This window comes from Thamnophis sirtalis, unplaced genomic scaffold, assembly GCF_051295495.1.
Source record: "Thamnophis sirtalis isolate CommonGarterSnake01/CBP01778 unplaced genomic scaffold, rThaSir2_p1.2 scaffold_3, whole genome shotgun sequence".
NCBI lineage: Eukaryota > Metazoa > Chordata > Lepidosauria > Squamata > Natricidae > Thamnophis > Thamnophis sirtalis.
The window spans coordinates 73,283,871-73,527,663 of record NW_028261383.1 but is presented as its reverse complement, the minus strand read 5'-3'; the positions used below and the strand labels follow the sequence as shown (position 1 = coordinate 73,527,663).

Below are 243,793 nucleotides of genomic sequence, written 5' to 3'. Positions count from 1 at the left end.
TCTGGAGGCTTTCTTTAACTCTCCAGGAAGGCAAAAACACCCTACCCTGGGCTCCGAAGGCTCTCCAGAGGCTGGAAACAGAGCCATTTCTGGACTTTTAGAACTTCTGAAAGGTCCATTTTTTGTCCTCCCCATGCCCTGGAGGCTTGAAGAAAGCCTCCGGGAGGGCAAAAACGGCCTCCCTGGGCTCTGGAGGCCCTCCCTGAAGCCTCCTGCCACCAAAATTGGAGCCCAAGGGGGCAGTGCCCCCCCCCATGCAAGGGTGTGTGACTCCATGCAATTCTTCATCTGCAGCCAGACCTGCTAAGTGAGTCAGTAATCATGTCTGCTTTTTTCAGAACTGGGATTTCATTCAATATGTAAATAAAAATTAATAAACATTACCATGTTGAGTCTAAAAAGAAAAGGTATAAAAGTTGGAGAATGTATTCTCTCTCCCCACCCTCCTTCTCTCCCCACTCTTCTTTTATATGCCCCACATATTCATTCCTAGCCAGGCAAGGTACGTCTACGCTCTTCATCCAAAACAATTATATTATGATTCTGTTATTCTTTTTAAGTGAGACTTGCTACAGCTGCTTCTCTACTTAATTACTTGGTATTCTTTTAAAATACTGCCTATGTTTACAAGAATGAATCCTCTACCAAGGACTATTAGTGAGTGGAACTCTCCAATATAAATTAAAATAAGGAATTAACAAATGAACAAACAGCAGGAGAGCCTTCGTCATTTTGGGGAAGTGAGTCAATGATAGGGGGGGGCGGAATAAAATACTGTATAATCGGCAAATTCCGGTTGGGTTATCAGATTTTTTTTTAAAGCCTTTCCCTTCTGTAAATAACAGAACTTCTGAAAGTCACTAGTGTGTAGGAGAGGTTGGATTAATAAACATCTAGGATATGGAGAAACTGGAAAGTGTTTGGAAATGAGAAGCTCTAATGTTTACATGTTGGGTTGACTCCAGCAATGTCCTTCTGGCACAAGATTAGTCCGGAAATATATTTTGTCAATAGAAGAGAATATCTGTAGTGTAAAGTTGGACTGTGGAGTCCTTGGTGCTCTCTGAGCTTGGCTGTTTGCTTGCAGACATTTCATTACCCTACTAGGTAACATCATCGGTGCTAATGAGTGTAGGGTAGTGTAGGTAAATTATATACAGTAGCTTGACCTGCCTGTCTTGCTGGAGAGTTCCAAGGTCTGGAGATTTCATGGTTATGGAAACAGGTTGGTGAAGGCAAAAACAGAACAGATTCAGCTCAGGGGAAAAAGAATTTAAAGCCAGAACCAATTGGGACAATCATTTTACTTTTTAGGTTTTTGTTCAGCAGCATTATTGTTTTCTGTTTCATTTTCATATTTGTGTCATATTAAAAACATTCTATAAATATTGCAATACTGCCCCTTGATCTTCTTCATGTATGCCTAGTAAAGTATATTATTTTATTTTATTAACCACATTTATATGCCGCCCAATCCCGAAGGACTCTGGGTGGCTTACAAAAATAAAGAGAAACAAAAACACATAACGAAACACATAACAAAAAAAAATGGTTTAAAACAGCAACACCTGATACAATCATTCTAATCGGGGCTGGACCTCAACAATGAGGTCAACAGCCCCAGGCCTGCTGGAACAGCCAAGTTTTTACAGCTTTCCTGAAGGGTATATTCCTCAGCATAGTTTACAGACCTCAAGTTTGATTTTGTGAATGGATGGCTCTCTCCAGTTAAATACAGTGGTTAAAAATATTGGACGTGTAACAGAAGAAAACCAGTTCTGGTCCTTTTTCAGGCATAGCTGGTGACTTTGAAGTAATCATTCTTTCTAAGCCCTAGACTGGAAAGTTGAAAAAAACATCTCAGACTGGACTAATGTAGTAGATTATGTAGTAGATTACAGACTACAGCCTTAAATGAAGAGACTTCATCCCGTGGTTTACCATGAAGAAAAGAAATCTCTTCTCATCCTCAAAAGATGATTGACTCAACACTTAATTCCCCACAAACAAAATAACTCCTTTATTCTGCTGCTCATGGTTTGGGAGATTACAAGAGGAGCCTGAACTATGTTTTCAATGGTTTAGGGCCCTAAAACATTGTATAATCACTGGATCTAATCAAACACACAAAGTCTTTGCATGAAAAGTGAACTCAGTATGTTCTAGTTCTGGAGACAGCATCTGAATTTGCTGCATACAAAAAAAAAGCCACAGAGAATTAAGATAAAATAATGTAAATAAAAAGAATAAAAAGAAATAAAGCACAGGTTAGAAACCACCATCCCATTCCTTTGAAAAATCAAGTAACTACCTAAGCTGACAGCGCCATCATGAGGCTCTTACCAGTAAATTAGCAAGTGATTAAATTCAGCAAGTGTTTTTAATGTAAAGTAATGACCTAAAATTACCAGGATGATTCAGAACTAGGAAGCAAACTCTGAAATTCTCCCTCTAGATTTGAACAAAGGCTTCTGGGTTCTCAAAAGAATGCAGATGCTTATAGGATCTGCAGTAGTATTTGTGCTTTAAAACATAAATCAAACCCATCATTCTGTTCCAGAATACCAGGACTGGTTGTCTGGGCCATGTTAAAATGTTTTCCTCCAATCTGTGAGCCAGTAGAAAAATACACCAGCATAACTTGTGCTATCCTCGTTTCCAATCCCTGTTCTTCTCAGTGGCAATGAAACTGACCAGAGTGCTCCTTTGACCTATGGCAAACCTAAGCAAGGGAATTGATTAATTCTTAGGGTTTTGTGTTCCTTCCCAAGGGAACAAGGAGACAGTGCCTGTCATTGTAGTGTCTGTCACTGTAGTAAGGTCTAATCCTGATTGCCAGTGATAGGATGAAAATTCAAATTTCACATATAGGGCATATATAAGGCATGTCACCTGTTGCCACCACCCACACCTGCCTACTCCCAATCTCAACAATCACTTTTCTCCACAGATGGTGGGAATGGCCAAGTGTGGAAAGGTGCCCAGAATCACAGTCATAGCCATCTGACAAGCAGGCCACAGGGCACAGATCAGTGGTCGGTTCTGGATGATATGGCCAGGTACTGCCGTACCAGTAGTAGCCGGGAGCAGCAGCCACTGTACCAGTACAGTGGCTCAATGGCTCCACCTGCCCGTCCACATTCCATAGCTGTTCATAACGCATCCATCCAATTGCGCACGTGTGCACAGTATGCAGAGCCTGTGTGACCTCTGCCGAGCAGCTGAGTGTTGCAGGGCGGTGGTGTGCGCATGTGTGCACAGCGCATGTGCCAAACTAGGATGCCTGGCCCCGTGTGCAGCGTACCGGTTGCGACGGGATCCGGAACCCACCACTGGCACAGATGTTCCATAACTGTGACCTATTCAGTCAGCTTATTCCTGCATGTGGATCTGGCACCCCTCTGAAAGAATGCTAGAAACCTATCCCTGACTAATTCATCACAAGCACAGAGGGTGAATATAGAGTGAGTCTATATGGTCTATATAGACTATAGAGTCTATATAATCTTAGAAGTAATCTTTACTCTTTACTCCTCTTTACTCCCAGAAGAAGAGATTGGACAATCTTTTGTCTGAAATGGTGTGGAGTTTCCTGCTTGAGCAGAGGGGTGGGATAGAAGACCTCCAAGGTCCCTTCCAACTCTGTTATTCTGCTAAGTAATTTGCAAAGCAGGCAATATGGTACTAACCCTATCAAAGCACTAAATAGGTTTGCCAGGTATTTGCCACCATTGCAAATCAAAACACTAAAAAGCTTTGTTATGCAAAGCTCTTTGATAGCAGCAGCAGAAAGCCTATTCATTGATGGCAGGGGAAATGTCATTGAAATGGAAGAACCTGGCTGATTTCCTGATTTAAAGAGACCTGCTATATACCCAAGAGTACCACTGTTTCTCAAGAGAGCACTAGACTCATGCTCTTTCAAGAGAGGGATAAACCCTTGTATTGCAAAGAATTTGTATAAGGCTGGACAAGCACTTCAGGAAGCACCAATCAGACTTTACCTGGACAGGTATTTCTGCAGAAGCCAGATGCTCGATCTGTCTCATGTGCTAGTAGATACCAAGTTACATCAAAGGGGCCATGAAGGTGATATCCTTCAAGGGACAAGAGAGGAAGGGATCATGCCTGCATCAGCCTAAATCCTCATCTCATTTTAATGAACCATGCTAAATTTCCTCCGAAAAATCTATTTGAGAAACAAGGGGAAAATTGTTTTAAACCTGGAAGTGGTAAAAATGTATTTTTTCTGTGGGCTCTGGCATGAGACAAAGGAAATGTTATAAGGACATGTCATTAAGAAAAGATTTCTGGGGAAATTCATGTCCTGGACAGGGAGACACAAGGAAAAGGTCTGAGGAAATTGCATGGAGTAATGACTCCACCCATTGTCCATATGGAACAAGTGAGGCTGATAGAAAGTGAGATACGGTGCCTGGCAACTCTCTAAATCCATCTCATGAGCTAGTAGATACCAATAGGGAGGGGAGAAGGAAGGAAGGAAGAAAAGGAGAAAGGGAAAGAAAGATTGAAAGAAAGCTACTGAGTAGACTCAGAAGCAAATCAATTCTTACTCTTAATGTGATTTTTGTCTTCATTCAGGCATTGCTTGTTTTCATATATTTATATGACAATTCCAGTGCATGAGATCATATAGATCAAAATGTTAACAACTAGTGATTGCAGTGATTCTTTACTATATTTGCTCCAGACTACTGTGATTCTTAGATGGTATCAAAGATCAGGAGTTGAGCTGATTTATTTCCAAGCACAGCTGTGTGTTTTTAAATCATACAATACCTGTTGACGTGAAGACCCTTTGGGGAGATTGAAGGTAGAGGAAACCTCTTAGTGATGGGAAATTTCACATCTTCTCTGCCTCCTCAGTCCAACTTCTCATTTTATGCACTTTAGAGGTTCAATTACTGTAGCACCCTATCAAGGGGTTGCTTTCAAGAATCCACAACTCTTTAAAAATACAACAAAGGGACAGGGAACTGACAGCTCTGCAGCTGCCTTCTTAGAGGCCAAATCTTTGAGAACTCAGTGTACAAATAAGAACATGATCAAAAGGCAGGACATGGATTTAATGCTGTTTTCTGGTCAAGTAAGAGAACAATGTTTGCCTCATGGTGTTCTTGGTGTTTAGAGAAATAGCAGCACTAGGCAATGGCAGCTCAATGTTAGAATACTTTTGAAACAGCCAGGAGATAAAAATTGTAGGAGCGTGCACCGTCGTCCTTGAATTGGCTGATGGCTTTGACTTGGGGCAAATTAATTTAAAGCTAATAATATTTTATCTTTGAATTGGTTCCATTTCTAAACTTTCTCTCATCCTCTATAGGTAATTATTTCAAGAAAGTAAATCCTTTTGTTTACAGCAGGGGTGTCAAACTCAAGGCCCGCAGGCCAGATGCATCACGCGCTGGCCATGTCCACTCCCGGTTTAGCAAAGGGGAGAAAGTCCCCATATGTCATGTGATGATGACATGACATGAGTTTGATACCCCTGTTTTAGAGGCAAGATTGTTAATCTCTGCCGGAACCTTCCCTTAATCACTGTGTGTAACAAGATGGTGTTTAGCAAGGTTTGCACTGGCAAAGATGAAGAATGTCCGGGAGTTTTGTACATACAGGAAGTATAAAATGTGAGTCACAAACAGCAACTGTGAGAGGGACCTTGGAATCCTAGTGGGCAATGAGTTAAATATGAGTCAGCAGTGTGTGGCAACAATCAAAAAAGCCAATGCACTCTTTGGTTCTATAAACAGAGGCCTAGAATTAAAATCACGTAAAGTATTAGTTCCGCTTTATACAACCTTAGTAACACCACACCTGGAATACTGCATTCAGTTTTGATCACCACATTACAAAAAAGATGTTGAGACTTTTGAAAAAGTGCAGAAAAGAGCAACTAAGATGATCAAAGGCCTGGAAACTAAACCACATGAAGAACGGTTACAGGAATTGGTTATGGCTAGTCTAGAGAAAAGAATGACTAGGGGGTCATGATAGCAGTATTCCAGTATTTGGAGTGATGCCACAAAGAAGAGGGGGTCAAATTATTTTCCAAAGCACCAGAAGGCATGACAAGAAATAATGGACAGAAATTAATCAAGGAGAGAAGCAACCTGAAATTAAGGAGAAACATCTTAACAGTGAGAATAATTAACCAGTGAAACAGCTTGCCTTCAGAAGTTGTGCTTCATCACTGGAGGTTTTTAAAAAGAGACTTGTGTGAAATGGTATAGGGTCTCCTGCTTGAGCAGGGGGTTTGACTCAGGGGTGGGTTCCTACTGGCTGAACAACCGGTTTGCTGCATGCACACTGTGCGCGCATGTGCAGTTTAACAAAAATTGAACTTCCGCATTGCAAACAAGGAAAGGAGCAAGGAAAACAGCTGAGAGGCGGCAATTCAATCTGCCACCACTGATCAGCTGGGCTTTGGAAACAGAAATAATGGTCAGTATAACCCAGGGGCGGGCAGGCAGGTGGGCCCGCTTTCACGGAAACAGAGAAGGGGTCGCTCTCGGCTTGCAGTCAGAGCGAACGGTTTGACCGAACCTGTCTGAACCGGTAGAAATCCACCACTGGTTTGACCTAGAAGACCTCCAAGTTCCCTTCCAGCTCTATTCTAGTCTGAAGAATTCAGTTTATGAAGCAGCAATTCAGGACCATGTTAAGGTGAAACTTTCTTCTTTTGGGAAGAGGATTTTTCCCCCTGAAGAAATGATTGTTAAAGTTAAAAGAAAGCTTTTGGACTGTTGTTTTGTCCCAGCAAGATTTTAACCAGACTCAGCTTTGTTGCTCTCCCATAGAAAGACATTACCACTTCCACAGAAATCAAAGGACTTCGTACCAAATTGTGTGCAGAAATAAGTAACATATTTATATTCCCTGACTATACTGCAAGTAATTATATTGCAAGTGAAAAATAAGATAATCGAAAGTCAAAATCATCCAGCTTTATTTTCTTTTACACAATAATTACAATTAGAACTGGGGCATTGACTTTAAAAAAGAATTGCGGGGGGGGGGCATTTTTGTTAACAAAATTGGTCATTACAATAGCATCCTGCGTGCCATAACTTGAATTAACTATTGGATAGGTAAGGTGAAAAAAATCTCACCGTATATATGTAAAAAAAAAAAGGACACCTTTCAATTCAGGTTCTTTTGCTGATTCATGCCTGAAGAATTAAGTTAGAAGCCACATAATAAGACTGATGTATGGAAAAAACAAGAGAAACAGTGAAGGATGCTGGGAATATTCATGGCTGTCAGCCAAAGACACTTTTTGGCGGTTCTGATTTTGGTTTGTCGAAGACAGTTTCTCCTCCGGTACGTTCTCTGCCGAAGACAGATGGCGCAGCAGAGCCAGCTTGTTCTGGAAAAAGAAGAGTACTGATTAATGCTTCCGCAAGAATGGTTTGCAAACAGTGACACTTATGACAAACGGAAGGATGACATAATAAGCACAATAATACCAAAGTCTATATCATGTATGTTTCAAAGTAGGAACATGCAACCTGTTTCTGATGCAACAGACTTTGAGGAGAATGTTCTGGGCTGCATCCTAATCAGCAGGTGGGACTAAAACCACCAGTGGGCAAACAAAGCAAATGCCCAATTTGGTTTAATTAAAATGAGTTAATTTATGGTAGTTGTTAAATCTTGCATTTGTGTAATGCATTTATTCAAAGTTGAAGTCAGTTAAAAATTTCAGAGGGTTCCTTGGTCTTCATCACTGGAGCTCTGTTTATAAAGATCCTGAGGTATAAGAAGCAGACAAGTATTGCAATTAAAAGCTTCATGTTTTTAAAATAAAATAAAAATGATGACAGCTCAGTATGTTGACAGCAGTGTCTCTTCAGGGGAATGTGTTTATGTGTCCCCTTTTCATAACAGGATAAATTATTCCTGAGTTATTTTAAGAATCTGTATCTCTGGATGAGGGAAACTTTGGAAGATTTTTTTTTAGTCAGGAGATTTACCACTTTCTCCAAAAACATTCCACAGTGCATAGTGGAAACCTCTAATTGTTCAGAGCCCAATAAAACTGAACTCGCAGTTTTCATATTATATACTTTCCCCCCAAGTTTTTGTTTTTTAAAAATCAATACACTAATAATTGTTAGCATTTTTTTCATCTTTTTCACAACCTGTATACTAATCCAGGGGACCAATGAGCTTGTTTAGGATCTGTGTTGTAAAACTGAATATTTAATTATTGCTTTTAAGGAGACTTTGTATATGTTTCAAATTCATAATAAATATTTATATTAATGATACTTAATTTTTTCCTTGTATTCACAACTTGCTTTGTCCTTGTTTTTTTTCCTGATTTCCTATCTGTAAATTTCATAAAGGCCTAAGAAAAACCGGCACAATATTTTGATATGAAACATGACCATTCTCTATCTTGGGAAGTTGTTTCTCTCAGAAAATAATTCTGTGATTAAAGGATTAAGTTACAGGGTATCACTGATTATAAGGAGTATGAATAGGATGGAAGTGTTTTGGCTACCTCTGATTTTTTTCCATGGGCATTACAGGAAGAAGCTGGAAGTAACAGGGGACATTTTCTGCAAATGACCTTGCCTTTGCGCTCTTTCTCCCATATCCCAATTTTGGGTTTTTCTTAATATAAATGTTTTGCATTTAGTCAGAGATGATTTGTTAAATAAGGACAGATTTCCTATTGATGATGTCAGGGGTTGGCAACCTTAAACACTCAAAGAGCCACAAAGGTCCGAACCGGAAGCCCCCGTTCAATTCTGGAGCTGACTGGAAATCCGGTTCCCCCACCATAGAGTCTCCTCCTAGCACAGCATCCTTTTTCTTCTACTGATTGGAAATCCAGTTCCCCCACCATAGAGTCTACTCCTAGCACAGCATCTTTTTTCTTCTGCTGATTGGAAATCCAGTTCCCCCACCATAGAGTCTCCTTCTAGCGCAGCGTCCTTTTTTCTCTGCCAACCGGAAGTCCGGTTCTCCTACCACAGAGTCTCCTGCTAGTGCCGGATCCTTTTTCCTCTACCTGTCCTAACTGAAAGCCCTATCAATTGTGGAGCTAACTGGCAACAAGGAGCCGCAGGAGAGGGATGAAAGAGCCACATGCGGCTGCAGAGCCATGGGTTGCCAACCTCTAGACTAGGTAAAGCTGTAATAGGATAGAACAAATGTGGCCATATAGTTAAGGCACCAGGCTAAAAACCAGCAGACGGCGAGTTCTAATTCCACCTGAGCCATGAAAGCTGGCTGGGTGGCATTGGGTCAATCATTTTCTCTCAGCCCACATTGTCTGTCTCAGGTATCAAGCCAGTCGGTCAATTCCTGTTGCAACCAAAGGATGAATTTTTAAAAAGTAGATCCTGCAATTGCAAAAAATGCTAAGAAGAACAAAATAAAAGACAAGGCTGTAAAAAGCCATTTTAACTCATATTTCATACTGTGCTACATACAGCTGCTACTCAAATATTAATTTCACCCGCACCCTTAAAATGGGTATGTTAAGATATGTAAATACAGAAAAGCCTAATTAAACCTTCTACTAAGAATTTGTACCTCATTTACTTAATCTTATGATGCTGGTAAATCTCTTGACTATGTTTTTTTCTTATTTTTCTGCTCTTTCCTTTTAAAGCATGCAATATTTTAAATGTTATCCTTCAGCTTATGAACTGGCAGAAAAGTAGGCTGACATGCTTTGCATAAGCTCTCTATGCAGCCTCAATAAGGAGACTTGGGGAAGTGCTGCCCTTAGGGTTTTAGTGCAGAACAAATTAAGGAAAATGGTGGGTAAATTCTTATAGCTTTGTTTGCCTTCTTACCAAAAATGCTAGGTATCCACTAATGGCTCCCTTAAGGGCTGTGGGGCAGATGAGTGTTGTTGATAGGTGGCTAGACTAGTAGACTCAAACCACCACCAGCCTTGCTTTAATTTTGTGCAAAGGTTTTTTGCGGCTACCTTGAAGTTTTCATACTGTTCTGGAATAGTTCAATTTAAACCCATGCTTTAAATTCCCTTGGGGGGCGAAAGCAGTTGGGGCAAATATTGCGAAGTGGGAAGGACATTTCTTAGCTGAAGATGCACATGGTTTTTTCCCAGACTAGTCAGCATTAGACTTGTAATTAATCTGTAAGGGGGTGAGGTGGAGTGGCAGTAGAGCTGGAAACTGCTCCACCCCAACCCACCGTATGAATCAGGTATTCCAGTTGATTGGGGGGGGGGAGACAGGGGACAGGACAGTGCAGTAAAGCCAGGGTCTCTTTGTTTCAGTGAGCATCCTCTCTCCATTCATGGTTCAGCTGCTTTTGACTGGGGTTGACCAGTGCTTATTGCAGAGAATCCACCCTTTCTCAGCTAGGTTCATATGATCAGGGATCTAGTTCAGTGTGGGATTCAAATTATTTTACTACTGGTTCTCTCTGAGTGTGGCTTGGTGGGTGGGTGTGCTTGGTGGATGTGGCTTGGTGGGCATGGCAGGGGAAGGATACTGCAAAATCCCTATTTCCTCCCAATCAGCTGGGACTCGGGAGGCAGAGAATAGATGGGGGCGGGGCCAATCAAAGGTGGTATTTACCAGTTTTCCAAACTACTCAAAATTTCCGCTAGCGGTTTTCCAGAACTGGTTAGAACCTGCTGAATACCAGCTCTGATCTAGTTGGGAAAGAGCTGGCTCCCTCTACCTCCTCTTGCCATCCATCTGAGCCAAGACAGCCTGGGGTTGTACTGTCAAGTCTGATAGGAGAAATGGTGACAGATGAATCTTTAGTGTGTGCAGGGAGAGGTTGAATCAAGATTCTCTGGTTGCCAAAATCAGAATGGCCTTGGCAAACAATGCCCAAGTTCCCTGTCCACAGAGTCTAAAATGGCAGTGGGATCTGAGCATCTGAGCCACTGACCATATGATGGACTGCACCATCAACGAGACACTGTAGATTGTTCCTACAGTAAGAATTCATTCATTCATTCATTCATTCATTCATTCATTCATTCATTCATTCATTCATTCATGTTGTATAGTCACCCATCTCAAACCAGTGACTTTCGTTTGGCAAACAATCTTAAAAAATAATCTGAAGAATTAAAATACAATATAAAAAGAAATTCAATGCAAATAACAGTCAAGAAATATTGTAATTTGTTGGAGTCAAAGTAGCTAAGAAACAGGGCTCCTCACACACTTGGGACCCTAGCAAAGGTGGTATTCAACCAGTTTTCACAGGTTCTGGAGAACCGGTAGCGGAAATTTTGAGAGTGGGGAGGGAATTGGGATTTTGCAGTATCCTTTCCCTGCCACGCCCACAGAACCTGTAGTAAAAATTGTTGAATCCCATCACTGGACCCTAGGCATAGAGCCAGGTCTTCAAGGCCTTCCAAACAACCAATAGGGTCAGGGCACTCCTAATTTGAGGAGGGAGGATGCTCCAGAGAGCAGGCATTGTGGCACAGAATGCATGTCTCCTTGATATTTGTTGGCTGACAGAACCCAGAACATCCCTATTCTACCAGACTGGATTAGATGGGTGGAAACAACTGGAAAAAGATAGTATTTTGGATAACTTGGTCCTGACCATGAAGGGCTTTAAAGGTGACAGTCAACAAGCAACTTGAATTGTATCCAGAAATACATTTGCAACACATACAGCCCCCAAAGCAGTGGTGTTACATATGTTGAATAGCCAACATTGTTTATAATGCAGTGCATTCTGTACCAGCTGAGGCTTCCAAATGCTCTTCAAGGGCAATCCCATGTAAACCGTATTGTAGTAATCCAAACAATCAGTCATGAGGGCATGAATGACAGTGAGCAGAATTCGGAAGACTTGTGTGGGAAAAGAGAGGAAACACCATTTTAATTATTAGAACCATTTTATAAGCAGACATTTGCTGTCTCTGCAGTGTGCTGGGAATTAGACTAAGGTGATGCCACGAAGCTATATCCTTTAAAATATTTAATGGGCCATCTTCAGGCATCAGTTACCAGGATATGAATAGAAGGCATTTTGCTTTGTGTTTGTGTGTAGGAATATAAAAATAGGTGATCATATGGTTCATATACTTCAGTTCAAAAAGCAAACTTGAAATTGAAAGGAAAATTGTATAGATAAACAGCTGCTATCACAGGCAATGGTATATATGGGAAAGATCTATATGGGGGCTTCCTTGCTCTTTTTGGTAAGGAAGTTATGTGGTTATTGGCAATTCACAGCTTGTCAGAAGTGAAGAGAGAGTGAAATGGGGAATTCCAACCCCAGGGGAATTGTAGTGGTTGTTGGAACTAAAGGCAGATATAAGCTGTTCTGACCCCCCTCGTCCCACACTAACACACTCCGAGCCAAAGATAAGTTACGGCATTTAATTAACAGACAGACAAGTCCTTGGCAGCAAACCAGCACAGACAAGCTTGGGCAGCAATCCAGCACAGATAAACTGTGGCAGCAATCCAGCCTGCCAAGCTCACCATAATGTTCTCCAACATTATTTCCTGTGTTGACTTCTGCAAGAGAAGCGTGTGCACAAGCAGTCCTTTTATAGTCTGGAGAGGAGCCTAATGACCACCAGCTGAGTGCAATTACCTCCTGTAATTGCGTAATTGTTCCTTGCACTTATAAGCTCTCTGGTGCTGGACATCTAGGAACAACTCCCTTGTCTCCTCCCCACTGCTGACGTCTGGATCACATTCCCTTGTCTCCTCCCCACTGGTCCAAGGCTCAGGCACCTCCTGGTGGCCAACCAGCCTCTCTGCGCCCTGCTTGGAGTTGGAACCCTGTCCAGGATCCTCCACATCTTCCAAAGCCGACTCATAGGGCCCCTCACTGTCGGAGTCTGGTGGCAGCTCTAATGGCTCCTGCTGGGCCACAACATAAGCCCCCAGAAGCTTTTGTCCTCAGGCTAAATTTGTGAAGCAATCTATTCCTTATTTTATTTTCTACTCCATATCCCATGCTATGGTAGGCCAAATGATTTGTTTAATATTATCAGTCAAAAAGGTTGAAGGTTCTCCATTGTACATTATTTCAAGGCAAGGCTTCAGTTTTTAATTTTCATTAATAGGACTTATGCTACTTCAGTGAACTTAATTCAGGAACAATATAAAACAAATAGCATTTAAAAGCAGAACTGGGATCCTGGAGTAAGCTTTTATCTTCTTGTGTCACAGGAAGACAAAAACCAGAAGCAGCTGTCATTGTAGCAATAAATCCAGCATGGAAATCATGTGGAAGCATCACACGCTCACTCACCACACTCCCTCATGACTTGATAGGTTTTGGATTTGATTTCTTGATTACCAGACAGTTTTCCTCTAGCTCCTTTGAGATCTTCTTCTTTTACTGGAGGGCGTTTCTTTTTCACTGGAACTGGCTGAAAAGACAAGCGAAAATGTAGCAGAAAATGTGATAAGATGTCACAGTCACAAAGATACAACTGTGACATCAGTCTGTTTTACCAGGGTGGTGAGAACCATAGACACATAGGGCTGGAAGGGAATAGCAGTTAGACTTATATACCGCTTCATAGGGCTTTCAGCCCTCTCTAAGCGGTTTACAGAGTCAGCATATTGCCCCCAACAACAATCCGGGTCCTCATTTTACCCACCTCGGAAGGATGGAAGGCTGAGTCCACCCTGAGCCGGTGAGATTTGAACTGCCGAACTGCAGAACTGCAGTCAGCTGAAGTAGCCTGCAGTGCTGCATTTAACCACTGCGCCACCTCGGCTCTTGGAGGTCTTGGAGGAACTTGGAGGTCTTCTAGTTCAGGGGTCTCCATGTGCACTTCATAAAGTCCACGAGACTTACAGTTAACTGAGGAATTCTGGGAGTTGAAGTCCACAAATCTTAAAAGTTGCCAAGATTGGAGACCCGTGTTCTAGTCCAACCCCCTGCTCAAGGTAGAATCCTTATTCTATCCCTGTCAAATGGTTGTCCAGTCTCTTCTAGAAAGCTTCCATGATGAAGCATCCACAACTCCAGAAAACAAACTCTTCCATTGATTAATTGTACTCACTATCAGGAAATTTCTCAATTTAAGGTTGGATCTCTCTTTAAAAAGCTTCCACCTACTGTGTCTTGTCCTGCCCCTCTGTTGTTTTGGAGAATTAATCAACACCCTCTTTTCTGTGACAGCCCCTGAAGTACTGGAAGACATGTCATGTCACTCCCAATCCTTCTCCTTCTCTTTGACAGGCTAGACATATCTAGTTCTCTTAACCATTCATCATACAATTTAGCCTCCAAAATGAAATGGAAATAGAATGGAAATCTATTTGTTGTGAATATAGACTGAATTCCTGTCCCTGTTAGAATTCCTGTTAGAGAACCACATTTAACTCCAATTCTATGATTTTGAGTATGCAGAGCTCAGAGCAGGAAACAGGAAAGCTAGCATTAAAATATTGGCCAGGATATCTTAACCAAAATCTCTACAGTCCTCTGCAGTTATTGAGGGAGAAGATAGTGAGGGCCCCAACCTCTCATGAGGGGTGGGAAAAATGAACATGGACAGACATTTTCCATGAGTAGCCAGGGCTCTTGAATGTTTTACCCCCAAAGATGTGCCTCCTTTTGGTTTTCTGCCAAGGTAATAAAAGTTATATATTCTTTTTACGCAGTGTTTGAAGATGTTGGTGATGGTAGATCACCACTTTGCTGGGACTTAACTTCAGACTTTCTTTCATGAGTGTTTTACGTTGTTTTAGTAGGATTTTATTACTTTTTATTATATTTCAATGCCTGTAATTAAGCTATCCAAAGCGACTAGATGGAAATGAAAGATTACAAAAAAGTAACTGGAGGCATTGGAGACTCAAGAGTCAAGAAGAAGGATAACTGGTTAGTATCTGCTTAGGAAAAGAAAACACCTCTTCTTTTAGTTGAAGCTTAAGTATATTTATGCACATATAGCAAAGGAATGAATGTAAATCAAAAAAAGCCTCATTGATTTAATTATGATGAACCATCAAGAGAGTTAGTGAAGGCAATGACTGGTGTGAGAGTCTGAATGTGTGGCAAGGCGTGAGTGGATTTTGAAAAGGAAAGCAGAAAAAGAAGCGAGATTTGTAAGCACAGTTACTGCAGAAAGGTAATATATGGCTCCTGTATGAAAAAGTAATCAAAGATTAATTTTCCAGTAAAATAAATGAAAAGTGGGCATAGAAACAGAATGTGTGGATATGCATTCTCTGGCACTATCAAAGTTAAATCAAACAAGCCCATCTAGCTTACTAGAGGAGGACAAGATGGCATTTTCTAAGTCATAGGGGGCAGGCCTGACTCATGTTAGCTTCTAATAGAAATTGATTGTAAACTTTCAAAGGCTTTGGATTCAGGCAAGGCAGTTTCATGACAGTTTCAAGGTTTTCAGCGTAGCCTTCACGTAAAATTCTTCAAGGAAATCAATAGTCACTTTTTTCAGTGCCATTGTAACTTTGGTCACTAAATGAATGGTTGCAAGTTATAGCAATAGCAATAGCAGTTAGACTTATATACCGCTTCATAGGGCTTTCAGTCCTCTCTAAGCAGTTTACAGAGACAGCATATTGCCCCCAACAATAATCCGGGTCCTCATTTTACCCACCTCGGAAGGATGGAAGGCTGAGTCAACCCTGAGCCGGTGAGATTTGAACAGCCGAACTGCACAACTGCAGTCAGCTGAAGTAGCCTGCAGTACTGCATTTAACCACTGTGCCACCTTGGCTCTTGAGTTGAAGACTTCCTGTATGCGTGTTGGGATACATGTTAGAATATATTTTGTATTGCAACAACTACAGAATAAACCAGCCTGTAGATGACAAGGGTTTAATTTGCATCTATGGTTATAATCTATGGTTCCTTTATGTTCTGAGGAGAGTTTCCTGTGACTATTGAAACTGTTAAGGAGCAAGGCCCACGGTGCCCATAGACTCTTCACTTTATTTGATCTCTGTTCTGACCCTCTCCTCCATCCAGTAACGAAAGCCGAGACATGTTTAATGAGAATGTCCTTTAATAGCAAGTCCAGACTCTTGGTGGCTGAAAGCCAAGTAAACAAACACATAAGGACCTTGGCAGCAAGTCCGACAAACCTTGGCAGCAATTCAGACAAACTCTGGCAGCAATCCAGCCTGCTAAGTTAGTTTCTCTTTAGTCCAAGTGTTGACTTCTGCAAGAAGGGCGTGGCACCAGCAGTCTTTTTTATAGTCTGGAGAGGAGCCTAATGACCATCAGCTGAGTGTAATTACCTCCTGTAATTACGTAGTTGTTCTTGACACCAGTAGCTCTTCGACAGCATGCATCCTGGAACAACTCACTGTTGGTTTCTGGATCACTCTCCCTTGTTTCCTCCCCACTGATCCAAGACTCAGGCACCACCTGGTGGCCAACCAGTCTCTCTGCGCCTTGTGCGGAGTCGGAACCCTGTCCAGGGTCCTCCACATCCTCCAGGGCCGACTCATAGGGCCCCTCGCTGTCGGAGTCTGGTGGCAGCTCCAATGGCTCCTGCTGGGCCACAACAGATCTCTATAACTATAACAGTGGTTCCCAACAGAGATGGTATTCTATTTTCTTCACTACCGGTTCGGTAGCGGGAGCACAGGTACCTGCGTACATGCTTTGCTTGAACGCAGCACGTCTGGGCATGCGCAAAACTTGATGATGTCAGGGTCGGTGGGCGGGGCCTTGCATTGCCGCCACTACCAGTTCACCCGAACCTGTGTTAATCGGCAGCATACCGCCTCTGGTTCCCAACCTTTTTTGGCCATGCCCCATATAAGCATCTCTAAAATTCTGATCCCCCCCCCTTAACATATAATTCTTACTTTACTCAAAAAGTGAACTCTACTCTCGCAGAGGAAGCCTAAAAGACCATTAACTTGGTTTAAACAAGGTTCAAATTGCCCCCATTAAAAATCAAATTGCCTCCCTCTGGGGCCTGGGGCCCACATTGGGAATCACTGCTATATAACCATCTGGTTATAACCTCTATAACCAGAGGATGTAACCATCCTCTGCTACCAATCTGCTATTTTAATACAATAATCTTCTGCTACCATTTCTGAATAATGAAACAGAATTTCTCACAATGGTCTTTGATTCAAATGAAAAGACATATACTCACAGAAATGGCAACATTGCAGGTAATCTTCAGCTTACAACCATTCATGTAATGACAAAAGTTACAATGGCACTGAAAAATGTGACTTATTTTCACGCTTAACGGTTTTCACTCTTACGACCATGGTCACGTGATCAGAATCTGGGCACATGGCAACTGGCAAGTATTTATGAATGTTGCAGTGTTCCAGGGTCATGTGAGCACCATTTGTAGCCTTCCCTGATGGTTCTTGACAAGTAAAGTCAATGGGGAAAGTTAGATTCATTTAATAACCATGTGGTTCACTTAACAACTGCAGCTATTTGCTTAACTAACAATTATGGCAAAAGGTCATAAAATGAGGCAAAGCTCACATAACAGCTGTCTTATTTAGCACTGGAAATGTTGGGCTCCATTCTGGTCGTAAGTCAAGGATTACCTGTATTTAGGAATCTTTAAATATCGGCCCAGAAAAGAGTTTATTGTTTGCCATCTGAACTAAATGTAGACATCCTGAAGAGTAAGTAGTGTCATTTAAGCTGCGGTGGTGCAGTGGTTAGAGTGCAGTACTGCAAGCTACTTCTGCTGACTGCCAGCTGCCTGCAATTTGGCAGCTCGAATCTCACCAGGCTCAAGGTTTACTTAGCCTTCTATCCTTCCAAAGTGGGTAAAATGAGGACCCAGATTGTTGGGGAAAATATACTGACTCTGTAAAGCGCTTAGAGAGGGCTGTAAAAGCACTATGAAGCGGTATATAAGTCTAAGTGCTATTGCTATTAACTGTAACAGACAATCAAAGTGTCTTATTTGTCAAAATTATATATCATAGGACAATTTGGAGAATGCATTGCAGCTTTATGCCGGGCAGTGTGCAAAGCAGAGTTTTGCTCTCCAAAAGGTCATTTAAAATTGTATGAAGGAAAGATTAGGGATTTATGATACATTTGTTGACTTAGACAAAGGATATGAAAAAACAAATTGGCTAAAATACTTTTATGTAAGTATATAGTTGAATGTGGTAAGAGAGAAATACTATGGAGATAAAGCATGTGCTGGTATATAATGGTTAGTGAATAGTTCAACACTGACCCAGGAATAAGAAAAGAATATTTGACATTCTTATAACTGTTTAATGTGTTTAAGGATAAATATATGAGAAATGCTTGTGAGGACATCAGAAGTTATTTGAAGGTATGGACATTATGCATTCTTCTTTGCATATAATGCCATATTCTGAAATGAGAACCTGAATATGTTAGAAAATATTAGATGCAAATTTTAGATGCAATGTGGAATATGGATATGAACATCTAATTTATCAAAGACTAAGGTAATTGTATTACATGGAAAAATGGAATGAATGTTTGCAAGTTATACATATGGAGAAAATTTAGAGCAAGTGTATGAATTTTTGTATTGAAATGTGTCTACTAAAAATGCACAAATTTTAAGATGTCCAAATGCTGTTAGAATGATAGTGGAAAATACAATATGTGCTCTGTTTCTGTAGGAAACTAAAATGCTGTTACTCATTTTGCTGCGTGTATATTTGTGTATTTCAGGAGAAATATAAACATTGAAATGTGATAGTTAAGAAAGGTGTGATACAACAAGAACAGATAAGAGTCAAGAATGAATAGTGAATGTAGGCTAAATAGAAAAGTGAATAGAGTGTGAAAAAAAGGACATTAAAGTCATTTTGTCTTATGGAAAGAATGAATGAGAATTTATTTGCAAAACAAGTACAGGAAGGAGAGAATAGATCAAGAAGAAGACCAAATAGGTTGTGGTTGGTTAGAGATTGATGGTGAGATTCTGCAAAAAAGGCAAGAAATTTAAAGACCAAAAGGCATTTTATTAAGCAGTATATTGTTGTAGTAGGAAATAAATATGGTTGGTAGATAGAAAACTCTTTAGAGGTATAAAAAATAGAATTGGAATATTGGAATAATTTTAGTTATGATCTCTTTTTCCCACGTATTTGTAGGATACTATTTCTTATATCTTGTGCATTTTGTTTCACACTGCTTATCCAAAAATGGAATAGTGTAATGGGTAGCTAGATATTGGCTTTTAAAAAAAAAATTATTACCTGCCTTCATGTAGTCGTACACATCATTAAATTTAGTTAAGTTACCATCATTCCCATATAAAAAAATCAGTCAGATAAATTGCTGCAGATTGATATTCAGCAGAATGAAGACCATCTGTTTCAGTTGACAGAGTTGCCAAGGAAATCTAAAATATTGAACAGAGAGAGTATAACCCGTCTGGCTCTTTGCATTTTAAATAATGTAAGCCGTGATAGTTATCCTCAATTTGCAGACTGCTGGTTTTATTATTTCACTTTAACATGGTGCTTTCTTTTAGGATCAACATTTGGCTCATGCATGTTTTATAGGAAGTAATAAAAATGAAGATAATTAGCATGTTCTTTGGTATATGTAGAGAAGTTTTGGGACATACATCCAGTATAAAAAAGATAATCAAGAAGAGATTGGACAACCATTTATCTGAAATGTATAGGGTTTCCTGCTGAAGCAGGGGGTTGGACTAGAAGACCTCAAAGGTCCCTTCCAATCTGCTATTCTGGTAAGTTATAATTTCTGCTAAAATGAAAGAAACTTGTAGTGAAAAAAAAAATAGAGCTGTCTTGGGAGTACAGCACAGAACAATGAACCAGACATGAGCATAGGAGAGCTTCCCACGCCATTGTTTTACACGCTTTATTTTGGCTACATATATGTGAAAAAATGAAGAGAGAAAAAAATCCTGTGCCCCATGGACATTATATGTTACCCTAGATGTTACATATAATAATGACGTCAACTAATAGGTACTTGGAATGGCCAATAGGTAACTGGAATGAGAATTTTCCAATTTCATGGCCTCTAAAAATGTTGGACTTCAACTCTTGTACTGTTAAGAACTACATGCATTAGTCTTGGTAATTGGATGTTATGGGGACCTCAAGACTTCAGGTTGGGAAGACTGATGTCCTGGAATTGTGGAGATGTGTTTTGCTCACTGGCCAACATTTAGTACAATAGAAAAGCAAATTTGTTCTACAGTACTGTGTCCCTGCAGAAGTCCTTCAATGTTCACTTTGGCAATAAAGTGAACGGATAATAACAGAAATTTCAGTCCTACAGCTTTGAATGAATATGGTGTCCTTCTTCATTCCCACTTACTTCTATATCCATACTGGGTATTTTGTGTTTATCCAGCATAATTCTTGTATAACAACAACTGAGAATAAATATAGAATGGTACAGACATACATCTCCTGTTCATAATATACAGTATTTAATGAACAATGCAAAATTTTGGTAGAACTTTAGGACAGCAACAAGCTGATAGCAATATGTTTTTTCTGGCTTTTTGAAGCATGCATCAGAATAGCAGAACAAATCATTTCCCATAATAAAAATCCCAAGGGAGAAACAACATCCAAGATCAGCAGTGAGACTATTCCCAGAGTTATAGAAATAACATGCAATGATTGGTAAGATTTTGGCAAAATCATCTCCTCTCCTTGCACACCCAATAACAAACCATTCTACAACTTATCTGAGACAGACAGATGAAGAATATATGCTCTCCAATGCTCCTTTCAGCTCTGATTTAGGATTTTGTTGTTGTCACTAGTTGTGTCCAACTCTTCGCAACTCCGTGGCCACAGCACACCAGGTCCCCTCTTTCTCTACTGTCTCTCGGATTTTGCCCAAATTCATGTTCGTTACGTTGATAACACTATCTAACCATCTCATTCTCTGCAGTCCTCTTCAGCTTTTGTCTTCAATCTTGCCCAACATCAGGGTCTTTTCCAATGAGCCCTCTCTTCTCATTTGGTGGCCAAAGTATTTGAGCTCAGGCTTCAGTACTTGTCCTTCTAAGGAACAGTCAGAGTTGATTTGACTAATTTGATCTCCTTGCAGTCCAGGGAACTTTCAAGTCTTCTCAAGCACCACAATTCGAAAGTATTAATCAAAAGATTTAGAACTACACTTCTTTATATAGCCTCTCCCAGGAGATTCTAAATAGTTGCTACGCACTCCTGTGTACATAATCCTGCTCCCAGATTTCCTTCTATCTTTCTGTTTCCGTTAAGAATTCCCTGCTTTTATACAAGAAAGTTCCCTAAGTACATAGAGGATATCTCTACATTTTCATCCTTTTCCAATACAATGGGAAAAAAAATTCAGATTTGCAGATATCTAGTCAAATAATTAATCTCAATACTGTAAGAGGTTTGCTGCCAAAATAAACTTAATTCTGTTAGAAATTAATAGAACCTTCTGCTCTTGAACCAACCTTAAGAATTTTGATCTCGCATTCAGCAAACAAGACCCTCAAGCAATTTTTGCCTATTGTAAACAAGACACGTTGCCTATTGTAAACAAAGCAGAATTCTGCACACAATTGCAAATAAAAGCATTTTTTGAGTAATAGGACTGAAGTGTTTAAAACACTGATCTATAGCTTTAAATGTACTCTATGAGAAAGAGAAAAAGAGAAAGCTAAGCCGTACTTTGGTTACTGCTCTAATTTAAAATCATTATAAGCTAATTTTTCACAAAGACACATTTATTACTGCACTGAAGATGCCAGTAACACTCTGCTAGCAAAAAATCAGTGAGGTAGGAAATAAATAATGAGTTTTTTCACTTCTTACCAATAACTAAATCCATCAGAGTTGCAGTTTCTCTTAGCAATACTATGATTTTTTTTGTAAATTAAGCAGTAGGAAAAAAAACAATCATACCTGGGACATTGTTGTTACACTTGTAAAAATACTGAGCTTGTAGTTCCTTGGATTAATATCCGAATTCTGCAGTAACCTACTTCCTTTAGCTTATATAGACTCTTCTATGAAGTCATTCTACACGGTCATCTTCCCAGACTAGCTTCTGGAGTGTTTAAGGTTGACAACATGTTACTGTCGAAAGATTTATTCTTAGCAATGACTGAAGTTTATAGCATTTCATAAACTGTATGAGTGGAGTGAGAGGAACATTACAAGTGACAAGAAAAGACAGCTGGGCTAGCAGAACTATACAGAAGCCTTGTCCTTTCTTTAGGAACAAGTATGTCTTCAAAGGAAGCCCTGTGGTCATCTATTTATAGCTATAAAGGGCAATGCTTTTATGCTGCAGATGCTCCATGAATCTACAAGAATAAAATACCTACAAACATTTGCTGATCATCAACTGAAGCAGGAATCTGTCATGATATTAATCCTGGGATGAACACTTTCTACAGGTGAATCAGTGAGGAAGTACTAAGTTACCAGAAACATATCATGTTTTGACTTATTGAGATGACAACTGATTTTATTTAGGTTGGATTCCTATAATATTTCAACTTCCGTAAGTAGCCCAAAAACTATAGCTAGTTCAGAAATAACTTCCATGGTACAAACAAGAGCTAAATGTCAACTGATATTTGCCTTGATTTGTAAGCAGCTTTAATCTAATGCGTTTATACCCCTTTAAGTCCCTAAACGGCATAGGAACTGGTAATGCAAGATGAACATTTGACGTTCACAGAGCTACCCGTGACTTTGCAAACAACTGGAATGAACTGCTTTACTATTTCAAACAGACTATTCAACCACCAGATTTTTGCCCAATATAAAATGCAGCACAATGAAGCCACTGTAGATATAATCTTCCCATTTTTTTTCTATCTATTTTGGTTAGATTTAAACTAAGTATAACTTTTTTTCCCCATTATTTTAAAGTGGCTGGAGCATTTCTGTGGCTAACTGAAACAAATCTTTGTTCCATTTTATGACTTTTCTTGCCACATTTGTTAAATGAATGACTGCAGTTGTTAAGTTAGTAACACAGTTGTTAAATAAATCTGATTTCCCCCTTGAGTTTGCTTGGCAGGAAGTCGCAAAAGGTGATCACATGACCCCGCAACACTGCAACTGTCATAAATGAGTCATTTGCCAAGTATCTGAATTATGATACCATGACCATGCAGATGCTGCAATGGCTGTATGAAAAACGGTCATAAGTCACTTTTCTCAGTGCTGCTGTAACTTTGAATGCTCACTAAATGAACTGCTGTTAGATGGGGACTACCTGTTAAGGGAAAGCAGGCTTTGGATGACCTGCGGGCTTGCTTATTTTCATTTATTTATTTATTTATTTAGGAACTTGGACAGTATCCACTCTTCTGGTCTAGTACAGAAAATCATTTAGATGCAAATATTTCTTGTATTTTGGGTGATGAATAATCCATTCTTGGTTCAAGTGGCTTTTTATAATCTACCATTATTCTAAGGCTACCCATTCTCTTTTGTTACATGCCCAATTATGATGCTTTTGGATTACTTTGTCTTAATTATATTCAGTGCTACCAACTCACTCAAATGTTTGCTCAAACCTTAAAAAAACTGCACATGGAACAAACCTATGTGAGTTCCGCACTGCATGAAAAACGTTAGTTTGGGTGGTTTGGGTCTGAACTGAAATGTACATATTTATTTATTTACTCCTTTTCTCTAGCCAACCATCTCAACAAATGACTCTAGGCAGCATACATCATGCAACATTAAAAAAGTTAAAACAATACAAAATAAAAACATATGGCATCAAGAAGATCTGCAACCGTGATTGTTAATACAGCCAAGGAACGGAACCCTTAGCACACTCAGGAGCCAGGACTGGGTAAACAACGAAGTCTTCACAACCTTATGAACAGCCAGCAGAGTTGGGGTCATCCTGATCCCTAAAGAGTGAATGTTCCAAAGGGCAGAGGTTATGGCAGAGAAGACCAATCTCTTGGTCCCTGCCAGATGATGCTCCTTGGTTCATAGGAGTCATAACATGCTCAGCCTGCCAGAAGTTTCTTTAGGAATCCAGCCCAAGCCATGAAGGGGTTTAAAGATGATGACCAGCCCTTTGAATTGGCCCTAGAAGCACACTGGCTGCCAATGCAGCTCCTGAAGAAATGGTGTTACTTGTATTGAATATCTGGCACTCTTTACTATCTGTGCAGCCACATTCTGCACCAGTTGATACTTATGAATGTTCTTCAAAGGCAGCCCCATGTAGAGAACAATGCAGTAATCCAGACGACAGGTCACAAGGGTATGAGTGGCTGTGAGCAAAGCCTCCCAACCCAGGAATGGATGCATTGGAACAAAATATATGCAAAATCCCTCTTGCCAATGGCTACCACCTGCTCTTCCAGCAGGAGCTTTGAATTCTAGAGGACACCCCGCTTACACACCAGGTTATTTTGAGTCACCCACAACTAGCAATGGAAATCCCAAAGGTGCTTTTTCAGGAGGCTACTGGAGTTTCCAGAATTTTAGCAATGGAAAAATCTGGTTATCAGAAGATTCAAACATCCAAAGCCAGGCTATTTTACCTGAATTGTATCCAGGACAGGGACAGGACATCAGGCAGCCTTGAGTGTAAATATAAAGTTGGCTATTACCAACATATTGATACCTCACCTCAAACCATCAGATCATCTCATCCAGCAGTCTCATGTAGATGTTAAAGAGGAGAGGAGAGAGAACAGAGTCTTGCACAGACCCTACCCGAAAAGTAGCATCTGTGCATTGGATCTCTCCTCAGCCACCCGTCCCATCCTCCCCCAATTTGACTACAGCAAATTCAAATTCTCAGTATTCCTTTACTTTTAAGGAAGGTTTCTCCAAGTGCTTTTCCTTGTTTTCTCCAGTCCTCTTTAGAGATTACATTCCAAAGAAGAGTGTCCAGGACCTGCAGAAAAACCTGAAATCAACATGTGTTAGATCACAGAACAAACATTGCATAATTTCTCTTGCTCTGTTTCAAGCAATCCAGCATAGCTGATTGTTTCCGTTTGTTCTATCTGCTGGTCTAAATTAAGAACTTGGGGACTGCTTTTTTAAAGGCAAAATCTTCCAAGCTCTTCCTTTTTCGGTTTCTGGAATCCCTCCCTCCACAAAACTTTTTATTATGCAACACTTTTTCTAATTAAGTTTTATTTTCTGTGCCCAGAAATCTAGGTTCTGCTTCATTATTTTTAAAGCTGATGTATTTGAAGCTGTTCCTTTTATTGCTTATATCATCAAACTTAATTGCTCCCACTGCAAACCCCACCACCAACATCTCAAAGATAGATTATAAATGAGTAAATAATACTAGGACAAAAATAGTTCAGAGGGAGATGAGGGCCTTCTTTTTCTTCTATGTTTTGTAAGCTCCCTCCTCCCTACATTCTTTTTCCACACAAACTCACATCTCTGTATTCAGCCACCATTTCTGTCCAAGTGAAAGTGTTAAACCCTGGTTATAAATAAAATACACAAGGGAATGCTTAGGGAATGCTGGTCCCAAGTATTGCCATAGCAATATTAATCTCCATGAGTTCCTAGTTATGTATTCCCTATTTTGGTATTAAAGGGAATGGGAAGAATGCAGAAAGCAATCTTTAAAAGAGGGATTTTTTGATATAGGCCAGGGGTCTCCAAACTTGGCAATTTGAAGACATGTGGACTTTGACTTCCAGAATTCCCACCATGGCTGACTGAGGAATTCTGGGAATTGAAGTCCACATGTCTTAAAAGTTGCCAAGTTCGACACCCATGATTTAGGTCAGCAGTCAAACTTGGAATTTTAAGCATATTAAACAAATTGGATTTTACAGGAGAGTAAATGACATCTGTAACATATCACAATGGCATCAAAATGATGACATGCACACAAGATCAACAAGAAAATGCCATGACTGCATACTGTACTTGCTGTAGGAAATGACCAGGCTGACCCTGAGGGAAGGGTCAAATGTTATCAATCATGAGTCCCTTCATGCCCACCAGAGGTCTAAGTCCAGCCCACTTTGAATTCCTTTAACTCTTTATCTACTGCTATATTTGCTTGGAACATTAGTAGTTCAGAATCTTGTATAGAGATTAAACTTGCAATATATCTTTTTATACCCATTTGAACTGCCTGAATCTCCTGTGGTGCATGACACTTACATCCCAATGTCTGACAGAAGTATTTAAATTGGGGTGCACTGTCATTTGTCTCCCTGACCAGAGATATGAGGAACAGGGTGGAGAAAGTTCTCTATTAACAGCTGGCTATCATGAAAGATATAATCACTTTTAGGCTGTTTTTTGGAAAGCAAATTTGTGATACCTCTGCTACTCCCACCAATCACAAGTAGTTTCCAAATTAGTTTTGACCCTCATCTAAATAAAAGCTCAGATACAACCACCAATGTTTTTTCTTCTTCTAATATCGCTAGGATCATTAAAGTGATGCAAAGGTTGGCACATGCCAGCTTCTTATTTCCTTTCAATTATTCATTTAGTTCTTCAAGTTTATTAGTCACCCAACTGCAAAAGAACAACAAGACGAGGAAGAGAGCATAGCAGATGGTACAGGAGGGATCTGTAGACAGCCCACTGGTGAGCTCAGATTTAAACTTCCTCTTATTCACAGAACAGACTTGTTGAGCAGTGAATAGATATCACTATTCATATAGCACAGGGGTTCCCAAACTATGGGGAAGTATATGAAGAAATTTTGAGGAAGCGGCATAATGAACTTCTTAGGATTAAAAAAAAGAATAATTTTCAAATGAAGCTCAAATGGAATGAAATAAACTTGGCAGAGTTAGTGGGCTAATTCCACTAAGGAGTGAAGATGCACTGGGAAGATCAGGGAGTTTGTAGTGAGAAGTTTGGAGCTGATAGAGTTGATCAGGAAGACTGAAGCTGGAAGCCTCATGCACATCTTAATTCTTGCACAGACTGGCAGAGAACTTGACTGAAATTGACAGACAACTTGAGGGCTGCTAAAATCCAAAAAGGATCGGAATGCCATGAATTTCTTACTACTATAGCACTTGATAGAGTGTCACAAGAATGTCTGCAAATCTCTTCACACATTTCATTTGAAGGTTGTTTCTTTGGCCCTTTTCCCTTCCCCTCTGCACCTTTTGGCTGTGCCATCTTGCCTGATTAGATTTGGAAATTTTGAAAGCTTCTGTAACAAATTCTGAGTATTCTCTTTTTTCAAATTGTCCACCAACTATTTTGTGTGGGGTTGGGTGGGAGGGTGTTGGCATGGTTTGTTTGAAAAAAACATCATACTTTTTTTAATCAGAAAAAAAAATACTGGAATATATTTGACAAGTTACCTCCAATGCCCTCAAAAAAGGAAAGAGTGAGCAAGGAATATAAGTGTGTTTTTTTTTTTAAAAAAAAGCTTGTTGAAAGCTTGTTTCAAAAAGATCACTGCAAAAATATTAAATCAAAAATTATATCTGTATAAGCTACTAATCTCAGTTCAGATGCAAAAGACTTACACAATTAATTCAGTACAAGATAGGCATTAGGAAAGCAGTTCATGACATGACACTAAGAGAAAAATCAACATTCATCCTTTTATTTAAAATAGTCTATGAATTCCAGCTATATTAATTTTAACTCCTGTTTTTTAATAAGAGCATTTTAAAAAATATTCTGAAAAATCAGCAAATTGCTAAAACACAAACTAATTTCTTACATTATGATTTAAGACACCTTAAGTGAAGTTATAAGCCCAAACATGGCTGATGGAACTTCTCTTTAAAATTATAGATGGGGATGTTTTTTGAAATAATCTGGTTCTAAACAATTATTTTGATAATTTTAAATACAACTAGCAGTCAGTACATTTCTGACTAATCAAATAGGGTCCAGGTATACCAACTAGAAATACTAAAAGCCAATTTAACTTTTTAATATATTAGTCCATTTGGCAGGATCACCCTGAGTCCTTTAACTCCACAATCTCAGGGTGATTCTGCCAAATGAATGAATATATTAAAAAGTCAAATTGGCTTTCAGTACTTCTATTTGGTATACCTTGATGTCTTGGATGAAGAAGTACAGGGAATGCTCATTGGATCTGGAGATTATTCAATACTCTGGAAAGAAAGAAAGTCTAAAAGATTTTGAGAGAAACAGGTTTAAATTAGCATAATTATACTTAAGAGATACAAGAGCACTTTTTTCCCCATTTTGAAACAGAAATCACAAACATAGTTATAGGATAAGCTTAGAGTGGCATGTGGCCTAGTGGTGAAGACACTCACCTCCACTTGGAAGGTTGAATGTTAATTCCTAAGTAACGGATGTTTTTCTCCTAGGGCACAAAGAAAAAATATCTACTGCAAACTCTGCATGGCATCAAGAAGGGCATCCGGCCAGTAAACACTCAGCTCCATCCAATCTCCTGACTCTATCCCGAAATAAGGTATTACAGGGTTGTAAAAACTGAATTATAGGATAAGCATACCTAATGTTAATAGTTCTAAGGAAGAAAGAACATATGTAATGTGGTTACAAAAAAAGGCAGATGTAGTTTAAGCCTGTATCAATAAAACCATATTTTTTTCGAATGACAGAAAGTGATCATTCTATTATATTCTACTTTCTTCAGATTCCTCCTTGAATGTCCATTTCTGGGTAGTACATTTTAAGAAATGGAGAATAAAAAGAGACTAGAGTAGCTGGGGACATTTAGTTTTGTGAAAAGAGTGGAGGTAAGAAATATAATACTCTTCAACCACCTGAATTAAATCAGACAGAAGAAAGTGAAGACTTGTTAGAATGATAACAAGGTGCAGGATACAGAACAAGGGATTTAACCCGACTAGAAAGCAATTCCAACACACAACAAAGATGGGGTGGGAGAGAGCAGAATGTACAGGGGAGAGAGATGTAATCTGTTATTGGTCCATCAGCCACCTCCAGAATAATAATGGGTCCCCCTTCATTGGAGTAGTGGCTTGATTGGTCTGGCATGTTCTAATTTGATCCTGTGTTAAGGAGGGGGTTGCCTGGTTCCCTCCAACATCAGGTTTCTATAACTCTGATGTCTGATACCAGTTAAAACTATCCCAAATTACATGTAGGTCATGTGTTAAAGACAAGTAATGACAGATTTGTATGAAATCAGATTTTATTGTAAACCATTATTTAGGTACAACACATATGCTTTCCATTTTCATAAAATACCAACAGTAAAATTATGATCTGGTGGGCCTTATGGTTTCCTTTTGAATGCTGTAGGACTGACATTCATTTTCATTTTGAATCCTTCAAAAAACATTGTGTATTAATTAGCAATGGCTGGATCCAGTTCTTATTCTCCCTCCTTCTGCCTTGTGCTTTCTAAAAAGTTGTTTCATGGGACAATAATGGAGGCAGCCGTGGAAAAGGGTAGAACTGGTAAAATCACTGTTCTGACCCCTTCTTCCAGTGAGGAAGATCTCCTGGCTTCCAAGTTTCATTCTCTCAAGTTTTCCCATTTTTGGACACATCAATCTGGAATACCCCTTTAACTAAAAATAGAAAAGAGATTCAAGATGTTTCTATATCTAAAGCCACCATTTCCCCCTCATTTACTGAACATTAACAGTTTTGATGCATTGCAAGTCTCCTATGATCAATGTGGCTGAATCTGTGTGTTCGCCATTATCGCTCGTCATATGGAAGCTAAAATCTGCAATTTGCTATGCACAAAAAGCACAAAGACCCAACTTGTAAAGAAGCAAATGTAAGGCTGCACATTCTGGCCCTGCCCTCTTCTTTTCCAGCTAGGCTTAATGGAAAACCTAAGCACCTGCTTGTGAAAGAATGGCTCTGGGACATTTTGCATTGTTTTAGTTTGGTTCACAATTCAACGAGTTTGAGGTCTTTTCCCTGAAGAGAAACACCAGCAACATTTGTACACGACATTTTACTTTTTACTTAAGAGTAGTCGGGGAGACATTAAAACACTGAAGACAAAAAAATGAAGGCTGCATTAATGACCATAGGGTTTCCAAAACAATTCTGTTAGATATCAGAAGTCCTGATTTCATGAGGAATGCTAATCTTTTGTTAAGATTAATCTCATTTTATTTTTGTTTCTTAGTCATTTGGAAACGGGAAGGCTACCATTTTGCTCCAGCAAATTCAACATTCTATTACAAATTTCTAAGTGTAGAAAGACCTGAATCTCAAACTCATTAGAAAAAGATCAGCATTATTTTACAAAAAAGCACTGACAGAATCATACTTAAGAAGAACATTATTCCTTCTTTTGAGCCTTAAATCAGGCTGCTAGACAATGCCATTCAACACAAAACAGTAAATCTGAACTCTGTTTAACGGTGGACTATTTAAACACATTTAAGGCTTTAGGTTTAGTGTTTTAGAACCCCCCCTCCCTCGGCAGCGACACACCTATCCCAAAAGTAGTCTGTACACAATAGACGCCACTGGATAAAATGAAGAAAGTTTTTGCATTTTGCATACTGTTAAAATTCATAAGGCAAACAGAAAATAACAGGCGTTTGGCATTGTTTGTTTCATTATCTCTTAAAAAAAATACATTTTTCTGAGTTTTCATTCTGCTGAACAATTAAGAGGACCATGCTACTATCTCTTTAATGAATCGGTACGAACAAAACCTGCTTTAAAATATCATGGTTGATAAACAGTGATTTATAGTATTAGAATTATATAGTAAAAACATAAAAAACAGTATGGTTGGAAGCAATATTAATCATGGGCACTGCCCTATCGCTTTATAGGAGCTTCTTTTAGTGTTATACTCAATAAATAATTGGGTTTTCTTTTCATCTAAACACAAAAAGGGAATGTCCTGGAAATATACTATAGAATAAGACAACACTTTCTAGTCTGTCCTTCTCTAAGACAGGACCTTAAGAACATCCCCTAAGAGTAGTAAGCACTCTTCACCTTAAAATTACCACCAGTCCCCAAAAAAAAGGGTGGTGGTAGAGAAAACCCCCACTCAAAACAGCAGAATCCACTTTTGCATCCTAAGCCCAATAATTTCTCTGAAAGCTAGGATCAGCTTTAACTTGTTCTCTGCTAAATAAAGTATTCATAGCCAAAGTATACAAAATGCCTTGGAAAAGATCTGAGCTCCTATCAATGAATATGTTTAAGGCTCAAAATATAATCTCTCTCTCTTTCTCTGTTTTATTATTAGATTTTTTTTCTCCTGACATCTCTTGCTGTTTGAAATGAGCATGGAAACCAGCCAAACAATCAATGGGGGCTGGCCCCTGAAGGCTCATGAGGCACTTCTGTAATTTGGTTATCTGCCCCCAGTCAGGACTTGCCACCCCGCAACCTACAAAGGATTAGCTATCTTGCTCCTTAGTAAGTCTCTTAGCATTGGGTTTGTAGATTCGGGAAACAACTTACGAGGGCCAGAGAAGAGGGTAAAAACAAAGGAAGCTTCTTTTTTCAAAAAAATGCAGTAGGGAGGAGTATGCCCTACCCCCATACATTAGGAAGGTCCTTAAATATTTAGCTGTTCCCCAGGCCTTGATTTAGCATGCTTCCAGGCACCCTCTTTACATTAGGGATGATGGGAAAGACATTTATGTTTTCTTTCCTTGAGTGTTATCTTTCTCTCCCTTCACAGGTCTTTTTAGTGTATGTGTGTGTGTGTATATATGTTTTTGTAGATTTTCACTGGTGTAGGTATGCTGGTCTTGTTGTATTCAGGTCTTTTCCCATGTAAAATTGAGATTGTCTTGGCAACATTTCGGCGAGGTCTCACTCACCATCTTCAGGCTGGGTTTTGGGCTTAAAGCGTGGTCGGAGCTGCCGTATTTCTATAAATCTTGGTGGGGGTGTGTAGAGTGCTGGCGTTGTTTTAGTAAGTGGAATGATTGGTTGTGTAGTTGTATCATGATTGGTAGATTGGTGCTGGCTGTGTGTCCATTGTTGTTTCTTGTTGTAATGGGTGGTGGGTGGGGCTCGTTTCTTGATTAGGGCTGGTTTCCAGATGTCTGGTAGGTGGGAGGTATTGTCACGTTTATTCATGCTGTGGGGGTTGTGGGGGGTTATTCATGTTGAAGGCTGTCTTGATATTGTGTTTGTGGAGAATTTTGCTGATTTTATCTGTAGTATCAGCAAAATTCTCCACAAACACAATATCAAGACAGCCTTCAAGACGGCAGCTCTGACCACGCTTTAAGCACAAAACCCAGCCTGAAGATGGTGAGACCTCATTGAAACGGTGCCAAGACAATCTCAATCTTACATGGGAAAAGACATACATACATACATACATACATACATACATATTTGTTGTATTTGTGCTGATAAATAAATAAAGGGAGACTAGTATAGATCTATTTCAAGCTATTTAGCTCTCATCAGCTAGCCATACCATTACTGGGAATTGAACCTGTGCTGTATTGCATCTTAGGCAGATGTGTTAGCCACTAAGCCACAGAGCTCGACTCCTTATCAGCCAAGTCAGGGTGAAAGGTATCTATTTAGATTTTACAACCCCCGGTATGCCCAAATATGGGAGGAAGATCACTACTTCCATTATATATATATATAAATGGGAAAACTGCTCAACTTCACACCAGTTAGGCAGCCTACAAATTCAATAAATTTGAAGAGAAGAGGTCGGAAAAGAAAAGACAGAAGGATATAGAACCTATTAGTCACTTCACCAGAATGGTTGCAAATAGTGTCTTGAAGTGCATGCTAGTGCCAGGGCAGGATGCGTGTAATTTAATCCAGACTAACTAAAGAAGTGTGTACAGTATAGTTTTGTTTATGCAAACCAAGAGCAGTATCTTTCTTCTTGGAAGGGTCTGTTATAACAGTTTTTGAGTGGAAATGCATCTGGAATTCAGGGATGCAAGTGGAGAAAATGTTGATTTGTCTTTTGAACAAATAAGGTTAAGGAAGAAGGTACCAAATACTTAGGTTTTTCAGTAAAAGTTTGCATGCTTACAATATGAACACTAGATATGTAAAAGATTTGGTAGCCAGTGTTTATGCCAGTCATTTGGAAAAAAATATCCTGCAATTTTATTTCTTTTGGTAATTGAAGAAAAAATTAAAAAATATTAAATTAAAATTAATTTTTAAAATTATTTGAAAAAGCAATTTTAGAGATATTCTGGTATAGTGTTCTTGCATTATTTTTGATGTGGCCAAGGGTTGTATTTGAACATCTCATCTTGAACTATATAACAATCTTTTCAATTTTTGGCCTCACGTTTGCTTTCCAGATTGGGAAGGGTGAGTAGCCAGGGAAGCTTATGAATGATAGAAAACTGTATCACAGAAAACAGCAGCAGTTGCTTTTCTCACCTCCAATAAAAACATCATCAAGGGAAGTAATTCTCAAGTAACCTGAGAATATGACAGAAAAAAAAATATTTAAGATATTCTAAGGCAGGCTTTGGCACAGCACTAGTTTGATTGTTTAAAAAAATGTGATAAATAAGGAAGGAAAGAAATTTTGATAACTTTTTAAAGCCCTTGATTTGGGCTTTTTCTGTATTTGGGACAGAAAATAAATATGTGGAAGGATAAAAGTGACCTAGTGGAAAGTAGTCAATACAAAACTTAGAAGGAAATCTCTGGGACCATTCTTAAAAAGACAAGAGTTACAAATTTCAGGTCCCTAGATCTAGAACAGGTCTGTCAAACTGGCGGTCTGTGGGCCGAATATGCCCCGCACAGACCACGCCCACCCTGGTTCCGCAAAGGCAAAAACATCCCAGTATGGCCCCGGATACGATCAGGTTTGACACCCCTGATCTAGAATTTGTGTTCATTGTGCTTAACATTGCTTCTCTCATTCCCAGAGGTACAGCAAATTTCCAAAAATAGTTTTAAGTATGACTTTCTAAAATGTAGTATAGATACTCCTCTGCTGTAAAGAGGCTTATAGTAACTTAAAGGAGAGGTAAAGAACTATATGCCAGTCCGATACTTGTCATTGCCATTTCAGAGCAGAGCACAGCAGAGGAGAGGGAAAGCCATTAGTTTTTAATTAATTAAAAACTAAGAAAAAAGTCAAGGTGACCACTCTTAAGACACCCTTCTCTCTGTATATAGACAGCACCACTCTGTCCCTAAGCGTTTCCTGGAATAGATACTCAATGGAATGGTTGGGAAAAGTAATAGGAGAAATCATCAGAGAACCAAGTACATTAACATATCACTGTCCCAGTGTCTTAAAAGATTATTATTAATCTTTTTAGGTCAATATTAAGGAATTGCACTGCTGTCTACTGTTGAATATTTTTAGCATCAACAAGAGAGATGAGGATGAGGACAGAACTAGAATTAGCTGGCTCTTCCTACCATTGGCTACTGTTTCCTTTGCCCTACCAAACAGGCAACAGCCATCAGTGCAAGTAGTAAGGAAATGGGCTATCAAACATCACAATTACAAGAAGCCTAAAAGTAGTTCATCAACAGACACTTCCCAGTAACCCTAGGTAGGCATAATGACATTAACATTAATCACCAGATATGTTCATTATACTATGCTTTGACTCTGACTTAGCCATCTGAAATGAGACTTAACAAAAAGAAAAGAAAAGAAAAGAAAAAGAGAGAATAAGCCATAGTATTCATGGTTTCTCTAATAGCCAGCTGAACTGCACTGAGAAGAAGCAAAATGCTCTTATCTGTATTACATTAGCTTTTGAAGACAAGGAATGTTTGCTGAAGCTTTGGAATAGTTTTGCTGTGAGATCAAAGGATTTGCAAATACTGAAGAAACCATTATTATCAAAATAGCTTTAAGTGTTTAGTTTATATATAGAAGAAAACCATGTATTTGTTGCTTTTCTGCTAAAGTGCTCAGCATACACACAGAACAACACCCCTGTTTCAAAAGTGATCACTGCTGCCACTTCATTGTTCTTTGTTTCGGATTCTCTTCGGAGCAAGACCATCTCATTCTAGAAAGCAATCAGATGCTACCTCCCTTTGTCCCTGCACTATCCTTCTTTATGTGATATAGACAATGGAAAACCATTTTTGTTGCACATCTGACCTTTTTAACCACACACACTAAGCAACAGTACAATTTCTTTGACAAAGAGACTTCTTAAATATCCCAGTATGAAAATATAACTTAAATATAAAAGTTTAAACAGGTTAGAAGAGATCTGGAAAAAAAAACACCTTTGCAGCCCATTAGTTCCATAGATACCATTAATTTGTAACTGTAAAACTATTCTGCTTCAGCAGTATGCTGCAAAAATCTGGATATTTTTTTTGTGATAAAACATACTGATTCAAAGTTTGTCAATCCTCCTGTTATTTCCGGAGTGTCTCTGAGGAACCACAGTGAAGTGATGGTATTCTGTGCCTCTTCTGAAGGCTCTCCTCCATCTAAGCCACCGTGGTGACAAGAATTTGTGAACACATGTTGAGAAGAGATTCTTGCATATTTTCCATAGTGCAACTGAACAGGTAAGTGTTTCCAATGGTCTGTGTTCCCTTTGATTCACAGTCTTGAGGCAACAAGCATCCTATGGCCAAGTGAAAATTCACTGAGGTGGAGAGATCCCTCATTAACCTCCAAGTATCCAAACTGCAGAGCCTGTCATACAGGCAGACCAAAGCGATGTTTCTTTTTCTTAACAGACTTTAAATTAGTCAGTCTCCTAAGATCTTCTTCCATGTCAGATTCCTCCATTTCATCATCTGCTGAAATTAGAATCTAAAGACAAAAAGAGATGCAATTAAAATTACACCAAATTTCACACATTTAAAGATAGCTCAGCAAATACTTTGGCATTAAAAGTAACTTGTAGCTTTGATTTAATATAATATAATATAATTTCTCAAAGTATAATTTAAACTGGTTATTTTCTCTGAACTTATTTGCTGCAATTGAAGGAATTTAATTTATAAGTGAATGTGAATATTTGTTTCTATTAAAATCACTTAAGATATACTAAGAAATTGAAATATAATTATGGTGCAGAAAGACAGAGAGACACAAAGACTCTGAACTGAGTAGTTCAGGATAAAGAAACCTAAGGGAATTATTAAGGATTCTTTGGGGCAGGATGTGATCTCTGCCTAATTCAGGGAGATACCATATTTTTCAGACTATGACACATTTGAGTATAAGATGCACCATGATTTTGAATAGGTAAATTAAAAAAAAAGTTTTTGCACTCTGCAGGCCTCCCAAACCCCTTGCACGCCTCTTTTTTTTTTGTGTGTGGGGGGAAAGGGCATGCAGAGCTTTGGGAGGCTCTTAGAGTGTTCCTGGGGGCTGGGGGGGGATGGAAATGGCATATTTTTGGCTTTTTTTTTTTTTTTGCTCTCCCCAGCCCTCAGGAGCACTTTGCAAGCCTCCCAAGCCCTCTGCACGTCCATTTTTGCAAAGGGGGTGGGGTTTCGGTAGGCCAAAAATGCTGTATTCAGTGTATAAGACATACCCAGATTTTCACCCTCTTTTTTGAGAGGGAAAAGGTGTGTCATATACTCTGAAAAATATGATAAATTATAGGTTTCTACTGAAAACACTCTTGCTTAATGAGAAGTTCTAGATAACTGCAATCCAGCCTCAAACATTTAGTTTCTGGGAAAGTTGATTAAGAAAGGGGTATCTCCTCACTCCAGACACATCTGAACAATACTGATTATCTAGAAACATTTCAATTTGGTTTCTAATTTGTCTCTGGTACTGACATACTTTGGTTGCTTTAAATGGATGAATTATGCTGACTGCATCTGAGGCTGGGAAGGGATGCAGACTGACTTGTTTTCCTGTTCTGCTGTGGAACATCTAGTGGGATTGAACTGTTTTGCAGTGGTACCTGTGCTTCCTATTGCCTTTTGCTGGGAAATTTATTTAGAGGCAATTATTCATTGCCTAAACTATGGGTATCCAACCTTTTGGCTTGCCAGGACCAAAAGGGTCACTGAGTGAAGAGGAATTGTCTTGGATCTCATAAAAATATACAATATAGTTAATATACATAAATCACATAATGATGTTAAAAGTTTACAATCTTGTAGAGTTTCATTACTAGCTGTCCAGGGTTGCATGCAGCCTGTGGACAATGGGATTGGCACACTTGATATAAACTGTTAATCTTTGGTATCCCACAGAATTTGTCTTATTTTATATGTTTAACATCTGCATGAAATTGATTTGGGAAGCCATTTGGAACTATGGAATAAGTTGACATCAATCTATGACTCCCAATTCTACCCTTACCATTCAACTTCAATAAACTAATTGGTATCCCACCTATAAACATGGCCAAAATATTAGTGCACCTCAACTTTTCCCCACAGAATCCCAATTTGCTGTGAAATATGCTGAAACTAACACAAATGATATCTACCATATGTTATTCCATGGTCCACAGAGCAGACACTTTGCTTTTTTACTAGACCTCCAAGGTCCCTGACAAATCTGTTATTCTGTTTTCTGATTTAGGATTAACATACTTTTGTAATTAATAAAACAAATTAAATTAGCATGGATATAACTATTACTCATAAATAATAATAATAATAATAATAATAATAATAATAATAATAGTAGTAGTAGTAGTAGTAGTAGTAACCAATGCCAAATACGGCGAAACAACTGGCTGCTGTGATAGAATTGTATAATAATAATAATAATAATAATAATAATAATAATAATAAACTGTTGATCACATACTCAGCTGCTGTAAAAAAATCGCGCAGACTGATTATAAATTGCGGCACAATTCAGTAGCACAAATGATCCATTGGAATTTGTGCAAAAATTATAATATCAAAACAGCAAAAAACTGGTGGGAACATCAGCCTGAAAAAGTCACCGAAAATCAGATGGTCAAGATCTTGTGGGATTTCCGTATACAAACCGACAAAATACTGGCGCATAATACACCAGACATCACACTGGTTGAGAAAAATAAGGTCACAATCATAGACATCGCAATACCAGGTGATAGCAGGGTCGCCGAGAAGGAACATGAAAAAATCGCGAAATACCAGGATTTAAAAATCGAAATTCAACGACTATGGCACAAACCAGCAGTGGTAATTCCAGTGGTAATTGGCACACTGGGTGCTATTCCAAAAGCACTGGAATTACATTTAAAACAGTTAAAAATTGACAAAATCACCATCAGTCAAATGCAAAAAGCCGCACTGCTTGGATCTGCACGCATATTACGAAAATACGTTACGACGTCCTAGGCCCCTGGGTGGGGCCCGACTAGTAACCAATGCCAAATCCGGCGAAACAACTGGCCGCTGTGATACAATTGTACAACAACAACAACAACAACAACAACAACAACAACAACAACAACAACAACAATAATAACGCAAGAACAAGCTATCCGCACAAATGCCATTAAGGCTAAAATCGAAAAATCCTCTGAAGATGCCAAATGCAGACTTTGCAAAGAAGCTGATGAAACTGTTGATCACATACTCAGCTGCTGTAAAAAATCGCGCAGACTGATTATAAATTGCGGCACAATTCAGTAGCACAAATGATCCATTGGAATTTGTGCAAAAATTATAATATTAAAACAGCAACAAACTGGTGGGAACATCAGCCTGAAAAAGTCACCGAAAATCAGATGGTCAAGATCTTGTGGGATTTCCGTATACAAACTGACAAAATACTGGCGCATAATACACCAGACATCACACTGGTTGAGAAAAATAAGGTCACAATCATAGACATCGCAATACCAGGACTTAAAAACCGAAATTCAACGACTATGGCACAAACCAGCAGTGATAATTCCAATGGTAATTGGCACACTGGGTGCTATTCCAAAAGCACTGGAATTACATTTAAAACAGTTAAAAATTGACAAAATCACCATCAGTCAAATGCAAAAAGCTGCACTGCTTGGATCTGCACGCATATTACGAAAATACGTTACGACGTCCTAGGCCCCTGGGTGGGGCCCGACTAGTAACCAATGCCAAATCCGGCGAAACAACTGGCCACTGTGATACAATTGTATAATAATAATACCTAGGACGCTGGTAGCAACCCGTACTAACCATTAGCACCAGTCATGAAATTTGTGACACATCTCAGTTCACCTGACTGAGTTTTATGCTTAATGAATAAAAGAAACAACAACAACAACAACATAGTTGCAACAAAACCTAATGTTTTGTAGCTTGCCTTTTTGAGAAAATAACTGCAATCAAATGTTTTCTATAGTTCTGAACAAGACTTCTACACTTCCCAAATGGCAGTCTGTTCACTCTTCTTAAGCAAGCTACTCCATTTGACTTAGGTCTGAAGGGTTCCTTCTCCCAATTGTGAATTTCAGCTCTTTCCATAGATGTTCTATTGGATTCAGATCGGAACTCACAGCAGGACCCTTCAGAGAAGTCCAATATTTGTTTTCAACTATTCTTGGGTTTTCTTAAATGTACTGTATGGTTTTGGTCATTTTTTTTGCTAGATGACCTGTGACCGAGGCATAGCTTTAAAACCCTGGGCATTATGTTTTGCTCTAAAATGCCCGAGTAATTCTCTGATTTCATTGTGCCTGTCAGCCTCTGCTTTGCTGCTGCTTCGGCTGCCATTGAAACGGGGAGGGGGGCATGGTATTTGGGAGGAGACTACTAATTGTGCTGGAGGAAGATTCTGGAGTTTCTGCTGCCTGTCTTACTGTGCATGCGGAGGAGGTTTCCCGCCAAGGCCAACGGCACCGACATTCCATCTTGGTGATGCCTTTCGAAGTTATCTCACACCTGACATTTGGGAGAATTATGATTGGACTGTGACTGGGATGCCAAGGGGTGGGGAATGGGTTATTCTATATATCATTTGCTTTCGCACCTAAATAATCAGTCTTCGCTTTGCTACGCTTCTATTCATTTATAATTAGTAAAAGTACACTTGATTTCTATCAATGGAGTCTTGGGGTTTTCTTTCCTGATTATCCAATGAAGGAGTGTTAACAATGCCCTGTGCTGGAGTTAGCAATACTACCCCATAATATTGTGGGGACTCCTCCAAGTTTCACAGCAGTTTTTTCTTCTGCGAGCCCAGAGCTGTTGTAACTTACCAAAAAGCTTTCATCTGTTCTAAGGACATTTTCCTAGAAGGACTAAAGCTTGTCAACATGTATTTTAACGAATTCCAGTCAGGCATTTTTGTGTCCATCTTTCAGAAATGGGCTATTCCCAGGTCTTCTACCATGGAGGCAACGTAATGTGATATTGCTATACCTTCATCTTGAAGGTCAGCCAGAATGTGTTTGGAAGTTTATCTCCACCATTTAAACTATAATTCTGTTGAACCTGGAATCAATTTTCCTCTTGCAGCCACATCGAAGGAAGTCAAATGTGATCCCATGGCTCTTAAATGTCTTGATTATATTAGCAATCTTGGTCTCAGGAATATAAAACTCTTTGGTGTTGAAATTTTTACCATGCTGGGATATTATCTTATTCCTTTCTTCCTCAGACAAGTCTCTGCTTTTTTCCATCTCTCTTTTCCATATTTGCTGCACTACATACAATGACTCAAAATGCCTGAGTACTTTTCTCCATTCAAATAGGCTGAGTGACTACTTATGAGACAGAAGATCCCTTTGATACCAATTAAAGTAAATGTTCTGTAGGAGATGACTAAAACCTAGTGTCTTTTAACTTCCATCTCCATGCCATTTATGTTCAGATATATATCAAAAGCAGTGTCTGCTCTATTCTCTATGAACATATTTGCTATTTGTTATTAGGAATTTAGTCTCTGGGATTGAGTTGCATGCTGCTTTAAATGCTGCTGTAGTTCATTGAAAGAGAAGTTCAAAGTCTGAAAGTTCTCAGTTGTTATTAGATAGATCTTACAAGGAACAAGTCTGCATTGTTACGTTTACTGAACCATCCCCGATTATTCCTGCAATCAGTAAGCTGCTATTCAGTGTATGGAACCAAGTTCATATAATGCCACCTCTGAACAAGTTGCATAGGTTGACAATTGTTTATTGGACACATTTAAGATGCTGGTGTTATTATTTCACCCCTGAATTACCTTAGGTCTTGGCTATCTGAGCGATATTCTCCCCTATTAGAGGCATGCCAGGTCTTTAAGATCAGCAAGACAGGCCTTTCTGAAGACACCCTTGCTGTTGGAGGCATACTTACTGATATTCTAATTTTCAGTAATTGGCAGGTTCTGTAGTTACTCATTATACCTTAAGAAGACCAAAGGTGCATGTCATTTGCCAGATTTTAAGTGTGAATTGAAGTCTGCTTTTAAATTTTTTACTTCCATGTTTTATTTACTTCCCATGGCTGCCTTGATGCTCAAAATGAACAGAAAACAGGGGAACATAAATAAATAAATAAAAATTAGAACTTGCCTCTGACTCTGATTCCTCATGCGACGCTGCTCTCCTGTATCGGATTTTGCTCCCATTTCTTGAATCTTGACCTGATTCTTTTTCTTCAAGTTTAGCTTTTGTCTTTCCTTTCTTCATAAGGAAGTTATCAACAACCCAAAACATTAATGCCTATTAAAAAGGAGCAGTCATGTTAAGTTCCCTTATCTTTCATATTGTTGGACAGTTATTAGATTCAAGGGATTTACAGTATAGAAACCTCTATCCAAATATATACAATTACATGGCTCATTAAGAAAGATAGAATTTTAAAACTCAAGTTCACTAGATCTTTTCTCAAGGTCATAAACTCAAAAAATATAAAAAGAATTTCAATAGCTATTCAATACTTGTAATTTGCAAGTGGCACAAAAGTCTTTATGCCCATAAAAGTGTGATATGCATTGGAAAGAACTGAACAAATCAGACTATAAAAATGTATTTAAAAATACAATTTGTAAATTGTGTTACAGAATCTTTAAATATAAAATCCTGCTAGTTAACTATTAAAACTAATGGCAAAATGCCAAAGCAACTACTGGTATTTAAAAAGTCATTGACATAGTAAAAATGTCTAGAATGCAAAATAAATGTATTGCAGATAATGTTTTTGAATTGTAACTATTATTTCATGAACGTGTATATACACTCCTGAACTAGTATGGAACCTGAGTCGCACAAAACCACGAAGCAAGAAACTCTCTCTGGTAGGTTGACTTTGGCTGTCATTCTTGGCCATGTACAGGATTTGACAACATAGAAAGCAAGTGAACATCTTTGCAGGATTCATTTCCCTATTTTTAAAATCTGCAGATAAAAATATCCTGAAAGCATTCTAAAGTTCTATATCCAGATGTTTAAAATGTAAACAATCCATCTAATGATAGATGAAATTTTAGCTGCTTGACCCCTTTTAACTTAATTGTCCTTTTTCTTTTGTTTCACTGCTGTGTTTATAAATGTTGAAGTTGTATTTCTCTTTAATGATGCTGCCTTCATTTGTATATTTATTTTGTGGATTAATTTAGTATCAAGTAATAATTATTTCCATTCATGAAAGCAAAATGAAGGAAGTAACCTACAATTATTTTCTTTTGAATTTTTGTTAAAATCACAAACATAAAGTACAATCACCATTTTTAAAAGGTTTGTTTATGTAAGAATAATCTAATACCCCTGCATGCATTAAATAGGAGGTTCATAAACTACACACCAGAATTAATTAGTATTGTAAAAAATAAACAAGTTCAACTTTATGGGGCTAGCATATATGTATCTTGGATGTTGCCATTATATATTTGGACTCCAAATATTGCAAAAAAGATCAAATATTCAAAAGATGTTATTTATACCAACATTTACAAAGAAGGGGACTATCAGCATCACAATAGCCAACTCCAACTCAGGATTCTCTATAGGGTTCAACAAAGCTATCTGCAAAGAAGAAAAATATGTTAACATCATGGAATTACCTACATATACAACTGAGTTCTGCGTTTATACTGGCACTGTATAAAGTAGTAGATTAATGAGACAATTGGGAAGAATAAATTGGGCAGAAAACAATGCTTTAGATTAAATTAAAAATGGGGTCTTTAGTACCCTACAAATTGGGTTTACTTCCTTTTAAAACAGGAATCTACATGATTTTAACTGCTGGTACAAAAAAGGTGAATATTAATATTAACAAGCTTTAATCTACAGTGATTAAATAGCAGTTGCTAAAAGGACATTATTGATTTTTATTTCCTTGAACAGTATAGCCTCAGATGTTAAGGTCATCCAGATCATAGCACCAACTTTCCTATCAGCTTCATGCAAATTTTGCTCAGTAAGTATTAATCTGAAAAGGAAAGAGAAGTAACTCATCTCTATACCTTTTGTATTAGTTTATGGCATGATGGAATCATTTAAGTTGTTGACAGGAATGGTGAACTGCCCTTTAGAGCAAGGTTTCATGTTTTAAGTGATCATTTATTTAGACCATCATCCAAACTCTGTCAAATAAACTACAATTTTATACTTTGCCTTATAATTTATGTTGTTTACCAGAAATATAATTTGCTATTATACAGTTATAATTTCTATATGTGTATGTTTTATTCAGAAAATATTTCTGGAGAAAAAAGTGAGAAATGGAAGAACATTAAAAAAATAATCTAGTAACTATATTGTTATAATTTAGAGTTCACATAGAATGAAATTACCCAATCTTAAGAGTTGTCAACAAATGCAATTCCATTCAGAACAATGTCTAGCTAGCCTTTGCCTGGACATTTCATGTCAATGGGAAATTATTGCTCCCCTCAGTAACTGATTTCACCCAGCAAGTTTTTCTAACTTTCAGATGGAATTTGCCTTCTTGAACTTAATATTGTTTTACTAATTTGAACAGAAGCACACCTATGTTTTAGTAACGTAGTAAAATCAAGACATTAAAACTTGATTGTTAAGGATAACCAGAGGCTTAGTTATGAATATTTGTATTACTTTTATTAATGCAATCTTCTCCAGCATTATGTTTTTCAACTGTGTTGGACTACATCTTCCATTCCCTGATCATGGCATTGAGAGCTGGAGGACCAAATTGGAGAACACAGTACACACAAAAAAAATACATTGCTAATTCACGTATTATTGAGTGTAGTTTTTTAAAAAAAAAGCTTCAAACCTCTTTCCACTGAGGTATTAGGAGGACTATAATTATGATTGTTTTCTCAAACATCATGATAATTATGTACAATGCACACTGGCCTACCCAAGCACGGCATTGCAATGGGTCCCCTGCAAAAGAACACAAATGGTTAATACAGGTATCTGCTAAACAAGCTGACAACTATGTTGACATAATCACAAAATTCTGCACATCAATCAGCCTGTTGTCTTCATAAAGCAGATAAACTTTAGATGCGGGTAATCATCTTTATATTAGAATATTATTTATTGCTTTAATTTGTATAGCAACCCTTCTCACCCAAGTGGTTTTGAATAGCTCACAAGAATCCTTTGAGTTATTAGTTGTAGTCTGGTGCAAAAGACCCATAAGTGGTATTTCAGAATTCTGAGCCCTGGAATTTGAGTCCTAGAATTCAAAGTCCTTTGTTAGATTCCTCCTCCCTACTAACAACAAGCTTTCCTCAAGTCAGCTGAGTAAGTATAAATAGGAATTACTTCGTTCCTTTCATTGTTAAACAGTTGGGAATAATAAAAAGGGTTGCAAAGTCATTGGAAATCATTCAAAGACATACTTGAAAATCCAGATTTACTTTCTGTTTATACATGTTTTAAGGTATATTACTTAATCTGCTTTGTTTGTGTGCATGGATGTGAATAGTGTTGTACAAATTTGTTTCATGAAAGCAAAAATTGAATAGCACACAAGTAGAAATACTATTTTTCCATCTAGAATGCCTTATTTGAATTTACATGGCCATCCATCTCAGCAATGCAAATCTGGGTAGTTAATATGAATTAAAGGACAATATAAATACAATGTGTTACAACAGCAGCAGCAACAATACTGTTCTCAACCAACTAACACAAAGTGGCTCTCCAACACACCACTTACTACCATAGTAATGTGAGATCCAATTAATTGGACTTCAATACAAGGAAATAATAATAAAAAAGTGAATTAATAAAATTAAGAGTACTCTAATTTGTTAACTATATGTTATTTCATTTAATCATTTTATTTTAGAAGAATCATGTATTTAGAAATAGTTATGGAATCATAACAGGACAACAAAAATAGTTTGTTCATGGTTTCATGGTTGCAAAGCAAGTTATAACTTAAGGCTAGAAGGAATACACTGTACTGTGCAATGTTATGAGTCAATTGATTCTTCCTTGAGGGGAGCTTGGAAGAGGATCTTTTTAGTAGCCACTCCGTTTTGAATCACTTTCTGGCAGAAACTGAGTCAGCTTTGTTTCTCCTGGACTCTAGGAAAATGTTGAAGATTGCCATATTCCATATTGGACAATATTGTGACTAAAACAGAATTCACAGGTACAAGATATTTCTGTTTCTTAGGATTTTACAGTTTATTTTGGCTTTTTCCCCTTATATGTTTGAGGGTTTATGTTGAAATTGTTAGCATACGAGCAAAGTAAATATAATTTTAAAATATAAATTGTTTGGATGAGGGTATTCTTATTTTACCTATTATGTAGAAAAATATTGGTTTATCAAATAACTTGGAGTTAACTTAGTTTACACAAAATACATCAGCATAAAAATTGGCTTAGAATAATATGAGAATTTCTTTCTAGCTATTCAAAACTTGCCTTAATATTTGAATTAGACAAATATTCAATCTTGAATATTCTTAAATTTCTTAGAAAATGTTTTGTAATACCATTTAAGATTTTTTGTGTCTGTATCTCTTCAAGTGTATTTGATATTCTATATAAAAGATTGCTGAATTGTAACTATTTTAAAAAATAGCTGAAATCATTGTACAATATTTGGTGATTTTAATCATTGAACAATTAAAAAACCCTATAAAATTGTGTTGTCTAAACTTCAAATAAAATCTGTAAAAATATCTGGCTGAGGACTTGGGTAGTTGAGAAGAATCAAGAGAAGAAACATGGCATCAGCAACAAGAGAAAATTTAAATCTTTGCAAATGCAATTTACTATATTATAAGTTAATTATAATGGCATCAGATCTACACATCAACTACTGTTGACAATTTTTTTTCTAACACCCTTCAAATGTAGACACAGAACTCAACTTGAGAACTAAGCAATGGAAAATCAAATACTTTTAAACAGCTGTAATGCAAAATGGATCTCAGCCATTTCCTTTTCTGGAGAAGCTTTAAAAGACATACTCCAGATAGTTTACTAGCTAGTGTTGATGTTTATAATATTTATATCTGTGCTACATAATACTTAAGCATTTCATTAATTTCTGATAAAAGTTAGTAAATAAACCTGCATTTCCATTTCTAAACCCATTTAGACTATTAGATAAAAGTTAATTATAAAGTGGTATATAGTGGTACTTAAAAAGTTTTTGAATGTTTTCAATATTTCTGCATAAATAGGATCTAAAATGTGACCTGTTTTTCATATAAGTCCTAAAGCTAGATAAAGAGAATATAGTTAAACAAAGAAGCCAAAAGCATTATACTTGATTGATAATGATCTAAAGCTACATATCTGTGGGTGGCCAAAGTATCTGAATCTTTAGGGTTATCAGTTCATTTGAAAGGGGAATTAGAGCTAGGTGTCTCTAGAATCAATGACGAGGAGTTCTACTTTATTTGAAGAGCAGGGTTCCGGGTATTCACTGTCTGATGTTGACAACACATGTATGTAGAAGTGTGTCATGGTTTGAACAAAGGATATTTTTGAGGATTTCCAAAATATAATTGTTGATGCTTGTTGATGCTCATCAGGATGCTCACTAGGCTGGAAAGTTTACAAAACTATTTCCAAAAAATTTGGACTCCTCTACAGTCCAAACAGTAGCCAGGCAACTCTTGTAAAAGAAAGGCACAATTATTGTCTTTATAGCAAGTGCTGCCCTTTGCATTTCATCCTCTGAAGGTGTGGTTAGTGACGCGTATTAGGAGGTACCAGTTTGGTATTATCATTTTTGTAGAAATGATGGGTGGTTAAATTAAAGCTACAATATTTCCAGGAATTTCCCAATTGTAATTTCACTGAACTCAATGGGACCCAATTTCCAAAAAAGTATGGACTGAATTAGAATGTACATCAACTTCTGGAGCATATCCTATCACTGAAAACACAGCAAAACAACTAGGCTCCACCTTTGAAAATTAAACATGATTCACACTACAGCAGAGGTCTCCAACCATGGAAACTTTTAGACTTGTGGACTTCAACTGCCAGAACTCTGAGAGTTGAAGTCCACAAGTCTTAAAGTTGCTAAGGTTGGAGACCTCTGTGTTATAGGTCTACACGGAAATTGCCTTGATAATAAAACAGACAAAAAAGTTTCACATTTCCCTGTGATCCTTTTTATCTTCAGTTTGCCTTAATTTCACATGCCCAAAAGCACATTGGGCAAACTAAAAGAATTTCAGCGTTAAGTAGAACAAAAGAAATAATTTTCTTTTCTTTAGGAAAAGTTAAGTTTAAAGATAAGTCTAAAAAAATTAAATCTTGGTAACTGAATCTGTTACTCTTGCCATTTTGTTAATTTATGCCTCCTGGTACATCACTATCTTATTTGTAAAACACACCGGAGTTTATTATGGTCCTTAGAGATGAAAAAGTTAAAATAAATTATTTCAGTATTTGCATACCAACTTTACTTTTTAAAACTGTAAGAATGGTTAATACTGAAAGTCCTTTTCTCTTTCTGCAATATGTATTCCTCTTTCTGCTGGGATTCCCCTACTAGACTAGTATTAAATAGGCTGGAAAGCCAAAGCAAAAATTAGATTCATCAGATTGAACTCTATCATGACAGAAACACACTTATGCCTCCCCATCCTTCCTATTGCAAAAATATGCAAAACTGGATGGAGATATATAGCAATCAACGTAAAGTATATTTTGAAATTAGGAATAGGAGGAAGGGCTTGAAAATCATTTTCTGAGAATGAAAACCAAATAAAATGCAAAATGAGACAATCCAAGTAACGCATAGAAATTGATGTTCAATCTGCACAGTTTTATAGTCGGTTGACTGTTTATAGAATACACGTTCTGCACAGGGCAACTAAATTGGCTACTAACACCTCCGCTGACTAACAGTGGATTAAGAAACCAGATGACAAAACTGCTTTTTACTTTGAAGGTAAGTGTGGCTATTGAGAACAGAAATGACACTCTCCCACTCTTTTAAGCATCCATGTCAGTTTGGGAGAGACTTAAGAGGATTGTGCGCAGCCATCTTCCAGAGTTGTGAAACCATTACTGATTCTAACCAGTGCTGATGGATCTATTTCAAATTCAAATTAACTAACAGTTAACTGCAATAAAATGAAATGCTATGTTACTGTATGATTAAACTGTTAAAGTGAGGGTAAAATCTGGGTAAGGTTAGAAAATGTAAAAGCTTTAACTTGTGCTTGGGCTGTGTGACCTTTATAGAATTGCATTTACAATGAACCAAAATAGAATTGGTTATATTTCACAAGCGTGCATTTTCAACCCAGGTAGTGTTGCTCTATTTTGAAATAATCTTCTCTACAATTAAAAGAGCAGCATTTCTCCAAAAGCCCAAATACCTGACAAAGTCTGCTCAAGTGCAACTTAACCTGCTGTAATATCTTGCATATGTTATGGTATCAACTCTCTTCTTGAGACTGGCAAATGAAACTTATATGCCAATGGGCTTTCAGTCTGAGAAATGAGTTATTGTCCAGAAATAACAACAAACACTGAATCACTAGGGAACAAGTTCTATGTGCAGGAAAACAGATGAGCTCATGGATGACAAACAATCTGAAAATTAAAGGAAGGTTAAAGATGTTTCATTACGTTAATGTTGAGACAAGCAAATGCTGGTTTTATTATTCATACATACAAAATAAAACATTCTATGCACTGACCACTAACTTATTTCAGGCTCTCCTCTTGCTATCATTTTCCATCACTGTATCAGATAATCACGTAACTGGCATTAGGAAAACCAATATTTCAGACCCAGCCCTACTTATATTTGACATGCTCAAATTGTTCCTGTATTTCTGCCTTGCAAAGAAGCATTCAGTGAGATACCAGTCCCTCTCTGTGCTCTCTCAACCCAACCTTTCACTTTATAGCCTTACAAGGGTCCCTATCTTACCAGAAAAGAAAAATAAGGAGAAGGACAGCACATTGCTATCATCCTATGTGTCTTCCACAATTGCCACACCCTGAAGGCAGCTAGAACAACATTGGGTGTCAAGAGGGAGGCTTACAGATAACACCCACACCAATTCAAGCCAAAGAAATATAATACAAAACAATAGTAGAACACTACTTGTACTATCATTTTTGAATTATCAAACTGAACATTGCCTCTTAAAATAAAATCTGTGTTTGTAAAAACAAATTTTATCAAATTATAAGGCATTTATGTGTAAATAAAATAAGGGTGTTACTTGATGTATATAACATTTTATATATTGCTTTTCTAATATACAAGCATCAGGACAGCTAGTAACATTAAATGTTAGATAGGAAGGCTGAAAAAGAAAGCAAGAAAATGAAGTGTTTTGGTTTTAAATAGCATTTCAACTACATTTTGACCTTTTAACTTCACTACTGCTAAATGTGCTCTATTATTTTTGGAAAAACAAATTTGCTAGCTTCTTAAATGCTGCACGATCCTTTTTTTATAATTTTTTGGCTGTAGAAGACTAACAAGGTTGGCAAATGAAGTTGCCTGAATATCATTATTCTTTAAAGGTTGTCTCTTTGAGAAAAAAAGCTATCTCGATAGACTGCTTAAAACTATTTTTAGTTTGCTTTTTTAAAAAAAATCTTGGGGATTATTCAATTAAAAAAAACACATGACGTTACCTTCTACTGTAAAATAAATGGGGATCAGTTACTGGCAGTATCGCTTATCCTGCACAGGAAACCATACTGTTTTCTGGAGTAATGACTGTTTTGTTGAATTTAATTTGATTCACTACACTTGAATTTTCAGGACTGTTCTGAACACACAAAAGTTGATACAACATTTACGTCATTTAAGGCCAAATCCTCATAGAATTCCTAATGTTCTTCCCTACTCTTCAGTGTTTTGTATCTGTATGGAAAATCCAAACAATGAATATATACTCAATAGCTACATTTCTACATTATAGCTGGAATATGTTCAAGAAAACAGAAAATTGCAATTAACATTACATGAACTTAAGAATCATTTTGGCATCCTATTGTCACATTCACCAGGCAGATGCCATGGTAAGACTAGTAGCACACTAAGGCTTCCTTTCTTACATTCCTCAGAAATGAAAGACATATTCTCTATGACACAGGAGGTAATATATAGTTACCATGACTAATTGTCATGTATAACTAGTTGGAATATTTTCCTGAACAAAAGTCTTCCAAATATGCCATAATTATTTGAAAATGTTTTTTAGGAGTTGAAAAGGAGTTGAAAAAGGAAAATGCCTGTTCTGGACAATTTTACTGTTGCTTTCTGGCAAACCATTTTAAAAATAGTGAGGATGCTTTCCAAAGAAGGCTGTTACGTTTCATGGATTTTTTTTTTTTTTAAATGAAGTTAGACATTCCGTTAAGCATTCTTAAAATAAATTGTCACATCTCAGCCAACCCTGCACTACTGAATGCCAGCTATAATTTTAAATTAGAAATTTCACATACATCTTAAATAAGCTGAAAAGTGTTCCATATACAAACCACATCCAACTTTTAACATTTCTCCAGCAGTGCCATCTATATTTGCACTCTTAAGTCTTTTTAACATTGTTACTGATTTTTTTTTCTTGGATTCTATAATTTATACTATTTGTTTCAATTCCACTTTTGATATATTACTATTAGTCCCCTACAAATCTATAAAATACTTCTTTCAGCAATCACTCATTTCAGTTTTATGTTGAATTATTTAATCACTTTTATTTTTGATTCCATTCATTCTGGTAGACTTCCATGTTTAACCTTTTTCACCCATTTCCAAAATAATTTCCATAAATGTCACGGCAATATCTTTGCCTCTTTTAATCCCAGTTCTGTTTAGTTGCATTTTTTGTAAATGCCCTTTTCTCTTTCTATATATTATGCAATATTTTACTCTGCAGCACCATTTTCTTGAACACTCTTCTCCCCTCCATAGCTTCTTCCATTTCATCTTTCCAAAAGCATCATTTTTCATACTTTCTATCAGCATAACTCTACACATTTCTATGCCACTTCAAAATACAATTGTTTTCACTGTATTTCACTGTATTCAAAGCAACTTCCACATTTTCCTTCCTTATACCTACTTTCTATTTGTTCTATGAGAGCTTATTTGGTTAGTACTGTTCATAGGACTTGTAATTTCTATTCTTGCAACTGTTTTACTTTAGCTTCTTTCCCTTTTCTTCCATGCCCAATTTCCCCTAAAATTGGCCCTACCATATAAAAATGTATCCCACATACGGAATATTATATCTTTCTATCTTCCACTAATTCTCTCATTGGATACTATTAAATTAGTCATACTTTTATATGTATTCCTTTCCAATAGATATGACTAGCAGATTTTGATAGGTTGCTTACCAACTGTCTCATTCGCATCTGTTTGAAGTTATGACAGTGCTGAAAAAATACAACCAATGTCCACATTCATGACATTGGCAGTGCCCTTCAGTCACAGGCTCATCATTCTAGTCAGTACACAATGTCTTGTGTCTGAACTATTATTTTTCTTTGCCTCTCCTTGCAGACCAGAGAGATCGGAGAGAAAGGGATTACAAGGGAGTAAGCAGGCAAACAATGGTAATATACTGGACTATTAGCATATCATACTTGCAATTGTCAGCGCCAACACATTGCTTTTGATATGTAGGCCCCATTGTGTGCCTACTTGCTCTATAATAATCCTTTCCTCTTCAATGAATGTAAATACAAACTTTAATTCTCTTTTTGCTAATAATTCCAATGCCAGAGTGAGCATTACAAAGGGCAAGGGAGTAGATAGGAGGCAAACAAAAGCTATTAGTGTGAACTGATTAGTATTCTCAGTTTCAATCCATAAAGGATAATCATGGTTATACGGTTTTTTACTTATCGTATTTTTTGGAGTGTAAGACTCACCTTTGTCCCTCAAAAAAGAGGCTGAATATCTGGGTGTATTTTATACACTGAATACAGCATTTTTTGCTTCCTGAAACCCGCCCCCCTTCACCAAAATGGCCGAGCACAGCCTTTAGGCGGCTTCCAGAGTACTCCTGGGGGCTGGGGAGGGCAGAAATGAGTGAAAAGCGGGATGTTTTTTGCTCAATTTTGTCCCCCCCCCGTCTATAAGCCTCCTAAAGGCTAGGCCTGTCCTTTTTATGACAAAAAACAGGCCCACTTTTGCAAAGAAAATAAAAAAATGGACCGTTTTTTGTTGTTTTTGGCCCCCCACTCCCTAGGAGCACTCTACAAGTGTCCTAAAGGCTATCCATGCTCTTCTTTTGGGGAAAAAAAAACGGGCCTGTTTTCGTGAAAAACGGGCTGTTTTTGGGAGTTCTGCAGAGTGCAAATTTTTTTTTTAAAAAATTGCCTCTTCAAAATCTTGGTGCGTCTTATACACTGGTGCGTTTTATACTCCGAAAAATACGGTAGTGACCACTTTGCTTAGTGATGGAGTTTCTAGTTCCAACTATGTTGCTAAACAAAGATTATCTGCACTTGAACCATGCATGCTAAAGAATCCATCTCATTCATTCTGATTTAATTTTATAACAAACAAGTGCTTACCTTTACACAATAAGTAGGGTACAAATATGCACGTTCAAGATTAAAAGCTTGGCTGGGAAACAGGCATATTACGTTAGCCCTTAGTGACTTGCAAGGGTATTTCGGAGATGGTTAATAAAAAATTCAATTTAGTTTTATGGTTAGACATTAAAATATTTTATGCTGCAAAAATGTTCATATCACCTTGAAACTTGCTCTTTCTTATGCCACATATAGTGATGGTATTATTATCCTTGCTATCAATAGTCATCAGAGAACGGAGAAGAAAAAGAAAGAAGTATCTAATAAAGTTCTCAAGTTTAAAAACTAGAAATTAGAAAAAAAATATTTGCACTGGCTCATCAGACTTGGACAAAGCATAAAGAACTGTTAAATAGAATGTCGGGAACTTCATATATTTTAAGATTTGGTCATTTATAGTGCTCAAATACCTTTAGCTCAAAATACCAATTACAGATAAATTTGCCAATCCCTATATTTGAAACCTAAATGCCACCTAAATAATTATTTCAAAAAGTAATTTTTTTTTTTTACCATATTCACCAAAACGAAGAGATTCCCATTGCTGTCGTTCAACAACACTGCTTACTGCTCGGACACCAGCATAAATTACCAGCATTCCTAAGGTGGCGTCTAGCAGAAAATTGATAAGGTATCTGAAGGGACAAGAAAAACACACAAATTTAAAAATTGATTTTTGTAAATTGTGTAGCTTTGATGATTTAAATCTTCATCTATCAACATTTATTTTCAGCTTCTGAAAATACACTCCCATTTTCCAGTCTGAGCAATAAAAACAAGTCAATAATAATAATGGTACTTCTATGTATACAGGTAAAGCACATCAATTTTAGTATAGAATTAGAAGGTAACCTACAGCATATTATTCTTTTAGGTCATTCGTACAGCTGTGGTAGCAGGATCAGCTACTAAGGATTTTTAATATATACTTCATTAAGTTATAAAACTGAGGCAGCAAAAAAAAAGGAGATGGAAATGGCCTAATTGAAAAAGGAAGTCAATCAGAGCATTTTTGTTTTAATATAAAAACTGTAGCAGCTAATACATAAACAGATATTATTCTCTGCCTCATTTAAAGCTGAAGCAATAATATTTCTAAACACAGTTTTTAGCATAGCATGAATACACAGAGAGGAAAGTATGACATATTCATTGTTGCAGTAGGGTCAGGACAACCTATATTCAAAACCCTGCTCAGCATAAAGCTGATTAGATAACCTACCACGTGCAGCAACTGCATGAGTAAAAATTGGAGAGGAAACTGTGCACCATCCTGAGTTCTTTCAAGCAGCAGTAGTTTAAAAATACCACAACCAAAATTGCTATTTAATTGATTTGCAAATGCTTGAGTACATAAAATACAGCACAGAAGAAAAATACAATGTTTTATTTTTCTTTAAAAAAAACCCCGTTATTAGGATATAAAAGCCTATAAACAAGACTGAGTAGCTGAATAATCTGAGCAATTATTACATGTAAAGGCCAGCAGAGGTCACTATTGCTTCAGCTAATAGAAAAGTGGACAATTGCTTCACAGTTGACTGCATGTTAGTCAGTTTTTGTGGTACTGTTTATGTCACTTGACAATGGAATGTAGTATACTGTTTTAATTTTAATTTATTCATCAATTACAGCGTCAAAGCAATAGAAGAAAATACTTTTCTATAGATATTCTGGACATTTTTATCAATTTGATTTGAATGTCAGGCTAAACATAAATGGTAAAAGTTTTCTTGAGTTTGGGTGATTTTATATTAGCAAAAATATGAAAACAGATTACCACTAACTTCATTTCAAATTGGGTTTTTTTTAAATTTTCCAATCTAGCATAAAAGTCGGGGGATTTTATGGACCCCCATCAAAGAACCAATCAGGTATAACCTTGTTCAGCTTTAGTTTTAATAAAATTAGCTAAGGTTAGCTAAACAAATGCCAACTATCATGACAAGTATCAGCTACTTGCTATATTTCAGAGCCTGGAGACTCTTAAATTCAATAGGGCAGGGCTCCTGCACCCCAAAACATCATCCAGAGAGATGAAGGAAAAGTTGGCTCTGGGGTAACAAAGAAAAATGTATTAAGAGCTGGTGAACAGGGAGAAAAGTCCTAAAAGTCTTTCCAGAGGGCACTAGTCAACCATGACTACAAAAGTAAAACATTTGGAAGAAAAAAGAAGACAAGGAGGATTAAAGAATTCAAGTGACACAGTATCATTGATTATTGTCTTCAGGATTCAAGAAGAGATATTTTTGGTCCCATATCAGGTCTAGCCAGTACTTCTAAGACAACAATATACTAATTTTGAAAAATAAAACTTGGTGCATATCTTGGCATTCTTGTTAGCGGAACTTCGGTAAGATTTTTCTCCACTTACAGTGAACAGGGATCCTCTTCAGTAAGGTCTGATAAATATACATTGGCAAAATGGATGAACATCATCCCTATGGCTTGTTTGGAAGTATCCAAAAACCTACAAAAATTAAGTTTTTAGACATCATATTGAATAATCGACTGCATATTTTAATTTATATAGTTATAATTTATATCTCTTGAACCTCCCCCATCATCCATAAACATGGCTGATGTTACAGTTTTATTTTAGAATAAGGGGCAAGAAGAGTTATGGCGTTTCAGGTTTAGCTTTGAGAGAGCAAAATACTGATATTTTAAAGATTGCAAAACATTTAATGGCTTTTTGGAATCAAGACAAATTTCTCTTTAAATAGTTCACTTCTGAAATCTTGCAAATTCTTTGAGTGAAAGGGCTAGCATCATTAGACCACAACAGCAATTGACAGTAATCAAACATTTGAATAAAATATGCATCTCATTATTCTAGAACATGGGCCAATTTAAATGGGTTAGACTAAAACCTATTTTTAACAAATGTACTGAACATCGTACAAATAATAAATGTACCATACAGATAGTTCTCAATTTACATCCACAATTGAGACCAGAATCTTTAGTTACTGAGTGAAGCAGACATTAAGTGAGATGTCACATGACTGCTTGGTTCAAACCTCTTGGTTTCAATCATTAAGCAATCTCCTAGGTCATTAAATGAACAGAATAAAAGTGCTGTCTGCCAAAGGGATTCAGTCCTACACAGGACCATAATCCTTTGGGAGGCAGCCCTTTTGCTCTCAAAGAAGCTGAATAAAAGTTTTGTTCTGAAATCCAAGCAGGACTTTGGCATTGAGCAGAGGTGTCAAAGTCACATCATCATGGCAGTATCACGTGATGTATCGGGACTTCCTCCCCCCTTCGCTAATCTAGGTGTGGGCATGGCCAGCATGTGACGCATCCGGCCCATGGGCCGGGATTTGATAGCCCTGGCATAGAGCATTTGCAGCCAGCCCCCAGAGAAAGAGAAGCCCCTCTGGTTTCTGGGGGCTGGCTGCAAATATCCCATGCTGCAAACATTCTGTGCCAAGATCCTGCTTGGATTTCAGGATGGACTTTCCCTTCTGGTTTCTCCATTGACTTTTTGGGAAAGCTGACAGGGAAGGCTGCAAATAGCCATCATATGATAGTGGGACCCTTGGCAACATGTAAAAGAATTGTGCTCAGATTACAATCAGGTGGCTTTGATATATATCAATATAGCCTAACTTCAGGCATATGTTACAAATCCCTTCATTTAGTGCTCTCCAGATTTTGAATGGTCTCTGAATGACAGCTATTTAAATGAGGACTCCCTATTATGGAAGTTCTCATGGATCTTATGCTTTATAAGCTTGTTGTAGAATTGCCACCAGGAAAAAGTATGACATTTTATTTATTTATTAAATATATATGCTTTAGGTTTAGCAATAAAGATCCTTACTGAATTATGAAAAGTAATGACACTTTCAGTGGCCTTTTGGGAACAAGACAATTCAAAAATATTGTTGCAAATAGATGACTGAACAAAAACTGGAATCTATATTGCCAATAATATAATCTTAAGTCTCTATTACTTACAGAGTATAACTGCTACTCCTACATTTTAGCAAGATCTTTTACAAAAGAAAGAGTTGTGTTAATATTTATATAAATCATTGTCATATTACATCTTTTATAATGAATTACTCCCAGCCAGCAAAAAGAGTAGACATTTACCAAATTCTCCAAGGACGTCTTTCATGCTTTGGTTCTCTGAAGCGTTTCACTGAAAGAAAATTAGCAACTATTAGTAGGCTATCAACTAGTCTTCCACCCAGATGGAATCTATATGCAACAGTGGTATATTCCACTATTGCAGATTGGCGTCTAAGGTTTAAGGACATTCGTAAAATGATAATGGTACTCAATACAAAGATTCTGTTAGTAATTAAACCCAGGTGTGTTATTGTTAATGCACACTTTCTTTCGCCCTTGTCTCTTACAATCTGCAATTCAATAAACAGAACCACTTTAAAACCAGTCCCATGGCTCATCTAGGGTAGGGTAAGACATTAATCATTCTATTAAAAGAAATGAGGAATTTCATGCAACTGAAAACAACTGAAGAAAACTATTTAAAGCAAATTGACAATAAATACATTAGAAGGTGATAAGAAAAACCTCAGTAAACAATTAGCAGTGTGGTTATTATTTCAACTAACATGACCATTTATCTTTAAAGCCAATGCCTAAACTAGTAAAAAAAATAGCGCGCGCGCACACACACACACACACCTTTACCCCATTCAATCATATTCAGTTCTCCAAGAAAGGTTCCTGCAGTTTTCTTTGCAGGGTTTTTCAGATGTGGTTTGCCATTTCTCCTTCCTAGGGCTGACAGAAAGTGACTACTCCAAAACCACAGCTGGCTTTGTGCCTAAGGTGGGACTAGTCTACCAGTTCCTAGCTGGATGCCTTAATCAGTATTGTACACCAGGGGAGGGGAAGTATGGTCCCTGTATGATCTGTGGACTTCAATTCCCAGAATTCCTGAGCTGGCTGGCTGGCTCAGGAATTCTGGGAGTTGAAGACCACAGGTCCTAAAGGGGCCATAGTTCTCCACCCCTACTGTACACCAACCTGGCTCTCAGAGAGATGCAGTTCAAACAGCACTTTTAAGAATATCAACACTGCATTCTGAAAATGCGAAACTTTGGCAAGATAACAAAACGCAAGATAACTTATAAACAAAGATAATCATAGGGGTAAGAAGAAAAGAAAAGAAAATCAAATTAAACTACAGGAGGTCTCATTTCTTATACATCATGCTTGGGAAGAAAATAGAAGATTTATCTAATATCTCCAGTCATTCATCTCATTCATCTCATATATTGGACAATGTATAGTCCAAAATAAAGCCATTTTATTCTGTATTCTTCAGATTGCCCCTTACATCATCCAAATTCTTGCAGTCTTGATTCTTCTGTCATCGATTTGCCACCAAAATCAAATAGTGGATTGACCTTCACTTTATTATGACTGGAACACTCATGATTCTTATTATAAGGGAAAAAAAGTTTAAATATGTAAGCATATTTCCAGCCTCTTGCCTTATTATTTCCACATAATATTCCAAATATTTGAAAGAAAAAAATGAATTGCTTAGAAATGATATCCCTCAGCAAATTCTGAAACACTTTTTTCTAAATCTAAGGAGCTTCATAACCAGTTTAACTTTGAAAGGGTTTTAATGACAGCAATAAATCAATGTTTCAAGCTTAGAAAATAAGCATAGTGATGTATTGGTCTTTTGCCAATATTCTACTTAGCATTACACTTTGTCTGTTGTAACAAGTTAGGGGAACCCGAATAAACAAAAATCCATTTTTGCTGTGGTTTATTTTTTATAGTTTTACTTGAAAAGCACAATTTCCATCCAAGGTCATCCAAATGCATCCTGATTTAAAGTTTAAGTGTATAAACTAAAACTCTTTTTCTCCATTGAGACCATATAAAGTTTTGGTCAGGCCCTGGATTCAACACTATAGAACTTATGGCTGGCTATTGTCCAGTCCAGGCAATTTTTCCTGAGTAAATTCGAGATCTCCAATAACTTCTACTTGGGAAAACCAACAATGTGTGTGAGTTTGTGCATTTATATAGATGAACGATGGGCTTCCATCTCCCTGCAGCTGATTTCTAGCAAGGGAATGTGTTTTCTTCTCTTCCCTAGCACATACTCTCAGAGCCCTATTAATGGCTGCATCAGAGCTTAGGTGGCAGTAAGAAGAGGGGGAGATGGAGACTGTTGTCATTTTACCACTGATATTAGGAAAAAGAAATAAATAATCCTGATGTGGAAAGGGTGTTAAATCGTCTGCTTTCCTTTCCCTAAAGCAGTTCTTGCTCAACCCAAATCTAGTTTTAACAGCCTCTTCACATCTGATGAGACAATCTTTCTAGACTTTCAATTTATATCCCTTTAGGAATTCTCAAATTTATATTTTTCAGGGATGTGTCCTCCCAAGTCTCAACATAGATAATTACAATACCTGAATGAATTCTGCCTGGCAGGCCTAGAAATGACATCTGCAACCATTAATATATTTTTTCCACAATGTTGCTTCACACCAATCCTAATCAATACCTTTCATTATCTATCTCACAAATAAAGCAAGCTAAAGAATACAGGTGCTCAACAAGCATAAACAACTCATTGATCATCTGATTAGGCAAATTTTTCCTGGATTTTTTTAAAAAAACCTTTGTTGTCAAGCATAACTACTACTCATACAGAGGAAGTTTCTCCAAAAATCCAAAACAAGCAAATATAGGGCATGTGGCATCTTAGCGCAAAACTGATCATCTGAAAGAGGAGGAAGAGAAGAAGGAAAAGAAGCAGCAGGAAAAAAGGAAAGAAATTAGTTATAAGAAGGAGTGAAATTAAGGAAAACACACAGTTGAAATTTGAGTTTTATTTAGTTATATGAACTAAATTTTGGGACATAATTTTTCCCAAGCATGGAATAACTTCTAACTCAAAACAGAGCATCGTCTTAAAAGCTCACAATTTATTTAGAGCATTTAATCTTATATTCTACATAAATAAGCAAGAATTTTAGAATTTTCCTTTTAGTAAATCATTTTCCTATGATCAAATACCCTACAACTCAAAACCACAGAATTTGAAGGGTTAAGATAAAATGACCATATACCATGTTTCCCTGAAAATAAGACATGCCTTGAAAATAAGGCCTGTCTTATTTTTGAGGTGGGCAAAAATATAAGCCCTCCCCCAAAATAAGCCCTAGTGAAGTGGTAGGTTTAGCCAAAACTAGAGGCAGCCCTTCCCTTCCCCGGTCACCTCAGGGCTTCTCAGCCCCTTAATCGGATCAGCTGAGCCACCACATTCACAAAACAGCTGATTCAGAGTGCCACTCAGGCCTCTGCTGGTCGCTTTTACAGCCAGTTGCAGCTGCAAAAGAAGCCGGAGGCCAACCAACACAACCCACATGCTTCATGCCCTCCTTATCTAATGGTGACAGTCACAGCAGGCAATTCCGTCCACGTAACAAGTCTGTGCTGAGCTTCAGGACAGGTAAGAGGAAGGAAAATCTCCCCATCCGATGTTCAAGCCATTTGCAAAAACGCCCCATTTCGAGCCTTCAGCATATTCCAGGATTGCAGCATTCAAGGCTCGGAATGGAGCATTTTTGCAAATGGCTTGAACATCGGATGGGGAGATTTTCCTTCCTCTTACCTGTCCTGAAGCTCAGCACAGACTCAGAACAGGATAAGAGGCAACCCCCCCCCCTTTTCCTGGCAATCATTCTTTCTTTGGGATCTCAGCGCAGACACACCTCCCCCCAATGCTCTATCCAAAGCCTTCTCTGCTTCTGTGCAGAGCTCCCAAGGAAAGGATGGTGTGTGTGTGTGTGTGTGTGTGTGTGTGTGTGTATGAGAGAGAGAGAGAGAGAGAGAGAGAGAGAGAGAGATCCCTAACACACACCCCCACCCATCCTGCCTCCTGCACCTGAAAAATAATAAGACCTCCCCGAAAATAAGGCCAAGCCCTTATTTCTAGGGTCAAAAGAAAATAAGACCCTCTCTTATTTTCGGGGAAACATGGTACTACAGGATCAGGAAGGACTGGAAGTCAGATCATGCCAACTGGTGAAAAGTTTAATGTAATATGTAGACTTTCCAGAAAATCAAATTTAGGAAACCTAGTAACCATGTTTTTCCATACAGGTAGTTTTCAATTTCTAATGATTTGTTTAGTGACCGTTTGAAGTTACAATGGCACCAAAATGTGACTTATGACTGGTTTTTACACTTATGACCATTGTAGCATCCCCATGGTCATGTGATCAAAATTCAGATCCTTGGCAACTGATTCATATTTATGACGATTGCAGTGTCCTAAGACCATGTGGTCAGCTTTTGTGACCTTCTGACAAGCAAGATCAATGGAAAGCCATTTAACAACCATGATATTAATTTAACAACTCCAGTGATACACTTAACAACTGTGGCAAGAATGGTTATAAAATGGGACAAAATTCAATGAACAAATGTCTCACTTAGCAGCATCAATTCTGGAGTCAATTTTGGTCATGTTGAGGATTACCTATATTTGGTATCAGTAATAATATAAGTGTCCAATATTTTGCAGACTGCATGAACAAATATATTTAATAATTTACAAAAAACCAAAAGAGATTCTAATCTAAATCTCACATTAAAAAGTAAAAAAATATAATGAAAGAAACTGTTTCCCATATATGTGCAAATTCTGTTTATATGTTTTTGGAGCAAATCTATAAACGCATAGTAAGCAAGTTCGTAAAACTCATAGTAAGTTTTCTCAGGTTTCTACTATAATGAAGACTTTTAAACAAGGGTTTGTACTAATCACATACATACAGAGCTTTTGTGAACTTCCAAAGAAAGGAAAGAACGATCTGTGGAGTCCTTGGTGCTCTCTGAACTTGGTTGTTTTATCTCCTGGGTAGTTCTCTGACTGGAATATATAAAATGGATCTGGAAGATTCTGTTTTGAAGAAAGCACTTTAGCAATGGATGTGTGAGAGTATAATGCAGAAACTTACAAAAAAGTGAAATTATCAATAAAATAGCACTATTTTTGATTCCACCATGCCCATAAAGCATTTCATATACTGCTTTTTATTCTTTAAACTTCTCACTTTTCTCTTCTTGAAGATTTTGTCTATTCCATCCAATCACAACTCACCAGTTCTCCTTCCTCCCAGCCTTTTCAGTTTTCATCTATTTGTTTTTAGTTTAATCCTCATATATCTCTTCTATATCAAGGTCCCCAATCCCCATGATCTGTGAGATGCCAGAAACTGGGCCACGCAAACAAGTGAAGCCTCATCCGCAGGATGCAGGCAGCACACGAAATCATGCCCTCTCTTGTCGGTGAAAAAAATGGTGTCCACAGAACTGGTGTCTGGTGGCCAAAAGATTTGGGGCGGGTGGGTGGGTGCTGTTCTATATGACCAAATTACTTCAGATCTCTCTTTCATAGTGATTAACCGCCTATTATTGTCCACATTTATCTAGCAATTGTTTATCCTTGACCCCTACCTCATGTTGTTTCACTATACACACTGCTTTCACATTTCTGATGCATTCATGCCACTGACTTTTTTGTTTTTCTTAATTTACCCATCCTTGCTTTTGCATAATAAATTGGGCAGAAACATGCTTTTTATACACAGCCACTGACAAACTTTCATTGCTTTCAATAGACCACATACTATCAAAATTTCCATGTCATAAAGTTTCTCCATCTGTTTTAGCATTTAGAGAATCTTTCATCAAGGAAAATATGTACTTGCATTCGTTTTTCACAGTTCATGTATTATTTGCAATCATGCACATCATTTATAACGCAATTACTTTGGTTATTGATATATTAATTTACAAAATTCATGTATTCAACCTATACAGCTCTAATGCCATCACAATTACTCTTGACGTATTTACCCATCAAATACATTAAACAGCTAAGGAACACTGCAGATTCTTGTCTTATTCTCTCCTCAGTGCTGAGCATTTAATTGCATGTTTTACTTCTACCCTGCATCAATTTTAGTGCATTCAGCAACATTTTAAGTCCACATTTATGCAAAACATTTCACACTTCAAGTCTACTTACTCTACTATAACTTAATATAAATCAATAAATGCACAATACATTTCCTTTCTCAGATTCAGATGTTTTTATTTTCTGAAAGAGGACAACTGTCTTATCTCCATTCTTTTGCTTAGCACAAAGACACACTGCCCTGGAACAAACTTATATTACACACTTTGCCCCCAGTGCCAAATGCATGCAGTACTGGATAGGTTTAAAGTAGTGCAATGAAATTTATATTTGCCAGTAGATGAAGTTGAACCTGTAAAAGTAGAAAAGTATTATAGGAGAATGGAAAGAAATCCCATTTCTTTCTGAAAGGGAAGAATGACAATATTTTATTTATGATATTGCTTCATAAATAACAGCAATCTGAAAAAAAATCTAAGGGATATCAGTCTGCAACACTTCTAGCAAAAGCTAATGTTAGTTACGAAAGTAAAAGTCTCCAGAATGCTAAAAAGTAATAGTCATGAAACATAAAAGCTTATTTCTTGGATAATTTCTTTACTTGGAACATTATGTTTCCTGTAACAGGTATCAGGACTCTTCAGCCATTAGGTCAATTATGGCATACTAGTTGAGTTTATTTATTGATCAGAGATAACTAGTTAGTAATTAAGAAAGTCTCAATTTCTACTCACAGAATTTGATTTGTTTTCACTGCTTCCTTCTGAACTGAGAAAACTCAGTTAATAGGAAGAAAGGAGGTGATTTAGAAGGATTCAGTACACTTATTTTATAGGAAAGGAAGGGGGTAAAGGTAATTCTTTATTGTTACCTAACAATACCTAACAGCTCTAAAGCATGAATGGGAAGGCTTCAGTTTTTATTTTTCCAGATTCATTTTTCAATTTTCATTTGGTTGGCTGTTTATTGTTAGCTTGTTTGGCAGTTCCTTCATTGGGATCTGCTTCTTGATTGTTGGTCTAATATTGGTGTTAATCTCTGCTCATTTGGGTGTTGATGGCTGATGAAGATATGTTCTCGTCTTTGTAGCTTATTATCTCTTTTGAATGGTATATAGGTCCAGGCATCCAATAATCTGTAGTGTTTTTGAACTTTGCTTGGTCTAGGATGGTCATATTTCCCAGCTGAAGCTATGATTAAGTCTGTCCAAGACTCCTATCTCTGTGTCTTGTTATAATGTCAACCAGGACTGCCATTGCTAAATGGTACATTGTTTTTTGACCCCTTCCTCCCATGTATTTAATCTTAGAGCATCCACATTCTCCTTTCAGATGAAAGAGATGTGTAATCCTATTAGCTGGGAGAAGCAGGTCTCATTGAAATTGGTGAGATTCATTTCTAAATGTCCTGTGTAAAGTTGCAGTAAGCTCCTACATACCAGGGAGCAACACACCTGAATAGACAAAGCCTAAGTAATAGTGCATAAGAATAGGTATGGGTATGAAGCATACAGAGCAAATAGTAATAGCATGGCAAATAGAGTTGTACAATTTTATCACTAAAGGGGGAAATATGCTTAAGAGTTCATGAGGAAATATACATATTTACATTTTGATTTAAAGAGACAACTTCTGAGATAAGGAGCCTAAAATCTGCATACTAATAGCCACCTAGAGGATAATTTTTAAACAAATGCCTCATCTGGCTTGTTTTACAAATTGTAAAACTAATGAAAATATGGATTTACTAGTAAAGATTTATATTTCTGAATATAGATTTTTTTTAAAGAAAATACTTATTAGCCATTGATTCTTTATCCTTAAACCAGAATCTTCTGGTAAAAAAAGTAATTTTTTCAATCTGACACATCCCAAATAAAATAAATACTGATTTATATTGGAGGAGCTGTCCATGGTCATTATACATTTCTTTTAAAAACTTAAAAATAACCCCTCAAAGTTCAATCAATATGAATGGTTTTCTCTTTCAGAAAATTAATAGAAACTATATCATTTCTCTTATTGTCTTTTTGAAGTCTATATCAATAATTCAACTTGCAACCTATCTTTATCCATCATTAAAAATACACTAAGCCTATTGTTGTATTTTATAAATATGTCCATAAATGACCTTTTTAAAAACAATATTCTCATCTGAGATTTGAAAATTAAAAATCATCACCATAAATCTAATTCACTATTTCAAGTAACAGCACTTACGTAGGGAAAATGGCTAGAGCTATATGTTCCAGAGGTATTGCCTGTTTGAAGGAACTACTGTAGACTACAAATAACTTTTTGAAAAAAAATCCTTAAAAAGAATGTCTAGAATAAATCAAGAAAGCTATGTATGTTTACATTGAGTAACAATAATCTCAGGATTTATGTAATGGTAGTACTATTCATGAAAAATTGAGAAATGGTTAAAATCCAAAGAAACTGAGATTTAAAAAAGACCATGTTCATGATTAAGCATTCTCATTAATCATGGAGTTCTTGATAGGGAGAATGACTGTGGATGACTGGAACATTGAACAGAAACATTTTGTATTGTAACATTTTACTACAAAACCCAATAATTTTCAAGTTAATTCTAAATTTAGGAATGTTGCATAATTAAAAACAGAATTCTTTACAGGACGTGTTACATTTTATTAATGACATCATAGGTATCTGTAAGAAACTGAGACTGTAAGAGCATGACAAAACATGCACAGTGATGTCATGATGCAAAATCCAGCCATATGTAGTGACTGAAAGCCTAAGTAATGATATATGCTCATATGTGATCAGTTATAGTTTTGCTGCTTGTAAGTCAGGTTATGCAAATAAAAAGCAGAGGCAAGAGATAACAAATATTCTTCAAAATACTTTATATACTTTTTATTATAAGCTTTATAAAACTACAAACACACAAAATAAAACTTCAGTAACTTTAGGTCCTCGACAATCGAGCCCAAAATTTATGCTGCTAAGCGAGATATTTGTTAAGTGAGTTTTGTTCTATTGTATGACATTTCTTTCCACAGTTGTTAAGTGAATCACAGCAATTGTTAAATTGGTTACATGTTTGTTAAGTGAATCTGGCTTCTCCATTGACTTTGGGATCCTGCAATGGTCGTAAGTGTGAAAAATGGTCATAAATTACTTTTTTCAGTGATGTTGTAACTTTGAATGGTCATTAAATGAACTGTTGTAAGTTTAGGACTAGCTGTAAATGATTTTCCACTTTATACTGACTATTCATAAGTCGGACCCAAACAGAAAGCTGAAAGCTGCTGCTCTAGGACTAGTATAAACCATAAAATCACTTAAAACATGAATCATTCTGCTAAGCTGAAAACCTCTGAAACAAAAAAACCCTCTAAAAATGTTTCTAAAAAAGAAGACATGAATTCAAGTGTTAGCTTTTATGAGAACTTTCCAAATAAGCCCAAGAGATCAGAAACTAACATGGCAGAATGTTAGAATTTAGCCATATTCCATATTCCAGCAGATTTTAAACAGCCTATGTACGGAGTAACACACTTCCAAAAGTCATGCATGATCATCCTTAAACTGAAAATGAAACAGTATTGCCAATCAAAGCTCCATATCCAGCAAGTCTTTCTTATAAACTATGTCAAACATATTCACAATTATTCATACCAGAATGTAAATACAGCGATTAAATACAGAAGGTCTACCAGCCAGTATTTCCAAATATATTAGCTGAGTGAAAAGAGTAACATCAGTTTGTTTGGGGGCAAATATTTAAATCCAGTGAACCAGTCTAGTCTTGGCAATGCAGTGCTTTCAAAATATTTCCGATTACAATTCCTTTTTGCAGTTCCCCCACCCCAGACAATGGCAAAGGATACTTATTAGGTACAAAGGAAAATGTGACAAGCCTACACCAGGCCAAATCCCAAAATGCCAGGGAATTTCTAGAAGCCTGACACACTGACAAATCAGCCATCAATATGCTTATAGATATCAACAACATCTATAGACTATGCAAAAGAGATAATCAACCAGCACCAATAAAAAAGAGACCCCCAACACCTCTTCACCAGTAATCAGCGCTCAGATCAGCACAGACAATTAACTCCAAGGTTAACTTCAGACCAACAATCAAGTAAACAATACCCCAATCAAGAAACTGCCAGAGCCATCAGTAAACACCCCAAGGAAGAATCCTTAAAAGCACCCCCACCCAGCCAGACATGCAAGACGCCAGAAAATAAACTGATAGCAAACAGAATTCCTTACTAGCCCTGATGATGTTACCTAGCTAGGGTCATGAAACCTCTGCAAGAAAACAAGCTCAGAAACCCAAGGACCTCCCCACCACCCGAAAATACCTATATCTACATCTACGGTTCTACATCTAGAGCCCAACAGTGCAAGCAGGTAGGTGTCCCAGGAATGAAGAGAAAGAGCCTCCTTCCAAAGCACACTTGGTTCTTCACATACAGTATTGCCAGCCGCCAGACTACTGGCGTGCAAAGCATGACCGAGCCTTTTCCAGAGCAGAGAAGAGGAAGGGGACGCGCAGAGCCGAACAAAGCCCAGCAGCTCCCCGCTCGGCACAGGGAAAAACCACCGGAAAGCCGGCCTATCCCTCTTAGGGCCGGCCGTTCGAGAACGAGGAACGAAACCCAGAGACAGGGGCGGGTCACGACCTCACTAAGGGAGCAGTGCAGCGGTAGGCACCGGGGGTAGAGGCTGCGAGCAGTAGAATCAGAAAACGGGGAGGCGAAGGCTGGAGCGGTAACTGAAGCGGAGCAGGGAGGCGGTGGCCCGCCAGAGGCCAGAGCAGCGACTCCAACAACAGGGGGAGAGAGAGAGAGAGAGACGCGGGGCCGGACGGAGGACTCACGCAGGAGGAGGCTGAAGGCCACAACCCCCAGGAGCCCCTGCAGGAATATGCCGAAGTTGTTCATCAGTGCTCCGTTCTTGCAGCCGCGGTCTTCCGGCCCGGACCTCAACGTGGAGGCGGAGGAAGAAGCGCCGCCGCTCCGCTGAGGGTCCAGCTTGGGCGTGACAGCCAGGGAGCCGTTGGGGGCAAGGGAGCCCCCCATGGCCCACTCGGCGCGGCGCGCGGCAGGTGCGCGCGCGGCGGCTGGGAAGCGAGCCGTAAAAGCCAGGCGCTCATATGCTCCGCGGTACTTCCTGGGCAGGCGGCGGCGGCGGCGGCGGCTGCTGCTGCTGGGGAAAGGGGGGTGGGGGAGGAGGAGTTCCCCACGCGTCACGGCACAGCCGCCACGTGACGTACCCGATCCAGGATTGGCTCGTTGGACGGCTCTGGGGCGTGGCTTAAGGGGAGAAACCTGCCCGTGAGTGCGTCTTTTCGTGTGGCTCACTGAGGAGGGCGGGCAGAGCCACGGAGGTTAAAGAGCCTGCGGGGCTGCGCGCTTCGTTGAATGCGGAGTTTAAGGGGTTCCCATGCTTGGTGCAAGAGAAGAGCCGGGCTTCGACGGCGGCCCTGCTTCTGCGCTTGCGTGTCTTCTGTTTCTAGCGGGGTTTCCTCCAAGCAAGCCTTCGTTTGCCTTAAGGCGTTCGTGACCGGCGAAAAGACGGACGCAGTTAAGCCGCTGAATCCCGGCACGCCTGTACAGCTCTTTGGGGATTTTCTTTTGAGGACACGGATTTAAAAACCGGTCAAGAGAAGGCAGACCGCGGCAGAGCTGAAGGGTGGAAAACGGAATTTAATTGTTGCTATGGGTGTTTAATACTATGAATGCAATTCCACCTACGGATAAGAATTGAAAGCTCGATTTTTATTTCGGATATTAGGGTTTTTTTTAGGGCAACGATTTCAGGTATATATTACGAATGGCTGTGCCTGTATTGACACGTATATATTTTGTATGGCTAACCGTGGAAGCCTACACGTGTCTTTTCTGAAGACTCAATATATCCTGCATATTTTGCAGTCAAATGTAAGGTAATACCGTTGCTTTCGTAAGTTCTAGGTACCAAGGCGAGCTGCAGATGACCAATGCAAGAACCCAGATATCTCGGATGAGCTTTTGTGTTAATGAGCTATTTTTTTTCGTTCATTTCGGTCCGATTTTCGAAAACTACCTAGACAAGTCCCTGCAGTTTTTCAGAAGTGGTTTGTCATTGTCTCTTCTAGAGCTGAGAGAAAGTGACTGAGCCAAGGTCACACAGCTGGCTTTGTGCCAAGATGGGACTAGAACTCATTGCCATCTTGTTTCTACCTGGTGTCCTAACCACTAACCAAAGTGGCTCTCAAGCAAATATTAGCATATTCCAAAGTATATTTGTGTATGTGTGGAATTGAAAACAGAGCTGAAAAGATTGAAATATTCCTCCTTCCCTTTTTTAGGGCAAGGAATTTCTAATATGAATTTCTAACAGAATAACCTCTAAGCTCTCCTGCCCTAAAAAAGGAAAGGAGGACTATCTGCACCTTTTCAACTCTTCTTAAGTATTCCACTATTGTATTTCTTTTCCTCACTCTGGTATTTTCAAGGCAATTTGTGTAGTCAAAGCATTTCTTGGTAGGCTTCAGGGGCTGGGGTCTATGGAAAGCTCTCTCCTTAATGTGGGCATCAGAGATTTCCCATTCAGAGCCTCAGGCAAGCTATGGGGGAGGGGTTTTCTTAGCTGCCCACATTGTTAAGTGTGGCAAGGTGCCTGCAACTGGTTATCTTTGCCAGAAAGAGGGGCAGAAGTGTGTGAAGAATGGAGTAAGGAAATTCAGTGCAGTCCAAGATCACTTTTTATTTATAGATGACTTTGGTCCTCAAGATACATAAAAGTGGCATTGGAGACTATTTCAGCATCCTTGGCTAATGTATATGTTAATATTACAAGGAATCATGCAATACAGGTTTTGCAGAAAAAAGTATCTTTCCTCCCCGATACATTTATAGTGGTCTAGTATTCAGTTTTGGGCTAATGTGAGAACATGCTGCATGGTTGCAAAAGTTGATGAGCCATGGATTACAAGACTAACACCTTAAAAATGAATTAGTCTTGGCAGGGACAGCACAATTTGAAAGCTAATCTAGCCTTGTTAATACTTGGATGAATATTTCAGGCAATTCTAGGGTTTAGATGGAGACATCAAAAACATCCCACAGAAGCATCATGGTAAATAATGAATAATATGTATTATAGAAATAAAATTTCTCATGTAGAAGAATGCATGTGATACCCTGTTTTCCCGAAAATAAGACCTCCCTGGATGATAAGCCCAATTGTGTTTTTGAGCGCATGCGCTAAAATAAGTCCTTCCCAAAAATATTGCAACACAGCTTGCTGCCTTCTGCACCTCAACAATAATAAGAGCTTCCCAAAAATAAGGCCAAGTGCTTATTTCAGGGGTCAAAAGAAAATAAGACCCCATATTATTTTCGGGGAAACATGGTAGTTCTGGACACATTGTAACTGAACACTGAACAATGGCCACCCTTCCCTCCCCATAATAAGAGGATAACTTTGGAAGCAGTACTACAGGAGGCCTTCAGTAATGTAGTTATAAAATAAATAAGCTGCAAAAATAAAGAAAAGATCTAGCTTTAGTTAGAAAGAAAAACCAAAGGACAGAACAGAGTTCTATCAGTCCCTTGGAGTTTTTCAACAGACTTAGATCAGAAATGATAGCTCTTTAATAGCTGCTAATAGTATCCCAGAAAATTGCCTAAATGTAAACTACACCAAATGTTATTTTGAAAAAAAGATATCCTATTCTATTTTTGTCACTCATCTTGTGCACCAGATTCAGTATTAGATTCCATTGTCAAATTCTGAGATATCCTTCGGCCAGATGGGCTTTGCTGAACAGATACCCGAGTCTACACCTCAATGAAATTATGCAGTTTTGAAGCCAGGATTAGCTTTCTAACAGTTTTCAAAACTAAACACAGAAACCTAGATGGGAAGGATTGTTCTACCAAAACTTTGTTGAAATGTGGTATTTATACTGAAAGCAACAATATTGGTTTTTGAAAATTAACTAACATTTGTGACAGAAGTGTTTCTTTGCAGACTGAATGCTGTTAGAACTGAATGCTGTTCTCTCATTTCTCTTCTTCTGAAATGTTGTCAAACTAAATAGGAAAAAGTTGATGCAAAAACAGATGGTCCATTGTACAAACTGAGGTTTGCTTGTGTGGCCTTGACAAGATCCTGATATATTTCAAATCTATATTAGGGTTGCAAGAACACGTTTTATATACAACCAATGCCTGTTTTAAATCTATCCCATTTATCTGAAGTTTCAAATGTAATGATTTGTGTTACAGGTTTGCACAAGTCAAAACAGTGATTTGTTGAACTTTTATATTTAACTGGATAAAAGCAACGTATTGTCCTACAAGTTGCTCAAAAGAATATTAGAATTAGAACCAACGTCTAGTGAGCAAGTGCTAATATGGAATACATAGAGCCTCTGCCCAGTGTTAATAGTTTCGAATGCAATATAAAAATATCCTCTCCACTTTTATGACTCCACTTTTATGACTGTATCATTGCTCTTAAATTTATATATGATGTAACATTAATCCAAATTTATCTCATTCATTGTTTTTCAGGAAATAGTTAACCTCACACAAATAGCATCTGTCTGTAGGTTTGGGCTTTACTTGCTTTCAATGTGTTTTTTCCAGGAAAAAAGCACCTCTCAACTTTGGGTAGATTTATATAGGTGACAAGACATCCTTGTCAAGTTGATGAAACTCTTGATCACATACTCAGCTGCTGTAAAAAAATCACGCAGACTGATTATAAATTGCGGCACAATTCAGTAGCACAAATGATCCACTGGAATTTGTGCAAAAATTATAATATTAAAACCAACAACAAACTGGTGGGAACATAAGCCTGAAAAAGTCACCGAAAATCAGATGGTCAAGATCTTATGGGATTTCCGTATACAAACGGACAAAATACTGGCGCATAATACACCAGACATCACACTGGTTGAGAAAAATAAGGTTACAATCATATACATCGCAATACCAGGTGATAGCAGGGTCGCCGAGAAGGAACATGAAAAAATCGCGAAATACCAGGACTTAAAAATTGAAATTCAACGATTATGGCACAAACCAGCAGTGGGAATTCCAGTGGTAATTGGTACATTGGGTGTTATTCCAAAAGCACTGGAATTACATTTAAAACAGTTAAAAATTGACAAAATCACCATCAGTCAAATGCAAAAAGCTGCACTGCTTGGATCATGTAAAGCATGTAAAGAAGGATGTGTATTTGTTTAAATTAAAATTGAAAAAAATAAAAATAAAAAAATGTTCATTTTAAATATTGTATTATTTCATGGTTTTTTTGCACTACAAATAGAGATATGTGCAGTGTTCATAGAAATTTGTTCATGTTTTTTTCAAACTATAGTCCGGCCTCCAACTGTCTGAGGGACCATTATCCCTCATTAATTCACCATTGGAGGCTGTGTGTGTGTGTGTTGATTCTCACCGCCTTCCAATGTCTCCCAATGCCGATCTTGAGGGTTTTAGTTGCAGTCTTCATTGGTGCAGTTTTCAGTCTGGTTTATTGTGGGGTCATCTGAAACCTATGATCAGGAGTTATTTTGAAGGAAATCCTATTTGTTTTATTCTTTTTTTAACGGCCTATTTTAAGGAGCCTGAAGCTGTTGTAATAAAGTTAGGCAAGTGGCAAGAAAGTTTGTGCTCTTTTTCCCTGGGGGGTGGGGAATCTTAAGTAAATAGATTCCTTGGGTTGAGTAAGGACAAAGGCAAAATGGACTGCTAAATTGGCCACGCCCACCCAGTCACATGAACACCTAGCCATGCCCGCCCAGCCAGCCTGTCCCCCCCCAACAGTGTGAGGGACTGTAAATCGCCCCCCCTATTCAAAAAGTTTGCGGACCCCTGGCTTAAATAAACACTAATTTAGCACTGTTGACTATCCTATAGGGCTGCTCTGTTGTTATAATGGTTAACTGATATGTATGCCTTTGTGGAACAGCAATGTGTTTAGTTACAATGCAAGACTTTTTTTCATTTTAAATGCTTTCAAAAGCAGCACTGGACAACATAACAATCCTTTAAATCTCAAACCCGAGTTGCCCCCAAATATTTTTAAGCTTCATTTTATTCTTTATCTGAGATAAAACAAAGAAAATCTGTTATTGTAATTACTGTACTATTAGGTGACAGTTTGAATTTCTAGTGTTTTAATGCAACAGCATTCTCAGTGTTAGCTGATGGGAGAAATGATACTGCATCTAATTATTTCTAAATGCTTAAACTTTAATGTGATAAAAGACTTATCTTACTTGTTTGTAACAGTGTGGTGCTATAAAATATTTACCAGATTAAAAACTGAGTAAGGGAGGAAAAAAAGAGAAGGATGCCTAAAATTTGAATACTTTAATTTTATATTATTTTGGGATACTGGAAAACATCAATATTAGTTTTTTTAATGTGTGAGCATTTTTCAGCTGGAGATGTATAAAATAAGAATATAGTTAAGGTATCCAAAATAGAAATATTTCCAAGAAAATTATTAAGGTGACAATAACCAATTAGCTCCAGGATTTGAAAACTGTAGTTTTTTTTTTTTTTAAAAACAACAGTGTAAAATATTTGGAAATTCACAGATACTGCTATGAATTTTCAAGTGTACTTTTTCTTTAGTAATGAAAGCTCCAAGCAGGCAACAATATCAAAGGAAACTGGCACCAATTTAAGTATTTTTAATTTTCTTACAACCACTTAAAACGGTCATGAAGTACCACAAAATTATATACATTCATTTACAGAACAAGTCAAATAATCTAAAATATTTTAAAACCTTTACCTGATGCACCTAGGCAACAAAAAAGGTGCTTCAGTAGACATTTTATGTGCATATCTTCTACTTTCAAATTTTTACCCTCAGTTCACACACACGCACACACATATATATTAATTAAAGTAAAAATACAGCAAGCAGAAAAGACAACACAATATACATCTTTAATCTTTTTAGAGCAAAGCAGGAAAGTGCATGTCCAATGAGCTATTACAACTAAGAAATATGCTGGCAGTACCTGCCTTAGAGGCTCTTTTAAGAGGTTTTGATTGTCTATGAACATTAAGGAAACAATCAGAACAGGAGAGAATATGTGCGCACAATGGGTGGAAATGAAACAATAGCAGCCGGAGAAGCTGATGAATACAAACCTTCAGTAATTCTAAGGTATACAAGGTTCCATAGGGCAAACAAACATTTTTCATCCCCCCCAAATCTAAAACCTATTTGTGTGAAGTTCGAGATGTATAGGGGTTCCAGATTCTAGCCTTGCACAGGACAACAGTGGAACTTTGAATTTATTAATTGAAGGAAACAAGTTCTCTCCTGCATGGAATTTGGTTTTTACAGGTTTTTTAAAAGAATTGCTTAAAATAATATAAATAATACAACCTATTTCTAGCAAGCATGAGGAGTAAACACTGTGCTGGTGCTTCTCCAGTGCTAATAATTTTGAAACATGATATAAAAAAAGAATTCACATTCATGGCCTTCAGTATACAATCCATTTGTTATAAATCCAAGTCAAGGGAAGGGGGAGTTAGATTGCTGCACATGCAACAAATACTACTGAATTACAGATATAACATAGTTTTAAAACTAGTTTTGTCCTTTCACAATCCATTCTGATCCCTTACCCTTAAGGCTGCTTTCAAATATAAAGGTCATTTATGGATATTTTGGGGAAACTAACACCAACATAAGCACCTGGAATATAGTGAAACTTACACCAGTGAGGTTTCCAGGAAATGTCAGTTTCTTTGTGCTTAGCAACTATTGGGTATTCTAAAAATTTTCACAGCAGACAACTATCTTAGACAAAGCCAAAAATGGCTTTTAAAGACCTTCATTTAAAATGTTGAATTTTATATCTGCTAAAACATTTGGCAGTACATCTTGAGTGAACTCATACAGTGTTATTTACAGAAAGAAACAAAATGGCTGATATCCTGACTTTAGACTTTACATTTTGGCAAACATCTTTTGCAAAAACTTTTTATTCAACTCCTCTTAACTAATAAAAGTTTGGCCAGTAATAAAAAAATAAAAAAAATCTCTGACCTTGGAAAATTGTGTGCTCAATTCAGTAACTATATGAAATATTGGATTGCATCTTTTTCCCAAATCTTTAGAATCAAAAATGGCAACTACACAGAGTAAAATTACAGAAAGAATAGTATGCACATTAGTCAACTTCAAAAAAGTAGCTTGTGTTTTCAGAGTAGGCTAAATGTTGGGGTTTTTTTCTATCTTCCAAAATTTTAAAGTGTTTCCTCAAGACACAAATCATGAGAAAATCCAGTTTGCTGCCAGTTTCTAATAATTTTTAATATGCTTTTTCTATAGCAATTAGCACCAGATCTGAAAAGTATCTTTACCTTTCCACTCTCTCTGCTTTAGGTAAATATTAATGCAGGCCTTGAAACCAACATAATTTTTCCTAGCTAGAATGTCACTGGCCTTGTAAAAATATGCAATGTTATCTAACTTGAGAGTTTCCTTAATCAAATTTAATATTCCAACAGGCTTTGAATGTCATATCAGTAGCAAAGCAGGTAAGTCTAGCTGACTTATCAGGGCAACAACAGGAAAGAGATGAATGATTTATAAATTACATTTTACAAAACTCAGGTAATATTTCAGAACTATATATGGAATATTTTACAGATTGTGTTAAACCTGTTAATCCACAAGACATGCTTGAATTGGCCTGAAGAAATGAAATTTATCCGTTTCTCACGCATTGCATAGAAATGACTCATTCAAAGTAACAAGTAATGAAAAGCATATTTTTTTTGGAAAATCCTTAATGGTTATACTAAGACCAAAATGATAGAACAAGACAGGAATGTCAGCCTATAAATATAACCTGGCATTGAAAATTTTACTCTCAGCAATATATGGCATATGAAAGCTTTACTTGAAAAACCCTGAAAATCTTAGACATACAAATTTGAACACATGAAGGTATTCCAATTGGAGCTAATTAAATAAAGCAAGAATTACACTGAGCCTGATATTCATTTATTTTTTTACAAAAACCCCCAATATTCTTTCTGATGCCAAACAGGCATTTATACTTTCACACACATGCATGTTCTTATAAATAATGGAGCATCTGAATAGCACTAATTTCAATATACAAATCTAATTGCAAACTTGGCCCATATGTTCAGTTACATATCATTTCATGTATTAAACCTACTTTGACTGAAACCTGAAGCATGAAGTCATTCTGTCTACTTTAGAATTCCATATAGCTAAATAAGTTGTGAAGAAATTTCTTCCTAAAATTATTCAATATGCCCTGCAACATGACTCTCCAAGTCACCAATGCTTTGATCTAACTTGTGAATAATAAATACTGAATGGCTGAAGCCACAATTTATGTATGTAATAGGTAGAAATGCAGAAACTGCTCTGGTTCTTCTAGCTTCCATAAAACCTAGTTTTCCATTCAAAACATGTTAAAACATCAGCTTGTTCTTGCAGTTGTGGGTAGTAGCTCTTTGTATTAGATCAGCATATTAAGCTGATGAACTCAGTTGAGTTCTCCATACGTTAAGCAAACTAAACTGCATCTCCTAATGTGTTTGTATGGCATGCAAACTATGCCACCATTTTTCTTCTGTATATACTTTAAGAAAATCAAGTTCTATGGGTGCATTTACAAAACTGTAACAATTGACAAATTTACTTATTTGAGACTTGGAAGGAGCTCAATTCATTCTTCTGCTAAGGATACAAATTCAGTTTTAAGCAAATAGGAAGGGAAGACTATGTAATTTTCCCTAAATAGCTACATATTTCCTAAAAAATATTTCTGGTGTGTGGCAATATTTCTGTGCAACTTTAGCTTACCCATAGCACATATCAATATCCACAATTTCTAAGTTTTCCCTCTCTACTTTTATCTGCAACATGACAGGCACAATCTTCATTTATCAATATTTCTCCATAATAAAGAATGCTACTTCTTCAGTCTGTGACTATCCTGTAGCTGCTAAAGACTACGATTCTGTCAGGACAGTAGAAAAAGAGGGGCATCCATAATTTAACTACAGAAAAGTCAGTAGCTGTATCATTCTTTTACTTGCCTTGTAGCCTTTTTTTGGTTTTAGAGGTAGAGAGCAGGCTCTAAAATAAAGCAGAAAGAAGCTGCAATTTCACTTTTAACCTTTTGGCCACACCATGTATCTTGGCAAACAGCTAGTCTACTCATTTAAATTATCTTCAAGACTAAAATAAAAAATAAAAATAAAAAAGAGGACGGTCATTCAGCAAGCAGCAAAGAAATGCTCATCTTCTGCATTCCTTTCCACATGCTGTAAATTCTTTCTGTCCATACCACAACTGGAGGATTTGTTTTCTCTTCGCAAAAGATATTTAAATCATCTTTTATTCATAAAAAAGCCCTGATGTACAGAATGAGTAAGAACTACTTTTTTAAGCCAAAAGACAGCTGCAAAGATAGTTAGGATTGCATTAATATTTTGCTCCAAGTATTTTCCCCACTCAAAGTGCAAAACTGTAAAGCCAGTTCATAAGCAGTTTCCATCTAACCCTTCTTGGTTCTTCCTGCTGAAGGAAAAGCAGGTTACTGCACTTGTGCTTCAAAGTTTCAGGTTCAGCTTATCTTCTTCCTCCTGTTTTAGTTGGCAAACTGCTGGTAGAAGGCAAATTTAACCCTTTCAATGTGATGGCAAAGTTTAATGGCTGGGCCAAGCTTCAAGTCCATACACTCCTGAACCGTGGGAAGAGTGAGCAAGAGAAGTGCCTGCCCATCTATTTCCTATCAAAGGAAAAGGAAGAAATAGCAGTTAGCATTAAAAGAAATGTGTTTTTTTCCCAAATCATTTAAACATTTCATTAATGCATTACAGATAGTCCTCAAGTTATGAATGTAACGGAGCCTGCCCTGAGCATTTGTAGGAGCGAATTGCATAATTTGAACATGATCGCTCCCTCCTTTTGTCCACACATTCACTAATCAAATGTGCAACTTGTTAAGTGCACATGAGGTATTGTGGGGTGGGTAGGGCCATGGGCTGCCTAGTGATGGAGCAGGCTACTGGCTTCAGACCACCCAAGTCCACCTCCAACCCACTGAGATACCTTATTCTTCCTCCCTGGGGTCCCCACAATTGCTCTTCCCACATTCTGCTGAACTGGATCACTTACCTTATGAAGATCTGTCTCCTCTCCAGCCTCTCGTTTCTTTGCTTGTTCCCTCCTTTGTCATCAGCAAAGCGCTTGATTAAGGCTTCGCTGACCAAAAATGAACAGAGGGTCATGTGCACCTTTCTGGGGTCCCTTTCTTGTTGCCGAAGATGAAGCCTTTGGCGAAGAAAAATGAAGCACGGAGAGCTGCACACTCCCTTCTGGGTCTTTCTCCTTGAGGATTGTGTCCCTCTAGACTTTGGCAGCACTTTGCAAAAGGCCTTTGCCAGTAGAAACAGAGCTGCAGAGGGACATGCCTACCCTCCAAAGCTCCGCTGGCTTGACAAAGGCTTTTTGCAAAGGACTGCTGAAGCCTACAGGGTTGCAAGCAAAGAAACCGTGTGAGAGAAGAGATCTTCTCAAGGTATATGAATGCCCGTGAAGACCCGGCGGTGTGTGTGTGAATAGGCTGGACAAATGTTGCAGAGCCTCTTCAGTCATTCATATGGGCGAACAACTGCCGTGGTACTGGAACATTCATAATTTTAGGACCTTCATAAACACTAGAGGGTGCTTATCATGTAACTTCGAAGGTTCGTTACTCAGGGATTACCTGTATAACTTTGGTAAGAAACTACATACATTATAGTAACTAAAATAAACTGGCTGTAAGGAGAGGAATAAAAAGAAAAAGAAAGAAAAATGGATATGATATCAATATAAAATGTGTGGACTTCAACTCCCAGAACTCTCTAGCTAACATGCTTGGTAGGGAATTCTGGGAATTGAAATCCATTAAAGATGCCAAGATTGAAAAACACTGATCTGAGGAGCCCATCATCTGGCACTGTATCAATTGTTTTATCTTGTCTATCCGTGTACTTTTCTTGGTGAAATAGAGGAGCGATTTATCATTGCCTATAAAAGGATGTCTTTGGTGTTATCATACTTAATATCATCCCACAGCACTGCTGTCCAATAGAGGTTCCTGCTTGCTTTAACTGGCAGCTACAATGTTCTTCATTCCTTAGGTGATGTTGCTGAGATTCCATACACTTGGCATATATTCCCAGTCTCCTTTGCTCATCCTTTCCGTATACACCCTTACCCGCCACAATGAGGCAACACAGCAGGGTTTTTCATGTGATTTTGAGTTAAAACTTTATCTATTAGCAATCAAATGTGCCAGTAGCTTTCAAACTGAAAAATACTGTCCCTGCTCATTATAAATTGATCATAAACATGATCAATTGATCATAAACATGATCATGTTTTCCTGGGGTCAGTCATTTACTTTCTCACTGAGTCCAAAGAGAGCAACACTTAGAAAAGGTATCATTTCAGAGAAATTCTGTTTTTTTAAGTTTTTATGTTTTTGTATTATGTATTTTCTACCAATTGCATTATAAGAATCCTGTGAATGATATAAATACATTAATTTAAATTAAATAAACGTATACATTAGGTCTTTAAAGGAAAAGACCTAATGATACAGTTAAAACATGGGAAATGGTCTCCCTTAGTCTAAAGAAAATCTGAGGAATCTTAGCTTCCCATTAAAACGTTCCCAATAATTTATATATATGCATATGTGTAAATTGCACTTATGCATGTATAAACACAGAGGTAAAAATGATCAAAATGTTAGTTGACATAATGGTTTCAAGGAGTCAATTATCTATGGCCAATAATAAAACATACCTGATCCAGAAATATTCTAGCTAATGGCGCACAATCTGTAGATTTAAGGAACCGCACAACATCTGCTACACTCCATTCCAGAGGATTGCTGTCCAGCTGTAATTTTTCATCAACTTCTATCTTTATTTCCTATGCCACAAGACATAAAGAGAAAAATATCACTTTTTCTTCCTTAGAGATATCTTTTCCAAAACATAAAAATGTTCTGTATGAGTTAGATGATCCACTGATCCAGAATTCTGGGGGTAAAAAGAAGTTCTTTTGTTGAGGCATAACATATACACTGTCCTGAAAACATGACAGTGAACTTGAATGCAGAACATATATTAAAGGTAGTCCTTGACTTACCACAATTGAACTCAAAATTTCTGTTGCTAAGCGAGACAGTTCTTAAGTGAATTTTGCCCAATTTTAAAACCTTTTTTTGCTACAGTTATTAAGTGAATCACTGCAGTTGTTAATTTAGTAACAAAGTGAATCTGGCTTCCCCATTCACTTTGCAATGTCAAAAGGTAAATCACGTGACCCCGGGACATGCAACTATCATAAATATGTGACAGTTACTCAGTGTCTGAATTTTGATCAAGTGACCGTGAGGATGCTGCAATGGTTGTTAAGTGTGAAAAACAGCCATAAGTCACTTTGTTCGGTGCCATTTTGACTTTGAACAGGCACTAAATGAACTGTTATAAGTCGAGGTCTACCTGCAGTTTAGTAAGTTACCCCAGTTTTGCAATTCCTTAAAGTAAAAAAAGGATTCTGTGCAAAGAGCCCTGCCAAAAGGATTAGCAAAAGAAAAAAGGATGACAAAAAGATGCTTGAAATTGCCATATAATCAGATTGCTCTAAATCCGTGATAGTGAACCTATGGCACGTGTGCCACAGCTGGCACGTGGAGCCATTTGTTAGGGCACGTGAGGCATTGCTCTGTCAGCTCCAGCACGCATGCGCGCACTGGCTAGCTGACTTTGGCCTCCTTTTAAGGCCGTTTTTCGCCCTCTGGAGTTCGGGAACAGATTTCCAGTTTGCTTGTAGGGCCGTTTTTCGCCCTCCGGAGCCTTCAGAAGGCTTCCCTGAAGGCTCCGGAGGGCAAAAAATGCCCCATGGCCAAACTGGAAGTCACCGTTCTTGAACTTCCAGGTTCCCTGTTTTTGCCCTCTGGAGGCTTCAGGGAAGCTCCTGAAGCCTCCGAGGGCCTCTGGGGGGCGGGGAGGCTGTTTTCACCCTCGCCAGGCTCCTAGAAAGCCTCTGGAGCCTGGGGTGGATGACAAAAGTATGCCAAAGGTGGGGGAGAGTGCTGGTTGCGTGTGCATTTGTGCAGGGGGGGGGTCACACACATAGCATTATTGCCGTGTGCACACCCACACACGACCTCCCTGCACTCCCCCCGGCTTTTGGCACATGATGCAAAAAAGGTCACTGCTCTAAATTATAAATAATATATAAGAGTGGCCCTGAAATATATACACTGAGACTGGGCAGTGTAAACTTTTGAGTTTAGTACATCAGAGATTCATGGCTGTCAGCTTCTAGAAATAAAAGACCTCAAACTGAACTGAAAGGAGAAAAAAGTGCAATGCAATTGCAAACTATTATTGTTATTGTTGTCATTCCTGTTGTTGCAGTATAGATGCAATATTCAATCATCACTGGGAGTTTTTTTATTTGACGAAGTATTTTGGATTTAATTTGATGGCATTAATTTTTCATGTATCTTTGAGAATTAGTCATATAACCATTAAATAATCATAAATGTAGGTAACTGAGGATAGGCAATATCTGATTTATATTATTTAAAGGGATAATCAAGACTGTGATTCTAATCCATTGCTGTATGGTCTGAACCTGAATTTTAATTCAACTGGATCACTAGCATATATCTTTTTCTACATTCTAGTTGCTCCTATGTGATATACTAAAGTAGATCATAATTAATTAATTATATACTATAATGGTATATTGTAATTACAATTATTATACATAATTATACATTAAAATTAGTTAATTATAATTTCACAAATCCTACAAATATGTACCCTTAATTTGTGATCAGAAATAAGTGACTTTTAATTCTACAGACTTAATACAGCATCTTCTGCAGCAAAAATACTTACATTTCTGATTATTTTTACTAAAGCAGCATTGTATTTTCTATTATTTCCTTTACTACCTTTCTGTGTTCTGAGATCATGGTAAAGACCTACTGAAGAAGTTTTGCTTTATTTCTACCATTGGAAGAAAATGTCAAATTCACACACGCAGAGATATCCACATAAATTACTTGAATGCACATGAAAATTAAGAGGAACAAAATTGTTGATAAAGGTTATTGCATTCAGATATAACAAGGACTAGCACATAGGCCAGATAGGTGCATTTTATGTGCTTTAAATCACAAATAATTAGTTAAGAAATAACTGTCAATCATCTATCTTTAAATGTAGATTTAATTCATGGAGAAAGGAAAAAATAAGAAAATTGTTTTTTCAGATTTTTTTTTAAAAGGTTAGCTTGACCAAGTGAGCTGAAATCACCCCATCTCTCAATTGGTGCCAATTTAGGAAGAGAGACATTTAAGGGAAATTGTACAAGTTTTACAGGCAGTGAAATATACTTAAGTTACATAGTAAATAGATCTAGCAAACATCAGAGGGAGAGAGAGAAAGAAAGAGAGACCAAGAGCATAAAGAGGCTGAAGAACAATTTTTATCAGACTGTCAGACTCCTGAATGCGAAGTAACATCATAACTAAATAATACAATGGACTTGCAGGGCTGGCACAATGTGTAACATATTCATACTGGTGTAATGGGACTGGGTATTTGTTAATATGACTTATTGGGTTAGGGATATTTTGTTTTTCTTTTTGTCTTCACTGTGAGTTGTATTGTGTTTTGGAGGGGTGCACTGAGGGAGCTCAACCAATCTCATTATACATATGTTGTACACTGACAATAAATAACAACTATAGTAACAATCAATTATAATAGTAATAGTTACTATTATTACTATAATAGTTGCTGAAAGAAAGAGATTTGCTGAAAAGCTTGATGATGGTTACATGTTTTACATGTTTTACAATCAATATATACCTTTGGTGAAGGTGGCCTATTTTCATCATCTGAGAAAGAAAAAGTCCGTAGTTTTCTTTTCCGTTTGTCCCGGTCTGGAGCCCCAAAATGAGACTGCTCACTCTGTGTTGGGGAAGATGACTGTGATTTCTTCTCTGATACTTCAGACAGTTCCTCCTGGTGCTCAGAGGTACTGTCTTCAGTAAGAGACTCCTCGTCTATCTCATCCTGATCATCCTCATCGCCACTTCCCTGAGAAACAATACAGAACCACTCAGAATAGCACGGATTAGCAACCTCTTTATCCCACAACCTCTATTTATAGACTTGCATATTGAATCTATCCCCCCCTAGTTGCCTACTTGGGGTGATCCCACTGGTGTGTTATCTACAGAGGTAGAAGATCGCTTCTTCTTATGAACAAAGAAGTTTTTCCGTTTTTTTCTTTTCCTGTTTGCTTTTTTCATGCTTGCCTCAATGTTGCTGTGGATACTAGGTGGTCGGCCAATCCTTTTGTTTCTCCGCTTTCCATAATAATGGGCTGCAGGTGGTTAAAAGAAAAAAAAAAGAATTATTCTCATGAAACACAATTCATCATTTGTTAGTCCTTAAAAAGATAAGACCTTAGAAGTCCTCTTATTATACAGAGTGCTTATTTTGGTTGTGTGCAACCTTTACATTATTGTAGTAGCAATGCTGGGATATGCCTTAGGAAAAATAGCAGAGTATTTACAAAAAACAGGATGGGTTATCTGCCAATTTACAAGTCAAACTCGTCTGCAAGAATTAGGATTCAGGTTTCTTAACACAACAGTTATGCTACCGTGAGATGTAATCAAAGAGAAGAGCCATTTTCCCCAAAGGAACAAATAATACAAAGAAGGGTTATCTGGAGGGGGTATCCAACAGAAAAGGTAGTGTGTAAGGTGCTAAAGAAAGTGAATGTAGCACTTTATTTTTTACTAAAATCTGAAACAAGCCCCCTCCCCTCCAAAAAAAAAAAAAAAAGCTTTCAGCAATTACAGTGACAATGGTTGGATTCACATATGTGCTTAGCCATAACATGCTTTACTATATTTTGGCTAAGCTTGTTGTGTGAACCCAGCATCATATTGGATTTCTCCATTCATTAAGAAATTATCTAACTCTTATGAAGAAGAACTGCAAGATTATCTTTGAATATTTTTTTCAATTTAACACTGTCATAATTTGATTTGAGATACTGTAATCTCTGAAGCCCAAAATGTGGGCACTTCATGGTGAAGTAGAAGACCATTAATCATAAATGGTATCCATGATTTATTATTGATTAAGTACCATGTTTCTCCAAAAATAAGACTGCCTGGATAATAAGCCCAATCAAGCTTTTGAGCACATGTGCTAAAATAAGCCCTCCCCTGAAAGTAAGCCCTCCCCAAAAATATTGCAACACAGCAGCAGCCATGAGGTAACCATGCTCGCCGCTTCCTGCACCTAAAAAATAAATACCTCCTCAAAAATAAAGCCAGGCGCTTATTTCGGTGGGGTCAAAAGAAAACAAGACCTTATCTTATTTTTTGGGAAACATAGTAGCATTAATTCGTGGGCCAGTATGTTATCCAAACAACTGGATGTAATCCAGTTATATCACTATAGGCTTTGTTACTGTTTACTGAAAGCCCAAGGAAGTGCCAACTAGCAGCCATCATAAAGCTATTAGGATATTGTGTACTTATTGAAAAATGCTCTAACTGCCTACGTGTTATGGAGCAAATAAAAGCCAATAACACAATTACTTACTGTATTTGGTTTTTGTTAGAACAGAGCAGTTCTCAGAACATTTGTCTAGCACCATTTGGGGGCCAAAAAGATTTGGACAACATTCCAGTTTGATGCAGGTCTGCCTGCAGAAGTCTGCAACTCGATCAGCTGTTCTTACCACCTCCACTGTAGCTCGGTAGCTCTTTCCTTTATATCTGTAGCAAAGGAAGGTTTCATTAATAAGGAAACATGATGTGGCTTTATACAGTACAGTAACTAAACCAAAGTCTACCATATTATGGCTTACAGCCCATGGCTTATGCTATTTTGATTTGTAAACCATAGCCTATATCTGTGCAAGTCCAATGAACTGTGGCTTATTGAATAAATAATTATTATACAACGGATTAAAATGTGAGTCAGGCCAGTCCTAAACATAAAGAGAGGACGAAATTTGAGTAAATGAGATATCACAATATGTTAAATTTCTTGGTTTAAAATAAATAAATAAATAAATAAAACATTTATTTATTCATTTAGATATACAAGGATTCCATGCTGACTGTTGACAGCACAGAAATAAAAAACAAGTACGGTATCTAACAATGAAAGAAAAAAAAACACAATTATATGACCGCGTGGGAGCATTCTCTTCCTTGATAGCTGCCTAAAGAAAGGCTTCTCATATCTATGACTTGCAACTCCTTACAAGCTTTCCCACTGACATTGCTTATTGGAAGCTGGCAGAAAGACACAAGTCCCAGTTATGTGAGGTCCTCACCTACTGATGCATAATTCTCACTTAACAACAAAAGGGACTGTCATCTGTGTGATGTGATTACATGGCATCATGCTTTATAACCACATTGCTTAGCGATGGAAATTCTGATTCATGATTACCATTGTGAACTGAGGACTACTTGTATACGCTACCAGGTTTTTTTTGTTCTTTTTATATTATTTTCCTTTTTTGCACATTAAAGCAATACTTATGTTAAAATGCTTGCCTTTTTTGGTTTATTACAAATATTATAGTCTCCAGCTTTTCTCTAAGAAAGGAACATCAAAGGATCTGAAGGCAGCACTGGTTTACTAACAATTCAAGACAACAGGGAAAAGAGACTAACCCATTATCAGTTAGAGCTGAAAGAAGCAGTAGTTTCTGAACTACTGAGGTATTTTCTATTTCAGGTATTATTATGAGAAGTGCTCTGGAATAGCCTTAATATTATTTTATCAAGCCACTTTCAAAGCAAAAGCAAATAAAAGAAATTGTAATAACCCAGCCTTTCATTCCCTTTCTGCTTGAGTAAGCCTCTTAACCTTTGACTGAATAAATAAACCAGTTGCTTAAGCCAGCCCAAAGACGGTTATTAAGTTGGTGTGCTTGTTATTTCCATGCAAAAACAGCTTCAGCGGAGCAGAGGATTTAATTAGGAAATACTAAGATGAGACTAGCAGCTTTTTCCTTTCCCACCATTTCCCATGCAGCCTACCAAAACCTGTTTCTCCAGCCTAAATTGAATTACAGAATGGAGATTGAAAGGAGCTAGTTGGTCTGTCACAGGTTTTATTCCCCTGGTGGAAAGGCAGTCCTGAATCCAAACAGTGCTGATATCTCATGTGGTTTGTCAACCCTTCAAATGACTTCTAATATGAGGACAACTTTTATCTACAATTAGGATTTCTACTGCAGCTATAAAATATATTATCCTGGCAGCTTTTGATTTTTAAGGATTGGGGGGGGGGGGCATAGGGATAAAAGTCCATGCAGCAAAGTTCTAGTATACTCAAAAACTTTCAAGCTTCTGCCAATTAAATCATGAAAGTGCCATGCCAAAACTGTGGTCAGTACAACTAATTTAGCCCTAATAGCAAAAATATAAATATATGGAATATTTTACTTTGCTTTCAAAATCTCCCCATATCCATGCCACGAAGCTTCTTCATCTAGTTGTATTTCTCTAAGAACACGACTAGGTTTGTAAGCAGCGTTGATCAACAAAGAAAGAACCTAAATTCAGAAAGAGAGAAAAATAGATGTAATATTAATGTGCTCAATAAGATTTATTTTAATATATTATTGTGACTTAGTTGTTTAACTCTATTTATATGACCAGCATATAAGTTTGTAACAATAAAGGCAAAACAAACCTTATTATTAATTCCTGCAATTTTCTTGGAAAGGTTTTAGAAGCGGATTGCTCTTATCTCCTTCCGAGGGCTGTGAAAGAGTGACCGGCCCAAGGTCTTCCAGGTGATTTGATGTCTAAGGTGGGACTCGAATTCGCAACCCCCCACTTTCTAGCCTGGTACTTAACTACTGCACCAAACTGGCCCTCAACCAAGTACTTAACAGTGTCGAATTTGAAACCGAGATTCCAAATCTAGTAGCATTCCACCCTAGGTGTAATACAATGTTTTTATTAATTTGCGTCAATTTTAATGAGGAATTACTATAAAATAGTTCCCTAACAAATGATCTTGTAATTGATTTAGAATGCTTTATTTCTATGCACATTTCATTTCTTTTGTTTGCCAAAGAAATAATGGCCTTATACTAAAATATAATATACAGTATGTATAAAATATACTAAAGATAAATATATATTCTTAATGACAAATAAGAAAAGTATGGAGTCTGGACGAGACAAGCTTCTTCCAACCAAATGTCCCCCAAATGTCTAAGACTACAATTGTAAGATTGACAATGCTGTCTGCTAATAATAGTACCAATATATCAAGAAAGCAATAAGGGGATGTTGGTGACAGCGGTGAAGTATAGTGCAGGTGACAAGATGGAAAAAGATTGTGAAGAGAACTTCACTGAGCAGGAAGATTATGGAACTGGCAGAGGAGATACGGTAAGTAGCGAAGCTGAGAATGAGTTAATGAAGGGGGAATTTGAAGAAATTTCGCAAGAGGTAGTGAAACAGCAGAGGCCATTTATTACAGAATGAAAAAAAGAAAAAAAAGCATTTCTGGGGTTGGTCAGGATGGGATTTAAATAAAGTAATGTACACTTCCCCACCAAGAAAAATTCTGAAAAGACCACTGACATATAGACCTTGAATATTGAACATGACTGCTTGAATATCATAAAAATTATGTAGCAATTCTGAATCTTGAGTACTAGACAGTATCTGACAATGCTGCCAATAAGAAGCATTACCAATGACATCTAATGTGTAGCTGAAATTACCGAAGGCAGCTATAATAATCTGGGATGTTCTCAAAGGGCTATAGATTTGTCATAACAGAATCAATTACCGACTCATCAAATTTTGTATTTTGCCTTGGGCAGTTTCTTCTGCTACAAAATTCAATCCCTGGTACATATCCCTAACACCCATACATCCCTTAGACATTTCTAGAAAACATAAAATTAATTATAAACCCTATAAAAATTCTATTTTTTCCTTTAGCTTTTTATTTATTTGTAGCAAATTTGTACTCAATTTACCCTTTCCAAAAACAAAATATTCCAGTGTGCTTAAAAAAACCCCTCATTTTTAAAAATATGATAGAAACTATTTCATAGGGAAAAACAAAAACACTCACATACACTAACAGCTTAAAGTTGTTTCTTATGCCAGTTCTAACTCAATCTATCAGTCTAGAAGTGCAGTGATGTATTATTTCCCGTGACTAGATGCTAGTTAGTGAAACGAATGCTTTTCCTTCCACTCTGGTGCCAATCAGCGAAGTGGAAGCAGCTTTGAGTAGGGGTAGGGAATAGCGCAGGGAGAAAAAAGAGAAAGGAAGGTGGAGTAGCAATGGGACCAAACTGTAAAGAATCAAAATATGTAGGAGCATGGAATAGGAGCCACTGGGCAAGGACTATGTTTATGTATTAGTCTCCAAGGATGATTAGGGTGGAGGAGGAGCTTTAAAATGTCTAATAATGTATAAATGTATACATTATATTGCACTCCTGATCTAAAACTATACCATAACAGTTTATCATAAAGTATTATACAATAACAACAGCAATAGCACTTAGACTTATATACTGCTTCACAGTCTTTACAGCCCTCTCTAAGTGTTTTACAGAGTCAGTATACTGTATTGTCCCCAACAAACTGGGTCCTCATTTTACTGACCTCAAGAAGGATGGAAGGTTGAGTCAACTTTGAGTCTGTGAAAATCAAACTGCTGGCAGTTGGCAGAATTAGCCTGCAATACTGCATTCTAACCACTGCGTCACCACAACTCTAACTGCAATTGTTGTATTATAAAATTAGTATCAATAGCCCCAATTTAATTTCATTGGAGGAGGGGATTCTTCAACCAAACTGCTACCACTATAAAAGCCTTATGAGGAGTTCTAAAATCTAAAAACTGGCAGGAAGTTGCCTCACTTAAGTACTATGGGACCAGCTAACAACAGCAACCAGGACTTCAGGAACTGTCATTGCTAAGAAATGTGCTTGTGCTTTATGACCACATTGCTTAGCAACAGAAATTCTGGTCCCAATTGCTGTCATAATTCAAGGACTATTTACATAGTACATGGAACAACTCTGGAAATAAGAGAAATGGAATAGGAAGAGATCCAGAGACTAGTTTTTCTTTTTTTTTTAAAGGATACTGTGGAGCTGCTATTTCAATCATGCATGACTTTCCAGGCATAGCTCTTGAAAGTTTAACAATCTACATCTTTGTAGTGCAATAAACAAAGAACAGCCCATAAAAACCCACGGGAAGGCTCAGAATAACCAAGTAAAAACAGACAGGTACAGCAGAATGAGAGGATCCTTTTTTCATAAATATCACATGCAAATGTGAGTATGATGATCAAGGAAAGGATTCCACAAACCCTGCTGCTGATTTTTCAGTTTTCTCCACAATTATTGTGGGATGCTCCTCCAGAAAACAGAGGTGCAGTATAATGTACAGTGTGCAGTGACTTATATCAAGAAACAAGTCAACTGAAAGTTAAAACTGGTCTAAGTTTCTGATACAAATTCCAGGATCTACATATTTTAGCCAGGTATTTGCCCTGAAATACATTGTTTTGGACGTTTATTGTATTGTAAGTGGCTCACTGTCAGATTGTGACACTCTTACTTTTGTTCCTACCTTCTCCTAACAAAATCCCAACATTCTTCCCCAAATAATACCCAAATGAGTAAATGGTGCTGCAGATACACAGCCATGCATTGCAGATGCCCTTACCTCTTTAAGAACAAGGACGCAATTCCCAGGTCCTACAGACTGTGGGAGTTCTGCAATTCTCCCTTTGTTAAGATAAGGTCCTGAGAAGCATCGGTGGTTAAAGTAGATCTTTGGGCAACAGTATTTACCATTTGTTACAACTGGAAAAATAAAACAATTTCTGAATGCAAACGCCTTCTTAAAACATCCAATAAATCAACAGAAAATAAAGTAACAGGCAGTTTCCTATATAAAATGTATAGCAGTGGTCCTGAACTTTTTTAGCACCAGGGATTGGTTTCATGAAAGACAATTTTTCCACGAATGAGTGGTGGTGGTTTCAATTTTGCTCATCAACTTCTAAATACTGGTCCTCTTTGAAATACATATTTGGATGTTTGCTGCTACATTCTTCCCACTTGGTTATTTCAATCACTGGGAATGTTAAATAATCCAATAATAGCAATAGCAACAGCAGTAGCACTTAGACTTATATACCTGGCAAAATTGAACTGCTGGCAGTCGGCAGAATTAGCCTGCAATACTGCATTCTAGCCACTGCGCCACCACAGCTCTTAATCAATGGTATACTAATTAATCCTAGGATGGGGAAATGCCCAAAATAAAGAACGCTGCCTTATCTGAACTGCTGGTGGAAGACATATTCGGACCAAAGTCTGAACAACTAAAACTTATTTATAAGAAAATTCCTGAAATATTAGGTAAGGCTTCGCACTTTGTGGGTGAGGCACTAAAGGATGCAAACTTCCTTTTCATATTCCAATTCAATTGCAGAAGCCTTTTCTTAGAAACGATGAAAACTCAATTCCAACACATTCTGTAACAATTGGGTGACATTCAGAATCTTATAATACATTACTGTCCCCTTAGAATAAAGGGGACAGTAACTGTAGTTTTCATAGTCATGCTAAGGCTGGGATGACTCCATGACTGCACTTCAAAGCCAAACAAAAGCTAATAGATGCAAGAAATATCTGCCTCATTAAAAACATCGCTTAATAATCCTGTAACGGATGGTTGTCTCAAAAACAGGATTTTCCAGTGTTATACTGATTAAAGATTAAATAATACTGTACTTATAATTACTTTATTGCTCAATACAGCAAAATAAATCAGCAAGCACCTTGGTAATGTGAGATCGTTGAAGTTAACTAATCTTACATTATAACTATCCTTGGGATAATAATTACTTCCCTTAAAGCCATAATGTCACCTGGTTTATAAATGGCATAGATGAAAATGAGATTATCTTGATGCAACCCCTCTACATTAAAAATAATATAGTTAAATTCCAGAATGAGTACAGCTTCTACTTGTGTAAAGATAGTGCCTCAAACTATACCTTTTGCATGCACTGCAAACTATGCAAATAAGGTTTTAAGGTGTGCCAACAGATTGGTTTATATATTTCAGAAATGGGTGTAGTTATTCAACATTCATTCGTTAAACAATTTAGCAAATGATTAAATTTCACCATCTGTACATATGAAATTTTAGTGTATGGTTTATAGAGTTGCCAGAGTTATCTGTAAAGGAATGACAGTCCCTCATGGAAAAAGAAAAATGTTTTAAAATGCATGCAAGAAAAGCCTCATGCTCACCGAATAGTTCAAGAAATCTAAGTCAATGACAGATCTTTATAATTAGTTCAGAGCAATCACTTTCCATAAATATAAATAAAGCATACAGATATCATAGCTAGATAGGGTAAGTTGCAGTCTTACAGTCTAACATGTAAACATTGTTTTCTTACTAGTGTCCGCTGAATTCAGTTCCTGGGTCTTTAATCCTTCACTGACAGTCCTTGAAGATAATATCCTGACAAAAAAAAAAAGGGGGGGGGAGACACGGACGGACAGGAATGGAAGATTAAAATTTGAATTTTGCAGAGCTTTGTACCATATTGTTTTTTAAAGCAAATATGATGTGTAAGACTCAGGCATATTGAGAATAGGGGCACATTTCATTATATATAATGTATTATGAGTAATTATGTATTACGAGTAAGTGGACACTGAGCAATTCTCCTACCCTTTCCGAAATGTTAACTTCCTGAAAAGGGGAGGGGGAGGGACAAAAATGGAAACCAATGTGCCATTACTTCCAGGATCTGGAGAAGGAACATTACTTAAAGTATTTATCATCTAAAAAGAAGACAATCCTGCCATACATCAAAAGTGGCTGCCAGGCTACTGCAATTCCTAGGAATAGCAATAACCTACAAACCCACATTCACACTCAGACAGGAACTTAGAAAGATCAAAGACAGAACATGGAAGGAAGACAGCACCAACATAATATACAGAATCAGTTACAACAATTGGAACCAGTTCTACCTGGCAGACAGGACAACAGTTAAAAAACTAGAATCCATGAACATCATGTCAAACAGCACGACCCAAAGTCCCCGATCGCTCATCACACTGACAACACACAACACCAGTTTGACTGGGACGAAGCTGAAGTCATCGGCCATGCCAAAACCCATCAGGCATATGAGTTTATCGAAGCCTGGCATTCTATCAATGGGTCCATCAACACACACATTGACTTAGAACCAGTGTACGAACCAATAATGAAGCGTACCATCCAAACCACCAATCTATGATAGTACCAACCACTCCCACACCAGTTAAATTTCATGCCTCACAGCAACTAGTCTTGTGATTCAACCAATCTTGTGGCTCAATGAGTCTTGTGATTCAACCAGTCACAAGACCAAATGACCACCCAGTACCTATATAAACAAACAAAACACTTCACCCAAAACCCTGCTGAAGATGCAACCTAGTTTGGTAATGAAACGTCTGAGAGCTGAGCAGCAAACTCAGAGAACAAATCTCTGCCTACAGACAACACTATATTTAAAAGAGCTCTTCCATGCGACCCCAAATTGACAAGAGACTATGAGAACTCTAGTAAGACCAATCCTGGAGATTTCTCATTAATTTGCTAAACAGGTGTGGGCATATATGCATTCATGTATGCTCAGCTTCTGGTTTGGGGGAGTTTATTGGTTTTTGTAATAAATTTGTATTTATGTAAAACGTCCAGACTCATTGTGAGTAACTTGGGAAGCCATATAAATGTTCTAAATAAATAAATAAATAAATACATGTAAATAAACAAATATAAAATGTATTCTTCTCAGAAGTTGTACAACAAAATAGGGTCAGGCTCAGGACAATCTCCATTCTCAACCACCAATTAAACAAATTGTCCATACATTAATGTATGCTGTTCAGAACATTAGCGTGGTTAAAAAAACATGCAGTGGTAGATAAATGAATTAAAATATATTATAAAAGATATCACAATGTAAAAAGGACAGAAAGAGGCACTGTTGAAAAAGGGTTTCAAAATACCCAGTTCTAGTTATCTGCACTTGTATTTAATATTCTGAAAATGAAATCATTGTTAATTATAAATAAAGTTTAATGCTTACTGTTTCTCTGGTTGAACAACTGCAATTTTCTTTTCCTTATTCACTGTAAATCAAAATGAAACATGCTGATTATTAATCTAATATGAACACTGTAAAATATATCCTATGAGGACGCAAAACAACTGCAGGTCTTTACATGATAATAATCACATAATCACAATGAATTGTAACCTAGTAACAAAACATCAATATGGAAATGATGATTTTCTTTTTGTTTTACAAATGGGCACTTCTTCAATTCAGTTCCTAAAAATATTAAAGTCTTTGATATAATGCACTTATTTTAGCAAATATCCTCTAAAGCAGGTGTAAGGCCTTAGGCCCCAAATGAGTTTTAACAGGAGTTTTTAATTTAAAAAACAATGAATTGGAACATCAAACTTCTTATTTGTAGGGATGGCTTTGGAGCTCACAATAAATTTGATAGCATGGCCAAAAGAACAGGGTGGTGAAGAGGGGAGGATTGACTTTCGATTTGATAAACAGGCATATTTCACAACTTCATGGCATCAGTTTTGCAAGTGCACAAACACATACTGTCAAAATATCCACAGTGACCTCAGCTCTAAACACTTATCTTTAACTTGCTACCGTGTTTCCATGAATATAAGACCCATCCAGAAAATAAGCCCTAGCCTGATTTTTTTAGCATGCTCTTAATATAATCTCTACCCCCACAAATAAGCCCCAGTGAAGACTTTCATCTTCCTGGGGGAGGGGGTGGCATGACCAAGACAGGAGGTGAAGAGCGCATTTGGACAGATAGTGTATGGCAGCAGCCACAGCCCGTGCAGCGGTCATCCCCACTGCTTGTGACCACCGGCCCAGCCCTCCAAGCAGAGTCGTGGGGGGAAATATGTGATTCTGACATGTGGCAGCACCAGCAGCAGGCAGAGGAACAGGGGGAGGGCAGGTGATCCCGATGTGCCATGCGGTCTTTTGTCCCATCACTGCCACGGGTAGGCTGAAAGATGGTGAGACCTATTAACACCCGATTTAATGGAGGCAGGTGATTCCAACGTGTGGCAGCATGGGGAGGGGGTGTCCCCATGCTTCGGAATCACCTGCCTCCATTAAATCAGGTGTCAATCTGTCCCACCGTCTCTTGGCTTGCCCATGTTGCCCCGAAAATAAGCCCTACTGTGTCTTTTGAGGCCCCAAAAATTGTAAGACCAGGTCTTATTTTCAGGAAAACATGGTACTAATTCTCAGGCATTCTTAGAATGAAATAAAACCACTAATTTTATGCCTCCTATGAGCTTTACAAGCATGCTTATATGTTGCAACCCAAGGTGTGTATTTTTTTATTACGTTTCACAAATACACATAAAAATATTTTGAAGTATATATCTCTTGTCTAATACAGCTATGCACCAGTTTGCTGCAGTGGTCCAAGTGCTGGCCTAGAAATCAGGACACCATTAGTTCTAGTCTTGCCTTAACTATGAAAGCCAGCTGGGTGATTTTGGGTCAGCCACTCTCACTCTCAGCCTAACCCGTCTCACAGGATTCTTGAAAACAAGACGAGGAAGGAATATTATATATGCTTGCCACCTTGAGTAATAAAGTAATAAAATAATAAAGGCAGGATAAAAAAAATCTAAAGAATATTCATACCTACTACTCTGCGAGGAGGTCTAAGCTGGTATCCATTAGTTTCACACCAACCAACTGGAAATATATTCATAGATTCCACACTCACTATGAATTCAGGGACTGGGATTTTAGAACCTGTATAATAACAATGATCATAATGTGTGTAAGCACAATTGTCACCACTACTACCATTATATCGCCATCATCTTACAAGGCTAACCAGCTAGAATACTTCTTATGAACTCGCACATTCTTCATTCCTCTGCACTTGTGAGCTGTCTCTAATTTTGTCACTTAGCTCCATCAGGCTACAAGTATCTTTTTATAAGGTTTTTAATTATCAGGAATGGTAAAAAGAAATACAGAAAAATTAAATGCAGCTATTTCAAAACATTTCCTGAAGCAAAATAGTTTGCTGTGTATTGTTTATGACACTCAAGCAAAATACTTCTGTAAATGTGACCTGCGGAATGGCAAATCAAGTTAAAAACATTTATCTTTCTCTTCTCTGAAAGAATACTTACTTTCCAGCTGTAGCCAGAGATAAGAATCCTTCACCTTTGTAATAGTAGCCACACAGATTTCTTCTGGGTTTTCTGAATTCACAGCCTCAAGTTTCATGTTCTCCTTAAAACCATGCTCAGAATTAAACTAACAAAAGCAAAACACAAGGTACATGGTTTATTATGTGTTTTCAGAGCCTCACATTAAAATATTAATGAAAAAATAGTTCAAAATAATTTTAGCAGTAAAGCGGATACTTAGAAGACACCAACAGAACAGATGGTTCATATCTTGTAAGTGTGAAACCTTTTAGACAAACATGAGGTTTCAACTGAACAACCCAAATAATCACTTACATCTTGAATAAAATGCACAAGGTCTTTAAATGCACAAGAACTTGTCTGAAAAAGTTCTACCCTACCACTTCAACCCAGAAGTATTGATCGGCCTAAGATCTGAATGTAAACAATTGCCTGTAATGTATATTTATAATCACATTTTCCTCTTCCCCTCCTGCCTTAGATAATGCTGTCCCTCAATGTAGGATGCCTTTCTACAATTTTCGGGTGTTAAGAATTTTCAGGTGTATTTATGAAGGCTTTCCCTTCATAAATACACACTTACAAATATACACCCATTTTTACTCCTACCTAGCTTGTTGGGTTCTCTAAATAAAAAGTAATCACTAAACCTAAAATGTTGGGTGCTAAACTGAAGAATTCCAGTTAAGCAGTCTACCAACCTTTTTAAAAAGCATTATTATGATGATTGGTTGTGCTGTCAGCCACATATTTAGGCTTGTTTTGGCATTTTTATCCTTTTTATTATGTTGTTGCTGTAGAAAATCTACATTATATTTCAATATAATGATATTTGGACAATATCAATTGGAGATTGTTAGCTGATTTTGTTAGCTACACCTTGCTAACTCTCTAGATGCAGATTTTTTTTATTTATAAAGGAGCAATCCTAACTTGCAGCTTAAATTGCATATGCAAAGAAACATCTTACTGTATCAGCAGCATTTGTAGCCAGACACAAAAGAACACTGTTACACTAGCTACACTATAAATTCTGGAAGAATATGATGAATATTAATTACTAAGAGTATATGTTTAGATTTCATAGTTTAAACAAAGTAAGGGTTTTATTAGTATGTGCTGTGGCTAATGGACCTTAGGAATAAAATATGCATCAGTAAATAAAACCTTTCACATTACTTTCATGAATGCTTACCAGAGGAAAGCAGCTTTGGGGAGCAGCCTCAGCTCCGCACTGCTTGAGATAATCTGCCCAGTCAAAGTCTTGACCTGGATAACCTGTGAACAAGGGGGGAAAATAACTTTATCATAGCATTTTAATCTTATTCCGTCTTTAAAATATTGAATTATCTTCCATTTCCTCCGCATCTGGCTCATTAATAATGTTGTAAAATATATGAGATTAAATTGATGATGATCAGCGTTACCTACTGACATATATAGTTCTTTGACCCTGGGTTTGGACAATCCTCATCTAATATTCTAATACAGGTAGTCCTCGACCCTGGGATACTGCAACTGTCATAAATATGAATCAATTGCCAAGCATCCAAATTTTGATCACATGACCACGGGGAGGCTGCAATTATCGTAAACGTAAGGAACAGTTATAAATCCCTTTTTTCAATGCTATTGTAACTTTGAATGATCACTAAATGAACTATTGTAAGTTGAGGACTACTTGTATATCACACTGATTTCCTTAAACATGAGCGCATATATTTTTTTTAAAGTTCCAAACTTCAGAAAATTCTTCCTCAGGTCTAAACTACAACTGAATTATGCTACAAAACTATCCATCTCCAAAATAGCTCAATAAACAAAATTAAATTATACCACAAATTTAAATGCATCTAGAAGACTGATACGAATGATGGTAGATTACTTATACACACCAGGTGGAGGGTTGAGATGTAAGCCATTTTTCAGACTCCACTGCACAGGGAAAAGTCCAGCACTATTGACATGACAAATAAAAGGCTGTCTTGTGGTACAATCTGGTCTCAAATCATCTATTTCTACCAAGAAATATTTATCATCAAATACCTGCAAAAATAAGAGAAATGACTTAGATAATATAAAAATAGAAATCATATATAGTTTCACAATCAAGTTACAACTATATTTGTTAAGATATTTCCTGTCTATGTTATGTATTTCTATAGTTTTGTCCCTTGTTGAGAGAATTTTAACAAATTGTATTAAATATTAGCTATCTTAAAATAAAAGGTGGCATTTGACAAAGTCTTGAACCGCAGATGTTGTCACTGAATATGACAGAAGAACATAGGAAATGTTAGCTTAATTTGAAATTTTAATTAAACTACACCAACCATAGCTTTCCCTGCTATAATGGGGTTTAATATTCTGTGCAAATAAGTGCAGTTGTTGGCCCCAGAAAGATTGCAGAAAGATTTGCCTAAAACATCTTACAGTCTATAAGAAAACCCCTAAGGAAAAAAGAAATAGAAAGAATATAAAATGCTATGTCTGAAATTTAAAATGACAAAATAGAACAAGAAGTTTAATTCAAGTCTTCAAATGAAAAGAGAATGAGACTGTCAGGGCCCTCCAATTTTTAAATGACCTAAAATATCCACCTGAGGAAATGAAGATACAATATATATCTGCATTTCTTCGTTTCTTTAGTCAGGATTTTAAAAATATCTTGAAATTAAGAATTTAATATCTGGCATAAATTGTGCTTTAGAATGATGAATACAGAAGGACAGCAAGAGAGAGTATTTCTCTCACACCCCGAAACCTTAGCACTTAGCATAGCACTTATATACCGCTTCACAGTGTTCTTACAGCCCACTCTAAGTGGTTTTACAGAATCAGCCTATTGCCCCCAACAATCTGGTTCCTCATTTTACCCACCTCGGAAGGATGGAAGGCTGAGTTAACCTTGAGCTAGTGAGATTTGAACCGCTGAACTGCAGCCAGCAGTCATCTGAAATAGCTTGCAGTACTGCACTCTAACCACTGTGTCACCTTAGCTCACCTTTCTATCTGGAATACCCCTTTTGGGACTTCTAAGGCTGTTAAGCACTTTCTAAGCCTAAAAATAAAATGACAGTTGGTCTTTCCTGAACTGTTGTTTTAGGAGGTTTTGCAGGATTAGCCAGGATTGGGTATTGTGATGTTCAATTGGCCTCGAGACAGAGTTAATATGAAGCCAGGCCTCTATGCTCCTTGCTTCTGGTTCCCAGTTTCAACAAGTCAAGACCACTGCAAAACACCTGAAAACAAGTCATAAGGGAACACACCCTACCCCCTGAAGTCCCCCAACCCCTTGACCAATGCTAGGGTGAGAACCTGGCTAATCCTGCAAAACCTTCTAAAACAACAGTTCAGGTAAGACCAACTGTCATTTTCCGGAGGAATTTTGCAGGATTAGCCAGGATTGGGACATACCCAAGTTAACGTCCCTTGGGGGGGGGGCACTATTGGTCCCGGGCTCCTCATGCGCTACCACCTGTTGTACTACCCTATGACCAAACGCCGTATCAACCGATGCAAACGCGTCTAACCTGTAGTGCCTGATAAAGGAAGCCGCCCTGCAAATCTCCACGATAGCCACCTGTGTGGCCCAGGCCGCCAAGGTAGCTGCACTTCTAGTGAGAAAGGCTCTACTCCCCATGGTCAACCATGGCCCGACTGAGCCAGTCGGCTTGATGGTTGTTCACTCCTGTGATGTGCTCCGCCCTGAGCGATCGAAGATGCCTCTCCGCCCTGGCGCTGAGTGCCATCGCCTCGGTTCAAAGAGCCCTGGAGTGTGTGCCGCCCTGTCAGTTGACATGGGCCTTCGCTGCCACATTGGTCCTTGAAGTGCCACAATGCCAAGTGAACTGTTCGCAGTTCCAGCCAATTTATTTTGTGTTGGTGGTCCAACAAGGTCCAATGCTCCTGCGCCATCCAGGACTCCAAGAGAGATCCTCACCCGTACAAGCTGGCGTCCATTGTCAGGATGAGGCGCCCTGGCTCCTTGAACTCACAGCCCTCGTGTAGCACTGGGGAGAGCCATCACCTCAATGACAGCTGCACCTGTGGTGTCACTGGAACCTCTTCCTTGGAACTGCTGAAGTTTGACCTCTGATACAGCAGGAGATGCCACTGGAGCGGCCTCGCGTATAGATGAGCCCAAGGCACCACGACTATGCAAGAAAGCTGGAGAGCACTACTACAGGAGTAGGTGTTCTTTCCATTCCGCCGAACCACTTTTGGACTTGTTCGGTCACTAAGAGTAAAGATAAATGCTCTCCCATGAGGCAGGCGATCCAACACCTCCTAGAGATTAGGGCGGTGGAACCGGTTCCACCAGACCAAGTGGGGTCAGGTTTCTATCCAACCTCTTTGTCGTTCTGAAGAGTTCAGTGGGATGGAGGGCTATTCTGGATCTTAAACTGCTAAATTTTCACTTAGTCTATAGAAGATTCAAGATGGCATCGCTTAAATCCATCTTGGTGGGGGTCAGGTACTATGACTTCATGGCCTCCATCGACCTGAGGCTTACCTCCATATCCCCAGCTTCCCTGGCCATCGTAAGTATCTCAGGTTCTCCTATTTAGGTAGCCACTACGAGTATAGGACCCTACCGTTTGGCTTGGTGTCATCGCCTCGGACCTTCACTAAGGTCCTAGCCGCAGTGGCGGCTAACTTCCATGAGCGCTCTGTCAGAGTCCACTGCTACCTCAATGACATCTTAGTCCAAGCAGCATCATTTGAGCGGGCAAGGGAGGATCTTTCGTTGGTGGTGTTCACACTACAGCAATTAGATTTTTCGGTTAACCTAGATAAGAGTTCCCTCGTTCCCGTCACCAGGATTCCTCACCTGGGGACCATCACAGACTTTAAGCTGGGGAAGGGTTTCCTGTCCCACGACCGTAAAGTTAAGTTTGTTAGCCTTAGTTATACAAGTTAGAAGTCAACATTTTGTTCCTGTAGTACTGGATTGTTTTTGGAAGAATCGGGACCAAAAGCAACCGTTCTTTCTTCGGCCAGACAAAGTTGAAACTGGGAACCAGAAGCAAGGAGCACAGAGGCCTGGCTTCAAATTAACTCTGTCTCAAGGCCAATTGGACATCACAATACCCAATCCTGGCTAATCCTGCAAAATTCTTCCGGAAAACAGCACTAAGAGGTTTTAGCTTACCAAGAAATTAAAATAAATTTCAAGTTGACAAATTTATGTATATAATGAAATGGGGAGCCCAAGCATAAGGGGCCAAAAGATATAATAAAACACAAAGATGAAACCAAGAAGAAATGCCAACAATCTAACAGAAAAGTTATTTTATATAAAAAATGGGATGCTGCACTATGGAAAGTATAAGATAAGAAAGAGACATGCAATATAAAAAGAATGCTGACTGCAAAAAGAATAAAAAATTAAAATAAAGAATTGATAGCGTTGGCAATATAGAACTCATAACTGTCATGAAGGTTTAGGTTAAGAAAGTAATAAAAAAGCTGTGTACCTATTGCTGACATAGTTATTAATACAGCTGCACAAATACTGAGAAGATACATACCTATAAAACCATCTTAAAACTGCAATTTATATTCAGTTTTAAACATTTGTTAATACTGAATCTCTCTGCTACTCTGCAAGATGCTCACTCAGTATGTCATTAATACTGTTTGCATTTCCCAAACCAGCAACTAGGAATTTTGGAACTAATCTACATCAAATCTTCCTAAGGGTTTTCACTGGCTTAGCAACAGCCACAGAACCTTTCCAAAATTATACAATTATACAATGCGAGAAGTCTTATTTATTTTATAAAACTATTTCACTGCAATAATTTTATAGATGGGGAGGATAAGAAATAGTGTTCCTGAAAATATCTGATAGCTAGCTTTTACACATGCATCTTTAGGGCTCAGGAAGTAAATAAGGTCAAACCAAGTTAGTATTTTTATGAGAAACTATTCTATCGTAGAGTAGATTGTAAAATCAAAAGACATTCTAAAAGAAGGCAGTGACAAACTTTTTCTGGACTACTGAGAAGAAAACTGCACAACATGTCCATGCAATCACTAGGAGTAAAACTCAACCATTTTAAACATATGGTTCACTTCTACACCTCATAAGCCAAATTGATTCACAAAACAGGAAAAAAACAACCCAGATGCTAAAAATATTGTTCTCTTATTATTTCAATATCTATTGAGGAAAATCATATTATAAATTTTCTCTTATTTTTTATTAATAATATTTTTCATCCCATTGTGATTTTAGGCGCAAAGAAATGTATCATGGCTTAACTCCAGTTTTTAAAAATTAAGAATCCAGCAAGTAGCTGGATAGGAAAAAACCAAAACAAATTATTTCAAGATTAATATCGATTCACATCTGCAATTGATAAAATATTAGCATAATGAAAGAAAAAATGTGCATTTGTGTACTACTGGAACCACATAAAATTCTTTTAAAAGATAAATGTCACTACTTAATTTTAAGCAATAACGTTCTTAAAGCTGCCTGTGAGTCTAGCTCCTTGCAATTCAATCCCAGATTAAGGAGCTTTCATAGTTGCTGACTTATACAGAAACTGAGCTCTGCCTCTTCCATAATATCATTTCATATTTCTTGGAGCTGAAACTCAGAATTAAAATCAGGTACTTATGAACAAATACTGAGACATGTTCTTGTTGCAAATGCCCTACAAAATTAGCTTCCATTCAAAGTGACCTAAATTAGAGTGTGAGTAAATTATAGAGAATAGTTTTCTTGGCAATGAAGAAGGAAATCAGAGTTAGCAGCTGAGATACTTGTGATACCTTTGTAACTGTAGCAGGTGATATGGCAAAAGGAGCTTTTGGATTAATAGCTTCCAACTTCATATTTACAGAAAATGCATGAGTTCCAACAACAGGTTTGTCCTAAAAATGATTAATAAAAACCGTTAGTTTCTATCTCTCAACATTTTCTTAATACCTAAGTATATATGTACATAGATATGTACACACACATGTATACAGAAAGAGAGAGTGGGGGAGAGTTATTTTTAAAATACCCTTATTTTGTTTGGATCAGTTTTCTTTTCTGCTTTATATTATTCAGTGACATCAAGATCAGTGAGGCAGTCTCCAAGGAAGAAAATTATTTATAATAGAGAATGAGACCTGCAAAATATTTTCCATTGATAAAAGACACATTCTGTTTCCCTGAAAGTAATATGGACCTTTTCCACTTATAGGAAGCCAACAAATTAAAACTACCAATGTTGCTTTCTCAAAAATAATTCATATCATAACATTATGGAATTGCTCATTTCTTTAAAAAATTGACAAAATATTTTTGAAACTTTCAAAACTGGGTTTGGAGTTTTCCTGCAGGATGGGAAGTCAAAAGTGTATCTGTTTCATTAATCTCTAAAATAATCTATACATTATCTTAAACAGTATATTTTAAAATTTTAAATTACCTAGAGTTTCTCATATCCAATAAGTAAAAAGCTTAATTAAAATATTACGTCGTCTAGTTCCCAGAAATTATTTTTGTTCATATTAGATTTAATCATAGCATTTGCTAAAAATACAGTAAATGCCAAATGTCACACCTTGAACAGATCAGTGGGCACTAATGATTCTTCTTCCTCTTCTTTTACTTTTGCTAGAGTTTCTTGCCATTCTATTTCAGTCTTCAAATGCCTAATAGCTTCAATAAAAGAAAGATAAATTTGTTATCCCATTAAAAGTAAAACACACTTTTAAAATGAATATATTTTATTACATTCATAGTAATGTAACAATTATAATAAGATCTATATACACTATTTCACAGTGCTTTACAATCCTTTCTAAGTTTACAGAATATTGCCCCCAACAATCTAGATCCTCATTTGACGACCTCAGAAGGATGGAAGGCTGAGTCACATTTCAGGAAGACAAAATTTCATATGTGTGTGTGTGTGTGTGTGTGTGTGTGTGTGTGTGTGTGTGTTTGTTTGTTTTGTATTTGTGCTGATAAATAAATAAAGGGAGACTAGTATAGATCTATTTCAAGCTATTTAGCTCTCATCAGCTAGCCATACCCTTACTGGGATATATATATCTCCCTCCCTCTCCCTCTCTCTCTCCCACTCTCATATATAGTTTTGATCTTGAATAGTCCACCTAGAAAACTTTCCTCAAAAACATGATCTGAGTGGTCAAGTAAGGATGATTTACTTTCTATAGCTAATTCCCTTCTAGTTTGGCTAGGCATTTCACCACAGTGCAAAATTATTTTAGCTCTGACCAAAATTTTCTTAAACTTAGATTTTATAAGAAAGAGATTTAAATCCTTATACAAAGAATAAATTGCCATTAGCACAAAATATGTTTGAAAAGAAATAATAATAATAATTCCATTTCAACTGAAAGAAACAAAGATTATTTTAAGAATGGATTATTTTAAGAAGGCAGCTTGACACAAGTATACAAGTATCATCAAACAAGGGAAGGAGGAAGATCCAGAAAACTACAGACAAGAAGTTAATTTATTTCAGTCTGAAGTTCTAGTTTGTGATTGAAAATTAAGTTTTGTACCTAAAGGAGGTTCAAGAATGTATCCTTGCTGAGATACCCAACCCATTGGATGGAGAAAGGGATCTAAATAGAACATCCATAAGTCATATTGTTCTACATCTCCAAGTCCTTCATAGCGCAGCCTGAGTCTTCCACCAATGTTTTCCAGAACAGTGACTATCCAAGCTCCTAGACAGCTATTTATGTGCTGACATTCAAGTCGTGACCCTGGTGCAATAAGATCCAAAGAATTTTTTCCTCGATGGAGCTGAAAAAAGAAAGAAAAATGTTAGACATCTGCCTCGTTATCTATTCTAAAATGTAACATTATTTATGTACGTACTTCATTCATTTTCTTACACATTTTATCTTTTTGTAATGACATTATTATCTGTAATATGGTTATATTTGTAACAGGTTCACAATTATTGTGAAATAAACTTCTTATTTGCTATTTCTTATTGTCTTTGCTTTCTAGGCTTTTAGTCTATTTGCTTTTAAGTAACTAGTACATTATAGCATTGATTTTTGTTTAAATGTATATTCCTTAATAGAAATATATATATATATATATATATATATATATATATATATATATATATATATATATATATATATATATATATATATATATATATATATATATATATATATATATATATATATGTCTATTTCCCACTCATCCAGAATACTAATGGATGACTAGTTCTCCATTTTAATGTACTCTTTTATATGATGCCATTAGCTTCCAAAAGCAGCAAATAGCAGAGAACTGAGTCAATCCGTAAATTAGATTAATTAATGAGCTCATGAAGCAAACTCTCGATTCACTGAATCTAACAGTATTAGAAATCCTTTCCACATCTATGTCACTACATTACATAAGGTATCAAAACGTGAACAAAAAGAGGTGAAGGTAATTTTACAAACCAGAAAGTTTACTAGCAATTATGGAGAGGTTATTTTTGAAAGTTACAAAAACAAAATCAAGATGAGCTTCTATAAAATATTCTTGAAAGATAGCCCACATTAAATACAAGATAAACATTACAGTCTTTGTGTCATTGTTCTCTTTCTTCGCTCCTCAATCATTCACTGAGTATCTGTTTGCAGTTAATGATGGCACTGAAGGAGTGCTACTTGCAACAGGTTCCCAAAGTTCTGACCATCACAGTACCTCCAGCACCCCTGCAAATGCTGTCTCCTGCCAACTTCTCATAAGCAAAATCAATGGGGAAGCCACTAGGGAAAGTTGCAAGTCATTCACACTACCACAACCCTTTTCCAACTCTGCCTCATTTCATAATATTTACCCACCGCCTGCCTGCCTGCTTGTGATTTGCCTGGGACTTGTGCCTGACAGCTTCTTCACTGACTTAATGAGAATCCAGGAGGAAGTCACAAGTGCCAGTCACGTGAGGTTTTCATTTAATAACCTACAAACCTTGCTTAAAAACAGCAGAGGACTGCTAAGCTTGTCATCACTAAACAACGTGGTTATGTGATGTCACATTTTATGACTGCATCGGTTAGCAATGAAAATCCTGGTGGCAATTACCATTGTTAAATGAGGACTACCTGTACAATAGATATGCCATCCCACTGATGAAGTTCTTTTCTCTACTGAAATTCCACTCCCATGTTATGGGATCTTTTATAGCCATACAGCAAAATCTCTCTTGTCACTACTTAAATATATTCCAGAAAGATGAAGTTATAACCAAACTGGAGAGAAAAAAAACACGCCACTAATAAAAAAACAAGTGGTAATTACCAGTCAGTTTTATTGAATTAGAATTTTTACTTCTACAATTGTTACTGTGTAGACACCTACCCCTTCTAGAAGACCAGCAGGAGGACTACATGCTCCTTTCAGAATTTGCTGAAGGAATTCTATCTGATTGGGAATTTTATCCTTAATGCCTAAAAAAAGAGAGGAAAAACTAAGTCAATCAATATGCACTCTTGCTATCTCACAAGCAGCTTGATTAAAGTTACCTGGGAAGGTCAAAAGCAAACCCACATGTCTATGGTTCAACATGTTTGCAACTTTTGGATTACTTAAGAGTACATTTCAGAATTTTTTACCCGAGTTCTTGAGTTCAAGGATGATTAAATCTAGAGTAGGAACAGGTTGTTGTTGTTGTTAGTTGCGAAGTTGTGTTCGACCCATCGCGACCTCATGGACAACGTTCCTCCAGGCCTTTCTGTCCTCTATCATCCTCTGAGGTCCATTTAAGCTCACACCTACTGCTTTAGTGACTCCATCCAGCCACTTTATTCTCTGTCGTCCCTTTCTTCTTTTGCCCTCAATCTTTCCCAGCATTAGGCTCTTCTCCAGTGAGCCCTTCCTTCTCATTAGATGACCAAAGAATTTGAGTTTCATCTTCAGGATCTGGCCTTCTAAGGAATAGTCAGGATTGATTTCCTCTAGGACTGACTGATTTGATCGCTTTGCAGTCCAAGGGACTCGCAGGAGTCTTCTCTAGCACCAGAGTTCAAAGACCTCAATTCTATGGCGCTTAGCCTTTCTTATGGACCAACTTTCACAGCCATACATTGCAACTGGGAAAACCATAGCCTTGATTATACACCCTTTTGTTGGCAGGGTGATGTCTCTGCTTTTTAGTATGCTGTCTAGATTTGCCATAGCTTTCCTCCCCAGGAACAAGTGTCTTTTAATTTCCTGGCTGTAGTCCCCATCTGCAGTGATCTTAAGAGCCCAGGAAAACTAAACCCCATGGACAGTACCAAAAGGAACAGGTATAGGATCTCAATCATGAGAACCAAAAATAAGATTGTCAATAATATATGATATTATTAAGTCCAATACTTATATTGACATTAAAAAGACAAATGGACTGATGTGTAGTTGACTTTTAGGTATTATAGCGAATATGTAAAAGTAAATGTAAGAGTAATACTTGCAAACCTATTTAAAGTGATGCCCATGTAAAACCAAATACAAAAATGTAGAGAAGCCTGAACAATATCTTAATCACTTTACAGGCAGTTATTTTGTGAGTTTACAGGACCTACACTTTGTTCCATAGAACATGGTTACCTTCAGGCACTTTGAGGGTCTTCTTGTTCTGCTCACACCAGCCAAGTGGATGCAAATCAGCTGTCATGATATCACACCAGAAATCAGCCTTGCGATCTTCTCCATAACCATCATAGCGCAAAAGTAGTAACTGCCCACAAGTGGTAATGATTGTGGCAATCCAGTAAGTGTCAGGGCCAGGTTTGATAGCAACCTCCAATTTCATGCCTGGTGTGAAGCCATTTTGTGGGCTGGTATCCACCTAAAAGAAAAGGAAAAATCAAGTCAGCAATTTTGATACTGTAACATTATTTAACCTGAGATGTGGGGGCTCAGCGGCTAAGATGTTGAGCTTATTGATCAAAGATCGGCAGATCAGCAGTTTGAATCCCCAGTGCGGCATAATGGAGTGAGCTCCTATTACATGTCCCAGCTTCTGCCAACATAGCAGTTCGAAAGCACGTAAAAAATGCAAGTAGAAAAATAGGAACCACTTTGGTGGGAAGGTAACATCGTTCCATGCGCCTTCAGCATTTAGTCATGCCGGCCAAATGACCAGAGATGTCTTCAGACAGCTCTGGCTCTTCAACTTTAAAATGGAGATGAGCATTGCCCCCTAGAGTCAGGAACAACTAGTACATATGTGTGAGGGGAACCTTTACCTAACATTATTTATAAAATATTTGGCACAAGTTAGGGATTTCTGTTGATAACTGGGAATAAGGAAGATAATGGATTAACATTTCTGGATTGGTCAGTTAAAATAATACCATGTTTCCTCAAAAATAAGACAGGGTCTTATCTTCTTTTGACACCCCCCCCCCCGAAATAAGCACTTGACCTTATTTTCAGGGAGGTCTTATTATTTTTGAGGTGCAGGAGGTGGTGACTTAATGGCTGCTGCTATGTTGCAACATTTTTGGGGAGGGCTTAGTTTCAGGGGAGAGCCTATTTTAGCGTGTGTGCTCAAAAGTCTGATTGGGCTTATTATCTGGAGGTGTCTTATTTTCGGGAAAACAGGGTATATAATTGAAAAATACTACAATCAGATTAGGATACAGTTTTAAGGATACAATGGTAATAACCTACAATAGATCAAGTGGTTCCCCCCCCCCCCAAAAAAAAATGATCAACAGGGCAATGTATTTAGAATTAGTTAATTCACAACAATCTAGAAGCCCAGATTACAAACTTTAGAGTATAAAACTCCTGCTTTATACTCCCAGATTGCGCTACTGAAATCTATTCAATACAACTGATAATTACATCTATTTTGGACTTATAAACACAAAAAACTAAGTTACCTTATCAATAAACTCAAACAATAAAACCTTCAGGTTTAAAAAAATAGCCCTGCCTTGATCCAATAAATTATTTTAATTATATCATACTGTCGCCTATCATAATGAACGCAAATTACACAGATGAGCAATCCAAATATTTGAATTGCATTTATTCAGTTATTATAGGAATCATATACATACACACACATATATATTATTATATATTATGTTATGTATTGTTATGGTATGTTGTTATGTTTTATTATATTATATTAATAACTAAGTGCCATTGTATAAATTTTCATTCTCATTCTCTTCTGCAATACATAATTCTGATACTAAAAATAAACAAAACATTCTAAGAGGTATTTTTATACAAGTGAATTCCAAATCACTGCTCTTCAAAACAACTGTGAATTCTTCCTACTTCTATATTAATTACAACTCTCTACAGAATGATCCTTGACAACTTAGATGAAAATAGTGTACATTCTAATTATGTTTCGTGTGAGTAGGAAAAAAATTAGAAATTATTTTTATTGAATAAACTTTACTCACAATTTTTCAAATTGAATAATCATTTTTATCGAAAAAGCTTTACTCATACAAAAATGTATTTCAAATTGGAAATGAAGCAGAATTAGACAATAGTCTCACTCAGATATAAATGGAAAGTTACATAAATATACAGTTCTAGATGAACAGATAAATCAAGACAGAACTTGGGAGAAAAAATCTAACTAATAATTAATAAACTAAGAAAAGTAAATAAACAATAGCATGCAAGCAAGAATAAGAACAAGAATAAGACGTCTTAATTTGATACATATCTTACTATACAAATAAATATGACTACTCTGGACAGGAACCAATATATACAAAACATTCTCTTTCCTGTTCCAATAGCACCCTCTCATGGCAATCTAGTAAGACTACAGTAGTAGTCCTAGTGATCCAATTTTTTATGTAATCCCATCTATGACACTACAGAAATACATTCTTGGATCTTGCCCCCAAGTAAGAATAGAACTCTTCTGCATTTTCCATCTTTAATATGTTGGGGTATACAGAGTAACTATGTATGCTAGCTTATGATTGAAAAACTCTGTACTTGACCAAAGGCAGTTATAGTAACAATATTTTAGGGAAGGGGGCATTAAATTGGTAAACTTTATGTCATAAAGTAATTAAATAGATATACACATACTGCCCCCTTGTGACATGGATGCACACATATATATTTATACAATTGGCCCAATATTTTTCCCATTATTTTGCATTCATGGCACATGCATATACTTGCTGCTTTCTTCCGGAATAAACCACATTATGCAGAAAAGGAGTAAGAAATAGTAATAGCATGAGATTTAAAAAGAGGGGGGGGGGCAGCTAAAACTAGCTTATTTACTAATGTAATTAACTACATCTCCAGGCCTTTTTTGGGGGGGGGGACGGAATCCTGATACTACATTTATTGCTTTTTGTTCTTTGGATTTCTCTTTCTCTTTTTAGAGGATATCATAAACTATAGACAACCACAACTTTCTCTGTCTATCTTTTTCTCTCAACTCATTCACTTTTCTTTTAATATATTGTTACATTCATTCATCACATTTATATAGCTGCCAATCTCACAAAACATGACTCTGGGTACACAATAAAAACAGACTATAAAAAGAAACAAGTATTCCATCACTTCATAAAGTCCTCATTCATTCTTTCTGTATGTATGACCAAAGATCTTCCATTCGTACTTGTTACTCATTTTTGGGTGTGATCTATACTCATTCAGTACCCATTCATTCTTCACATTATCTCTTTTCTTACTACACACACTTCTTAAATACCCCATTTCCACTGCAGTCAACCTGCATTTCTCTGGCCATATTTAATTCTCACTTTCATACTAAGTGGGCTAAAGTATGATATAACATACTTCTTTCTGATAAACACAATTTTCCTTGACCAAATCACAAACTATCCAGCATATTTTTACTAATATTTACATATCTTAAAATATTTGTCTTTTATTTTTAGTAAAAATTCTAAGCTATACAAATTAATTTACTTGTTCTAGTTTTTGCCATTAATATACAGCATTTTAATAATTCATTCTATTTTTCCTGTAACGTCTCCCCCAAAACATTTCTAATACAACTACAAGCATTCTTATCCATTTATCCATAGATCTGCAAAACAACCCAGGGGATATTACACATTTTTGTTTTACCCCTGCTCAGCCGTGAATCATTCAATAGGCATTTAGTCTCTTCTTGCAAATTCCTTACTTATGTATCTTATTTATTTGTTGCTTTTAATAATGAGTCTTACATTCTATATTTGTATAAAACATTTCATAATTTAAGCCTATCAACAAGTGTATAATAAACACTTGTATAATTCTCACATCCCTATATTTCTCAATTCCTTGCTAAACAGAAAAATCTGATCTCTACACGTCCTGTCCAGTGTAAAACTGGACTTCCCAAATTTTGCTCATTGTCACATCTTGGGCCATATCAATCAAAATTCTGCTGAATGCCTCCCTAGGAAGGTTTATCACAATTATTTTTTTCATACGATTTAAATTCCTAAAACATTAACTTGGTTATTGAAAAAGCGAACAATTATACTCAAACCCTGTCTACAGAGTTATGTTTTTAATGGTGTAACAGACAGCCCACAGTTGTACTATACTCTAAAATGCCCCTAGAGATTGTAAATTAGAATCAATGTAATCCTTGTTAAAAATTATATGCTTTCATTATTTGAAAATTTAAAAAATGACATTTCAAGACTTTGTCAAACACTATCACCAAAGTATTTTTTTCTAGCACAAAAATCCTGGAAAGTTTCACAGCATCCATATCATACTATAAACCTTTTCTGAAAGTTACAGTCCCTGTCCAATTATTTTGTTTGGTAGCAAAAAAAAATCAGTAACATACTTTTATCTGAAACATTACATTTTAAAAAGTAGCAAGTTAATTTTCATGTTTTATGTTCACTTCTACTACAAGGAAACAAAATAAAAGGGAGAAAGGGATGACTGAGTGAGTAAGGTGTTGTCAACAAGGCATGGAAGAAAGCCTTAAGATGATGAGTCAGCAAGCTCTTTGCAAACTAATTATCTTCATCTGTTGTAACTGCAAAAGATTTCACTTTGCACCATAGAACAGCCGCTTTAAAAAATATTTAAGTCAGCAATTCTTTGGATCTGTCTCTAGCACTAACTGAACCACAAGAGTCCCCCTTGCAAAGCAAAGGACAAAAATAAATGCTCTCTATTACTGTTATTCCCCTTTAAATGGGACCTGTGAGGACATTACGAAAGCCCAAAAGTTACAGCAAAGAGCTTAAGGGACTGCACTTAGAATTCTCAAGGATCTGAAATGAAGAGCTTCTGCTCATTATGGCTACCAAGGGATCAGAGTTTAAAAAACACATACAGAAGACAACATTGACCAGATGTTTACTTACATGTCTAAATGAGCTGTGAGGTGCTGCTGTTGCTCCTGTATCTTCCAAATAGTCATCCCAACTGAACTCTGCTTCTTCTACAACAGATCCTGCATCTACAATAATCCAGAAACAACCAATGGATCTTAAATGGAAAGCTGTAACTGTTATGTTATTATAAATTTCTTTACTGTAGATGTTTTTTCCAACTGTTTTGAAGACAAAGGAAATATTATATTGAAACAGAGTATATTAAAATGTACATAACTGCCAAAGTATTTATATATATATGTATGTATGTATGTATGTGTGTGTGTGTGTGTGTGTGTGTGTGTGTGTGTGTGTAATATATATAAATATATAATGCACTAGTGTCAATTAAACAATGTCACTTGTCTGTCATGATATCAAAAGATAGCAATATGAATATGAAGCCCCTATGCTGATACAGTGGCCTAACACCTAAGCTGTAGTAAAGAGTTGTTGTTTTTAAAGATAGAAGGTACCTTATTTCAAGGATAATAGGATATAAATTATATGAAAAGTATTTTCAATTTTAAATTGATTGGAAAAGAATAACAGATTTATGAAGTAGGCACTAAGCAATTTGCAGGTATAAAAGGGCAGCTGCTTTTTTCATAAACACCTTGGATTTGTGACCAATGCCCATAAACAGCATTCTTTTGCTTTTATGTATTTGATCTATCCTTAAACAAACAAAAAATATTTTTGGAGTCAATGGTATTCTTTTTCCTGAATGGTATGTAATTTTAATTTGGAAAAATAATACTTCTATGGATAAATACTTGGGCAGTTTTCTTAAAAAGAAAAAACCACAGGTGCAAAAACTGTATGAATGAAGCAAAAGGTCCATAAAAATCTCACATCTTGCGCTATCTAGTAATAGTAAAAGGTTTTGCCTTACCAAAGTCTAATTTAAGTTCTCAATTACTGCTGGAAGAAATTCATTCACTTAATATGTATATGTTTTCACAAACGTCAAATTTTTATTATACAGATAGTCCTCAAGTTACGACCAATTGTTCAAGCAACTGTTTGAAGTTATGGTATTGTTTATGTTCAGTGACTGTTTGAAGCTACGGTGGTGCTGAATAAATGGTACTTATACCAGGTCCCTTAGGTTAGAGCAGTTTGTAGCACCCATATGTCATATAACCAAAATTAGGATGCTTGGCAGCTCATTTCTATTTTTATGACAGCAGCATCAAAAAATGGTGAAAGTGAGTGGTGGAGAACAGGTGGGCAAAAGCCTTGAAGCACAGGGGGCCAAGAGGGAAAAGAAGGGGAAATTGAAAGGAAGGTGGTTCCTTATCTTGGAAGAACCAATGCCCAGGGCTGGGAGGGGCCAAGCTGCAAGAATGGGTCCCTGGCTAGTGACTGATGGGATTCAGTTAATGACGGCAGTAAGAACTGCTGAGATTGCCAACACGTGAAATTGCACTTTATGATCACATTGTTTAGAGATGGAAATTCCAGTCTTAACTGCTGTGGTAACTCAAGGACTATCTCTATAGGGACATACATAATGTGTCATTCCTGAATATGAGGAACCTGTGGCCTTCCAGTTATTTATGAGCTATAATTCCCAGTAGTTATCACTAGTTATGTTGCCCGAGGCTACCAGAGCTGGCACTCAGCAAAATCTAGACAGCTTAATAAGTTTATCTGCAGATAGAAAAACCTAAAATTATAAACACTTGTCAATATTTGTAAGGCACTGCGAAATAATTTGCTTAAAAGTTGCTCAACCCCCCATATGCTTATTTAGTCAAAAAGATATTACAGCAAAAATTGGCAAAATTTAAATAAACTAGCTTTGGGCATTGGCACAAAAAAGACTATAAAGACCAGATGTTAAAAAAAATATATGTTCAGGTCTGATTATTTGTTCTTTTTGCAAAAGAATAAGTGTGTGTTAAGTTTTCATTAAGAATCTGATCTTTCACTCAGACCTATTTTTTTAGTTTACATATTGTAAGGCTTTAAAATGTATGGTTCAAAGACAGAAGAATAAGATACAGGAATACAGAATTCTCCAGGAAATAGTACAGGACTAGATGTTGGCAATATTCAAAAGCAAAATGTGAGATGTTTATTTCAAAGCATTTCTGTATTCTTGCAACCTACAGTGTAATCATGTACAAAAGATACACTGAAGGATTTAACAAAGGACCGGCACAAGGTACGCCATAATCTTTAAAAATGTTGGAACTGAGCGCGGTTAATCTGCTAACAAAGATACAACAGCAGAAACAGATGGGACTCATGGAAGGCAGAAGGAGGAGCTTACTTATGGCATAGCCTATATTTTTTTTAAACTGCAGTTTTATCCCTTTTATAGCATATTGTTACAACCTACATCTGGTACAAAGATATTCTGACCTATTATCTTCAGTGGAAGAGATGGGAAAAATGTATTTCATTTGTTCATGAATATAATACATGCCATGCAAAGCAAAGCAAAGCAAAAGATACAACATAAATAAATTTGAGAAATATATAAAACTCATTGTTCTGTATCCTCTCTCTAAAGACTACAGATGCCAGATTTATCTGTAGTCCATTTTGTGCATTCTAGAAGAAAGTCCTATGACTAGCAACAGTGGACAAAACACTGTGCCACTATGCACTGTTAATATACTGGTTCAAGTCAGCTGCATTTCTCTTGCATGCTCATTCTTTCCTCTCATCCTCTGATACAAAAAACACAACCAGGTAGTTTCTTAGGGTACAAATGGAATATAGCCTATGCAAGGTTGTGGTTTAGGAACTAAACTAAGATGGGAGAAATGTAAATTCAAGTCCATCTTAAGTCATGAAGACACATTAAGTAACTTTGGGCATTACTGGGTCCTCGCAAGGATAAAATAGAATATTCAAGTACTATACCAGCGGTGTCAAACTCGATTTTACTGAAGGCCTTATTAGGGTTGTGTTTGACCTTGGGGGGCCAGGGTGGGCGTCACTCATGTTGGGGGGTGCCTATGGTGGCACAAGCACTCTGCCAACAAAAACGGGTTCCTGAACTTTGTTTACAGGTGGGGTGGCCTCCTGCAAACCTCTGCCAGAGAAAATGCGTGCAGCCCTCCTCAGCTCTGTTTTCGCTGGCACAATCACCGCAGGCCGGTCCTTTGCTGTTTTCAGGGTGGCCCTGCATACCAGATCTGAGCACCCAGTAGGCCGGATCCAACCCCGGGCCTTGACTTTGACATCGCTGTACTATAATATAGGGGTGCAATAGCGGTTCTATAAATATGTAGACAGTCAATAGAAGACAGTAAAAAAGAATTTTCTTCCATCTGGAGGTTGTCCAGATCTTTCTGCCAATATATGGCAGCCCAAAATGTACTATATATGAATTCTTGATGAAAAAATAGGATATAAAGTGAACAATCAGTTGGGCCAAAGGATCGGCTGGTTCAAGTAAGGGCTATGGTATTGGTCCTACATTGGTTCAGTGTAACTGGGTATCTTCTCTATCATTTTCTGATTTTGTTTCTTATTTTGGATTTTAATAGGTTCTCCTATATTAGTATATGAACATGAATAGTTTTGCCAGCATTCCAGGTCTTCAGTTCCTGGTATTCCTGATTGGTTCTTGAAGAAGTACACGTGAGGAGGTTGACAAGCAAGGTCAATTAACACATGATGAGTCTTTCTACCCCTCAAGTTAGGAAATTCTCAGTGGAGCTTATTGTTTAATTATTTTGTTTAAGGCATACAAAAATATGAGTAGGCAGATACCTGCCCCTGCTTGAATGTCCACTACTACTTCCTGGTTCCTTATTCTTAATATTAGATCTCTGCAGCTTTCTTTTAAAAGAATGTGAGTCTACATTTCCATTTGTCATGTTTCCTCAATAGTTCTTTTGGTTGCTAGGCAAAAATATTTCTATTCTTGATGGGACAGGAATGCTTGAGGATATAGTATTGTGCAGCTTTTCCTTTCTTCTTTTAATGTGCTAAGCTCATGAAAGAATTTATAAATATAGTATAAGGGAATTCAAAGTCATCCTTGTAGGGATGGAAAATATTACTTATGGGTTCTTGCTGTTGTTATATTGAACCTGATGAAGGCCCCTGTGATGTCATCTTGTGTTTTGTGTGAATATAGTGACAAAAATGTGCTAGGTTTATACTTCTAATTTCCCTAGATCCATTCAACATTAGTAGGCATGTGATTATTGTCATTAGAACAATTTCCATTGCAGTTTTTCCAAGGCCTTTGCAGACATTTCAGGCATTTCTGAGTCATTTTTATTATTTGTATTTTTTTCCCTTTCCAGGATCAGTATACACTGTATATAATAACCATTCTGATAGCAACACGACTCTAATTATAAAACTTAAGCATGAGTGCAGGACTGCTCTATTAGTATATAACCAGCACTTTTGTACTGTTCCATAACTGCAATTTTAAATTTAATGTTGCTGCTGAATTACTGACCATTATATTCAAAGGAAACCGAATGGAAAAGAAATATATACTGTGCATGTTTGTATAAAAAGATAAAAAGTGTTATGCCTATAATTCGAAACCATGTCTCAGTAAGAAATTAAACTTCATATTATCATTAGCGCTTCGGCAATAAATACCTGAATCAACTAATGCTTCAAAACAAAAAAATGTAGCATTATTTCTCAATGTGTTCTGTTTCATAGGAAGTGAAGTGGGGAGCGTGATCAAAATCCAAGATTAATTTAAGTTATCAGTATTTTAGTTCTTCATGTGTGAAAGATTGCATCAAAGATCTTATTGTACTATGACATTGTTCATTTTTGTCAATACTTTATATTTATTTCTTAAAAGGAAAATATCATACATGCTCAAACTGAAAACTCAAAATGATAGCATGTCAAGGTATCAAAATCATAATAAATATTAATTCCAAATGTTAAATATATAGTTTATACTATATAGTATATAAGCAGATAAATTACAAAATATAGCTATAACATGGTATAACATACCATATGTGAATTTAATGGGAAGTATTGTATTAAAAATAACTTCTGTTAAAGAAAAATCCTAAATTCTATTTTTATATAACCCCGACTTGTATAAAGAAATTGTAGCAATGACTTATTCTGGGGTCAAGTGATTCTAAATATGCTGAGTTGGCATGTTTCCATCTCCAGAACTATAATACCTGTCTCACGTTGCTGTTCTCCATTCATTTCCACAGCAATCTGGTAATACGGCTCGGGAACAGGAAATAGAAAAACTCACTGGGTCACTGTCTTGATCTCATCAGCATCCCAATGTCTGCTTCTTCAAGCTTTGTGTTGAAGCAAAAACTGTGAATAAAATTTAGAGGCAACTTTTTATTCTTAAATTTAAAGCTACGTTTTGTTTCGTTCATTTCTGTAGAATTAGAACAAGCTAAGTCAGCACTTCTACTTGATTCTATCCCAAAAAGAAAAGGTGTTTTGTTACAGAAACCTACAATGCCACAGACTATTATAAACAGAGAGAGTAAAAGGAGGACACAGGTTCACTTTTAAGTTATAAATTCATTTGTCTTTCATACAATTTCTTAAGCCCATCAAAAATAAAGAGTCCCTAATTTTGTGTACCTTAACTAATTCCAAATAAGTAACATAAAGTAGATATTCTTCACATGAGAAACTTCTGTCAGAGTTTAAATATCTGGAAAGTTTGCAAACAATTCTAAAAGTATTAAAATTGTTATACCATCAAGTAGGAATACCCTAGTATCAGCAATAGATAAATTGGCTGGGTTACAAGAAATAGATTGCACTATTAAGTAAATAATCTTTTGACTGAACCTTTGTTCATTAAACCTTTGGCTTAACATTCTCGTTAAACAGCCACACATATTGGTGGGCACAATATTGATATATACTTGTTAACTAGGTCTTCTGTATATTGTATGAAAACATCCACTGTTTTGACTTTAGAACCCAAGAGACTGCCAGAAAGGTATATCAGCAGCTGTTACTAAGACAGTTGGCAAAATGCTCTAGGAATCATATTATGTAATACTACAGACATATTATTTCTTACAAATAAGACAATTATATTGATGATAAGGGGAAAAATACAAAATATTAAGATAATACTTATAATATTTATTTATATATTAATTATATTTATGCCAAATGAAAATTAGCAAATTACTAGCAATAGTAGTATAATACAAGTACTTTTAAGTTTTCAGAAAGTTTCCACTCTTCAAAAAGCAAGATAATTAAAAAAAGACAAAGGAATAAATCTCACTATGATAAATTTAACTTGTTGCAAATTCTCAGCTGACTTAAGAAAGAAGCTATCTTAACAAAGAATTTGGATTTTCTACCTTTCTTAGTACGCCATAGTATACTATCAGATAATATTAAGTTATTTTTATGAGAGGTTATACTTTACCTTTGGAAAAAAACAGCTGAATAATTTAATTCTTGTTAAATCTCAATATTTGAATAATTACTTATTACCTTTTGGTTCCACAAGATCTTTCAATATACCACATTAACTAATTTCACCTATGTAAGAAGACACTTTCTTACACTTAGATTGTAACCCAGGTTAATATTTTCAACATCTCCCAATGCATTTCATGGCCTAAGTCCAAATGTTATTAGTAATTTTCAGTACAAAGATGGGAGAGATTTGGCCCTCTAGAAGTCCTACTATTGCCTGCCATTAAGTTAAGCACCATGAACATTAGTCTAACAATTTCTGGATAGCCATAGGTTTCATACAAATTTTTAAAGCCCTATTTTTTTTGCAGCCAAAACACTTACTTCCACAAGAAACTAAAGCTTGTCATGCTTTGTCATAGCAGAAAAAAAGATGAAAATGCTTATAAAGAAAAACTAATTAACCCATCTTATTCCTTCTCTTTGGAAAAAGGCATTTGAAAAGCTTTTTTTTAAATATTACAGTATTGCTACTTTTGGATTTTCCTTGCTGCTATATGTTTTTTCCCCCTCTCTGTTAATTTGGCTTTATATTCATATGCTACAAGGGGGCAGGACAGAAACTATGATACGAATACAGTGGATGTTTCTTTTAAGTCAATGGCTAATTTTAGAAGCTGTGCTCCAAAACAGCACAGAAACCACTGAAGGGGATGCTTTCAAGCCCCTGCAAGATTTATGATAATAATTTTGTTGACAATTGTCTCCATTAAATTATTCCCCCCCCCCCCCCCAAAAAAAAAGAAAAGAAAACAGGCTCTATACATTTCTGGATGCTGAAGGGTTCTAATAGATACTACATATCTTAAGGCTTATTTATTTCAGACCTTCAGCAGAGAGTTTAAGTTCACATTAGAATCTATGTTTAAATCAGTTCAAAATGGAGACATCGCAATACAATTTTAAAGTAATATCAAATAGAACTTTGGCTAATAGAGGAATATCAGCAAACTAATACATTAAGGCAGGATGAAGAGCCTATAGCATGATAACAGCAGCCTGGTTTATCTGCAATGAGCATATATGGGAAAAGCTTCAGGTACTGTGCATCTCACATTTATTCAGCAAAGGAATAGGTGTAGTGAAAACACAGATAGTGATGTTGATTCAAACCCAGCTGTGTGTTCATCCAGGCTCCTCAAACCCCAGCATTAAATAGTTAAGTTAAAAAAAGAAATTGGTTGAAGCTTATCAGCAATTGAAAATACCTTACCTCAGTTGTAGAACTATCACTACCTTTTTAACTTATAATGCTGATGTCAAAAATTCAAAACATGTTTTCAGTCCTGGACAGATTGTTTGCATCACTGCAGCCGTAGCTAACTGAAGGTGAGGATTATCAATTTACTTTGACTTTTTCTGTTTGAATTTAACACTTTAATTGTTGATATACTAATCTTAATTGAATTTAAACTTATCCGTATTGAATGACACCCTGGATTTTAAAGTACAAAATGTGGTAAGGCTTAACTAAATATGTTTTTAAAGTTCTAATCCTTGAATTTATATGCAGGCAACCTTTCCTAGAGATTTCGGGACTGGGCTAATCAGAAGGCAAATATGGAAAATAATTGCAGTAGCACATAAAAAATAACTTCTCCCTATTAGACAGCACACTGGATTTAAAAGAAGAAAGATGTAGTAAAGCTCAGCTAAATATATGTTTTAAGGTTCTAATGTCAGCTTGATATGTACCTGTGAACACAATTTCATGAAATTAAAGGTTTATTCATGATAAAGTATGACTAGATGTGACTGAATAATTAACCCAATAAAAGATTATATATCCTAATCTAGGTAGGAAAAAATAAGGAAATATTTGGAATGCATGTTAGCATGCTCGCTCTTGAAGAGTAAAAATATAATTACCAATTACTATGAACTACAACAAAGATAAAACTGCAAAGTGGGTGAATTTATAGTCTACTGCAGTTCACTACTTGGCAATATGCTAATGTTCTAAAACCCAAAATAACTAAGGATTTAAAATATAAAAATGGATTTTTCTTTTAGCATGTTAAAAAACTCCTAATACAACCTTTTTTGTGGTTAATTTCAACAGTTTTGTAACTTTACATCTTTCATTAGCAGGTATTTCCTATAACTAAACTAAGGGAACAAATTATGTTTTATACAGAAACATAGAGAATGAAGAGAATATAGAAGGAATTACAATATTCAGGGTTTTTTAAATTTATTTTTTACTGGAATTTGTCAAAAACGAGAACAATAAGTAGATAATAAAAATACAATGACAAGGACGATAGACACGTTAGTGCACTTATGGATGCCCCCTCTAGTGACCACTTAAGTATGAAGTAAGGTCCACGGAAGTCAATTTCTGACTGAAACTGTGAAAATTTGTAGCTTTGACAACTCTATTACAGAAATCATATTTTTTACGGTCAAGTTTAAAATGGTTTACATTGAGTTTAAAGTGGTTGTTCGTGCGCATATTATTTTGATTAAAACAGAAAAAGTCATTTACAGGTAAAACATTACTACGTATAATTTTGTATGCAATATCTAGGTCTAAAATACCTATATTTTACTTAATTATATCTCCCTAAAATAAATTAGTGGATAACAGGATAATCTGTCACAAAAATATATAAATATTTTTAATTTATAGACTATGGTAATTAGAGCTTACATTAGCTTACTTTTAATAAAATGGTTAAATGTCTTAATAATTTCATGTGTTTATAAATTAATAGTTAATATAAGAGTCCTATGGGCCCTATTTAGGAAAGAGAAATTAAATGAGCAATGTAAACAAAATTTAGACTAAATATATATATTGTTATAAAATGTCTGACTTCAGCTATTGTTAACATAGAAAAATAAAACAAATTTGTTAACATTGTGATATTTTTAATGTTAGACTATTATTTCAGGTCTCTTTGTTGATTCACTGTCTTAAATAAATGGAGAAATAAAAAATGAATAATCAGGATTCTGCAGAGCTTGCTATTTATAACTGGGCAAAAGCTAACATTGGTTCATGGCAACTTTCCTAACTGCTAAGTAATAGATGTTCTCTCTGGATCCTGCCTGACTCCAAAGCCTGGATAATACAGAAGATTTCCTTTCCCCAAACATTGCTACCTAGCTAGATCCCCAGTACCACAACTATTGGTTAAAAGGCAGAAAGATATGGCAGACTGATAAAATAAGGCAAATTAGTATGATACTGCCACATCAAATATGATTCTCAAAAAAAAAAATAGATTATTTTTTTCCTTTTGCAAGTGAGACAATGGCATCCAGAAACAGAACAGCAACAAGAAGTACACAGGACACTTTAGATTAAAGTTGTGTTTACTTGCCAACTAAATGACTTCAGTCTGGATTCAATTTTCAGCAGCTAACCCACATCTGCTCTTTGATCACAGCAAAACACTGTGACCATAGAGATTGAAGAGCCAAGGTCAAAGAAGAGCAAGAACATTAGAACAAATGGAAGATATCTGCTTTGAATTGCCGCACAAGTTCATCCCGTTACCTCAAATGTATTGAACAAGAATAGATATCAAGCAGAATCCTAATACTCTGAAAGATGAGCAGATCCCTATCTTTATGACCATCTTGTTAAAAAAAGATAACAGGAAGAAATAAATGACAAATCCTTCACCAATATTTTATCAAAATTGTATATGCTGGACATCTTCCCCCTATCCTCACACATCATAGCACTCAGATTTATCAAAATTAGCAGTAGGGGACAGAAACAGTAGGAAAAAAATTACAAAAACATTGTTTTTTTTAAAAAGAGATTAAGACATAAAGGGTTATATGAAATTGATAAGAAGCAGGTCCTGTTTTTCTTTCTGAAGTTTTAATAAGCCTAACACTCTAAATGACTCCTCACAAACATCTTTACTCTAGAAAGCAGGGTCAGATAGACTCAGAAGCACATTGACTTACAATCAGAATTCCCTAAAGAAAAAGTAGAACGTTCAGTGACAGTTGACAGGGGGCAGCAATGGGGGAGGGGCACCTGACCATTAGACTTAGGGCCCAAAGGGCAAATGGGCAGAGTATAAACAAATAAACAAATACACCTTTCTTACTTTGACATTTATATTTAAGCCTAAACTCTTTATCAAGCCTCCTATCAGTATAAATCAGTGGTAAACAAAAAGCCTCCAATTTATTTAGTACCTAAAGTGGCCATATCTTCATTTCTTGAAATCATTTTCTTTTTGATATGTATAGCACTGCCTTTTCTCTGTAAGCTTAGGTATTGTGAAATAAAATATCTGGCTAAAAGAAGTGGATGAAGTTGCCACATGTTGCAGCTTTACATTATTTCAATTTGTATTTCCTCTTTCCACTCAGAGGACATTCATTCTCATAGGTTCCATAGTCCCTGATAATGATTAATTCTTTTATCCAGTTTTCTGCATTATCACTCAAAGTAATTAACCTCTTTTGAATATTTCTCAAATACAGGGAAATCAGAGAATATTCTGCATCCACCATGAATTTTTTTTCATTTCTTACAGAATCTCTAGCACATCATTTTACTACTATAGAAGTTTCCACTTACAACCTCTCAAATTTTGCTTTGTTTTTCTTTCTCTCCATATTAGGCTACTAATCATAATATACTATCATATGTGTCAAAAGCATTGTACAATCCAAGCAATTTTCCTCAGTGTTGTAGTACTGCAGGTAACCAGCTCTATATACATCTAATGAAAAGAATTCTTTTGATCCTGTGTTGGGCTCAATTGTAATTGTAAGTCAAGGATTACTTGTACTGTGAAATGTTAAGCATTAATTTAGATCCTTACCTACAGACCTTAAATGTTAATAGGCTACACTTATTTTTTTTAAATGAGGTGGAACAAGATTAAGAACATTTATGGCTCATTGTCACATTTCAATATTTCAAATATATATATTTCTAAACAGAAAATGTTCTCCAAATGATAGGTTCATCTCTATACATGTTTATTCCAAATAATAGAACTCATGTAATCTTGCTGCTTTGAAATACTGAAACATGGGGGAAAAATATACAGGAACAAAATCAAGGAGAACTCATTAACAAGCCATTCCATTAATTATTGTAAAATAAGAACAAGGAAGAACAAATGCTAAACAAAACTCTTTCAATACAAGTGCTTAAAGTAAATGCCCTTTGAGCATTTAATGGGAATGGCAGCTCTAAACAAATAATGTCTGCTGCATTTATTATCATTCCAGAGATTATATGTAAGAAAAAACTTTCAGTGAGAAATCAAAATTGCAAAAACATAAAGACAGCAGTCTGTTTCATTACAAACAGATGATAACAGGCTATAAACTGTGACTGAGCAGTGATCAAATGAAAGCTTTGCAAAAACTGAAAAAATATTTTTAAAAACCTGTTTATTTATCCAAAAAGCAAAAGCTGAAAGATGCTAGGGAAAAGGGCCAAACAGTTGACAGGAATTCAGCCTATTGAATGAAAATAATGTTTCAATTCCAGAAAACTTGAGCTTAATTTGATGTTATTTAGCTGTATCATCTCCACAGAATCACCAGAATCAAATATTACATTCTTGGCTTTCACTAATTACTGATTTCACCCAGAAGAGAATAAAGTTAGCAAACCTCAGGAAACTATGTAGCTGTTTGCGGGTGCTTGGGTGTTGCCAGTCTAGCACAGCTTTCACTTTCCTGGGGTCCATTTCTATCCCCTCACTGGATTTCTGAGGTAATTCAGGGAGGTTTTGTGGAATTCACACTTTGATAGTTTCGCGTAGAACTTGGCGTCCAGAAGTTTTTTCAGGACTTGCCACACCAGCTTTATGTGTTCTATTGTCTCCGTAAAGGCGAGGATATTGTCAAGGTAAACTAGCACTCCCTTGTAAAAGTGTTCATGCAGCAACTCATTGAAGAATTGTATGAAAACCACTGGGGCCCCTTTTAGGCCAAAAGGCATGACTTTGAACTGGAAGCTACCAAGGGGGTAGTTGAACGCGGTTTTCCATTCATTCCCCTCCCAAATTCGTATACGGTAATACCCCTCTTTTAAGTCCAGTTTGGTGAACACCTTGCCTCTGGTCAATTGGTTCAACATGTCCTTCATGAGGTGGGGGGGGGGTAGGTGTTTTCTACACAAACAGCATTAATACCACGGAACTCAATGCACAGTCTCACACCCCCCCCCCATATTTTTTCTCTTTGAAGAGAACAGGGACAGCTACCTTAGGATTGGCTAGTTGGATAAAACCCTGCTCCAAATTGGTATCAATGTATTTCCTTAATTCCACCATTTCTTTAGGGATCATGGAGTACACCCTAGGCTTTGGTAGTTTTTCCCTGGGCACAAACTCTTATCGCACAGTCAATGGGTCGATGATCTTCTTCACTAAAAAACCCTTCCAAATCCCAGTATTCTTTTGGTATTTGCTGGATGCCTGACGGTTTAGCCTCTGCTGCCGGGGTGGCAGGCTCTGGATTATCTGCCTTGAGCGGCCCGATGGTCACTAGGAAGCTATCCGGCCTGGCAGACCGATACCTATGGTTAACTTTTGTTAGCTGTCCTCCCACTTTATGGTGGGTAGCCCATTTGTCCAGCCATGCAAGCCCCAAGATGATCAATTCATTTATTTTCAAAACTATGGTGAATCTGAGGAGTTCATGGTGGCGCCCTATCTACAACCTCAGTGATTAGCTTGGCCGGGATTCCTCCGATTAGCATCCCATTGACTTGCTCAAAACGGATGGCATGGGCTAAGGGTCTTGTGCGTATGCCCAACTGCTCACAATGGACATGCTAATTAAGCACTGAGTGCAGCCCGTGTCAATGACTGCCTCTACCTCCCCTTCTACTCCCATCTCAGGCACTGTAAGCTTGGCTTTGATGGCAAAGGGGCAGCTGGCTGCTCTTACCACTGGGTCGTCTTCGCTGCTGTTTTCCTCCTCTGAGCCTGGAGGGGTTTCATCGTCTGGTGGGTTCTCTGTCTCCTCAGGTTGGAGGGAGATTTAATCAGTTTGGTGGGAGAGACAACTCTTTTTGGGTGGTTTTTGTGGGGCCGTCTTTGTCCCATTTGTAGCTGGGGTGCGTACTTGTGGGATTGAGGCCAGGGCCAAGCATTCCGATGCCATGCCCATGTTGACCATACTGGTAATACTTTATTGCTCAAGCCAATTTTGGGATAAGTGTTTCAGCTTGCTTCATTTGGGTTCGGCACCCCAGAGGTCTTCTGGCAGGCTTTTCAATGGTAGGCTTTTGGTGAGGGTGGACCTTGTGGTCCACTCTGGTGCATAAGCCGGGTCTTTGTGCCTGGCTCCCAGCTGGCATTCCCTCTCCATGGCCTCTGCCGTGGCCTCTGCAGTTTCCACCACAGCTTGGGAAGGCAAGTAGATGGTCTCGACATGGATTGCTGACCCATCAAGCCACCAAAACCTGGCTGTTCCGGCAGGCCTGGGGCTGTTGATCATTGTCCAGCCCCACCCAGACAGAAGAAATGGTGTGTTATTTTAAAAACTGTATTTTTTATTCTTAATTTTTAACTTTTTTTATTTTATCTCTTTAAGCCGCCCAGAGTCCCACGGGATTGGGCGGCATACAAATTTATTAAATTTCAAATTTCAATTTATCATCTACAGCTCTGTCCATGGACTTCTTCTCTTCCTCCATCTTCCCTGAGCCTTTGCGTCACCTGGGTTTGGGTCGATGCTCGGGCTCAGGACCCCAGACAGCACCCCAAGGTTCGGGATTACTAGTGAAGTATTTTTAAGCCAGATTCAGGTTAATGTCACGGTTCCAAATAGCATCAGAGTCTGAGGCAAAGGATTCCTCAGAGTTCCAATTTATTAAGAGAGCCATGTTGGCACATGTGGGAAAACCTGAATCTGAAAGTTTCCAGGTTTTTCCAACCAGTTCAAAGTTCAAGATCCTGCCCCCACACCCAAAAGTCCATTACATGATCCAATCTTCCACTGCCATAATGGCAGTTTCCACCCATCCAGTTCCAGTCAGGCGCAGAGACAAAGAATGACCTTGGCTTTCTAGAGAGAATGTTATTATGGCTACATATCACTCAACTCCATATAATCCCCCTCCACAATAGAAAATGAATAGTAGAAAGTGTGCAGGTCTGAAGTCCAAAAGAAAAGATGGCTTGCAAATCTGACACATACTTTCTCTGATGTGTACTGATGGAGAAATTTAATCCAGGCTTAAGTTTAACCAAGATCTGAGTCTGACTTGATCATTTATAAAATGTGAAAACACATGTTGCAGACCATTCATAGGTAACAACTAAGATAAAATAAAATTACATATAAATTGATTAAGACAAGATTATATTAAATAAGATTAAAAAACAGATTTGATATCAATAGAAACTTTAAGGAGCAGGAGGCATGGCCAAAGAAAAATTGAACTCAGTCCTTGGGCAGATAGACTAAAGTTAACCCATGCTTAGACACAGGAGAAGCTTTAATTTTTCCTGTTCAACCAACAACTTTGTAGAGGAGGCATGCTATGAGCCTCATTGGGCTGAGTATTCCAGTCTTCTCTGCTGTTGTACCTGCCCTTTGGGACATCTCCCCTCCTCTGGAGTGAGGTTGGCTCCAACCTGCCCGGTCTTTCATAAGAGTCTAAAGACCTGATTCTGCCAGTTGGCTTGGGTCGAGGGCTGCTCCAAGGAGGGATTCTCCCGTGAAGGTGCCATTTGTCGCATACTTTTGCTTGCCACTGAACCAGAACAGAACACTTCAACAAGAGAATAATTATGGAAGCTATCGAAATAGAGAAACACCCCCACAACATGAATAAATGTGACGATACCTCCTGCCTACTAGACATCTGGAAACCAGCCCTAGTCAAAAAATGAGCCCCACCCACCATCCAGGCCGTTACAACACGAAACCACAATGGACACACAGCCAGCACCAGTCTACCAATCATGATACAACCACACAACCAATCATTCCACTTACTGAAAGAAAGCCAGCACTCCACACCCCCATACCAAGATTTATAGAAAGACGGCAGCTCCGATCACACTTTAAGCCCCAAACCCAGCCTGACGATAGCAAGTGAGACCTCGCTGAAACATTGCCAAGACAATCTCAATCTTACACAGGAAAAGACCCGAATACAACAAGACCAGCATACCTACACCTGTGAAAATCTATGAAAACATATACATATATGTGCATATCTATGTATAAACATAAAAAACTCCTTAAATTTGGAAAAAAAACAACACCAAATTTGCAGATACCAGGTTGCCCACTATTTCTCCAGATGGGGCTTGCAAACCTGGATTTTTAAGATTAATTTTTAAAATTGCTAATTCTCAGAAGAGTTTGGTATTTTTCATCTGGGGTCACATCCTCTCATACTTCACTTCCAACTGCAACATGAAGATGCCCTGGTAATTGTTTCTAAAAAAATATGCCTTCATAATGTTATCATCATCTCATCCCCAGTTCACCAAGGAGATACCTTAAATGATGTTTTAGCTGTTCAGTTTAAAAGAAGTGTCTTTCCTCTTCTCCCAACACAAATTGTGCTGTGATGTATGACACTTCTAGTGATGACACAGATGTTGGGATTTATCCAGCTTCCAATGACCACTTTAGGTTTCTAAAGGCATGCTTTCTGGCCTCTGGTCACCTGGAACTATATCATCATAGACAGTCTGTGGTAGGTTGCCAAGAAATTGGACAGCTGGTTTCCACAGAGGAGTCTGTTCACATAATGCCTTGTGTGCTGTTATTTAGTCTCTTTATTAACACAAATATACCATTCTTTTGAAACAATGCTTAGGAAAAAGTGCTTAAGAAATGGGATCAGCATTTTCTTGACACAGCGCTAGTGCATGTATATTTCTTACAAATGACAGCTCTCTCTCCCTTTGATAAAATTCTCCAAGAAGCTTATTGCTTACAGGAAGCTTCATCTCACATTCCTTCAATGGGTCAAACAACCTGATAGGTCATAGGCAAGAAGAAGAGGCACAGAATGAGCAGGGAGTTCTTCTGGTGGACTGGGAAAGGTATCTTGCTTCATGTGAACCAGCTCTTCCTTTCCATGACCTGCCTTTTTGGAACATGCAATGTATGTATATGGCTGCCTACCTAAATCAAATAACTCTGGGGGCTGCACAATACAAAATAATGAAACACACATGAAGAGAAATACTAATGAACACAATAACTACTAAATAAAAATACCTAAACTAAGGCACTTCATACCTAATGTTTAGTCACAAATTCTACACTATAAGCCCCTCCTAACAATCTGGATCTAATCCTTTGGGAAAATCCAGATTTTTACAGCCTTTTAGAGGACCAGGGGATTCAGATTTCCTGGGGAGGCACTTTGACTACACTAGACTCAAGCACCCAAATAGACCAACTGGTCACGCAAAAGCAGGACGGCCATGGGGTAATGTGGGAGGGAGTTTCCCAGCTCACTTAAATCCCTGGCAACTAAGGGTTGGGTGGGTTCTTGTTTTCTTGGCTTCTGATAAATGCAAGAGTTTTCTTTTCTGGATTGTCACCGCTTTTGCCTCTTTTCTTTTAAGAACTTGGTTTTAATTGTGATATACAAAGACCTTGGGAGAGCATGCAGAACCTCTTGTAAATGAGAAACTGCACTCATACTGTCTTGGTCTCAAAGTTGCTGAAATCTAGGAATGCTTTGGTAAAGAGTAAACAGAATCTAGTTCTCCTCACTCCCTCAACCCACAGTGCAGCATTTCCCCCTTTCAGCTTTTCTTTTCTAATTCTCATTTCATCATCTCGGCAATCACCCTTCCAGAAAGATTTCTTTCCCTCACAATGATTTGAAAGATTTGGTTTACTTAAAGAAAGTGACTTATAGAGCAATTTACTTTCTTTTCATCTCACCTCTCTATGTTTTTCTTTTCCCATTTGTTTCAGTTTTCATTTTTGCTAGAGTTTCCAAAGAAAGTCTTTCTTAAGCTATGTATATCCCTTAAGACACAGTCATATACATGAATTCATTGGTTTCAGATTCCATTCCTTTCTGAGCTATAGAACATTTCAATTTGTCAAAGATTTCTAGATTAGCAAATGAAGAAACATAAAACAAGTATCTCCGGCAAGAACACTCAGAATTAAGTTCCTCCATGTTGTGTTCAGAGGGATTTACTCCCAAGACAAGCTGCCAGTCAACTCCGAAGCACAGAACAGCTTTTCTAGCTGGAATATTGCTGGAGCCACCCTTAAAATGACTTTGTCAATTGGTTTGCATCAAAAGGGCACTTTTGAGTGACTATGCAATTCTGCAGATGTGATAATATTTGTGGGGGAGAGAAGAACCTTCTGATGGGATACATTCCTACGTCAATTATTTTCATTATTTCAGATAACCACCAAAGGTTTTTTTTTAACCCTAGAGTTACCCCCCCCCCCCCAATGAATGAGCTTGTTTCAGCATGAGCTTCAAAATCCTTTCCATTTCCCCTTCTCATCCTCCAGAATTGCATTAAATCTTTATCTACTCCCTTTGGACATATCTATGTATCTGTATATACATTTGCAAAACCAGATCAAGTTTTGACAGGTGGGTAAATTTGTCAATCTAGCTATCTGTCAAAAGTTCACTTTTACCACATTTCTAGTCTCAGCCTCTTCCCACTTTAAGCAAGTGGCTGGTGGACATTTTTCCCAGCAGGTGGTAACATTTGGCGGTGGAAAAACAAAACACCAATCACTTTCCATAATTTATCCCCATTAAATCTGTAAGGACTTTGGCTTTTGCCATTCATTTTCCTGTGGCAGGTTAGAGTTTGGTCATCAGAGTAACCCAATTGACATCAGCACATATTTTTGTCAAGTCAAGGGCTAGAGAAATGCACATTGACATAGCTATCCAGCTATGCCCTAGATCAGTGATGGCTAACCTTTTCCGGACTGAGTACCCAAAGCGTGTGCACCTGAACCCCCAAAATGCAACGTACACATGGTCCTGTGCATTCACCCCTCTCCCCACATGCCTGCATGCCCCCCCAAGCGCCCCACCACCCACACATGACAGAGATCTGAAGACCAGCTGACTGGTGGGAGGCATGAGTGCATGCGGAGCTGAGCTGGGGCAACAGCTCACATGCCCACAGAGGGCACTGCGTGCCACCTCTGGCACACATACCATAGGTTCACCATCATGACCCTAGATCTTGTGAGATTCCACAAGATTTCCATATGAAATCCTAGAACAATATCAATGACAAAATGTTGCAAACTTGTGAGACCAAGGCAATTAGCACTTAAGCCAGTTAACAGAATTGTCTGATGACAACTGAGTTTTGAAAAATTGGCCTGCCTATTTGAAATAAACAAATTCAAACTCCAGGGAGTTCAGGGAGCTATTATCCAAAGATAAGTATGACAAACCAAACCCTCAGGTGCACACGAAAGTGAAGAAGTGATTATTATGACTACATGTTTCCTTGAGAAAACTTTTATGTGCACCTAAACAGAAATATTCTAGTTTTTACCTGAGGGTTTCCTTACATCATCACTTATTTGCTGAGCTTATAGACCACTTCAATTGCTGATACCTCTGTATGGCATTCATCCCTAGCATCCATAAATCAAATTTAAAAATAGCATATCAAAACACAGATCAACATCAACAACTACAAGAAGTATCATTTAATAAACCAAAAGAAAACTTAGTATCAGAGAAATAACATTTCAATAAATGAACCCACAAGGCCTACTGATATAATCAATCAATTAACCAATCAATTGATCGATCAATCACATTTATAAAGCCATCCATCTCACATTCATCACTTTAGGTGTAGCACAATAAAAAAGCCATTTTAATGTCTTTCTGCAAACCAAAGGTTGAATTTCTGGAGAAATATGCACCACAGAAGTGGGGCAGCAATGGAGAAGACTTGCTTTTGTAAATCCTTTAGACTACTATCTGCCTTTACCAGATACTATTAAGAATAGGTAATCCTGTAGATTTAAACCTAAAACATGAAGGTTTATAGTTGGAAATGTAACCTTGAAATATACCCAGAAGCAATTGTTATTGTTGTTGTTATGGTTTGTCATACAGCGAGTTGTTTAGATTGGATTTAGCATTTTTATCTACCCATCAAGTACAGTTCAAAGACCTGGATAGGCAGGGTCCTGTTTATTTGCGCTTGACAGTAAATAAATGAACAAGTACAGTAAAACCTCCATAGTTGATCAACTCCTTACATTGACCACCTCCCTAAGTTGACCTAATTTTCATAGACCAGACATACACTATATGTACACAATAGAAAGCCAACCTCTCTAGGTTGACTATCTCTGCAAGTTGTATTTTGACCTACTGGACCGTGACACATGGTATTAATTTACTGTATAACTTGATCAGTTGAGTCCAGTCTACACTAAGGGCAAGAAAAGTGAAATGCAGACTTGGTAGCAATGAATTTCTTTCAAGAAGAATATCAAAGAATACAATATTTTGACTTTGATTCATAGTAAATATGACATTTTTAACGAGTGTGGGATTTTTCAAGGCAATGCCTGACAGGACCCTCGTTAAGCAGGGTGACAGAATGTTTCACAGCTATGCTGTGCGCTAGCTTAACCAGAGAGAAGCTAAAACCTTTGGTAATTAGTAAATGTATTGAATTTGTATGATACAGTATTGTATGAATGATTTTCCTGTGTTTTCACTATGTGTCTTTCTGCAAGACATTCTCTACTAAAAGCTGTACAATAAATGAGGCATGTGTACATATCAGTACAGTTATTCCGACCACCTGTTGACCACTTTCATTCAGTCCCTTGGGTGGTCAACATTCAGAGGTTTTACTGTATAATATTTTTGACTTGTTTAATTGAGTTTTCTTTATCTGGTTTTAGGACTTCTATGGAGAACAAGTCGCATTTTCGTATTTATGCAGAAATATTTAAAATTCAAAAGGGTTCATGAACTTTAGGACATGTCCAGGGAAGAGATGACTAAAGAATGTGACTGAAGAGAGCCTTTTATTCCAGAAACTGTCATAATTGGTAGACAAGATAGAGCTGTGAAAAGACCCTCCTCACTACAGTTACTATCTGTTCATTAAGACTGAAATAAGGACTCCCAAGTTACTAGCTACTTCTCTACAAACAAGTACAACTCTTTTCAGAGAAAATCAAGATGGCTTTTGAAACGAAAACTATTCTATCTTGCTGGGATTGAGCTTTAATTTATTAAGCAAAAATTATTAAGCAAAAGCTTTCTTAAAACAGAAGCTACTGAGAAGACGTTTCTTGCTGGAATTGAGCTTAAGTTCTAATAGCCTTGCCAACATCATCTACTTCATTCAGGTTCAGGATTTAAAGTTGATTTATCATTTGTGTCATTGAATGATCTCGTAGATGTTAGATAGCAGTGAGGAAGTGCACTGGGCCCTGCAGTAGAACACAAATCAAAATTCAAATTCAATCTATCCTACCTACCACCACCAACTGGAACTATCTCTTTGGAAACATGGGGTGAGAGACTGGATAGGCTGGGAAAGTATTGGAAGACATAAATAAAGACAGGTAAGTCCAAGCTTATCAAACCATCTTATCAAACCATCAAACTAACCCCATCTATGTGACAAGAAATCAAAGATATATTTCAAATCAGAGATTGTCTAAATCAACTCAGTATAAATGAGGGGATCAGAAATTCCACGAAGTTTCCAAGATCCAGTATTTACTCAACACTAGCAATAAAGGTAACTCACTGAAGTGTGTATAGTTCTTGCTTTCTTGATATTGCACATCTATGATGGCCTTTTAACAAAGGAGAATCATTACAAAACTCCCTCTCTCCTCTCTCAACTCTGAGACAATTCAAATATCCCATCATCAATGGTACTGAAAGTTGCTGAGAAATGAAGAAATACCAAGAGAGTCATGTTCCCTTTATTTCATCTCAACAGAAATAATCCACTAATGCAGTTTTGGTGCCAAATGAAATGTGCACAGACAATATGTTTCTTCAGAACCCTTTGCAATTTCAACTCTAACACTTACTTAATAATCTTTCCAAGAAAAGAGAAGGTGGAAACTGGTAGAATGAGTCTCTAAATCATGAATTTCTACCACTCTGACCCAACCGCCAGTTACTTTGCTGAAGGCTTTCACTAACAAGGAAATGTAGTAATTCAAGACTACTGATGAAAAAACATTTAGGAGAAAGTAAACAACTCAGTTCTAGGAAAAAGGAAGGCATGAAAGAAGATGAAAATAGCTCCACCTTAACTGACATAGGGTAGATGGATACTCTGGCAGCCTTTTAAGATTCTATTATTCCATACAACAGTAAAAAAAAAACATTTATGAAAACCTTGTTCTGTTTTCTGACCTGGCCTACCTCAAAGGATTGTTGAAAATACAGAGCCAATGTTGCAGAGGGTTCTGCTACTTCCTTAAGGCTTAGCACTTCAAACTTATCTCTGGCAATCTGGCAAGAAATGAACTCAGTCACCTTTTTAACTTACCCAGCTATTGTTCAATGCCAAGTGGATCTCAAAGATTTCATTCACAAGATCCTTACAGAATTCCTAACCGCAGCCAACAAATTGTTTTCTGGTCCATTTTTCCCTAATAGGTTTGGATCACTTTAAAAATTACCACTGGTCCCCATTCTGTTAATGTAATAACAGAGGAGAAAGAATAATGTTTGATCTTATTGTCACATGGTAAGCCTGATGATGAGCTCTTCCCCGCAATCTTCATCTTCAATCATAATGCTTTTGATGATTCCTTTATTTTCCTAGAGCATCTCAGTAAATCATGCAGCACTCCAGGATTGGCAAATTGAGAGACCATTCAAGCATATTCCTGTCAAGGCAACTGTCACCTCACTATTTCAGCAGGCGACTAAAGCCTCAACCAGAAATGCCCATGTTCCCTCTTGAAGGCAAGTGCTTCCTTTAGATGTCTAGGCAGACTGTGCAACTAAACACCTGACATGCAGAAGTTGGGGGAACCAGTCAACTCTTAAGTTCCCTAGTAAGTAGGGATTGATATAACTACAAGAGTTATAATATGGTAACATTCCCTACTCTCGGATAACTCCACCCTGAGACAAAAAAACAAACCAAGAACAAGCAGATCTACTGTAGCATGTAGCTTTTCTAGTGGGAGTTAAACTCTGGATTATCTGGACACACTCGGTGAAGATGTTGGACAGCCCCAGCAACCAATGTAGATCAACCTAACACATTCTTTGAGTCCAACTAATAAATATACACTCACATCTATGTATCTGAGAAATAATGCATCTAAATGCATCTGTATTCCAAATAACAACTGCCAATCCAACTGCACAGCCACTGACTAAATGCCGGTGTCAGACACAAAATGCAGATGGCCTCAACCTTTCTTGGTTTGTGAGCAGGGACCAAGATGTGAGAATTAGTCTGCAATACCCAATCCTGCTTTCTCTACCTTCCAACACATTTCCCTCTACTATCCTGATCCTTCATCCACTGTGACATGATACTAAGTTCTTAAACCATGACTATACTCAGAGAGCTCCATTCCAATCCTACAGCCTCTTACAACCTCCATCTACCTCATTCAGGGGTTTTTTCACTCTACACCCATCTTGTTCTTATACTTAAACCACACTTTTGAGTAATTTTTCATTCAGGGAACTTCTTGCCATTGCCTCTCTTTCTAGACGTCCATCTGGATCTAGTCAGTTTCCTGAACTTCGAGTGTCACCCCGGGAACATTTCTTGTCCTGCCATCAAGGAAGCAATATTTTCTTTCTTTCCTGCTATCCAAAATACTATTGTCTCACTCCCTCCCATTTCACTATTTATCTTCCTCCCCCTCCCTCATCTTCTATCTTCTTTGGTGACTGTCACCCCTTACAGGCCTATTTCCTCTTGTTATATAAATTACCTCTGAAAGAACTTCCACCCACATTCCTCTCTCTCTGTGGTGACTACTACTACAGAGCTGTGTTACCTTCTGAAAATAACCACTGGCAATGAAATGGTTGCTGCTTGGGTAGATGTACCTGGCCATGACATCTGCATGCTTTGAAATACCAAAACATCTCTGAGAGGCTTGATCCAATGCCCCACACTGTTGGCACTGTTGGCAGTATCTCACCATCTTTCACTGGTGCTGTTTCCACAGTCTAACTGTTTAGCTTCCAATTTTCCATATTTTCTGTAACTTGTTGGAAGTAGGCTGGGAAGGTTGAAAATGGTAATCATGTGATCCTGGGACACTGCAACCATCATAAACACATGGTGGTTACCAAATGCCCCAATTTTGATCACATAACCATGAGATACTGCAATGATCATAAGTGCAAGGACTAAGTCACTTTTTTTCAGTACTCTCATAAATGTGAACACTCACTAAACAAATAGCTGTAAATTGAGGATTACCTTAATTTATATTAAATATAGAATTATCAATCACACAGAACTCACAAGAATAAAATATAGCACCAGATCTCAAATGTTTGGCATTTACTGAAGGCAGGCAACTTTCCAAAATTATTGTTGACGCCATTCTCAAAATCTTTAGTCATTACTCACAGCGAATTTCCCTTACCAAAATCTCTTGTCATTTGACTTACAATGTTCCCTTTATTTATAGATATGGTAATTGCAAAATAACAAAAAGTCTGCAAATAAGTACTGCTTTAAACACATACAAGATAGAAGCATCAAAAGCTAAAGATTGGAATAGTATTCAAATAAGGCAATGAGCACACCCCTTCTACCGCTTATTATGTAGCTGTATTTTAATTTTAAAGCACTAGCAATTTCATTCTTTGGTCAGACAAGGTGAATATATATTGCTCCTGAAGATAATTTTTAAATCAATTATGCTAGTATCTATTTATTTATTTGTCAAGATATCGCCTTTCCTTAAAGAGCTTAAGGTTAATAATCTAATAATTATATTAGATCAGAATAAAGGATGTTCTACTACAATTATGTCACCAGTTATTTGCTCCCTATTTTCCTAGAACACAGCTAAGGACGAAACCAGTTGACATTCTGACACAGGTCAGAACCAATAGCAAACTGACATTATTCAGTACTCTATCAACTATGAGCCTTTGCAAACAAATGCAATGTTAAAGACTAGATGTGCCTCAGATGATAAACAGTCAACTTTCCAAATTAAGAGCAATGCAGAGACCAATTGCTACATCAGAAATACCTCCTGGTGCACTACTTCTGAATTTAAGAATATGATGTACTTTATAATTTAGCTTCTCTTGGCAAGATTAAACCAACATGTCCACACTTCTGATTTTTATAGCTTTTGAGTAGCTTTTAACCATGTTCCCCTTTAATTTCCCCATTTTTCTTTTTCCCCTTTTGAATATTTATAATACACTTTTATATTAGATATTTCAGTATTAGGTTGTCATGATTCCTAATTGAAAGCAAATCTGTAAATAAGAGTTCCAATCTGCCACTTAAAGGAGCTAGTTTCAGGAGAATTTCAGTCAGGATGCCTCCTTAAAATCACTAGAGGAAGCAGTATCTTTTCAAACAAATGCCAACTTTAAAGCATAGGAAGCTGCTTTATTCCAAAGCACAGCATTGCTCTACCTTAATATTGTCTATACTGACAGCAGCTTTCTAGGGCTTAAGAAGGGAATAATTTCAGTTTTATCTAGAAATATGGGGATTGAAATTTGAACACTAAATATTCAACAGACATAATCAGGGAACTATGCCATTTTCTCTAACAATACTCAGAATGGAGTGCCTAGTTTACTGCCTCTAATATATTTTAAGAAAGTCAGCTTTTGCAGACATCCCCAAGAGTATTTATGGTCTAGAGATGGTAGTTAATAGCTTCTTCCAAGTTAATAGCAAATAAATATGCACAACATGAAGTAGGGATTTGCTGAAGCTTTACACCTGACCCTGCAGCATATAAGCACAACACTTGAACATTATATAGTATATAGTGTAGGTGCACCAAACCGCAGTCTAACCAGGCATTTTACACTAATTTCAAATTTCTGGGCCATTCATAAAGACAGTCCCATAAACAGCAATTAGGATTTGACGCTGTCAATGCATGAAGCTATACAGGTAGACATCACTTACCCGGTGATTTGTGCAGTGTCTGTTCAAAGTTACAATGAAGCTAAAAAACTAACTGCGACCAATCCTTGCACTTACGATTATTGCAGTGCTCCTTGGTCACATGATTTCCACTTGCATCTTTTGCAACTTGTTTGCATTAAGTAGAGTTCATAGAAACATGGAAATAAAACCCAGAGTCGTGGTTGTGTGATTTTTCACTCGATGATAGCAGAGTTTCACTTAATGACCAAAGTAAGGTTGTAAACCCATCACAGTCATGTGATTTTCCACTTAATGACTACAGTGTTGGTGACCAAGTGGCCAGTCCAATTGTAGTTGCTAAGTGAGGACTGTGTGGGTCCTAAGTGAAAACCCAACCATGGTTGCTAGGTGAGGACAACCTGTATTAGGAACATTTCTGCAGATTAGTGTTTAAGCCTTGATTTTAAATCCTTCAAATACAAATAAAAATGCCAAATCTGTTTTCAATAGCAATAGCAATAGCAGTTAGACTTATATACCGCTTCATAGGGCTTTCAGCCCTCTCTAAGTGGTTTACAGAGTCAGCATATTGCCCCCAACAACAATTCGGGTCCTCATTTTACCCACCTTGGAAGGATGGAAGGCTGAGTCAACCCTGAGCCGGTGAGATTTGAACAGCCGAACTGCAGAACTGCAGTCAGCTGAAGTAGCCTGCAATGCTGCATTTAACCACTGTGCCACCTCGGATTTTCAAGATGCCTTTCACCAGGGATGTCAAACTCAAGACCCGTGGGCCGGATCTGGCCTGCAGGATGCTTAAATCCGGCCTGTGGGGCTAGCCTGGAAAGATCAAAGGACTGGCCCATGGGGCCTCTGACAGCTAAAACAGGCTGTGTGCGCCCCCCTGCTCCTTGTTTTTATCCTCCATGGCCTCCTGCAGCACTCTGCCGGCAAAAAATGACCCCCCAAAACTGCCCGAAAACGGATGACAGAGTGCTGCAGGAGGTTATGGTGAAAATGAAGCAAAGGGGGGGGGCGCATGTCCCCCCACCAATGCCCCATTTTGGTTGGCATGGTGCTGCAGGAGGCACATGTTCCCCAGCTGCCACTGAACTACAATGCTGATCCAGCCCTCAAAGAAATCCAGTTTGACACCCTGACTTATACAATTCTCAATTTTGTACTTTATTTCTCTTGTTACTCTTTCTGGGAAAAATATTTCTCTCTACTTTTAAAGCCCCACCTTTTTTCTATACATTTCTGTGATCCACAAACATGTTTGTGGTCCTGTTTCTTCGTTTACACTTTTAACCTTTCTTTTCATGTGACGTATTTCCGCTTTTTCCTCCTGGTTTCATTTCATTCCTTCAAAAGAGTAAAGAAGGCTACTTTTGTATTCCATTGAGGCAAAGATGCTTGAGAAGAGCTGCTGTGGAGATGTGCAAAGAGTTATCTGCACAAATATATTCTAGAATGTATTAACAGCAAGGAGGTGTTTGCAACAGTACTGAAAAGGACTACACAACTCATAATCCGAAGTCAGTCAGCTAATATTATTCTGTACTCCAACATATCAGAAAGGTCTCCAGATTGAGAAAAAAATGTTCTGTGCCAATGCATATTCACCAGCATGATACTCATGGTAATATATAAAATGCATGCCAATATTTCAAGTATTTGTAGAATTAATGTCTTGCTCTTGGAAGAAATGTGAATTCTTTGTCCACATACAATATTACACCAAAGTGAAAAGCACTCTCGCCCAAAGAAAGGATATTAGCATTTTACAGAATTTAAGCATGACAAAGCGCTTCACACTGATTCATGTCAATATTCTTGTGAGATAGGTTTGTTTTGCTTCCATGCTACGGATGTGTGAAGCTAACACATTGGTACCTACGCTTTGACTGAAAAAGAAAGCAAAGCCCAAAGGTCCTTTTTCAAGAGGCATAAAAACATGGCACCACATAGGAAAACAAACCCCTCAGGACAAGTTTCAGCAGTCCATCTGCATTTAAAAAACAAAGGCCAATCTTCTGAAGACAGAAAAGTCCACATTTTGGACAGAGAGGATTGCTGGTTTGAAAGAAGGGTCAAAGAAACCTCTACTTCAAAATTAAACAGCCTCTCTCAACAGAGGGAGAGGGATACAACAATATCTATCTCCAGTCTACAACACAGTCCTTTCAACAGTTCCAAGAAAGCTGCACACCCATTTGTACCACTCAGGTGACCCTGATAACATGGATAAATCATGAGGCCAGGTGGCCTCAATGACTTGCTAAAAGAATGCAAATGACCAGCTGTCTGCAAGGAGTATAAATCCTTCCATTCCCCACCATCCAAGTCAGAGTTGAAGAGGTTTCTTGGATGAGAAGTGAAATGTCTTTCAGAGAAAAACCAGAAAATCCAGCTGCCTCATGAAAAAGCACCCTTGGGACATTCACTACTTCATTAGCCCAAATTATGGATGCAACTTCCATCCAATTAAGACTCAACTTCCTGAGCATTTCTATGTTCAAAATTCATTGAAAACAGGGATAAAAGCTATATATATATATTTCAAATGCTGCTAAAAGCATGTCAATCTAACACTCTCACTTTGGTAACATATATCCAGATATCCTTTATATTTCCATGACATGCTAAGACTTTCATAGTAACACTTTCAAAGATATTGTCATGGAATTGTCAGATAAATGTTAGGAAAAATACAATTTTCACATCTATTTCTAAGTTACAGGCTTTCAACTCTCATTCATGCAATAGGCTTAAATACCCGGCAATATCAAAAGTTATCCATCTATCCAGTCTGGGATAGTGTACCGGAAGAAATATGAAACCTCAGGAACAAAAAATAACTGATCTACAGTCTTTTTTATTTAATCTCTGGACCCAGCAGAAGGCAATAAGAAGTTGAAGAACATTGGAGGAAAAAACATAAAACATACTTGATAGGAATATCTGTGTAAGATTACAGTAGCAGACAGCAATCAAATAATTGGGGGGGGGGGAGAAAGAGAGCCAAGACCTGTAGTCTATCACAACTTCAATCCACACATCATAAGTAATAATAAAAAAATAGTTCATAGCTTTAAAGGGAAGTTACTCCTGAACTCTGCCTTGTGGAAGTCTGTTTTGACATCTAAAACAAATTTCACTCACAGTATTCTGTTTGATTTGTGTTTCACTTAATTCCGCTTTCGCTTTCAGCAGCAAGCTTAGTTGAAAAGAAAAAAATCTGCAAGTGTAACATTTAACAGTAGGTTTCATATAAAAGTTTCCATTTTATTCCATGAAAATGCAGAAAAATAAAACAAATTGTTATACAAAGGGAGATGGGATATGTAGACTAGAATACAACAGAGCAGCGGTTCTCAACCTGTGGGTCACAAGCCCTTTGGGGCGTCGAACGACCCTTTCACAGGGGTCGCCTAAGACCATCGGAAAACACATATTTTTGATGGTCTTAGGAACCGAGACACCTGCGTGCCAGTGTTTGGAGCCAGGGGAGCGACAGCGATGGGCTGCAGCAGGCACTGCCTTGCGAAAGGAAGGGGCTACCTGATAGGAGCAGCAGCATGAGGACAACCGGCACCCAGCCAATTGTGACACGAGAGGCACCAGTGGGCGGATCGGACGGCTGCGCTTGACAAGGGGAGGGGAGAATGGAGCACCTGAGCGCTGGCGTGGCAGCACCCTGAGAGGTAGCTGGGCTGAGCTCGGTCTCCCAGCAGCAAGGGGAGGGGACGCCAGGAAGGAGGAGCTGAGAACCAAGGCAGGAAGGATGACGATGATGTCTCTTCAGTCTGGAGCCGCCACCTCCTCGGAGACTCGGAAATTCATATGGGCGCTCTGCAGCAGTTAGCTCCAGATGTTCAGGTTTTCCCTTTTTTGTAAAAACTTCCATCCATTCACAAGGAGACCCGCCTTTGTTTCCTTCCTGCAATATCTATGAATGAATGAGTGGTTGGAAAACTTGAGAGCGAGATGGTTCCAGGAGTTTAGGAGTTGAGTGGAAAAAAGGTAGCCATTACAAAACATCTTCAGCAGCCGCTTTGAAAAAAAAAAATAAAGCACTACATCTTTTTAGTTTTAAGTTTTAAGCTTCCATGCTTAGAATGGATTGGGAAAATGGAATGGAATGGGAATGGGAATAGGAATGAAATAGGAATAGGATGGAATAGAATAGAATGAAATAGAAATAAAAATGTTTATTGGTGAAGTGTGATAAAACACACAAGGAATTTGTCTCCAGTGCACCAACTCACAGTGTACATATAAACAGCAAGTAATAGTTCATAGGTCATAATAATAGTTGCAATCATTAGTTACAAACAACAATTGATAAATCATAAAGAACCAGTAGGACAAGATGAAAAGTAGGACAGGATATCCAACCTAGTACTGTATTTCTCTTTGACTCATTTTTTTACTGTCTTTCTTCTGTTTTATTTTTATTTTGTTACCAACTGAAATGTTTCATTGACTTTTTGTAACAAGGTTAGATTGTGTGTGTGTGTGTGTGTGTGTGTGTGTGTGTGTGTGTGTGTATGTATGTATGTATATATATATATATATATATATATATATATATATATATATATATATATATATATATATATATACACACACACACACACACATACATACATACATACATACATACATACATACATACATACATACATATATATGTTGTATTTGTGCTGATAAATAAATAAAGGCACAATAAATCAGCACAAATAAAACAAATGTAACAAAAAGGCAACAGTAAAAATATTGGGTTTCTGTCTGGATGGTCTTTTGTGACGAGCCGAAGGACAGAGAATGGAAGTAGTGATCTTCCTCCCATATTTGGGCATACCGGGGGTTGTAAATATAAATATAAATATAATTTTCATTAGCAAACCATTTCACAATATGTAATTACATATTGTTTTTGTGATTAATTATGTTCAATTTGTAATAATGAAAATAGATCCTGCATATCAGATATTTACATTACGATTCAAAATAGTAGCAAAATTACAGTTATGAAGTAGCAACGAAAATAATTTTATGGGGTCACAACAACATGAGGAACTGTAGTAAAGGATCGCGGCATTGGGAAGGTAGAGAACCGCTGCAATAGAGGATAGAAATTGTAAGAGGTAAAACTAGTCTCTTTTTCTAAGTTCTTGTCTTACAACTTGTAGGACTACCTATTTCAACCTGATAGAGTTAAGTACCTACTCAGGTTCTTTTGATTAAACAATTTTATTTATGTAATTATTCAATCTATATAGCTACCCATTTCGTGACTCTAGATACCTCACATACTTTAAAACAACAAAATAACACAACATAATTTAGGAGAACAATAAAACCACAATAAACCTCCTTTCTGAGGGAGATGGGCAGTTGAAAAATGTGAAAAATAAATAAAACCCTATACATATGCCACCTGTTGGAAGCATACCTTCTTCAATCATAACATGCGGCCTCTGGAATAGGGTCCCCCCAGGGGCATCTGTGGGGCTGCCAAACTACTAGAGGGTAATGGACAAAACAAATAACTTGGAGAAACAGAAAAAAGAACAGCAATTAAGTCAACAGTCAGATAAAAGAAGTTTCAATCTGGCCCAGATCTGTAACCCGAGTGTCTTTGACAAGACCCTCCCTATTCTCATGAAGATGAAGGAAGGACTTCTACCAGTCCTCAAGGGACAGAGGAAGTGCAATCACACTTGTAAGATTCTGTTACTTTAATGAAAGTATTATTAGATTTTGCTTTCCCAATCTGCTCTACTTTTGAGGTCTGACATAGTGTTTTCAGGGGACCTTGAAGACCTCGTTCTTTATCTAAGCTTTTGGCTAGAGTGTGGGTTGGCAATCCGTGGCTCTGGAGCTGCATGTGGCTCTTTCATTCCTCTGCTGCAGCTCCTGTTGCCGGTTGGCACCACAATTTTGAGTGGAGCTTCTGGGTTTTTTTGGGGGGGGGGGGACAAGGCAGACCAGAAGAAGACTAATGCGATTGGATGGGTTTTCCAGTTGGCTCTACAATTGATAGGGCTTTTGGTTAGGACAGGTAGAGGAAAAAGGACGCTGTGCTAGAAAGAGTCATTGGTGGGGGAACCGGACTTTTAAGCCCAAGCCATGCCGAAGGAATGCGAGTCTACGACAAACACCTTCCTAATTGACATGAATATAAGAGGGGGAGCATGTAAAGTTAGAAAAAAAATCAGGTAGAGTTGAATTTTTGATTAGGCTTTTTTAAAATGGCTAAAAAAACCTCAGGAATTGATCTCAAGTCTGGTCAAATGTTTCTTGTAATCTTCTGGAAAAATAGAACAATACTGGCTTTGCAATAACTTGTGGGATCTCTCAGATAATGCAAGCTTTTCCCAAATTGCTTTGCTAACCTTATTATGGCAATGTTCAGGTATATTTTCTTCTCTGTATCCACTGCCCCATCTTATATCAAACAAAAAAATATGGATTATGCATTTTTAATATGCATTAACAATATGGACTTGTGTATTTGTGTACATGTGTAACTGTGAAAGGGAGGGACTCTAAAAGAAAACATTTTCATAACGAAAGCAAAGCTTTTAAGGAAAATCAAAAAAAAATTCAGAGAATGGCAAAGGAAGTTCTAGAGGCTATAATATGCCTCTTATACAATTTGCATTAGTTCCTTTTGCATGATCCATCTTGAGACAGCAAGAAACCCACCCACTATACGTCTTCTAACGACAGATGGTTTGACCAAAAATTATGCCATCTGGATAGGAAAGGCTGCATTCAATTTGAAACATTTTCAATATAATAGTTTTAAAAGTATTCATTATTCATTTGTATGATGAGCCTTGCATCTACAGCAGTGTTTGGGGCATTTTGCTGTATCAGAAGGAGAATTTTAAACGTTATTTCTTTCTATAGACTGGTGGAAAGACTGTTGAAAATAATCAACAGTGGATACATCAAAACTGAAAATGATATTCAGATAAACATGAAAGCTAGTTAGAGATTAATTAATTTGTACTTATAAAAAAAGAATATTGAATATGTATTTGAAACAGATTTTAAAATATTCTACTGAAGACCTTCTAGAATCTTAGATCATAGGGCTATAAAGGACCTTGCAGGTCTTCTTGTACAAATCCCTACTCAAGACAGGAGTGTCTTTCTACTGTCCCAGACAAATGGCTGTCCTATCAAAGAATCATGATCAGCTAAATTGCCTTCTCTTTTTTATTAATGCATTTCTGTCATTATTTTGGGGATAATAAATAACAACATATAATGTCTTTGAACTCAAAGCATCCTTTACAAATCTTGGTTTCTTGTGTGAAGGGAAATGTTATCGTAAAAGAGGTGTAACTTACTTGTTGTACCCTAAATTATTAATCAGTTAATGTTCATTTAATTTGCTTACATATATTAAAGAAGAGCTGTCTGGAATTTCAAATCATATGAAATTCCACTATATTTTCTTCATTCTCAGAGTTAGGAGCTATATACACGTTCAATTTCACGACATATAGACAGATTTAACCATACTTTCAATTGGGAAAATGTGACAATCCTAGACCAGGCCAAATCCAAAAATGCCAGGGAATTTCTAGAAGCCTGGCACACTGACAAATCAGCACCTCTTCACCGGTAATCAGCACTCAGATCAGCACAGATTAATTCCAAGGTCAACTTTAGACCAACAATCAAGTAAGCAATACCTCAATCAACTGCCAAAGAGTCATTAGTAAACAGCCCAAACAAAGAATCCCTAAGACCGCTCCAATCCACACAGACAGACAAGACACCAGAATATAAACTGACAGCAAACAGCACTCCTTTCACCAGAGCCTGCTCTGCCCGCTTATCCTCTGGATGGAGAGATTCCGTCAGGCTGCTTGTGACTGCTGAAGGAGCTGAAATAGCCACTATCAGTGCATCAACCGCACCTTGTTCAACTCGGGCCCATCATAAAACCTTTTATCGTGAGCAGTGACCAGTTTGCTGGCCTCTTTTTGTGCCCTAATGAATTTCTGGTCTAAGGCCCTCTGCTCCTCTCTTCAGCCTTCTGGGCTGTTTTGGAGCCCTTTTTGGCACGCCCTGGGGCCTTGGGAGGACGGACAGCCCTCTTTCTGGTGGGTGGCACCCCCGATGTCCCTGCCACAGTCCCCTCCCAAACTTTTGCCCTACCCACAGACTGGAAAGACAATGGCATAAACTTGACGTAAGAATCGAAGTGTCAGTTGATGGAAGAGGTTCAGATGGATGCTCCACTCTGCCTGATCTATCTTGGTCCGGCTTAGCCAGTCTGCCTGCATTGGAGGCCCCTGAGATGTGCTCCTCCCTGAGAGATGACAGGTGAGATTCTGCCCACCGATACAACAGGGTGGACTCCTGCAGTAGGGGCCAGGAACATGTTCCCCCTGCCTGTCTATGTGTTTACGAATTTACATTCATCGTACTTCATCGATTTGACACACGGAGGCATTGTTCATGTCTTTCCAACTGACCTCCTTGGGACTTAAAATTTCGTCCACTACTTTAAGTTGGTGGATCAGAGCCTGCATTACTAAGTCATATGAATTGCAATGGCAGCCGGTTCTAGGCTGTATTTTGGTGCACTCGACGAGGAGTGCAGCGACTTCAGTTGCCTGGGCCACTCAGGCCTCCCTTGAGCGGCCACCTGGACATTCCTGTTGCCATTCATCCACCACTACAAGATCAACACCTACGCATCAGCGGATGCTGCTTTCGGCAGACAGGTTCTGCAATGGGTGTGTGAGGCTCAGGAACGTTCAGCCTGGTCACAGGCCCACCCGTAGGGATGTTTTGGTATGTCCCATTCATGATTGCTGTCTCCACCAACAATGGAGATTGGGCGTTGTCTTACCTGATACACTCAATCTCTGGGAAGGTGGAGACAGCAGTCATCCCCACCCTATGAAGAGGTCCGGTCCGAAGTTGAGTGTTCGTTGAAGATGTCTTAGCATGTCAGTCTGCAGATCACATTCGTCATCAAAGCTATAGAAGCCAATAAAGAAGGCGGGATATGCAAATTTTCAGACTCAGTCCCATTGGATGATAACAGAGTTAATCCATTCATGACTGCTGTCTCCATTTTCCCAGAGATTGAGCATATCAGGTAAGCCAATACCCATTCTGTGACAATTTGTAATAATTAAAGCTAAAATAACATAAAATGTAAAACAAATACATAAGACCTAAACAAAACAAAACTTCACCCCAACACCAAAATAAGCTTCAACCACAATTTGATCTTCCATTATACCCATTCACTTGGCAGATAAAATGACTAACATATTACTGCTCAGTAAATAATGCAAACTGAAAAATGCTAATTGGAAGTGTAATTTGTATTGCATTGCAAATAAATAAAATGAGTCAGATGTTTTAGAAATATCTCTACTAATGATGGAAAAATAATAGGCAAAACTCATTTGTCAAATTTAATCAGTGATTGAATTTCAATCATATATGGCTATATTTGTTACAAAACATGTTCTTATTTACAAGCAACTATTCTTCGGCACTCAAGAATTTAGGATTACAGGTAGTCCTTGACTTACAACCACAATTGAGCCAAAATTTCTATTGGTAAGTGAGACATTTGTTAAGTGAGTTTCGCCCCATTTTATGACCTTTCTTGTCACAGTTGTTAAGTGAATCACAGAAGTTCTTAACTTAGTACTATAGTTGTTAAATGAATCTGGCTTCCTCATTTGACTCTGCTTATCAGATAACCAAAGGTGATTATATGATCCTGGGGCACTGCAGCCGCATAAATATGAACCAGTTGTCAAGTGTGTGAATTTTGATCATGTGACAATGGCCATTAGTGTGAAAATGGTCATAAGTCACTTTTTTCAGTGGTGCTATAACTTTGAATGATCACTAAATGAACAGTCAAGGACTATCTCTGCTATCTCTGCTATCTATCTATCTATCTATCTATCTATCTATCTATCTATCTATCTATCTATCTATCTATCTATCTATCTATCTATCTATCTATCACAAAATGTTTAACTATTTGAATTGTTTTCTCCCCCCCCACTTACATCATTCTTTTATCACTAAGTGCTCCTATTAAAGCACTTTCAAGAATGTAATGTAATACTCTTATCTGAATTCTATTTATCTGAGAAAGTGACCACAAAGTTATCACATTTTTCTCGTATACTAAAGGCACTGACTGATAATATAAGCCAGGAGGGTAAGAACATCTAAAGAATTATTTTCACCACTTAACAAAGAGTGGGAAACAATTCAAAGAGCCTTCACAGATATTTTCAGGATTTGGGTTACTAATGGGCCAACAACTGCCCACAGTACCTGTAGATAAAGCCACCATGCTAAAGATATATGATAGCTGACACAGTGTTTGAAAAAGTCAACCCAGCAGCATATCTCCCTTTGCAGTTGCAAAGGGAGTCAGAGGGTGGAAGAGAAGCTTTAACTTCACTTCTCTAGTAATACAAATCCAAGTACGAAGGCTGAGGGACGGAGGAGTTCCTAAACAGATTGATTTCCCCTCTTCTATTATTTCTTCACAAGTTATCCATGTGTGATTTAAGAAAATAGGAAACAGGTTCACAGCATAAAAATAGTATTTGGAATAGAAGTGATATTTGTAAAAGCTGTCCAGGAATGAGAAATTACAGAATGAAAACCTGCCTGGCATAAACCCAAGCATAATGAGTTGTAAGTTTATGCAAGGTCCAATAAGTTTACAAAAAAAAAAAAAAGTATGAGAAATACTGGTCAAATTTATACAACCCATACTGGAAATGAGAATTTATTCTTACGCTATAGCTTTTTTCATTAAGCTAATGGGCCTTAATGGCAACATTCAGCCATGCAGATTTGCTATCTGTTTCCTATCATGAATCTTACTCATTTTTGGTTTCCAGTTAATTCAAAACTTAGTTGGCAAACATTTTCACAGCAATTAGAAGATAGTAACAGCTTACAGTCTGCAAAAATTATCAGCAGAAAACATAGATCTGCAGACTCACAGAGTGGAAGTAGAGGAATTGCAACCCTTTTAACAGGCTGACTTCATTTTTCTGATACTATACAAGCAACCTAGAAGTTCAATCAAAACTGGTACCTACATGATATAAAAGTCTGCCACCACAAATGGATACTAAAGTTGTGAAGCAAATGGAAAATGCCTAAAATATTTTCTCTTCCCATAACCAAAAAGCAATTTCCAAACAGTTCATTTTTTTAATACTGGAAATACTCCCTCACTCAATTTTTATCTATTAGGTTTAATGACCCCTAAAACCTAACTTTCCTTTTCCTTGTGTATACAAACATTTAAAATGTATAGTGCTTTATTTTCCAAATTACCGAAGTATGCTGTCTGTTATTATTTTGCAAGAAAAAGAAAAAAAACTTACCCAAAATGAAAAGAAAAATCTCCCCTTAAACAGGAACCTTAATAACAATCCCCTAGAATTTTCCCATTCTCTAAATTTCTCCAGCAGAGACCAGAATTGCATGCCTCAGAACAGAGACATCAAGGCAGGTGATGTTAATCATGACTGCATAATCAAAGTCTTGACTTATTTTTTACTTAAGGAGGGGTATGGTTATTGTATGAAAAAATTCTAGAACAAGTAAATGAGGAAGTGACTAAGGAACTCAAGTAGAAGACCCCTAATATTCCTTTCTTGACTTACTTTGGTATAAGAGGAGATAAAGACTCATGGAGTTGGCTTTCAAGATTCTGTTATTATACCCTATAACCGTGATGGCAAACCTATGGTACGCGTACCACAGGTGGCATGCGAAGCCATTTGTTGGGGCACGTGAGGCGTTGCCCTGTCAGCTGGCCAGCATGAATGCGTGCGCTGGCCAGCTAACTTCAGTCTTGTTTTGAGGCTGTTTTCCTCAAATGATGTAACTTTCGGTTTGCTCTTAGGCCATTTTTTGCCCTCAGGAGCCTTTAGGGAAGCCTCCTGAAGGCCCATGAAGGCTCTGGAGGTCTAAAATCAGCCCTCCGGACAAACTGAAAGTCACGTCCGGTTTGCTTTTGGGGCTGATTTCTGCCCTCCGGAGCCTTCAGGGAAGCCTCCTGAAGGCTCCAAAGGTCGAAAATCGTCCCCACGAACAAACCAGACGTCACTTCCGGGTTCCCCACAGGTCTGTTTTTCGATCTCTGGAGCCTTCAGGCAGCTTACCTGAAGGCTCAGAAAAGCAAAAAACAGCCCTATGAACAAATCAGAAATTATTTCCAGTTTGTCCGTATGACCGTTTTTCACTTTCCGGAGCCTTCAGGGAAGCCTCCTGAAGGCTCCAGAGATTGAAAATCGGCCCTATGGACAAACCAGAAGTCACCATTCCTGAACTTCCGTGTTCCCCATAGGTCTGTTTTTCGCCCTCCAGAGCCTTCAGGGAAGCTCCTGTGGCCTCCGGAAGGCATCCGGTGGGGGTGGGGGAAGCTGTTTTCCCCCTCTCCAGGCTCCTAGAAGCCTCTGGAGCCTGGGGAGGGTGAAAAACCATGCCAAAAGCGGGAGGGGGGTTGCTGGTCACGCGCACATGCGTGCGGGCGGTGTCGCACTAATAGCATTATGGGTATGCACGCCTGCACACGACCCCCCTACGCTCACCCTGCTTTTGGCACAGGATCCAAAAAAGGTTCGCCATCATTGCCCTATAACAATAAAGGAGAGGCCCAATAGCCCTTAGATTGTCCATTCTATATATCCTCCCTAAAAGGGCTGACACATTTTCAAGCAATTTACAGGTTCAGGATATTCTCCAAATTTACAAAAAGCACATCTTTTAATTTATGCAACTTTGAGAAAGGCTCTAACTATTCTACAGCTTTTGCAGCACACAAAGATCACCAACGCCACTAACTTTTCACTTCTCCCTGGACTTTATAGAGATTTTTGAAAGTAGCAATGATTTTTACTGTTTTTGCTAAGCATCTCCCTAGTTCAACACATAGACAATGTCATGTTGTTACATTCCAGAGGTCTTGCGGGAGATGTAGAACTAGTGGAAGATACAAATGAAATAGTCACTTAAAATTAGTGACTTATTCTATGTGACCTTGTCAGGCTCCCAAAATTAATTTCATTGCAGAGCTGAACATCATGAATACTTGATACAATAGGTGAATATTTCGTACAAAGGATCTTGCCATTTGGGAATTCATGAATTCAGTCAGCCTCACATGGCTTCCTAAAGCAACCCTTTCAGCACTGAACAGAAGTCTCATTTTAAATTCTTACTGCAAGATAAACCCTCTATACTTTGGATAAGTGTATATCTTTGAAGGTTAATAAATATTGGGTCTAACTACTAAGCCAGTTTCTCCTTGTAATATTTATTTTGTCCTTTTGCAGTTCTTAGCATAATCAATTCCACAACATTTCTGTCATAGTTCATGCACATTATCAAGAGTAAATTATCCAAACAAGAGTGATGATGCCCTAATAAGATAAAAAGTCAGTTCATTAATTGCTACGAACACACTATGTAACAAGTGAAAGAACATTATGAATTCGTCTAAGCAGAAGTGACATTTTCAATGAAAAAAATTATAGGAATGACCCGTACGTACTACTGAGTAAACGCATGCATTCACATTCCTAAATACAATAATACCGAAATCACACGTATCATCTCATAACAGAAGCTCTGTCCTTTCATAGTTGTCTGACAATGTTATATTCAAGTATGTATGGGATGTAGTCTGTTTCTATTTGTGCATTCTGCTACATGTTTCTTCTCCCATCTTCTCTGGGTGCCTACTAAGATTAAGGAATTATGTCCTCTGACCCATTTGTTTTTAGGAGATCTGGTATATCTCAATCCAAATTTTTATTACTGAACTTTTGATTATAATTAGCTATCCATAATGAATGTTTATAACTTTTCAAAGAAATACTGTATTACATTTCAGTCTTCAATAGATTTATTTAATCTATTTAGTTTGTTATTAATGTTTACTTCTTAAAATATACTGTCTATTTTGAAAGCAATGACTGATATTTAAAATAAATTTCCAACTCAACAGGGCCTTAAATGCAGCAACTGACATTTAATTCCCAAATTGTGGTTTGCAACACACAGGAGTACAAATGTAGTATCTCTAATATTTCTATGCAACGTTTTAAAGAAATCTCCTGACTGTATTTCAACAGGTATTGCACACCATTATTTCTTTAAAGAATTGCAAAGAAATATTACTATCAGAGCTCCTCACACTCTTGAATCCAAAATGCTGTACAGTTTAGTAGACATTGGATATGCCAATGTTGTTTTCTACCATTGAGGCTGAAACCAGAATAATGATGTATTTCTTACATTAAATGCTGTGAAAAAAAGGAAAAATAAAAGACCGATCTTTCTACAGTTCTACAACTGTGGTGTGGTGTTTCACTTGTTAAATTTTAATAAATTTATTATAAGGACAATATGATTAATCTTTTACTTTTTTCAACTTTTTAGGAATAATGATTTTTTGTCCTATATAAATCCTAAGAGCCATGGTGGTGCAATGGTTAGCCTACAAGACTGCAGGCTCACTGCTCATTCCAGGAGTTCAATTTTGAGCACCTCAATGTTGACTCAGCTTTCCTTCCTTCTAAGGGTGGTAAAATGAGGACTCAGATTGTTGGAGGCAATATACTGACTCTGTAAACAAAGCACTGTGAAGCAGTATATAAGTCTAAGTGTTATTGCTATCTATTAACAGATAAAGGAATAATGAAAAGAAGAGATACGAATAAAAGGCATATACAAAACAAAGCAAACAAAATGGTTCAGAAAATCTGAAACAGATTTATATATCCAAGAAATTACTAAAACAATATAAATCTTAAGGATTTTTAAACTGACATAATTAGCGACCTGGGCTAATTGAGCAAAGAGTGGAATCTACATTAAAATCTACATTTTAAACAATAAATAACTGTGTTTAAATGTAAATTACTGAAAGTCAGGAGATAGCTGGATTGAAGAAATATTTGGGAGTTTTTTTTCTGTGACAAAATATTTCTGACTCTTCTTTGCTACCTAGCTGGAAAATAAGATAAATCAGCAGGGATATTCTTTATCCTGGTAGAAACCACAGAGATTAGGTCTTCTGACTATCTGAAGAAACACCCTTTAGGTTGCATTAGTAGCGACCCTAAAAATCACCTCAATTTGCACAAACATTTAGTTCAGATAAACCCACCCCCAGGGCTCCATCTGATATTCACCAGATTTTAGAGCATGGTCAAAAGTCAACACTACAATTAAAATATGATCTATATGGGGAAAATAGTCATTTACAACCGTATTTAATTTTACCTGGGTTATTCATTTGAATAAATAATGCCAGATAATTAAATTATAATTTTAATGAACATTTTTTTAACAAATCAGAATGGGTGTAACCAATGGTGGGATCCTATTGGTTTAATAAACGGTTCGGTGAGCTTGCACTTTGCATATGCATACGCAGTTTTGAGAAAACTTACCTTCCGCATTACTGCTGGAGAGGAAAACAGCTGAGGCAATCGGCTCTACTGCACAACTAAGTTGAGAAGATATAGGTCAGTATAGTGCAGGGGGCGGGTCCACTTGATCGTCGGAGCGAACTGGTACACTCTCAGCTGATTGTCGGAACTACCGGTCCAAACCAGTAGAATCCCACACGTGTGTAACTAATAACTAACTAAAGTGCTATTCAAATACTGAACTCTCTCTCTCTCTCTCTCTCTCTCTCTCTCTCTCTCTCTCTCTCTCTCTCTCTCTCTCCATATATATATATGTATGTATGTATGTATGTATGTATGTATATGTATATATGTATGTATGTATGTATGTATGTATGTATGTATGTATGTGTTGTATTTTTGCTGATAAATAAATAAAGGCATAAATACATAAATACAAAAAGGCAACAGTAAAAATATTGGGTTTCTGTCGTGATGGAATATATAAAGTCACAACCCCTGGTATGCCCCAATTATGGGAGGAAGCTAATTGCTTCCATTCTCTGTCCATCGGCTCGTCACAAGAGACCATCCAGACTATACTACAAATACTCTACACACACACACACACACACACACACACACACACACACACACAAAACAGCAAAAATTATATTTATATAAGCAACTGCTGAACTTTCTGTGGTATTTGCTGTTGGATACAACTTTTAAACTTTGGGTTTATTCACAAATGTTCTGTGTTATTTGGAAGATGATGTCCGGGTGCAGACACCACTCCAAACGATCGATGGTGACTGCCCAGCCAGTCCACCTGAACATTGCTCACTCCGAAAATGTGCTGTGCTCAAAGAGATGATATATGCTTCTCCGCCCCCTTCCCCAAGTGCTCTGCCTCCGCCATCAGCAACTTGGATCGGGTGCCCCCCTGGCGGTTGACATGCGACTTGGTTGCTACATTGTCCATGAGGAGTATTAAATGGTGATCTTGAATGGTCAACTGGAAGTATAGAAGAGATAGTCTCGCAGCTTTAGCTCCAGCCAGTTTATGCTGTGCTTGAAATCACTGGCAGACCACCTGTCATGCGCAACTTGATTGTTGAAATGGGCTTCCCATCCGAACAGGCTGGCGTCTGTTGTGATGGTTAGACGATCTGGTTCGCGGAAGAGACTGCCTTTGGTCAGGGCGGGAGACTGCCACCACTGCAGGAATTGTTGAACCTTGTAGGAAACAGGGCAGAACAAGGCCCTTTGGTGGGGCAGGAGACACCATTGTAGCTGTCGCGAGTGCAACCTCACCCACGGCACAATCGACAGGCAAGAGATCAATTTGCTTAGGAGTTTTGACAACAGGGCAATGGACACACTTTATGAAGTCCGCACTTGGTGGACCGGTGTCTGATGCTGGAAATCTGTTCCTGAGATAGGAAGTCTTGGGAACTGGCAGTGTCTATTATGGCCCCAAGATGCAGCAACCTGGTGGTGGGAGTGAGGTGGCTTTTTTCCAGGTTGACGGAGAACCTGTGGTCTTGGAAGAATTCTCTTCGTCATCTGGAAGTCTCGGACTGCTTGTTGGAAAGATGACGACTGGAGCCCCACTGGATGTGACCTCAGGGACGCTGCTACAGCTGCCAGGACCTTTATAAAGGTCCTGGGGGGCAATGACAGGCCAAATACAGAACCCTGCATTGATAATGGTGGCTTGCGTAATAAAATCTCAGAAACCTGTGGTGAGCCCTGCAAACTAGGATATGGAGGTATCCTCTCAATACAATACAATAGCAGAGTGTTCTAGTCCAACCCACTGCCTAGGCAGGAAGCCCTATACCATTTCAGACAAATGGCTATCCAACATCATCTTAAAGACTTCCAGTGTTGGGGCATTCACAACTTCTGGAGGCAAGCTGTTCCACTGATTAATTGTTCTAACTGTCAGGAAATTTCTCCTCAGTTCTAAGTTGCTTCTCTCCTTGATTAGTTTCCACCCAATGCTTCTTGTTCTACCCTCAGGTGCCTTGGAAAATAGTTTGAATCCCTCTTCTTTGTGGCAACCCTGAGATATTGGAACACTGCTATCATGTCTCCCCTAGTCCTTCTTTTTATTAAGCTAGACATACCCAGTTCCTGCAACCGTTCTTCATATGTTTTAGTCTCCAGTCCCCTAATCATCTTTGTTGCTCTTCTCTGCACTCTTTCTAAAGTCTCCACATCTTTTCTACATCGTGGTGACCAAAACTGAATGCAGTATTCCAAGTGTGGCCTTACCAAGGCATTATAAAGTGGTATTAACACTTCGCGTGATCTTGATTCTATCCCTCTATCCCAAGGTGGCGCAGTTAAATGCAGCACTGCAGGCTACTGCTAGATCAGCAGTTCAGCGGTTCAAATCTCACCGGCTCAGGGTTGACTCAGCCTTCCATCCTTCCGAGGTGGGTAAAATGAGGACCCAGATTGTTGGGGGCAATATGCTGACTCTCTGTAAACCGCTTAGAGAGGGCTGAAAGCCCTATGAAGCGGTATATAAGTCTACTGCTATTGCTATTGCTCTGTTTATACAGCCTAGAACTGTGTTAGCTTTTTTGGCAGCTGCTGCACATTGCTGGCTCATATTTAAATGGTTGTCCACTAGGACTCCAACATCCCTTTCACAGTTACTACTGATGAGCAAGGTACCACTTATACTGTACCTGTGCATTTCATTTTTGTTGCCTAAATGTAGAACCTTACTCTTTTCACCATTGAATCTCATTTTATTAGATAGTGCCCAATATTCAAATTTGTCAAGATCCTTCTGTATCTTTAGCCTACCTTCTGGAGTGTTGGCTATTCCTGCCAGCTTGGTGTCATCTGCAAATTTGATGAGTTCCCCATTTGTTCCCTTATCCAAATCATTGGTGAAGATGTTGAAGAGTACTGGGCCTAAAACAGAGCCTTGGGGTACTCCACTGCATACTTCTGAGATCTATTGACGTCAGCAGATCTCCTGGTCTGATGCAGTCCAGTATTGATCGAAGGGACTGCATTTTGATGTATTTGTATGCTAGATGGTAATTTAATTTCTTTAGATCTAATATCCCCCTCCACCCTCCTGAGTTCTTTGGAATCAGGAACAGGATGGAGTAGAAGCCTGACCCCTCTTGTCCCGCTGGCACTGGTTCTATGGCCCTTATCTCCCGAAGGTGCTGGGTTTCCTGCTCCATTAGGGCCTTTTTGGTTGGGAAGGAGGGGGTGAGAGGAGAGACAAATTCCAGGGTCAGACCCAGTTCCTTTGTTTGGAGCACTCACTGGTCTGACGTGGTCTGCTCCCATCGGTCCTGGAACAGCTGCAGGTGGCCTCCGATGGGAACAGTGTGCTGGTCGTCACTTGTAGCGACGGAAGGGCCTGGAGCCCAATCCACCACGAAAGGGCTGCTTGGAAAAGGACTGTTGTCGGCCCCTATCCCAAAAGAGTTATCAGTCCTGGGGCCTGTCAGAACCCTGCGTATATGGACGGTGGTATTGTCCAGTGCTAGTAGATGGTTCGGAGGCACGAAAGGACTGCTTCCAAAAAAAAACCAGAACCTCTATGCTCCGCCTTCTTTTTATCATTATTTTCAATGAGGACTAGGTCCAAGGCCTCCCCCAAGTTTCCCTCCCTTGAAGGGAGCAGAGGCCAACTTCCACTTGAACCTCATATCAGCGTTTCAGTGGCGTAGCCACAAGAGCCGTCTAGTAGTGACATTAGAGGCCAAGGCCCTGGATGCAAATTTAGAGGAATTAACAGTAGCATCTGCTGTGTATTCTCCTGCTGCTATAATTTTGTTCAACTCCTGACTCGACTTATTATCGCCCACCAGGAGTTTAGAGACAAGTTGGCGGAGCCAGAGAAGAGACACCCTAGATATGAGTGATGCAGAAGTGGCCGTCTTTATGGCCCAGGCAGCTGCCTGATGGGTCTTGTGATAGGCTTTCTCAGTCCTCTTGTCTTCCACCATGAAACTCTCTAGGAGGTCAGACTGAGTAAGATATGAGGGCTTGAACCGGTGGGTCCACCTGAGGTAGATTTAATAGGTCCTCTAAGGTAGAATCCACTGTATAAAGTTTTTTATCGCTGTTACTAGGAGTGGCTAGGGTGCCCAGTTTAGCCCATTGGCGCTGTACCACATTTAGAAATAATTTGGGAACTGGCACAATTTCTTGTGGAATGATGGGCTCATCAAAAAGCCCTTCACTTTGATCCGCTAGAGCTGAAGTGGTCTGGTCAGGTACAGAGGCACCAAAGTGGGTGGCAGCTTTGGCCATGCCTAAAATAGTCTTGAAGGAAGTATGTTTAGAGTCCGCTAAGGCTGGCCTGTCTGGGATAGCACTCTTGCCCCCAGAGAATTCCTGCTCGGGCAAGACATCCTCATCCACAGTTGAGTCTTCGCTATCCAGCGAAGAATGAGGGGAAGCTGACCTTTAGGCCGGCTCTTGAGGGGAAACCCTAGCAGAGCTAGACCTGCGGGGACATTTGGATCTCCGGTATGCCCTGGGAGATGGCCCTGGCTATCACCTCCTGCATTTCCGGGGGTAGGGTGGGTCCTTGATCCTCTGCCGGCCTGACCTGTTTAGCGGGCTGGGACAATGGACCCTGAGGAGCCAAAGGCATGACAGAAGGGAGATCTTCCTTTGCTTCAAGTGGGCAATGGAAGAGATCAGCATAATCCCCCATCGATGGTCTGGGAGACTGTGAAGAAACTAGAGGAAAATTCCTGGCCCTCATCCTCACTGTCAGATATGGGAGAGTTAATGGAGACAGGGACTGGTGCCTTAAGTGAGCTCCCTGCGAGGTTCTCCAGAGGAAAGGTTATTGATTATCGCTGAGCCTTATAAAATTGTTTCTCTAGCCTTAGAGCCACCTTGTCCTGCGTCTTGGCCTGCTTCCCTCCCCATCCGCCTGATGGTGCTTGCTGAGGCCACCTTGCTGGCCTGCCTAGCACACCCCCTACTGGTTGATGGCACTGGTTGGTCTGCCTCATTGGGGGCTCTCTCTGCCATGGTAGGATTGATCAATTACCCTTGTACAGGCAGGAGTTGCCTCACTCAACACCTAGTGTTACGTAGAGACACTGTAGAGTGGAGCGAGGAGAGGATTGGTGGTGCTGGTAGGCAGAGGTTCTTGTGGCATTAGCCTAAAGGCTCCCAGAACCCTGCAAATAATAAATGCAGGAGTATGGCCAAGGGAAGGTCAAAAACTCCGCTGCCACACTAGGAAGTAAACCTCACAATTGGTGGGGAAAATAACCCGCCGGATTGTCAGACGAAGAGACTCCCGCTGCGATCTGCTGAGAGCAGGGTCAGTCGGGTGGCTCCAACGAAAGGTAAACAGAGAAAGTCGCTTTAAAATGGCCGATGCAAGCAAATGAGGTGAAATGGCTGCCACATTGAAAAGGCGATAATCCAAAATGGCCACCGCCTTCAAATTAACAAGAAAATGGCTGCCATGATGAAGAAGCCGGCTGAGGAATCAACTGGACACTCAACAGGAAAGAGGTGATAGCGCAAGTGGTTGGGTCCTCACACCGCTGGCCGCTGAGCTCAAAATACAGCTGGATTACTGTAATGCGCTTTACATGGGGCTACCCTTGAAAAGTGTTCGAAGACTTCAGCTAGTCCAGAATGCAGCCGTGCGAGCGATTGTGGGTGCACCTAGGTACACCCATGTTACACCTATCCTCCACGAGCTGCACTGGCTGCCCATCAGTCTCCGGACTCGTTTCAAGGTGCTAGTTGTTACTTATAAGGCCCTGCATGGCATCGGACCTGGGTACCTGAGAGACTGCCTCCTGCCAATTACCTCCCAAAGACCGATTCGATCGCACAGGCTTGGCCTTGGTTCCATCTGCCAGCCCCCCGGGGGAGAGCCTTCTCTGTTGCTGCTCCGGCCCTCTGGAACGAGCTCCCTGTGGAGATCCAGACCCTTACTACCCTCCCGGCCTTCCGTAAAGCTACTAAGTCCTGGCTGTTCCGGCAGGCTGGGGGCTGTTGAAGTATCCAGCCCCGTTTCAATTGTAACTGTTGTGTATTTTTAATATTGTTTGTATCATCTTATTTATCCCCTCCCCTGTTTATTGTGAGCCGCCTGGAGTCCTTCGGGAGTGGGCGGCATACAAAACCAATAAACAAAACGAAACGAAACAAGCTGATCACGAGGGCTTCAGCACTCCGAGAAAAAAATTCAAAACGCTCACCCATCTGCTCTCTACAAGGTAAAATGAAGGTAACGATAAAAAAAAATACACAGAAAGGCTAGTTTGGAAAGTCCAAGTAACTAGTTTTGCAGGAACCACGTTAGGAAATGTCCACTGGGCTGGAGTGAGTTGAAAAAATCTGAGGTGCCAGTAGCGGAGGTGTGGCTAAAGATCTTTCAATTCAGTCCAGGGCAGTTCAGACAGAATTAACCCATGCTTGGACTCTCCTACTTTCCAGCTTGGTGCTTTAGTTACTAAACAAAACTAGCGCTCCAAACAAAAATAAAATAAAGACCATTGCCTTACCTGAATGGTCGTTCTCTGTGCGCTGTGGGAGAATAGACAGAAGTTAAACTCACGCTTGGATTCTCCAAGCAGTGCACAGGAGAACAAGTTTTGTTTAAAAATAAGAACACTATCAGAAACTCATTTGATATTTAAAGGTTTTTCATCAATTTTGAACAATCTGAAGTGCTAATACTTGACCTTTTAAAGCCATTATATTTGGCAACTTCTCTGTGGAATGCAATGAGAACAACTTCAGAGGTTTTTCTTCTTGAACTTCAAGATTTGCACAGAGATCATATATTCATATTCCATATTCCATATTCCCTTTCAGATTAGCCCCAGATGAAGACCACAGAAACAGAGTAGGAAATAGCAAGCCAAAGAAATTAATTTCTTTAATTAATAATTAACATGGTACAGTTAAATTAAAATTAATTAATTAAAAACATGTACCATATACAATATACATAGTATATACAAAAATAGAACAAAACACATAGCTAAAAATCATTAAAGTTAAAAATAATTAAAAACAATTAACACCAAGTTGATTCACCATACATCTCCAGAACTTTCTATCATAGAAATCATCCAGGCTTCTAAAACATTTATTCAATGATTTATGTGTTGCCTTTTAACTACCACCTCTTTCTTTTTTATAAGTACAATCCAACCAAAGTGTTATTAGTCTTCTTCCTTTTGCCCCATTCATTCGTCTTTTATATATACATTGGTCTTCATCATTTTCTCTGTACAGTATGACCGAACCAACTCAAAGTTTATTTTTTATACCGTGACTCACGATTATATTAAATCACTCACTTATTCAGCACCCTTTAATTTCTGACCCTATCTCTTTTTACTTTAACATACAAATGTCTTTTTCTTCTATCATACTTGAATCTCATTTTCATATTAATATTTATACTCCATAAACCACCACTATCCAGATTATAGCAGTATATAAAAGACAGAAAGGAAATAAATAACACCAGCAAAACCAACATCCCTCATACATAACTATTTTTGACAAACATTCATTCCTTGCAACAAATCACATGCTATCTACTAACCTTCTATCAACACTGGCATGTTTTAAAATTTCACCATTTCTTTTCCCATCTCTAGCATTCATTCACCCAAGCTAATTTTTCGTTATTTATGCATAACTTGAAATCACTAACGCCATTTTTTCTGCCAAACACAAATACCTTGTTTTCTGATCCATTCATTTTCAGATAGAACGTTGGTCCTTACCTGAACGTTTCTTTTCTCTGGTAGAGGCGGGAGGGGCTACAACAGGGTTTGTTACAGGCTGATTGGTCCAGAGACTGAGGGATTTTTCTTAAGTATCCTCCTTTCCTTCTCGGCTCCCAGTTTCACAAGGTCGAATGGAGAAGCTGACAGCATTATGTAAGGAAATAACACCACATATATCGAGAAAAAAATACCGAGCACCCCGACCCCATCTGATCAAACCAAGGGTGGAAAAGTAGTCCCTCCCACCTCTACCACAGAAAAGAAACGTTCAGGTAAGGACCAACACTCTTTTTCCTGTGGTTTCGGCGGGAGGGGCTACAACAGGGACATACCCAAGCTAAGTCCCAGGACAGGTCATTGATTCCGGCGGAGGGGAGGTTGCCACCTGTTGGGAGTACCCAACGGCCGAAGGCCGCATCTGCTGAAGCGAAATGAATAAGGCGATAGTGCCAAATCAAGGTGGAGAGGCCCAGGTGGCCCTCTACAAATATCTTCCAGCAGAGCCCTGGTAGCCCAGTCGGCTGTGGTAGCCACGCTCCTTGTGGAGTGGGCGGTGATGCCCTGTGGCAGAACCTGGTGAACCGCCTGATAGGCCTCCATGATGGCCTGCCGCACCCACCTGCCTATGGTGGCAGAAGACACCCTAGCCCCTAGTGACCTAGGTTGGAAGGACAGGAACAGGGCCTCTGACCGCCTGATAGGAGATGTACGCCTGAAATAAATGTGTAGGGCGCGGCGGACATCTAGGCGGTGCCAGGGGACCTCCCTCTCATGGGAAGGAAAGGGGCAAAAGTTGGGAAGGATGACCTCCTGCATCCTATGGAATAGGGAGTTGACGTTTGGCAGGAAGGTCGAATCTAGTCTCAGGACAACCCTGTCTTGATGGAATTGGCACAAATCCTCCTTGGACAACAAAGCACCCAACTTGGAAATGCATCTAGCTGAAGTGACGGCGACAAGGAAAATCACCTCAGGAACCTAAGGTGCACGGTCCTCAAAGGCTCGAAAGGGGCACCTGTAAGGGCTCTAAGAACCAGGGAGAGATCCCACGTGGGAAACCTGTGTACCAGGGGAGAGCACAGGTTTGCCGCACCCTTAAGGAAACCAGGGGAAGTTGCAGCGCCTGGGAAAAGGCCTGCTCCATATTGTAATAATGCTTATCATTGCTTCCGGGATTGGGCAACGAAGAAGGCCTCGCCCACTGATTCTGTACCACTTCCAGGAAAAGGGGAGGGGCTGGGACCTCCTCTTTATCCGTGTTGGGATTTATAAACATGGCCAAGTTGGGATCCCTGTGTTGGAAGACTGGCGGAGCCCCCGTGCCAATCTGAGTCGTCTTCTTGGCCTTGTGCAACATAGGCTTGAAAGCAGAGGAGGAAAAAGCCCTGGGAATGAGGATGAGCAGAATCCTCATCCTCTGAAAACCCCAAGTCTGGGTGTATGACCTCCCGCAAAATGGAATCCTCACTGACCACTGAAGGGAAAGGAGGCCTAAGATTATTGTGTCCTCTGGAAGAAGAGGGGGACCTCCACCTGGAAACTGCCGGTGGTCTGTGCACCGCTTGGGAAGAACTGTCCCTGTGGGCTAGGCCCAAGGAAATACCCCTAGATATAGCTACAGAGATGAGTCTCCTGATGCTATCAGGCAACAGGTCTAAATTCTCTAAATCCTCCTCGGAAGGGCCCCGTGATGGAGGCCCTCGGAGGGGGCTGCTAGTAGGTAGTCCCGGGATCCCCCTTCTCCCGGGTCCTCCACCCTTTCCCTATGGGTTCTAGGTGAGATGGGGGAGAAGGGGAAGCCACCCTCCTGCGGGACCTTGCAAGGGAAATAGAGGGAGAGGAAGGACTGAAGCCCCTATGGAGCGATTCAGAGGTTTGAGAATGGGGTCCAATCAGAGATCTAGATCTGCTGGAGGATTCAGGCCTAGTTGCCTGCGTCAGCTTTTCTGCCCTAGCCACCTGTTTTTCCAGGGCTTTTTGTCTTCTGGATTCATCTCTAGCGGCTGCTCTGGAAGGGCACTGATCGGCTGTAGGCCGCTGCCCTGGGCCTAAGTCTGCCCTGGCCCTCCTCTGCTAGATCTCCTTGAGTCTGTGGTTCTGGAATTGTGGAGGCCATGCCTCACTCACATGTCTATCAGATGGACTGCGATTTTCTGCCAGCCTCAATCCCTGGCCGTGCTGCAGACACTAAGTGAATCCTGACGCCTGTGGGCCCCGATCCACAGCCCTGAAGCAGGCCGCTGCTGGTATTGTGGCAAGAGGCCGCCGCCCACGAAGTCACACCAAAAATGGCAGCCGCGTCTTGTGGATGATGAAACGGGTGATCGTAGGGCTCTGAAAATTGGCTCTGAGGGATTAGCCTCACAACGAGCCGAGTCCTTGAGACTCCTGCGCCCGGATTCACAGTCCTCCAGCCTCCTCGGGTCACGCTGTTCAGCTAATTTAAACAGGCGCGGCCTCCGATAGTAAATCAGGCCGCGGCAGCTCTTTGAAGCTGCAGTGAAGCTCCGCCGGCGGCGCTGAAAGCAGATCAGCCGAGCAGTAAATCTTAAGTCGCTAGAGGCCGCGCTTGAGCCGCAGAGACTATAACTTGAGAACACTGCCGCTGCTGAGCTCTAAAGGAGCCAGCAGTTTACTGACTGGCCATAGGGTAGGAGGCAAGCCCCGCCTTTCTCCATGAGACTGTAACAGTCTCTTTGGCCACAGTCTGTTTTAATCAAATTTAGGATAGCCAATTAATCGAATCAATACTTTAATTGTACCTCACTGGAGCCACAGTTAGTGCTTGGACCAAAGACTGAGGGAAACTGGGGGCTGAAAGGGAAAGAATACTTAAGAAAAATCTCTGGACCAATCAGGCTGTAACAAACCTAGTTGTAGCCCCTCCCGCCGAAACCACATGAAAATTTCTGCTATCTCTATTCCTGGGATATCTCTCTGAGGCCTTCAGAAAGGTTGCAGATGCCTATGATTCTGGAAAGGGATTTAATAAGATTGTGTTACAACTGGAAATCAATCATTCCACTGTCCAGAAGATCATCTACAGATGATTTCAAACAACTGCCATTTCACCCAGGTCAGGCCAGGCCAGGTCAGCAAATTCAGCCTGAGAGTAGAATGGAATATGCTGAAATAAGCCTCTAAGAATGTCACCATGTTACCTACAAGTAGTCTTGTTACTATTGATGTTGAAGTGCATGAGTCTACCATTACAAAGAAGATGCATACATTCGATCTACGTGGGATGTGTTCTGGAATGACTATGTCAAAGCAAGGATCTAAATCCTATTAGACAACCCACAAATCATTGCGTCATTTCAGTGTTACCTAAACAGAATGACCAAGAAGCAGGTAAAAACAGCAGTGGGAGTGGGAGCAACTTCTGACTTCCTGTCATCTTCCTCACTGAGTTTCACTCTGGGAAGCTGACATAAATCTTTCTCTCTTCTTTCCTCTGCTCTGCCTTCCTGCCCCAACAGGCAGGTAAGTGGCTGTTAGAGATTGAGAAAGTGAGCAACTGGCAAAGGAATTCAGCAATTTTCTCTGTTGACTTTTTATCTATAAGTTTCCATAAGTAAAAACTTTGTTAGTGGGAAGGAGCCTAGAAGCATCAGCAGTTATATCAGTTTCTTTCTGGTTCCCCAAAGACTTGTGAAAATCTGGCAGAAAATGCTGAAAATGAGGATCACAGGATAGGGGCAGACCCACATCAGTGCTGAACAGCAGCACAGAAGTAGCAAAAAAGAAAAAAGAAAACAAACCCAAATTTTCATTTCCTCAAGTAAGGATCCTGATATTCTGTAAATTTATTTGAAGTACCTTTTTTGATAAAATTTTGCCCTATGATGCAGCATATCGCCCAATTAAAGGTTTCAAAGTATCAGACAGATACTAAGAGTTTTAGTTGTATATAGATTTGAGATGCTGTGGTGCAATTTGAAACAGGTTTTGCCTGCCTCAAACATTGCACAGCTGAAAAAAATCTGCATGGAGGAGTAAGAAAAAACTCCCCCCCCTCCCAACACACAAGTGGATGTAAAGACCGATAAATAGTTACAAGAAAGACCTGCTCTCGGTTGTTTCTGTCAAATAGTTCAATGCTAGATACTAAAGAGTATATAATGTGGTTTTTTTCACAGAAGGAAATAGCTATCCGTTAATTTTTCTTGTTCAATAATTGAAGTTGATTTTTCAGGGGGGATTGAATAATTATTTATTGCTTGAATGAAGATGAAATATTGATATGTGCACATTTAAAAAATATTGTATGTACTTTTTCACTTAACTATTTAAATGCTAACAAATAAAAGAGGACACAATTCATTCTTGTTTAATCCCCGCTCAATGTTCAATAATTTTTAAAGCATTTAACTTTATTCTCACATATTCTTTGCTTCAATCATGTCCTTCCCTTCTCAACCAACTTTCTCAATTATTTTTGTGCGAAGCATTCCCTGCATTAACCCTATTTCTTACCCTAAAACAAACATATAATAAACTCAGATTCATCTGTTTGCATGACTTGAGTGCAAAAATACGTCCTGCACACCTCCTGTCCAGCATAAACTGCAAGTCTCAAATTTTGCTCATTCTCACTTTTCATTCATTTCAAACCAGAATTCTCCCAAGCACATTGCCAGGCACAATTAAAGCTAATTCCAGATATTAAAATTAAGACTAATACCCTATAATGTTTCACTCCTTTTGTAGAATAACCAAACTTTCTTATAATTCTCAGGCACTACTTGCTTAACAGAGAGATGAGTGGCACACAAATTTTGTAAATAAATAAGTAAAATAAAAACTGACATCATATAAATTTAGTAAATAAATAAAATAACATTGGGGTGACACCATCCACACCTGCAATCTTATACTTCTTCAACAATTTCAAAAGCATCTATAATTTCCTTTTCAGGATACTAATATTGATAGAATTCATTTCAATGTCACTCTCTGATATATCATTATCATTCATATTATTCAATTAATCCTTCCTAACAAAATTTGAATTCCCCTGAATCATTTTACTGCTTTTATTCTTAATTTCACTCAATCTGCTAGAGGATTATTATGTAGTCCTCTCCATTCTCCCTCAAAGCAGTGTTTCATTTCTATCAAATTATTCCTCATTTTCTCTGTCTCTTAATTTTGACTATTCCTTGCTATTTTGACTGTGTTTTTTACCTCCCAATTTCTTTATGCACATTATAGAAGAGCTTTTTCTCATCTTCATTCTTGCAGCAATCATCCTCTTTTACACATTGTTTCTTATCCACAGCCTTTCATTTCATTCCAAGCATCTTTTTTCATCCTTCCATTACTGTTACTCCATACATTTTTGTGTCACTCTGTAATACAATTCTTTTCACTGTTTAAAGCACTCTTAACCTTTCATCATAAAAAATCAAATTATTCATGACTCATTCCTTTATGTATGAATAAAATTATGATTAATTATAAACATGATTTAACTTATTCAAAACAAACAGTTCTTTTTCTGTCACCATGTCCATTTATTTTCGGATTTCCAAACAACCCAAACACTTTTTTTGCAGTCATTCATCCCATCCATACATTTGTGTCACCTGAGTAATTTTTAAACCACATCACATCTACTGCATAATTTTTCCCACATCCTATCTCTGATACTTTTATTGCCACATATTGGTATACAACATGCAAGTATCATTAACATATGAATTTCTACAGTCTAGGGACATCAATCCATGTCTTCTGAGATGCATTTTAGATCTTTCAATATACAGCAACTATATCTATAATTAAACTCAACTCCACAAGATCAGGCCACTTCCGAAGTACAGGTAGTCCTCGATTAATGGCAATAATTTGGACCAGAACTTCTTGTCACTAAGCTAAATAGTTATAAAGAGCAACATTATATAACTGTGCTGATTCATGACATGGTTACAATGCCATTTGTGGTCTCCTGCCAGCTTCCCCATTAACTTTGGTTGCTGGAAGCCAGCAATGAAGGTTTCTGGTGATCATGTGATTGTGAGGCATTGTGACCATTATAATTGATAGCCAGTTACCAAGTGCCCCAAATCGTGAACAGGTGACCACAGGAACACTGGGACTACAATTTTGAAAACAAGCCATTAGTCTCCTTATTCATAACTTCAAACAGTTGCTAAACAATGGTCGTTAACAGAGGATTACCTACATTGCATAATTCCTCTTTCTCTTAATTTCACAATTTTTTTTAATTTCACCCATTTTTCTTTTTAGTTTTATTGATTTACTTATGACTCTTACCATCTCCTTCTCTTACATTTCAAGTCATAACCACAACACATTACCATTATTCCCAGCTGGGACAACAGTTATTAACTTTTACCACTTATTATAGCTTTGGTTAATCAAGGCTTTGTGAGTAAGACACCGGATTTAGGATAATGAAACTGTGAATGCATGATATTCTCTGTTTATAACACGAACTTTAAAAATAATATTAAGACCTTCCATATACCAGCTCTAATAATATGACAATTACCTATTTATAATGTTGGGGTTTAATGAGTCTCCAAGTAGAAAATCTAGGATTGCAATTCATCTGCCAAGAAACCACTCTTGGTATATAGAACATTCATTTTCAGTCTGGAATTAAACCAGATTAAATATACAGAGGAATGCAGCCTTATGGCAACTACAGTTCAATTATTTTCTTCAGGATAAACACAATTTATATTCCAACCACAATTTGTCTGATAAAGAACTTAAAGTATCCTTTATACTTGTTCACATGGAGTAGTGTCAAATTTGAAGATTTATTCAGGTCAAACATCTTGATTTTAAAAGTTTTTTCTTGAAGAAAAAGTGGCAGAACAAAAGTCGTACTAGCATTATTTCATATTTCTCCATTGCCTGAATTAAGAAAGGGTGTATGCCTTCTTCAGAAATTTCAACTAAAGAGAATTTCTGAAATATTTTGCCATTATTATTATAACCCAGTCCATCAATGTATAGGTAAAAGTTAGGAAAAATTTTAAATTGGGCACTCTGGTTGGGAAGCAAGGCTTATCCTCTTTAGAGTTCATGAAATTCATGGCAGTATCTATCAAGCAAGCATTCAACAGTCCTTGTGTGACTAGCAACCTTTTTTTATATTAAATATCTTCCATGATGTTTCTTTCAGAATGCATCTTTTGATTCTTTGTTCTCATTTACTTTCCACTTTGTAATTTTTAGTTAATTTTCCAGACACTGCATTAAATTGTGTGTTTCTTACTTTATCTGCTACATTACATAGATTCTACAGTCTAGCACCCTGACCTACTATCAGGGTGGATAAAAATCAATGATTTAAAAAAAAATATGGTTTTTTTATTTAAATTGGATTTTTTTATTTAAATTGGATTTTTTTATTTAAATTGGATTTTTTTATTTAAATTGGATTTTTTTTATTTTTATCAAATTTATTTTAATAAAATACTTTTGGAGTAAAAGTCTATCGACAGATAGTTTTCTATTTAAGATACATTAATAATTTAGTTTATTCAGCATGAAATGGAGCTTAGTTATGTAGCATGAGACTGTATATTCTGCAATATTTACATTTTTGGTAAACTCATCCAATGAATCTAAGCTCTGCAAGCTAAATAGGAAACCTTCATTTTGTTTGCAAATAATAATATTAAAGATTCTAACTACCAGCAAGAATGAATCCTTACATTTAAAGAGCATTTTCTTTCAAATTTTATCTTTGATTACATCTTCTGCTAATGTCCCCAGAGAGTATGTCAAGCTAATCATCCTGTAATTTCCAGGAGCCCCTCTGGATTGCTTTTTATAAATTGCAATTGCTTTGGCCACTTTCCAGTATTACGGGTTACGAGTGTGAGACTTTAAGGACAATTTTTGCCCAAAGTTCAAAAGCCATCCCAGCCTAATGATAGTTCAGCATTTTTCTTTTTTTTTTTTCAGGCCATGGAGTCTCTTAAGAAAAAATAATCACAGAATTCCTAATCAATAGGCAAAATTATGAATAATCACACACACAAACACTCCCTATTTGGTGAGGCTTCTGAAAATAACCTAACTAGGCGTGTAAGTTAGAAAAACTACTATGGATGCCTTTCACAACTCTGAATAGAGAGGTTTGATTTTGTTTGTTGCCTTATACTGTCATGGAAACCTCTCAAATTCTTTTGGAAGTAAGGAGTTTTATGGAATACAGTTTGAAAAAGTTGTTTTAGAGTTTATTTTCTTGTTCCATTTGTTTGCTTCAACTGGCCAGACTTGTTTCCTGAAAATACTGATTTAGTACCAGTAATTTGTCTTGTGTCATCCATGGTGATGGCTCAGTTTCTCTACCATATCTACATGCTTCCTGAATTTTATGTATTCAGTCTAGTAATTGAACAGCTTTGCTGACCAATTTCATGCTTTTTGGCCAGTGCTTTGCCTGTAGCCTCTTGGGCTTCCTTGTTAATTTTTCCTGTTTTCTGCAGCAGGGTATACATTCTATTTGGCTTCCAATGTTGTTATTTTATACAGCTTCCAGATACTTTGAAGGAGTTGGACATTTTTTATTATTTATTTTACTCAAGTTAAGCACTGTCCAACTCTAATCAACTCTGGCCAGTTCACACCATAAAAACAGAACAACAAGATACAATAAAAATCATAACAGTAAAAACCGCTCACCTTCTCTCTTAAGCTTCCTTTTTATCAGTTTCTGCTAGAGTGGTGCTATTTTTCTTCTGACTAGTTCCAATTTGGTTTTTCTCACTACTGGAATCTGAAGTTTATTCACAGATGATTATCATTCCCCATTATATGTCATTCCTTTGTTTGCATGCTTCTCTGATATTCTTAGGTTAACTTAAGATCCCTAGCAGTTTTTGGCTTTCATTATTAAGTTTGATTTTAAGTCTACTAAAACTATCCATAACGATTCTGTGGAACTAATCTTCCACATCTTCTGATGGTTGGGTTGCATCCCTCTGTGCTTATTCCTGTTCTTCCCGAACAGCTTGCACTCACACAGGTTCCCCTAGTTTTCTTATGCATGATATGCCTGCATTCTTCATTCCTACAGTCCCATTATGAGAAAATATAAAACTGATAAACAAACCAAATCTCCCAAATGCTTGTTTTGAGGTTTCCATAGTCATTAAATAGCTAGTTTTCAGTGGTGTACCTATGAAATATCTGTACAGTTTTTTTTCCCATCCCACATATGGCATGTTGGCTCCATAACTCTATCCCCTATTCACCCTTTCCCCATAATAAAGCACAAGTTAAATCATGGTTTAAATCGGCAATAAAAAGGCTTGATTTAAATCAACTCAATTTAAATAATAATTTTTAAAGAGCAACTGTGATCTCTGTCCCGCAGCAGTTCCTCCTCTGACCCACTGTTGACTCAACAACAGTCCCATTCACATGAATGGGACAGCTGGTGTGCGGCAGTGATACAACAAGGCAAGGGATGTCTACGGGAGGCCTTGCTACTAAATTGGGAGAAGATTAAAAGACAATATTATTTAGAAATTCCAGTCTGGCTATCAATTATTGAAGCCTTTTCATACACAATAATATACAAAAAGGAACAAACAGTTAGATATGTGAAATATTGAATGCAGAGGATGAACTTAAATCTATGCAAAAACTAAAAAAGGAAGATATAAAGATGAACTGGTTTTCATATGTGGAAATACAATCTAGATATGACAAGGATCGTAAAGAGGAAAGTTTTTATAATAAAATGACTGGTTAGATAAAATTTTGATGGGTACTAATGAAAAAGTAATTTAAAAACTTTATGGACACTTACTAGAGGTTAAATTAGAAGAAGAACAAGTTAAAGGAACTATGATAGCTGGCGGGAGGGGGAATTTGGGCATGGGATTGAATTAGATGTGGCAGAAATTGTGGTCTCAAAATTATAAAATGATAATGTCAACAGAATATAAAGAAAATTCGTATAAGATGTTTTACAGGTGGCATCTACTGCCAACAAGAATAGCAAGAATGTTCAAGAATAAATCAGAAAAGTGTTGGAAATGTCATCAGATATCAGGTTCATATTACCATATGTGGTGGACTTGCGCAGAAGCAAACAGATATTGGACTAAGATTCACACGTAGTTGGAGAAAATGACACAAAAACATATAGACTTAAAACCAGAAATTTTTTAATTGGGAATTATACCAGAAATATATAATAGAGAATTGAAATATTTGATTGTAAATGTTTTAACAGCAGCTAGAATTGTATTTGCAAAAATTTGGAAAAATTAGAAAATACCAATGCAGGAGAAAATTATTCAAAAAATTATGGAATGTGCGGAAATGAGTAAATTGACATCTGAAATTAGAGAACAAGAAGATGAACAATTTTACAAGGTTTGGGATTTGTTTTATCAATGGTTAGTAAAAAAAATCATGGTAACCGGAAAAGTGGGAGAACTTTTTATATTTCAAGAATAATAGAATGATACATGCAATATTATAAGGGTTTAGCATTGTTAAACAGATTAGAACGATGTAACGGATGTATGATTTTAATATATAGAATATTCTGTTTAAAATGTAGGAATAATAATTGGAGTTGAATTATTGATGCAAAATGTTGTTGCATGTATGGATTCAATATTTAGAATACCTTGTTTAAAATTAAGGAATAATAATTATAGTTGAAAAATTGACACATAGCAATAATGTATCTATGTTTACCAAATGAACAATTTGTGACTCGATATATAATTGCAAGTGGTGACCATGGAAAGGACGCACAAAATCTTGTAACCAAACAACATGAAATGGAAGAAGGATGTTATGTGTTTTATGTTTTTGTTTGTTCTTGTTTGTTTAAAAATAAAAAAATAATAAAAAACAACAAGGTAAGGGATGTGGCAGGCAGCAGGTGAGTGGATGCCCACTAACAGGTGCTGCCATGATGGATCTGAAATGATGAAGTACTCCTTGCTAAGCAAAAGCCATTACGACTTCTATAGGGGTAGATTTGTCTCATTAAGTTGCTTAAATTGTTTGATGAGGGGGAAACAAACATCTATCTGGATGGAGTAGATCTTGTTGACATGGAATGTGTACTTGGACTTTCAAAAAGCTTCTGACAAATTCTTCATCCAACATTCTTAAATCATGGGATTGCAAGCATGGTTCCCTGATGGGCTGGAGGCCTAGCTGAACAGAAAACAAAGAGTAACAATAAATGGGCAATTTTCACAATGGATGAAAGAAGCAAGGTCACACAAGAATCTGTTTGGGCCTCAGGGCTATTCAACTTCTTCATAAATGATTTTGAGTCAGGAAAATCCAGTGAGGTAATAAAATCAAAGTGGTAAAAACACAAAGGAATCTCTCCAAACCTGGTGACTGGGCCGCTAAATAGCAAAAACAACGTTAGCAAGTATAAAATGAAGCACAGTGGAGATAGGAATTCATGTCTCACCTATAGTAAGGTAGGAAATTAACTATTGGAAGAATTGACACTATCTTGTGAGATCTTGACTTACTGCAAATAATTCCATGAAATCAATCACAAAGCATGCAGCAATTACAAATAAACAAATTCCATGTAAGGATGCAGGTAGTTTTCCACTTACAATCACAACTGAGCCAAAAACTTTCATTATTCAGCAGGACAGTTTTATGACTTTTTTGTCATAGTTGTTAAGTGAATCATTACAGTAGTTAAGTGATTCATTTGCCGGTAATGTGAATCTAGATTCGTCAATTGACTTTGCTTGTTGAAACTAGTTGGGAAGGTTACAAATGATGATCACATGACCCTGGGGATAATGCAACAGTCAAAAATACATGCCAGTTATCAAGGACCCAAATTTTGATCATGACCATGGGGATGCTGCAATTGTCATAAGAGTGCAAAATGGTCATAAGCCACTTTTTTCAGTACTGTTGTAACTTTGAATGGTTACTAAGTGAATAGTTGTAAGTTGAGGACTATCTGTAATTTTAAAAAGGATTAGATAATAGATCAGTTCATGCTGCTAAATAAATGCATGGTGCAACTATGTTCTGGTCACAACATCTCAATAGGGATGACAATGGAATGGAGAAGGTACCAAAAAAAGCCAAGATGATCAGGAATCTTGTCCTGTATGATGCCAGGCTGTTTAAACTAAAGAAAATGTGCTTATTATGAGTTATGATTGCAATGTGTAAAAAATACATGGTAAAGACAAAACTTAATTGATTTTGGAAGGGGACTAGATACATTCCCAGAAAACAAGTATATCAATAGTGATTAACTTTGTAGATGCCGCCTCCAGACATGGGAGCAGTCCACCTCTATATATTAGATGGGGTGTTGGTCTTACCTGAGACGCCCAAGTTTTTACACATGCAACCAAGTAAAACAAGGTCTGGGGATAATACCTGCAAGGAGAAACAGGACTAACTTTGAAAATAATGCTATTGACTAGACTATTCCCCTTCCTCTTATTTTAATTTCTGTTTTGTGTTAATTATTTAAAGTTAGTTGCTAATTTTATGAAGAAAGGCTACCAACATTACCAGTTGGGTTGAGAGCCCAAGGGTTGGGGTTTGGTTTTGTTTTTTTCCCCTTGCTTGTCTTTTCTTTTTCATAACAATATAAACTGCAAACATCTCTCTATTTTTGTTTTGGGAAATATTTTTTGTAGTTGCTGGCGTAATTGGATTAGATCTATAATAGAAATAAATATAGGATTGGCTCATAAATAGACAGTTTTCCAAAGAATCCTGAGAAGATCATTGGAAGGGTATGGATGGGAGTGATATCTTCACATTTCCATCAGTTATGGCCTAGCACATGGGCTGGCACATGGGCTGAGATGCAGTCAGCAGTGGACTATGTTCCAATGGCTGCTAAATTCTGATTTATAATGAATGAAAACTATGCTATTTTTATACATCTTTAAATAAAAACATAGTTCTTATTTTTCTTCACCACCCACTCCACACTAAAAGTCCAAGAATATGTAAGAAAACTATGCAAGAATGTGTAATTTTAAAAAGAGCCTACAAATTTTGTCATTAAAGTGTATAAATTATTACGATTAACCTCCATGTTTAGTGATTAGGTGCACAGATTATACTGGTCTATGACGGATATCAGAGCCATGCGTAGTCTTCTTGATACTGTTCAAATAGCTCGTTATTTAAAATTATATAAAATTAGTACAATATACAGAAAAATATATAGTGAATAGAAATTTTAAAACAACTTAACTTCTTTTTGGTAATATTTTAGTATGCCTCAAAACATTAAAGGAAATGGTTCTACACTATTATTAATTTTTTCTACTGAAATCTATAAAATGCCTTGTAATAATAGCTGACGCTGAGTGAGGTAAACTGTAGTAAGCACTTTTCATAATCTTTCATTTTTGTATGTACTTAGAGATTATATTAAGCTTCTATTGTTTATGGTACACAATTGGGTAGTAAAAACAACATGTGTACATATCTACTGAAAGTATTTGATATATATTAACTATAGTATATAATATACGCTACTTTAATAAATAATCAATATTTGAAGAGTCACTCTTTCAGTTACCAACCAAGTGTCTAAAAACAGAATTCCATCCAAGATACTCTCACAAAGTTCCTATCAATATTATATAATATTTCTATTCTAAATATCTCCAGAAATCAGTTAAATTGGAATACTTTGATCTTAGGCTCATAATCTCTTTTCACCATAATGATTAAAAACTCTAAATTCAACACTGCTTTGTTCGTTATCTGTAAGGACAGTGCTACTGACCTCTGAAGTCATTTGTATAAAACCATATTCCCAAAGCAAGCATATACCCACAGAGCTTACATTCCTTAATTCAACAACATTACTCCAGCTCAAGATACTAAAAACATTATTTTCTTCCACTTCCACATTAAAATATTACCACTGAAGTCTCTCAACAAGTTCATTGAAATGTTCAATGCGCTGAAATTACCATAAGTGCTTAGTCTGGAATACAGATAACAGTTTTTCAAGGCAAAGCCCCTAAAACCCATTACTTGAACTTAAATAACTGGTCCTACTGTGCTATAACAAGAGACATGCTTGGTATTTTGAAGAGGCCTGAACCTAGCTTTAATTATTAGGTATATGAGAAGTTTCTCTTTGTTGCTGATTATCTTTTGAAAGCTCTACATCCTGATGTCCTTTCTATGCTGCCAAGATAATCTGCCGGCACAAAGACCAACAGAGTTTAATAAAGATTTCAATACAGATACCTAATAAATAATATGAAATGAAGAGTCCAGAGCACATATGAAAAGAACATAAAGGCATTTTCAGGAGCATTTGTGTTTTTCTGTCACAGTGTTATTACCATTTCTTGATTAAAAAACAAGCTACAAGATAGAGGAACAATGTGGATCACAGCTGTAGTGTCTAACTATACTGTTTTGCACTAAATATTGAATTCTTGCCAAAAGTTGTTATAGCCCTAGATCATACTTCTGATCTGGACCATTTTTCATACCTTTATGTTGTTTTTTGCATCACAAAAAATTATCAATTGATAAGCATCTTAAAAGAAATAGCAAATACCAAAATGTTTAGCTTGGACCCTAAGTCCAGCAACACGGTTCACACAATCTTATGATACAGAGAACCTACTAAAGCCCAATGTTTAGAAAAAGCTACAGTACACATTTTTCTGCTCCTGAAAAATACATCCTACAGGAATCTATGTATCTTTGTCTCATATTCTAGTTACAGTCTCACCAGCACAGGAGAATATTTCATTAAAACTTCAAGAATCCATCTCCTCAGTCTTTCATCCCCTAAACAAAAAGAGAATATCAAAGCATTTTTATTAGGCACACCATTTTTGGCACCACCCGTTTTTGCTATTTACTGTAATAGAAATTCCTCATGATTGGTTTTGCTAATGCAAAATGATTTATATAGCACTATAAAGGAAATCATAGACTATCCTAAAGACTAAAAACAGCGAACAGACATAAACAGATTAAGTCAACAGGAACAAGTATTTTTCCTTTCAGAATCAGGCAGTGCAGAAGTTTAATAAATTATTATTAATAACCAACATGACATTGATAAGAGTGGCCCAAAATATAAAAATCTAATAACCCTTTTCAAAGTAATAAATTGACACTACACTTGTACTTAGGAACAAATGATTAATAATTAAGGTAAAGGACTCTTTTCTCCAGATACTAACTGAATCTTTATTCATTCCTACATTAGCAAGCAAACCCAAGACCTCTGTGTTAAACACCTGCACAGTAACAACAGATCTACACATCCACTAAAATGCAAGCATGTACAGGTTTTCTAACGGAAAAAACTGCACATCTCCCCAAAGGATGATTTGCTCTTATTGTGGTTTATAATCCTAAATAGTTTTGTTAATAGAACAAAAGGTATCTTAGTTCCTCATGATAGAGCCCATCTCTCCTATTATTTAGTTGAATGGGATTTTTTTCTTCGTTAAGTCAAACACATCATTACTTTTCTAAGTAGAACATGATCTTTGACTTTAACTAAACCTGTATACAACTAAGTGCACTTATCATGACAAACTTGCAACCTACTACTAAACCTATTTCATCTATTCCTTCCCTTTTAATGAGATTGCAGCCTTAATCTTTTACATTTTGGTATTTATTTAAAACATCTATGTAGCCACCTATCTTAAACCAAACTCTGGGCAACTCATAACACAAGGATATAAATAATATATACCAACAACAAAATAAAAACAAAATATTGAACAAATTGAAAGCAAAAGACTTGTCGAAATCACATATCTGGCTTGTTCAACATACTGTTTTAATGAGAACTAAGGGCCGCAGTCATTCTCATGTCAGAACCAGAAATAAAATCCAGAAACAACTGCACATATTATTATATATTTATCATCTGCATACTTGAGCACCTCCTTTTCTTTTAATATTAGCACAAAAGATTATTCTTAATTATTCCAATACTTTAATGTCATAGAAGACAACATTAAAGTTCCCCATAATTCATCATCTATAAAGAAAGATGAACCTATTTCCACATTGCAAATCAAAAACACGGAACTACATTATTCGGATGCTATTGTAGCTATTGATCTCTGTCAAAAAGGGAATCCTGCAGCAGAAAGGTGTTTCTGAGAGAAATAGGAGGGCTTGGTCCAGGAGTGAAATTCAGGTTCAGACAGGTTCTGGAGAACCGGCAGCGGAAATTTTGAGTAGTTTGGAGAACCAACAAATACCACCTCTGGCTGGCCCCAGAGTGGGGTGGGAATGGATATTTTGCAATATCCTTCCAGGAGTTGGGAGGGAATAAGGATTTTGCGGTATCCTTCCCCTGCCACGCCCACCAAGCCACGGCCACAGAACCAGTAGTAAAAAAAATGAATTTCACCACTGGCTTGGTCTAAACAAACTGTTCTGTGAATATGGATTCCATTCATGTCAACGTTCTGCATTTATGGACATTGCAATCTTCAATTCTCTCTTAGATCAGCAAAGGAAGCCTTTAAGCTAGAGATTCTTGCTGAATGTTACCTACATGCCATTCAACAAATCAACATGGGCAATTATTGTCTACAACCACTTTCACTAACGCTCTCTGGATTTGCCCTTCCATAGACAGGCACAAAGTCCTCTGAAGGCAAGCAAAGGAAGAAAAAGAACTAGGGCAAAACCAGAAACATTGAGAGGGGACTCTAAGTCAGTATAATTACCTTCAAGACCTCGGGGAATAAAAACATGCTGTAGCAAACATAATTCAAAGACCCTGTAGACTTCTATACTATCTTTAATACTTTTGCTTCCAACAGAAAAACACATGCATTTTTTGTACTCTTATAAATACTATATTGAGATTGACTGTATTCAAGAACTAGGATAACAGTTTCTTATACAAACTAGATAGAGAGCTATTAAATCTATTCCTAACAAGGTCATAGCGCACAAAAGCTTTCAGCAAAAATAGTTCTTGGATTTTTTTTTATCTCTCTTTTCACAATCCTACAAAATAAACCAACTAAGCTACATAAGCAAAACAATATTTGTAAATAAAAATGATAGCTGCATCTGTCACTTTAAAGGGAAAGTCCTGTGCTTTAAAAAGGTTAATTTCAAGCTTATAATCAGAAATTTGGTTTTTATGCCCAGACTTGCCAAATAAGTGATACATAATTCTTGGCAACAGCCCAGCATCTATGAAACAAGGAACAATTATTAAAGTTTACTACATGAAACTTTAAAAAGTTATGAAAATGTGATATGAATATCAACATGTCACAGGCAACAGTTTTGGCACATATTTCTTTTTAACACCTACTATTTCTCTCATATAGCTATTTGTGAAATTGTTTGCTAAGAGATTACCCTCCATACAAAAATAATACAATAATACAATAGCAATGAATTACAAATAGAAAAAACTTACTAAGTTAAAAAGAAATTAAAAAATTAGGTGCCCTTGCCCATTTAACTCATTACTATAATATGTTTCCACCTCCCCAAGGATCTATTGTCACTTTTAGAATCTCTCTTATTCCTGGAGTAATTCTGGCATATAAAAAATAAAGTCATCCAATATACAAAGAAAAAAAAAGTAGAATGAATTCTATATTCTCCAACTTTTGATTTTAGTACACTTTAATTAATAATTGTACATCATCCCGAGTTATGCTGCATGGCGTATGGGCAAAATAATAAACCGCCAAAATAAATGTAGAATTGACACGAGCTACCATCTCAGTTACACATCTATGCATCATAAACCTCATTGAATCTCACTGAGCATAATTCTGTTGCTAAATATTGAGAAGGTTATCAAGCTCACCACCTGGCTTGATTTACAAAAGATACAAAGTAAAATATAAACATTGACCAAGATTGGAAAAACACAACAATGATGTATTGTTGAGAAACTGAACCATTTTTATAGATGTGGAAATATGATCTTAGAAACATGTGCTCATCTTTTGATATAATAACTGTATTATTTCTTTCGTTTCCTATTATCTTAATTTAATAACTATAAATATATCTATACTGGAATAAGAGGTGTTCAAATCTGCACATGCTATACTTGGTATAAATTTTCCCGCAGGTCAGAAAGTTAAGTTCCAAATATTTAGTAAAGTCTTCTTTCATTTTATGTTAAGTTTATAAACCTTGAAAACCTTGAATTAAATGAGATATTGAATGAGTGGGAAAATGGGTTGTAGGGCAATGTCAACAAATGTGCTCATAAATTTTTAGAGCCTTAATCTTGAGTACTATGTTATTCAAACATATTTTCTTCTTTTTCTCATATTCTGGTGCAGGGAAAGCATTTTCTCCATCTTTTCTATAGTTTGCTTTCTACTGCACATAGTTTTCATGATAAAGAGATAGCATGCATCTTAGCACTACAAATGTTATTAGCATTGTTTACTATATAGATTTGGCCAGGTTAAATGCTCATCCTTGGGCTGACTACCAGTTTTACTGCAACATGTCCAACTCTGATTCTACTATACGAAAAGTCTTTTTTTATTATTATTGTGGTGACCTCACAGTAATAGTAGTAGCTATTACAGGTACAAAAATAGGAAGCAGGATCCACATCTGGAACAATCATACAATATAATGGCAAGGGCATGAGGAAAGAAAGGACTTAGTAGAAAAATGTTCAAGTAGTGTTGGCAGAAGGAAATCTTGTCTTGTTTCCAGGCCTTTGGTACAATTGACTATGCTGGCACAAACTGCATAATAAGTATCTTTTTTTTTTTCTTATAAAAGAAAGTTATTTGATGAAAATAATAAATTGCATAGTAGTGAATTAACATAAAACAAATTTACCTAAGGACACTTTTGTCTCAATTCTTCAGGTCTAGATGTGCAGATTTATTTATATCCAAACATGCAGAAACAGCAGCCTTTATTGCACAACATAATCCTTCGCTAAAAGCAAAGGAAGCCCTACATTTTATTTTATGAACAATTCAACATATATAGTATATACAAATTTAAAATGTTTTTCAAGTTTTTATAAATTTACAAATAAAGTATTTAAATTAAGTAGCTCACCTATTATGCGAGAATTGACACAAAAGCGTGCATAAATACTTGCATGTCAAGAACGAAGCCTGAAGCAATGCCAGCAGAGTTGCATTTTACTTGAATGGGATTTCACCATAATCATATAATTTAAGACAATCCTGCTGTCATCCTAGTCTGATTACAGCCTCCTACGCAGTCAAGTCTTGAAAATATAAACTGCAATTAGACTCAACACTATCCAAGGGTTTTAAGAACCAAATTAAACTTTTCTTGTTATATTTATTTATTATAGCCTAATCTAAGCATAGTATCTAAGAATCATTTATGTTCAAAATACTTTTTTCATATATAACAAATTAAGGATTACAGGTGTCTATTCTAATGCGTATACCTGAACCTTGAAGTTAAGTGATTTAGATTTTAAGATCTTTGTGTATGAATAAACACCTTCAAATAAATCTTGACATCTATCTGGATAAATCCCTGAAGTTTTCTTGACAAGATTTTGGGAAGTGATTTATCATTGCCTTCTTCCTAGGGGGTGAAAGAGAGTGACTGGCCCAAGATGACCCAGCTGGTTTTGGGCCTAAGGCAGGACTAAAACTCATCATCTCCTGGCTTCTAGCCTGGTTTCTTAATCATTACACCAAACTGGGATCCCTTTTAAGGTCTACACGTATATCATTTACTTCATTATATAGCAAAATAAAGGCATCCATTACTGCAGAGTGAATGGAGTTGATTTATGTTTACAACACGTAATATGAAACTAATTTCATATTATATACTATTTTAGCTATTTACTGCTAAGCTACAACTCTGAGTTACATCAGTGGCCTACAATCACATGATGCTTGAAATATTAAATAATTTCTTTCCCTTTAAAAAAAACATTACACATACCAATAGTTACTCCCACAATCAATATCATTTCTCATTTGGAAACAACATCCAGAGCCAAAAAAGTAGTTTCTAGTAGATGAAATTAAGTTGTCAGTGAAATTAGAAAACTGCCATTATTCAATCACCCCCCTGCCCATATATAATCTTTGAATAAGTTCACCCAAATGATGTACAGCTTTACTTCAGTTTAATGGTCAAAAATATCTATTTTTTTTACTGTACTTGAATGTTAGAATCCTGCACAGTATATTGTATATTACTGAAATATTTGCTATGGTAATGTCCCAAACTACTGACAGCAACCAATCTTATGAAACAAGTAACAGCAAAAAGAGACTAAAGAACCACACATTTATGAGTGAAAATTTCTCTAATCTATTTTTCAAGTGGATAAAGTAGAGGCAGAATTATCATTGCTCAGACTGCTACAATGTCAACAAATTTCTCAGAAGCAGATATAATCATTCTACTAAAATCCACCCAGGTCTAATAAATAGACATCAGTCTGTCTCACTGTATGGATTAAGAGGCCTAGTAATGGTATTGCTTTTTAAGGACTGATAAACTGTCTAGCATTTACTCCTGCAAAACAAATGTGTTTTTTTTTTAAACTCCCCTGGTCTTTTCCTTCTATTCATTAAGAAATGTCAACTTCCTTTGCAGTAGTTTGTACTTTGACTTGAGATATAGAAATATGTCCATATTCAGTGCTTCTGAAATTGTATATGCAAAGGAGGGTTCTTTCCACTTCATTCTTGAGTCACAGATTGCCTGATTACAGGGTGCCTGTTTTTCTTATATAACTATATAACTCCCCCTTCCATTGTAAGATTATTTTTGCAATATGAATCAAATGTGTTGTGCTAAAGTTTTAGTTCCCTCTACAGCCAACTAGAATTTATATCCCAAATTCAGGACTTGGGATTCAGGTGCATCCTGAGCTTCATGGGCAGATTTATATCCAAGTCAGCAACGTCTCTTTATTTTCAAGTACAAGAAAGAGTGACAAGAGGTGAGGCAGGAAATAGAAAGAAAAACAGCAGAGCATATCGAGCAGTTGTTTTTCAACTGAAAGCAGAATCCCGCAGGAGAAGACATTAGCAGCACTTGTAAGATGGAAACTGGGGCTGGGCTTAGTGTAAGTTTGTGGCACTGTACTTAATGAAAACAACGTGCGCAGCAGCTGCGGATCCGACCATCCTTGAGATTTTAGTCCCCAAAGTACGCATAAGGTGTGCACCACCAGGTTGACATGTGAAACTGTAGTCGGATTAACATCTCACCGAACAAACGTAGCGCTTTTTAGAGCATGCAGCAGTCCCGACAACAGTCCCGTAATGAGAGTTTAAAGATCACATACGCCGCCATGGGGAGGGGGGGGGTGTAGCGAGAAGACAGAAAAACAGCCAAATAGTTCATGAGGCCTCTTCTCTTCAAATGAAGCCATATTTAAGTTTTTTTTTTTAAAAAAAAAAGAGGGGGGACGGACTGGACGAGGACGACTTCTCAACCGACCGGCCCTCCAAGAATACACATGGCCACACAAAAAAAAAGTTCATGAGAAGTTACCTTGAAATGAGATTCTCCCGACCCGTAGACTACTTGAATGTGTGTGTGGGGGAGAGAGAGAGAAGTGTCGCCCAAGTGCTCGGCCGGCGACCCATTCAGACTCCGAGGGAACCGGGGGAGGCCAGGCAGAGATTGCCTTCTTGCTCGGAGCAACCCCGCCGTCGGCAAAGGGGCAGAGGGAGAGGGAGCTTCCGCGACCACCGCCTCGCAACTTTTCGCGACCGCATCGGGGCGGCAAAGGCGAGAGGGGAAAAAGTCAACCTGGCGCCCCCTTCCGGGCCCAGACCTTCCCCGACGCAACGCGCACCTCCCCCGGGCCGCGGGAACTTGCGCGGAGAGCGGCACCAGCGCCGCCCGCGCGCAGAGTTGGCGCTCCTACTGCAGCGGCGCGGCGGTGGTGGCGGCGGCGACGGCGGTTCCAACCCGGGCATCGGAGGAAAGCGCTCGCCGCTCGCTCGCTCCCCCTCCCCTGGCGCTGCGCTCCGCCTGCTTGCCTGGCGGCGGCGGCGGCTGCTTCTGCCGCCGCCACCGCTGCTACCGCCCTCCCTCGCCGTCTCCCGCATCAAACTTCAGGAGCCGAAAAAAAACCTTCCGGGCGGTCGGGCAGGCGGCAAAACGGACCCAGCATCTACACCGGACGCCGCCCTTCCAACGAAGGCAGGCATCCCGCGCCCGTCTTACCTAGGGGGAGTTTTTCCAGCCCTGCGCCGCTGCCGGGGCTCGGGCAAGGCTCGCCGGCGCTCCGCTCACCGCCTCATTCCAATATGGCACGGTCGGCCCAAGCGCATGCGCCCGCCGTCTCTCTTCCCCGATCCCCTCCCCTCGCTTCTGGCTTTTTGGGCGCTCGCTGCACACTCCCTCGCGCTCGGACACGCGGAACCGTGGCGCCGGCCAGGGACGGGGGCCTCCCTCGGTTTGTGGGCTCCTCTCCACACCCTTCCCGCCCACCCGGGGCCCGGAGCCAAAAAATAAAACTTGAGCCTCTCCTTGACTTTGTGCGCCGTGAGGCGACGCGAGCCTCCGCCCGTCGCAGCGCCACCCTGTCCCCGAGGATTTCCCGCGGGGCGCGCACCTGCCTCAAGTTATTCGGCGCGCAATTGTGAAGGTTGCGGCCCCGGCCGGGCTCGAAGCGGAGAAGGGATGAAGAACGGGGAGAATGAAAAGGAGCTTAAAAAAAAAAAGCTTCCCCCTCCCTCCACCTTTCGGTGTACTGGAATGAAAGCAACCGGAGGGCTTGAGGGGAGAAGCAGGCAGACGCTCGGTCAGCTCGGCTCTCCATCCATGCTTGCAGAACCACCAACAACTTAAGGCTGTTTATTTCTACTGGAACCGGCTGACTCCGGTACGGAGCCGCTTTAAGATCGACCCATACTCGGCCGAAAACGTAGTACAGTGCGCGATCTGGCCGTCTCCCTCAATTGCCAAGTTAAATGTTGCTCGGAGTACTCCGACTTCCTTCCCGTCTTCTTCCCCACCATCGCCCCGTGCCCCACCCCCAGTTTTGTTGGCCCAGCACCGATACCTTCTTGGCTCAAGCCGATGTCAGCCAGCCTCAGTTTTGCTCCCTCCCCCTACTCCCCCTCTCATCTCGCTTCCACTTTCGCAAGCAACCCGCTCCGGCTCCTGGAGCCATTTGCAGCCCCCCCTTCTCGTCCGCCCCCCCGAAAGATGTAGGACGGAAGCGCGGCCCAAGTGCGTGCTCGCATTGGAAAGGGGATGGCGGCAAAGGAGGCGGCAGGGCGGCTGCGGAGGCATTGGAAAGCGAGATGAATAATGCCGCCGTCGCCGCCGCCCCCCCCCGCGCCGAAATTAAAATGAAACAAAATGAGATGGGGAAAAGGAAAGGATTGTGCAACATAGACAACCTCATGACCACGCGCCTGTGCAATCAGAGAAGAGTAATAAAAGCGAGCGAGTTTCACGCAGCTTAAAGGCGACAGGAGGCGAAAGAGGGACAGCGATTTTGCTGCCAGCGAACCGGAGCCTTGCAAGAACCCCAATTTGGAGAAAGGGGTGGAGAATGGGATCTTATTTCGAGGACTCCCTCTCCCTCTCTCTCTGCATTCTCCCTTATCCCCCCCCCCCCGAATCAGCCATCGCCCATCCACACGGCTGGACTTTCGCGTAGGCATGATCTCTGCAGCTGGCGTTCCCTGTCGAATTACCCCCCCCCTCCCGCCATTCTTTTTGAAAGAGGACTTGCTTCGTTGCACGTTGCCGCCTCTCTTTTTAAGGTATCGGGATTATTTTAAACCTTGAACTCATTCTGCAGGCTGCACGCCGCCTATTCCGCGCGTGGCAGACACCAGTTGACAGCACACGGAAATAACCGGTCAGCGTGCGGAAAAGTCATACGGAACTCGAGATGGTCGATTTCGGACGGCAGCGAAAGGGATGCGCCAAGAAAATATAGAGACCAAACACTGCGAGATCTCCGGACGGGAAGAATGCCCGCGGAGAATGGAGGCGAATAAAAATAAAATCCAGGCGAAGGAAACTGTCGCCATGCGGTTCAGCTGCGCTTTTCCAGACAGGCGGGGATCAGGTCGAGCAGCCAGGAATTCCTCCGCTTCCATTGAAAATGCTGGGCCGATTCATCTGCTGGTGGCAGATGCAGCAAGGGGACTTTTCTAGTTTTCTTTCAGGGACTGTGCGAAGAGGGGAGGGGCGACAGGCCAGGCTACCTCCTTCGTTTGATGACTGTGTGGACGATATGTTTCTAGGTTGAATGCAGAAATGCTCTGATCAGTTTTACTGCCCGTTTATGTGCTGTTTATGTAGCATCTTCGATTGTTTACCAAAGATACTTTAATGGGGGTGGTTACTCTTCTTTGGTATTGAAATAGTAATCTAGCTTTAATAGCAATTTGGACCAATACATTTCTGTTTTACAAGAGCGACAGTTTATTGGTTCTTCCGATTGGGGTTTTTCCTTGACATAAATAAAACCCCAAAGTCGGCTGCAGGGTGTATACAGTGACATTTTCTGCTTACAGCAGGGGAGGGAAAGATGAGATGAGCAACTTTAGTGAGAAAATAAAATATCTAGTCCGACCACTAGGGGGTGGTCCCACCATAGGCTTTCTAAATAGAAGTACTAAATGAAGCATCCTGGAATGTGGAATTCGTTAATGTAATCTTGGAAGTAAATTTTCTTGGGACAACATCCACCCTAACCTTCCATAAACTGATAGGAATTAAATTCAGCACATGCATAATACTTAAAACTAGTTTTTTAAAAAAATTCTTAGATAAATTCTTTGATAAATTCTTATCAAAGATCTTTAGAACAAACACTCCCTTCCCAGATAAAGCCACAAACCCTGCCCCCCCCCCAATGAAAGGGGGGCGGGGGTTATCACATACATCTTATGAAAACATCACTCCATTTTCATTACTTTTTCTTTAAATATTCCAAAGAAACAAAAATAATTAAATGAAAAAAATATAATCATTCTGGGTAATAAAATGGTAAACAAACTTCAATATTTCTCAAAAGTATATAATCCTTGGATCTTCCTTGAAATTATATCACTCTCTTTCCAACTATTTAAAAATGGATTTTCTATCGGCCTTGTCTATACATGATGGAAAATAAAACCACTTTTTTAAAGCAAAAGTTAGTTCTGAAGAAGGAATATAACTGGGATACTACTCATTTACTATGTAAATTCCTTTCTAATATAATGTGGATGGACTTGGACAGAAGCTGTGTTTTGCAAAATAGTAGTAAAATTGAATCTTTAATCACATTGCCGTTAAACTTTATTTATAAAAATATGATGTAGGGCAGACTTTTTTCCTGCTATACTGCAGATGCCCAGATGGATTCTTCATTCTCTTTTCATTAATAATGACCAGTTTCAGCCTCTCCAATAAAAATTAACGCAAAGATTCTGGAAGTGCACCAAATACTCATTTTTTTCAGAGCTGTGAAGAGCTTATTTTGCAACAGCTGATCAGCAGAGGTAATTATTTTAAGTGTCTTGTTTCTCTTAACTCTCAGGTCTTCCATACACAAGATAATAGAATACCCATAGCAACTATGATCTTTAACAGAGCTTTTTGTTTGTTTTTCCACGCATAGTCAATATTTTAGATTGCAAAGCAGCATGATACTTCTAGTATTCTTCAAGGAAGTTTTTTTTTCAGAAGTTATTTTGAAATATAAGTAATGTTTCTTAAAAATAAGCTTATAGCATGATTGCTTTGTGGGTGGACTGTATATATACTATTGTGAGATGTTCACACCATTATTTGTGCAACACTTGAGAAATGGGAGAACATATTTCTCTAGCACCACCAGTACCCAGGAGAATCTCACCTTATGACTCTTCCCTACATCATTATCATGGCTTGAAAGCCTATGAATGCTGAACAAGTAGGATCTATTACAGTCTGCACATGTTCATGAATTTATTAGAAGAAGCTAGTCTCTTTCAGGAGAAGCCAATGTGGTTTCTTCAGCACTCCAAAAGGATTACTATCTCAAGGAATAATCTTCTCAACTTGTAACATGCTGAGCACAACAAAGCACACACAGCCCAAGAATCATCATAACTAGGGATGTGGTATTACATTGGCTTCTTAGTTGTACCACAGAAGTCAGCTGGGACTGACAAATGAAAGTCATGTATGTCAAGAATTCAACCAATACAATTTAACTGCAAATTAACATCTTGATACAGTATCCCCCAATCTAGCATGCTCCAGATGTGTTAGGAGATTGCAATTAATTGTCAATGTGACCATACTTTCTGCAATTATGGAAATTAAAGCTGCAGCTGATCTGATTGGAGAAGGCTGTTCTAATGTAGAATAATGCCACATAATGCCATAATATTTCTAACTTCATGATCATTTTAACTGCTAGTCTATTGGAACATTTGGTTAGTGGAAGAACAAGAAAGGCTAACAACATGCTGGCCTGATAACATCAAAACTGATACAAAGATGTGCATCCAACAACTGAAACTGTTTGACAAGGTAGCATGGAGAGCACTTGTCTATAACATCGCCAAGAGTCAGACACGATTGAATGGAAAAAACAACAACAACAACTAGAACATCTAAGGCCCGGGTTCCTAGGAGATGTTGGACTGAAATGTTGGACTGATAAAGATGTCTTTCACAGAGAATAGAAAGCATGTGCAATCAAAGATAGCTTCATTGTATGAAATCCTCACATTTCACAGATGCTGAAAACAAGACTGACTTAGTATGGTTCCATGCTCCATGTTATTCCATTATGAGGTGCTATACTGTATTTGCTAAGCTAGAACGATCTTGCTAGTTTCTGGAGATTGCTTTAACCATGAGATAGGCCACTACCTCTAATGCTGAAGTGGAGAGACAGAATTAGATCATCAAAGGAGTGACTAGGGAATTGGACTGAAACTAAGAATTGCAGGGTCAGATTGATCCTTAGTCAAGGAAACTGGCTGATTTAGGGCATTTGCTACTCTTAGTTTCATTTATCTTATAAGATTATTGTAAAATAAAATAACTGCAGGAAGACCTGGAAAAAAGGTGATTATATATATATATATATATATATATATATATATATATATATATATATATATATATATATATATATATATATATATATATATATATATATATATATATATATATATATATATATATATATATATATATATATATCTCCAGAGAACACACTCCAGATGAAGATATTATAGCTATTCCTGCAACCAGAGTGCCTGCCTGCCAAAGAATCCTTTAATGTTAATAATTTCCAACAAAAAATCAGCAAATTGGTTATTTATTTTATGAAAGTTAGATTGTATAAAATATGTAAATCTAGCCATGCATACATTATTGCATATAATACATTATAAGCTTTTATTCAGTATGTTACTAGGAGAAATCTAATGCATCATTTAAATGTATTTATTCAATATGTTCCATTTTAAGACTTCTTGTTAAAGGCTTTTAATATACAGTTTGCATCTACTGCTTCACAGTGTTTTATTAAAAGTCAAGATCTTGTTTCATTTTTGAAAGACTATTGTTAGATATTGCTTTAATCATCAATTTGAAGTTAGCAGATCAGTGTGTCTTCCAACTAATTTAAACACAGAAGAATGCTTCAAAGTGATTGAGGACTTTTTCTACCCTGGTTCTTTGTTCCTTGTGTCTAGGATGTGGCTTTTTCCTGTGTTTTTAAATACAGGAAGTTGCTATAATGATGCCTCTCCCCAAAATAACTCTCTATCTCTATATCTATCTATCTATCTATCTATCTATCTATCTATCTATCTATCTATCTATCTATCTATCTATCTATCATCTATCTATACCTACATAGATTGTGTGTGTGTATGTGTGCGTGCGTGCGTGCGTGCGTGTGTGTGCTTTCAAGTCAATGTTGACTCCTGGAAACCACCTGGATTAGTCCCTGCAGTTTTCTGGGCAAGGTTTATTTTTAAAGTGGTTTGCCATTGCCTGCTTCCTAGAGCTGAAAGGGGGAATGGCCCAAGGTCATATAGCTGGTTTTGTGCCTAAGGCAGGTTTCACAACCTCCTGGTTTCTACCTGAGGCCTGGGAAAAGTTGTTGAGAGAATGTTGGCATGCAGCTTCAGCGAGTTCAGGATGAAGTGGATTATCTGTATCCTTTGCAGTCTAGGTTCAGGCTGGGATAGCACTGTCTTGGCTCTCCTAGATCTTCTCATGACTTTCAATACTACAACTAGGGTGTTATGGAAGTTACAACTGGTCCAGAAAGCAGCAGAGCACACAGTGCCTATAGGTTCGCCCGTGTTATACGTTTATTGTGTGAGATGCACTGATTCCTGTTTTCTTCCAGGTGCAATTCAGATGCTGGTTATCACTTTTGAAGCCCAACATGGCACAAGATCGAGTTATTTGCAGGACTGCCTTTCCTTAAGAATATCTGTTCATCTGCCTAGCTAAGATACTGTAGGTATTTTTCAGGCTTCCTTCTTGAAGTCTTACTATTAGTGGGACCTCAGAAAGATGCCCTTTTCATGGCTTCTCCTATAATGTGGAATACGCTTCTACCATCGATTCAATAGGCCCCCATCTTTCCAGCCTTTTTGAAGTCCATTAAGACCTGGATTTTTATGAAGGTGCTGGAACAGAATTGTATAGGTAGACAACAGTGGTGGGTTGCACTTACCTTCACTACAGGTTCACTGATCATGCGCGCATTCTGTTTGCACACATGCCTGACTCACACTGTGTGCGTGTACACAATCCACCATCCTGCAACAATCAGTGATTGTCGGAACTTGCGCAGGCGCCTCACAGTGCGCGCATGCGAAATTTGCCTTTTGCCATAAAAACAGGTATAGATGGTGGGTGGGCCAAAAGAGCCACTGTACTGATTCGCTCTCAGCTGCTCTGGGCCACTACCAGTTCAGCCAAACCGGGCTGAACCAGCAGCAACCCACGTCTGGTAGACAGTATGGAAAAATACCAACTGCCCTACTGTGAAGAATTGAAAGGGAACAGTTGTTTTACTGTTTTTACTCTCATGATTTTCTTACTTAATGGTTTTATTGCTGCTCTGAGCTGCCCAGAGTTTCTTAAAATGGACAAGCATATATATATTTTTATTTTTAATCCCATATCCATTATTTATATAAATAAAGGTGGCAAACTTACCTAATTCTCCTTCCTTCTCCTATTTTCCCCACAACAATATCACTATCAGGTGGGCTGGGCTGAAAAAAATTGACTTGCCTAAAGTCACCCAGCCAGTTTTCATGCCACAGGCAGGACTAGAACTCACTTATATAAAGGTAGGTAGGTAGGTAGATGCCTTTCCTTTAAAAAATAAGTCTTTTTGTTCTCCTCACAGCCCATAATATCTTCCTATCTGCACCTCTACCAATTTTCCCATGTACAAAATCGCTTCCACTTTCAAATCGATTCTGCAAAAAACCTGCAATCAACAGTTAATTTAAAGTAATCTAAGTAAAAGTACTGGTGCATAGAAAATTCTAGATATCGATTTTTCACATGGCTGGACTTGATACACACCGAGGGGGAAATGAGTAGTGTATATGTGGAAATCTACAGCATTTCCTTATTTGCTTGTTTGTTAGATTTCCGTCTCACCTTTTGTACAAGAACCAAAAACAGTGAGATAATTCATCAGAGAGACAAGCAATTCTTTTTGGTCAAGAGCTCAATTCACTCTTGCATGGTCAGGAAAAGAGGATGGGGAATCAAAAAGTATCATCTATTGATTGAAACTAGCATGATGTCTGTGTACTACACTCTAAACTATACATTTCGCTGCGTGAACCATAATTTGCCTGGATCCTTTATTTAGTTATTGATTTCATTTATTAAATTTGTTTGCCACCCATCTCGCCTGGTTCAGCTGAACTGGTAGTGGAATTCAGGCCTGGGTCTCAGAACCGGCAGCAACCCAGGCCTGCCACAACCCCAAACCGATTCCCTCGCCACCGCTGGGCCGCCACCATTTTGGTTTTTAGTGACTGCATGTGCGCAGTTCACTGTAAATTGTTCTACGTGTTGCGCACCAGTAGTAAAACCGGCAGCACCCCACCCCGATCTCACCACTCATCATCCTTACCGCAAACTTAAAGCCATATTTTCTGCAGCCAAATATGCATCCTACTTTCATCAGAAAAGAAAGTATGCACTGATTACTTTTGATCAGATTTTACGTATGCTACTTTGGGGGAGTAGTTTTGGCTTTTTGAAAGAAGTGAGCAAGCAACCATAATGCAATTGCCATCTGGTGAAAATGTGTATTCTAGTTTAATATTTTATTTGAAACCTATCTAAAAAAGAATGAGTTCTCTTCAGCTGTGAATGAAATGAGCAGCTTTCTTCACTCAGAATATTTTTGGGGTTGTGGATCCCAAGTAAGATCCCCCATGGCTTTTCTCAAACCTTCTGAAGAAATATCTACCCACTAAAGTAACATCACCCAAATGTTCCTAAGAAGCTTTGGGACTGTACCTATTCTCCTCTCAGGAATTCTTGGCCTTTCATTCACTTTCTGTATACTTTGATCTATAAGCCACAGAATTCCTAGTCAATATCTGTAAGCCAAAATGGATGTGAATACTGAGAATGCCAATCCAAAAAGCTGTAGTAAAATTATCATGGTCTGAAACTGGAGCTCTGGTTGGATCTTGGATGATATCAGAAACTAGGAGTAATTACATAGCAATACCTAAATTCAGGAATAAGATTAGTATGTAGAAACTATGAATGAGTGCCTGTTCCTGACCTGGCACTAGACCAGATCAATGCTAAAATAATAGGCAAATCCTATCACATCCAAGATTAGGAAAGCCAGCCAAGATAGATCACAATTATATCTCTAGTTAATAGCTTAGAAGAATTTCAGTCTGAACACTCTGCTATGGAAGATGCCTTCTCCACTGACATTTCTTTCTTTTTTTCCCTTCCTCCCTCTGTAGCTCAAGATGCTTACGCATTCTGCAAGCTTGCTGGTTTATTGCTTTGAGCGGCAGCATTATATAACAAAGCCATGCACAGTGTAATGTGGTATAGATAGCATCAAGCTCCAAGAATCTTGCTTTAATAGCCTACTTATTTAGTCCTAGGCCAGCATGCTGAACAGCAACAAGAGGTTTGGCTGCACTTAAAAGGAGAGAAATCCTCGCTCTTCTGTGAATTTGGAGTTTGTCGCTGGAAACATGCCGAGCAGGGTTTTTTGATGACCCGAGAGTTGCAGCTGGGGTCATGCATGTTACTTATCATATGTAGAGTGGTTCAAAATGGTGACTGCATGTGTGCCGTGGAGATACAGGAAGGCTGTTAAATTGCCATTGCACGTACAGTATGAGAGCAGTAGAGTACAGGCAGTGCTTGTGCTGAAGAATAAGCAGCTCCAAGGGAGGAGCAACTGGCACAGCATAATCATTGTCTTCAGTAGCACATATTATTTTGATTCTTCAGCAGGCACCTAAGCATGATTGCTCCCACTCTGAGGGCTGACTAAAGCAGCAGCTGGACATGAATCAAGGAACATATGGGTCATTTTCACTTGTGGTAACGCAATAAGTTTGAGTCAGATTTGATACTCCTGAATTTATTTCTGCCGCCATGACTGCAAAGTTAGATTTGTAATGGTACTCAAATTCTCTCTTTCCATTTTTGTTTTCATTTCATTTCATTTTAAAATGAAAACAAAAAGAGTGAGATTACACCAAAATTCTTCCTGTTTAAAATATTTATTCATTATTGCATATATAAAAGAAGAAGCATAAAATGTTATTACAAATACTAATAAACAGATACACAATGGAACAGACACAAGAAAGACAAAGAATAGAACCATTTTAATCACACTCAGAAGATGTATTGCATCCTGTGCAAATTATTTAAAACAAATGTGTAAAGGACTGCATTGTTTTAAGGTCAAAAGTCATTATAAAATGGATTTAATAGAAATAAAGAATAAACTGAACTCAAAATAAAATAAAGATATTGATTAATAAATAATAGTCTGGTATGTGAACAAACATCAATCCACAATCAATTATGAATGAGAAACTAAAATTGTATAGATCTAAATGGTAATGATTCCATAATTTTGTTATATTGTTTTTATTCTTTTTTTAAAAAAAAAATATTGTTACCTGTCCAACTGAGATGGGCAGTCAAATTATTAATTCATTATTTCAATCAATCAATGAGGCAAAATGCAAGAAAATCTATTAAAATAGCAATGTGTTTCACAACAGATGTGTATACAGTATATGTTTAATACAATTATTATTGATACATGAAAATAATTTATGTATATACATGCAACATTTGCTTAAGAGCCATTGAATTCAGTAGGTAGGTATACCCTTTTCATTTTTAAAAGCAACCCCTCCCCTGTGCTTTTTTAAATTTTACCAAATTAGGCAGGGTTTTTTTATTCATAAACAATGCCAGATTTGACCGAAGTTATTCATTTTCTTTTGAACATCCTTTGTAAGGCTAAATTAGCTTTAAAAGGTACATACTTTTCCTTCTAAAAACCCTCAAAACAATACAAAAATAAAAGTTGGCTAAAATATTAATTGTATAACTAAATTAAATGAGGTCCTAATAATAACTGCTTGTGAGTTTCAATAGTAGTCTATATAATAGTTTTCCCCAATACGGTGCCATTCATATGAACTGGATTTTAACTCCCCAAAACAACAAATGGTGTATTAGCATTGCTGAGAATTGATTAAAATATCTGGAGGGCACCACATGCTGCCTTTGTTCTATATTTTAGTTTGTAGCTTTGAGAAGTGACTGGATTTCATATAGTTTAACAGTTAATTAAAATGAAATTAATTACAATTGCATGCACATCTTCAGATATTAAAGGGACATTTGCAGTTTGTATGTGTAAAAAAGGTGTTAACTGGTGCACATGTATTTGACAGCAGATAGAACTCCAGTATTTTTATATCTGCGTTTATATATTTCCTAACATGGAACTCAGCATGACATACTTAGAGTTTTTAAGCAGCTTCCATTGATGCATTGGCATAACCTGGCTCTGATTATTATAGCTTTAACAAGATGTATCCTTTCTGTGCCACTTAGTGCACTTGGATCTGACTCTATATAGGACATGAGATGAAAAATAATTATGTAAATTAATTATGTTGAACAGGATTCAAATGCCATTATCAATGGGAATCCACATGTATTGTACTAAGTAGAATTGTGATCTGAACAAACAACCCAAAAAGGAAAACCGTGAATTGAAAATACTTTAAAATAGAATTTCATTGGCTGGAGATCCACTTGTCCATAGCATCTTAGTACTTAAACATTTCTATTCATAATTATTCTTGACCCATGACCTTATAAGAGTCGTTATTGTGGCAGAAGGCAAATCAAATAATAAGAGTAGCAAAAACTTAACTTTGGTTTAATTTGTGTACCAAATTTACTTGAACGAGGTCTTTTAAAATGGAGTGGTAGCATACAGAAATGCAGCTATAATCTTATTTACAAAAAAAATACTTTTCTTATATAAAGGAAAATGCAGCGAGGAGTTGTTTGATTAATGAGATGGACCTTGTAATTTTTTTGAAAAAGTTATTTAGTAGTTTACAATTGCAGAAAGTCTTAGAAACGGCAGTATAGTAGAGAAGGAAGCTCTGATTTAATGTAATTTTTTAAATATAGCAATAGGAAATCATCATTTCTTATCACACACAGAAAGAGCTATAGCTTCAGCCAAAATCAATACAAGGCAAACAAGATACTTGACTGAAATGTTGTGCTTACTCAAAATCTCTCTATAAAAGGTCAGGCCGTGGTTAAAAAAATAGTAGTACCCTGAAAATATACATATTCTGTAGAGTTTAAATCAGTGCTTCACATTCATGGTTATTTTTATAAGGAAGTTTTTAAAAAAATCAAATCTGTGTTTTTGTTTATGGACAATAGTTCAGATTGCTCGATCATTCCTAAATGTAAGAGAATTCAACTTTCAAACTGGCTTTGCGTATGTAACCAATGTGTTTAAAATTGGCGGGTGGCGGCTGAGATGTCATTAATCTAGGGGTGTCAAACTCAAGGCCCGGGAGCTGGATCCAGCCTGAAGGATGCTTAAACCTGGCCCACAGGGCCAGCCTGGAAACAGCAAAGAACTGCCCCGCGATGCCTCTGCCAGCAAAAGTGGAGCTTGCGAGGGCCATGGGTAGCACTTCCAAGTTCTGTTTTCACTGGCAGGTGGTTGCAGGAAGCACTTGCAGCCAAAAACGGAGTTCAGGAGCCCATTTTCACTGACGAACCTTTCAGACCTCCACAGACGCCCCCGACATGAGTGCTGTTGAGCTGGCCATGCCCATCCTGGCCACACCCACCCTGGTCCTCCAAGGTCAAACACAACCCTGATGTGGCCCTCTATGAAATTGAGTGTAACCCCCCTGCATTAGTCAAACTCATCTTGAGAAGTGAGTCCAGTTCTGCAGATGAGACTTAAAGGATTCAGATAAATTGAAATTGGTGCAAAGAATGGAGATAGAGGTGGGCACTGGAAACTAAAGCCCATGAAGAGACAGATTGAGGTAGCTGAGTAAATTTAGGTTTTAAAAAAAATTAATGTGAAGTATGATAATGCTCTTCAAACACTTCAGAGTTTTCAATATTTCCCCCCCCTGTTATATTCTCAGGGTACAAATTTTATAGGAAGACATATTCCAGGGATATTAGTAAAGGCCTCTTAAAGGTAATGACGAGTTGCTTGCAGAACTAATTTCCTATGGAGGTTGCGAGCTTCTCTTCCAGGGATATGTTCAGTTAGAGGCTGGACAGACAGCTGTTGAAGATAGTTGCATATGCATTCCTGCACAGAACAGAGACAAGGATTCAATGGTTTAGACATTTTTCTAGTTCTATTACCCCCATCTCCACAACACACTTGTCAAGTAATTGCAAGTTAGTCAAATTTCATTCCAAAGTTTTAATCATACTCTAATATTAAATAGGTCAATACTGTTAAAGCCAGTTAATTGACCCATTTTGTATACCGATCTCTTAAGGAAAACAACTGGGCAGAAAACGTGAGAACTTTTGTCCTCTGCCACAGAGAACAATGAAAATTTGGAACTATTGATCAGACCATTACATTTCTTATGAATTTCTATTCTGTAAAATGTTGTTAAAGTGAAATAGTATGTTTACTATAAAATAAATCGGTAAGTCTTATTTCCATTAAATGGCTTTAGGATTGTAGCTGATAGAACAACCCTGAAATATTGCTACAGTCCCCATTGTTATAAACAAAGACTATCACAGCATTAATAAGAATCATATTGGTAGAAGGCAGGAAAACATTTTCTTATTCTGGTTTATTAGGGATGGATAAAACAATAATGCTCTCTGTCTCTCTCTGTTTCTGTCTCTCTGTTAACACATTATAATTTTGTCCTGGTTTCACATCCATTTGCGAAATCATTTTGCACATCATTTTGTGCACATTTCTGTATATTTCAAAGTCGCTTTGCACATTTTCAAGCATTTCCCCCAAAACTTTTTATATTCCATTTTCTATAATATATGCCTTTTTATATGATGTTCTTCCTAAAATTGCTTGGAGAAATGTTACTTTAAAAGCAGCATGTATGAATACATAAATAAACAAAATATTTTTGTGCACATATTTTCAATTAGGGAATGGTGTACCCAGAAAGATAATCATTTTCCATTTTTCATATTAATTCATAATATTATATTAAAATTAGCATACAATTTCTCCTCTTTCCTAGCAAGAACTAAGTCAGTCTCACTAATCTTAATATGGGCAACTTCTGAATCAGCATTTAAAAAAACCTCTATGCTTTAAATATTCTTCAGAATTGCTGCAATAGGCTATTGCCATCAGCCCTCTGATTATATACTGGAACATCTCAAATTGTGCATGTGAGTGGCAAATTATATATGTTATTAATCTAACCCAAACCTGACTAGTACCTGAATGGAAGGCATCTAGAGAAATTCAAGGCTATAAGCCAGATTTTTAAAGTTCCAGAAGTGTACCATTTCCACTTTATGTCCAGAGAACTACATGAAGTTTTATAAAAAGTCCCCTGAGTTTATCTGAGCTTGAAGGAAAGTTTACTTTTTGAACCTACTTTCATGTTTTCATGTATTTCCTGCCAGAAGATGGTGGAATAATCATAGCCAAGGAAGATTCAATCCGTGCACAGCCCTGAAATGCCAAGTTGCCCATCACTGCTATTTAATCTTCTCTCCTCTCCTTTTTTTCCTCTTGAATGGATTCTCCCACCTTTTGACATGTATAAAGGTGAAAAAAGCAAGCAGAACATAAAGGGAACCATGGACAAGGGCAGAGGAAAAGGGAACAGGATCAGCAAAAAGGGGACGTGTCCCAATCTTCTACAATTTTTCACCAAAGGTTGTTTTTCTTTTTTAAAAAAACTTCTAACCTTTAAATTATGTTGATTTTCTCCACCGATGCCTCCATCTTGTGCCTTTTAAATAAATGTATTTGAAATGGCTAAAGCATGGGAACAAAAGAGAAAGTAAACATATACTGCATATTGACTTCATGCCTCATTTATTTATGAGGGGTGTTATTTAACTGGCATCTGAATACTTCACTATAGCAAGGCTCTTTTTAATTAGAAGTGGAAAATGAAGGTTTGTTTGTGCCATTTAAAGTGTATTTAAGAAAAATGGGCTAAAGTTAAGTAATTGGATTTAGTCATCAACTCTGAAAGGTTGACTGCAAGAGGGAGCAGAAAGCAACGGGGATCCAGCAAAGGTCAAATGAAGTCTCTCTTTCAATAATGCTTCTCGACTACAGGTATCCAGCAAATAATTGGCAGTGGGAGTAGAATTGTGATTTGAGCTGCTGAAAAACAAAATCTGATGGCTGAAAAAAGGAAAATGAAAAAAAGAAAACATGATTTGAGCAATGTAATTCTTCTCCACTTGACTTCTCATGGGTAGACTTGATCTACAATCTTTTTAATCCAAAATATCTGGATTTGTGGCAATTCAATTGCAGGGATTAAAATGAGTTGTAAACAAACAGAATGAATTGGATTATACGTTAGGCTGGTAGCTATTAATGGCAAAAGGCACAAAGCGAATAGGAGTCTCCCATTTCAGACCAAATAGGACTATAAAGAGGTTGAGGTCAATGTCTTCTACAGATTTAAAGGCCAAACTATACATATTGTGCAGTCTTTTTAAAAATGCAAATAACAGCAGTTTGGAGGGAGAGGGACAGGCTGATAATTAATATGAACAGAGTGCACACATGGAAGGGAATTCAGTCCGTTTCTCCCTGAAGAAAGTCCCTTTTTTTGAAGCTAGCATTTGTTTTAGGGAAGACATTTCCATTGGGATCTGTATGGGATTTTCAGCCAAATCAAATACTAGCACTGAAAATATATAATTTTGGACCACAGTGAAAAAGGAAAAGATTAAATCACCTCATTCCCCCACAATCTCTGTGTGAATTCACATGCACACAAATGTAGTTTGGGATTCTTTAAAATCTGCCTTTCAGACAGATTAATATTTTAATATTAATATTTTAATATTCCTTGCAGAAATATCTGAAAAGCTCAGGAGGATTTTCAACCAACGCAACATACATGTACACTTTAAACCCAAGAATACCCTAAGGCAGAAGTTTGTCTACCTCAAGGAGAAAACATCCTGTCAGAAGCTTCCATTCGCCACTCCCTCTAATCTCAACTGTCAGTACCTGTCCTTCAATCTCCCCCACCATCCAATACAACTGATTAAACTTCCTGGATTGGAAGAGAGAGATCTTTTTTCTTCTTCTTGCTCAAAAAGTCAGTCCAATTGCCTTCACCCCCCCCCCCCCCAAAAAAACCAACCTTTGAGACATCTATGATCTGGATGACTGAGAATCTTCATAGGCGTTCAGACCTGGCAATTGACCTTCACTGTGGTTTGTGATCGTCTCACTATTATTTTATTATTATTGATTTTGTTATTATTTTACCCATCTCTGTTGCCACTAACAGTATTCTCACCGCAGGTTTACCCAGAATCAATGTAATTAAAAATACACAAATTTACTCAGTGAGCATAAAACAATACGTTACCTCCCAATAAAATATACTTAAAATTGCTTGAATCCTGAAAAATATTATTTAAGAAAACTCATAAAAGTCCTTTATTTATGGTTTTACTTACTTATGAGGCAGAAACCATTATTGTCATATTTAAGTGTAAGAGTTTTTAACTATAAGAAAGAAGAGGAGAAAGGTTGATATACATGTATCAGTTTGGCTGCTGATGCTGATCAAAATTAAAATTATTCAGGCTTCCACAGAGTTGGGACAAGGAACAAAATGTCCAAAATTCTCTTCTATTGATAGAACAAAATGTGTGTTGTGATACCATAGAACAAACCATGTGACTCGTGTATTTCCATCTGAGGTTGGCAGGCAAGTACAAAAAAAAACCCAAGATTTGTACTATGTTGCAACTATAACAAGCATTTCACCTTTTCATTCCCAGATGCCTTAAAGCTTTCGCATACTCCACGTGTTTTATATGGCACAATAGCCTAACTCTAAATCAGGTGGAAAACCTTTAGCTCTCTCTGGCAGCATGACTGCGGTTCACCGACAAATGCGCTCCCGACAAATGCGTGCCGACAAAACCGCCGTGACAAAACAGCGAAGTTGAAAGCGTGCCCACTAAAGCGCGTCAACAAATGCGCGCCGACAAAAGCGCGCCATTGAAAACAACGCAAAAACAACAGTAACAACGTTAACAACCCTTACCCTAACCCTAAACCTAACCCTAAATCTAACCCTAACCTTAACCCTAACCCTAACCCTAATCCTAACCTAAAAACCCTAATCACGCTTTTGTGGGCGCAGTTTTGTCGGCACGCTTTACTAGGCGTGCTTTCAACTTCGCTGATTTGTCACGGCGGTTTTGTCGGCACGCATTTGTCGGCCGCGCATTTGTCGGGTCACGCATGACTGCATGTTCTTGGACAACACTAGTTTCTTGCGTTTGAAAAGCTTATATATACTGTAAATTGGGTTGGAAACTTTTAGTAGACTAAAATATTCTATTAGTATTCTCTGTGAGGAAGACTATAAAATATAATATGTAATTAAGTACTTGAATAATTATAATAGACGAAGTGCTCAGCTTTGACCTACAAAATCAGTAGCAAACCCACAGCATTCTAGTTTCACTTGAATAGCAAATGAATTTTTTTCATCTCTGTAACTGTCCTCAAGGATCCATAACCTTTTTGACCATAATCCTGTATCTGTTAATTTGGACTAAACCCTATTAAACTGCTGGCCAAATGGTAAAGAACTGGCAGTCCATTCTAACCTTTCTTTCCTCAGTGAGAAGAAAACAGGCATGTAACCAGTAAGCTTAAATGCACCAATGCATTATGTCAGGAGATAAATGTAAACATTGCATGTATGTTTTATGACTTGGACATTTTAAAGTGTTGAGGCAAAATGTTAAAACATAGTTCACTTTTTCATATGTGCATGGTGTCACTGCAATAAAAGACACTAAATATCAATTTGCTTAGATGAAAATGAGAATTAACTTTAAAATAGTTTGGGATAATTGTAGTTGTTTTTCCCATGTTCCCATTTAAAACAAACCACTGCTTTATTGGTATGTGTTGTGCCTTTCAGAATAAAAGCAAGGAAGTTACAGTCTAAACTTTGACATCAGGGAAACTGCAGAAGAAAAGAGGAAGGAGAGAATGGGAGGTTTGAAAAAAAAGGAAATCAACACAAAAGTTTGCATTTCTATGGCCATAAAATAGAGAAATAGCTTGACTATCAACATAATATGCCTAAGAAAAAATGTCAAGGATAACTCCAAGTCAGCAAGATGTAGCATCGACTAATGCTTTTTCTTGGTGCTTGCAAATTTTTGCTTCACTCGTCTTTTTTCTTTCAAAGATTATTTTAATGAAAAATAATGAAGTTAGAAATTAGCACATTGCTAAGCAAAGCAGCAACTTCAAATACATTTTTTAAATCAACAAGCATCAACAAGAAACTATTTTTTTTTGAGCAAATGATAAATAATAGAGGTCTATAGAACCCACTATCTTGTTTGGAAGTGTACTGCTGATGAAATTGATGCTTTGTGTGCCTGGCCACATACACCATGGTAGCTATTTTGTGGGGGTGTCCGAAATACGCTCATAACATTTCAAATGTGCCCATTGTTCCAAAACGGCAGGAACATTTGGTTAAATGTTAATACAATCAATGGAAAATATAGGAGCTGGTATGCTAATGTATATATTCCTCCCACTTTCATCTTCAGAATAGTAAATAAGCATAATGATACAGCAAGAACCAATTAAATAGGAGATAATTGGCTAATGCAGGGAATCTGTGGCCTTGGAAGGAAAAGAATGGGGCATTGCTAGTACCAAAATAAAATCAGTAAATCAAATGTAAATTACGAACTCTATTTTCTGCACAGTAATGTACTACAAAGTGCTCGTCAGATAGTTCTGAATGACCTGGCCCCTTCTCTCCTCTATTTGTACAGAAATAGAAAGCTGTTGCTTTTTGAAATTGTTAATGTTTCAGTGGGAAATGTCATCCTAACACTACAATAGTTCATCTCCTTTTAAAGAAAGGTTTAAAATTTAAATTTCACTGAGCTGCAAAACCAGCAAAAATACCTTCTGGGAATAGAAGGTATTCCCAGAAGGGAGAGTTTGAACATTTCTAAAGAAGAAGTCAGGTCAAAATAAATGTGTTTTTTAAAAAAAAAAATTGTATATTTTTTTATTTTAGTTGTAAGCTGCCCAGAGTCACTTTGCAGAGTGCAGAGTGGTAAGGGCTCTGCACTCTGCAAATTTAATAAATAAATTAAATTCATTGGTCTGTAATTCTTGAGAGAAGATACCTTAAATTTACTGGTGGACTGGTGTGACTTGAATTTGTGGCTTGAATTCCAGGTTTAATGAAGAAGGAAAATGGCAGAGTATCTATCTTTAAAAAAAAAAAGTTAAAATAAAAGATAGATACCATGCCATTTTATTTAACCTTCTTGTTTGACAAATTCATTTTTAGATGCACAGGTGTCAGAGCAAAATATATTTTCTTTTGCAGTTCCCATATTGTGAAAGAAATCACGGGAACATCTTGTAAACATTATCCATGCACTGTGTGTTGTACTTACTTTCCTAAGCCATTTTGCTTTTAGGTTGGATCCAAACGACCCACAAGTGTGCACAGATACCTTGGATGCTTTTGACTGAAAAGGTTTGAGAAACCTACAGGTTCCACTTTCTTTACAAGGCAGTTTGAGATAGCTTCATTTACATTTTGATAACTGCCAATGAACCAGAGGCTAATTGGGCAAGCCAAAACTCCTAGAAATGTTTATTTGTTGGAGTTACACATGCATAACTGAAAGAAAGTGAAAAGATTATTGCAGTGGGATTATTAGGGATACGGTGATAATAGTAGGGTGAAAGTGGAATTGATTTACAGTGTGTACTTCAGATCATGCAGAGTAATTGCCCCTTAATGCCTTTTAATCAACCCGACTTTCAGAACAGTCTATCTGAGTGACAGGCCTTCTGCTAGTATTGTATAAACATAATACTCGGAAGCATAGTACTTAAGGAGGAAAGTCTATATTTTTTTCTGGCAGTTAATGATAAGCTGAAAAGATGCTGATGTATCAGAGGAAAGAGCAAAATCAGTTTGGGGCTCTTGTCTATGTTCCAGGAATATGTTGAAAATCTAAAATAAAATTACTTGGACATTTGTGGGGGGAAAGCACAGTACACACTATTTTATAAGAACAAATGTTCTGCCTTTAAGCCAAAACATATTAAGTCTGTTCGTCTTTTGAATCTATTTGAATATTTTATTCATTGCTTTCCACATACTTCTTGGTCCAGTACTAATAGACTTTCATTAAAAAAAAAAAAACCATCAACAACTCCAAAAACTGATGAGCCCTTTTTGACAAGATACTGTAAATGGTATTTAAAAAAATAAGCTTTTCCTTTTTTTTTACAAAATAATGCAAAATAAGATATTTAATCAGACTCTACAATGACATACTCATCTGTAATAACACACTCGAGTGATTTGATTAGCATCAGAGAAACACACCATGTGTTTGGTGAATGCATCAGATACAGTTCTCACAATTTGCAAAGAATATGGTGCTTTTAGGCAGAAGTAGCTGTCCTCATTGTGATATTATTTTCAGAATCAAAGGCAATAAGAGAACAATTTGTCTACTAAATAATATGTGCAATTTAATTTTTCCTTTCTTGAGCAGCTATAACTAGGTGGTTTAAGGCATTGACTTTCCCAACTCAATGCTTTGTACAACCTTTGGCCTCGAAATCACTGAGCTAGGTAACGTCTTGGTTTTATACAAGGCCACTTTCTATATTCTGTATAGTAATGAATAGCGATTGATAATGATTACAATCCTATCTGGATGTCCTAACTTTGCCTATGAGTTTATGTATTTCAATAGCTACGAGTGAAAGGTGAAGGTAGAGTAGAGAATACAGCAAGGGTGTTTAATATTTCCGAAACATTTTAAAATATATTATAGTAAGTCCAAAAAGTTTTTGAAAAGGTATTTCGGTACATATATCAATCGTCATGGAGACCACCTGACTATTATTAGAGCAGCACTTCGTTACATTCTGCCCTTTTCACACAAGGAATATCTTCCTATTATTGATGCTAGACATGTCTCAGAGTATCAATTGAATTCTGACATATTGTTAATGTCAGAATAGATTGTGCTGTGGCACACAATTAATCTCTATTTTTCAACCCTCTGCTTTTGATTTAATAGAAAATGCTTTTGATTTTGGTTTTCAAAGGACAAGATTATTGGGGTGACATTCTTTTAGATGAGTGAAGAGATTTTATGCTTATTAGTGCAGGGAGAGCTGAAAGCTTTGGTTTTCCTTTGCACAATTATGTCTTTAGCGTTAAAGAGTTGGCTTCCAGAATTTAAGTAAGTCCACCATGAAGAAATTCCTATGAGACTTTTTCAGATCAGAAAACAAAGGAAATCTGAGAGGCTGTGAAGGCTTGGGGAAATGAAATGACATAATAACCATCTATAAATGCCACAAATTTGTGCTATACACCTTTGCCTATACATAGCAATAGCAATAGCAATAGCAATGCACTCTAAAGTATAGTTTTCTTACTCAAAACCATATTATAAGAAGAGAACCAACCACATATCTTCTATGTATCATCTTGTTTGACCAATAACAATGACTTTTTACATAATTAATTTACTAAACATTCCATGGTCTTGTATTGTTAAACCTTAGTTATGCCACCAAATTAAAGTAGGAAAGACCTGAATTAAATACTCCTTTGTGGGATAGGGGTATTAGTAAATAAAAAGTCTAGACTACCCAGAAAACCAGTCTGAACTGTTTTCCTTGACATTTCAAATTTCTATATTTTAGTAGAAGATCAGTCCATCATCCAAGCCTCCACTGCAATCTAAATTACTTTCCCACCTCAACATTTTCCATTAAAACAACTAGGATGCTGTAAAATCACATAGACTCCCATCTTGAGGATACCTAGTAATTGGTTATTTTCACTTCTCAAAAAAAGCAACATAATGTAGTGCTCCTTACCTTGTCTGTAATCTAGCATTGATATAAAGGATTGATAAAGGACTGAGTTTGAAATGGTATAGGGTTACGTGCTTGAGCAGGCAGTTGGAGGTCCCTTCCAACTCTGTTTTTCTGAGCTACAAAACAGTTTAAATCAGAGATGCCCAATCTTGGCCACTTTAAGACTAGTGGACTTCAACTCCCAGAATTCTCCAGCCAGCTTGGGAATTCTGGGAGTTAAAGTCCACAAGTCTTCAAATTTCCAAGATTGGACACTTCTGATTTAAAACATCAGAATCCCAGTCATAACTTGCATCTGGTTGGTCAGGCTAAAAGTATCACACAAATTTTTGTGATTTAACAACAAACAAATATTTCACTAATACAACTTTCTGTAATTACTCTTCCAGGAAAAAAAATATGCACCCTATGAGTTCTGCCACACACAAAAACCTGGCATATTCCTCACAGGAGATGCAAATGGTATTAAAAAGTTAACTTTAAAGCATGCATGTATGACACACTTTTGACCACAAGGGGGCACCTTTATCAGGGAAAAAGACAGAAGGAGAAAGAACAAAGTAGTATCTATTTGTATGAAGCATTTTAAGATTTTCTGTAAGTTACTGCTTACATTTTTCAACTCAAGATTCCCCCGTATTCACAGCAGTTGTAACACATATCCTAACTAGGGTGAAAGTACATTTAATTCAGTGTGAGGCTTGTTTTTTGGGCAACATGCTGTGGATATGCAGAAAACCTTCTAGTTTCTAATGTTGCTTACTTGGCTGTTTTGTATTTTTCAAACAAAGCAAAAAAGGCTATATGTGGTAAAGAGTAAATTAACAGTTTATTTCAACATAAATCATTGAAATTATTTTGTATATTCACAGAATGACAGTTATATTTTCATAGCACCAGACAAAATGACAATATATTGTAATTATTGCTACTATTATTAGAAAACAGTTCTGTGTACAAATTATTAGACTGTTTGTCTAGCCCTTTTCTAACCAATCCAATATTTCTTTAACCAACTGGACAGCTTCCTAGACTATGCTAAGACATATAACTTGGTTTACAAATTATATTATCTGGAATCACACAACTCATTAAGCCAGAGTTAAATAAGCCACATTTTGCCTCAATGTATTGAGTGAACTATGTTCATATTATATCCTCCATCAGCTAGAAAGGGATAAGAACTGACATTAACCTCAAGTGTAAAACAGAAGGCTAGACTAGAGGAATGCTTCTTTTAAAATTTTATCAAAAGCTGTACAATAAACGCTTCCTCATTTTTATTAGACCTAGTCTCTGCAAATGAGAATTAGAAGAAGAAGCAGTTATGGAGCTGCTTCTGGTCCTCTCATAGATAGCAACCAATTGTCCTCTGCATGAAAAGACATCCCAGAATAACAGAGTTGGAAGGGACCTTGGAGGTCCTTTAGTTCAACTGCCTGCTTAAGCAAGAGACCCTGTACTATTCTAGACAAATGGTTGTCCAATCTCTTCTCTAAAAACCTACGATGATGGAACACCCACAAGTTGTTTGATTGTTCTCACTGAAAATTTCTCCTTATTTCTAGTTGGTTCTCTCCTTGATTAGTTTGTTTCCATCTATTTCTTATATGAGAAATGGAGGTAAAGATCTCATCTTCTCTATTATTCTTAGATATTCCAAGTATAATTCTTCCCTCTTCCTGCCTTTCTCATGATGCACGGACTTATTATTCATAGTAAACTAACTTCAGTGGGTGCAACTGCAAGCAACTGGCCCCCTGTAAAAAGGAATAATGCAAGATTACAGGCATTCAACTCCATTTGTATTTGAAAAATGCATCTTGTTGGTCTTCAGGACACATCAACAATATGCAAAGTTGTTTATAAAAACTAGTATCTATTATAACACTATTTTTAAAAAAAATGAAATTAACATTTTAAATTCTGATTTATTCCCTTTCAATCCTCATTTTTCCTTCTTTCTCAGGTAGGGCCACATTATTATTATTTTTAAATGTTGATGTCTCTAAGGAACTTAAGTACAATACAGTACAGTTAAATTAGCATTAGCGCTCAGGATCCTTAACATACTATGATATATATTTTACAAATGCTTAAAAAGCAGTGATTTGTATTAGGTTTAGGTTTATTGGAATATAGGACTCAGGGCAGCGTACAACATAAAAACACATATTACAAAAGTTAAAAGAAAGATTAAATAGAATATCCAAAAAACCCAATAGACATTTACAATGAGATTATACAAAATAACCTGTAATATATAAGATTGCTACAACTTTTCTAGCAAGAATCTCAGCAGTATGAGATCAGAAGCAATTTTTAAACAACAGAAAACAACAAGGACTATATTTATCATTCTATTGAATTATTCAACCTGTTCAAGATCAGTCAGTTCAACATAAATTGTAATACAGGATAGATCTGCTAAGTGGCCCTGTAGTACATTGTTGCTGCTTATTAATTGTATGCTACACGTTCATGATTAGTCAAATAACGATGGCATTTACATTAATTTTGGCACCAAGATTCTAAGTCTCCCAATGAGTTTTCATAGGTCTGGAGAAAATATACCCTTTGATATATTTGATGACTTAATTAATTCATGCTGTATATTGCAATCATTTAGATATAAACTCAAGAGCACTTTTATCCATTTTAAAAGTTCTTCTTGACCAGAGTAAATATAGCTTTCATTTAATTTATACATTTGTCATGTTTTTAGTTTGCTCTCAAACCATTAAGTGGCTTGCATGATATTTATAATTATGAATCATGTTTATATTTAATTCATACAAAGCAGTAATCTTTCTTCATTTCTACCTCTTCTCTCTAATCACTCACAAAATCTATTCCATATTAAGTAATGTACTGTGTCTTCATTGTCTTATATTTTTAAAGTCAGTTTGTCCATCTCGGCACAATCTAAGATTTTATGTTAGTTTTTACTCCTAACAACCATAGAGAGAGATTTTCTCAATGATGATCCCATCCCTAACTGATATTTCAGGCCTTCTAATGGTGTACATATTGCCACTGGAAGTGAATCCATTCACCCTGCAGCTGGCCATCCTCGTCTTCTCTTCCCTTCCACATTTCCCAGCATTAGAGCCTTCTCCAGGGAGCGAGGTTTTCACAAAATGTATCCAAAGCATGGTCATTTATGTCTTGAGTGGGTTAATTTGTTCAATGATCCATGTATGGTTTTTTTTGTCTATATATGCTATTCTCAGAGGTCTTCCAATATGTTTGTAAGTGTCAATATTCTTTATATACAAGTTCTTCAAACTTAATTGCCAGTTCATATTTCACTAGGTCAGGTGTATCTATCTATGTGCATTTTTGGGGGTATGCAAAAGTTGCCATTTAGAAACCACATACTGTAAATATCACTAGTTGTAAATGAATGTATTGTTAAATCTAACTAAAAATAGAATTGGGAATCTATCCCATCAGGGAACCGGTTTGCTCTTGTTCAAAATATTATTGCATTAATTCAGCAGATCCATTGCCCTACCTGAAAGGAAGGAATAGAGCTGAGTGTCATCAGCAAAATGATGGAGGTTCATTCTAAATCTTTGGATGATATCACTGACTGCTTTCAGATAGAATTAAGAAGCAAGAGCCATCAGAAGATAACATTCTGCAGAGTTCCATAACAGAGATGGAACTACTATAAGCCAGGAGTATCTTCTGTAATTGTCCAGTAAAGAAGTAAAGTAATTGCTGTAATGTGGTGCACCAACAATTAATGCAGAAGGGTCTATAGGTGCTTCATGATATTACAAAACCACAACAGGGTAGATTTGAATTGTTTTGTGCTGCCCGATACAGGATAGCAAATGGTGCTGTCCCCAGAAAGAATCAATTTATTTTGTTTCTTGAAACAGAAGTCCACTCAAATCTCTGATTTAAAAAAATCAATGATAACACATACTCTCAGTATGATGAGAATCATAACCATACAGTGTTAGATATCCATCAGATTGAGAAAACATATTCCAAAATGCTACTTTTGGTTCAGGTATTCAACAGTACAACAAACATAAGATCTCCGGCCCTCTGGAACGAGCTCCCTGTTGAGATCCGGATCCTTACTACCCTCCCGGCCTTCCGCAAAGCCACCAAGTCCTGGCTGTTCCAGCAGGCTGGGGGGAGCTGAGAAGCATCTACCTCCATAGAAATTGTGAATGTTGGTTTTGTTTTTAATATGTTGTCTTTGACTTGTTCCCCTCTTTCCCTTGTCTTTTGTAAGCCGCCCGGAGTCCTCCGGGAGTGGGCGGCATACAAGACAAATAAATAAATAAATAAATAAATCTGTTTCTGTACTGAATCTGGACTTCAAATCATTCTGAAAGTGGAGCAGGTTTTTTTTTTCCTACCATCCAACATTGCCAGACAATATTATGGACATAATCTTAAGTACTACTGATCATCTGATTTATTTATTTTTTAGTTCTCTAAGTCATGACTTTGACATAAGACTACTACAAGAGCCAAGGTGGCGCAGTGGTTAAATGCAGCACTGCAGGCTACTGCTAGATCAGCAGGTCAGCGGTTCAAATCTCACCGGCTCAGGGTTGACTCAGCCTTCCATCCTTCCGAGGTGGGTAAAATGAGGACCCAGATTGTTGGGGGCAATATGCTGACTCTCTGTAAACCGCTTAGAGAGGCCTGAAAGGCCTATGAAGCGGTATATAAGTCTACTACTGCTATTACTTATTCTTCTTTCTTTAAGTTTATATTATAAACTAGGAATTGGTCCTATTAATCACTTTGATTAAGACTTAAAACATGAGAATTTATTTCTACCTTCCATAAAGATATTTTCAATGTGAGAAATGTTGCTTTCTAAAACAAGAACCATTACTAATGAAAACAACAGCAGAAAAATTACTCTAATGCTACTAATGATAATTTATTCAATGACATGACAAAAGAAAGCAAAGATAATAGCAACAGTAATAGGAGATATTATCCTAAAATAAATGGAGCACCACTTGGGCTCCATCGGCATTGACAAAAATCACCATGAGTCAATTGTAAAAGGAAGCTTGATTTGGAATAACTTACATCCAGCAACAATGTTTTTAACACCAACAAACATTAACACCTGCCTATTCTAAGTTCTTGGGAAGGACTCGATAAGTGAATCAAAATGCCAAATCTAGTCTGATCATCTGGCTTGACTGGATAAAAAAATCTTAATAATTTATTAGAATTATAATTTATTATATTATAGTCATACAATTATAATAATCTAATTCAAACTAATGCAATCAAACCAACAATTGAAAAATCATCACACAATGTTTACAGATTGTGCGAAGAAGCAGAAAGAACAGTAGATCATATATTCAGCTTGTAAGCAAGAAGATGGTTATAAACAATAATGTAACAGAGTCACCAAAATGATTCACTGGAAGAGCTATAAAATTTATCATGTACCAGTAATGGTAGGAACCTAGAATTGAAAAAGAAGTTGAAAATGAACCAATTAAAATATTGTGGCATTTCTAAATACAGACTGATCAAATCTTGGCTCATAACACACCAGATGCAACTCTGGTTGAGAGTATGAAGAAAGTATGGACAACTGAGGTGCAATATAAGGGGATAGTAGAAGAGAGGACAAGGAATTGGAGAAGATCACAAAATATCAAGATCTGAAAATCAAAACTGAAAGTAGAAATGAAGCAGCCAGTGGTCATAAACCTACTTGGTGCCATACCAAAAAATCTTGGATGGCATTTAGAAAATCTGCACATCGATACAATTTCTATATGTCAGTTGCAAAAGTCCTGGATCTGCTCATATACTCTACTGATATATTATGACATCCTAGGTCAATGATGGTGAACCTTTTCGGCACCAAGTGCCCAAACTGGAATGTGTATGCATGTGTGCGCGCCAGAGAAGCAGAAACCCAAAGACCAGCTGGCCAGCGCACACATGACCATTTTCAGGCCGTATTCTGGGCCATTTTCAGGCCGTTTTTGGGCTGGATTTAGGCTGGTTTTAGATTGTTTTTTAGGCTGTTTTCTGGCCATTTTCTGGCGTTCCAGCATCCGCAAAGACCAAATGGCCGGCACACATGTGCATGCCAGAAACCAGTTGACGATGGCACATGTGCTCACAGAGAGGACTCTGCATGCCACCTCTGGCACTTGCCATAGGTTCACCATCACAGTCCTAGTTCTTGGGAAAAACTCAGTGCACATAAAGTCCAGCCAAAGAAATGGCTGCTGTGACTTCACATTGTTATGATCAGATTATATTAATTTATTAAATGTATATGGCGCCCGACTCTCAGTGACTCTTAGCATAAGAAGGCCTAGACAACAGTGAACATAATCCATAAATGTGTGTATGAATAACCAGATAAATAATTCAATATTGAACACATACTTGTAACAGTAGGAGAGAGGTATCTCCCCACCCATTGCTCAGACAAGATTTCAACAGCATTTGAAAGGTAGCATTACCATGTAGGGGGTAAGCAGTCCCTCTTAAAGCATTGGGCAACTGCACATCTTTCATTGCTCAGCTGGGAAGGCAGACGGCAAACAATGAGCTGCCTAATTATGTGTTTTAAGTTCTCATACGGGTCTGATTCACCACAAGGGAGCCAGGTAAATTAGAAAACATAATCTTCATAATAATTCACGTATACTGCAACTTGCAGAAAATAATATTTCAAGTAGCTGGTGAATATCATAATACATTTTTTTAAAAAGCCTACCATACATTCAGTCTTCTAGTTTGAAGTAGACCTCCTTAGACTGTACAATTAAAAGCGAGCGATACTTATGTTCTGTACCTTTTCATTCAGGAGGATCCAACCAACTTGGTTTTCTCCCATCTTAGCCACCAGCCTTTTAAATTTGGAAACCTTCTTTCAAAATAGAAGTAATGAGCTTCTTTCAAGAAGCCTAGTTGATGTTGCTTTCACAATTCACAACGTAATTCAGAAGCCAATGGTTGCTTTTGATGCATAGAAATATGTGAAAGCTTACATATATGCACATACATTCATACCAACACACACACACGCATGCATAAGAGCTTACACACATATATACACATAAAGACAGACACATTTTAAAAGTTTGCTGAACAAGTTCCTTCGACTGTGATGCATATGGTATTTGCTGCCAAAAATGAAGTACTAGGAATATGCATTTATGGTAAGTTAATGTTGTATAAAGATTTTTCATTAGTAAAGAGTTGTTAGGCCATCTTTCTGCCACATTTACTTTACTCAATGGCTCTGTGGAAAAAGAAAGTCTGGACGACTTGGAGTTTTGTGCTCCAAATTGTTATCTTTGGATCACTACTCCATAAAAGTACTTCCATCTACCATTTTGAGATTAAAAGAACTAGCAATAGCACTTAGACTTATATACTATTTCTAAGCTGTTTACATAGAGTCAGCCTATTGTCCCCAACAATCTGGGTCCTCATTTTACCCACCTTGGAAGAATGGAAAGCTGAGTCAACCTTGAGCCCATGAGATTTGAACTGCTGAACTGCAGCTAGCAGTCAGCTGAAATAGCCTCCAGTACTGCACTCTAACCACTGCACCACCTCAGCTCTTATAGTAGTGATCCTCAACCTGTGGGTCAGGACCGCTTTGGGGGTCAAATGACCCTTTCACAGGGGTCGCCTAAGACCATCGGAAAACACATATTTTCGATGGTCTTAAGAACCGAGACACCAATTTTATGGTTGGGGGTCACCACAACATGAGGAACTATATTAAAGGGTTGCGGCATTGGGAAGGTTGAGAACCACTGTCTTATAGCAAGATACAGCATAACAATATAGTGATGTTTATCAAGGAGTATCTCTGTATAAGTTGGCAGTCAAAATTCTTTTTTTAACCACGGTTAGGTAAAAATAATAAGATTAGGATTAGAGTTAGACTTTTTCTTTAAAGGTTAAAAGTCCTGTTAAAATCACAAAAAATAAAGCATGCATGCTTCCTGGTGGTATGACTGATCATTTCAATTCCCACATTTAGCAATAGATCTTCTTGTACCCATATTATTAGGTTGGTATTTATATCTTAAATGTTTGGGTTTTTTTGCCTTTGAATCTTAGTATCTAGAGGTTGTACAGCATCATTTTTTGTCTACAATCTACCAATGCACAACTGGTCAATTGATTCCTTTACACTCAATCCCTCCCAAATGTTAAAACCCACACTATATTAAAAAAAGAAAAAAAGATTAATGCATTTGCTCTAAATATCTTATAGTGCTCTATGTAAGGCAGGGAATTTTTGTCCCTGCATAGGCTTCTCTATGAAATACCCTGCAGGAGGAAAAGCAAGTCCCATTATTAGCCCAGAGGTTATCAGATTGCAATCTTCTGCAATGATAGATATATTTGTGGGACTCCTTGAAAAAAAGGAATGATGTTCCTTGGGGCAGGAAATAAATATGCAGTACTGCTTACTCATAAAACTCAATTTTTAAACCGAGGAAGTAAGTTTTTAAAACACGGGAAGTGAGTCCTTAATGAGTTTTTTTTTAATGTCATACCTCCTTCTGGCACTTGTGCAGGCAAAATGGCAAGGAAATCCCAGAACACATGTGGAACATGCCTTCCCACTAGGCAAAGTTAATCAAGGTTTTTTTTCCTTAGGAATCCTCCTCCTTCTAGATCACTTGTGACCCTCTGGGGACTCCCAGCTCATAGTCTGAGATCTCTTGCCATTAGTCCTTCAGTAACCACAGGATAGAAGATGTCCACCCTTCTCTATCCAAGTTTCAAATCTGTCAACTTTGCAGCCATTGAGATCTAAACATCCTTTAGCTTGCAGTGCAAGTACAAATAGTCCTCTTAAAATCTTAGACATTTTAAGATATGTGATCTTCAACACCCAGAATTCATAGCATGCTGCTTAGGGAATTCTAAGAGTTGAAGTCCATACATCTCAAGATGTATAGCCAAGTTTAAAAAAAACACTGATCTAGACTGTTAGGTTGCCTGTGAAGAAACTTAGAGACACAAACTGAACTTTAATGCTGAGTGTGGATCACAATTTTCTATCTGGTCTATGGTCCCCCCCCCCTTCCTTGGTAAATTTCATTCACATTCATCTAATAACTCATATTCTGTTCAATCTTTTGGATATGACTGCCTTCAAGCAAAATAATGACACCTAGAAATCCTTACCCCAGCTTTCATCAATTTATTATCCTTCATTTGTTTAAGATTGCAATAATGCTGACACAGCATGCAGGGCTTTCCAATAAATAGGAACCACACATACAAACAAAATTAGCTCCATTTTTTTCTGGCACAAAGAACTGAGTCATTCTTAGAAGTCATTCATTTTAATGTTCTTTAAGTAAACCTAGATTTCTGTGCATTTATCCTTTTATATTTAATATAGTACTTAATTTATTCCATTTTTCCCCAGACAGGAATATTCCAATTATTTTTTGTTGTTCTGAGCAGATATATTTCAATATTAGTATGTTATAACAAGCAGATGGAACACCAAGACTTCACTTGTAATGAATCTTATTTGTAATACACACTCATGCAGATACCTCCCACAAATATGTGCATAGATTACGTTCACCTTAAACTTGCACATTAACACATATATAGATAGTTCTCAGCTTATGATCACTAATAGGATTGAACTTCTGTTGCTAAGTAATAAAATAGTTGTGAGTTGCGCCAGTGGTGAAACTCAATTTTTTTTACTACTGGTTCTGTGGGTGTGGCTTAGTGTGCGTGGCAGGGGAAGGATATTGCAAAATCTTCATTCCGACCCCACTCTGGGACCAGCCAGAGGTGGTATTTACCGGTTCTCCGAACTACTCAAAATTTCAGAACCTGCTGAATTTCACCCCTGAAATTGCACTCTTCTTTTTAACCATAGTTGCTAAACAAATCACTACAATGGTTAAAGCAAATCTAATGTTTGTTTGTTTGTTTGTTTACAAGGCTTATATGGCTGTCTATCTCATAAAGATTGCAGGAGGCTCACAACATTCCATTTAAAAACAAAACACTCTTTCTCCCAGGCACCAGACCAAAGAGCCTTCCCAGCTGGAAGAGTTTTCACAGCCCTCTGGAAAACTAAAAGGACAGGGTTTTCTCAAATTTCATATGCGGGGCTGTTGCAAAGATTTGGGGCAGCCACTCAGCAGGCATGATTCCAAGGTCTAATCAAATGGCAGCGTATAAAGGAAGGGATTTGGAGTATGCCAACCCAATCAAACCTAGTAGATTGGGTAGCTACCCTCAGGAAGAGGTGGTCTTGCAAATAACATGGTCCTATGTCATGTAGGGTTTCAAAGGTAATATTCAGCACCTTAATTGCACCCAGAAAGTAATTAGTAGTGTAGCTTTCATAGCATTGCACCTAGAAAGCAACTGGAAATGTAGCTGACACAGCAGTTGGATGAACCACGAGGCACCAAAAACCGCCTGTGCTGCTGCATTCTGAATTAGTGTTAGCTTCCAGATGGTCGTCAAGGACAAATCCACGTAGAGTGCATTGCAGCAATCCAAACAGCATGAGTAACTGGGAGCACAGCCTTCCAGTCCGGTTGGCACTCCCTCTATGGCCACGCCAGAGGTGGGTTCCTACCAGTTCGCACCTATTCGGTAGAACCGGTTCGTCAAATCTACCGAACCGGTTAGAAGAGGTTCCACAGTGGACCCGGTAAGCAGGCCACACCTACAGAAGAGGCTCCAAAAATTTTTAAAACCCACCACTGGTCCTTGGATATGATTATTCTACACTATCAAGCTCATATTTATAAAACTCAGTGCCTCTGGGAAAGGTAAGGATGACTACTGCGTTTGTGGTGCAATCAGAACATTGCATGTGTTGAAGTTGTTTTAACGCAAACCAAAGATGCTTTTTAAAAAACAAGTTTACATCATATTCTTATGCATGCCAGTGCTGTGTGTGAGGTAATTTAAGGTGGTTCTGACAAGTGTCATCGGCATCTTCATAACCGGTCACATGGGCAGCAAGCCACTCCCACAAAGGAGGCCACACCCACAGAGTAGGTTCGAACAATTTTTGAAACCCACCACTGGGCCACGCTCTCATCTGCCTCAATGATTGATGAGAGAAGGGTTTTCCCTGGCTTGATTTCCTCTCCTGCCCAACATCATCACTCTCTTTACAACCAGCAGGACAAATGTGGGTGAGTGCCTGGCATAGAGGCCTTAATCACTTCTTAAATTGCCCCGATGACAGGTTGTCAGTGCAAAACTGCTTCAAACTGGTAACTTGTCATTTGACAATTTCTAAGCCTTGTGTCTATCAGTCCCTGAGAAGATTGGTAGAACTGTGTCCAAAATTAGCCCAGCTGATGGATTGGTGGATACAGAGGATAGGTGTGGAGTAAATCAGGAAAGAGTTTGTGTGACACTTTCCTTCCTACTAATTGAATTTGTTAGAGAAGTGACCTCAAGGATTGCCAGTCAGCATAGCCAAATGTTGGAGAGGGCTTCTCTGACTTGTTTTGCACAGCCTACTTTGTAATAAGTTATTTTTATCCACATGAGCCAGGATCCTTCCATTCAATAACGTAATTCAAACATACTAAGCCTATTAGGTCCCATTGAGATACGTTTCTAGCACAATTAAAATACGGAGAAGTCTTTACATGTCATTGTATCCCTACAAGTACAACTGAAGGGATACAACCTTGGATTAGTAAATAGTATAAAATAATGATTAACTAACTTTTGCTGCTTTTCTCCCTCTGCTATTTTTAGTAATTATATGCAATCACAACATTTCAGGGGAATAGGCATTATTTTACAGGAGTTCTGCTGACTTCATTTCATGAAAGATCAGACCTACAGTCTTCTTCCCAGTTAATTAACTGAGTGTAGGTCTCAAGCTTTGCCTTTGTGACATGAGTACAGCTGCAGGCAAATCACCTGCCAGAATGAATTATGGGTTATAATGGTTTGCACACAGACTCACCTGGAATACATTTTGATAGAAGCTTCAAGAATTATCAAATACTGGTGCATTTATGCAGTTGGGGGTTTGTTTGTTTTTTTGCAAAGGACATCACTCCGCTCTATTGTACTTGATTATATGAAAAACAATTATCAAAGAGAAGTGAAATAACTGTTACATGAGTTGCATGTAAAATGACACTGTTTAGTCGAGTAAGTGCTAATGTCTGCAAATGGAAAAACACTAAATGAGATAAATATGTTTTTCACAAAATCCCTTTTGCCGCAGTTTTTGAGGCTGATTGGAATAATCAACAACACTCATATAGATGTCAATGGTAAACTGCCATTAATTTTAATAGAGTGGATTATATTGAGACTCAGTCCTACAGGTACTTGCTATAGAAATTCTATTGCAAACAAATACGTGTGCAATTGTTCATCTAGGCTGAAAATATTGAATGCAAGATTTTAATAATTTGCTTCTCCTTCAACATTCGGTTAAATACCCTAAATCCACACATGTCATATAACTCAATACAGACTTAAATACTATCAGTATTGATGGTCACAGTTGCAATGTTATCTCCTTTAGAGCACATTTATATTTGGCAATCAAATTGTGCATATATGTCAGCTAGTAAGTGAAAGAGACCTACTAAAATGAACGTGTGTTCTCTCTAATATTGGTTTGGGCTGGAAGACAATACTACATTTTATAGTAATATTATAAACATGGAAGATAAAAACTTAGCTAGTGTTTCATCCAGTCTGTAAGAATAAAAAGTGCTGAGACTCACTATTCATTAAAAATGTAGTTATTAATAAAACGTAGCAGAATATTTCTAATTCAGAACATGATTAGAATATGCATTCCTCTAACTTCAGATCATTCTTCAGCGTCCTGCAGTATTTAAGGTACAGATACATATTTACCTTCTTCTGCCTGATATTCTTTAAGGAATGTGCTCTTATTCCTCTTCTCTTCCAGCCTCCCTAATTGCTTCAAGCTCTAGTTACAGGACTTAATTTCTTGATTCCTGATCATTTCTGGACCATTCTTAAACCTTGAAACATCCTTGTTTCTTGGACTACCCTTCGATTCACCTAGTTTGTCTAATCTTCAAAGTTATATGCTAGAGTTTGATTCCGTATTCGAAGTGGAGTGTGTAACCAGGGCAGATACCAACACAATTTTCATGGTGGATTTAATCTAATATACTTCACTGTCTATTTGGCTGCTTGTGTGGCCAGAGATGGATTCTGCCACTTCAGGCTGTTGCTAAAACAACCTTATCTGCCAGGTGCTGGACCTCCTCCATGACCATTTTGGCTTGGGTTGCAGGAAAGACTAGATACTTGGCATCCACAGAGGCATCTGGCAGAGTTATAACTGACTGGCAGCTTCCATAGTGCTTAACAAGTCTTAGGTGGAATTGTTTAAGTCAATTTAGACTGGAAAAGGCAGATGAGTTCTGCCACTGTATATTGATAGTTCTGTCTCTGTTGGGTGCATTAGAGGTTTCCCAGCACTTCTTCCAAGTGGAAGGGTTTCAGTCAATGCTCCCAGGACCAGCATCATGCAGTTGCCATTCTAGTGGTAGCTCAGTCTATGCACCATAGTTACATATGCCATTTTTAGGGTATATTTTGCTTATTCTATAATTGGTACTGCGTACAATGATGCTGGGTATAATTCTTACTATGCATAGGGCAATCACAATTTTATGTCTCCATGGCTAACTGATGACTATTCTGGGTTTTATCAGCCTGAAGGTCAGAACTGGGGTTTTTTTTTTGCTTACTTTTAGCTACTAATCAGGGCTGAATTAAACCCAACAGGTGACCTAAACAGGCCAACAATTGTGCCCTCGCCAGAAGTTAAACTCTCATGCCAGAGACGAAAACAAATAGGACATCTGACAACAGTTCAAAACCAAACTTTTAACCTTTATTCTGTCACCCTAGCAAAGAAAATGCTTTACTAACAATACAGATTAAAGTTTAACAGGACAGATAAGGACAATTAGGGAAAAAAATAAGTAAAGTCAGGTGTGTGAGAGTTGAAGACATGATAGCTAGGGAACTTACCTCGTTTTCCTCTGGTTTTCAAAGCATTCGCTTATTTTGCTCAATGTAACTCATCTGGGGCTACTACTAATATTGAAGAATGGAGCTCACTTGTTCTTTGTGCCTTTTAAAAGTTAACCGGCTATGTTAACATGAATTTAATGCATTTTCTAAAAAGTGTTAAACTGATGTGTGGAAATGGATTGGGAGGAGATCTGGAGAGAACCTTCTGTTTCCATCTTGATTGCCACCTGTTAGTTGGATAACTAGATAGTTGGTTAAACACTCTGTTCTAAGCATCTGTCTAGAGGCACCCATCCCTGTGTTAAAAAGACCATTGTTTATTGGAAGGAGAAATGAAGCCAGAGGAGTTTCCCAAACCCTTTCATTAAATTGGCCTACAATAAATAATGAAAGGCAGCAGCACTACTGTAGCAGAAGAGAGATTGGCAATAGGGGCACCATAATTTATGCTTGCATTCTTTCCTGCTGGCTCAAAGGCTGGTGGCTAAGACTTTAACTTGGCTATTTGAAAGAGCCCCCAGGAACCCATAATCCTTATGTGTATACAATCCCAATGGTTAAAATGGGCTGCAAAAAGTGAACACCATCTGGCACTGAAGAACTGGTGTTTTCTCTATCTCTTTGCTGCCATCTACTGGTCATCCATATTGATTGATTGATTGATTCTCTAAAACCTGAGGCCACCCAACTCCAATAACTCTAGACAGCTTAAAGTCTGTAGAGATTTTCAGTCCTCCAGGTCATGGTTGTCCCAAAGGCGTTTTTTTCAGGAGACAACAGGACTGTCTTGTTTTTTCTTTGAAGATGTTTTACTTTTCATTCAAGAAGCTTCTTCAATTCCGACAGGGGAGTGGGGAATGGAAGGATTTAAATTCCTTGCAGACAGCTGGGCATTTGCATTTAAAGGGTCATTGAATCACTTGGAGGTTTATCTGTGTCCTCAGGATCACCTGAGTAGCGCCCCTGGTTCCTGGAGTCTGCAATTTTTTCCTCTGGAAATCCATTCCTATTCCCACACTATTCAAAGAGTGTTCATCCCGAATTGTATAGCTAAAAGGTGTAGGAGTAGGAATGGATTTTCAGAGAAAAAAATTGCAGACTCCAGGAGCCAGGAGCACTGCTCAGGTGACCCTGAGGCAGGGGTGGGTTCTTGCCACTTCTAACCTCTTCTATAGAAGGGGTTCCACAAATCTACAGTGCCATTTAGAACCGGTTCCAGCTCCCTCCCCCCCACCTGTCCGCACATCATCAAGATGAAGAGCGAGAGGAGGAATTCTGGGAGTTGAAGTCCACAAGTCTTAAAGCTGTCAAGTTTGAACACCCCTGGGGTTTAACAAGACAAGGGTCTTGTAACTTGACAGCTTTAAGACTTGTGTGCTTCAAATGCCAGAGTTTCTGAGCCAACATTTTGGTTGCTAAGCAAGAGCCTTGTTTAGTGAGTTTCACCACATTTTACAAGTTGGCCACTCCCACCCAGTCACATGGCTGGCAAGCCACTCCTACAAAGCAGGCCACACCTACAGAAAAAGTTCCAAAAAAATTGAAACCCATCACTGCCCTGAGGATAAAGATAAACTTCCAAGTGCTTCAAGGACCCTCTAAAAGGATGCAAATGACCAGTGTCTGCAAGGAATATACTGTAAATCCTTCCATTCCCCACCATCCAGTCAGAGCTGAAGAAGCTTTTTGGATTAGAAGCGAAATGTCTTCAAAGAAAAACCATGAAAGTCCAGTTGCCTCTTGAAAAAGCACCTTTGAGTCTAGGCAGTTAACAGACAAAACTAGTAAAAAGAAAAAAGAAACACCCCTCCAAACAAGACTATCATATGGAGGGAATAATAGCCAACCCTCTTCCCTACTCTTGGAGATCAAAACAGAACAGACACACAGCACAATCCTCCAAATCAGCCTCAACAAGAGGCCTGGAAAGAGCTATCGTTTTCTGGTCCTGAAGAGCACAGAAGGTAAACCTCTATTCAGAATTAGCATTAAGACTCAGTCATCACTCCCAACATCTGCCCCATTCTCATTGAAAGTTCCCCACCCAGTACATAATGATGATAAAAGGTGGGAGAAAAAAGGAATCATAATATAGACACTAAAGTTAATTGACTGACCACCTGGGCTATAATTAATCTCTATTTTTGCCTTCTTCTTTGGATATATAGTCTACAGAATGACACCTTATTTAACATTCTGGGCAGAAATCTACCCAGAGACCAATAACATTTAGAAGTGCCTTTCACCACTAACTTTGACTTACTGAATTAATCCTTTTCATGGGAACCTTGAAAAGATTTTGTCTTGGCTTTCTAAAGAGAAGTCAGGACTAAGTGCCATCACAAGTTATCAGAGCTCCTATTTTTAAACATGTTTGTTTATGTTCTTTCTCATTGTATTCTTAATCATACTTAGGATGAAAACATGGATGCAAAAATCCAACACTTCATAAATCTTAAGGAATATATTAACTCAAATTTTGAACACATATTAAGCTAATGCTTTCTTCAACCACAGAGAATCTCAATCCTATGTTTAAATTCCACAAGAAATGTCAAGATTCTGAACTCATGAGAAGAATACTCTATATATAGCCTCCCCCTCCCAAAAATGCACACAGCTGCCATCCCTATATAGGGGCCAGCAATTATTATACAAAGGAACAGATTTGGTGCATTTTGATCCCCGTTTCCTCTTCTTGTGAATAGCAATAGCACCTATATACTTATATACAATCTGGGTCCTCATTTTACTCACCTCAGAAGGATGGAAGGTTGAGTCAACCTTGAGCCAGTGAGAATCAAACATCTGGCAGTCATCATAATTATCCTGCAATACTACATTCTAACCACTGATTTATATAGGATAGAAATTTTATCAATGCCTTATTCCTAAAAAAATTGAAAGAAGTAAAAAGATTAATCACATTGTCCTTATAATAAATATATCAAAATTTAACAAGTGAAAGCCCTTTATCACAGAAAATGTTACCAAAATGTATCCTTCTGGAAGCTCCTCCCTTTAAAAATTCTACAAACACCTTCATTTTTAATTTTACAGTTAATTATAATCATCTTGATTTACAAAGATATGTTAACGTATCTTCCAAAATATCTCCAAAAAGGATCCAATCTGTAACAGAACCATATTCTCAACAAATGCAGTAAACTAATGTATAAAATTCAGCCTAAGTCTAGTTTAGTCATTCTGTAACTATATGAATGAATTTTATTCAGTAATGGCTTTACATTTATATTTTCACTAAATCAGCACCAAATTTACATTTGATAGATTAGGCTTCCAACAAGCATAAGAAGTAGATTTATGTTAAGTGTCACTGGAGCTCAATAAAATCTGCCCCATGTTTTTATATTTAGTTTCTTCTTTTTTAGTTTCCTTTTTAAAAAGAAAAGGTGTATGTTGAGCCTCCAATAGATGCTTGTTGCAGAAGTACTAATGAATCTTAGGATATAAGCAGGGGTGGGTTCCTGTACTGGTTGGTACCGGTTCGTTGCGCACGTGCCCACGGCACATTGCTTGCGCATGCACAGTTGACTATAAATTACTCTGCGCATGCACAGAAACATGCCAGTGATGGCAGAAGAGACTGGGGAACCGGTTCGGGGGCGTGGCTCCAGGCCAAATCACCACTAATGGTTTGGCCGAACTGGGCCGAACCAGGAGCAACCCACCTCTGGATCTAAGTCTGTTAATTTATCTAATTTCACATGATCATTCTGATGATGTTACATAGGTAATGAAACATCTGCAAGCAAACAGCAAAAGTCAAAGAACTCCAAGGACTCCACAGTTCAATCCTGGGCTACATATTCAATTCTATTGGTAATTCCTATTTATTTTTTGCAGCTCCGCCATGGGCTGTATCTCTAGCAATATATTATGAATAATTTAGATTTATTAGAAGTTTTTTCAATTAGCTTTTCAGAATCTGCCAATCTTGAGCAACAAAATTCATCCATTTTATTTTTGTTATAGAAGCATTTTCCAGTACAAACTTTTTTTTCATGGAAATCAAATTGACAATATTGTTGATACTTGGAAAAGTCAGTTATAGCCTCAATGACATGACCAGATAATTACTCCTAAGCCAGTGCCAAGTTAAGCTAAAGAAGAAGAAAGCTGACCAGTTTCCACAATATGATCTTCAGAATATATCCACCATTTTCAAGGATAACATCAGGAATTGATTTGAAAGCCTGAAACTCATTGATACAGATGTTCCATATTGTGCAACTATGGGGGTTTTTTTCTGTAGTCATTTTGACTATTGGTTCATTCCAGTGTTTTCAACTGTGATAATCTGATGAATGGAAAACAGGTCTCCCACCAATTCCTGAGCAGGAAAAAAAATCTTTTTGTGTTTGATGTATATAATATAACAGTGGGTGGAATTCAACCCGTTTGCATCACTTCAGCCAAACTGGTTGTTAAATTGCTGGCTGGCCCCTCCCTGCCCTTCCAGGAGTCCACACGTGCCCTGTTTTAGCTCCCAGGTAAGTGCAAGGAGGTCTACTAGGCCCAAAATGGGGTGCGGGGGGGAGGGATGCAGCACACCCCCTGTGGCCCATTTTTGCTCCTAGGAGGCTGCAGAGAGGCCTACTAGGCCCAAAATGGGGTGTACGGGGTTGAAGCAGAGCCCCTCCCCCATGACCCATTTTTGCTCCCAGAGCAGTGCAGGAAGCCGAGTGCTGCCTGTCACACCCTGGTCACACCCACCATAGCCATGCCCACCCATCCAGTCATTAAGGCAGAGAACTGGTTGTTAAATTGTTTGAATCCCACCACTGAATATATCCATTTAGTATAAACATTGGAGGGAAGGGTTTGAGAGCTCTCCTGGAATGGCAGGGAGCAGTGTTCTGAAATATGGCACCAGAATTTGTGGTATTTTGGGTGTCTCAAAGTCTATACATATAAAATCTGTTATAAACATTTCATCCATATCCTATATGGTAGAACTCTGGCAGAACTACCAGCTGAAGTAGAGGTGGTTCCAATGAGGTGTGTGGTTAAAAGACATTCCAGCATAAAAGTCTATTAAAGGGAGAAAATGTCTGAAGTCAAACCCTTAGCTCTATAGCTGACTTTTCCCAAGGGAAGGCAGCCAGTCTGGCAAGATTCTTGTGAACTGGTGATCAACAATGAAGACACCTATTAGACCAATTTATGAAGCAGTTCTAGCTGCTTGAGCCTGACAAGAAGGACCAGAATCTTAATGAAAGGGCAACAGATGGTGGGGTGAATTAGATCTTCTCTCCTCAGCATGATCAAGGTGAACAGTTCTATGTGCAAGGCAGACCTCCAAGAGTTTTGCTCAACATACTTTTCCAGAGACAAAGTGTGAACAGTTTACTCATGTGGACGGGAGTTACTTGCTAAGAAGCTCTCTTGGTCATATGTAGTAGAGCAGAAGTGAAGGAGGTTTCTGCCCCACCCATTTGGTCCAAGAAACAGATTGCTCTCCTCCTCTAATTGCAGGAAAATAAGCAAAGCTATAAGCTAGCTATCCAAGGAACATCTGCATAGTTTGGTCCTTTATATGCCGACACGGGCTCTCCTATTCACAACTTCCATTATGAAGCTTTCCCTGGCATCAGCTGTCTTAAAACCTCTAGAGGGTTTTCTGGCTGAGTGGAAATCTGCAGAATTGACTCTTGCCAGTTCTGTCTTCTGTATCATATTGGCTTACAAGAGGAATTTTGAAGATGGCTGCTCAACAAAAGGGGAAGGGGTGGTGCGGTGTATAATAAGTGTTAAATAATGCTTTCCACAGAAGTTATAATTACAAAATCAGGGCTAACTAGAATTCTGCTTCATGGGAATTGCAATGCTGCACATGTATAAAGGGTTCCGGCATGGGGATAATTAAGTAGTTTAATATATTTCCAATGACTCTACTTTCTGTTTGGAACTATTGCAAGGCAACGAACCATACTGCGGAATTTATGGGAAGAATAGTCGACACTACAGGTTTTTTTCTGTCTGCATGCCATGGGCTTTCTGTAATTAGTTTCAAAAGCCAAAAAGATGCTTAGATATCCTTAAATTAATCAGAGAAAATATCTGGTAGCTGAGGAGAGACAAAGCCTTCCTTTCAGGAGCCTTTTGGGAGCCTGACATGATTCCAAAGGCAGATAATAGTGGGATGGGATCACCCAAAGAAGCTGATGTTTTTTTTTCTACAGCATTAACTCTATAAAGCTGTGTGCTTAGCATATCAATGAATTATATGAATCAAAAGATGCTGCTAGTCTAGAGATGTGCAATTGAATCATGCCCATGTAAGATGCCTAATCTTACGAAGCTTCTCCTCTGGTAATATTGTATTGCTAACTAGAGTATACAAAACCTTTGCTAGACCAATTCTCGAATACAGCTCATCTGTTTGGAATCCACACTGTATATTGGACGTTAATACAATTGACCGAGTCCAGAGGTATTTCATGAGAAGAGTACTACACACCTCTGCTTGCAACAGAATACCCTACATTACCAGGCTTGAAATTTTGGGCTTGGACAACCTAGAACTATGCAGCCTATGGTCGGACTTAAGCTTAGTACACAAAATTATCCGCTACAACATCCTACTGGTCAATGACTACTTCAGCTTCAACCGCAATAATATAAGAGCACACAACATATACAGAGCCGAGGTGGAGCAGTGGTTAGAGTGCAGTACTGCAGCCACTTCAGCTGACTGTTAGCTGCAGTTCGGCGGTTCAAATTTCACCAGCTCATGGTTGATTCAGCCTTCCATCCTTCCGAGGTAGGTAAAATGAGGATCCAGATTGTGGGGGCAATATGCTGACTCTGTAAATCGCTTAGAGAGGGCTGAAAGCAATATGAAGCGGTATATAAGTCTAACTGCTATTGCTTGCTACAAACTCAATGTAAACCGCTCCAAACTCGATTGCAGAAAATACAACTTCAGCAACAGAGTGGTCAATGCCTGGAATGCACTACCTGAATCTGTTGTTACATCTTCAAATCCTCATTACTTTAACCTTAAACTGTCTACTATTGACCTCATCCCATAATCAAATAAATAAAATAAAATAGTTGTGGGTGATTCTCACCAAGTTCAATAGAACACATACTCAGTAAGTGTGTTTACACCGGAAGCTCTTGAGAATCCAATTTAAAAAGTAACCGAACTGAACCAATTGTGGGTAATATACTGCACGGTGTCTCATTAATAAGTGAAATATACATACACGTTAACCAGTGTTAAGTGAAACTACTAGCAATTTATATACATCTACACATTACACTTCATAAAACTGGCTCCAGTGATATATGATGTTACCATACTAATGAGTTCTGACTCATGCTTTTATAGAGAGAGTGGTTATGTTATGCTTTCAAGACAGGATGGCTGGTTGCCAGCTAGATCTCTTAATTTTCATAGCAGACTTTTGTAAATTTAAAAAACCTGATCAATTACTTGAAGCTGCCTTTGCTGAATAGAGCCACCTGCTAAAGCAGACATTTCATACACAGATCTATCACCATTCCCCGTCTAGGAATTTGTATCATTGCCCTTAAATAAACAGAAATGAAATTTCTAAAAAGTCCGCATCCCTGCTCTCAAGACACTTAATATTCACAGGGAGGGAAGAAGCCACATAGTAGATTTATCACTTAAAAGTTAAATCGTCTCTATTTTATATCACTTACAAAATTGCATGGCTGGCTATGATTGTTCTGTCTACTGATAACAGTATCTTACAGAAGATTAGTAATGGCTGTAACTCTACTTAGATCATAAGGTGGCAGGGAAATGAAGTGGGCACACTAAAAGGGAAAGAGTTTTTGGATCTTGAACATGTTTGTGACTGTGCACACATACATGTGTCCTCCCAACCCACCATCATGAAGATACTTGGAGCTGACATGTTTTTTTTTTTTTTATGAACACTGAAAGAGATTGAGGTCTGATGTCATCAGTGTGCTGATGATATAGTTTCTCTTGACGTCATGCCGAAGTGACATCTGTAAAGTTCCCATAATTGCATACGGGTTAAGAAAGTTCAGGTGTAATCTGGACAAGGTTCAATCGTTTAGCAGGCAAACAAATTCAAAGATTGGTATATAATCAGTTCTGGATGAGATAGTCCTCCTATGAAGGATTATATGAATAGTTTCTGGATGTTTCTGGATCCAGAAACTATTACTTCTGAAAACACAAGAAGAATACATTTGCCCTATGGCAGCTGCTGTGCCAACTTCTGTCCAAGGCTAAAGAAAGCTGGTTTGGCAACTATATTCCATGCTTAAGCGCCAGTTTAGATTCCTACAACAAACCACCAGTAAAACCACCAGTTTTAAAAACTAGCACATAAAGAATGTGTACTTCCAATTTAGTTTTGTTCCATGATGGTCTTTTGGTATGAAACATGCAAAACATAGGTAGCCATGCACTGAAAATGCAGGTCAAGAAATTGACACCACATGGGTTATGGAATGCTATTTTTTTTAAAGTAAATGTTGACACAATCTTGAAAGCTTGTCCAAAATATTTACTATCCTTTTTTAAGGATCATAAGTTTAAGATGGGCCTATTCTCTTTCTGTTACTGTCTGTTTTCTGAAACTGTATTATCTCTCCTACTTTCTTCTCAAAGCCATAGCTGAATTATTCCACAACTAGCAGGCAACTTGCAAAAAATACATATGATCTATTGAATTATTTTCAAAACATCTTTGGCAACCTGAAAACAAATCTCCATTAGAAAATGTCCGATCTGTTCTCACCCATGGAAAAGTTAGCTTTGAACCTGTTATCAAGAAAGCCTTGACCCATTCCATATTTCAAGGGAGAAGTATCTTTTCAGATTTTTTAACAATCTGAGAAGCTGAGTTGACACACTGATAGTTCAAAAGAATTGATCTATTTAACATTTCTCCCAGAGTGAAGCCAAAGAAGTCAGGGAAGCAAATAAAAATTGTTCTTCCTTGCAAGCCCATGACGTTTCTAACGGACTTAAAAATGATTTGAAATTAATCCTTTTGGTCATTTTTTCTAGAGGCAACCAGAAATGTGTCTTGATCCATCCTGATCTCATCAAGAGCAAGGAAAAGATTTTGGAGGGGATTATTCTGTTTAGTTTTGTTAGTCTAACAGTTAGAAGGCAACTGGTTTTGTTTTTTAGTTATGTTTATATTTGCACATCGGATTGATTACTGGATGAAAAAAAAAAGCTTGTGGTGCTTCTTAACTGCATGACTAACAGTACAATCACACTAAGGATAAATAAATCAACCAAATTAATATTGTTCTGATGGTATTTTTATTTATACAGGTATATATGGTACAACAGTATTCACAGTATAAGCATACATAAAATCCTTTGCATTGCTTGCTTGTGAAATAAGGCAGAACACACTATTCAGCATCTATCCACCAGAGGTGGTATTCAGCTAGTTCTAACCAGTTCTGGAGAACCGGTAGCAGAAATTTTGAGTAGTTCAGAGAACCGGTAAATACTACTCCTGACTGGCCTCACCACTATTTTCTGCCTCCCGAATCCCAGATGATCGGGAGGAAATGAGGATTTTGCAGTAACCTTCTCCTGTAGTGGGAAGGGAATGGAAATTTTACAATATCCTTCCCTTGCCATGCCCACCAAGCCACACCCACTAAGCCAAGCCATGCCCACCAAGCCATGCCCATAAAACCAGGAGTAAAAAAATTTGAATCCCACCACTGCTATCCACTCACATCAATTCTAACTTCATCACAGCAGAGATCCCGCCCCCTAAAAATAACCAATAACTCACAAGACAGATTGGGCCATGAAGCTTCTTCTATCTGGTCATGTGCTTACCTGCTTGTTGTCTTCTGAAAATCCTACTTCCACACCACTCTGTCCCACTATAAATGTTTAGCAGCAGATAAAGGGTTAATCTTTGTTTTTCTATTGGGTAGACTAACAGAAAGTTTGAGAAAAAAGTTTGGATTGCAAAGAACCCAATCATATGCCACAGTTTCAATCTGGGGGAAAAAACCCTTCTGCTTTTTATTATTTTATAACAGCCAAATAAATACATTTCCACACAGAATATATATTGTATTTACCCCACAGAAAACAACACTTAATTTAAAATAATTGCATGCTATCTCCATCAAAAGGAATATTAGGTAGAAAAGTGTGTCTGCCTGTATTAACATATTCTCAGCAAATCTAAGACACCGTCCCATCCCACCTGATCGATATGCCTATGTATGCCTAATAGCTTACAGTCGAAGAAGCATGATATCAACCCTTATCAGGAACATTTCCTGATAAGAGTTGGTATCATGCTTCTTTCACTATAAGCTATTATAATAAAAAATTTCCCGAGGCACTTTGGTGCTAACAGCATATTTTTTTAAGAAAAATAAAATAACTGAATGCATAATACCAATATTGCTAGAGATATTTGGAGGAACTTCTGATAACAGAAAATATTGACTAGCTGCAGTTTTTGGAAGCTGCCGTGTTTAAGCAAAATAAGAAAAGAGCAGTTGAAATTTAAGAATGTCAAAGGTTAATATCTTTAAGGAGGCAATTTGCTTTTCAACCCACTTTGTTGTGGCTCTAGCCAAGGCCATCACCACGATACAGGTTAACCATGCTGTAGTAGAAAGCCTTTGGCTAGTGTTACATTTTTTATGTGAGACTCCATATTCTTGCTGTACTTAAATACCAAATATTTCTCCAGCAGAAGTTGCAATTTTAGATAGCAGCAGACACCTAATCATAGAGATCCCTAGGGGACATATATGCCAACTCATTGAACATCTTTAATATTTGAGCACCTCTTTTTTATTATTTAAGACTGACCCTAAGGAATAACCTAGCCCTAGGAAATTTGGAATATGGCCAAAAGCATCTAAGGCAGAACTAGTTCATTTCCAACTAGAATTTCTCAAGATAACTAGAATGAGGAGAAGGACATGTTGATTCTTTCCATTCTTGCTGCTTCTCTTCTGTAGACAAACACTGTTGGCCCTGCCAGAGCAGGAATAGGTTGGTATTGATTTTTTTTACCACCAGGAATGGAAACAGATACAAAAAAGATATGGGTGACCTTGGCAGTGGTGGGTTTCAAAAATTGTTCGAACCTACTCTGTGGGTGTGGCCTCCTTTGTGGGAGTGGCTTGCCGCCCATGTGACAGGATATGAAGATGCCGACGACACTTTTCAGAACCACCTTAAATTACCTCACACACAGCACTGGCATGCATAAGAATATGATGTAAACTTGTTTTTTAAAAGGCATCTTTGGTTTGCGTTAAAACAACTTCAACACACGCAATGTTCTGATTGCACCACAAACGCAGTAGTCATCATTACCTTTCACAGAGGCACTGAGTTTTATAAATATGAGCATGATAGTGTAGAATAATCATATCCAAGGACCAGTGGTGGGTTTCAAAAATTTTTGGAAGCTCTTCTGTAGGTGTGGCCAGCTTTCCCGGTCCACTTGTAGAACCTCTTCTAACCGGTTCGGTAGATTTGACGAACCGGTTCTACCGAATAGGTGCGAACTCGTAGGAACCCACCTCTGGACCTTGGGTGTAATGTACCCTGGCATGTCGGGAAGGTGTCTATAGAGGTACCATTTGTTGTGTTGTAGCAAATCACAGCATAGCAGGAATGGGGAATATCTAACTGTAGGTTTCTGCACAGTTACTCTAGGTTCATTTCTATGACTTTCCTTTTACAGCCGTCAAAACCTGAAAATCTACAGAAACATTTTGAATCACAAAGTGAGCTGAATCTTAGTTTGTCCTCGACTTTTCCTTTCTTTCAACAGGTAGTGCATGCCAATTTTCAGAATCCTTCAACTTTAGTTTAGGAGACAATAGGGAATGGGATCTCAATATTCCACTGTTTTTCTATTTTAGCCTTGTACCAAAGGTGATTTTTCAGGAGGCAACAGGACTTTCTTTGAAGACTTTTTGCTTCTCATCCAAGAAGCTTCTTCACTTCTGACAGGACAGTGGGGATGGAAAATTTATATTCCTTGCAGACAGCTTGCCATTTGCATCCTTTTAGAGCAGTGGTTCCCAAACTTTTTCAGTCCACCGCCCCCTTGGTACTGCAAACTGATCCTCAGTGCCTCCCATGCAATGGTGGAATTCAATTTTTTTTACTACCGGTTCTGTGGGCGTGGCTTGATGGGCGTGGCTGGGGGGGGTCATGTGACTGGGCGGTTTGCATGACGGAAGGAAGATAGTGACAGTAAAATTCAAAACTGTAACAATTAATTGCACATTTATTCAAAATCCAAGTTAAAAACCTTTTTAGTTAATGTTAATTAAACAAAATTGTTGAACATGATCCAGTGATACCAGGTTTTCTAAATCTGGTAGTCATTTATCAAGAACCTTAGTAACTAGTAACTTAGTAAACTCAGTAAAATTTAGTAACTACTTCACTGTTCAGTAAATTCTTAATGTGATGGATGGGCTTGATGAAGTGATACCAGTTTCCCAATGTTTTAAGTCACTTAGCAGGAGTCTTAAATCACCACATTCAGTAATCTGGATTTGATTTATTTGCTTGGAGAGAAGTTGGATGACAACACTGAAGCCAAGTTCCACCAAATATGATGTTGGAAATGCAACAAGGAGCTTCTTAACCACTGTCCATTCTGCAAGATAGTGATCAGAAATTTCTTTCTGTAACCAAAACTCTTGGTACGATTTCTTAAACTTTGGCTTCAACTCAATATCATTTTGCAGCTCTATGAATTGTTCCTCCACTACCCCATCTTCCTCTGAATCTGAAAATGGATTTATCACCCAATCTGGAATTTCCATCAAAACAAGATCCTAATATCACTCAGACATCTAAGTCTTAGAATGTCAAAGAAACAACTTATGGCACAAAATATGTGACCATTTTTTAAACCAGTGGCAGAGAGCTCTCTCGCAAGCTCAACTAGAATTCGATTGGTGGTGTTTTTTCCCCCTAACAACACCGTGCACAATCTCCCTGCCCACCGACCATTTAAAAAAAAACCTTTTCACAAGCCAAGCTTGTCGGTTAAGATGCCAGCGGTGTTGGGGGGCAGGCGATTGAAGTGGTGCATGCCCCTCTCTTGGGAGGAAGGCGGTGATTGGAGGGGAGGGTGGTGATGTTGCTTAAAGGGAACCTGTAGCTATTTCCAGGTTTGTTTGGGTAATTTCGTCCTTCTGCCCATGCTGAAGTCCATCTTCTGCTCGGCAAGTTTCTCCTTTCCATCTGAGAATTAGCTAAGGGGAAGCTACCAACCTAGAGGTGATGCCCTCTGCAGCCAACAAAATACACAATCTTTTTTTCCTCACCCTCTTAGCGCCCCCTGCCACCACCCCCTGCCACCCCCTGTGACCCGCCCCTTGCCTCTTAGTGCCCCCCTGCAACCCCCTTCCCTCTTATCACCCCCCTAAGTCATCCCACCACCCCCCAGGGAGCTGTACCACCCACTTTGGGAACCACTGTTTTATAGGATCTTTGAAGCACTTGGAGGTTTATTTATATCCTCAGGGTCACCTGAGTAGTGCTCCTGGGTTCCTGTAGTCTACAATTTTCATTCCCCGCTATCCCGCCAGAGGAGGAAAAGGTAAGGCAGGCAGACACCGAAGGAAAAGAATTTGCCTGTTTGTGGTGTAGTTAGGTGTCAATAAGGACAGGCCAAGTCTTCAGGATGCATGCTGTTCTTTTAAGCAAACTGTTGTTGCTGATATCCATTCTTTTAAAACAAGTATACCTGTCTAAATAGAATAAAGAGTGGTACATATAGCTATTTTAATAACATGATGTCTTTTATTAGTATATGAATGTGCATTGATACATACACAATATCTGCTTTATTCTTCAATTTTACTAGGTAGTGAGCAATACAAATGTTTGAATCTACTTTCCTTTCCTTTTAATATAATTATTGTAATTAAAAATAAACTCCACAATAAAACTCTAATTTTAATTATAATTAGATTATTAAGGAAGCAAGCATTATACACACATATAGAACTATGCTGTATACACCCACACACAGACACACACACATTTTATTAAATATTACAGTTACAGCAATAAAAACTAATAAAAGAAATAAAAGAAAAGGAATAAACGTGCAGAAAAGATAGAAAAATAGAAACAGAAAAGAAAGAAAAAGTAAGAATATACTTCAGAGCAAGTTTAAATAATTTTAGTAACTTTTTACTGCCTCTTAAATTATAACAAATGATCTCTTCTTTGCATATTCTATCTTATATTTGTAAACAAACCCATAAAGGCTCGATATTCCAGTCCTGATATCATATACAGGAGTGATATCTGATATTAACCCTTTAAGTTTTACCAGAAATAACAACATATCTATATTAATATTGATCAAATAAGCACACTTTATATTCCTGTCTTTTACTTCCAACAAACTTGATCTTCAATCCATTCAAATAATGTCATAGAGTTTGATATCTTTTGCATCTTTTGTAAACCCAATATAAATCAGGTCACTCTTGGTTTGTTGTTTGTATATATCACCTCTAATTGTTAAGACATCACCTGGTTTCTTTTGCATGTTCGGTATGACTTTTTCCCCCAAACCATTCTTTTAGATTCTTTTAAGTTCCACTTTCAAATCAGTCTCATTCTTGTTAGGTAAAACATGTTGCTTTTCCATTGACATCTTCTAAACACAGATTAGTCTAGCTATAAAGGTGGACACTATTAAAATTAACTTTGGAATCCGTGGTTCAAAAATATCCTTCAATATGTCCAATGTTAAAATATTTTGCTTCATTCTATAATTGTGAGCCGACTTTCATCATTCTTCCTCATTAATTATAGTTTTTAGTTCCCTCTACTTCACTCTAATGTCTGATTTTTAAAATCTTATTTTTTTAAGAATTCAAAACAAAATATTTCCCCACGGGAAGGATTATAATTAATTCCAAAATCTTACTTTAAATTCGCATTAACAGACCCTTAATCTGTTTGTAACTTTCTAAAATTACAGTTTTAATCACCATTTTGCTGTTTATTTTTTTTTTTAAAAAAACTAATTTTTTAAACTTGTATTTAAAACTTCTGTCACTAAGGATTGAAGGAAACTCAGCTGGTGCTGAAAAAAAAATGTTGACCAAAGATCCATAATAGCTGTAAAGCAGTTACAAGCAATTTCCAAAGGTGATTAGAAAAGTATGCAAACCCAGTCTCCTCCTACAAGGTGCTGAGTGCCCTTTAAGCAAGACAGCAAAAGAGCCTAGGTGGCGCAGTGGTTAAATGCAGCACTGCAGGCTACTTCAGCTGACTGCAGTTCAGCAGTTCGGCTGTTCAAATCTCACCGGCTCAGGGTTGACTCAGCCTTCCATCCTTCCGAGGTGGGTAAAATGAGGACCCGGATAGTTGTTGTGGGCAATATGCTGACTCTGTAAACCGCTTAGAGAGGGCTGAAAGCCCTATGAAGCGGTATATAAGTCTAACTGCTATTGCTATTGCTATAGCTATTCCTTGATCTCCTAGACCCAGAGCTCTAATCCTGCTGGAGATTGCTGTCTTGAAGTCTCTCGTGAGGAGCAGCCATCTGGAGCACTTGAAGGCAATCTCAAATCCTTTTCTTTCCAGAGAGGAATTGTCAAAAAGTTGGTCTACTTTCTGGCTCTTCGTTTTGTTGCAATTGTCAGTTCTGCTTTTCACAGAACTGTCTTCAGTCTACCATTTCTTCCGCAGAAATCAAAAACCTCTTTGCCTTATAAAATGCAGGAAGTTTTAATACATATTTTTCTGTAATATTGGAAATTGCATTTAGGCAGGATGAATGCAGAGAAGGCCACAGGATTTATGAATCATCAGCATTTTTATTTTTACTGAAAGTGGTGCAATATAAACTTTGGTTAAATAATTAAAAGGCTTAACAATAGTTTGGACAAGCAATGTCAAGGATGCCCAGAGGGCCCGATCAATTTAGCTCATGCTGCTTCCTTTCCTTGTCATAGGCAATGACTGGTGATTGGAGCTGTTTTATATCATTTCTTCACAAGCAAGTAATGCATTTCTCATCATTGCCTATCCATTGGTAATAATTATCTTATACACGTTTTTCCTGTCTGAGAAAGACCATCCATCTTTAAAATATGCATGTGAACAAAACCCTGTTATTATTAATTGTACTGTCAAGCCATCATACAATAAGCATTTTGCAAATTTTGACTGCTCTATTTGATCAGCTTTTTTCCTGCAGGGTTCAGCTCCAATTTACTTGTTGAGGTCTTTCTATAGTATTTATAAAAATAGTGCAGCACTCACGATCACATCTTTATTTTATGTCCTGTAGCGTGAGGATATGAAACAAAATGTAATCTGAATAATAATATGAGCAAAATACTTTACTGAAAAAGGCTGCCCTGGGAACAATATATTGTTTGGTGCGTATAAAGGTTAAGTTCTTAATACCTATTTCTCATCTTGAGATTTTATTTTTTAAAACTGTTCGGCAGAGATCCAACAGTTTCCTGGAATATACAGTATTTGGATGGCTACTGTGAAATGGGTATTTTTTCAGAACTAGTGGATATAAGATTCTTTTTGATATACTGTAACAACAACATAATAATAGCCTAGAGGGGAGAAAGCTTGCCTAAAGAATAGTTCTAAAACAAGGCTCCAAAAAATGTGAGTCCATTCCCAAATGCAATTGTAGTCTCCACCTCATTGTTACTTGCCTGAGGTAGCAGATTTGTGAATTTTTATCTCAAGTATCTAACTTAGTTTAAATGAAAAGAAATGTAATCCATGATATTATCGATCTGCAAAGTTGATTTTAAATTGCATAAATCCTTTATGCAGCCTTACTATTTTTAATTTTGTTTAGATTTTTTTTAAAATCCTATCTTTATCATTTTTATAAATAACTCAAGACAGCAAACATACTTAATACTCCTTCCTCATTCTCCTACAACAGCAACTTTGTGAGGTGAGTGACTGGTTCAAAGTTATCCAGCCAGCTTTCATATCTAAGATGGGACTAGAACTCACAGTCTCCTGGTTTCTAGCCTGCTGCCTTAACTGTTTAACGTCTCTATATCTCTACTTATCTGTTATCATCTAGTATATGGGGAGGGATTTTTGGTAAATGTAAGAGAAATACCTCTCAAAGAAATTGCTCTGAACTATTGCATCTCCTGCTTGACTCTCCTATCATCAAGCAGACTGATTGACAACATATTAATATAATCAGATCTGGTTAAAGATAAGCATCATTATCAAATGGATTTCATTTGCTGTCCAGTTCTGCCTGTTTGGACTGTATTATTATCAGGTTAACACCACAATCTAAGATACTCACAAAAGACTTGAAAATGTTATTACTAGTCAGGTGGCAGAGAACCTATAAAGGCAAGATAGGAAAATATTCAGGAAAATATTACAAGAGGTTTACTTTTTGTCACCATATTGGATGCTACTAAGAGATACTGTTTATCTTGGAAAGGTTGAAAAAGGGAAGACTTTTTGTTTGTAAGTCATTCTGGCAGTGGCATTTTTCCAAAGTGCAATAACTGTTCAAGAGTACTGTACTCTTGGAGCAAAGCTCAGCATCTGCTACATGTAAGAATTAGAGAAGTATTTAGTTTCGGATGACTTACAGTCCTTTTTCTGGTCTAAGGGTCATCCTAGAATCTTACGATGCCAATCTTAAGATATAGATGCTACATTATGAAGAAATCAGCTCAAATTTTGCCCAGCTCAGGGTTGAAGAGTTACACTGCCCCAAGGATTTTTAGGCTAAGCATTTTCACTATGTTATTTCCTGACCTTTGAACTGTCTGCTTGCAAAGCTTGTGCTGATTTCCCAAAGATAGCAGAAGAGGACTATTTTGGTCAGGTACTTCTTCGTTTATTTTTCTTCTTCTGCTAGCTGTACAGCACTCTGAAACTTGCCTTAACAAGTCTTTTCTATCTCTATAATGAAACTGAAATGCTAGACGCAATCATAGATATCACTACAATTTTCTAGTGTCCATTCCAAGTTAAGAATGATCCAATCTTCAGTCTTCTAACATTGTGCCAGCTTCAAGATCCCTTTCAGCCATGAGCAATCACTGGCTGACTCAGAGTCTGAGTCTATATTCCTTAGAGGGCTGAAGTAAAAGAGGAAATGCAAGGTACATTTATCTTCAACTTCTAGAGGAAAGACAGAAGGCAGATCTAAGAAACAAATAGTAATAGCCATGCAAAATAAAAATATTTTTACTATCCATCTGCAGTTAAGCTGAAATGGTACCAATTTATCTTGAATGATGTAAAACAAAAATGCTTTTTCTGTTCCCAACAACTAAATTGCTTCATGTCATGGAACATATAGCAGGCTTTCATAGAAGACAGTAAGGTTGTATGGGTGAAATTAACCATCCGGCCTGAAGCTATTTAGGCTTTAAAAGGTAATATCAATATCTTGAAATTGGCCTAGAAATAAATCTGAGCTCAATAAATATACAATTGATGCAATATGATCTTAAAACACATGCTGGCAAGCAATGAAGTTTATGGAATTAGCACCAGCTGCCATTTCTAAACACTCTTCCAGGACCACCACATGGTGTTACAGATTACAGAGCTTGTGGCTGTAAACAAAACTGTTTGGTTCTAAAAGAACTTCATTAGGACCTCTATCTTCATCTTCAGATTCATCTTCTCCAGCCTGGACCCCAAAGGTATACAACAGCAACATAAGGCCTAGGTAAAATCCCAAATCCAATTCTTATCAGGTATCACTCCATCTAGAACAGGCATGTGGGGGATGAGGCTGTGCACTGCTAGTGCCTCAGCTTATACAATCCTAGTAAATCAGGGCAATGGAAATGAAGAAGTTGGCTTCCAAGGATCCAGTGTCTCCACTCCACATCATCTTTTCTGTAAGGCTACTTTAAAGTCCGAAGCTGGAACCAGTTGTCCCCCAAATTCAATACAGATGACTGTGTTGAATGTAACTGCCATCTAACCATCTTTGCTGTTATTCATTGGCATCTGTAAGTGAGTGAAACATCTACAAAATGGTGGGCAAAACATCATGATTGATTGAACTTGTCTCCCTTTGACCATGTGTGCAATTTTACTATGTGTACAAAAGGCATGGTACTTCAAGTTGTGATGCCATGGCCACCATCTTGCAGATATTAACGTCGTTCCCCCAGGGACACTCCTAACCACAGTGTAAATAAAGTGTATATTTCATAATATGATGATTTTTAAGTTTTATATAATGTTGTTAGAGGTGTGTAATATATCCATTCTTATTCCCATGTTAAGCCACAGCTTTGGAAAGCCCAGCAGTAGCCTTCTCTGCATTGTAAAATTATTCATCACTTCCTTGTCAGGAATGTGTCTACTTTAATGCTTTGTATTACTTGAACTGTGAAACCCCAAGTGTGATGCTTAAGCCTCTAAAGTGAATACTAAAGTCTCAGCAGCTTTGATTCCTACTTTGGCCAAAACAAGTTTTATGTATTTTTTTTTCCTTATGCTTTTACACTGGACTCTTTGAAATTATTACACAATGTTTCTTTTCTCATCTAACTCACCAAGAATGTTTTGGAAGTGGTATCATTCTTTTTAGGTGTGATGTCTTCCATTGTTATTGTTATTTCTTTTTGTTTTTGTTTTTATTCTTGTTATCTCCACAGTGTCAATTTTTGGGGCTCTTGATATTTTTAGCTTAAATGCATCATTTCATGTCCAATAACTATATCTGTTATCCTTTTCATTCTATGGTTCATATCTTTATTTTCAGGTATATTAACATTTCTGAGATTTAAGCCACAGGATATTGCAGTATGATTCTCATAGTACTTCTAAAGCATTATTCCCTAAACACAAAACATCAAGGAATCAATTTGTGTATAAAAATACACCTTAAACTGAGACAACTTTTATAATATAAAATGGCCAGTTAAAAATAATTTTTCATAACTGAGCCATCTACCTTTGCACTGTATTTCCTTATAGATACCATGAAAGGGAATTTGATCTTGGAATGCCTAATGATATATCAAATCCAGAAAGCAAACAGTTGTTTGCTGATGTTAATCTCTAAGAATCCACTGTGCTAAAAAGAATGAAGATGTCGCATGTCAGTTAAGACCTGCTGTTTTTATCAGTCATCCACTCTGAGAGACCCAGCATGACTGGTGCATCTTCTGTACATTTTTCTGAGAGTAAATTCCATTGAACTCTATTAGGCATACTTCTGAGAAAACCTCAGACAGATAATGTACTCAGTATACTGTAATAATAAATAATAAAAATAAAGAGTGTGTAATCATATAAGCCTCCTATAAGCAGTTGCAATGTATGGCTGTGAAAGATGGATCATAAGGAAGGGTCAGAGCCAAAGAAGTGAGGCCTTTGAACTAAGGTGCTGGAGAAGGCTCCTGCGAGTCCCTTGGACTGCAAGGCAATCAAATCGGTCAGTCCTAGAGGAGATCAACCCTGACTGCTCTTTAGAAGGCCAGATCCTGAAGATAAAACTCAAATACTTTGGCCACCTAATGAGATGGAAGGATTCACTGGAGAAGAGCCTAATGCTGGGGAAAAGTGAGGGCAAAAGAAGAAGGGGACGACAGAAAATGAGATGGCTGGATGGACTCACTGTTGGTGTGAGCTTAAATGGACTCCAGGGGATGGTAGAGGACAGGAAGGCCTGGAGGAACCTTATCCATGGGATCGCAATGGGTCGGACCTAACTTCGCAACTAACAACATCATAAGCAATAAATAGAATAGAATAGGATAGGATAGAATATAATTGGAAAGGACCTTGGAGGTCTTCTAGTCCAGCCCCCTGCTTAGGCAGGAAACCCTATACCATTTCAGATAAATGGCTATCCAATATCTTCTTAAATACTTGCAGTGTTGGAGCATTTACGACTTCTGGAGGCAAGCTATAGTTTCTACCCATTGCTTTATCCTGCCCTCAGGTGCTTTGGAAAATAGTTTGACTCCCTCTTCTTTGTGACGATCCCTGAGATATTGGAATACTGCTATCATGTCTCCCCTAGTCCTTATTTTTTTTAAACCCAATAAACACACCCAATTTCTGTAACTGTTCTTTATGTGTTTTAGCCTCCAGTCCCCTAATAATCTTTGTTGCTCTTCTCTGCACTCTTTCTAGAGTCTCAACATCTTTCTTACGTTATGGCGACCAAATCTGGAAGTTTGGAAGCTACTTCTCTGTATCTTTTCTCTATTTTTCTTTTATTCTTTTCCTCTTTTGCACTTTTCAATTTTTGTTTAATTCCTTTAATTTCTTTCTTTTTTTCCCCTTCCTTTTTCTCATTTTATATAGTTCATATTAGTTTTTGATCTTCTTTTGTAAAAATCTTTTTGAAAATTATACAAAAAGGACCCAGAGGTGGTAAATGATTTATTAACTTGAGTATTTAAATTTAGCAGAAAAACTGTGTAAACCAACTGCTAAATTCTTTTTAAGGCATTTTGAAAGTTTCAGTTTAGTCCATAGTGTAGCAGTCCAATTACTGATGGTGTTTCTATAAGTACATCACACCTGTCCCCTAGGCCTTGCACTGGCTTCATATTAGCTTCTGAGTGCATGGCTTGGCATCAAAATACTTGTAGAATTGCATCAGTGGTGGGATTCAGCCAGCTCGCGCCTATTCGGGAGAACCGGTTGTTAACTTTCTAAGCAGTTCAGAGAACTGGTTGTTGGAAGAAATCTCCTTTTGTTTTTTCTCCTCTTTACAGGGCTAATCCTGTAAGGACGGCAGGAAGGAAACATTCTGGAGTTGTTTCTAGCTTAATGTTTATTGCCCTACTTACAGAAACTGCCTCTCCCGTTAACCCTTATTGCATTGTAACAGCTAAGGCAAAACACCCATTGACGTGAATGACATTGAGTTGGTCACGCCCACCCAGTCACATGACCACCAAGCCCCCACCTACCCAGTTGGTTATTAGGGCAGAGAACCAGTTGTTAAATTATTTGAATCCCACCACTGAATTGCATCCTCAAACCTGAATCAAGTGTTTAATTGTGTTACCCTAGGAGAAACTGTTTCCATGAAATACATAGAGTAGATCTTCATAGGTGTGGGAATTTTACACTATTAAATAGCTTTTCCTTCAAAATTAGGCTAGTCCTCAAAGTTTTAGCTTTCTAGAAACTTTTCAGAATGACTAATGCCAAAAGGCTTTGTTGATTGACAGGATGACCGTGATAGTTTGGTTTTATTTTTGGTTATGGATTTGTAGTTTTATTTTTCTTAGTCTTATCATTAATATTTTAATTTCTGAATGCCTTGTTGTAGTTTTTAATTACTACAACCATCAATCGCCTGATTGATTGCCACAATATAAATTATATAAAATAAAACCAAAAAGATATACAATGAAGAAGGTACAGTATAAATTATTAAAAAGCAAAACAAATAAAAATGTAACACTGTATTTAACTTTTCAATTACACTTTATTATCCATTGTTAGCAAAGAAGGCAATTAATTATCATAAAATGCCTGCAGTTACCCAAATCAAGTGTGAAAAGTCCAGATGTATTCATCAAAGCCTAAATCCTCAACTCCTACTCCCACATATTTTTTTCTCCCTCACAATTCATATCTGCACAGCTGAAAGATACTTGTAACTTACAATGAGTATATCACATGGAATTTGGTTAGACTGCACATTACTCCAGAGGAAAGCATTTGAGAGTATGATAGATACTAGTCAGGAGGAACTCTACAATTAAACAGAACAGTGCAACCAGTTTCAATAGCAGACGCTATCGCATGCTGGCTGAGGAATTCTGGGAACTGGAGTCCATATAACATAAAGTTGCCAAGGTTGACGAACATTGTCCTACAGCAGTGGGTCTCAACCTTCCTAATGCCGCGACCCTTTAATACAGTTCCTCATGTTGTGGTGAGCCCCAACCATAAAATTATTTTATGCTTTCCATATATTTTTGAAAATATGTATTTTCCGATGGTCTTAGGCGACCCCTGTGAAAGGGTCGTTCGACCCCCAAAGGGGTCCCGACCCATAGGTTGAGAACCACTGTTCTACAGGATGGCAGTGGCAGTTCCCAAATGAAACTTGTATTACTTTTAACTACCTTCCTTGATCAGGTGAGAGCTGTACATGCCACCCAAGTGTTCTGACCCTGCTGTACTCACCTGTGGTGAAAGGTATTGAACTAATAGCCAGTGTTAGCCCACTCAGTTTCTGTGTCTTGGCTGAGAAAGTAATACTGTTCTCAACTGGAGATAATAACTTGCCTTTCATCTCTGACATCTATAGCCACATTTATTTTCCATACAAAGAGAATTTCTGAATAGATTTTTTCCCATGTTTAATTGTCTATCCATTTTTCATCACAAAACTGTGTTACAGCAATGACATTTTCCAGACAATGAAAAGATAATGAGTGATAAAAAGAATATTATAAATATATATATTTAGCCCTTGATCCAACAGATCACAATCATGAACGCAAGCTGGCTTTTCTTATTAATGACATGTGAAAAATACTTTTCTCCTTCTTGGTTTTACGCTTTTTACAGTATAGACATACTAGAATAGACATACGACTTATAGAATAGACATACGACTTATTGTTCATTACATAACTACTATATAATTTATGCAAATACTGCTTGCCGCAACCCTTTAATTTTTAAAAAATCCTAAATATGTTTCTCCGTGCACATTTACCTCCATCCTAGAATTTGCAGGTCTTATAATGTGCAGGGATTCTGGAAGTGCACTTAAGCTAGAGGCTTAGGTTATTTATTTATAGCCTTATTTCCTATACCAAGTTCAGAAAAGGTCCTAACTGCTCTGAAAAGGCACTCTTGACAAATACTTTAAAAGAACTGAATGCTCTCTATGTTTGTGGACTGCATTCTTCATTTTCAACCTCAATTTTGTCTTTCTTTCCACATGTTGAATTCCTACAGTGCATTAACCTGACAACTGAATGACAGTTTCCGAATTACTCCAGTTTCCTCACTTTGCACAATCCATAAATCTACACTGACTGGGTTCATACATCCCACTGAACTATAGACTATCTGACCAGATTTTACCTTAATAGTTTGTGTGAACTCAGGGTAGTTCTTAGCTTTACATCTCTTTCATAGCAAGGCAGAAAAGAACGCTCAGTTGCCAAGTTCAAGAAAAATAAATACATTAAATAAATGCACATGAAAATGAATATATTAAAGAAATAGACATGAAAATAAATTTATTAAATAAATAAATGAGAGATCCATCCCCTTTTGCTGTAACACAGATTAAAGGTTTCAGCCCCAACCGAACATTCCAAGGGAGCCTCGGAACACTTTTTATGATATTTTCTGATATGCCTTTTAGAGAAAATTAAAAAAGCATTGCATATATCTATGACACATCAAAGGCTCACACATTATTATATAATCTTGTCTGCATCACAGTCCACTTAATCTAATGCACAAGGGCACTGAAGTGTTATTAAAAGCTTATGTTATAATACATAAATCTGTGAATTTTGATCCTAACACGGTTGACATTGCTGCAAATAACACAGCTAGCCTTCAAGAAACTGAGAAAATAATTGTGACAAATAGTATCACAACAGCAGGATTTTGTTTCTTTCCTCTTTTTTTTTTTTACAAATTTCCAGATTCTTAAGGTTTTTTTTTCCAGTGAGAGACTAAAGCGGAGTTGAGTCTTGCTTGATGAACAACTGATGTTTTGTAATTTGCACTGGCCCACTTTTAGAGTTTAACCTCACACTGTTGTCAACATTCCTTCAGGACACATTGAATAAGTCTTAAGGACTTCTGTCATGATGCAATTGAAAGACCAACTGTTTTCTGCTTTGTCAATCAGGAGAAACAAGATTACCTTAAGATCTGGTAAGTGATTAATTGTAGTGGTAGATTGTTAAGGCTGATTGTTCTGTTTTACAAGAAGAGTCTCCTTTGTGTTCATGAGTCAAAATAAACAACAGATAGTGATTGAGAATTTGAATAGAGAAAGCTGAAGAAACTGAAGCAGCAGAAGAGATGTTCATACTTGGAGGTACTTGGAAGCAATGTGTCTACAAATCTTTCAAGTTTAAAGGCTATATTGCTCTAGGTTGCTTCAGCTATTGCTGAAATCAGGAAGCTATGATGTTTACATGCAGGACTCTGTCACTTAACCAAACATCTGCTGCCAGCCAGTCTCACCTTCTCTTCACCTAGTGTGTGCTTAGACAAATCCCCCTTACCTATTGTGGGAAGCCCAAAGCCCACCCAAAGAAGGAAATATTTGACGAATATTAAAGAATATTTTATTTCCCTAAATGAGAAATGGAGAAACATGTTTTTAGAGGCAGGAAGCAGATTCACTCTTAATATCTTCCCCCCTGATATTTTGTGCCCATTAAGAAAGACTGGGCCAGACTATCTACAAAACAAAAGACCTTCAGCTCCAGGATAATGGGATTAAGAAGAACAGGACATGATCCTTCAGGACATAATAGGATTAACGCACTACCATTTAGCAGAAGACACAGAGCTCACTACATTTCATCATCTCAGAGCAGTCCAAACTTCAACCAATCCTGGGAGCTCAGACAAACTCCTAGGATTTGTACTTTGCCTATGGAGCCAGCTATGATCCCTACATAACCCCTACATGGCCCACATGAGTCTGACAACAGTCAATAGAATACATGTTCTTGCACAGGAAGGGGAAGCTCAAATGCAAAGCCCAAGAGAAGGTATAACACCCCACTTTCAACTCTATGTGGTTGGCTGCACCAGAACCATGCGCTTGGTGGTTCTGTTCATCAATACACCATCTTTCCAATCAGCCTCCATGTTTCCAGTGTCTATCTCCCAGCTTGGAACTGAACTAGATGGATATTTCTTCCAACACTATCTTTAAAGATAAAAGAAACAAAGTATAGATGTGACAGCCCCCTGGGTTTCTATGCTCACTGTGATGGCATTCTCTGCCC

At 37.8% G+C, this 243,793-nt stretch overlaps 3 protein-coding genes across 9 annotated transcripts; all 3 read right to left on the bottom strand.

Moving 5' to 3' along the window:
• Window positions 1–6,950: 6,950 nt before the first annotated feature.
• MUSTN1 (musculoskeletal, embryonic nuclear protein 1) lies at window positions 6,951–21,992 on the bottom strand. The gene is made up of 3 exons (XM_087709158.1): window positions 21,843–21,992; window positions 13,252–13,372; window positions 6,951–7,387 (listed from the first exon to the last, which is right to left on the bottom strand). The coding sequence occupies exons 1-3, from the start codon at window positions 21,849–21,851 to the stop codon at window positions 7,281–7,283; spliced, it is 237 nt and encodes a 78-aa protein (XP_087565284.1). The 5' UTR covers window positions 21,852–21,992; the 3' UTR covers window positions 6,951–7,280.
• A 7,039-nt stretch (window positions 21,993–29,031) lies between these two features.
• STIMATE (STIM activating enhancer) lies at window positions 29,032–67,787 on the bottom strand. The gene is made up of 8 exons (XM_014062919.2): window positions 67,476–67,787; window positions 56,780–56,828; window positions 55,050–55,145; window positions 53,189–53,310; window positions 43,932–44,044; window positions 42,617–42,694; window positions 41,243–41,392; window positions 29,032–35,598 (listed from the first exon to the last, which is right to left on the bottom strand). Exons 1-8 carry the CDS (start codon window positions 67,675–67,677, stop codon window positions 35,482–35,484), a joined length of 927 nt encoding a protein of 308 aa, XP_013918394.1. The 5' UTR covers window positions 67,678–67,787; the 3' UTR covers window positions 29,032–35,481.
• A 5,499-nt stretch (window positions 67,788–73,286) lies between these two features.
• SFMBT1 (Scm like with four mbt domains 1) lies at window positions 73,287–182,355 on the bottom strand. Of its 7 annotated transcripts, XM_087709153.1 has the most exons (24): window positions 181,591–181,813; window positions 179,146–179,320; window positions 174,830–174,888; window positions 168,766–169,153; window positions 116,529–116,676; window positions 111,379–111,473; window positions 106,637–106,877; window positions 105,407–105,495; window positions 103,594–103,840; window positions 102,624–102,721; window positions 101,842–101,943; window positions 96,951–97,101; window positions 96,251–96,333; window positions 95,035–95,161; window positions 94,532–94,645; window positions 92,915–92,957; window positions 91,223–91,287; window positions 89,470–89,609; window positions 86,196–86,305; window positions 84,331–84,506; window positions 82,914–83,092; window positions 82,573–82,803; window positions 79,481–79,609; window positions 73,287–77,411 (listed from the first exon to the last, which is right to left on the bottom strand). In XM_087709153.1, exons 5-24 carry the CDS (start codon window positions 116,554–116,556, stop codon window positions 77,271–77,273), a joined length of 2,589 nt encoding a protein of 862 aa, XP_087565279.1. In that variant the 5' UTR covers window positions 116,557–116,676; window positions 168,766–169,153; window positions 174,830–174,888; window positions 179,146–179,320; window positions 181,591–181,813; the 3' UTR covers window positions 73,287–77,270. The 7 variants fall into 7 exon arrangements, with proteins under 7 accessions (XP_087565279.1, XP_087565280.1, XP_013918396.1 ...); XM_087709154.1 differs by lacking the exon at window positions 168,766–169,153; XM_014062921.2 differs by lacking the exons at window positions 168,766–169,153; window positions 174,830–174,888; window positions 179,146–179,320; window positions 181,591–181,813 and adding an exon at window positions 182,272–182,355.
• Window positions 182,356–243,793: the final 61,438 nt, after the last annotated feature.

What these genes read in the sequence shown, in the direction of transcription:
- MUSTN1 (XM_087709158.1), bottom strand. An exon ending in TCAAGTCATGAGGGAGTGTG is followed by an intron (nt 7,388 to 13,251) that starts GTGAGTGAGCGT and finishes TTCTTTTTCCAG; the next exon opens with AACAAGCTGGCTCTGCTGCG.
- STIMATE (XM_014062919.2), bottom strand. Translation starts at nt 67,677, where the DNA reads ATGGGGGGCTCCCTTGCCCCCAACGGCTCCCTGGCTGTCACGCCCAAG. An exon ending in TAATACCTCAGTGGAAAGAG is followed by an intron (nt 42,695 to 43,931) that starts GTTTGAAGCTTT and finishes TCTTCTTTGCAG; the next exon opens with ATAGCTTTGTTGAACCCTAT. An exon ending in ATGAGGAATCAGAGTCAGAG is followed by an intron (nt 35,599 to 41,242) that starts GCAAGTTCTAAT and finishes TTTTGTCTTTAG; the next exon opens with ATTCTAATTTCAGCAGATGA.
- SFMBT1 (XM_014062921.2), bottom strand. Translation starts at nt 116,556, where the DNA reads ATGAATGGAGAACAGCAACGTGAGACAG. An exon ending in CTCACAGCTCATTTAGACAT is followed by an intron (nt 106,878 to 111,378) that starts GTAAGTAAACAT and finishes CTTTTCTTTTAG; the next exon opens with GTGGATACCAGCCCACAAAA. An exon ending in GGGGAGATTTTGAAAGCAAA is followed by an intron (nt 84,507 to 86,195) that starts GTAAAATATTCC and finishes CCTTTGCTACAG; the next exon opens with ATATAAAGGAAAGAGCTACC.